Source organism: Cygnus atratus, chromosome 19 (assembly GCF_013377495.2).
Source record: "Cygnus atratus isolate AKBS03 ecotype Queensland, Australia chromosome 19, CAtr_DNAZoo_HiC_assembly, whole genome shotgun sequence".
In the NCBI taxonomy this organism is placed as follows: domain Eukaryota; kingdom Metazoa; phylum Chordata; class Aves; order Anseriformes; family Anatidae; genus Cygnus; species Cygnus atratus.
Genome location: NC_066380.1, coordinates 5,304,652 through 5,580,066, shown reverse-complemented (window position 1 = coordinate 5,580,066; position 275,415 = coordinate 5,304,652). Strand labels below are relative to the sequence as shown.

Sequence of the window (275,415 nt, the reverse complement as noted above, 5' to 3'; positions counted from 1 at the left end):
TGCTGTACACTGTGCGTGTTTGCAGCGCTTGGTGATTCCCTCTTCCTACCTGTGGCATTCTTGTAGCCTCCCATACGTTCTCTGAACCTGAACTTCCAAGGATCATGTGAAGAGGAAAGTCTGCGGCTCGGCAGCCTGTACGTAGCGAGGTGTCTTGGGTACCCTGAAAGGGAGTGAACGACCTCAGACTTCCCGGGAGCCAACAGGCTGTGTGTTTAAAATGCCTTCTGGTGTCAGGCTCCAACTTCTGATTTCCACGGGGAAAAAGGGACCTTAAAACTTACTCCAAAAGGGCATGGAGAAAAGTACTTTTCAGATCATCCTCAAAGTTTTAGAGCTTTGCAATTAGCCTAGTACGTAGGGAAACCACCTGTGGGATGCTACTTAAATGGCTGGGGACGGTTTTGCTGCTTCCTGCAGAGTTTTGGAGGAACGGCTGCCATGCAGGTGAGTCTTCTGTCTGAGCGGGAAGGGTGGCAGAGGCCCTGGAATTGTTTGTTGGAGGGGTCAGGTGCCAGCGCCTTGTTGTTTTATATCCCGCTAATGTCTCAGATGGGTGTTTTTACTGGTTGCTGTTCTTTTGCAGGACAGCAGGGAGAGGCCTTTCCCAGAAGCGGGGCCCTTTTGAGAGCTGAATTCAGCAGACACTGGTGGTTGAGTCCCGTTGTGCCTAGCCGAGAAGTTCCGCATCTAAAAGTGTTTGGGTACTGCACCACTTTTAAAGGCTGGTGAAGGTATAGGAGGACAGAAATGTACGGTATTAGGAAAACGTATGCCTCACGCAACTCTTGTTTGTTTTGCTCTTCTTGGCTTTACAATTGCAATTTTTGTAGCCAAGCCTTATGCTGTGTCCTTTAAATCGCTTGTTGGAGAGCTTTATTTTGAGGGGATTCAGTGCAGAAACAGGTCTGGGGTAGAGATGCTTTTTTCCCAGCGTACTTCAGAGCTCAGTGAAATGGATGCGCTGGGTTTTAAAAAAAAAAAAAAAAAAAAAGGCCTGACATGCAGAGGGACAAAAGCTGTGGCTAGCAGTACGGTACTCAAGGTCATCTGGTCAGATAAGGGCTAGGTCTGCTTACTTTTGCTCTGTTCTAACTTCTGTGCTTATCTCCCTGCTGAACCTGTAGTGGAAACGGAGGTTCCCATTGTAGGTCGAACATAAGAAGTTTAAAAAAATATATTTCAGCTGCTACGTCTGCTGTGGAAGCTTAACTCTTAATTTTGCAGGGTGTTTTTCCTGCTGGAGGGAGGTGGCGTGTTGTCTGCGTGTAATCCTGTGGCAGCTGGGAGGCTTTGGAGATAAGGGTGCAAGTTTCAATAAAGGAAGGGAAAAAAACATCTCAAAAGCTGATAGAAAATTGCATCGACTCTCTTATTTTGTCCTTTACTTGAGGCTTCTGTGCTGGGGAGATAATTGTGTGCTAAGCACGAGTAGGGATTTATGAAGCTCTCCTGCTCTGGGAGCCAAAATCCCTGGTGCTGGTGATCTGTTCGTTCACACCTTTGTGCTTAATGCCAGCTTCCTTCTGTTGGCCAATTCCTGCTATCCACTGAACAGTTTTTCCTACCCCATGCACGTGTGGTGAGTGATTTCAGTTCCAAACTGTCAGCTAGCCACTTCCACGTCTTCCAGATTATTTTTTTTGAGTAAATAATCACTAACAGAAAGATTTCACAAAGGGCACTGTAAAATCAGATGATCCAAAATAAGCCAGGGTGTGTTACAGCTGACCACAATTCCTCTTGGCATGTGTTTGGATTGTATATTATGGTGTTAAAGCTGTCAATAGACTGGTACGAAATATAAGTTTTAAATCTTTTTCAGCACTGAAGCAGTCAGGAAACACCTGTGCTCTTCGTACCTTCACTAAAATCCTCTGCATCCCAAACATGACGGGGGAGCCTGTGGGTAAGGGGCTACCACCCTGGGTGCAGTACAGCAGAAAGCAAGGCATCACCTGATGCTTTCTGGTGCAGAATGGACAAGGGCTCATCCGTGTTGATGCTTTCAGAATTATTTTCCTGTGAGCTTATTAGCTCTTGGACACGTTGACACGCGGCGTGCTTGTTGTCAGAGCTTTGCCACGTGGTCGCTGTGCTGGTTGGGGCACTAAAACTAGGTTATGGCTGAACAGTTCTTCCTTTTTGGGGTCTAGGTCGGTCAAACTGGGGGCTTAATGGTCCGGTGTTGTATTCGCAGTTGTTCATCCAAAACCAGTCAAAATCCTGCGGGTAAAAGTGGCAAGATTTTATTCTCTGGCTGCTGGCACTTCTGATCCAACAAAGTTGCTGCCTTTCTAAAAGAGGACAGGAAGGAATGGTCAGAATGAGAAAATGGTCAAAACTTGGAGCCCTTTTCATGCGAGGCATTGAAGGGAATGTTTTCTATTCTCTTTCTAAAAGCAGTGCCCTCAATCTTCCGAGGTTATTTCAAACAGCGTTTTTTCCCTACCCTGTGGTTCTGCATCCTGGGCAGTTGTTTATTCCTCTGCAGCAGCTGATAGTGTCAACAACCAGAGTTACTGCGGGTGTCTTTCTGTTGCAATAAAACTTAAATTTTAGAACCACCTTTAGTTATATTTCTTGTTTGCCCTTGCCTTCGTTTAGAGCATACCTGTGTAAAGTGCTCTTTTTCCATCTATTCCTTCTGATGCTTCTCTGGCGAAACCTCAGCTGTAATAGAGTGCGATCGGACTCCGGGCACATACTCGATTTGGTGATTTTCTTTCTGCTGGGAAAGGAAGCAAATGCTGTAGAATACACAGAATATGTATATATTTTTCTGCAACTTTTTTATTCTGCACTTGCTTGCTCTAGCAAAGCTTTTTACGTATGCCAGGGGTGCGGTGAGGCTGCAGTTTGCCTGGCCCCGAAGGCTGCAGTAGCTCAGAGCAGCCCCGACGTCCTGCACCTGCACGGCTTCTAGACCTGGCTGGGGGAGCAGGTGAAAGCTCTCTTCTGCCGCATCGGTCCGGCCTGGTGTGTCCCACGTGTCGTTAGAGACGAGCTCAGCTTTCACTCTTATTAAGTGAGAGCGAGGTGTGTGCCTCTCACCTGTTTTATCTGCTTACCCCGGTGCCCTCACTGTGATGCCAGAGCGTCTCCTCTTTCCTTTCAGTGTCCTCCTTGCATCCCAGCTCCCCCGGGAATGGCTGGTGCTCCTCTGAGGGCTGGAAGCGGAGGCACAGGCCGATACAGTCACTCAAGCTGTATTGACTGCTGCAGGAAATTGCAGCTAATTCTGGGCTGATAGTTTGCCCAGTGGCTTATTCTTCGTACGGCAAGCGCAGGCTGAGCCAGGCCCTCGGCGAGGAGTTCCCAACCCTGTCCTTGTGCTGTGTATCTTCACATTCCTCGCCTTCCACTCCCCTCACCCCCACTGATGCCCACGTCTGCGTTTCTGTGGGTCTGGATGTGTGCAGATCCAGCAGGAGCCTGTGTCCTCCTACACGGCCGTGGCGGCGGTGGCTTCCCCAGGACAGAGCTGGGGAGCTCGCTTGGCTCTTTGCTAGATGTAGCTTGTCAGCTGAACGAACAAACAAATCTGAATTTAATATCGCAGGCAGTAAATAAGTACTCGTGACCAGGAAGAGGAGCTGGGCGAACGTGATCTTAATTAAACAAATAGCAAAAGCAAGAGGAAGACTGGTTACTGTACAAATAAAGTGCTGCTTGCTTAGGACTTACAAAGCCACCTACATAGAAAAGAGCTGGGAGAAGGTTGCACTGGGGTAAAGGCTTTGCTGGAAGAAGGAATGGTCAGCTCTGGTGGCTGAAACTGCAAATACGCTAATCGTGTTTTTATCATCTGGTTTTATAGATTGCTGCTAAAATTGGAGATATTCCTCACTTGAATAATTCTACAACACTCGTGGACCCATCAGTCTATGGTTATGGAGTGCAGAAGCGGCCCCTGGATGATGGAGGTAAGCAGGCTCTGGTGAGCCAGTCTTGTGGAAATACACGTACGGGAGGCAGCTGCCCGCTTTAGGGACAGAAATCAATGCTGCTTTTTGTGCATAGAAATTTTATGCACCGCTCCCTGTGCCGTTTGGCCTTGCATAGCACAGGGCTCCCAGGCATTAGTATCCCTGATTTGGGGCCGTTCTTTTCTTAGCTCGTGAGCTCGGGGGGTTAGCAATCTCATTCTGCAGTTTAAATCTTGTTCCGTGGTGGTCTGAGGAGGGTGCTTGTTGGAGCCCTGCCGGAGCCCACGTGCACAGTACCAGGTGAATGTAGGCAAGCTGGCCTTCCCTGGCACGCTGTGCTTTCTGAGAGAGGCGGTGCCTAGGGGCACTGTTATATATGTTTCATCCCACGGGTAGCAGTGGTCATAGCACAGCAGACAAGTGGCTGTTGAGTTCTGATTGCTTTGCCTCGTACATGAATTTTAAGGAGATATGGTACGGATATAAGCTGATTCGAGCTGGAAGGAAACTTCCTATATTAGGTGTAACTTTTCTCGTGATTGTTCTTTGAGAATTCTTAAATCTCTGAAGCATTCAACACTGGTTACAACCAAAGAATAATTTACTGGGTAAATCTGGTAAATGTAATGTGTTGTGTGAATTGTTAAAGTTTTAAAATAAGTAGTTTCTTGACTTTGGGAACAAGAAAGAACATCATTTTTTTTTTTTTTTTTTTTTTTTTTTTTTTTTTACAACTCTAATGTGTACTGTTACAAGAAAAGCGTTTGTATCTGTGCTGCTGTATAGAATTCACCTTTTCCTGTGGCTGGTTATCCCCCAAAAATGTGGCCATGTCTTCCTTGTCTAGTGTTTTTACTCAGCCAGCTCTGCATGTTGATTCTTTCCTCCAGAGACATTTGGGAGTGCTGAGGAGACGTGTAAAGCTTTTTCCCAGCACTTCATTTTAAAAATATTTTTTTTTCTGTCTGACGCAAAGCTGCACGAGGCAGGGGCTGAAAATATTGCACGTCTGCTGCTCGTTCCGAAAAGCATGCTGGAGCACGGGCAGACGGTTCTTTCATGTGGAGCCTCTGGCTGGCTAGCATTACTGCTGTCTGAACGTATGCCACGACCCACTTTGTTCTCTGGCGTTGGCTCTGTTTGAGCAAGAGGTTGCTGCTTGTTCGGTTTGGTGTTTTAGGAGGGAGTGGGTTGATTTGTGTGAGCCCCTGCCCCTCGTATCTCGAGCTGGAGCATCGCTGTGTTTGCAAGAAGCCAGAGGCCTCGTGTTGTTGTTACGTGCTGGTTTCGGTGTGGGAAGGTGCTTGGCTGTCATGCAATGAACCGTGAAACTCGCTGCTTTTTTGTGATCAGGCAGATGTGTTTAGTGTGGTTTTAATTGCTAGGCTAGACCAACTGCAAAGAAAATGGCTTGCAAACGTGTTCTGGCCTTTTCTTCCTTTCCAGCTGTTTGCAGCTTCAGCTTCCCTTAGAGCGGTACTCAAACGAACGTCTGGTCGTGGACATTATTTCAAATGATGTCATCTGAAGGTGCTGCTTCCATTCCAGAAACACTAGTGCAGTAGGAGGTGTGAATAGGTCCTATTTTGTCATTGATTTCAATATTTTTAGTGTAAATTTGAAGAAGGCTGGACCACACTGGGCTGTCTGGGTGGCTCAGATAAGTGGCTGTATGTGAAAGAGGATCCAAGTTGTCTTCTAGGAACTAGTTGTTCATAACATTAGCCCTACCTATTTTTTCATTGTTCCAGCAGACTGAGCTTGAGAAATCTGACCTCTTAGCAAGGTGTCTTGGAGAATTTTTTTAATAAATGAAATAGCTGTAATGCCTGATGGCAGGCAGGTTGGACTTTGTCCTTCTACGCGTGAGCACTCTTACTTGCTGAACCTCGTTTGTGTTGACACAAACCATGTCAATACAGTTGCAGTTTGGGCCGTAAATGCACCTTCCAGCTGGTATCTTGCGCTGGGATAGACAATCCCGCGTTGCAGGCGTTGTTCCTGGAGAGCCTTCCACAGGGGCTGGGCTCTTGAGTGTCGGATTTGGGGTTCTGGGGATGTAAAGACCTACAAGTGCTTGCTCACCCTGTGGTTTAGCGCTGGGCCTCGTTTGTAACACGGTTCAAAGTAGCTCCGAGTGGTCTGTTTGCCCTTGGGTCCTTCGCATGCATCTGTAAGTTGTGTAACTTTTCCCACTGCCTGCCCCAAAATCTGATCCGTGAGATCTTAGAGGAGAACTGAAATAATGGAAGTGGTATTTTAAGGGACTGGAATCTCACAGAGAAATCGGACTTGTCAGGGCAGGAGCAAGGGAAGTATTTGTACTTTTAGCTTTGGTTACCTTGGGTTTTATTTCTAAATAAGTCTGGGAAGGTGCAGCCTGTCAGAGGAACCCCTGAGCAGTGGCTGCTTCTTGCTCTGTATCTATTGGTGGTATGATCCATACTTTACTCGCTCTTGGGCTACCTGCTCTTGCTGCCATGGCGTTAAAAGTCCTATAATGCAGCACTTGGGCTGTAGGTGTCTGAAAGATGGCAGTTGCTTTTAATAGGACACTTAAATTAGGAAAGCACTTCCTATTGGGGTGATCTTCAGTCCTCTGGTGGCTGCAAACAAGGGGAGTCAGGGGCGTGTGCCCCCACTTTCCTGCTTTTCCTGCTGTGAGCTCTGGTTTGGGGATGTTGTCATCAAGAAGCGATTATTTGTCTTTATCATGCTCTAGAAATCTTACAGTGCAGGGATTCGGATGCGTTCTGCTACCCTGGATAGCTCGAAAGCAGATCTGGTGGTGAGTCTCGGGATTGTTTACCTCTGCGTACTGCGTGGCTGTGGCTGCCTACAGTCCTCGCTGCTTCCTTACCCCCGTGTAGCTGATAGAAAATTACTTCCATTCCAAATGCTGCTGGAAAAATGGGTTCAGAGAATATGAAAGTATTTGAGGTGACAAGAGAACTGTCTGTCTTCCAGGAAAATCTAATTCTGCCTGTCTGTTTTCGTAAACAGCTGCTGGCACCCTGATTGATGTCAGCTTAGGAAGCGGCCTTAAGACAGGATGACAGTGTGCTGGTCGAAACAAATTCAGCTGCTTTTAGAGCATTTCCAGGAAAAATAGTCTTGTCATAGTGCTGGGGACCAGAATGCGTGAGTCCCTTTCGCATTTCCCTTAACAGACGTTCACCCAAAACAGTGAGCTGCCGGGACTGGTGGTGGCGAGCTGATCTTTTGGTAGTAGATGAGGTTGGAGACTGATTGTTTTATCCTTGCTGCTTTAAGGCTGTTTCCAGAGAGTGGAAGTAGTCATCGTGCAATTAGCGGGGAGGAGATGGGGCTTACCCGTGCTGCTAACGAGGTCGGTGGTGGTGGGAGATGGGGCCGGCTCCCAGCTGCGGGGAGACCCCAGTGGCACCTCGCTCGGTGGCTGCTGCTGAGGATAGGTCCCAGTTCATGGGATCCTACATGGATATCCTACAGGATATTCATGGATATCCTACAGGATAGATCCTCCTGTTCATGGCCAGCAGCAGCTCTTGGCCTCCCTGCACGTGAACGGGTCCCTCTAATTACCAGCACAAGTTAATAAGTTTATTTAACGCGAAACCCATCGTTGAAGAAGCAGGCTCCTTTCCCTCCAAGGAAGGAGGGGTCTGGTGTGCTGGAAAGCCAGCGAGTGCCAGAACCTCAGCGTTAGCCTTTGTTTGCTCTGTTTTGGGCTGCTTTGAAGAAGTTCCCGTCGGTACAGGTAGGGGTAAGCAGCGGTGCTGAAGCTGAAGGTTGGGGTATCCTTTGAGTCTGGGGAAACAAAGACGAGGAGGCTCGCACCACATCCCTCCACCCCTGCCTTCTCCAGGCTTCTGTGGTACGTCCAACACGAAGTCGGTCTGTGTTGGTGCAACAGGGCGTGATTGTAGGGAGAGCCTAGGGGCTCGAGCACAACACGGTCCTGCTGTACAGACACTTCATTCGTTTGCTCTGACTTGTTTTTGATGAAAATACCTGGGGGCACAGGGAAATCCTGTCCCCTTGTCCTACAGACAGAAGTTCGTAGCGATGCGCCTTGACGCATCGGTAGCAGTGGTGGGACCAGGACAGAAACTCAGGACTCTTGGCAAAAGGTTGAGTGTTCCATGCAAAATGGCAGCTTCCTTCAAAACTGCAACTCTACACACCACCATTTTTTAATAAGGAAATTTAATGGGAAAAATAGTCCCTATAAAGATTTGCAGCAAGGGCAGACAGGAAAATAGGTTTTGGCCATTTATTTAAAAAAAAATAACACACCAATATTTAATGATGAACAACAGTTAGAGTAATTAGTATCTTCCTTGTAGCTTTCTAAAACTGATGATGATCCAATTCCGGTTTGAAAGCATGAAATAAAGCCCTTTTCCACCGCTTTCCAGGGGATGAGCTGTTCTGGTTTTGTTCTAGGCACGGAAATATTCTCGATGAGATTGTATATTCCCATCATGCACGTAAATTTAGTGGGAGGCACTGCTCTGCTTTATGGGGTGGAAGAAAATCTGCATTTGTTTTGAGTATCTGTTAGGTAAAATCCAGTTAAAGGTGAAGCCTAAAGAAGAGCGAAGAGTTATCAACCAGCAGGTGCCATTAACAGGAAATTGTGCTTATTTTATTCAGCGTTTTTCCTTATTTGCAGTAAAATGACTGCAGTTACAGTTAAATTGGACTCGATAGATGTAAAAGGGGGAAATATGTACGTGGCTTGTCAGAGTTCAGTCCCCTCCCTGGCGCGAGGAGGGAGATGGTGGAGCAGAACATCAGCTCTCAGCGCTGCCGCAGGCGTCTTCGGCCCCAGCCTCGCCTCTCTATCAGTGTCTGTCTTTCAGAGCAAAATGGGCACGGTAGAGAAGGAATTAAACTGCAGATTGTTGGGACCAGGAGCTACGGCCATCCATTTTCCTCCCAAAGGGAGAGAAATTGTATCTGACTTCAGGCAGATCCCTCCCGGTTGTCTCCGCCTGCTTTGCTTCTCGGCTCTTGGAGAGGTCGTCCGTGGCGTGTGGAGGGGGTGCTCTTGTGCACGAGTTACTGTGGCTTAGTTGGTTTTTAACTGGTTTGTACAATAAGTGAATAAAGTCAGGATGATATGGCTGGGGGTGGTGACCAGCTGTGTTCGTATGGTACTCGGAGCGAGCTGGGGGCTGCACCTTACGTACACCGACAGCACTACCCTGCCCGACTGATTCCACTTGTGGTGCTCGTGCAGCTTTCCCCGTGCAAGTTGTCTTTCCCAAGTGCAGGATCGTGTTACAAAATGATGGCTCCTCCGTTACTTGCGTGAACTTCGGGGTTTGATTATAGGATGTGTGTCCGTCTCGTAATTTGTGGGCAGTAGCTGCAGCGTAAGAGACAGCCAAGAGAACTGGTGAGGTGAATTGCCATGCTAAGTGGATATTTAAATACGGCCTCGTAGTGTTAAGACCCCTCTTTCGGGCATCTTGGGGTAATGAGTGGCCTCGTCCTGGCAAGGGCAATCCTCTACTACAGCAACAAGGCTTAGTGCCTATAGGAAAAAATACTCTGACTGCTATTTGGGGCAAGATGGCGAGATTCTGAATGTGTTTTATCATATTTGCTCAATTCTGCAGTCGTAGCTTATCAGCCAGGGCAAATATTCCCCATTACATCACCCGCCTTTTTCGGCTGCAGTATCGACAGTTATCAAATTAGGACTTTTTATATTCAGGGTGAGAATATGCAAAGACAAATCTGACGGAGTCAATAACGCAGCAGTTGTCTTATCGCTGAACTGGAGAGAGTAATAAAATACGTATGCTGCCAATATTTTGGTCCCGACCTATTATCGAGATATCGACACCCCACAGAAATACAGTATTGACTCTCTTGGTCTGTTTTATTTGAGGCAAAGTGTTTGGCCCCAAACTTTACGTACCTTTCTACCGGATTTTGAGCGCGCGGTAGACGTCCGCTTCCTAACCCTGACAGCTGATTGCCGATTTGTTTCAGGTCAAAGAATGTGCAGGTTGCTGCAAGGTAGTTGGGAACAGCATCTTTATTATCACAGCTCACGCGTTGTTGCCCAGTCCCATTTGTTTCTCTACTCGTGCCCTCCAGGCGTGCAATATAATCTTCAACTGGTTGTTAGGACCAAATGGTGGGTTTTTAGCGGGTTTGCTGCAGGCGGAGTCCTGCAGGAAGCCCAGCAGGGCATGTGTTCCCACTTTGCATGAGGCGGTCTAATGATATTTTCCCCCATTAATGTTTGGAAGAAAGATCTAATCTGTGGGGGTAGGGGAAAAAGTCTGTCTGAGGGTTGTCAGCTGGGGAGATAACCGCTAATCAGACATGGACCACCGGCTAACATCGCAGATATGCCTGGAATGTGTGCATTCAGGAAAATGTGTTTTAAAAAAAATACAGTTTTGGTGCCACGAGGTTACTTAACAGATGTATTCCTTTAACAGGTCTCCGTGTAAGTGGGCTCCATGGAGCACAGATAAGAGATACAGAGAGAAGTATGTGCAAGCAATCCGTAATGCTTTTCGCCTAGACTAAAGCTCTGAATCTGCCCTGCTTTTATTTTAGCTTTTTTTAATACATACCAAGCTGCCTGAAAATTCTTTTCTCTCCCTTCAGCTGGTGTCATTCCCCCCCCCCCTTTTTTTTTTTTTTTAACTACTTTGGGTTTAAATGGGAAGGAGGGAGGTTAGTTGGAGGGATTTGGATTTGGGCAGGCAGGATTTTCTCCCATGACTCTCAGCATGGGGAGACACAGATCAATTCCCTACCCTGTGTTCAGCTGGACACTGGGTTATGGTGTGTGTTGATCAAGAAATCCCCTCCTGTTTTGTACCACATAACGCATTCATTTCAGCCACTGAACCTAAATTACTGTTTTGCTTTTCTTTCTTTTTGATGAAATGGTAAGAACTCTTTTTCTATAGGGATGAAGTTAGTTTATCCGTGCTAATGCTTTGATTTTTTTTTTTCCTTTTTTCTCTCTCTGCCACAGTAGGTAACCAGTTAGGGGCCCTGGTACATCAAAGGTAAGCAGTGGGTTATGTTTTATTATTTATTGATCAATTCTAATTGTTTATTGATCCACCATCTGTAGTAGTGTTAGGAAGTCAGAGGTTGAGAATGTGGAGAAACTGTCAGCTTGGGTTTTCTCTGGCAAGGGTTTTCTGCTAACCCTTTAAAGGCTATTCCTTGTTATGAAGAAGGAAGAGTTGAAGTGAAACTTGAATTTGATTCCTGTAAATCTGCAGGACCAAGAATAATAAATTCTCTCTCCTCTCCTTTCCCCTGCCCAAGGCGGGGGGGAGTTAAGCTCTGGCATTTTTACTGAAGTTGAAAGTATTAAACAGGCGGGTGGATCTTTTTTTTTTCTTTCCAGTTCTGTTAATGTAGTATGACCTGGGATGACTCCTTTGATTGTCAAAGATGGTTTGGGGAGACTAAAGCAAGCATGAGTTGTTGCGCAGCACGTCTTAGCATCTAATACACAAGTAAAATTCTCTAATCCTGCTCTTAAGGAGTTGCCCATCTTGTTTTGAGCAGGAAGGGGAGAACATTTCTAAAGCTGGATTCACCTTCAGGTTGGGAGTAGTGCATTTCCATCATAACCAGCTGTTTGGTGGGGCCCTCAGCAGAAAGGACAAGGAATATTTACTCAAAAGCTGGAGAACAATCAGTTTTTCCTGGTGATGCTGTTAGCCTAAAGCTCTTGTACAGCTAGGGATGCACAGAAAAGGGTGGGCAGTGTTGTCTGCTCTGCTACCTGTCTTCTGCCAGGAGTGGCGTTTATGCAGGGAATTGCTCAGGTTAAAAGCCTGAAATGGTTTCTTTCTGGTTTTGGTGGTTGGTTAGGCTCTCCGTGCAGCTGCTCCAGCACAGGGTGGTTTGTAAATCAGGCAGGATAGGATGTTTTGGCAACAGGCTGTGTTTGTTCCAGATTAAAACTGCTGGAATTCTGAGCCTTCCTGGAGCAGGTGGGGTCCGTTCCCCTGCAGATAGGGATGGCAGTGTTTGGTTTTGCTCGTGAGCCTTGGGACGCTGGAGGGCACTTTATCTGCAGGTTAGCTGGCAAAGTCTGGTGGGTATTTTTTACCTTCCCTAACTGATCTAAAGTAAATCATGGGAAGGCTTTGATACACCTCACCACAAAACCTGCATTGAGCTTATTATGCAGGTGTTTGACTGCTTTTGAGATTGCTGAACAAATTGTGTGTAATGCATCTGCCAGCATAGAGAGTTGGCAAATTCTGTACTCAGTCTTGTGTTTTATACATGACAGAAACGGCAAACAAAAAACCCACAAGGTAATTCTTCCCTACTTCATTATGGCCAGGTCTTAGGTAATTGCTTTGAGTGCTACGTTTTGAGGCACAGACACATTGAAAAAGTCCAAAGAGCAGCAGATATGGAAGTCTTGAGGTAGTAGGACTTCAAAGGATAATCAAAGACAGCTTCTTATAAATTCTAAGGAAAAGAATTATAAGGACAGGCAGATTAAAAATAAATCTGAATATCAGAAGGGGCGTTCGTGTCAGGATTGGCATTGGTTAGTGTCTCTTGGCAAGAGCATATCCAAAAGTAGTAGGCAGAGGCCATGGCTTGGAAGGTCTCAGCTAAATATTGAAGGAACTTTGCTGTTACTCTGTTAAATCTGTCTGAAGCAGAACGACCAAAAGATGTTCCTCCATTGACAACAATGGATGGTAGACTGGAAATCTATCCAGTGTAGGAGGAATTAGGTCCATTCTCTCTGCAGCCAGGGTGTGGAGCAGGACCAAGAGGTCCCTTCCAAATGAAATGACTCTGACTGCGATGTAGTATTTACTTGTGTGTGTGCTCAAGAGCCTGATGCTGTGCCTGTTTTCCACAGCAGAGCACGGTCATCTTCCAAATTGTTTTTTGTAATGACTCTCTGATTTTTCTCTTCCTTTTTTTTTTTCAGGGCTGTAATAACAGAAGAGTTCAAAGTGCCTGATAAAATGGTTGGATTTAGTAAGTACCTTGGATGCTTTTGGTATGGTTCTTCTGTGCAAGAATGCTATTTATTCCGTCAGAATAAAACATGTTCACAAGTTTTTGTGCTTGCTATCTTTGGATAAGCTTTGTCTGGTGTTCTCTTCATGGGGACCAGATGATCTGTATTTAAAATCCAGGTGCATGCTGCATGGAAAAGCTTGGTGGCCCAGTAATAAGAACAAGACTGTATGGTACAGGTTACAGAGAGTTGTAGTGGTTCTGTTCCTGAAATTCCAACTGATGCAGTACATAAATATGTCAGAAGATAATTTATTACCCCTCATTGAAATATTTTACTTTGAGTATGCAGAAGTGTGGGAGTTGAGGGAGGAAGAGAAGATTTAAATGTTGAAGTAAGGGTTGGCTCAAGGCAAGCTAAACAGAATTTTAAGTCTTTCATACACTTGCCGCAGGGAAGCACAGCCAGCGTGCATTGCTCAGATGAGGTTTTTTCCTAGACGTGTGTTCCTGGTGCTGCTTTCTTCCTAATTTCTCTTCCTCTTGATGGTCATTACTCTTCCTTTCCATGGCAGCCCCCTGCTTTTGTGACTGCAGTGGTTGCATTGGCTCTTCCCCTGCTAGATGTCTGTGCATCTTTTCCCATTTGATATACAGAGGGTGAAAAGGCAAATAACAGAAGAGGATAATTACTCCTTAGTGCGTCAAGTTTTCTCCCGTCTATACACCATAAAACTGTAGCTGTGGAATTCCTGAGGAGGCAGTCTGTCCTCCCACCAACCTTCGTTATTTATCGGTCCCAGTGCCACACGTGGGGAGGAAGGGATGTTGGAGGGATTCTGTAGCTCTGTGAGCAGGGAGCCTGCATACTCGGCTGGTGTATCAGCTGTGTATTAAACATAATCCTGCTTCAGACAGATAGGGCAGGCGGTGGATCCACAGCTGGGAGATTGTCCTGTGGGAGCACCTCGAGCCAGGCATACCTGTTCGACTTGACAGATTTGCTCTTTTGCAGTCTGTGCAGGAGATGAACGGGGATAGGCACATAACCTTTCCTCAGTGCGTCTTTTTGTGAAGCAATTACTTGCTGCCTCTAAATGTTAAGGGAGATTGGTATTTGTTTTCACTCAAGGTTTGATAGAGCATTTCAGTACGTAGCAGTTTTGAGTGCAGACCAGAGAAATAGCATGTCTTTTGAAAAGAGGTAGTAAAATATGAATTTTAAAGAAATAAAAAAGCCGATAACTTCTGCTTTTAGGACCCCAAATAACTGGTTTATTTGTTCCAGTGCATGATGGGTTTTTTGTTTGGTTGGTTTGTTGTTTTTTTTTAAAATTTGTTCACACTGCGGAGGCCTCTTTTGCAATCCTGGAGTCAAACTGTTCCTTTATAGATAGCTGCAGTGGAGTAAAAGGGGGAAGGTGATCTGCAGTTATTCAGGAGAGCCGGTATGTTCTGACGCTTCTTGAACTCATTTCAGTAATCGGCAGGGGAGGTGAGCAGATCTCACGGATTCAGGCAGAGTCTGGCTGCAAAATTCAAATTGCTCCAGGTAAGAGCCTCTTTGTGTGCCAGGTGAACGGGTTTTAATGTTGAAGGATGTTATGTCCACTGTATCAGGTGCCTTGCCTTGGTCCTAATGTGTTATCACTGTTAACAAGCAATACGCTAGGCTCACGTGCATGGGAGGGCTGTTGTGGGACCGTCCTCCCTGCTAGCAGAGAAAACAGGCTTGTTGGGTGGTTTGGGGGATGAAGTGATTAAGGAACTGGCTTTAACCAACAGATGGGTACAGTGCAAATGGACAATCTATGTTATTTTTAAGGCAGAAATTGCAGCTGTTTAGTTTCCTCCTGGTCGTACTACTTTGCTCAGCTCGTGCAATTTGTCTCTGATAGTTTGGTCCGCTCCAGCTCCTGGCAGAAAACATTTCAGGAGCATGGCAGCAAATCTTTGTACAATTCGCCTTACATTATAAAAACACGACCGTGCCATTTGGTCTGTGCTACTGCTGCAGCCCGTTTGCTTTGGTGAAGGCTGTACTACAAGTGCTGTGCAGGAAACTGTCGATGAATGTAGTCTAGGATTTAAACCTCCCTTTAATTGGCAGGGAAGGCTTTTAAAGAATGCAGACATCCGGCAAGTATTCTAAATATGTTGAGCCTGGATGTCTTTGAATTCATTGCCATGTTCTATGTGCAGAGGGGAGTGTTTTCATTAGTACTTGATAGTTAACCAAAAGTGCTGCCATTTTTGAATTCCATGTATTAATGTGGTGTGGGATTTTTTTTTCTCTAGCCTGCCTACTGAAGGAGTAATCACTCTTCTGCCTGCCTACTGAAGGCAGTTTGGGTGCTGAGTCAGGAAGCGTCTAACCCCTGTTGTTCTCTTGTTTGTTTTGCAGACAGTGGTGGGATGCCCGAGAGGCCCTGCGTACTCACCGGCCCGCCAGAGAGCATTGAGTGAGTTCTGATTTCATTTTTCTCCTTCTTCCTTCTCTCTCTTCTCCCTAATGCTGTGCTCTGTCAGTGGTGCTACTTGGTTAGCCACACCAACAGCTGTTGGCCTAGAGAAACTTGAGGGTCTCTGGAGCATAGAGCCTCTTGGTCTGATGCTTTAAACTGCACCTCAAAGGCTTTTTTCCTGTTGCAGTTTGAACCCTCTGCAGAAATTTCCATGGAATTCCCCTCCGCAGGGCAAGGTTGCTCCTAGGGCACCTAGGATGCAGTTTTCTAACTGCAGCTCTCCAGGATACTGAGCTAAGCTGTTGAAGGGCCCTTCTCTTCTCCCCTTCGCTTCCCTCCTGTTGAGCTGACATCCTTCCAGCTGAAGAAGGCCTGCATGAGGCCTCCAAAGCCTGTTGGTGCCACTCCAGAATGCCCTGGAGGTGTTGGTGGTGTTGCACAGCAGCACGAGGCCCATGGGCGTGCTTACCTCTGTACTGCTGCCAACAAGAAGCAAAGGACTGAACCCAAGTCTTGAATTCTGATCCCTGCATGGTAGAGACACGTGGCCAGCCAGCAGGGGTTTCTACTCTTTAGGCCTATAGAAACTTTAGGGACAGTGTTTCCTCCCTCCCCCTTCCCAGGAGCTGAGTTTGAGACTCTCACAAACCAGTTGAGGACCTCCTGCTGGAACTGGATCCAGGATCCTCAGGCTTACAGGAACACACTTAACATATGGAGCTGCTCTTTCTCTCCCCAGCCTTTGGGTAGGTGGGTTTTTTAAAATCCATCTGGAAATCTTTGAGTTGCATTTGATAGTGAAAATACATGGGCGCAAAGACTGTCTCTCTAAAGAGAAGACAATCATCATTCTTCCATTCCTAAGAGATCTAAGGGTACTTAAATCTCCTTACTCTACCATAATGCTGCAAGCAGTGAGCCAGAATAAATATAATTGGCAAGCTCGTGTTGCAGGGCAGGCGATGTACTCTTGGTGATATTGAAGTGCTTTTTCCCCCTTTTGCAAAAAGATATTTCAGAACAAGAGCAAAATACTAAAACGCTGGAATGCCTGATGAAATGCAGTTGGGGCAAAATGGGGGAGAGGTATAGTTAAGACCTCATTGTTCTGAAATATGTAGTTAAATGTAGTTATGTCCAAGGCTGTCTTTAAATACAAATAAAAAAAAGAGAGAAGCAAAATAAAACAAGCAAAAAATGGAAGGTGAGAATACTCAATTTCTGAAGCAGAACACAGTGTTGAGTATGTGGAATTTGGTGAAATTTAACTTGCTTCTGTGCTGAAATTGTTGTCAAGTTGGTTGTTTGAACTATATTTTCAGGCTATTCAGATAAATACTAAATAAAGCAAGGAAACCCTTCAAAGTCTTAGGATAACAAGATTGGTTTTGTGTGAGGAGTTTTCATTAGTTATATCCAGTGGCAAACTACCAGAGCTAATTTCCCAATGACACCTTCTCATCTGATATACGTGCTATATTGAATGTTGTAGTCTCTGTTGTCATAACTTTATGCAAAATGTAGAGGTAGATAAATAAAACCTCTTCAAACTCTTTCAGAATATTTGAAGTGGGCTTCCACAAATTCCACCCTTTGCCTTGTTTTGTGAGAAGGTTGAGAGAGGGCGGTGCTCTGATCTTTGTGCAGCCTCAGATCACCACCCCCTGAGCTGATTCAGGTGAACGTCTGCTTGCGAGGGATGGTTTTGTACTGTTTCTTCAAGATCCCAGGTAGAAGACAGTCCTACTAGGGTGCCTGATGTGAAGTGGAGAGAGGGGAGATGTTGCTTTAGGCTGAATAGGAAACTGGAGACTTTCTGCTACCTATTTGAGAAGTGTTATGGGAAAAGGGCAGAAAAGGGACGTGTTGATAATAGCAGTCCTCGAGATGAAGGGAAGGACCTGTAAGCTACTTTTGACATGCATGCTAAAGATTTTTAGAGGAGGTATCTTTAATCTCCAAAATGCTTCTTTGTGTCTGTCTCTTCTCACCAGGAGTAGAAGAACCCAGTCTTTCACTGGTTGCTGCTGCAGTGTCCTTGCCTTGCTTCCTGGTGTAGCTTCAGCACCTGCTGTTTGGGGCAGAGGCTGTGTTAGGACAGTGTTCTGGTGCTGCTGGTAAGAGCAGGCAGAGAAGAGCAAGGCAGTTGCCTGTGATCAGAGAGAGGTTAACCAACGTGCTGTGATAGTATTGGAGCAGTGTCTGTTTTGTCTTGACCAAGGAGAACAGAGCTTGAGTTTTATCAAATACTATATAAAATTTATATAATGTATATAATAAGGTTTTGAAGAGTTCAGAATGTAGAGCATCTTCACTCAAAATGTGCACCCCAAATGTAATAGCTCAGCTATTATCCTTACCTTCCAAAGGTGTCAGAGCATGCTGCTGCTCTTCCTTCTCTTCTCCCCTTTCAAAAAATCAAACTGCTTATAAGTAATCACGATAGGGGAAGTTGTACATCAAAGGGTTAAAAAAAAAAGTGCTAACTGTGGTTTCCTTCATCTTTTCACTTCTTCTCCTCTCCCCGATCACTTCACGTTCCAATGGTTCCTAGTCTCTTGCTCACGTGGAACAATGTTGTCTAATGGTTGTTTCCCTCGATTCTTTTCCAAGACAAGCAAAACGGCTACTGGGGCAGATTGTAGATCGCTGTCGGAACGGACCTGGTTTTCACAACGATGTTGATGGCAACAGTACGATTCAGGAGATTTTGATCCCGGCATCCAAAGTGGGTCTAGTCATCGGCAAAGGAGGTGAAACAATAAAACAGTTGCAGGTGCGCAAGATGCATTTACTTTAGGGCTCTCTTCCCTACTGCAGCTTCTCTAGATCAACAAGAGCGTGCTGAAACGGAGAGCCTTAAATGCTCTAACCTTCTACAGCAGGGACTACTCTTCTGCCTTCGGAAAGCTGGACTCCGATCCAATCTTGTGTTACAAACGAAATCGGTTTGGCCCCAGCTACGCATGTAGTGGAGTTTTGCCAGAACTTTGAAAGAAACTCGTGTGCTTCAGATAACATTTGGTGTGCGCTGGTCAGGAGGGGATCCCTGTAGCTAAGAAAAAGCTCTCTCTAGTCTGCTGCTGCAATAGTTTTTAATGCCAGCCGTGCTGTTGTAGAGTGCTGTGCTTCTCTTTTGTTGTTGATCTGTGATGAAGCTGGCGTTTGTCGTCTTTTTTTTCCTCTCATCCTACCCCTTTCTAATTCAATGTTTTGTTATGTATAAATCAATGTTCCTAGATATTCTAGCGTCCTGTACAAGAAAAGCACCTAGGTCAAAAATGCAGGTTTTTTGGATGCCCTGGTTAGGCCTCTGTCATCCAGGAGTTTTAAGGGTGATCACATAATAACTTATGTGCAGACAGCTGCAGATTTTGGAAATGGTTGAAAAAATCAGGTGAAGTAGAGGGGTTTTCTTTTTACAAGAGATTCAGGTATTTGAGATGTTCAGGAGTAGCACACTTTCTGGCAATCTAGGACTGTTACCAAATTTATGCTATAAATACTTACAAAGAGCTAAGGTAGTGTTCTGCAAAGCTGCTAACGTGACCTACATAACGTTTAGTAACCAAAATATAGTCCCTAGTTTTAGGGACTCTGCTTAGCAAAGTGCTCTGTGCTTTTTCTACAGGAGCGGACAGGTGTGAAAATGATTATGATCCAAGATGGTCCATTGCCTACTGGAGCAGATAAACCTCTCCGTATTACTGGAGATGCATTTAAAGTACAGGTATGTAGTAAAAGTAAGCAGTTGTCCCAGAGTGCTGACGAGAAGCTTAAACATAAGCGTATTTGTGAACGTCTAATGGAGTTAAATCAAATTGTGAATGCTGTTATCCTTGCTTGTTTTGTTTTTTTCTGTAAGGTTAAAGTATGAGTAGAGTCAGTTAAAACAAAGGACTAGCAAGTGTTGGCTTGTTTACTGTATAACCTAGGAGCTCTTACTCCACATAGGTAGTAGACGTGGGTAGGAGAAGAGTTGAGGAGGATGGTTTGGAGAAAGTTTGTGAAAAGGTTTCCAGTCTGAAGCAGAAGTCATAGGTACATGGTACTTAAGCAAATGGGTTCGCAGTGACTAACCTACACAGACATTTGACAAAGTGAACCTTCCACAGAACTATTTCAGACAGCCAATTGACGCAGGTAATTAAAAGTAGAAAAAAAAAAAAAAAGGAAAATAACCACAACTCCTGAAACCAAGGGGTTTGCTTAATATTGGTACTTCGGTCTCCTTGTGTCAGGGTTCTACCTGTGATCAGCCAGAGGCTGGAAGAGGAGTTCTGGAATTAAAGTTTAGCTGTGGCATGTTCCACTTCTCAGCAAGTGCCTTTCATACCTTGCTAAGTACTTAAATCTAGCTTAGCATTCCGGTCTCTAATAAAAATAGCTTTGTTTCATAGGCTCTCCCTAAGCATAAATTGCTGTAACAGTTGATGCTGCTCAGGTATGTTTGGGTGGTGTTTTTCAAGCCTCTTAATGCAACTGGACTTCTAGATGTAAATGATAATTTTCAAAATTCTTATACTTATTACAAAGGTATAGATACGTAAAAACTTGAATGGGAATCTTGCTACTTTTAACCAAATCATACTGTGAGTGCTGATGCTTTCCAGATGGTTTCTTCTACCTTGCAAGATTTGCTGTTGTCACATCTTCCATGCCATAAATTATGGCAAGCAATCACGGAGACTTCATAGGCTGGAAGATCTTAGAGGCACTTAAAGTTCAGCATGCTTAGAAAGCACTTAAGAAGCTCGATGAGCCTTGGGTTTTGGGGGAATCTGTGTGCTTCAATGTACAAAGTTCTTAACCATCTCAAATCACTAGCAAATATCTCTGATGCCCTTATTTCTATCTTGGCATCTCTGAAATGTCTTGAGTTTTCCCCTTATGTAATAATTAGGAAGGGGGCATGGAAAATCAATAAAAATGTGAAAGGAGTCAGATTTGCCAGTGTCCCTCAAACTTGCAAATAGAACTAAAACATCAAAAGATCGACAGTTAATATATTGAGACAAAGGCTCAAAGGTTTTCACATGTGGGCTTTTTTTTTTTAATGGTAGCACTGCTTGCTTATTTCTAAGGCATGTTTTGACTATCTGGGCTTATACGCAAGTTTGTGAAAGGCCTGGAGAGCTGCAAGTAGGTAGGAAGAATATCCATTTGTCTCAGAGAATGCCTTGCTGCAGACTTGTGCTTAACTTCTCTGAGTGTCAGTAAGCTCACTACTGGCCACCTGCCTTCTTGGTACATGTTCCCTACCTCTTAGTGGATATGCTGTGTACTGTGTTACCACAGCTTTTACCATACTGTTATTTCAGCTCTATCCAGTAGGAAAGGGCAATCCCTTCGTTTAATTAAAAAAAAAAAATGGGGGAAAGAAATCAGTGATTATATTTTAAAAGCTAAAGTTCCTCCCTTGGGAAGTAAGCAATTGTGCACAAGAAATGGCAGCCTTGCACACCTGGCACACTTTGACATCTTCCACGTCTGACCAAAACAGATCTTCCCCGACTGGTAAATTAGCCATTATTGAGGCCCCAACGCTGAGATGGCAAGCAGAGTAATTTTAAGCTAACTGTAACTTCTTTCCCCATGTAGCAAGCGAGGGAAATGGTACTGGAGATCATCCGAGAGAAAGATCAGGCAGACTTCCGAGGCGTACGCAATGATTTCAGTTCTAGAATGGGAGGAGGCAGCATAGAGGTATGTTTTCTTCACGAGTACTCTGCTAACCTCCCTGTGGGATGGGTAGTGGGTGGAAGTCCTCGAGTTTCGCATGTAACCTGTAAGCTGCTTTTGAAAAGCATTGTGTTCTGTTGCCAGAAGAGTGAGTCTGGCTCCAAAGGGGAGTTCTCATGGACTCCCAGATGGCACTTCTTTAATTGTCTTTTGAAGCCACATTCTTGCAGTGCAGAGTTCATTTAGCGGGGAAGGAATTTGTGGCCACGTGTTTGTTTTTCTTAAGGGATATGGTTGTGTAGCCTGGAGCAGCTTAATGTGGCCCATCCTCGTAGTTAAGTGCATCTCCTTGTAAAATCAGACTCATTCGGTCTAGTTCTGAGCTTTCATACTGCTTTGCCTTTCCCATCAGGTCTCTGTGCCCAGGTTTGCTGTTGGAATTGTGATAGGAAGAAATGGAGAAATGATCAAAAAGATTCAGAATGATGCTGGAGTTAGGATTCAATTTAAACCAGGTTTGTGTGAGGATGGAGAGCTGTTACTTTCTTACCAGTGTTCCACTCTGGGATCGCTACGGTGATTCTGCTCTGAGGTTCCAGCAGCTGGGCTTTCCTCCTTTAAAGGTGCATTGTCTCTTTCTGAAACCTGTTTAAATGACACGCTGCTTTCTCATGCACTTTGTTTTTCAGAGAGTAAGATTATATATGTCTTACTTGCAAACATTAGATGTCACAACAGTAATGTCTTGACTAGTAATTGTATGGGAAAACAAAATAACAGTAACAAAACCCACTTTTAATTTCCTATTAAAGAATTCTCCTTCAGGACATTAAAGCCTTTGGGGATCAGGAGTTGATTAATTCTAAGTAACTTTCTCTGGGTCCTTGGCTGTCTGATCACCTATCAAAGCTGCCTTTGTCCTCTTAAAATTATATCAACCTCTTTCATGGCTTTTTGACATTCAAAAGTGTTGCCTTTTAAATGCTGTCCCCTCTGCAGTGGGGTTTGGGTTTTGTCTCCTTTCAGTACCTCGAAGAGTGGCTGAAGGTGGAGGGAAGAGAGCTCTTGGGCTAGATGTGTTTTGTGAATGTGCTGCTAGCAGTGGTGGTGCTGGAAGGAAGCCTTTGTTGGTGGGTGGATGTTTTCTCCTTTTAATTTAGTCTTTGTCACTTCTCTTCACAGATGATGGGATTAGTCCTGAAAGAGTCGCACAGGTCATGGGGCTTCCCGATAGGTGTCAACATGCAGCACACATCATCAATGAGCTTATTCTCACAGCACAGGTGGGTTCTGGAGGCTCTTGGGCGGAAAGAGCTTTTATGAGAATGTAGTATTTGTGCATGCAGCTGTGTGGATGGATGCTACCATCGGAAGAATAGTAGTGTTACGTTTTTCCTCTGGTAGACCACACACGCTGCTGCCCAGGAGAGAGCTGCCAGCTTTGGTTTGGTTTTTAAATTTGATCTGGGCTGATTGAGCTATGGGAAGGCTTCCTGTTTTTCAGGCAGCATCATGAGGCTTCATTGTAGTTCCATGTTTACCCTCACGTTGAGTTGTTTTCAAGTTATTTGGAAATGATGACCCAATGGAATGGAGCCCAGTGTTAGCATGAGACAGAGGCTGGAGGTTCTGCTCAGAAGGGCCGAGTAACACTTGGGGTAGCAGAGTATTAGCAGTGCTTGGACATTCCTCTGCTGCCTCTTCAGACTCCAGTCCTCAGGCCTGGTGGCTGTGGGAGGCAGCAGAAGGCAACAACTGTTGGTGTACGCAGTTACTGTGCTCTAAGAACTCTGGTAATTGTCCACTTACGTTTTGAGGCCTGCCGTGGTAGCCTCTGAGGGCTCATGGCCTTTGCTTTTGGAGAAATCAGTTATCCAAAATAGGTATATCCTTTAAGTGTCTTTGAACTTAAAAGCTGCCTTTGGAAGTTCTGGAAAATGTGCATTTCAGCTGAGTAATTCCAGCAGTTCTTTGAAGAATGACACTTGAAAGGGTTTTGAAGGTAACTTCTGCATGAGTCAGTGCCAAGTTCTATCTGTTGGTATAATGAAAGCCCCCACCACAACCTAAAAGTCCCTTAGTAGCTGATGCGCGTTTAAAGGTTTATTTCAGCAGATACATAGGAATGCATTTAAAAAATATTTTTATCTTCCTGAGTCAGGAAGGCAGCTGCAAACCTACATTACTGGCATTTCTTTAAATTACTTCAAAATCCTGAATGTGGAACTGAAGTCCAAGAATATCTTAATTCGGTGCCATTGATTACAATGCTATTTAACTTACCTTGCTTTATTTTGCTTTTAATGTGCATTGGGGCCAGCAAAAAAAAAAAAAAAAAAAAAAAAACACTGATACAAATTCTTTGCCTTCCAAGGAACGAGATGGCTTTGGAAATTTGGCTGTTGCCCGAGGAAGAGGTCGTGGCCGTGGGGACTGGAGCGTTGGAACACCTGGGGGCATGCAAGAAATAACCTACACGGTGCCAGCTGATAAGTGTGGTCTTGTTATAGGCAAAGGTAGGTCTGCTAACATAAATATTAGAGCTTGCAGTCTTTCTGTCTCTGGATGGTCGCCTTCTTGCTGCCTGACAGTGGGGTTTGGGAGTTTTTTGTAATTGCAGGTGTTTAGTGGCCTGTTATAACAAGCAGCTGGCTGAGAAAAGGCAGTTCCGTTTGTGGATCCTTTTTAGAGAGAACTCATTTAAAGGACAGTTTATCAGGGATGAGCAGAACAGTCATTTTGTCACGATGAATTTCTGTGAGTGCCTTGTGATAAAATGGCAGGTCTCTGAATGTGACAGTAACTGTAGCTGTTTCCAGCCACATACCTGAAGCATCTGATGAAGAAAGTGAGGCAGTGGGACTTTTCTGTATCACAGCTCACACCTGAGCCTGTCACAGAACAGACTGGTGCCCCACATGTACCTCATCTTGCTCTGGTGAGCATGTTTGCTGCCATGGAGGCCCCTTTGTTGCATTAACTGTTGAATCTCTACATGCTAAGGACATGGGCAAGGCACCTGACCTTTCTCTCAAGAACCAGCGCACCTCCAGGACTAATAAAAACAGAGCACCAGCAGCAGTCACAAATTGTTAGAGCACCAGGTAATGGCAGTACTTGAATTAGAACCAGGAATAGCTCTATGGCTTTTAATTGTTGCGATGCTTCCGAGTTAATACACTGATACATCAAAGGGGCTGTATTTAAGTTTTCTATCTGCTTATTTTAGAAAGAATGACATATGCCTAAACTAGCATTTAAGTAATCACGGTTGGCTTTTAGTGTCAGCAGAGGTGAGGTGAATAGAATAGGAATAGATTAGCCGTGACGGTAAAGGAGGCAGAGAAGTGAAGACATTGTGCCGTGTTCCAGTGGCATTTAGTTTCCTGCTGTCCTGTTGCGCAGGGCTGAGCTCGTGATGAAACGTGTTGTGTCCTCGTTCCATGGCCGTGCAACCCTGCTGCACCTCTACTTGTTCCCTTTCACATGTCTGGCACCCTGAACTGGATGACAAGGGACACAGGTTATGGGACACGGGCGTGTAAGGAGTGCATCTGCAGTCAGTTTCAGATGTTTTTCTTTGCTATAAACCCGTTCACAAACGTGGAAACTTTCTCAGTATGAAAAAACACCTGCTCTCCCCGTTATGCAGATATTGCAGAGCGATTGCGCTTGAGCTCAGCGAACAGTCCAGTTGGGCGTAGATCAAGCAAAGCAAATTTTAAGCCCACAAGTGAGAGCTGTGTGTATGGAAAAATCAAATTATAATGAAACTTTATTGCCCTATCCATTAGTCATCCTTAATAAAGGATCAGAAAAGGTCGCTTGTTGTTCAGCAGTGCACTGAAGTGGAGCATTTGTGACTACAGAGAGCACTGTGCTGAAAAGATAAATGCAGGTAGTAGAGTTAGATGTCCTAGCAGTCAAGTGCGAGGCCTGGCACAGGCTCGCCGTGGGGGTGAAGGGTAGCTTTTTACCTTTGTTCCCACAACAACAAAACAGGGATTCTTACCCAGCCAGATCAGAAGCTTTCTGGAGTGACTAATTACTAGTTGTATGGTGATTTGAATGCTCGTAGCTTTGTAATACCACCTTGCAATCGGTGCTCTTACGGTGTCTATGCTCTTAGACTGTTGCAGCATTCATTTTTTTGTCAAGTGAGTGATGGCTGCAGCATTACCTTCTGGGGTCTGGACCGGGGTGGATGTACCACACTCTCGATTTGTTGATGCAAGACACCCTCGTCTGCTGCTTCTTGTTTCCTCTCCCACTGCTTGTGGGGCATTACAGGGGAGAGGGGATATTAATTTGGGGGTTAATGTTTTTAACCAGTCACCAATTTTAAAGCCTTTGCTCACGCCGCAGCTTCCCCTTTAGTTTCTGAGCAGTTTCTAGCTGTTAATGTTTGGTGTGTGTTTTTTGTTTGTTTTTTTGTGTGTTTGTTTTTCTTTTTGCCCCTGTGATACAGAGCTTGGCTGTTAGCCCTCTGTGTGAAACCTGGCCAAGCCCTCTGGGTACATGTAGCTTGGTATTCAAGGTTCGCACCTGAGCAATGGATTTCTTGGGCTCCTGGGTATAGGGTATCAGGTGTGGCCAGGTCACTGCTTTTGTACTTCCAGCTCCATGTCCTCGCTCCAGAAGCAGGGAGGAGAGGGAGATGAGGAAGTCTGCCTCAGCTCAGTCTCTGCAGCGTGTACGACAGAAGATCCAGGGACCTCTTTGTACAAGTATTGCTTCTTAGCTTCAGAGTTGGAGCCCTTTTGAGCGGATACCAAGTTCTTGGCTCCGTGGAAATCCTGTGTGTAGCTTTTTCCTCTAGAGGGTGGGTAGGTGCAGCTTTTCTTCTCTGAAAGACTCGAGGAAGGGTGGAGACGAACACCATACACATGTCAAGCGCTTTCTCTGTTTGGTGGTGCTTGGAAACAAACCGCAGCCTCTCTGGGCCCCCGCTGGATTTCCATGATAAATACAGCAATATTGACAGATAACGTGGCTGGCCTGGCTCTTGTCAGCTCTGCCTTTTAGCAGGTTTGATTAATTGCTTTACGATTTCACGTCCAGCTGGGGGGCCACTCTTGGATCACTTCTGCCCCCCATCAGGTAGAAGAATGGAGAGGGCTGCTGAATGCAGCTATAGACAGCCACCATGTGCCGAGCGGGTCACCCCATTAAGAGGGAAGGTGAACTCCTTCCGGCACCGCGCGGCATCCTCTTGGCCGTGTCACTTCATCTGCATGCTCGAGGCCAAGTTAGGAAAGTTCAGATGGGAGGGAGCACTTTGGCACGTAGCAGGCTCCGAAGGGCGAGGAGGAAAAGGACACCGAGGCCTGGTACTGCAGGTAGGAGCTTGCAACCTCTCACCAAACCCCGAAAATAAAGGGACGTGATCCTTCTGTGCTGCCGAGGAGGGAGCTGATGTGGAAACAGCCCCAGCAACTCCCAGCTTGGTGCTGAATGCGAAGTGGAGAAATGACTTGAAATCTATATTCTCGCTTCCAGTCCAGTGAGAATGCTTCAAATTTCAGTCTGCTTTTGGAAGGAGAAGAGTAGTCGGCTGTGCAAGCAGCAGCCTGTGTTTATGCTTCTGTCCCAACTAAAAGCTCTCCCTCTCCTTCATGATCCATAGTGTGTTGGCTGAAAGGCTCCTGTGCTTTCATTAAGCATGGGAAGTGGCTGTTGACTCAGATCTCACCTTAATAAGTAAAAACAAGGGCTTGATACAAATCTGCATCTGATAAAAGCACTGAATAAGATAAAACTTCTTGGACTTTCAGCTCCATCTTACGGCTTTTCCATGCGTGGCTGAAAATGAGTGGCTTCGATTTCGGCTATGCAGTACAATCCCAGTTGTCTGCCCAGGGGTGTGACATGACTATCTTTTGTTAAATGCATCTTCTAAAATTCATTTAGAAAGAGTTAATTGCCCTTTGGCAAGCTTTCCTCCTCCCTTCCCCAGAAAGGCTTTAAAATGTTAAAAAGGTCACGAGTCCATTACAATGAAATGAACAAGTGTCTGCGACATCCACAGTTTGTTTTGAAGTTGTGCTGGGTGTATAGAGATGGAAATGCGAGCAAAATTGAGGAGGTTTTCGGGGACTCTTTTTAATTAAAACCAAACAAAAATCCCTGGTTGCTTTACTTTGCTCTCCTTTCTGCTTGCTGTTTGTCCTTTTGGCTGCTGATTTTGGTTTGTGATTTAAAAATTGTAAACTCCCTTCCTTCCCCGTACCCTTTAATTTCTCCAGTCGAATGGAGCTGGTCTGTAAGTTGTGTGAGCTTCCAAAAGAAGAATTGAACCATTGTAATGTTGGCTGAAGCTTTTGTTAAGCAAATTTCATTAAGAGACTGGGACCTAGCAGGTCTCCAGGAAATCAGATCTCTTTGGCTGGCCCCGCAGCATCCTGCTCTAAGCACTCCGGTGCTCTAGTGTATCCAGATGGCAAACTAGCCAGACATGGTCGCTGCATGCACAACTAACTCTGAGATCATGGAAGGCAGCTTGGAATCCTGCTCTGTTGCAGCTGTGGAGGGCTGTGTGTGCTGTGTTGTGCCTAGGACGCAAGGTGAGCAGAGATTTCTGAGGGAATAAGCTACTGAACAGCACACTGAGATAGCTTTTCTTTGGTTTTAAGCTACAAGGTTTGTGGCTGGTTGCTTTTTGTCTTTGCGGAATGAAAGTTCTAGCAATGGAAACAGCCTCTTCATAAAAGAAAAGAAACCCTGTTTTGGTTGCAGGTGACTTTTCTTGAAGAATGTGAGCAGCTGTTCAGAAACACAAGTTGGTGGGGAAACACTGGAATTGGAGATTCAGCCAGTGCAGTTTTTGCCTCTGGTTTGTCACAAGGTGCCTCTCAGCCATACTGTGTCTTGTTGGGAGCCTGGCAGTGTGCTTGCAGGAAGATGGTGTGTTCTTAAAACAGCACTGTCTGTGCCCTAGAAAGCATTGCAATAGCTTATGGTTTTGGGTCATGCTTCTGAGGTAGAAGGAAGGAGGGACATGAGCTCAGGTATTGTGGCTGCTTACAAGCCCACCGTGCTTGAGGCGTACAGAAGGTAGCTGAAACTATATCCCCTTTCCCAGAACCTCGCTTTGTTATGCTTTTATGGAAGGAGATGCTGAAACCCTTTGTCTTGATTTCCTTTTCTTCAGGTGGCGAGAACATCAAGAGCATAAATCAACAGTCAGGAGCCCATGTGGAGCTCCAGAGAAATCCACCTCCAAACACGGACCCTGGTGTACGAATATTCACAATCAGAGGAGTTCCCCAGCAAATTGAACTCGCTAGACATCTCATAGATGAGAAAGTTGGTGTAAGTTGCATCTCTGATCTTGGTCTGTCTCTTTCAGAACTGGTGTTTTCACTCTTAGGTACGTGTAGGCCTGGACTTGCAGGAAGGCACAGAATGCACACGCTTACGTTATTTAGCTTCAAAACCATTTGCTTGTTAACAGCTATGTTGAACTTTGGTCCTCAAGCATCCATTGGACTAATTTTTGCTGTGGTCCCCGGAGGATCTGACTGTTTGCTGACACTGAGTGTAGTGGGCAGCTGTATGAGGGGGAAGAGCAACTATAATAAGGGATAAGAAGGCTGGCAAATGGGATTTTGAAGGGAAGACCATAGTGTTATTGTGTGGAAATGGCACAGTCCTGGCGTCATCACCCTGAAAGTAACACTGAACTCCTTGCTCCAGTAAATCCAGGATGACTTTTATCTTCCACTTAACATAGTGCTGTGGTATTGAAGCTTAGTAATGTCAGGCTGGAGTACTGCTGGAGGGGAGACTTGGGTAAAAGAAAGTAAGGAGAATACTGAACTGGGGAACAGTAGAACTGAAAAACAACCTCTGTGCTGAATTACGGGAGAGGAGGCGGCTTGATACCAACCTCAGGATCCAAGCTATTCAGAGGAAAACTTCCATCTGTTCCATAGTCCAGTTAGCCCCTTTGTGGCTGGCCAGAGCTGCTTTTGAAGCTGAGCTCCTGGAGTGTGCTGACAGTCCTGAGAACTGTGTCCTTGGAGGATCAGTCACTTCTTTCAGGTGCTGGGGTTTAATGGAACATGTTCCAGGCTGTTTTCTCCCCTTTTTTTACTGCTCATACTAGCTACCTTCACCCTCTGCTTAGAGCTGGCATTAAATATTTGTGGATTCCGTGACAGGGTACCAGCATGGGTGGACCTGGAGGATTTGGTCAAAGCCCGTTCAGCCAAGCACCCGCTACACCTCATCAAAAGTAAGCTTCTCCATCTCGTCACGGATGGGTTGTGGGGAATGGCTGGGAGCTGTAAAAGCACGGGGAGAAGCGTGGTGGGCCCCGAACAGGTGGTATGTGAGTGGAGCCTTTTAAAAGGGAGCATCCAGAAGCAAGTGAGATGAAACCTTTAAGATTGACTACAGGAAGGATTTCAGCTGCTAAATCTTAAACAAGGTAGGTATTGGTGTCTCCAAAATTCCAGTTTCTAGTGCAGTGAGAGCACAAAAGCTCGAGCTGCATACACTGGGGTGCTGTTCAGTACAATTTGTCCTCACCATGGCTTCATGAACAGATGAACATCCACACGGTTAGCTTTTAACACCTACACAACGTTTCCTTTTATTCCCTTGTTCACCTGTTCACTCAGCAGTTGCTGGCTACAAACAATTTTGTTTCTCCAACCAATTTCGTGCATATGACCTGTGAAGTGTTTTACTGTCATCTTCAGCATGCCTTTCTGTCCTCTGCAGTGGTCCTCAGGCGTTTATGACACAGGGTTGGGGCAGTACCTACCAGACGTGGCAGCAGCCTGGACAGCAAGTCCCAAGTAAGTGCTTAGGACCTGGGTTTGAGAAGGGTTGATGTCCATTTGCAATTGCCACTTGGTGCCCTTTAAACGTAGGTTCATCCATAAGACCACTTGTGTGATAACAGCAAAATGAATTCCTGAGGAAAGGAGGTATGTGGAGGTGTGCAGTGGTGTTAGAGCTCAGAATAAGCCAAAGTCCATCAAAAACAGTAATGTTTTTTGTGCACTTAACTGCTTATTGCTTCCCTTTTTGTGTAGGGACTTAGTCCTTGCTCTCTGATCCTCTCTAACAAAAAAATAAAATCTGTCTTAGGCTTTCTCCTGCCAGGATTCTCTGAGCAAGCACTTGCCAGTGCCACTTCCCCCTAGCAGACACACCATGTGTGGTGGTGAGCCCTCCCATCTCTGTGCTCTTAACCTTACCAATTCTTGATTATTTTTTTTCAACATGCTCCTTATGAACTCTTCTCCAACTCCCAGTCTGATGGAAAGACTGGGAAGTAGATGTAGAAAATGGAGAAGAGGTTAAGTGTGGCTGTTATCCTGCTTCATACATGCTGACTGTATCAGTGTCCTCTCTGTCTCCTTTTGGGAGCTGATGAGAACTGCTCAGCCTCCACAGTGTTGAATTCCCATAATGTAACCAGCCAGATAACCAGCTTTCAAATGAAAATAACAAATATTGTTAGTCATGAGTTCAGAAACTGAGCCCAGGTCATCTCTGCTGCTGGGCTTTCTGCTCCTGGCACCAGGTCGGGCTGGCTTCGGGGTTCAAAATGTTCATTATCTCCCCAAAGCGTTCAGTCAAAATTCAGCAGGTTGGAATGGGAGGTTCCCCATTTCAGAATAACTGAAATAATGCTGCTAATGATGTTGGTAACTGCATCGTCCTGTCCTCAACTACCTCAGCAATGGTTTGTCCTAAGCAGAGCAGGTTTGTAGTCTGTCTGTTAGTCTCAAAGCTCGTGTGGTGGGCAGTAATGCCCAACAGAGGGTTTTTTATCACAGTTTTTCAGGAAATAAGAATCTTTCCTGTGAAAACAAAAGCTAGCACCAAAAAAGCTGGGGACAAGGGTCAAGAGGTAAGTTTAATTTTAAAGGGTTTTAAAGACAGGTACTTTTTGGTGCTGTGGCTGGTTTAGCATTGAAGTAGATTGTTAACTTCAGTCTGAATTCCCGCTCTTTGAGGTGCCTGAGGTGGAGGAAGAGTTGGGGGAACAATGCCAGCGATTGCTTTTGTGATTTCCTATGACACTAATCACATTTATTGTTGATGAAATTGTGTGTATCTGATATCTGGAAATCTTCAACGCTGCATTCTTAACGTTTGTGCATTTCTAAAATGTGTGTTACAGTTGGACATAGATACCCTGCATGGGACCAGGGACTTGGCATTAAGCTCTGAAAAATGCCTTTGGGAGAGGGCTTCTGTTCCTCAGAAATCCTAGTCTAAAAAAATCATATTTTTTCCATAGAGCTCTGGAGACATGTAAAAAGTAGTTTGGTTTTCAGGACAGCAAAATGCAGTGGTGGGCTTGAAAGGATTTATTTATTTTGTACAGGAGTGGAATAGTACAGTACTGAAGGGTAGAACTTTCCCATTAGTTTGTTTTACAGGAAAAAATTTTTTCAAATCCATTTCTGTGTAATCCCAAGAGCGCTGGGCTTCCCTGAGCTCAGGGAATCAGCCTGTTCCTGCACGAGCAGAGCAGTCAGTACGGCAGGGAAAACCCTACAAAAAATGTAGTTTTTGTCTTTACTTAAAACCTTTGAATAAATGCTTATGAAATGTGCTTTGCTAGTTGCTTTGAGAGATGTCTAGAAACTCACCTGAGTAACTTCCCCCCTTCCTTGCCTCCCCCAGATGTTCTCTTACCCTGCCCGCCTGCCACTGGGAGAAAAATCTCCCCTTCTCTTACATAGAGCCTTGTCTTAAGCTCACATCCTCTGGCTTTGGAGTTTGGTAATTAATATAAGAAGCCCAGACCTTTGATTCCCCCACATAGTGCAGCTTGCATCCCGACAGCAAGCACTTTGCAGTGAGTTTGTCAGGTTTCTGGTGGCTCCCAGGCGTCTGACTTCAGTGATCCTTCCCCTGTGCTGTGTTTAGTATCACGAGGATGTGATTTGGGGGCAGATGTTTTATTTCTGCCGTTGAACCTGATGGAAGAAGATCAGTTCTCTAGCTCTCCGTGTCCACTTGGGATCCTCCATGCTCCTGTTCGTAGCCAGGCAGTCTCGGTAAGGAGAGGACAGACGGGGTAAGGCAGTGCTCTAAGCAGGCCTCACCGTTTGCTTCTCCTGCAGCTCCCAGGGGGACCCAGTCAGGCCAGGTGGAGCTCACCACGGCATGGGAGGATTATTTTCAGAAGCTAGGTAAATTTCTGGTTTTACCCTTTAAGTTTTAATTCAAAAACAGCCTTGGGAAGGGGTCCCTTCCCTGCCTGCAGGAAACCAAGCACTGCAGCCCGTGGTTGTGGCTCCGCTAGCCCATCAAAGCACGGGCTGAGCCGTCCCCGACTCCTAGGGACAGATCTGAGAGTGCCCTCCTTGTGGGAGGAGGGGCAGGCCCCCACCCCCTACACATGTATTTAGATTTTAATTACTTCCCCCATCTTAAATAAATTAACTGGCCGGGGAAACGTTTGGCCGTGAAGCGCATTTAGCTGTGTGTCCTTTCAGCCTGCTGCGGACTGTAATTCTCCCAGAAGAAAAGGCATTGAAGGAGGCCCTTTGTCGGCATTAGCAGGTGGACAGTTGAGGCAGCCTTGACCTCTGCCAGCAAAGGTCCTGACTTGTAGCGTTGGTCAAGTCTTTTAACCCGCTTTTATGCCCCCGGACAGGACACTGCTGCCCTGTTCCCTCCACCCACCACGCTCGCAGTGTTGTATTCCCCCTTCCCCCCACTTCAAAGCCCTCCTTCGGCCGCGCTGGGGATGCAGCGGGGCACTCGGCCGGGCTGGAAGAGCTCCCTCCACGGCTGTCCCCTCTCCTTGCTGCCATCCCTGTGCCTAGTGGCTTGCACTTTCCTTTCTTTGCAGTTTTCTAATCGCCGTGTTTTCTGTTCAGGTTTATTTTTGCTTGCTGTGCGTCTGGCTGAGGGCCCTTTGCTCAAACTGTAGCCAAGGGAAGCGCAGGCTCCCTGCCTCCGCAGCCAGCAGGTTGGATGCTTCCCTTCGACACTGGGACGTGCTGGATTGAAGGCGTCTTGGTGCTGGAAGGAGGGGGACCTTCCCCCCTTTCTCTGAGGTTTTGGGTCTGCGTGGTCTGCCCATGCGTGTCTCAGTGCAGTGCCCCAGCCCATGACGCGGAGCCAGCCGTGGGTTTCACACGTGGCTGGTGTGTTTGTGGCAGCTCCCCCAGCACTGCCGGGGCTCTGTGCAGAGTTTGTGGCCCCTCTGCTCCTGCAGGACTGCAGCCAGGAGCCGTGTGGCTACCACAGAGCTCTGTGCTGGGGCAGGCAGCGTGCTGCAGGCTCACGGAGTACTGGCCTTGTGCAGATGGGCATTGCCCACCTGGGCTCCTCGGGACATACTCCACCTGCAGGAGCAGGGGGGAAGGACGCAGAGCCCAAAAAGACAAGTGAGATGGCTCAAAATGTGGCCATTTCCTCAGTGGCTGGAGGCTGAGGAGCCAGGATCTTGGGTGTTTGAACCGTGTTGTCCCTGTGCTAGAAGGGAGTGGGCTTAGAGCCTCGGGTGGTCGGCGTGCAAACCCAGCAGCTCCTGGTCGGTGTGCTTTGGCCTGAGGAAGTCCCAGCGGGGCGGAGGAGAGGGGTGGAATTAGGCTGAATGCACTTCAGCGATGCACAGGTGAGATGAAATCAGGAACTCAAGCTTTTCCTCGGCTTTCCCTGAACTGAGGGTACCCAACACTGCAGAAATGTGGAAGCTGAAGCGTTGAGTCTGGGCAACTGAGGTAGAGCCAGGGCCTGTCTAGTGGAAAGGCAGGTGTCACTGGCTGGAAACTGTCACCTGTTCCATATTGACGTGCCCCTTATTGTCATCTTTGCACAGGCCAACAGAGCCAGCAGCAGAACAGCCATCCCGATTACAGCAAAGCATGGGAGGAGTATTACAAAAAACAGAGTGAGTGAAACAGGGTTCCTGGAGATGAGTGAAACAGAGTTAACTAATTCGATGACTTGTGTCTCCATCCCCTGCCGTTACTAGCTTCCAGTCCCCTGCAAATCCCCTTTGGTCCCTCCTGCTGGTGATGGTGCATGTAGTTTTTCCGCTGGAAGCTGTCGCGTTGCCTGCTGTTGGGTGCTCCTGCTGAGCTGCGGCCCTCAGTAGACCCCGTGTCCGCGCTGGCACTTGGCTTGCCTGGGGGAAAATTAGCGCACACTGAAAACTGATGCTAACGAAACCCAAAAAGGTGAAGGTGGGTTGTCAGAAGGCAGGAAAACCCCGCACAGAGGTGCGTGGAAAAACACAAGCCTGCCTTTCTCTGCTCCGTTACGAGGCGTGTGGCTCCGGCTTCTGGATTTGCATTTGACACCTTGCTGCTGGAGCCTCCGGGCCAAGGGTGAGCGGTGCAGGCCGTCAGACTGTCCCGGCAGCTGTGGGAAGGGTTTTTTAATGCTTTCTGCCTGCTCTTGGCTTGTCACTCGCAAGCCAGCATAAAGCCTGTCCTGTCGCATCCGAACAGCTACCGGCGTTGCTCTTTCAGGGGTCTGCAGCTGTCGGAAGGGGGCTGGCTGTTCTTTGAGCTTTGCAAGAGGAGACTCTGAACCTGAGCTTGCCGAATTGCTCATCTCTCCTTTTTTCCCTTTTTTTTTTTTTTCCCCCTCCAGGTCATGCTGCCAGCGCTGCTTCTCAGGCAAGTTCCCAGCCGGACTACACGATGGCTTGGGCAGAGTATTACAGACAGCAGGCTGCCTACTACGGGCAGACACTAGGGCAGGCTCAGGCCCACAGCCAGGTCTGTATTCGCGTTCCCTGAACCCCACTGCTGTTTACTTTGGGGAATTGGGGGTGTTGGGTTCCTGTGGCAAAGCAAGGAGGTATTTTGTGGCTGAGGAGATGAAAAATTGTTCATTGCTACCATCGTGTTATCTCAACACCAGTCTTATTTGCCTGTATAGGGTGTTTTTTGGGGGGGATAACCAAGGGGTTGGTTGTTTGTTTTCCTCGGGGCTTTCCTCAGAACCCCCAAGCTGTTTTATGACTTTGGGGAATTTAGATAAAGCGAATGATGGGTCCAGGCTGGTGAGGCAGCATGGCACTGTTACACTGTGCAGACTTCGCCTTTTCTCTTGCAAGCTTTGTGCTAGAGTAGGAGCAGTGCACTTGCCTAGGGAGTACCCTGCCCTGAAAAGGAAGGGAAAAGTATTGGGAAAAACAACTTGGATTAACCAGCTGCCAAGAAAAATGTTGCCTCACCTGTCCCTCAGAGCACTGGAGAGTTTTGTGGGATTTATCCTGATCGTACGTTCAGGGCTTTCCTGCATGCCGGGCTTGCAGAGTGAGCGTCTTACCGTTTGGCAAAAAGTACGAGCAAACCACACGCACCTTAGCGGGGTCAGACGTTTCTCCCCACTGAGTCGTGCCTTTCCTCTGGCTCCTCAGAGCCAGCAGCTCTGGATGCGGGCGGCATGGGGGAGCCTGCCCCGCTGTCATCCCCAGCCCCGCGCCGCTGGGGTCGAGCAGCGCAAAACGGGTGCAGCATCGGCGCTTGCCGCGGGCGCCGGTGAAGTGTGACCCAGAAGTGGTGATAAAAGGGAGTTCTCTTCATCGCTCTCGCAAAGACCGACCCTCTAGAGAAGGGAGATGTTGTTCAATAAAAGGCACGAGCTCCTGGAAGTAGAGCTCGGGGAAAGCAGGTGTTAGGGCAGAGATCTCCGCGATAGCGATCCGGAGCATCGGTTGAGGTTATAGCCTGCTCTGCTGCAACGGAGACGGAGAGACCTGTGTGTGTGTCGGGGGAGGAGGGTTAGGCAGCTTTAAGAATTTGCTGCTGCCGAGTAACTTTTCATTTATTTCCCCCCCCCCCTCTCTCTCTCTCTCTCTCTAGGAGCAGTAGAACAAGGTCCTCGTGGCAATTTTTTTTTCTTGGAATCATTGTGGAAGAAAACCTTTTTGTAACAGAGGTTTCTAGATTTGCAACATTTTGATGAAGACTTTTCTGTTTGTTTGTGAAACACTAGTTGTAGGATAATCTATACTGAACTTTTCTAAGAATCAGGAACAATTAGTAATGTACTAAACTTATGGACATGCTGGTAATTTTGTTTCTAAATTTGTAAAAAAGAAAACAGCAAAAAAAAACCAACCTCCGGGATTCTTTTTGGAGAGAAGCCAGAGAATTTGCAGGCACCAAAACGCACCCCAGAGCTGTGACATTTCAACATGTGTTTTTTTGTGTGTTTTTTTCCTTTTCATTTTCGATCTTTTCTGTTGCAACAGAAAGAGTGGCTTGGAAGTCTTAGGTGGTATGTAACAAATCCTAAAAAGAAAAAAAATTTTAAACAGTATTTAAATATTCTTAAATATGTAAATTCATTAAATGTTTTACTTCTAATTTCTTGTATCTTGGCTGTCTTTGATTTTATTGCATTTTTTTAAAAACTGAACTATGATATGTATTGTAATTAATTATGTGAATTCTGTATTGAGACAGTTACTGTTTTACTGTCAGACAAGTTATGGGCGGGGGGCATTTTGTAGGGTTTGTATAATTTCTAGAGTCTAAAGGGGTAATATAAAAACGTGTTAATTTTTTAGCAATACATTTTTTCATGTCTCCATTGCTAGTTGCATTTATGTATCTAAGACCTCCAAGCTTGTTTAAAAAAAAAAAGAAAAAAAAAAAAGAAAAAGACCTTCCTCTATGCTCTCAGAAATATAAATACTGTTATTTTTAATATTAAAATGAACCTGCTATTAGTACCTTTTAACAAACACTGTGGAACATAAAACCATATAAAAGGTAGTAACTATTTTTTAATTCCAAGGTGTTTTTTGCTTTTTCATTTCTTTTAAATATTTTCTTATCTAATATTTGTCAAATTACCTAGAGAAATAAATGAATCTAGTATTAACCACAGTATGCGCTAAATAATTTTGATTTAATAAAAGGGATAATATGATTTCCAATGTTTACTGTAGTGTTTCTTGTACAGATAACAGTGTATTTTTAAAGGAAAAAACGGAATTGAAGCTATTTTTTCTTGCCTTTTTAATTGCCCTGCGGGACATTCCGTTTTGAAATGTACTGAAGTTACTGTTCTTGGGTTCTTTCCTTATTTTTCCTTATGCTTGAAATGTCTAACTATAAAGAAACGCAATTCGATAATGTTGAGCATGGTGTTTAAAAAGAAAAAAAAGTGTTCTTTTTATTTGACTGACAGTTGCATTTTACACTCTATATAATAAAATTTCCACAAGGTGTCTTGTGGGTGAAGTATTTCCCGTCTCTTTCTCTCCGTTTGCTCCCTCTCTGCGCGCCGAGCTCCCCGCTGCCCGCACGGCTCAGCCGCCGACCTGCCGCCTGGGGCTCGCGTGAGGACTTGGGGATGACTCCCTTATGTCAACTTCGAGCCTTAATTCTAGTGAAACTCCATTCCTGTCACGTCAGAGTGCCTTTTGGCACCACCACATTCAGGGTTTCCCCAGTCAGGTGCTGTAATTATAGCCGTCTGGGCCAGAAAGATCAATTTTAATAAAGGGAAGTTTTCTATAAGCGGGCACGGAGACTCGATCTGCAGCTGTATAAATGTTTTATCGCTTCTCAAGGAGGCGGCAGCCCCTGGTTTCAACACCCTGAACTGAACTTGTTGCTCTTCCACAGCTTTGATTCCTTGTGCCTGGGTCTGGCTGGGGCTCACCGGGCGCCCTTCAGACAGGATCGCCGGAGCAGCGCGGGGCCGATGGGGAGAAGCATAGAGTGCAGCGACTTCGGGCTGTAACCAGGCCAAAGCTGGTGGTGGCTCTGCCATGCCTTGTAAAACGCGAGGTTTGTGCTCCACCACCTAAAATAGCTCTGCCGCTGTTACCCAGACAGCTGTAGCGGAGAGTTTACAGACGGGGGAAGGGAGGGAGGAAAGAAGATCCCATCTGCAAAGCAGGGAGTGGGAGGCATGTTGAGAGCCGGAAGAAAAGGAGATGTAGCATCTCTAAATATACCTCCAGAGAATCAAAGAGAGACATTGAAAGATGGGATAGTAAAAGCCACTTGGAAAGAGGGGAGAGGGGGGAAAAAATGGCTAGAGGAGGGCATAAAGGCTGCTGATGGGAATTGGGAGCGGGCATTACCGAGAAGACTTCCTTCTAATTCATCTTCCAAGCTCTGTGCCAAAACAGCATTTGGCATGGTTCACAGGGAGCAATTGTGTGATAATGAACCCTAAGGTGTCCCTTAATTGAAGACTGAGTATTACAGATTGTGCCAATAGTCGTAAATGGCACAGGATTGTGGGAGGATGCATTTTCTTAAATGTATCTGTAAGTACAGATTAGTGAGTCTCCCCAGTGAAATACCCATACTATAAATTATGGAAATATCTCTTTCTGATGCAACCTTTTATTGAGGGGGTGGGGCAGCAAAAGAAATAGTTTGCAAGCCTTTGAAATTTGGCCTGTCATTAAGATGGTGCCTGCAAAGCTGGATTTTCATCAGCAGTCTGGTGTCCTGGCAGGCTAAAGTGCTTGAAATGTTCCCAAGTTCAGCAATTTGTTTTCCATTATTGCTGCCCGCTCGGGGCAGAGGGGCCGCAGCCATTAAACTTCCCTGCTGCTATGAACGCGGCTGCTGCTTGCAGGGCAGGGGCTGGCGGGCACCCTGGCACCCCCTGCGGAGCCAAGGGCCCTGTGCTGGGCTCCTCCAGCCATGCAGGGTGTCCTGGGGGCTGGGGCCATGGTAAATCCCCCCCTGGTGCTGCCCAGGCACCTCGCCTTCGCTCTGGGGTCTGTAGGTACCTGCTCGGTCCGCTGCTTCAGGTGTGCTTTGCTGCCCAGAAGCTGCTGCGGTGCCTCCAGGAGAGGAACCGAGTCTCTGCTCAGCTTTGGGCAGGTTAAATCGTCAAAATAAAGTGGGTTTAAGCATTGACTGACTTAATTCTTTTTTTTTTTTGGGTGGGGAACAGCGTGGTGTTGCCTGCTGGTGGAGGTCGGTCCTGGGGATGAGGAGGCTGTGGCGAGGAGGCCCAGGGAGCACTCTGCACCCCGGTGTGGTATTTGGGGATAGGAGCCAGAGCTGGAGGAGACCCCAGGTGAGTGCCCAGCAGCAATCTCCAGCCCCATCCAAATCCACCCTGGCTCACTGGCTCCCAATTTTTCCTGTCTTTTACGGGCAGCACTGCCTCCCTCACCACACGACCTTTCCGAGGCTTCAGCCCCTCCGGGAGCCGCGCTCAGGGCCCCATTTCTCTCGGTGCGTCCCCTGCCGTGCTCACCAGCTGCAGAGACTCCTTCTACATGGACATTTATTGCAATCCTGCAAAGCATCTCCGAGCAGCAGCCTAAAAAAGCACAGTACGTAGCATCTCATTGGGTTAACGATCACCCCACCGCCCTCCCGCGCTCTATATTTGGTGCCTTAACGGGCACAGGCTATTTCGGGAGCAGAGGGGAGGCTTCAAGACAGTCTAAAATACTTTCTTTAATTTTGCATGATTTCGGAACAAACTACATTATGGACGTTGCAAGTTAAACCAAAGCGATCATTGAAAGAGACGAGCAGGCGTGGGACTTTATTTTTTTTCCTGAGCACTAAATATTTCATGGCGTTTTGAGTATCGCTGGATTTACAGTAAGGTGGGTGGGGAGAGCTCGTGGCTTTTTGGCACGACGTGGAGGTTCACAGCCTCACCTGCCCTGCTGCTGCTCCTGCGAGAACACAGGTTTCCTGAATCTGGGGTCGTTTTCCAGGGGATTTTTGGTGCTTGTGGGGCTGTGGCACTTGTGGGGGGCTCAGAACTGTGATCTGGCGGAGTCCTTGTGCAGAAGTGGTGTTGGTGCATCCCGTGGAGCACCACACACGTGTTTTATTCATTATAAGGAGCTCTTTGGCCTTCACTTGGCACCGTGGCTGCTGCGGAGGTTTTTTCCCAGACGTGGCAGAGGCCGCTCAGGCAGGCAGGCAGGCAGCTTGGCTCGGTGGGTGTGAGCAGCTCCCTGTGCTCCCCCTGTCACATATGGGGCATTTCTCTGCTCTGCCAGGGCTGGAAAAGACACAAAGGGACCGTGGGCAGCGAGTGGGGCAGGGCCCGATTCCCCATCCCATCCCATAGCACCTCGGTGAGGTCAGGGGATGGAGCAGGTAGCCGGGGAGGAATAAGACCCCCCTGTGGCATCGGGGACGTGTCTCCCCACCTCCCTGCAGGCCTGGGACACGGGGTTCGAGGAAGGCAACCCCAAAAGAGCATCATGGGCTGGAGGGGGCAGGTACCAGCGTCCCCAGCTCATCTTCCCACCCTTCCCCTTATCACTTGAGGAAATCCTATTTCAAGGCCTCTCTGAAGGAGCCTCTGATCTCTGCAGAGGCCAGCTCGCTCCCCTCTAATCCCGGCCGGGCCAGGGTGCAGGTGCCGCGGGCCCGGGGGGATTAGATGGTGCCTTCCCTTTGTGTGAGCTGTCACTCAGCCGCGGCCGTGCCCGGGGAGCCGCACCGAGCGGCGGGGCTCCTTGTCGGGGCCATTCGCCTGGGAATATTAAATTTGGCCGCCGCTGAGCCGTCACTGTGGGCAGGCCGGGGCCGTGGTTGTGCTGTTTGTTTTGTGGAGAACCGGGCTGACAAAGGCCGGGAGCTGTGGGAGGCCTCGAGGCCTGCGATGGCACCCGCTGCGGGCCTTGTGCCGGGCACTCACACATGGCCCCTGTCCCTCCGGCCTGTCCCTCCTGTCCCCTGGTCCTGTCACTGCTCCTGCAGTCCCGTTTGGGACCAGCCACCATGGAGCTTCATGGCTGGCCCAGTTCCATCCTGCTCCTGGTGGGGAGAAGGTGGAGGGGCAGGAGGGAGCCATGGGGTCCCCAAACGCGTGCCCGCTCCCCTGGGGCTGCTTGCACTGCCCTGCCCGAGCCAGGCTGGTGTCGTGGTGTGGGTGCCAGCACGGGTCCGGTGCCGGAGCTGCTGCTTCGGGGGACGCAGTGCTGGGGTGCAGGTGGTGGTGGTGGGATAACGGTGAGGTGGTGGTGGGATATAGGGGAGGTAGTAGGATACAGGAGAGGTGATTGTGGGATACAGGAGAGGTGGTGGGCTGTTGGTGAGGTGACTGTGGGATATAGGAGAGGTGGTGGTGGGATGCAGGAGACCCAGCAGTGGGATGTGAATGCCCTGTCACAGGGGCAGATTTTCCTGCTTCTCCTCACCAAATCCCCCTCTCTCCCTCCTGCTCTGTGCCATCTAACCTCTATCCATGGGGAGCCCCTTCCGCATCCACCCCTGGTGCGGAGACCACAGGGATAAGGATGAGCGAGTGGGGTCTGTGCCTGGCTCCATGGCCTTGCTGGGAACCCTGGGGAGCACCCAGGTGGGAACCCCCTGTGCCTCCCTCACCCCCTGCCAACACGTTTGGTGATGGGCACCCCTGGCGCAGAGCTGCCTTATGGGGCTGTTTTTACTCTTCCCGTGCTGGGGCTGCTTTGGGGGGGCCGGCAGCCGGCTGCCCACGCCGCCGGTCCCGCTCGCCATGCCACAGCACCGCGGGGCTGCGAGGAGTTACCGCCGCAATTTGCCACAATCATGTTTCATTTGCAGGCCGCCTGAGCTGCGCGAAGCTGTCAGATGCAGCCAGGAACGTGAGGATGTTTGTTTCTTTTTTTTTCTTTCCCTGTTTGCTTTTGTGTGCCGTGACCCCCTCGCCAAAATAATCTTGGAAATACTACTTAAAAAAATAAAAAGAAAAAAAAAAGACAAGAAAGAAAGTGAGAGCGGAGGGGAGAGCACTCAGCATCCCTCCTCAGCTCCGCGGCCTCCCGCAGAGTGAAATGGAGGCAAATAATGCCCTAAAGCTCCTTTTTTGAGCAGCGCAATCAGCCCGCCTGGCTCGGAGGGGCGGCAGTGCTGTGTGCTGGAGAGCTCGCTCGGGGGGTCACAGCTTCACCGTACCGAACCCTGCTGTACCCTCCGAGGGGCTGGCACTGCTCGGGGACCCACCGATCCCTCCCCACTGCTCACACTCTGCGGGAGGAGAAGGGGAGCCGAAGTCAGAGCGTGGTTCAAAGGGGGCACAAGGGTCTGGTTGTCTCCATCCCGTGGATGTGGCCCCCTGGGGATGGCCACTCTCCTGTTTGTCCCTTGGGAGGTAGCAGTGCCTCCTCCATGCCACCCACCTGCGTGCGCCCCGATCCATCCTGTGCCAGCAGGAGAGGCCAGGGGACACAAGGCGCTGCCTGGAGCGAGGGGCGCACCCCCGGGGAGACCCCCCTGGGTCCCCCACTGCCCTCCGTGCTTCCATTGTTGCCACCCAGCTCCGCAGGGACGGCTCCGGAGGCTGTGGCTCCCCGGCCCTCGTCTGTCCCCATCGTCCCCCCCCGGGACAACCCGCGGGCTCTGCGGGAGCCGTGCCGGGCGCAGGTAACATTTGGGCACATTCCCATAACCGAGTGCTGCCAACTGCTGCCGCAGCAGGGCCGGAGCCTCCTCTCCAGCGCTGCTGTTTGCTTTGCAGCCTCCTTAGCCCCTATTGAGGCTTTTCAGCTCCAGCCCCTTCAGGGGGTTTAAGTAGGTAAAACCTGAGGAAGAGGCTATTTTCCTCCCTCCCTTTTGAGCCCTGCCTTGTGCCCAAAAGGCCCCCTTGTTTCACGCGTGCCAGTCACCTGGCTGGGCCCCCAGCCCCTTTCTCTCCCAGCCTCCCCTTTCTTTCTCCTTTCTCTCTTTTGACTTTTCCAGGAGCCCTCGCTCTCCAAACGAGCTTCAGATTGGATCCAGATTGAGGTCCCTTTGTCTTTCAAGGGTTGTACTAAGCTAATTAAATGTGATCCCAACAAATAAACGCAGATCTCCCCATTACATTCAGGCCTGCCTTTCAGGCAGCACCGGGCGGCCCCTCGCCCCCGCCCGCTGCGCACAGGGTCCCCCTCATTGAGTCCTGGCCATTGAAAGCACTGCCAGGATTTCTTTTGTGCCGGGGGTCTCCGAGCCCTTTTTCCATCAGAAAAGACCCCCAAACAGCAGCTCGGCCTTTGTGAGTTTGCAAGCAAACGCCAAAGAAAAGCCCCCTGAATGCTTTAATAAATGACACATTTAGCAACTTCGGAGGCGCCTGGCTCCTGCGGCAGCCGCAGGGGTGCAATGGTCCCTCCTGCCCCGGCTCCCCCGGCACCCGCAGGGGTGCAATGATCCCCCCCCGCCCCCCTTCCCTCCGGCTACCGGGGCATTTGCAGCCGGCGGAGGTGCAGGGGATGCGGCCAAAGCACCTGAGCCGCCTGGGCTCCCGGCCCAGCTCTCGCTGCCTCCTGCCGCCCCCCCTTTTTTGCCCCCTCCCCGGCTCTCGGAGGGGCGCACGGAGCAGGCGATGGGGTCGGCGGCTCCGCGCCACGCCGGCCCCGGGTACCAGGGCCCCGGGCCGCAGGAGGGGCACGGCGGGGCGGCTGCTCGGGGGGGGCTTTTCTACCCGGCCCCCCAGTGTCCCCTCGGCTGGTATTAAGGCTGGCAAATCCCAAATCGTCTTTAATGATTCTCACCCCCCCCCCCCGCTCCGGATCGGGGGCTGCGCTGGACTTTTCTCAGCTCAACTAATATCTTTTTAATGACTTTGGGAGGGGGCAGAGCCCGGCTCTGCCCTAGAGCCTGGATTGCTCCAAACAGATGTTGGGGCAGAGGGAGGGGGATGCTCTTCCCTGCCAGAGACTTTCTTCTAGAGTTCAAACGAGAGGGGAGCTTTCAATCACCGCTAAAAATGTATTTCTCCCTTCTGAACAATGGGCTCCTTTCTGCGCCCGGGGGGACTCGGCTGCGATCGCGTTTCTGGTGCCGGAGAGGAGAAACCTCCGGTTTTAGGGCAGGAAAAGTGCTCCGAAAAGGGCTCTTCCCTGCGCCGGTTATCTCGTAGCTCCTTCTCTCTTTACCCTTGTTGCGGAAAAGAAAAAAAAATATATATATATATAAAATTATATATATATACACACACGTATCTATTATAATAACTAAGAAATAATCGTAACTCCGCCGCTGCTGCCGTCCCCGAGCCGTGCGCGGAGCCGCCCGGAGATTTTTGCGATGAAGCCGGGCACTTGGCAGCGCTGGGCAAACGAAAGGGGGCTCCCCCCGGGCCGGGACCTGTCCCCCCCCGGGCCGGGACCTGTCCCCCCCCCGCGGTCCGGGCCCCGGCAGCGCCGGCTCCGCGCTCCCTGCGCGCCCGCGGGGACCGGAGCCTTCCCCAGCGCGCCCGTCAGCTGCGGCCCCACAAGAGTTAAATTTTAAAGCAAATCAAATTCCCATTGGCCACTGTATATTATCTCAGCAGTCTTCATTTGATACCTCTTTAATACAGAAAGGAGCTTTTCAAACCCCTTTTCTCTCTTTTCTCCCCGCCACTCTTTAAGAGCAATAAATGTTCAACTGCAATAACTATAAATCAATCTCAGCTCTGTTCAAATCCTATTCATGCGAAGGGCTGGAAGAGGGGAGAGAGCTCCCCCCTCCCCCCCACCCCCCAAAAAGCAGCTGCTGGGCTCTAATCTCCTTTCTTGCACTGTCATTCACCCTCATTTTTCCTCCATCACCCCATCCCTGCAATCTTTTCTTGTTTTGCTTTTCTTTTCTCTCTTTGCTGCATTATGATCCCATGTCTCCCCTCATCAGACCCCAACCTTGTCCAGATCCTGACCATCCCCTTGTAGGCTGTGAAAGAAAAGAAGAGTCCATGGATGTCAAATTGGTCTCAAAAAGACCATGAAAGATTGATTTGCTCCACTTTTCTTCTGCCTGACATTATTTCTGAGGGTCCTGAATGGGAAACCAGAAAGTCTGGGACTGGAATAAAGATGTTCTCTCTGTAAGGGGGAGACGGGGGGGAAAAATGCCCATTTACTCCTGGCCCATCAACCCTGCAAAACAGAGCAAAAGAAAAGAGGACTGTGGCTATTCAAAGTCAGACCAATATGTACACCTCCCAACAATATGCCAATATACTGAGGGCTTCTCTATTAACACCCATGAATATTAAAGTGCTCACTAAACGCTCAGAAGGAACTTTGGGAATATACACATGAAAATACAAGCAGCATTGTGCGGGGCTCAGAACAATGGGGCGGCGATAATGGCCCTTCTCTATTAACAGCCATGAATATTAAACTTGTTTCCTCTTAAATGTTAAAAAGGAGGGATAGCTGCGATATTAAAAAAAAAGAGAAACGAGAAGGGGGGGGGGGCAAAGCACCTTCCTACGACTGGGAAGGAGGTTTGGGAAACAGCTGGGGATATTTAAAACCCCTCACAAAACGGGAGGATTTTTTTTTTCCCACCTTTTTCCATCGCCCCCCTCCCCGAGCCCCCCCGCACCCCCCAGCGCGGCCGGGAGCGGGGCCGCAGCGCAGCCCGCACGGGAGCCGCGGGTTTTTACGGGCATCTATTTTTTTTTTTTAATTATTATTTTTTTTTTTTTTTATGATTTTTTTGTCGCGGGACAATTTGAGGGTTGATGTGGTTCCTGGAAAAAATAAACGCGGTCCGCGGGGCTGGCTGGCTCTCAGCAGCCGGAGCAGTCCCCGTTGTGGGAGCTTCCACCTGATGCGTTGCGCAGCGAGGCAGGGATGCGGGCAGGCGGCTCGCTACGCTCAAAGTGCAGAAAACCGAAATAAACTTATTTTTACATCCATTAAAACCCAAACCGACCCCGGGCGGGTTATTAACCCTCCCTGACTAGGAAGAGCGCTGCCTCTCTCCGAGCAAACGCCCCCGGGAACCAAAAATTGGGGTTGATTCCTGCCGTTTGCACCTTTTCTTGGGTGGGTTCATGGGAGTAAGCGGCTGCACCTGGGCTGTGAGATCGCTTTCGCAACGCCAAGCAAGGGGAGAAGCCGCCCCAGGCGCTCACCCTATAAAATGCCCGCCGGGGGTGCTACTGGGGGCCCGGGGGTGCGGAGGCTGCGGGGTCCCGGGGGGGCTGGGGGCAGCCCTGCCTCACCCCCCCCTCCCTGGGTTTGGGGTGCGGGAGCCGGGCTCTGAGCGCCTGAGGAATTTGGGGGCCCGTCCTCTTCTCCCCCCACCTCCCGGCCCAGCCCTTTGCAGCCCCCTCGTCCCCATGAAAATCAAAAGAACAAGGCTGAGGAGAGGGCTCTAAGCTCCGACACAGCAGGATTGGGTTTAAATCCAGCAAAGATTAACCCTTTGCTGAGCCAGCAAAGCCGCGGGCCCTCGGGGAGGGGAGGGTCGCGGTTGTGGGGACCCCCCCCGGGGGCCGCGGGGGTGGCGGAGAAGGGGTGGCAGCGTGAGCCCCTTGGCTGGGCCGGGGAATATTTTGGGGTGCAGAGACGGGGGTGCTGCGGGGGCCGAGCCCCGGTGATGCTGCAGCCGGCCCCGGGCCGGGGAGGGGACAGGACCGGGGTCCGCAGCCCCTGTCCCGCGGCACAAGGTCCCCAAATCCCCCCTGGGACATACGTTTTGGGGCCGGCCGGGCTGTCCCTGCTCCACCTTTGGGAACTGGCCCCCGATTTTTGGGGGAGTACAGAGGGGTCCCGGCCCCCAGGACTCGTTCCCCCCCGGGCTGGTACCGGGCACCGCGGGGCCCCCCCGAGGGTCGCTCCCCAAAGGCGCAGCGGGGCCGCCGGTGCCGAGCCCGGGGTGCGGGTGGCTGCAGCCCCCCGGGACCCACTCGGGGGGACCGGGGCCGGTCCTCGGGGCTCCGCCCGTTGGCCCGGGCCGAGGGGGGCCAAACAGCACCGAGAAACCGGGTCTGGGGGCGTCGGGGGCGCGGATTTCGTTGTGGCGAGCCGCGGCCCCAAAACACCGAGTTTTGCCCGTAAAACGAGCGCCGGCAGCGGGTGGGAGCCGCCAGGGCCGAACCGGAGCCGCCGAACCGGAGTGAACCGAACCGGATCGAGCCGGGCCCGACGGCGCTCCCCGGTCCTGCGCCCAGCTTGGCTCGGCTCGGCCGGGGGGGGCAAGCCGGGGTGTGTGAGTGCGCGTGTATGCTTGTGTATATACGTGTGTACGTGTGCATATGTGTGTGTGCGTGTATGTATATGGGCGTACATGAATGTATATGGGCGTACATGAATGTATACGGGTGTCTATGAATGTATGTGTGCACATATGTGTGCGTGCGTGTGTCTATGTGTGCGTATATGAATTTATACGCGTGTGCATGTATATGTGCGTGTGTGTGTGAATGTGTACGTGTGTATATGTGTGCGTGTATGTATATGAGCGTGTGAGCGCCGTGTCCCTCCCTCCAGCCACCCCACCCCCGGGGAGGGGAGGGCTGGAGGGGAGGGGGGCTCCGACGGCTCGCCTCGCTCCGGCAGCCCCAGTCTCTCCGGCAAACGTCAGGGAGGTCATTAATAACCAATTAGGAGGGTCAATGAAGCTCATATATAGCCGGGCGGGAGCCGCCGAGCCGCACGGAGCCCGGCCGCCGCCTCGCCCCCATGATGGGCTCGGTGCTGCCCGCCGAAGCCCTGGTGCTCAAACCCGGGCTGAAGCCGCAGGGGCTGGCCCTGGCCGAGGTGATCACGTCGGACATCCTGCACAGCTTCCTCTACGGCCGCTGGCGGAACGTGCTGGGCGAGCAGCTCTTCGAGGAGAAGAGCGGCCCCAAAACCGCCTTCACGGCCGAGGTCCTGGCGCAGTCCTTCTCCGGAGGTGAGTGCCCGGCCCCGCCGCCGTCGGGGCTTCGCCGCCGGCCGCTTTGACTCGGGCTTGACCCGAGAAAGTTCCCACCTCGGCCGCGGGCTGAGCGGGGGCAGGGGAGGGGGTCGGGGCCGCCGCTTTCCCCCGAGCCGCCCCCGGCCGCATTCAGGGCCCCGCACAATGTCTTTTCTCTCGTCCCGGCTCCCTTTTTCCCCCTCCTCTCCCACCTCCCTCTCGGATTTCTGTTCCTCTCTTAATTTACCGTGAAGGCTAATTCCATTTCCATTCACGATATGTCAACCATCTCATCTCCCCATTTTGTAAGAGGAATTCCTGGGCCCTTTTAAACAAGCCCCCGCGCCATTCAGGCACAATGTACCGCTACAGCATTCCTAAAGGACTAATGAATTTAGAATTAGCAATTTCTTTCTACTTGAGTTTAATGAATGCAGATCACTTTAACGGCATGACAAATTGCTGGATGGGCCGAAATAGACACCATTTAACCCCCTTTCTCAGCCCCGCTCCCTCGCCCGGCCCGGGCCGCTTTTCCCAGGTACCGGCTCAATGCCCTGGAGGGGAACCTTGTAGCGCTTTGTAGGAGCCCTCCCGGCCCTTTAAAAGCCCCGGCCCCGGCACAAAGCAGCGCTTTGGGGGTGCCAGCCCGGGGTCCCCGCGCCCCCCGCCCCGGCCCCGGCCCGGGGACAGCGCGGCCGGGCCCGGGGGCGGCGGCGAGGGGGGACCCCGGGGTGCGGGGGGAGGCAGCGGCCGGTCCCCCCCCCCGCCGACCCCTGTCCCCGCCGTCCTCAGAGGTGCAGAAGCTGTCCAGCCTGGTGCTGCCGTCGGAGGTGATCATCGCGCAGAGCTCCATCCCCGGCGAAGGGCTCGGCATCTTCTCCAAGACGTGGATCAAGGCGGGCACCGAGATGGGGCCCTTCACGGGCAGGGTCATCTCGCCCGAGCACGTGGACCTGTGCAAGAACAACAACCTCATGTGGGAGGTAACGGCCCCCGGGGCTTTGTCCTGAGCTCTGCGTGCCTCAGTTTCCCCTGGCTCTCCCCAGGGCAGGCTGCTTTAGGAGACCCGTGGGGCTGCAGGTGGGTGCGAGGCTCCTGCAGCCCGCTCTCGGAGCAGCCCCAAACCCCTGCTGCTCGTGTCCCATGCTGTGGGGTCGCATCCTGCCCTGCCCTTCCCTGTTTGGGGTGAAACGCCCGGCTGGTAGCTCCCCACAGCGTGCACGGTGGGTGAAACCGGCTCTGCCCATCCCCTGCTTTGTCCCAGCCCCGGTGCGGTTACCCTGAGAGAAGCCGTGGGTTTTGGGGTGATCTGAGCTGCCAGGGCATCACTGCCAGTAGAAGGGGTTTTGCTCATTTTTTTGGTTTCACTGACTGCCCGATTTGCACCGATTATTATTATTATTATTATTATTCTATGCAGAGTGGAAGCTTGCCTCACCTTTTCTGCCACCCCACCAAGTATCTTCCTGCACGGCCAGCTCCGGCAGGCCCCTTCCTGCTCCTCGCAGGGACGCCGCTTCTCCCCGAGGCGGTGGCAGGGTGCTGAGCAGCCTCTTTGGGGCTGAGCTGCCGGCTGGGCTCCGCCGAGAAGGGCACTGAGGCAGGGAGCCGGGCGGAGAACCAGCGGTGCCCACCCAGCGAGCACCCAGCACCACGATCAGGAAGGGGCCGGGCACCTCCTGTCCGGAGGCAGCTGCTCCTGGCTGCCTGCAGGGTCTCGGCCCCGAGGCCGTGCTGCTTTGGGGCTTGTCCCCAGCCGGGGACGTGATCCCAGAGCATCCCCCAGCGCCGTGATCCCCGTGCAGGAGTTGGAGGGGCTTGGTCCGCCGCGGGCAGCGCCGCCACCGAGTGCTGTGTCCCCCTGCCAGGTCTTCAACGAGGACGGCACGGTGCGGTACTTCATCGATGCCAGCCAGGAGGACCACCGCAGCTGGATGACCTACATCAAATGTGCCCGGAACGAGCAGGAGCAGAACCTGGAGGTGGTGCAGATCGGGAACAGCATCTTCTACAAGGCCATTGAGGTACACGGGGCCGGGAGGCAACGGGGAGCTGCAGGAGGGGAGCAGGGCGCTGGGAACCCACCTCTGCAGATCCCTTTCCTTGTTCGTGGGGGTGTTGCTGGAGCACCCGTGGGAGCGCAGGGCACCCAGACCTGTGGGGAAATGCCATTGCGTGGGCTTCAGGGAGGCAGCGAAGTGCCCTTCTCTTCTCTCTTCCCTTCTGGTGGGCTCATGGGGTGAGGTGTGCTGAGCACAGGGAGAGCAGACGCTGCCCAAGCTTGTTTTGGGGCATAAAATGTGAAAAGAGCTGTGATCCTGGCTCAGCCGGGGCTTTGGGCAGGGGCAGGGTTTTGATGCCGTCTTGAAAAATGGGATTTTTGCGCATGCAGAACCTGCTTCAGTGCAGCAGGGAAAAGTCTGGGGGTTCTGTGAATGCCTGGCGCTGGGTGCCAGCTGCGCTTGGCTCCGCAGCTTTCACCTGGGGGTCGCAGCAGCTCTGGGTGCAAAGGGAGCAGGAGGAGGACGGGGCTGTGGGATCCGGGCAGGGAGCGGCGCCGGTGCTGCTGCAGCCGTGCCTCGGGCATCCTGCTGCGGGCGAGGGCCTCATCCTGCCCAGCTCATCCTCACGCTCCTGTACAACATGCGGGCAAGCACTGGGTCCCAGGGATGCCCCAGGGTGCGGGGGTGAAAGCTGCGGGTGCCAGGATGGAGGCGAGTGCCCGGCTGCCCCGGCAGCATCAACCCCATGCCCGTATGAGTTGCGCGGTGCCAGTAGCACGATGGTGGGCACCAGCCCTGCTTATGTGCAGCATCCCCGTAAAATGGTCCTGGTGGAGGAGGAGGATGGCGGTAGCACAGGGCGATGTCAGCGGGCAGCTGCCCTGGCTTAAAGCGGTGCGAGGGGACAGCTCCTGCTGCTGCGGGGAGAGGGAGCGCGGCTGGGAAGAGCGCGAGCGCCCGCGGGCACTGTAGGCAAGGGCAGCTCCCCTGATCCTTTGGCCCCTGCGGTGGCTGACAGAGGAGCAGGCGGGCCGTGGGACAGGACCACGGCCAATCCTGCGCTGAGCCAGCACCGGGATTTGGGATCGGTGCAGTGGGATGGGGAAGGCGAGTAGGGGGGTGAGGGAAGAACAGCCCTGCTGCTGCTGCGGGAGGGCGCGTGTCTCTCACCGGGGTCTGCGAGCAGGAGCCCTGAGCACCTCTGTGCTGCTCTCCCCACCCTGGGTTTCCCTTCGCAGGCTTCAGCTGCGCCCAGTTTTAAGACCTGAAGTTCTTGAGGGCAGCTGTGCCTGGTGTGGCATTAGCTTAACTGCTTTTTATTCGTAGATCGTGCAGAGGTGTGCAATTCGGGGTACAGCAGTGTGTCGGCCCTTGCGGACTTGCCTATGCGGGGCAATGGGGCAGGTGAGATGAGTACTTGGGGAGGTGCGAGTAGGGGGTTATCGCATGGCGATAACTAATCCGCAGGCTCGTTCCCTGCTGGACTGAATCACTGAGCACCGGAGCAGATTAGTTTAATTCCCTCAGCACAGGCGGCGAAGTTGAAATGTGGAGAGTCGAACCCTGCGTGGTGGGGACGCGGGGATGAGAGGTGCCTGTGTCCTGCTGCAGTGCCACAGGGAGGGGAAGGGGCCGGGGCTTTCCTGGTGAGAGTGTGGGGAAGGGGAGCACCAAGAGGGTGAGGAGCTGGGTCACAGCCATGCATGACAGGTCTGGGGCCGCGTCCTTTGCGGGCTCCCCTTTCCCACCGGTGCCTGTACAGCACGCCTGTGTGCACGCACACCCCTGCGGTCCAAAACCCGCTGCCTGTTCAAACTCCTTGGGGTTTGCGCACCGAGAAGCAAAGAAAACGCAGGAGAGGTTTGCCTTTTGTGGCTCTCCCTGCTTGCTAATCCCCTAGCTCGGCGTCGCACAAACGCAGCGTCTCAGACAGGAGCGAGCTCCCTGCCCTCGCAGCCTTGTCCCCCCCCCCGCCCCAGCACCCACCTCGCCCTGCTGCAAACCCAGCACTGAGACCTCACTGGGGCAGGGCAGGCGAACGTCGCTTGCTCCTGGTGGTGCCCTCGGCTTGCAGCAGGTACCTGCAAGGGCACCATCACCCCCCGGAGCCCCACTGGCCCTGGGGTGTTCCCCACCTCCCGGCCCAGCACCAGCGAGCCGTCCGGCCCCGCTGTGCTGGGACCCCGGCGCTGTGCTTCTTCGGACGCCTTTCCCACCTGCCCACCACTTTACTGGGTTTACTGGGTGCCTTCCTCGCCGTTCGGCATCCGTATTTTCATGAGGTTTTGCTCGTTCCCGCCCTTACTCGGCGGTTTGCTTTTCCCACCCTCTTCCTCAGCGATTCCAAGTTGGAAAATGCAATACTGGAAAATACAGTGAGGGCAGTGAGCTCTGCCCTTCTATCTGCAGGCCACGAGGTTCTTAGGGGGTAATATGAATTGATTTGGGGTGCATGCATGTGAACGCGCTGCTGGCGTGTGCACCAGCTCCAGCAGACCATGCACAGGTGTGCACACCCACGATGTGCACGCAGGCATGCACTTGTTGTTGTTTTTTTTTAATCCTTCCAGCAATATTTTATTTGTATTAAAAATAGTTAACTTTCTGTTAAGAGAAAATGATGCAGAGAAACAGCACGAATTTGGAAGGGGAAGCGATATCGGCTTCTCCTTCTCAGCCTCTCGCCCTGCAGCCCCAGTGAGGCCCTTACGCAGAGGGAGACTTAAAAATACGGAGTCCGATTGCCACTGCTTTCCGCTGCTTAAAATCAGGCACATTTTCAGTGCTACGGTGATCTAACTTATGATCCGCGTTTCGTGGAAGTGGTGCTTTTCTTGAACCGCTCTGCGTATGGAAAGCCGACCTCTGCAACAGCAGACTGTCTCATTCCTAAATTAGTTTTTTAACACTAGGGACCTGCAAGGGAAAAGCATTCTTTTTTTTTTTAGGGTTATTTTTTATTGGTGTTGCCTTGTGCAGTTGCTCTGCTGTGAGAGCATCCGTGCTCCCAGCCACGGCCGCTTTGCGTGGCGAGGTTGGGCACCTTTTCCTGGCTGCACGCTCCAGGGAACAGAACCGCAGCACTGGGGGCAGGAGGGGCGCCCTCGTTTCGTGGGAGCAGGGCTGGTGAAAGAGCCCTTCCTGCCCTCTAGATCTGCCTGGGCTATTGCAGGCATTTGGGGTTCGGTGCAGGCAGCATCTCGCCCCCGAGCCATGCTCCCCTCCGCCCCCCGGGCTGGGCGAGCCCTTTGCTGCAGCTGCATTTCCACCCGAGTGCCGACACGGCCTTGCTAAAACCGCCCCGGTGGGGTGGGCGATGCTGCGCGTGTCCTGCAGCGAGGGGGTGCCCACGGCTGCGCCCAGAGCCGCAGCGCCGTGCGGGGGCGCTGAGCTGGGTGTCCACGTCAGTGCTGCCCGCTCCGGTGTCTTGCACCTCGCTGCGTGTTGTGGGATGGCTTATTTCTCTGCGCTGCTGCATCCTCGCCTCCCTGAGCTGCAGGGACCGCAGGGGCTGTGCTCCGTCGCTGCCGGGTCACCGGTTGTCACCTTCCTGGCCCTGGGGGACACCAAGGTGCATCTCTGTGCCGGCGGTGTGTGGTGCTGAGCTGTGCCACCACCTCCAGCACCGCAGCATGGGCAGCGCCGGGACTTTTGGCAGGACCCGATGGCAGCGCGACCTTTTAGGGATGGGGGACGGCCAGAGGGGTCCGCAGCGACCGGCTGAGGGTGCGGGTAGAGCCGCGCCATCCCGACCCCCCCGTCTGTTTGTCTCTCTCCAGATGATTCCTCCGGATCAGGAGCTGCTGGTCTGGTACGGGAACTCCCACAACACCTTCCTGGGCATCCCGGGCGTGCCGGGGCTGGAAGAGGAGCAGAAGAAGAACAAGCATGGTAAGTAACATCGGAGACAGACACGGGCACGGCATCCGTGTTGTTCTCTGCTCACCCTGTCCCCAGCCCTGAGGGCAGGGGTGGGCATGGGGCAGGGACCCCCTCAGCTCTCTGGGGACAAACACGGGGAACATCGAGCAGCACAACGCACCCCATGCTGGGCACACAACCCCACGTAGCTCTCCCTGGCTCCACGATCTTCCTGGGAGAGGCTGATCTGCCTCGGCTGTACTGCAGAGCCCATCTTCCCTGAGGCAGAGCCATGCAGCTGGGGCAGGTCCCCGGGATTTGGGGACCACCTCCGTGCACGACTTGTCCCTGGCTGGTGCTGGTGCTGCGACCAGCGACTGCTGGGCAGGGAGGGAGCCCTGACGCACTGCGAGATGCTGGGATGCAGTCACGTATTTTCCTGCTCTGCATTTAACAGCACAAGCTGTTTTTTTCCCCAGATCCCCAGCGCAGGCTTCTCTTCCCCTGGGCTCTTGCTCTCTGCCTGTTTCGGTGGCTCCCCAGGGCGCTCCTCTGCAGGCAGGCAGCGGGTCCCTTTTGGGGCTCACCCAAAGGGTGAGCTGGGCTCAGAGCCGAGCCCCTCCGTGCTCCCCGCTCCGTGCGAGCAGGGTCAGAGCCCAGCAGGGCAGGGGGCGAAGCTGGGACTGAGGCATGGCACTGCTGGCAGCTCCCTGTCACCCTCCTGCATCACGCGCCCACGTCGCTGCTCCGGGTGGCTGCGGCGTGCGGCTGGGGGCACCCGGACAGGGGCACGGGGAGGTGCCTGCCCCAAACCCTCAGCACCACCTCGCTCCACCCCTGCTCTCTGATCCTGGCTGCTTTGGCCGTGTAGGCGCAGGAGAAATGAGAGGTAGCCAAAGGAGGGGGAAAGCGCATCCCATGTGAAATCCCTTTCTGTAGGGGGAACGGGTCAGCTTGAGCATCCCCCCTCACCTTAATTGGGGTGAGCCTGCTCCCAGCTCCGTCCCCATCCCAAATCCACAAACACCAGCCTGAGATCTTGCAGTGCTGGGGCTGGTTGTGTCTGCTCGTGGGCACCCTCAGCAGGCAGGGGAGCCAGCGAGGGGGCACGGGGTGGTTATTTAGGGCAGTCAGCACTGCGGGCAACTCAGGAATGGGGGTGAGCCCGGAGGGCAGCACCTGACCGCTGCATCTGTCGTCCCCAGAGGACTTCCACGCGGTGGAGACGGGGGCCAGCACGACCGGGCGCATGCGCTGCGTCATCTGCCACCGCGGCTTCAACTCCCGCAGCAACCTGCGCTCCCACATGCGCATCCACACCCTGGACAAGCCCTTCGTGTGCCGCTTCTGCAACCGCCGCTTCAGCCAGTCCTCCACCCTCCGCAACCACGTCCGCTTGCACACCGGTGAGCGGCCCTACAAGTGCCAGGTTTGCCAAAGTGCCTACTCCCAGCTCGCCGGGCTGCGGGCACACCAGAAAAGCGCCCGCCACCGGCCCCCCAACGCCTCCCTGCAGGCTCACTCCCCTGCCCTGCCCGTGCCCCATCCTGCCTCCCTGGCCCATCACATCCCCACCATGGTGCTGTGAGCCCCGGCACGGCAGCGGGTTTTCGGAAAGCCGCTGCCAACGGGCAAAAGACTGGCGCTGAGACATGCAAAAAGCCGGGGGCCCTTGGCAGAGCTGGGGGGCAGAGGCAGGGCTGCTTTGCGTGGTGAGCAGGGCACTGGTTTCGTTTTGGAGCATCGCCGTGTGCGTGGGGTTTGGTGGGAGGGGAGACTGGGACCCACCCCCCCCAGCTCTGCGGGCTGCACCTTGCTGGGTGCTCCCCGAGGGGGTGCGATAGAGGGTGAGCTGCTTGTCCCCGGGGCTGGCAGGGGGACAGGGGCGAAGGGATGGTGCATCCACGGGCAGGGCACGGCGCGGCGTCTCGTGGATTTGCTGGTGCACTACGGACAGGCTGGGGCAGCCTCAAGGCTGTGCCTGGATGAATCACGCCTGGGTTCTGCAGACAATTTGGTGGAAAGACAAATTGCTCTTGCCCCTTCTTTCTGCCCCAGCAAGTGCCCAGCAGAGAGACGTGGCACGGCCCTGCTGGGGCCATCAGCTTTCTCTCTGGTGGCCCTTCCCAAGGGACAGATTTCCCTCCTGGGGAGCCCTGATTCAGCAAACGGTCGTGTTTCCCCCTGAGCTGCATTCAGCCTCCCTGCCTGCCTTCCTCCAGCCCCAGCCGTGCGCTGGGGTTCGCCCAGCGCCTGCGGGTGATGGGGTTGGGGTGCCGTGCTGGAGGGGACAAGCCAAGGGACACCCCCAGCACGACGTGCCCGCCGGGAATGCCCATCCACGGGCAGGTGTCGTGGGGTGCTGCTCCAGCATCGCTCCCCATCGCTCCCTGCAGCCGTGAGGGGACATTTCGCTGTTCCGTCTGCTGCCCTCTGGGGACAGAAAACCCGTCCCTGGGCCAGCTCCGTCCCCAAGGACAACTCTAAGCGCCCTCTGGAGTCCTGCCACGTGCGAGAGGAGCTGTGTATCATAAAGCTTGAAAGAAGGTATTCTAATATTAATTATAAGTCTAAGATGTGTAAAGTTCTCACAAACTGTGTTTTACTTCCAGGAAAAAAAAAAAAGGAAAAAAAACCTGTCACTTTAACTTTGTAAATATTTATGTAAAACATTATTTACAAAACTTTGATATTATATATTATTTGATTGTATATGTACACAGTGTAAATACATTTGTACCTCTCTCTTGTATTCTAAATAAAAATTACTTGGAACATTTATCATTTAGAAGATGGATAGTGTTGAGAGCTTTATTTTGCTCTGTGCTGGGTGGAAGAATATAGTGATCAGGAAGAGTTAGTCTCAAATAACATGAGGCAAATAAGTGTATGTAGCATTGACTGTTGGACCAAGCTGTGAGAAGAGGAAAGATCAGCTCTAGGAAACAGAAACCATTCTGCAGATCAAAAGCGAAGGGATGCGTTCACGCTAGTAACAGATGGGGTGGTACTATTTGGGCTGGTCCCTCCCTGCCTCCACTTGTACAGTCTCTGTTTGAAACAACAACTGTTGATATCTTTTAATACCTTCCGTGAAATAATAGTCATATTTCAGCTGTGACAGGCTACGGGTGCAAGTTTTGCTTGAAATAATAATAATATTTGATTTTGGTGAGGAACCGAAGCATTCACGGAGGGTCAGCCCTAGCTTTTTTTTTTTTCCTCTGTATTTTCTCAGCAGCTCTAAGACTCTAACTGGTGTTTGGAGGAAATGAATAAAACTTCCACACAAACGTATTATTTAATGTTAGAGCAGCTCTGCCAAGGGTAAATCCTTCATCCTTCATGAGCGCTTTTCGGGCACTATGCTTCCCTGCAGACACAGGCTGTGGGCTCATTACGGGCATCACTTGGGCGGGTGACTCTGCTGTGTAATGCAGGTCAGGCCGGTCTTCTGCTCACTGCCTGGCTCCTCCATGCCCGTGGTGTGTGCTTCAGCCTCTGCGCTTTGCTGACGGGGCTGGAGGAGCTCTTCCAGGCACCTTCATTTCATCTTGGGAGACAATCACAGCATTGTCTCAAAAAAAAAAAAAAAAAAAAAAAAGGGAAATAATTTACATGTACACGCACATAAGCAGAAATTAAGAGTTGAGGGGGGGGCTGCTCTCCTTCACCTTCAGGTCGAACATTTCGCTCTGTTCCCTGCTTGCTGACTTTATCCCCTTCCACCACAGCCTCAGCCAGCACAGGGCTGTGTCGCACCACCAGTACGAAGCAGCAGCGCCTGTGTTTCCCCACAGCCAATTCCCCTGGTAAGAAATGGCTGCCGGGCCTGGCCTGGCCTGGCTCAACGCACTGGGCTGCAGGGCAGGGCCCCGAGCTGAGGGGCTGGGGGCTCGGGGAGCCCCAGGCCGGGGCTGCGGGGTGAGGAGAGGCCGGTGCGGGTCCCCCGCCTCGGCACCTCAGAGGCCCGGCACAGGGTTGAAGGCGCCTTGCCCGCACCAAACATGGCCCCCCTCTCCCTTTCGATCCCAACGCAGGGAAGCCCCCGCCTCCCGGTCGTGCCAGCAACCAAAATGGCCTCCCAGCACGAAGGCGGCGCTACACCTGCTGCTGCCCCCCCGCCTCCACAGCGGCCCTCACTCAAGATGGCGGCGCCCACGGCCTCAGGCGCGCTTTTTGCCAGCAGCCAGGATGGCGGCCGGAAGGCGCGTGTGGAAGGGGGCGCCGGCGCCGCGCCGCCCGTCTCCAAGATGGCGGCTGTCGCCATGAGGCTGCCGGTATCCCGCAAGGCGGTGGCGCCGAGCAGGCCGCGGGGCGGCGAGAAGCACCTGGTGGCGCCGGGGGACACCATCACCACGGACACGGGCTACATGAGGTGGGGGCCGCGGCGGCGGGGGAAGCTGCGGGGAGGCGGGGGCCGGCCGGTGTCGGGCTCTCTTCAGGTTCCCGTTCCCACCGCAGGGGCCATGGCACCTACGTGGATGAGGAGAAGCTCATCGCCTCGGTGGCCGGTGCTGTGGAGAGGGTGAACAAGCTGGTGTGCGTCAAAGCGCTGAAGACCAGGTGAGTACCTAAGCTTTGGTTACGGTGCGGGTGATGCAGGAGCCAAGGTGTGGGTGGGTTGCTGTGGGAAAAGATGTGATTAATAATTAATGAACTGCTCTCTGTTCCCTCCACCAGGTACAACGGTGAAGTCGGCGACATCGTGGTTGGGAGGATCACGGAGGTAAAGCCTGCAGGCCCCCGCTGTGCTGCCCTGCTCGAGGCGTGACTTTAGGGGGCTCCTAAAAGCTGTGCTGGTGTCAGGGCGTTGTGGTTCTTGGTGCTGCAGGGCAGCCGAGTGCTTGCAGGGTTGGATGTGGCGCTCTTTCAGTCTGCAGGACTTTGAATAAAACACCTGCTGAGAACAGAGGAGAATATATTTGGTTACAGAGGCACTGTTAGCATATGCTTTTTCAAAAAGGTGAAGCTGAAAGTAGGCTGCAGTGCTGTCTCAACTCCCGCTTGTCTCAGTGCTGGTACAGACCCAACAGAAGCACTTGTGCAGGTCCTGGGGTGGGCTGTTGTGGTCACGTCACTGCTCATGGCCTTTTGGCGTGAATCTGTTCAGGTGCCGAAGATCTCTGAAGAGATCTTGTTAATTTTCTGAGTGTACAGCAACAGATTTTTTCTTTTCCAGGTTCAGCAGAAACGATGGAAAGTGGAAACCAATTCCAGGCTAGATTCAGTCTTGTTGCTGTCATCTATGAATTTACCTGGTGGGGAACTGGTGAGTGCAGTTTGTACAGAGAAGTGCCAGAGCCCTGTCTTGTTCTGCTTCCACAGCAGGAAGTTCTGGAGAGCCCGTCCCACAGTTAGCACACAAGTAGCGTTGGTTTTTGTTCCTGCAGGAGGGTCTGTAGTACTCTGGTAACTTCTTTTAGGGTTATTTTGACATAAACACTTCCGTGATTTAAAGGTGTGCTGACCAGTTTACCTGATTTTTCTTGGTGACCAGATTGCATTTTTCACAGCATCCTAAAGAGATGGTCCCCCCTAGCATAGGTATTAATTAACGTTTTCTAATTCTTAGTGATGTGTAATTTTTTCTGGCATTGTTCTTTTCAGAGAAGGAGATCGGCAGAAGACGAGCTTGCAATGAGGGACTATCTGCAGGAAGGGGACCTCATCAGTGTATCCTTCCACTGCTTGCATTCAGACAGAAGAGTCAGGGGGCATGGGGGGAACACCTAGACCTCAGCCAGCCTGGCTGACACAGAGAGCTCTCTGCCACGGGCAGCCGGTGGCTGTTGGCTCTGAGCAGCAGTAGGGAGCTTGTTTCCTTAACTGGCCCTGACAGGCAGAAGTCCAGTCTGTCTTTTCTGATGGAGCTGTGTCACTGCACACCCGGAGTCTGAAATACGGGAAGGTAAATTTTTCAAAAGCACTCGGTCTTGGCCTAATTTTGTTCCATTTAGCTTACATGAGTGTCTAGCATGGTGCTGAGCACTCTTTAGATTTCCTAAACTGCGTAACTGGCTGGAATTGGAAGCAGTTTAGAGCTCTTTCTCTGATGGCATCTCCTTGCTACAAAAAGAGGGGTGTGAGAAAGGCAGAAAGAAGAGGAGATGTCCCTTTGAAGAGAGCTCTGGTGAAGGGTATCGTTTAGCATATCGGAAAGTTATAGCTAGGCTGGTGGTCCTGTGTTAGAAGGCCAGGCCTTTCTTAAATACAACACAGCTCTATCCATGTCAGTAGAATTTATTTGATTTATATCAAGGTAACAGTATGATTTGGCCTTTTGGGGAGATTTTTAAGAAAAGCTCTGGAGAAGAACAGGGTGTTATAACCCATTTGTGCAGGTTAGGAAGAGTCTTAGCTCCCACACTGGAACACAAAGAAGAGTTCCCCAACGCAGAGAGCGTGCGCTTTGAACTGCTGCTGTCGCTGTTACGGATTGTGAGTCCTGTTTCCCCCACGAGCTGCTTGGGAGTTGAAACCCAGGGAGAAAAATCTTCTGGCTCAAACTTTATCATTCCTCTTCTGCAGGTCATTGCCCCTGTGACTTGTTTCTCACTCCAGGGCTCTATTTTAGGCTTTACGCAGTCGGCATTTATCTCTGGTTTTGTGCATTGAAATAAGCCAAGGGGCCATTGGAGCGCAGGCTGCAGTCAGGATTACTAGACCGAGGGTATTAGCACTTAAAAGATGAAAGCGAAGTGTGCTTATTGCACAAAGGGTGAAGGACAGCGACTGGATTAAGAGGGAAAGTGTTCTTCTAAATTGGGCCTCTCAGTCGTCATTTTTCTGCAGGGAGGGTTGATGTCTAGTTACGATCGAGATATTATTAACATTTGTGCTAAGCACTTAGAGTATTCTTCATCTTCAAAGGACTGCACAGGCATTAGCTAATCCTTCCAGCACTCCCAGAGGCAGGCAGGTTTTATATTCACTGTTTCACAGGAAAGAATGTTAAAATTGACCAGTTCTTCGACCAAAAATGGAGTGCATGTCAGTGACTTGATGTTATCCATGGTGGCTTGTGTCTCTCACGCTGAGTGTCGTGGTCTCTTCTTCAGCTTGGCCAGGGTGTGCTCGTTCAGGTCTCGCCCTCCCTCGTGAAACGCCAGAAGACTCACTTCCACGACTTGCCCTGTGGTGCATCTGTGATCCTCGGCAACAACGGTTTCATCTGGATCTACCCAACTACAGAGCAGAAAGATGAAGAGGCAGGGGGCTTCACCACCAACCTAGAGGTGAGAGGACACGGAGGATGACGAACCTTGTTCTACCAATGATGCTTTGCTAGTTTAACGTGGTCCAAGAGGCACACGAATAACTTGAGGCTTTCAAGAAGTGGGATATTAGATTTGTGCAAAACATTTTTTATAGTAGGTTTGCATTATTTCTGTGTGTACTCATCTCTTTTCGTCTGTCCTTCCTCAGCCAGTTCCCTTGTCTGACCGGGAGGTGATCTCACGGCTCCGAAACTGCATTGTGGCTCTGGCTACTCAGAAGTTGATGCTCTTTGACACTAGCATCCTGTATTGCTATGAGGCATCCCTTCCTCATCAGGTACAGAAGCCAGTGTCGTACACTTTATTCCACACTCTGGGGAGGGATTAGAAAGGCTGCATCAGTTGCTGCTGAAGTTAGTAAGTTATGTGGTAGGGCTTCTTTTTATCTTTCCAAAGGATTTTGTAGTAAATGATAATATGAACTTCCCCCTTACACATGACATAAATTGCCTTGGACATTTTCAGAAATAGTTCGAAGGGTTCTGGCTCTGGCAAAGCCCGCCTATTTCTGTAGAGAAAGTAGTTAAGTTTTTTGATACATGTTGTGTATCTCTTGCTGGGTGGGATTATGGACCATCTGTGATCCCTGTGAAAATAGCATTGCATTTGAGATTGTATGAGGCTAAGGTGCAGTTTGAGAACAAGTGAAAAAGCAAGCATCGTGTATTGTACAGAGACTGGCCTTCTGTTTATAGCTTCATTCTGCACGTGCTGGTAGGCTCCCTCAGTTTCAGCTCTTGCTGTTGTACACCTTTCCTCCGTGAGTTTGTAGGTTCTGCCAGGACAATCATTAGCAGTTCTCGTGTCATAAACAAGTAAGATCTGAAGTGGCTTTTTCTTTCATCCACAGTGGCAGTACACTCAGCTAGATGGGGTGTTCTTTTGAACTGTTCTCCTGGTTAAGACATCTTGTCCCTTCCCAAATACTGGTTTATGGCCTTCCGTAAAGGTTGGGAGTTGTTAGTAGATTCTCCTTTGATTTCTTATGGTCTCTATATGAAATAGTAGGCTGGCAAAGTTAACTTGGAGTGCAATGGTAGTAGTTGTTTTTTGGTGCCAATGTTACTCTTCTTTCCACTCCAGATCAAGGATATTCTCAAACCAGAGGTGACGGAGGAGATCGTTCTGGAAACCCGGCAGAGGTTGTTGGATCTGGAGGGATAGTGTCAGAAGCAGTTATTTGAAGCCCCACCATGGCAGCTTTTGATTCTCAGTATTTTTTTTTTCAGTGTTTGAGTTCCAGGCATTCATTCCATACTTCAGAAATTACCAAAATTGCTCATTTTAACTCCTTGGATACCTCCTGAGTCCTTTTAGTACGATAGTACTAAATAGTACTTGAGTACAATAGCCTTTTAGTACAGCAGTACATATCTGACCTTTATGAAGAGACAGGATACAACTGGGACATACCTTGTTGCTGTGTCTAGTGCCCCTGAATTTGGTGTAGAACAATAGGGAGGAAAGGATGTGCTTTGTGATTGGTTTCTTCCTTCCCAAAGGCTTTTAAATTGTTTTTAATTTTTCTTTATTGTGATGCAGATCTGCCAGTCTGACTTAGAGTTTTTATTTTCTGTCTTTGAGACTGCAGAAGTACAAGTCTTCAGAGGAAAGGAGCATATAACCACATTGTGAGTTTAGATGTTCATGGTTTATATGTCTCAAGGGTTTGAGACTGGATGTGGCTGTCCACATGACCCGGGTAGCCACGGGCAAGCAGCGCCTTCTCAATCTGTGTGCATCCTGCTAGTCCCTTTTATACGCCTGATGTGGCGAGCTTGTCCTCTGAAGAGGCTCCGGTATTGTTTTCTATAAAAATATTTTATATTTCAATAAATTTTTTGAAACAGAGGTAGTTGTTCAGGAGCGTGTGCATTGGTTTATCCTCCTCCGGAATGAATTTGGTCTAACTAGAGAACTACAGTTGGCTTAAGTTTCCTTGTGCCAGGACTCTTGGAATGGTTGCAGTGTCCTGGTGCCTCCCCTTCCACTGTCGCTCTTCATCCCTTTCAAACAGGACTTGACCTTCATTTTCAGCATGTCTTCCATGCAGGGTAAGTGTGTAGGTGCCTGGCACTGTTCACAGTGGCTTTCTCTCAATTTTGCGTCACCGCAAGATGCCATGGAAAGGTGAGTCATACAGCTGTGTCAGGGCTGGGGGAGGCAGGGAGCCCAGCAGGACACTGGCCTGAGGACCTTGGTTAGAGGTGGGCGTGCTGAGCCAGATGTTGTCACTTGCCTTCCCTGTGCAGAATGGATTTGATGCTTTTCTTTCAATATCCTTTCAGATCTCTGATGTCGTATTAGAACTGTTTGTTTTATATGTGTATTGTGTGTGTGTGTATGTATATATTTGTTTCGTATTAGAGCTGCTTGCACCACGTTGTTATAGTTGTTAAAAAGGCTGAAAAATCAAAAAGTCTACCCCAATTCCCCCTGAATCTAATCTTAATGTTTCAAGTTCTCATGCTTGCCTCAGGCAAAAGGAAAAAAAATTTTGCTCAGTCTTTTCCTGGAAACAATAAATATCTTTCCTTGCTTTTCATCTGGTTCAGACTGCTCTGCCTGTGGTCCAGAGTAAGCACTAGGTGGCAGCTTCAGATCGTGTTTGTAGTAATCTTCAGCAGCTTTGCTTCATTTCTTTCCAAATAACAAGGGCTGGATGTCTGCCACCAGTGCTGCTACCTTAGTAGAGCATTATGGAGCTCGGTGGCTAAGGACAAGCAAGGACACGGGTAATCCATTCTGCTGCTGCAAAACTCAAACTTTAGCCCATGCTGCCTCTGTAAAATAGTACTTAAATTCCTGGGGCTGTGTCAGTAGAACATTCCATGCAAGATCCAGGAATTGTTATTTCTGAGTTTCGCGAGGATTCCTTAGAAAATGTTAGAACAATTACATCCCCAAGATGACTTTGGGAAGGTTGAAGACCAAAGCCTGACGGTGACGTTTTCAGGTCTGTATATGAGGCTGCTACCAGCGTTGTCTGCATCAGCATGGATGGGAACAGTACAGAGACCGAAAGCTTCAGCAGTCTCTGCTTCTTCCAATTAGAAGAGTACCTCCTTTTTTTCTATCCCTCTGCTGTAGTGTAGCAGCTGTTTATCTTACTACTGTTTGGGGAGACTGCGGTTTCTGCTGTGAGGCATCTATGGGTATGTACAGGCAATGAGGTAGTGTCTGATGTTCCCTTTTTTGAAAGCATTTTTGAAGGCTAATGAGTAGTCTTTATTTCATCCAGTAGCTCTCTTTTTGTCTCTGCCACTTAACTATGTCAGGTAAAGGGCAAAAAAAGATGAAGAGACTGTACTTCACCACCTCCCAGAGAGATTTGATATCTGGAAATGGTTCTGCTGATCTCTTACATGAACGCAAAATGCTGCTCTGTCCTTCAGCAACCTCTCTGCAGGCATCTAACAGGTCAGGAAGGATCTGGGGGTGGGTTATGAGGCTCTTGAAAGCACCGTCAGTAATGTGGTAGAAGTGTTCTCTCAAATGTGGGCTGTCAGACCTGCAAGGTGAGACAGTGCCAGGTTCTGATAACGTGAATCTCAGGAAAAGGGAGCTGGTGTCTCTGCAGCAGGATGTGCCTGCACAGATGAGTTGTTCTCTTGTTGTTTGTTTGTATGTTTTTTCTTATTTTTTTCTACATAGCAGCATCTTTTTAAAACTATGCTCCATGTCCAGGCTTCTCATGCTAATCCTGTCTTCCCAGCGTGAACTTTGGATACTTATGCTCAATAAATGAATATTCAACCTGAGAAACAACAAGCTAGATTTAGACTGCTTCATCTGCACACTGCAGCATTCCTGATATTTTGGCTGTGGGAATGTGTTAAACAGGGAAGGGCATGGGACTCATCCAGTTACGTGCTCCCAGATTCTTGGCAGTTTTGTTTTTCAACCTAAGAAGAAGAGCATAAGCAGGAAAGGTTTGTTTATTGATCACTTCTGATCTGTGCAGGGAAATGAAGGTCCTGGTATTTTTCTCCATGGCCACGAGAGGTCATTGCTGTTCTCTGCACATTCAGCCAGTGCCAAGCCCAGACCTAAATTCTGTGAGAAGGCTTCAACGAGGGGATTGTTGGCAGTTCCTGCAACCCCATCTACTGTAGCTTTGCAAGCCAGCACGTAATAAGAGATGGGAATGACAAACTTGCAGGGGAGGGATAAACTTCCTAAGCAGTTTCAAAGGTGTCTGATACAAGTACATGCCCAGCAGCCATTTACTGATGATTTGACTGAATCCTTGTGGCGTTTCTCTTTGATAAATATCGAGAGCTCTTGACCAGCGCTCATCCACCTCACAAGCGATGGGATGTGCTTCTAGAGCTCACAGTTTCCACGCAGAGGCTTCAGGTATTAGTCATGACCCACAGTATGGCAAATGGCTCTTCTACGTTGCCCACCAGAGATGAGTGAGGAGTTGCGGGGACTGGGGGAAGTTTGGCAAACAGGACTGGGGAAGCCAGGGCCCCTATGTGCATAGGCAGGTCCACACAAGAAGGTGGGCAGGCTGTATAGATGCCTTTGAAATGGGAAGTGCTCAAGATGTGGAGGAGGACTCCAGCAAAAGCAGCATCCTCTTGCATTCGTGAAATAGCTTGTGGGATTTTGCCAGGCAGCTAAGAAGGAGGGATGAAAAAGAAGAAACCATGGTTTCTGTGGTTTAGGAACAAAACCATAGCTGAAACCGGGGTGGGAAAAATTAACATACAGAGAATGCCCGTGTACTCACTAAAACAGCTTAGAGCAATATGATTTTTGGTCACTGCTGTCTGACAGCATCGAGGCCTGTTTATAAACCAGCCACAGCACCTGCTTGTGCTGCCTATTCCAAGGCTGATACATAGCACAGATGTGCTTGCAAGTGGAGCTAGTAAATAGTTCCCTTGCTGGTGAGTGCTGCCTGGAGAAATGAGAGCACAAATCACTCATCTGTAGAAATAAATTTCCTGTTTCTTGGTGCTAGCGTTTGATTCATGAACTAATATGAAGAACGGCAACCCCTCCCTTCACTTCCAGTAATAACCACTGGGATTTCAAATCTGTGCTAATGGATTATTAATCCAATTACTGCTGCTATTATGTTACTTCTGTATCATCTGTGTGCAGTTTTGCTGTTCAAGTGAGGTGAATGGTATAAATAAAAAGCCTTGAGCAGACCCTAGAAGATACTGAAATCCCACTGAGATTAAAGGCAGTCTCGAAATGGTTGCCTCAGGTTTCTGAGGACTGGTAATTAACGTGGTAAGGCTTGGTATTTGATGAAGTGGTTTAAGATATTGTACAGGGGAAATGGAGAAAATATCACTGCAGCTGTTGGATGTAATAACCCCACATGTAATGGAAGGTAAATGGAGAAAGTACTGAAATTTCTGGATTTCACTCTGCTTCAGTCCTACCATAGTACCTGATAGAGATTATCCAGAAGGGATAGAAGGGAGAAGGCTCAGAAGGGAGTAACTTTTTCATTAAGGGATGGTTGGTATTGACTAATCTAGTAAGAAATCTCCCTCAAGTTGCTCGGCCTGTGTTGACAGCTGTTTCCTCATTTTCCTTCAATCCATGGAATCAGCCAGGGTTGGAGCTATCAACATTGGAGCTGGGTAGATTAGATCATTGTAGTGAAAAGCTTATCTCCATTACTGAGATAAACCTGGAGAAATTCTGCTGAGAGGTTGTGGCCCTGGATTTGTCTCAGGGTAATGTTGCAGAATTTCTCTCTACTGCATCTGTAGCACAAACAGCCTCAGTACCTGCAGCTTGAGTCACTAATGGGGAAATACAATAAAAATGGTTTGGGATCAGTATCGTGGCTGAGAATTAGTGATGTAGGAGCAGGCGGGTGCAGCAGAGATGGAGGATCCCTTAGGCCTGAAAGAAGGGCTATATTTCAAATGCTGTTGCCGGAAGATGAAAAATACATGTCAGCCAGGGACCTTGAGTGTGGCGTAGGAGGTGTGGAGTGTGTTTGGATTTGTCACAAGGGAGGAGCCCGTATAAACAAGCCACTCTGTGGCCAGATGGTTACCCTGAGCATGAGGCTACTGCAGAAATTGCATTTGTGTGTTCTCCCATTGTCAAGTGGGAGCAGACGCAGACCTTTGACCAAGGCACCCTGACCTCATACTGCTGCCTCAACCCTCCTCTATTCCCAAGGTGAACTGGAGAATGTACGAGGAACTAAACATCTTCGGCGTCACGGGCTGTGCTCTGCAGCGTGGGGAACACGGGTGCCACAGCGCAGGCTGAACAATGGGGGGTTTAGCTCCGGCGTGGTACAGAACGGTGCACGAATAAAATCGTATTTGTTTTATTGCCTCTTTGATTGGCCTCTGCGGATGTTTTTGGTGTCAAGTTTTGCATATCCACTGACGGCATTAGTGAGGAAGCCAAGTCCTTTGTGCAGGCAGGACGAGTGATCCCTGCCTGTGGCGGAGCTGATGGCGGGGCGTGCAGCTGCCCAGGTCGAGGTCTCCTCATCCTTCCACGTCCCTGCAGGGAACGCAGGGTCCTGAGCTGTCCCAGGGCCTTAGACCCGTCATGGCAGGGGGGCCGTAGGTGGTCCGAGGGCCAGCCAGCTCTCCCTGACAGGCGGAGGAAGCGACTTGGGTGGCCCTTGCACAAGGACAAGGGCTGTGCCGTGAGCTTTCTGGGCCCTTGGCTGTGCTCCACGTAGGGGAAGAGCCCAGCTTTACGCCTCAGTTCGCATCGTTTGGTGGTGTAATACGAGCAAATACCTCTCCCACCTGCCCTTTCCACCATCTTCCCCTTCACCCCGTTCCCCTCAGATATCCCTCATCCTGAGGAACGTGGGGGCACCCCCTTCATGCTGCCTCCTCCCCCCCCAAACCCCATCGTGGCACCCCCATTTGCCTCATGGCTTCGTTCCCTATCCCCTCAGCGCCCCATTATTCCCTCAGAGCCCCCCTTTCCCTCATTTTCTCCCAAATCCTCGCCCATTTCCCTCAGGCCCCCCCCCGATTTCTTCTCACAGCCTCGCCCGCGTTCCCTCACGGTGTTCCCCCCCCGACAAACTCTTTCCCCTCAGCGGCTCCCCCGGCTCTCCCCGTCCCCTCCCGGGCCCGGCTGCGGGAGGGAGGCGGCGGCGATGGCGGAGGAGGGGCCGGAAGGGGATGTGACCGCCCGCCGGCCGGGGCCGCGCCGCGGGTTCCGCCATCTCCCTCACAGCTCCCGGGGGTCTCCCCCCCCGCTTTGTCCCCCTCCTCCTGTCAGCCTCCCTTCCTCCTTCTCCTCCTCAGCCCGCTCCGCGCTCCCCGGGGCCAGGCTCGGCCTCGCCCCGCCGTGCCGGGCTCCCCCCCCCCCCCGCGGGCATGCAGCCGGCCCCGCTCGGCCTCCCGGGGGTGCTGTGCGGGAGCCTCCCTCCCGGAGCCCGGCCGCGGCCCCGCTCCTCCTCCTCCTCCTCCTCCTCCTCCTCGCCGGCGGCCCCCGGCTCCCCGTGAGGGCTCCCCGTGAGGAAGGCCGGAGGCAGGCAGCCGAGAGCGGGCCCAGCGCTGCTTCGACGGCCTCCATGGCCCCCCGGCACCCCCCCAGCTCGCCCCGAGGGAGAGGCACGGGAGGAGGCGAGGTGAGGCCGGGGGAGGCCGGAGGACGCCGGGCCCTGAGGTGCCCCCGCCGGGCTCCTTGAAGCCGGGCTGGTGTCGGGGGACCCGGCGGTGCGCGGAGCCAAGCAGGCGGCTCGGTGGCCTTCGCGAACTCAATGCTATGCAAAAGAAAAGGAAAAAGAAAAAAAGGAAAAAAAAAAGGAACCTTGACCCTGGTCGCAGGGGGGGAATGAGCGTTTCCTGCCCGGGGTGAGCCTGCACGTGGTTTCTCGTGTGTGAGGTGAACTAATCCTGCTTGCCTCGGTGGAAGACGCGCTGCATATGGCGACGTGAAACTTTGGTGACACTTGTTGTTACGGTGTGATCGGAACTCTTAACTTTCCTTTTTTTTTTTTTTTTCATAAAGCCACCTAAGAAGCCTTGCTGCTGTCTTCAAAAGCATTAGGAGAATCCGTGCTTGTCTTGGTTCTTTGCCTCAAGTGACTTTATTACACGGTGAGTGCAAGCAGCACACCCATCTGAAGGAAATTCTCCTTCAAAGCTCCTTCCCAGCCTGGAAGATCGGGCGTCACGGACTTCTGCAGAAGCTTCTCGTCCTGGGAAAGGCTGCCCATAGCTGCTTTATGGGGCAGCAGCCTGGAAAAGTTCTTGGGGACCAAAGGAGGCCAAGTCTGCCTGCCCTGCACTTTATCAAAGGAGCAGGGAAGAAGGAGTCATCGAGGCATGGGGGCCCGCACTGTAACGTCTTTGTCGAACATGGTAAGAGGTTTCAGTTGTTTTTTATCTTGGTTTAATTTTGATTTACCGACACAGATGTGGTACGCATTTGCTGAAGTGCATAGTGCAGATACAAAAATGCTGTGCTTCGTGGAAGTCTTTTGTTTGCTCTCCCTTCGTGCTTAAGGTGAATCTTCTGTGATTGTTTCTTATGAAAATACTCCACGTGCATCAGATTGCTCAAAACCTGGGTTGTGTTCCTGCTAAATACGGAATACAAGGACGTAGCTTTTTAACATCCTACAAGCTTCTCATTCCTGCCTTGGATTTTTTTTTTTAAGGTCTGTGTAAGTGTTTCATCCTTTTTGAGTAGTTTATTTCCTAGGTGTTGATGAACCACAGCTGATGGGGATGCTACTGCCAGTGACAAGTGTTTTCAATTATCTTTACAAAAGGGGTTCTGCTACTTGAAAAAAAATAGACAGCTTTGGAATCTTTGTGGATACTGCTGTTGTGACAACTGGTGGGAATAAAATAGTTTCTTGTTAATTTGCTCAGTGCGTTTACAGCACTTTTGGTTAGTGGTTTCTCATAGCCAGTTAAGCTCTGATCTTGTGCTGTGGTGGATTTAAGTGCAAGGGGTTAAAAGTGGCCGAGTTAGGGGTATAGCAACCCTTTCACCTGTTGGCATCCCGCAAATTAAGAAGGGGTCAAGAATCTCAGGAAATAACAGCAAATCAGAAGTGCAGTGGCAATTGGTTGGCTTAGTAAATGTTGCAAACGATTTATTTGTTTTTTAAGTGTCAGAAGAGATTTCAGCTAAAGGCGTCTCTTTCAAAAGTTAGACACAGAAACGAATTGTTTCTCTGATTCTTTTTGGAGTAATCCTTGCTTTTGCACAGCAGTTTTTCAGTTCTAATATTATTTGAGAAAAGTGTGCAGCAGGCCTCTATCCCGGGCTGGAGGATAGGATTTTCGTAAAGCTTCTTCAACAGTTCTGACCTCACAGGAAAGTTTATCTGTGAACAAAACAAAACTGCATGTATAATCTTCATCTAATTAAAAATGAAAATGTTTGCTGTCTGAGAACATAATCCACCAGTAAGTGGAACAGCTTTGGTTTGGTTTCATTTTAGCTTTCAAACTTTCTCTTACCCTGTGTTTCTAGAAGGGACCAAGAAATTCTGTGAAGTGTTTAGCAAAGACACCAGCAGAGATGTTGTACTGAAATACTATTTTGAGTCACAGCTATTTCTTCTGATTTTTGCACAGTGTTTGTGTGCTGAGGTTATTTGGGTATTGGAGGTAATTACTGGAAGGTTGGAGAATAAGGGCTAACTTAGCCCCCCGATGAGAAACCTGCTGCAGGACTTTTCCAAGCCGTGCTGTCCGGACCGTGCTACACCCACTCCTCCAACCCTGGTTTGGTCGCTGCTTTTGCTCCTTTGGACAGAGTTTCAAGGTCAGATGCGATACAGCGAGCGCTGACCGCAAGCAGTGCAGTATTCTACCCACCTGTGGTGTTTTGATGTAGCAGAAGAGCCAGAAACGCTCCTTTTTGATCATGTAACAGGAGTAGGCAGATGGTAACTTTATGCTGGTATGACCCCAGGTCAGAAGATCCTAGCACATTTGCAAAGAAAAACAGCAGCTATGATGTCCATATACCATATGTCCACAAGAGACCTCGGTGGCTTGATTTAGAAAAGAGTAAACTTGAAAGGGGACATCAAGGCCAGTACATCTGTTCGGAGAACTGCAAAAGATCAGCCTCGCTTATCCGCATGAGGAAAAGTTTCTTCCTTTGAGTAAATGAAATGGTTCTTCGTGATGCTGGCACGAGGAGGCTGTACCACCGGTTTTGTGTTGTTCAGCTGTATTTTGAGTTTGGGCTCCTTCTAGCCTGAAAAACGATGTCTTAAAATATCTAGAAAAATACAGAGGAAGCAAAGTTCATTGTAGAAAGTTATTCAACTCCCTCATTTTTTTTTTAATTGACAGCTTTCTTGTCTTTGGAAATATATATATAATCTGACATACGGCTCTTATGACCTGTTGACTTTACTGTTGATGGACAGAATAATGTTTCATGGTTTCAGTCCTGTTCAGAAGTGGTACAATAGGCCTGCATTTTATAAAAGTAGATTGGGATTTCTTAAGACTTAATTTTTTCCATGTTTGTCTTCCAGCATTTTCATTACATGGTTTCTTCTGAATGCTAAACGCTGTGTCTGCATTCTCTGACTGGGCCTGCTTTAAGGGCTCCTTAAAGCTAACCCTTAGTGGTAGCTGAACTCCTAAAGGAACTTGTTTGAAGTTCTTGTTTTAATATACAAAAAAAGTTGAGTTGGTAGTAGCGGCCTGCTCTGGTTGTCTTTCGGTAAAGCCGTCTGTAACCTTGGCTCGGTGTTTCAGTGGGACTGCTCCCTGCTAAGTCCTACCAGGGGCTCCTCAGTAGACACTTAGCGGTGATTTTCAGAGCACCTGGCGATCTTAAATGCTTCCCTAGTACTGAATTAGGCTGGTAAATAGGCAAATTAGGTTGGTAAATATTATCAGATGCTAACAGCATATGGCAAAATGACCTTCAGGGCAGTAATTCCATTTCTCAGGCTGTAGCACTCGAAGCAATGCATCAAGTGGTTTCTGAAAAGCAAGAAGGCAAGTGGCCAGCAGTCAGCTCTGCTGGTGGTCAGATGCTGGGCTGGAATAATGCAGGAAAGCTCTGAACTTTGTTATGAGTTGACAATTGTGGGAAAAATCTGTGGGCAAGTGTTGGAGTTGTTCTTTGTCTTGTTCCTTTATCCCCTAAGAATATTTTACGCGCTGGAGTTTGCTCTGGCGCAGTTACCCTGGGCAGCGGGGTAGCCCTTGATGGGATTTTTTGCATTTTGGTGCAGATGAGAAAGCGTAATGGCAACGTTTACCTCTTCCCCTCTACTTTTCTCAGCTGAGAAATGAGCCTGCAGTCGCTGCTTTTGGGGAGTATCCAACTGAGAGCAAAACCTCGGCCAGTATCTGATTAGTGGGAAGGACTTTGTCAGTGCAGGTCGGTTTGCCCAGTAGTACCTCGTAGTACCAGGACGTCGTTCTCAGCAGAACTCTTGCTTTTGGAAAGAAGAAAACAAAATCTGTCTTGCCCCGAGACTTGCCGCACTCCATGAACATCACACCTCTGCCTGTCTTGGGGTGCCGCTGCGCGGGGAACGAGCAGCTTCCCTGCAGCATCGCGGTACAGCAGGAGCTCTAAGCAAAAGCGGCACCCGAAGGCTTTGAAAAATGAATTTTAACGGCTAACTTGTGCTGCTGAGGTGAAGAAGAGTTGAGGTTACTGAACTCAGCTGGCTGTGGGGTTGCTGCCTGGTCAGCAGCAGGGCAGCGTTGCGAGGGGTGAAATCCCGAGGGGTTTCCCTGCTTGTATGTGCCCCAAAAGCTGGATTTTATACGTAGATTGCGATAGCAGCCGTGAACAGGACCAGTCTGTCCATGGTTGTGGTGTCAGACCTTGAGTGAGCTTTTTGGCTTTAATAATGGGAAATTTGGTAAGTAGCAGCCTGAAATGTAGGGTGTTCGCAGTGATGCCAAAGCTCTGATATCCGTCTCTGCTGTCATTAGCACCAGTTTTGCTGCGGCAGTCAGAACTAGCTGACTGGGGGGAGCAGAAACTTTCTGGAGAGGTTTTGGGCATGCAACTTTTACATGTCACCTCTCCTTACGTACAGCGGATCACTGCCGGATGCAAACCCAGGCTCATCACTTTCATTGTTTTCTGCTATAAATCATAGCCGCATTTTTTATTACTTTGCAGCATGTGTCAAAGTTTATATATCTGATTGTGGAGTTGGTAGAAAGAGAAGGAGCTTTCTTTTTAATCCGTATTACACCTCCATGCTACCAGGGAGCGATAGCTGCTCAGCTTTGAGCTTTATTTTCTGTACGAGAAAGCGATAGGGAAGCTTAAACGAGTTGCTTACCTTACTGAAAATAGGAGAACTACAGGAACTGGATTCACTTTTCATATATTTCTGGTCCTGAATACTTCTGAAGTTGGCTACTATAAACTTTTTCATATTGGTTCTAACGTTTTCTTATAAGGGTGCTGAAAGTTTTGGTGCTTTAACGAGGAAGCAATTACCCAAAACTGATCTGTAGCGTAAGCTTGCCAAAGCTGCCGGTCGGAGATCAGCCCTATGACATTCACTATTAGGAAAAAAAAGCATCAATTGAAAGTCTCTTTGCCTGTACTGCTGATATGAAAATTTACGTTTTTAAGAGTCTTTAGATTTAATGATCTAATTTGGTTTACATCATTAAGTTTTGTTTCCACTGCGAAAATTATGAAACTGAGTAAATTGCTTTGGTTCCTTCCTAATGAGTTAGTGACCGACCAGCGTATAAAAGTATATAATATAGTATATACTGTTGTAATTATATTGGTATTTATAATTTTAATGAAATGTTGCTCTCTTTTCATACCACGTAGGAAAATACCTAGTTCCAAGAGGCTCCAATTACTTGTTTTGTTGTGAATAAAATGTTCTTAGTAACTTGAAGACTTTGGAATATATTTCTCTCAGCTGGGTGCTCCAGGACAGGTTGTGATCAAGCAATAGTAGGCGACTTTGTACTCGTTATCCTTTATCTTGCAGGTTACTTTATATGCAATATAAATTTATCAGATCGCGAATTGCCCGTACAGGGAAGTAATTTAAATGAGATTCCTTCAATTCGAGAACTGCTTCTTTAAAACCCGTGTGGCTGTAGACCTTGCATATCTCTCTTTTCCTTGTTCCTCAGGACATTTTTACGCTCAGTGTCTGCCTCACCACCTGCAAAAGCTGAGACTCGAAGGAGACAGCTTTACTGCTCCGATTCCGCCTAGACCTTTCACCTGGAACTGTATCGTTAACGTCAGCCTCATGGAAGTCCCTCATTTAAACCCCCCCCCCTTCAGTATCTGAGCCTCTGTTCTAAACCGACAGAACTTTTTTCGTTATTAGCTTAGAGATTTGGCAAGCCCCAAACTTTAATTTTCATCTCTATTAGGAGAGAATTATCTATGGCTTTTGAGATCGCTGCTTATGTACCCAGCCCTGATGTGCTTCAGTATTAATCTGGGTAATGCTGACATCTGCTGCACACCAAATGCAGATCTGTGTACTGCCTCTGACTGTATCCCTTTCCGTCATACAAAGCTCTTGCTATATTTTTTCCTGCTCCAATTATCAAATACCACTAAGTTTCACTAAGAAGCCCCCGTGCAGAACTTGATCCAGGGTTGGAATATGTTAGGAAAGAGGCCTAAGACTTGCTAAACTGTTTTTTCCACGCGGTGAGGTGGAAGATGAGGATGGGGAAAGGCTAATCCTTTTCCTGGGCAAAAGCGGTTCTGTTTTGTGCACCGACTAATCTTTGATAGCTTGCCATGTTTAAGCAGTTCAGCTCCTTCGTGATGAATAGGTAGCAGTTGCTCGTATGCCAGAGTTTCGTTAATAGATTGTGCTGGTTCTGCATTCTTGTTATTTACACATTTTAATAGAAAGGCTCTGCGAGAAGATCAGGACGGGGAGGCAAGAGAAAGCTGCGGGGGATTAGAAACGGAAATCATGGCTTGCGAGCGATCATCTCCTTCAGCACGCTTCAAAATTTGCCAACAAACTCGCGGCGTTTTAAATGGAAGCGTTTAAGCCTTAAACTTGGAAGTGAGGAGTTGGCAGAGTCCCGCAGCGGAGAGCTGGGAGTGCTGGGTCCTGTCCTTGATGCTCCGTGCCACTGGCGCTGTGGCCTGGGGCAGGCTGCGAGGGCACGAGGAGGCGGAGGTGGCCCTGGAGAAACGCGTCGCTTCGTGGCTGTGGGGCAGGGGCGTTGTGCTTTGCGAAACTGAGAAAGCAGGCAAGAAGTAAATGGAAAATTGAAAGTGGTGTTGGTTCTAGGGGTCGTGCTGCGTTGGCTCCCATGGGTGGGACTGTGAGCAGCGCCCTGGCGAGGTGGCAGGTGAGGAGTGCCTGGAGTAGCTTCCGCACTTCTTAATAGCCTCCTGGTGCAGGGATGTGTTTGGAATAGGAGGCAGGGCTCCCAGCACCACAGCCCAAAGCCTTCAGCGCCCTCAGGTCTCGCAGAACACGGCTGCGGCTCCGTTGGTGTACGCGATGCACGCCGTAAGGTTTGAAACCTGTGTTGTCGGGGTGTTGTGTGCCACTGGATGTTCGCTGTGGCATCTTCCTGCACTACAAAATTATTTGTGTTCGTGAAGACTGAAGGGAACCTTTAAAATGCTTTAATCCTTCTGGAGTTATTGTTTCAGGTGGACTTTGCTTTCCTTCCTGCGAGAAGTAGTAAGTCTCCTCGTAAAAAGGTCTGTTGTGAACCACAGAGGTCTGGGGCTGTAGGAGCATGTAAAGCACTTTCAGCAGAAGTTAGGACTCTGTGTTTGATTTTTTTTAATTTTTTTTTGTCTTACTGCATCTTGCTCTACGCTGATCAAAGATCAATCTAAACAACCTGTTGGGGTTGTTAATCTGCATACCAGCCTACCCATGTTATCAGTTTATGGAGGAATCCCGGACAAAAAAGGGCAATGAACACCCAGTCAGTGTTAGTAAGCAGAGCTAAGGCAATGTTTTTCCTTAGTTCTTACCATTTTTCTTTCAAGTGGCATGTTTAATCCCAATTCTGCACGTAGGTGTTAACATAACTTCTCATGAAACAGCTGGGGGTCGCACTGACCTGATGGCAAAATTGAACACGAATCTGCTGAAAGTGTGTTGTAGGCTTTGGAACGAGTTCCTTTCCATGTGTCTCCTTTTAATGACGGCGTGAGTACGCCCTGAATACCAGCTTTCTCTAGTTTTGCCTAGAGTACTTTCTGAGTTCAGGCTTTTAGTCGATTTTTGTTGTTATTGTTCTATCCCAGCACTTCTTCCTTGCTGTTTCCAGCTGAAAAGCATGGGCTTGCTTTTCCGCAGAGCGTTTGCTGCTGATTTACACAGATGTAAGCAAGACCGTCGCTCTTTCACGAGTGGGAAGGACTGCTGCTTTACTGTGGTATTGTCTCTGTGCTCTGCTTTTACCTAAGGAGTAGAACTTCACCGTATCGTTATTACTCATTAAGAGTTTGGTTTCACTGCGTGCGTTCAAGAACCAATGTTTTCAGACGTTGCCTGCCTTGAGAAGTTTCTTACCATTAGCGCCACTTTTCTAAGGCATTTTGGTGCATTTATTTTTTAGACTGACTTCAGCTCGTAGCTTGTGCCTCACACGCCAGTTCGTACTCACGTGCCTTGCCAGACCCCGAGCCGTGCCCAGCTGCATCCTAAACTCCCCTGCTGAAGCACAGCCTGCTCATTGCAAACCCCGTTTGCTCCGGTCTCTCCTGAAAGCTCAAGAAATAGCGCTATGCAGAACCGAATTCCGCTTCATGTTTGCCTCAAGTCTGGGCTTTGAGAAAGGGAAGCCTGTCGACGTAGCGGGTTCTTCCCTCCTGTGCTGACCTCCGCATCGCCTCCTTGCCCGACGTCTGTCGCCACTGGGCATGCAGAGCGACCTGGGCACGCTCCCGGTGTTTCCCGGCAGGCTGACACTGTGTCAGAGGACACATCCAGGCTCTACCAAGGGTGTTACACACGCAAAAGAACAGGGATACGTACACATCGGCTCCGTCAGCTTGTTGGGGTGACTGTAACTGCTGGTTTTTCTTCGTGTGCTCCCGCAGTAAGCCGCGCTGCTTTCTCCAGAGGCTGATCGTTGAGTGGCAGTGGGGTAAGGGCACGGAAGCTTTAAATAGGAAGCTGTCAGGCTTTTTGGAAATGCTCGTTAGTTCATTTGTGTTAAGGCTGCCCAATTTCAGCGCATCCTCTGTGCCCTCTCGTGCGAGGCGGCCGCCGAGGGGCTGTGCCGTACGGGTACATGCGGGGTTCTCAGCTCCTGGTGTGACCACCGAGGGTTATCAGCGGGGCTCCGGCGTGGTCAACCCGAGTCTTTGCGCCTGTGATACCTTTAGAGTAAACCTTGAGAAAAATGAGCTGCCGTTTGGGGCGCTGGCCACTAGGTGTCTTTTTTTTTTGAATCTTTTTAATGACTAGCTCCGGTTAAAACAGCCCCTGCATAGGAGGTGGCTGGGAAAGGGAGCAGAAGCTCATGGCAGGAACCAGGGCCAGAAGGTGACAACCGTGCGCTTCGCAGAGAGCGGCTGTCAGAGCTTCTCAGTTACTTTAGACCTCTCACTTTTTCAAGCTCGCTTTCTGATTGGAAAAAAACATCTGGGAGGTGATGTTTGCTTTTGCTCTTAATGGGGAAACCTCGCTCCATCGCTACCTTGAGCTCCGTTTCAGCCTGTTCTTCAGTTTTTGAAACAGCAGAAAATAGGTTTCAGTGCTGTATTCCTTTTTAACTGTTGTTGACGTCTGCAGTTTGATCTCATTTCCCCCACCTCTTTTGCTGTGCCACACCGACTTTTTAAAATTGCGTATGCGTATCTTTATTTCTTAATATTAAATCATGTGGTCCTCTCAGTATAAACATCGATTTTGTAAATCCTCTTTCAGTATTGTGCCTAGTGTTTCTAAATGTGAAGTTTTCCTGGCGAGGATACTTGGGGAGGATGCAGAAAACAGTATGCAGCCTGTTGGAGCTATTTACACAGTTGGTGTCAGAATTGCTATGACAAAAGTTTACCTCCTCAATTAGTTTTACGAAGTCATAACAATGCCAACAAAAGAGAAGCCTGTAATCTAGTAATACTCTATTTTACTGAAATCTCTTTTGGATGGGAGAAGTTTATTATAATGCAGAAGATTTAGCGCATCAAGCAAAATAGTTTCAGCTATAAATATGTATGCTTGAGTGGTTTTTTTTATTTTTATTAATTCTGAGCTGTCTTCGTATCCTCTGTAAATCTGACAACGGATAATGTTGGTTTAAAAGGTACATTCTAGTTGAGGCAGAATTACGGGAACAGCGATTAGAGCTGTTGTTGTCTGGTTACGCCTCATGTTTGCAAATAACTTTGGAAAGCTCAAATGAAAAGTATTGAATTAATGCCAAGCTGTTTCTTCTTAAATACATTTAATTTGATGGATAAGAAATGCATTTAAAATTACTTGCAATTGAACCTTTACTTCTTTTAAGGCCGTTGATGGATTCCTGTTAAATATGTTTGCTATATATATATATATATTCTCTGAATGTGTAGCTATTTAATAAAAAATAGATATCCTTTACTGGAAATGAACCGGAGGGAAGACAAAGCTGTTCCCATCACTCGATACTGTTGATGTTCGTACAGAAGCTGCGAGTGCTGTGGGTTCTGTGGGTGCGGTACGTCTCGGTTACATCTCCCACACAGATTTGGTTCTCGGGGCGCTGCGATGCTTCAGGTGTCACGTCACAATTACCGCTGCGAGGTGATCACGTAAGGCTGCACGTGTTGCCCGACCCTTTGTGTTCGGTATCATTAGGAGAGCAAGCTGTTGGGGAAACTCAAGTCCAGTTAAACCTCGGAGCAGGACCTACCGGTGCCTTCTCCTTGTTCTGGCTAGAGATTGGGCATGCAGTGAGGATGACGATGAGTGCGGTGCCAGAGGCATTTCTTTGGCGTTGCTTGCATGATCCGCGGATTTAGTATAGGAGCTGGCTCTGGAGGGGGCCAGCTCCTGCGGGCTGCTGTTCCTGCTTAGCAGAACCTACAGTGCTGATAAAACCCCTCAAATAAGTAGACAGTGTTTCTGAGCCAAGCAAAAGGATGAATTACAACGATCGTGGTTGGAGTTCCGGAGGCAAAGCATTAGCTTTAAATGCTGATGTAATCGCTTTGCTTACTGCAGTGTTGTCCTCTGCGAGGCGATCTGTCAGGTCCCGCCGCGGTGCTGCCGAGCAGAGCTCTCCGGCAGTAGTCGTGGGACTTCCCTGTGTGGTAGCGTGGCTTTGTACTTGTGGTTAAGGACACGGGATTTCAAGGACGTGAAGTGAAAATAGCGATCAGTGCTGCGTTTGTCACCCCGTCGGGATTCACAGAACTGTGCGATGCCAATGTGAGTTTTACATTGCGCCCACTGAAATAAGCAGCATGAATCCAGGGGGGTGCGTGAGGTGTTTGTTCTAATAAAACACATCAAATGTTCTAATCTGGTGACTTCTGTTACCTTTCTCTCCCCCCGCAAAGTCAGCGTTACAGTGACTCGGCCGCATTCACATCATTTAGCCCTACATAGCTGCGGGGACGTTAACAACCCCCAGGTCAAGGTGAAGGGCGCAGACACCCCGGAGCAGATGCTTTCCGGCTCAGACATCGCTGTCACCCGTGGTTTTCCCAAATTAGGAAGCTTCAGCTGGACTTCGCAACCTGATGATGTGAAGCCCCTGGTATGACACGGCCACCAGCGAGGCTTGAATCACCCGGAGCCGAGGGCGCCTCGTCACCCGCTGCGGGTGAGTCACGGCCTGACGAAGGGTCGGTGCTGGGCTGGAACGGCACCGGGCGGCGTCTGAAGGGCCGGCTTCTGCAGAGAGGTTTTGGTCGTTCTGCCTTTAAATTGGCTTGAGTAGCTCCGTGGACGTCGCTGGTTCTAAATTCCAGGATCAGAAGGACGGCGGCTGGTCTGTGGCTGAGGCTTTCATCTGCCGAAGCCGCGTTGCTGGAAGTTGATGTGCTGCTTGTGAAATGCTCCCCTAAGGCAACTCAGGCCCTTTGGGGAGGGGGTCTGAGGACTGGAGCGAATCAGGCAGGCGGTTTATGTTTCCATTATTAATACGGTACGTTTTACGATTCTCAGATTGGAATTGCTAGCAGCTGAATTTTAAAAATGCACTACTGCTAAAAATTTTAGAAGTAAAACCGACCTCATGCAAGCCAAGGTGCACTCTCCTACCTCAGAGACCTCTTAGTGCAGTCATCATGTGTGATCTCATTGGGGTTTGGGTTCTTTCTCCGTGCTGCGGCGTGTGCTGCCGTCACCGCCCCTCGCAGCGAGCCTGGTGGGCAGCTCGGTGCGAGCTTTGCGCCTCCTGCAGAGGAGAAGGCCCTACCTGAGGCAAGGGGCATCAAAAACGTAACTGTTGGGGGCGTTCCTGGTTTGTAAGAAAATTGTCATTTATTTAGAATGGATCCAAGTGCACAGCAGAATGGAATGTTGTTGCAGCGATGCTGGACACAAAGCTGAGCAAACTGATTCCTTTAGGCTACAAGAAAGATGGTAGAGACTCGGTAGGACGCTTCCCTTCCTCCTTTCTTTCTCATTATAAAGTGCTTAAAAAACAGAAACTCCTGGAGAACAGTACTTGAAGCAACATGCTGCAGGGGAGTAAAGGCGTGGGGGAGGCTCTTGGGCTGGCTGAGAAGTTCTGGCAGCGCACCTAAAGCACTTGGTCACGGTGAGCCTGGTTATCTGGTGAGGTTTTGTCCAGACGAGGCCCACCGGAGCCCATGGCCAGCTGTGCTCCCCTCGCACAGCACCTTGTCCGTGAGTCCACATCCCCCATCTTGGCTCAATTGCGGAGGCTGGCGCATCGGCGCTGCACCCGGAGCTGGTACCTTGCTGTGGGAATTACTCCTAGCCCGGGGTCGTACCCGAAGCGCCCCGCGACCGCTCAGTGGAAGGGGACGGCCTCACCGGGAGCTGGCCCCAGGTTGGAGGCACAAGGAGAAGCTCAGAAGGGGGCGGCGAGGACAAAACGTGCGGGGCTCTCCTGCTGCTTCCTGCACGTGGGCGGCTGCGAGCCAGGCGGGCTGACAGAGCTCCTGTTCTTTTGAAACGTGGTGTGCCACGGCTGAACCGCACCAAGGCCCCTCGTTCCGACTTTCCCTTGCGCCACCTACGCTTTTCCTCCCGCATCTGGTTCTTGCACACAGCAGAAAGGAAAGCTGCTGCTACCAGAACCTAACCAAATAAAACCAAACAAAAAAGCCCGTCACACGGGGCCTTTTCTTCAGCCGAACGAATAACTGAGATTTCTTTCCATCATTTCCCCTCAGTCCAGGGGTTGTCCTTGCATAAGTGAACTGTGTCTTGTCGTGCTGGGTAACGGATTTGTGCAGGTAGTGACAGTGATGCACCAGTGCCGAGGCAAAGGAAGTGCTGTGTTCTTCCTTGTACCAGGGAACAGCAGAGCACACCTTGGGTAAGCAAATACCGCTTGTTTTGTGTGTAAGTCAGAACCAAAAAACCTTTCTCCTTTTGCTTTCTGTCATCAGAAAGCTGCAACTTCTTCCTGTGTTAGCCCATATGAAGAGGAAAGAAGACTTCTTCCTCCTTCATAGGGGTAGAAGAGAGGGGTAAGAAAAGGGTGGAAGTGCCCGAGGGTACCCAGGGGTGGGATAATTTGTGTTGGTTGGTTTAGATTAAAGCACAGCCTTTCGTACAGGTGATAATGCCAATACACAGAACAGTATGCGTGTTCATTTTGCCTTGATTTTTCATCCAGGGCTGGGAAATAAAGCTTAAACTCTTCTTACATAACTTACAGAATGCTCTCCGGTAGGTGCCTATCCGATATCCTTCTGCTGTTTGCAAATTTGTGTAGTGCATGCCCTGACATTTTGCACTCCTCCGGTATTTGTCTTCCAGCGTGCTCGAGCTGATTTTTTTTTCCTCGACCAAATTGTTGCTTATTCTCTTGGAGAAGCAAGTATCTGTCTTCAAATTGGATGCTCTTTGCAGCTTGGCTGGTTGCTTTGTGTTCTGTCAGACCGAAAACCCTGCTGTCGAGCTGAAGAAACTGAAATCCTTGCTTAAAAAAGAAAATTGTAATTTCTTACTGCCTGCTAGAAAAGCCGTTGGCCTGCACTTGCAGGTGACCTGCCAAAGATTTAAAAAAGAGAAATTGGATTTTATCCTCTTTTTTTCCCCTGGTTTTAAGATGGTCTGAGCTGGCATGAAAAATGGTAGCTTGCTAAGAGGGGCTTTGTCTGCCCTAAGCAGCAAAAAAGAGCAACCCTAATCTTGTTTTTCTTCTTGGGTCGCCTTTTAAGCTTTCGGCTATATTAGCTTGCTATTGAAAATAGTACTTCTTCTTTCTGCCCCTTTGTGTAAACGGAAATAGATGTCTTGCCCACTCAGTTTGCTATTTTGACATCTTTCTACAGTTCTCAGTAGTCGTTCCTTCCTGGTGCACGTTGTGAAGAGGGTGCTCACGTGCTGGTGGTGCCCCTTTTGGGGGCAGCTGTATGGGACGTGCTGTCGGGCCGGCAGCCTGCTCCCCTCCGTGCCGCTGCTCCAGCCGGGGTAAGGGTGCTGCTGGCTCGGGATGCTGCTGCTTCAGTTAAACCTGTCGGTTTGAGTCACTCGTGAGTAGTCTGATTTTTAGTCAATATTTTGGCTCTCTGGTGTGTAAAATATCACCTCGGAGTGCTAACTGCAAACAAAAACAGAACGGTTTTTGGATTTTTTCGGATGAGGTTGGTCAAGGTTTTTACCCAAACTCATCGGTATGGCTGGGTCATGTTGCCTGAGGGATTGCACGGACAGCAGAGGGTTGTGCATTATAATAAGCTTTGTTTTGAAAACCTGTCTCTTCCTGCAGATTGCGGTTACGTGGGATGGGTCTTTGCTTTCCACTTTCTTCTCCCCAGTTGTTGAGGTCTGACCTAGAGTTTGCAGGGAGGGTGACGGTGTGATTGCAGCGCGTCGGTGCAGAACAGACGCTCCAGTTCAGATGTTTTGTTCCTCATTCAGCCTGCTGATTTTTATATATTTAAACAAACACTAGCAGAAATCGAAGAAACAATAATGCACAGATCCACCTCTCGGCAATTTCCTTTCTTCCATTGCTCTGACCAAAACAGCGATGGGAGAGAAGGGGCATGATTGCAGCAAAGTGTTATGTGTCTCTTTCATAACGTAAACCCTGTACTTTAGGAAAGATTGTATTTCTGGACTAAATAGTCCAGAAATATTGTCCTTCAATTTTTCCTCTGTTGTCTCTTTCCCACAAATAATATTTTCGTAAGATGCCATCTGAATTAAGGCCACTCTTTTCTTCGGTGTATGAACGGTTATCTTTCTGGTGTCATAAAATAATCCTTCCAGCCAAGATTGAGTTCATCGTTCAGCATCTGTGTTCAAAGGAAACGTCTTCAGGATTACAAAAAAGCTAAGAGCCATGAGGAGGCCATCTTGCTGGTGCGATCCTCCGGGCTTTGAGATTTTGGTTCATAGCACTTGGTATTTCTTTTTTTTACCTCATGTCTAGGGACATTTTATCATCCTCCTCTTTCCTGTTCCAAGCAATTACCATTTATTTTATCTTCAAGCAGCAGCCTGTGGCAATAAATTTTAGGAAATTCCTTCCCGCCCTTTATTAAGCCCTACATAATAGCTTCCGCTACTCACTCATACATTCATTAAGAAGAATTAAATGAGTGCTGGCGGCCATTAGCAGAGCATTTAATAACCTCTCCAAGGGAAGGTGCAGCAGATTGGAATAAATGAACAGGAGTAAAAACAAATGAAATAACTGTATCGAATATGCTCAACTAATTTGTTCTTAAAAAAATAATAATAAAATTACTTATTTACATGAACGTAGCGTTTTTAAAGGTGCCTGGTTGAGACGGTCCCCAGTCGCCAAACTCCGCAGGCAGCGACGGCGTGCGCTTGGCTGGGCTGCCTCGTGGAAGGGGTGTTTTTAGGGTGAGAAAGGGCATTTTGGTATGTCCTGCCTGCTTCCCTAGGTGCTGGTGGCAGTGAGGACATGCATCTGTCTGGTAGGAACCGGGCCGTAGCTAATAGCTCGTCGTGTCTCCTATCAGCCCCGCAGCGGGCTGCCGGGGGCTGATCCCTGCCAGTCTGTTACGTTCTGGCCGCTGACATGGGGTGAAAACCGGGGGCTGGTTACCAGTAACCAAGTCACCCCCTCCTCTACCAGCTCTTAAGCTCTGGTTTAAAGAAAATTGCTGTCAGCTGGCACTTGGCACGTCAGGGATCGGAGTCTGAACACCCCAAAAACGATCTCTCTGGAATGCAGCTAGCTTAGCAGGTATCCCTGCGGCACGTTGCATGGCAGGTCTCAGCACTGCAGGCAGGACTAGTGATGGCCTTGGGCTTGCACGCTGCATTGTGTGCAGTGGCTGAAGTGTTTTCACTGCCTCTGCTCCCTTCCACTACTTGAACATCCACGCATGCAGTGTGATCCGTACCGATAAGTAGCAGGGACTCACGTAGGTTAAAGCCCTGTTGTAATGGCTGGGGAGGCTGCGTAGCAGGATATGCATTTCCTCTCGTCGTGATGGAGAATGAACAGAGGTTGAAGGTGATCCCAGTTGCTGTTCCACCATCCCACTCGTGGTGAGCTGGGGCAGACGGGCACGTGAGCGTGAAAGGGCAAACGCTGCCCACACGTTGGGTTTCCAGTGTAAGTGCACCTCAGCCTTGCTCAGCAGGCTGTAGTGCTCGAGGAGCTAATGCGGCCACGTCGTCGTAGCACGCCGCTTAATTCAAAACCTCAGACTGACTTTTACTTGGGAAAAAGTACCTAGTAAATGACTGACGCGAAAACTTTACAGCAGTGGTTCTTAACAGCCAGCGTTTCATAAAGGAAATGGTGACGACCTTAATTTCATTTCGCTGTTCCCTGTTTTAGAGGTGAAAATGTCTCAATTCGAAAGTAATTCAGCTATTGCGGATGGCGTTTTTTTTGTTGTTGAGGTTTTGTGGTTGTTTTTATTTTAGTTTTGCGGTAGTCATTTCTGATCTCATTTGAGGAATCAACGAGTTGAGAATAATGACACAGTAATTGCTGTTATTGAACCGAAGATGCAGTTTAAGATTTTTACCTGGATCACTACATTTGATTGATATTTTAATTTGTTTTTGGCAGATGAAAGATAATGAGAATTGGTTTGCACTGGAATTACTGATTTTTTTTTCCCCTACTTTCTAGTACATATGTAGCTTTCCTATTTTAATTTCTTATTATATTTAAAGAATCGACGGTATACGAAAGGAGCTGATCTGCACAAATAACTTCAGTATCTGTGCTGCTAACACGCCCTGAACGTCTTCTCCAAGTCTCTGTGCCAGGTAATAGTTCAGCTAATAGCTTTCAGATGCATTGCAAACAACGTCGGGGAGATACACAAACGCATATATCAACTTGGACGTTTGCGTTGCTTTTTGAACGGCCTAATCACCTCTCATTTACGGGAAGAAGTCGGCGGGAGAGGGGCAGGTGCTGCTTGAGCCGATAGGTTTGGGATCTCTGGTGGCGTGGTACGCGGGCGACCAAGCGTTGCTGAAGGCAGAGCCAGCCTGCAGCGTGGCGGAGGAGCAGTGAAATGCTGACGGCGAGCTGGTGTGTGCCCCGGGGTCACTGCCCTGCTAGGAAACAGCAGCCTCGGTGATTCTCGCTATTTCCTCGCGCTTCTGCAGTGTCTTGCAGGTGGGCCCTAGCTTCTAAATGCAGGCAATAAAAGCGGGGATATTAAACCCAAACCGAGAGCGGCCGTGCTTTGTCTGCGGCATTCCCCCTCGTTGTCATTGTGGCTTCAGCTGGCAGTGCTGGGGCACTTCTTGCTCTGTTTCAATTATGCTGGAAGCTTTTGTCCCAGATTTGAGAAACGTGGTTAAAGAGTCGATGTAAATCCCAAATGCTTGCCCTCACTCTAATCGAAGCTAAAAATTGTAATAATATCGTTATCGTTTGGCACAATTCCCTGGTGCCCTCCTCCTGCCCAGTAACGTGAGCCGCTCAGCACGCTGACATCTGATCCGGAGTGGAGGCAGCCGTGGAGGCAAGCAGCAGCTTGCTAATGGATTTCTGATTGTTCTCCTGCTCCCTTTGCATCCTGATGAATGGTGCGGAGTCGGCTCTCGCAGTCTGGGGAGCTGATAAAAACACTTTGCCCTCATGTCATCGCGTTTCTCCAGGAGAGTAAAAGAGCAGATTTCCTTTGCTGTTCCAATGGCTTGCTCTCCTGCTCAATTAGGAAGAGATATATAAAGAAGCAGCCTCCCTGTCTGAAGCTGAATTGAGTTTTATGGCTTAAATTAGGTCTTCCTTGGGTGTCTGGAGAATCCCTGCTTGTTCCGGGACAGCCTGAGCAGCCCTTCCTAACACTGCTTTGCTCTGAAGGCCTTGGAGCACGGATGGTTCGTGGCTTCTGATGGATGTCAGCGTGGATAAATACTGAAAAGGAAGGCACAAAGAGGATGGAGCCAGGTCGTGGAGCCTCCCTCCTCGGAGAGGTTCAGGAGCTGCCTGGACGTGGTCCTGGGCACCCTCCTGGAGCAGGGCTCGGGCCAGGTGGACCCGGAGGTCCCTGCCACCCCAGCCCTTCTGGAAGTCCCGCAGAGCTGACAGCAGGAATGCCCTGCAGCGTTTTATTCCCGTGCATCTGAGCAATACCTGCTGAGTGATTCAGCTCGTATTTCAGTAGTTATCTTATTCTTATTCCCTCCCAGCTTTAGAAAAGATAACGAGTCGTTGGCTTGGTCGGTGCCGTTTTGTAGCGGAAAAGTTCAGCGCGCGTTTCTTCCCATCCCCATCTCATTATATTCCCCAGCTACCCCTGTTGGCCTCGTTCCGATAAGCAGTATTAACTTGTATTCAAGCCCAAACCCTGTGCGCACAAACCGTGCTGTCGTTGTGTCGCACGGCTGAGTGGCACCAAGGTGAAGTCATTTCCATGCAGGCGGCTGCCTCTAGGGAGAGCCACCGCACAGGATAGGGTCAGCAGCAGCACTTAGGGGGCTCATCTTCTCCTGAGGGTAGCGGTGTTTGCTCAGCATCTGCTGCCTTCTGGTGGGATTCGAAGGCGTCCTCCCGTGGTTGTAAGAAGCTTTTAAGTGAGATCTTGGTCTCGCCTTAGGAAGGAGGCGGCCAGTTTATCTCCGCTCGAGCTGTTAGTCCCTTGTTTTGCCTGGTACTCCTGCCGTTCTCATTCTCCCTGCCATTCCTCAGCTGGGTTTCAACTCCGGTCGCCGCAGAAGATGCAGGCCGGGCTGGTTTCCTGCGGATCTGTTCGGCTGATGGCTCGCTTCCAAAGCCGCCGGGTGCTCGTTGCAGGAGAGCGGCTGCTCGGGCCGGCACGTCAGACGGGGCCACGCACCCGCTTCAGGCCCTGCAGGGACGTGCAGCTGGAGCCCTCCTCTGCCCCTTTGTTCGACTCCTCGATAACAGCCAGCTGATGATTTTAGCTTGTAACAGCTGTTCCCCTGTCCTGAGGACAGCCCAGTGCTGATTGTCTCTACGGCCATCCATTATCTCTTCAAGTATAGTGCAAAAGATGTAAAGAAATGTAATCCTTTTTCCCGTGGATCCATAACACTTGGCTTAGCGACTGGTTTTGGGCCTCGTTTGCCGTTTGAGTTACAGCCATTTGGTTTCTTCCTTTATTTGAAAGGATGCCAGCAGAACGGAATATTCAAATGTTTCCAAACTTTCCCCACTGCGTGTCACAAAGAAAATAATCGCTGTGCCAGCACCACCAGGAATCCTTCTTATCATACGTGGGTTTTTTTTCTTCGATTACAGCCTCCTGAAAGGCGGTGTTGAGGCAAACATTCCTCTTTGTGTTTCCTGGGATGGGTTGTCAGTTTGTTAGGCATCCAGCAGCCCTGTTTATTCGCGTGTGCCTTTGGAGGAGCTGAGGCGCAGCAGGTCACTTTGTGCCTTTGTTCACTGCTGAGCAATTAGAAAATAATTTGTCTTTGTTTCTGCTCCCAAATCCTTTAGGGAAATGATTGCGTATTCTTAACCCGAGAGCTGTGGCATTGAGACCTCTGCGTAAGACAGAAGCTGCTCCTCACCTCCTCAGCACGGGGGCACTCTGCTGCTGCTGGGGCCCTTTGGCTCTTACTTAAAATTAAGTGAACAGAGGATTTTCCCGTTCAGCCAGAACCAGGTAAGTGGCACAAGAGGTGTACGTGCCAAATCCCTGCGGCGTTACGAGTGAAAGCTGGAAGGCAGTTGGTGCGCAGCACCCCGTGGGTACGTGCCAGCACCGATACCATAAAGCCCCTCTGCTCCCACGAGCAGGGAGCTGCTGCTGGTAGCAGGCAAATGGGCTTTTACAGGACCCAGCAACGCTGGCGTTGCAGGTGTGGAATTAGGGCCTAGGTTTATTGATTATCTAATAGCTCGGTCGTCTGCTGTTTAACCTGCTGAAGGTTAATGAAAAAAGGGGATGGATGACCTTGTGACCTTCTTGTTAATCCGAGTATGACTGGGCAGAAGTTAGAAGTGCTTTGTGTGCTGAAATTGGTTTTGAAGCCTTTTCTAGATTCCCTTCCCTCCGCCCACTGCTCTGCGCCTGGCATTTTTTTCCCAGCTTGACATAAATATTTGGCTAAGGCTGAAGGGATGAACAGAATTACATGCTATCAGCAGAATTAGAGGAAAAGACGTTCCTCTGCCAGTCACATCATGCGCCGGGCACGGCAAAGGCTCGGCTTAATGCATCTTATTGTGTCCGGCGTATGCTAAGCAGGACGAAGCAGAAGTGGGCGCAGGTCATCGCCCACTGCGCGGTTCCCAGGCTTGGGGAGAGCCCTCTGCCCGGGAGCTGGAACGAGCGGCATGCGGCGGTACCCGCTGCATTCCCCGGGCTCATTCCTGGCATAACTCGGCCTTTCCTTCCCCCTTGGCCGCCCCTGTCCTGGCTGGCCGGACCCCCTGCTCGCCCCAGCCGCACGGCTGCTTCGTGGGAGAGCCGAGCCCGGGCTGTGCTCCGCTGTTTGCCACGGGGCAAGAGGTCTGCCGCGGCTGTGAGCCCGCCGGGATGCTGAGACAGGAGGGGTGGCACGCAGGATGGATGCCTGGTGGCACAGGGGCTGGACGCAGAGGTGTGCCAGCCCTGGCAGCCAGCGGCACAGCGCTCGTGGGGGCATCTGGAGACTGCCTGGTGGGTGGTAGGGTTTATTTACGTGGAAGAGGAGAGCCGACTGTACCCTCGTCGGCTTGCTGAGCTTTAGATCAGCGTAGATTTGCTCGGTGAAGATGTTTATCCTTGCAAGGGTACGGTAACCTCTTCTGAAGTAATTGAAGCTAAAGAGAAAAAAGAAATCAATAATGCTGGCGTAAGCGTCAGATGATGGGTTGTGTGTGTCTGTGTGCTCCTCGGGGTTACAGCAAGGTGTGGAGCAGGCAGGACCTTCTGCCTTGGGTTTTCTCCTAGGGTGATGATGGGTGTGAGAACAGCTGCTTGTGTGAGGCATAATTAAAGTTTAATTGGAGATGGCCATTAGGAGGTTAGAGAGAGTGATGCGGGGAGAAAACAAAGGTGAAAACAAACTTGAAGGTTTAAAGAAGAGAGTTTGAAGAAAACTAAGCTGAGGAATGGAGGCTGGCACAACGGTGGTGCAGAGGAAAAAAAAGGGCTGAAGAGCCAAAGGGCATTGGGAGAGTTGAGCTGGGGATCGGGTCTCAGAAGTACAGTTGTCTGAATCCTTCGGGGATGGAAGAGGAGGAGCTGAGGAACATCAGGACGTGAGTTCAAGGAGCTCTGCGGTTCTTGGAGGATGTATGTTAATGCTCACGCCCCTGGTGAGTGGGAGTGGGTGTTGCATTATAGCAAGAATGCCTTTTTTTTTTCCCCAAAAATATCATTGATCATCTCTCTAAGCGTCAGTGCTGTGTTTAAATCCAAGTTTACAGTTTGTCGTGTCAGAGTTTCACGGGGAGCTGTTTGTGTCGAGCGGATTTGCAGTGGCACAGGGGAGGCAAATTGCTCTTTGAGCGCTACACGTTCCCGTGCCGCTCTCTGAACGAAACAGCAAAACCCCACAAATCTGGACCCTCACAACCAAGCCAAAAACGCTCTCCCGAGCTCTGCTGGGGAGGCCTGTTTTTCCTGGCGGAATTAAAAGGGTCGTTCACTAAGCATTTCCCACCCCTTCATCTGCCTTCTAATTTCGCTGGAGTTGAGGCATGGGGGAGTGCAAGGGCTTGTCCTCGGCCCTGCTGGAAGCCCGTGGTGGGGCTAACTGAAGCCTGGCAGTCACCGAGGACTGCCTACGATGTTTTACCCTACAACTTCTAGCCAACAGGAAAATACTGCCCTTAAACAAAATATTTAGGCAGACTCTATTTAAACATCCCCCGGCGTTTCCTTTCTTTTGAGTCGCATGCTGAAATATGTTTGAGAATTCTGCTGTTGGAAGTGGAAAATGGCACGTTAGCAGTTTCCATTGAATTTTCTCCTGGTGAGCATGCGCCTGTAGTGCCTGCAGACTTTCATCACGCTCTTCAGCAGAGTTGCTCCCAACTCTTAACGGGGGGAAGCGCCGTTTCCTAAGAATCCGGGCACGCTTGAAATGCTGGGAACAGATTTAGTAGCTTTTGATGAGAAGGTTAGCCCGGTGCTTAGAGCGAAGTCCTGGGAGCTGTAAAAGCGCAGGGCCATTATGCTGGAGGAGCCGAGTGACTTTCCTCTCTGCGTGACCTCCAGCAAGTCCTCAGACCTCTTTGCATATCATTCAGCCCAGCTGGAAAACCCAAGTAAACAGCAGGAACCGTGCTGGAAACCAGAAGCCTCGACCGACTGAGTTATTCTGGGGAAATGGGGAAATTAAATAAGTCGTGAATTAGACTCAGGGAGAGAACACACGGACTGGATTGGCTTAAAGAGAAAAGAAGTCTGCAAATACCCCAAACTACCTTGTTTGGGCTTTGTTGGAACGGGTGAAGCGGCTTGGTGCCATCCCACTTCACGGCGAAGACAGAAAATTATACTTGCACTTTGCCTTTTTATCAGACTGTTTCAGAGGCTGTAGGAATAGTTAATCAATATTTCTATTAGACACACGCTCGGGCCCCTTGCCACAAGCACTCATTTTTAAACCCTTCAATCTTGTGTCATTTATGGAGATTGTATTGTCAGAAACAGCACCGTAAATAATTTATTTTGCTGCCAGAGCTTTTCTAAAGGTCTCTAGGCGCGATGCAAGATTTCCTCCAGGAGCTGTAAAGCTTCCAGCTCAGTTCGCTGTGGCAAAGGAGGTTTTTTTTTTTGAAAGAGAGACGAGGAGGGTGGTGGAAATGATTGGTTATTTCAGGAAGTGGCTGGCAGCTGTTTCTTCTGCATCGCTATTGCAATCCAGAGAAGAGCAATTAGTAAGTGAAATTATTGCTGTCTGATTGTTTCCTAGTCTGCGTGGGAGCAGCGGGGTTTCTCGTGCACCCAACTGCCTGGAAGCCCAGACCCGATGAGCCCACGTCCCGCGTGTGGGGTCGGTGTGGGTGCCAGGTCCCCTGCCGTGCCGTGGTGACCCTGCTGTAGGTGACGAGCTTCGTCCTGCACGGCTCCAGCAGAGATATGGAGCCTCCAGTTTACCTATTTGACGTTTTCCTCTCTCTTTAGCTCCTACCTGGGCTGTCAGCTGCAGAAGAAATTTGGCACCGTCCTCCATTTGTCTCTCTGAGTTGAAATTCCCTTGGGCTGCCCAGGTCCCCTCTCCGACGGGCAGCTGGCGAGCACCCAACAAGCACCCATCCTCAGCTGGGTCTCCGAGCCTGCAACAGAAACTGAAGGCTGTCAAATGTCTGTAGCTTCTCAAAGCCTGGAAACTTTGCTGAAGGAGGATAAAACCCTATAGCAGGCCCAAGTAAACACCGGCTCTGTACTGGGAGGCTTGCGGGGAAGCCACTATTCCCAGTTTACTCTTGAAAGCGTTCCCAGATCTCTAACGCTGTTAGGGGTTTCTGGGTAACTAGCAGGGAGTGCAAGGAAAATCCCGTGTGAACTAACCTGGTGTGCTCCCCAGACAAATTAGAAGGCAGATACCTAACAGTGCTTGTGGGAAAGCAGTCACGGGTAGCGCAGATTGTCTCCACGAGCTTCCTTTGCTGAAGGTCGGGGCCCAAAGAGCTGTTTTGGCCTTAGCTGTGCCCTGAGAAGCTCCGCTGCAGCCCGGACAGCCGGCTGGGCAGGGGCTGGGTGGGGATCGTGCTCCACCAGCGTGCTCAGCTGCTCGATTCCAGCCCTGACCTGCAGAGGTGGTTTGCTGCCGATGCGGGTGTTAGCGACTCCTCGGAGTGCCCCTGCCTTGCTCACCTTCGGTCACGTGCAGAGAAATCGGCGCTTCCCGTAAGTGAAGACTAAGCAATTTAAGAGAAACTCCGGCTTTTTGCTTGGCAGGAATAACAGAGCGCGGTCCGGCTGCTGTTGCGTGGCACGTGGCAGGTTCCAGGTATGGGAGGAAACAAACGAGCAGGTCCCGAGCTTCCCAAACGGCACGGAGGCGGTGTGCCCGCAGCTGGGGAGCGCCCGGCCTGGGGCTGGTGCCTCTTCCCATCCGCTCAGCCAGCCAGGCTTGACTGATCAGAGCCTGGTTAATAGATGAAACGTCAAATGCTTGTTTGGTGTAGATGTGTGAATTCTGAAAAATTGCCTTTTTTTTTTTTTTTAGCGCGTTAGGGAAATAAGTACAATAGCTATAAAAACCGAGCACCCTCATCGCCTCCATCAGGTGCAAAGCGTTGCATTTTGACTCGCTGCACATGGAAGTGGGAGGCTGCCACTTTGCTTCTTTCTGTCTTCCATAAGCCTCATCCTTCATTTGCCCCCCCCCCCCCCCCCCCCACGCCTCCCTGGCTGCCGTTTCATACGGAGCAGCGTCTGCAGGCTCGGCTGTCGATGATTTTCCTGCTTCAAAGGAGCGGATCAGAAATTGAATTTATCTGTTTTTTTTATACCGAAAGAACAAACCGTGCGGTATTTGATGTTTCCTTCTTATCTGATGTTTCCTTCTCAAGTAATTTTTCCCTGGCTCGATTTGGTTGTGTTGCACGATCTCTCCCAACATTTTCTGTCGTCGTGCTTAGATGCAGGCAGCATCCCGGGCCGTGGGGTGCTTCGCTCACGTCGCTGCAGCGGCCGTTCGGAGCGCTGCCGCTTGGTGACAGCCTTTCAAAGCCAAACCCTCGCTGCTGGAAGGAGGCCTGGACCTCGCTGCGCTGCCCCACCGCCCTGGCTCGCTGTAAATAAGGACTTGTTCCCTGGGATATGTAAATGGCTGATGGCAGCGTGCTCTAAGTGGCACGTTATCGGCTCTCCTTAAATCCCTGCCTGGAACGTTACGTGCTGGTTAGACCTTTGCGGAGCAGTGAAATGAGCTAAATGACAGGCTCCTGTGCCGGAGCATTGTTCCGGGGGGTTGTCACCCAGGGTGACGCACACCCACGCCTTCACAGCCCCTAAAGGCTGCTCCCAGCACCTTGCTCTGGTCCTCTCCTGGGGCGCACACGCAGGCACCATCCTGGTGCTGGTGCCTCCTCACTGCTCTGATTCAGGCAGTGAGCCCACTAGCTCCCCTTTTCCCAAATGAAGACAGGTTTTTAATCAGGCTCCGTGAGAGCTGCCTGGCTGTCCGTCAGGCAGCCGGTCTGGACCCGGTGACCTGCAGCCTGAATTTAGCCCAGGGAGAGAGGCAGCAGCAGGGGAAGCTCCGGCTGCCGGCCCCCTGCCCGCTGACAGCTCCTCAGTCTGCACGGCACGGTCCTGGCCCGAACGCAGGGGTGCTGGGGGAAGGAGGGGAGTTGGGGGGGTACGGGGGGGGGGGGGGCAGAAAGCAGTAGCACCCCAATTTCTGTATTGCACAGCCGCAGGCAGCTGCTATTGCCCTGGGGCAGGCAGGCGGAGCTGGGCTGTTCGTTTCAGGGCAAGTGCAGGTGCATATATGCAGCGCTTGCCCTTGGGCTCTGCGCTTCTCCCGTCTCCCCATTCCCACCGCCACGTCTCCCTGTGCCCCCCTGTAGCCAGCCGGTCTCACCGGACCTTCAAAACGTCAAAATCTTCCCTTCACAGCCCGATTTCCACATCCTGGCCCTGCACAGAAATGATGTTCTCTGCATTCTCTACCTGAGGTTAAAGACTAAAAATGCTGAGTTATTTGCAGAAGCCTGTGTTGGCTGCTGTTGGGTTTCAAATGCGGCCCCTAATAAGGGGCGGCAGGTACAATTGCTCTGACAAAGACCGATTGCTGTCTGAGCCGTGGAAGTGCTGCAGTCCCACTTTGTATTCCTTTTTTTTCCACTTATCTGCTGTGATCAAGAAAAGCTGATGCAAATGTTGGAGTGAATCACTGCGAGCTCCCAAAAGCTGTGCTCTGCGATGTATCTGTCACTTTGGGGAACTGGCGTTTTGAGAGGAGAACGACTGGCGTCATGTTTGTGCTGGGATTTGTTCCGGCCACCAAAATTGCGCATATTTATTTTCCACTTTGCCTCTGTTCCATCACGTGTTTAACCCTTTCATCCTGCTGTATTTTTATCTTCTCTGTTCACTCAAATCCAGGAACATTCTCCCAGAACGTCGGAGCAGAAGAAAGCAAAACCGAGCTGTTTGCTCTCTTTGTGGTTTTGTATGGCGATGCTCTGGCCGTTGAAACATTTATGAACCCGTCTACCATTGAGTTACTTTAGTGGATTTCGTGCTGCTGGTGCCAGGAGAAGCTCTCTAATAGATACAGTCCTGGAGCAAATCGGCAATCTCAGGAATTCGGGATCAATCTAACAGGTTTCTGAAGTCTTGTGTGCTAGCACCAGCGCGATAATTTGTGTTGTGCTCAGTTCAGCGCAGAGCTGTGCAGCAACACGGTGAAGTCAAATCCCTTGTGCCTTTTCTGGTTGTATAATTTACAGCTATATCCCAGGATTATAAGAGACAGGAGGAATACCTAGTAAAGGCCAGAGGTTTCCTCTGGAATAAGCCAATTCGATGGGTTTGTTGAAGACAATAGGGATTGTGATTTAGGGCCTGCTCTTTAGCTAATGTAAGACATTAAAATACAGAAACTACAGTGGCAGTTTCTCTGTTTGATTTTGCTTTTAAATTTCTGTTATGCGAATATTGGTGTTACAGAAAAGAGTTTTCCCTTCTCAGCCTCATGAGACCCCCGTGTTTCCTCAGCTGCGTGACTCGGGCCCGCTGAACACACGAGCAGGAGAAAGCTGGGCTCCTGCAGGGCACAGAGCCATCCCCGTGCGTTTCCATCCTGCCCCGTTCCTGTTGCGGGTGCCGGGGGCTGTCGGGTGCTTTAGATTTACCGTAGCGAGCTGGGTTTCCAGCACGACGCAGCGTCAACGAGTGCTGCAGCTCAGCACCAAGGGCACGGCCTGGCCCCCTTGCGCTGTGCTGGTGTCTGACCTGGGGCCGTGCAGTGAATTGCTTTGGGCCGCGTGGTACATGACCACGATCGGGGGTGATCTGTCAGCCTGGCGTTATTTAGCTGGCTCCGAGTACCAGCGAGCTGTGTTTTGACTCCATTTCTTCTAATCCCCCTGACGCCAGCGCAGCACGGGCCGGGGAGCTGACCACAGCTCGGAGCCAGCCCGCTCCAGCCCCGCCGGCACCGGGCCTCCCACGCTCAGCCCCCTCGGAGCCCACGTCGTAGCAGGATGCCATTTTCTGTGCCCTTCCTCTTCGCTGCGTTTCCTGCAGTATTCCTGGGCTGTTTGGAAGGACTCGACATCGGTTTCTAATCAGCGGTGGCAGCGGAGCAGTTCTGCGTCGCGGGGCGTGATGACGTTGTTTGGCTCCGGTGGCTGCCAGGTGAGTGAAAGTCGATCCGGAGCTGCGGAGCGAGTGGAAATAATGTGGCCCGAGACATGTGCATGTAATTTGTGCGGATGATTCAAACGAGAGCCATGGCAACTGAGATAAACAGAGGAAAAGATACTGGAAAAGCAGCAGCGGCTCCGTTTTAATAGCGCGGCCTTTCTTCCAGACGGCTCAGATGTTTACTATAAGAGCTCCATCCTCCTGCGTGTCTCTTCCTCCCGGCCGCCCCCATCGCTTCGCGTGCACTTAGTCATGAGATCGGATGGCTCCTTGGGCAAAGCGCCGCAGGCCAAATTCCACAGTTTCTGCTCGAGCAAAAAAGCCCTTGACCGTCCTCAAATACGGGCTGCAGAGCTTCTCTCCCTGTCTTCACCGCTGTGATGCAAAGGACCCCGATTAAAAACCCGTCTTCCTCGAGCTCCGTATGGATCCAAATGTGCTTCCTGCAAGCGTCAGAGGGGTTTTTGGCTCGGTGGGATGTCTGAGAGTGGGACGAGCTTCTGCTCGAGATAAAGCTATTGGGCAAGCGTGAAGCCTGTGCTGTGTGAAGGTAATGTCTGAAATGGAAAGAACGGAGCGAAGCGCGCCGCCGCCACGCTTCCCACGTGAAGCCGGGGAGGAGTTGGCCGGTGTGCGGCTGTGGAATAACAGCCCCTTCCTGAGGAGATCGAGCGCGGCTCCCGTGCCAGGGCTGTCACGTGCTTGGCAGCGGGGCCGTGCTGGTGTGTGGGCTTCTGGGCAGCCGAGACCTCAAGCTGCGAGTGGAAACAACCCAGCGAGAGCCGCGGCCGCCTGGCGCTGTGCGGCGGGGAGAGGGCTGGGAACGAGGACCTGCCTCCGTGGAGCCATCCCGATGCCCGTGCGTGCCGACAGGGCTCGTGTAATCCCATGCAGGGCTACAGTCGGCGTGCTGGTCCCCAGTCCCACCCCCCCGGGGGACCTGCTGGTGATTCACCTCGGTGGATCATAATTCCTGACGCTTTTCTGATCGCTGCCCTCAGTGCGTCCTCGCTTCCCGGGCTGCAGATCCAGGCTGACTGGGGGGCGCAAGCTTTCAAGCGGTTTAAAAGCTGGCCGGTTTCCTACGCCGGTGCAGTTAGCCTGCCTCAGAGATGCATCTTTGTGTCTCCTTTTCATCATGAATTAGCTTCTCAATTCTGCCATTCCAAGATATTGTGAATACCAATAAAAAAATCCAAATAAAGTTGAGTACACTTACCCTCTAGTTGCATTTTTAAACTTGAGGTTCAGTATAAGACTCCCAGTGTCTGAACAGAGAATTACTGGGCATGTGCTGTGTTTTTTTGCTTTTTTATATTAATTTAAAAAAAGGATTAAAGTTAGTTGTGCAAATATCCTTTAATTCATCGTTTTCCAGGAGGAGTGGAGCCAGGGCACTGGTTGCTGAGCTCTTGGCTCAGGACTTGCATGAAGCCCTGCGCCTCTCAGCACATGCTCCAGGCCTCCAGCCTGCCCCATATGCGTGGTTGCAGCGCCTGCCTCTCTGTTACATGCTGTGAAGATTGAAGTACAAACAGGTTTGGTTTAGACATTTATCTTATTTAACTTGGCTTGAAGGGAATAACAAGGCTCCCTAGCAAGCCTTTTTCCTGAATTTTTTATTATCAGTGTTAATGTAGATGATAAAAACAAGGCACTCGTCTTTCTCTGATTTTTTTTCCCACTTCATTGTTCAGTTTTACATTTTTATATTACTTCCAGTTCTCCTGTCACAGTGGCATCTTTCAGAGTGGATAAAAGCTGAAAGTTACAAGCAGAAAACAAAAAAAAATCAGCTGCCTTTGGAGCTCAAACATGAGGCAGCAAACGTAAGTCAGAAGCCCGGTGTTTGTTTTGCTTTTATCGCCATTCCTGTAAGGAGAAAAAAAAAAAGTACATAAAGGGTCCATCTTCTGACATTCAGTGACCGGAGGAGCACAGAAAGCTGAGTGAAAGGCTTCAGAAGAGAGAATTTATTTAGTCTTCAGACATGGAAGATGCCTTCTCTGGTGCCACAGCTCTGCATTCATCTTCCAGCTGGTAGCTTCTGGGGTCTTTTTGTGGACTCCACCGTTGGTACAGGCGCTCAGCCTGTTTGAGCGTTACCCTAAATTCTCCCTCCCAATACATTATTTTTTTTCTCTTTCTTTACCTGCCCAGATTTGCTGACGGGTAGAGTTGAGAAACTGGGCACCGGTGCGGAGAAGCTGGGACAGACGTTGTGTGCGGGGTGCTCTGAAAGGTGCAGCCTGGGGGCAGAGACGTGCATCGCTGCGGCCCCACACACAGGGAACAAGCCGAAAAGGTGCCCAGGTGGTGGACCTGCGCTCCTGGGGTTTAGCCAAGAGTGAACCATTTCCCAAAAGTGAACTATTTCCTTCTGGATCTGAGTGGGAACAGGAGCATCCCTAGCAGTGCACCCTAGGAATGGACGTGCTGGTGGTTAACGCGTTTACTAGAAGGAAAGGGACTGAAACTTGTTCCCTGTTTCACAGGGGTGATGCCCGCTCGGTAAGAGCACCTGATTTACACCGTTCTTCGGTGGCCGGTTTTTGACTGGAAACGTTTGGAGCCTGTTTTGAAGCTGTGCAGAAGGAGCGTGCTTGCGTCAGCCCGAAAATGCAGTGAGTCAGTGGAGTCCTGAGGGAGCTGTAACAGCTCAAACAGCAACTTGGAAAAGGAAACGGGGACGGATTTAAAGACGCAGCATTCGTGGTCGCTGCTTCCTTTGGGGCTGTTCTGCCTTCGGGGAAGGCGCTGGTGGTGAAGGGGTTTGGGGAGGGCTTTGCCGCTGGAGCCACGAGCGGAGCTTTATAGCAGCGATCCACCCGGGGCAGGGTGTGGAGCTGGAAGGGGGTGGTAAGCTGGCTCTGCTCGCCATTGTACTCAGGATTTTGGTATTCAGGGAATCTCCATGAATTCCTCATTGATATGTGTGTTTTGGTATGTTAATGAATAACTTATTGGGAGGGACAGGAAGGCAGGCGGGGGGCAGCCTCTCGGTTTGGCCCCCGCTCCTCCTTTCTCCTCGGCGTTTTCAGCTCTCTGTGCTTGGGGCTGCTTTGTGCAGCGCTCCAGCCCGTGCTGGGGTTGCTCTTGGGCCATTTCGTCTGTCCCGAGAAGACCAGATCCCGCTGGGGTCTGCCAACACGTGTGCGGATCTCAGCGGGGTTACGGGCGGTGGTGGAAGCGCTCGCTGCCCTGGTGTGCCCAGCGCAGGGAGGCTGCCTGTTAATGCGCCCTGTTCTCTTTGCATCCATCCCACTGATAAACAGAAGGGATGTGGGATACCTCCTTCCTTCAGGCCTGATGTTGATTCAGATGAGGTCATTTCAGGGGTTAGATTTGCTATTCTTAAAATGGTTTTGGTTCCTGTTACGGGTGGAACGATCCAAGCCTGTTACGATGCTGTTGGTGGGTTTATTTGACAACTTCCTGTGGTGCTAACCCCTGTCGTATTCGGGGTCCTCAAAACCAGAGATGAGTTTATGATATATTTCTGGAGGGAAAAAGCATCCATCTGGAGGCGTCACGGTGAAGTCAAAGACAACATTTTGGGCTTCATAAATTCTCTGATGGATCCCTAAAACACGTGCTTTGAAATGGAGAGCCCATTTTGCTTGTTTACAAGGCATCCTGTTTAACAAAACAGACTGAAGCTGTTCCTCCCGGTAGAGATACCAGAAGGTAACAGAACAACCAGCCCTGAAGAATTTCCCCTCCGCGCAGGGCAGACCACCTGTAACACAACTGCGGCTGCTGCGCTTTCAGCTGAGCCAGACCAAGCGAGGTGCGTCCGAGGCAGCCGCCCCCTGCAGGTACGGTTGGCCTCTAGAGGGACACCTCCAAAAATAAAAGAACCGGTTTCTGGAGAGCCAAGAATGGAGCAAAATGAGAGAGCCTGGCTTTGCCTGTTGGGGTTTGCTGAGCGGGGCAGCTCGGTGTCTGGGCATCCTTGGGAATGCCACCAGGGAGACTTGGCACTGGGTTACCTCACTGAGCGCTCAGCATGAGCGGTCCCATCTGTCCTGCTGGCCTTGTCTGCTCTGCAAAACTAAACCAGAAACCTTCTTGCTCCCAGGGTTTGCCTCTGCCTCACTGTGGGTAGCTTACTGCAAGCTGCTGGCCACTGAATGTCTGCGAGAGGATCCTCTCTAGGCTTGCAGTTCCCCCATATTTGCTAATTTGCTCCGAATATATACCCCTTCCCCGAGTCCGCTTCCAGTGGGTTGTTTGTTGATCTATGTACTCTGCATATACAGACTATTCCGTTTCTTTATCATCGGGAGTATAAAAATGTTTTGGGACTGTAATGTACAACTTCCAACCTAATAGTTCAGCTCTCTCGCTGTAGCTATTACATTCAGCCCGTGAGAGCTTCATTAGTTCATTTTGATTGAAGAGTGCTCTGTTCCTCAGCAACGCTTATGCAAATTAAGGGCTCACATCCTTACAATTGAATTTAAATATCTATAAAATTTTAGAGTTAGGCAACTAATTGCACTGCAGTCTTGCAACTTCTCTGAAAGTTTCTTTCTGCATCTGAGGCCATATTTCAAACCTGTGACCTCATTCCCATAAAGCAAAGCTATTTCATTACATCATAGCTGTGCAATTTGCCTTCTGATAGCTGATATTTGCATTTATGTTGGATCCATTAAATACTTGTCTGCTTAAAAAGCTGCCAGGCACGAAACACGTTGGCTCATAAATGCGTAAAAAAATATATATTAAAAAACCCACAACTGGTATTCTTTTGGCCTTCTTGCTGGCAGTTTTGCTGAAAACAAATGAATTGTAGTTTTCACTTCCATCATCGCCATCTGCTTGGTTTCCAGAAAAAATGATTAATGATTTTTTGCCTTTGCAGCTGCAATATTTTATTAAAGTCTGACTTCACTAGTGATACATACGGAAATATTTCTGCAGTTAACTGGCGTTTATCAAGCCCGCAGCAGGTGACTAAGGCCATAGTCAGATGCGGGCGCTCTCCCGTGGGATCTTTGCAGGGTCCCCTTTGTGCAGTGAGAGCAGGTCACAATTTGCAGTGGCCAAAGAAATGCCCGAGGAGCTTCGTGTCCAAGATGTGCCATTCCTCTTGCGTCGGGGCGCTGTGGTTTGCGTGTTGCTCCCATTCAAGCCGGGCTTCAGATACACTGGATGAGAGGCGTGTGGCCCCTCTGGGGCAGGAGGGGATCACACTCTGTTGAAATGGTACAAGGTGCCCGTTTGCAAGCTTCGTGTAAATGCTGAATGTTTTAGCTTACTGTTTGTTATCGTTAGCAATAGCCAACCGTCCCTGAGCCCTCCTGCACTCCAGCACTAACATCCCCTGCTGCAGCGGGCTAAAACACGTCTTTTATCACTTTGTAACTCTAAATCACCCTTTTCTTTTTTTTTTTCCCTTCCCCGAACCTCTTCTGTCACCTACCTCTCGCCAGCAAATCTTGTGAAAACAACATCCCTTGTGATTCAGCTCCGCTGGCTGTCTGGCACCGGGCTGACGCAGTGCTGGGGAGGACCCCTCCCACGCGCCCCGCGCCAGGGACGATTGCCTAACCCCGCTGCGAGCGGGATGCTCAGCGATGGGCTCAGCAAGCCTTCCTCCCATCAGCAAGCCTTCCTCCCATCAGCAAGCCTTCCTCCCATCAGCAAGCCTTCCTCCCAACGGGGCCGAGGAAGTCTTCCTCCCAGCATGCCGGAGAAGGCGATGCTGCGGCTGACAGCAGAGTTTTCTTGGCCCCTGAGCTGCAGAGGTAAATTCCTTGCTCAACCGTACCCCCTCCGTAACACCTCCGTGCACCCAATTATCCAGGTTAAAGAAGAAAACAAAAAGGGGTGATAGCCCAAATTTTGTAAAATGGCTATTTTTGTACGTTGAGCCTCAGATGGCGTTTGACCCTTCGTACAGATGGTTTCACTTAATGTATTTTGTTTAAACAATCCCTGTTCCTGGAAGTGGTTTCAGAAGAGGCCGTTCCTCGTTGCTGCTCGTGTTTGCTTTTTCTCGTGATATTACAAGAAGCTCGAAAAGAGCAAATTCAGAGAAGGGCAGCATTCAGCGCTAACAAGCGGTCGTATATCCCAATTAATAGACTGTAATTGTGTTGACTCATTGCAGCTTTCAAGGCTGAAGTGGAGTGTGGCGCTTTTGTCATCGTGCTGTAGGGCTCACTTCATTTCTGGGAGTCTCAGTACATTTACGTGGAACAGCTCATCATCTGAGAGAGCTCCTGGTTCCTCTTGGGACAGGCTTCTTGGTGTTCCGACACACGGAAACCTTCCCTTTTTCTTGGGTACAAATGAAGTGTTTCTGTGTGAGGGAGGTAAAATATCTGTTATCCTTGGACCTTCTCACATCTGTTGTAATTTCAGCGTGTGCAGGCTTCTCGCAGGTAGCGCAGGATGCCTCGTCGACGTTGAACATGCCCGGCACGAGCTGTAAAAAGCCGAGAAGCCTGCCTCGAGTTCAGCTCAGCAGTTTTTATCCTGTCCTCCAGCTGCCACAAGGCGTCTTTGAAACCAGAGCACGGGAACGCTGTGCAAGAGGAGTAAGCCAAAGGTGGTTTATAAGCTGGAGGTGGTGCAGCGGGTGTATGGCTGAGCTTTCACGTGGTCGCTGAGCCTCCCGCCGGGGGATCTCAAGGCCCGATTAGCGGTCAGCTTGACCAGCAGCCTGGTGACCTGAAAATCTCGTACACTGGAACAAAGTTGGGGCACAAGCACGGCACCAGGTTGGTCGACTGCTATGGGAGCAGCCTGAAGAAGAGCTGGGAATAAAGCTGTGGTGTCTCTGCTCCATAAGTGTGTGTTTAAGCTGAGTGCTTAATTTTCCCTTCATTTATTTTCCTAAAATATTTTCCATCTTAAAAGCCAGATCAAGTCTGAGGGCTTGACACTGAGCAAACGGGAACCAGGCTATTATCAGCTCTTTCCGAAACGACAACCTGCTAATCCTCCCAGTGCCTTTGTGACATCCTTTTTATAACACTCCAGGTGTAATTACAAGATGAGAGCTCACATAATCTGTGGGGCTTTTCCTCTGCGCTTTCGCTCGATCTGATAACCGGTATGCTACACGGCTTGACATCCTTTTGCGTTACCTCTCTCGAGTGCAGCAGCGGCTTCGTATTCCCCTTGACTCCGGGGCTGCTGGAGATTTCTGGGCTGTTTCTTTCTCCAAACCTTCCTCTGCTTTGAGATTAATTTTAAAACGGGTACTGCTGGCACCCTAACTAAGGTACGCGGTGGAGGGAGGGATTAGGGAACACAGCAGCTCTTTCACTCTCCGAAAATCCTCTGGCCGTGTTCCAGGAGGGAGACTTGCACAGACGGAGCTGAACCAAGAGAAGGGAGGAAATGGGGACGCAATGACCCACCGAAAACCAGAGGGCTTTCTCCCTGGATTTTCCTACCTCTTGTCAGCTCAATCCATAGCTTTCCGTGTCCTTTAACAGTGCGTGGTGTAGGCTGCGCTTGGTTGTTCCCTTATTTTGGAGGGTTTAATCGTTATTGTTGTCATAACGTGATCCAATGGATCTCAAGTTGGCTGTGCAGGCAGAAGAACTTCTGTGGGCAGTCTGAATGTGCTGTGGCCAGTGAAGTTCAGTCTGGGATTTCCACGCTAAATTTCAGGTATCATCCAAGTAACCCCAATTTAGAGATCAGCCTCCATCTGGTAAAGTGAAATGGAGGCGTGTCTGTTGTATCCTACCTGGGCGATAGGTGATATTTTTCCATTCCTCTTGTAAGATGCTGGGAGAGAGACGCAGCTGGAGAAGATGCTGGACATCATTCATTTTTACTGGGAGCATTTCACGGCTTTTCCTTCATAGAGAAAACAAGAAGAAGATAATATCCATAAGAACCTGTACGAGAGGTGCTCACCGCCTGCAGAAGTAGCATGCAGTTTACCTGACTCACACCCCTGACACCAACCTGAGCAGGCACAGCAAGGAGCTCGAGGAACTCCCTGCAGGTGCATCGCCTCTGTTGCAGCACTGTTGTGTCCAGGTACCCATCAGCAATGGCAGAATTTGAGGCTTTGCCATCCCACACTCGCTCTGGGGCATGTGCGCTTCCTGAGGCTGGCTGCCGTGCTCCCGTTCCAGGTGGAAGCAGCTCTCTGTGCTCAGTGCCTCTGGTCCGTTCGATGGCGTTTGGCTGGTTCCTGGAACGCATCGATACGTTGCCCACGCCCACATTCACGTTTATTTCCTTTGGAGCTGTTCGTAGATCTTTCTTTGGGAAAGGTCAGCAAAGTTAAACTGTTCGTATGGCTCAGTACTTGTCACTACAGATAATTTTCTTGGTGTTTTCAATCAACAGCTCTCCTGGCCCCTTTGGGACCCAGCACCATCATTTCTCTGGCTATGCAGTGAGGAACACTCAAATTCTTGAACGGGGTACCTGCCGCACGCGAGCACTGGTGCCAGCAAAAGGGGGATGATGGTATTGTACAGCAGGTATTGTACTTTGTTGGTGGTGCTGGTTGCTTGTAACCATTTGCGTAGGTCTTCAAAAGCCTACTTTTGTCTCTGTAAATGATGGAGCAACGAAGTTGAGCCTCAAGCACCGGCTGCGGCAGCTGTAGGGCGGGTGTGAAGCAGGGTCGGAAGCTCATAGGATGCTGACTGTTGCTATACACCCGTGCTCGCGCACTTTTCTTTATTTTCTGTCTGGTATGCGGGCAGACAGGATCTACAATCTTTCTTCATGCCAACAGCAGTAAACCTCAGACCACATGTAATATATCTGCCCTGCGAATGGCTCTGATTAATGACAGACAGGTAGGGAGAAGGGAAAGGAGCTTTGGGTTTCTCAAAATACACGGAGAGGCAGAGTGTGGGGTTACCGGGATCGGTAGCACAGGTTTCTTCTTTTACACCATCTTTTATTACTTTCTTGTATAATTCTTTTGCCTGAAAAGGCAGAAAATGTGGAGGCATTCCGCAGCCTCATACCATGTTTTAACTGAAAATGTAAATATGACAAGTATTGTACTCTACATGTACCAAGAAAACCCGTTCTGAAAGGATTTAATTTAAAAACGTTTTCCCTGATTAATTCTGCGTCAGGCTTTGGTTTTGTGTTAATGGTGCAACCTAGAGGGGCCACTACCTCGGTCTTCCAAACCAGTTCCAACCCCGGGAAGGTTCTGCGCTTGGGCTGCGTCCCGTTACGCTAAGCAGGAAAATGGGTGCCTCTTTCTGCACCCTGCCTGCTCCTGGACCGGGACGGAGATGAGGGCGATGGATGTGTCCGCCTCCACCTCTGCTGCTCTCCAAGGGCAGCTGGCTGGGACCAGGAGGGAGATGTGTCCGCCTCTTCAGAGGCACGACTGTTCAGGAGTAGACCCCTGGAGAAGCGCCAGCCTGGCCATCGGGCCGACCCTGGGCTCCCAGTAAGGTACTTTGCTCCCCCAGGCATTACTTGACATCTTCTCCCATTTGAAAACCACGCTGTGCTCCACTCAAAGCATCGATGGACGGAAGGTTTTGAATATTGGCCGGACATGCTCGGGACAGGTTGATGTTCCTGATTTGCACGACAAGATCTGGATCGCAGGAAGGCGTGCGTGTTTGCGGCCCCGTTCGGCTGCCACGGAGCTAATGCTGGCGGAGTATCGCCGCCTCCGCGTTCCCCCTAATCCCTGCTGGGGCTGAGGCAGCGCTGGTTCGCAATACTTGTTTTCTTTTCCTCTTCTCCCCTTCCACCCCCTCCTCACGTGTAATCTGATCTCCCAGGCCTGGTCTTCTGCTTTGGCAGATTTTTCGCCTCTCGAGTGGAAGGAATTAACTGCTTGCTTTCTGTTCGGGAACAAGGCGGGTTTTACTGGTCCTCCTGGCTTTTCGGGTGGACGTGCTCAGCGGTGCACAGGATAACCCACGAGGTCAGCACCTCTGAACCCCCTGGCGCACCCTGGTTTTCACTTTTCATTCGCATCTCCTTGCCTTTTCGGTAAAACAACACGGAAGTGCTCCCACTCAAGCTCTGAGTCAGTGTTGGCCAAAGAAACGTTTCTAAAAATCTGTTTCCTGACACTTTGGAAGTATGCATCTCCTCTGATTGTGTCCTGGCTCCTCCGGTCTGGCAGCAGACACTGAACTTCAGCAGGATCCCTAAGCTGATGTGACTCTACCTAGCACTCAAACTCTCGCTCCCCACTCCACCTCTCACAATTGTAATAAATTGACTGGGCAAGGAGAGTTCAGCACTGAGGATAAGGTGGAGTCAGTGTTATTTTGTGTCTTTAAGGTAAGCCTCTATCTGTTTTTTCCAGATCTGGAAGTTGCAAGATGCCTCTTTCTTTTTCTTTGCCTGCAGATGTTTCAAAAAGCTCTTAATGGAAGAGGCCAAAAGCTTGTTCAGTGATTTATAAAGAGCCCTTTCGGACTTGGATGAGCCTTGCAGGCAAGGGCTGGTAACACAGGCAGCTCAGTGGAGCTCACAGCCCATCTGGCTTTTTTACCTGGGTACCAGGAGGACAGGCCAGCGCTGCAGGAGCTCAGTAGGACCTTTTGCCTTGTTACTACCTTAAAAGAAGGATTCTGCCCCGTTGCTGGAGAGGAATCTCAAACAGTCGAACATCCCACCTCTGTAATCCCACTGCTCCTTGGCCGAGTCCTTCGGTTGTGAAGATTGCAAATAGCAAACATCTGTTAAATCAAGGAGGAACAGACCCCAACAAATGCACATGCCGTATTGCAAAATCGTTTGTTTTTCTCTCGAGGTCTCCAGTGGCCTTCTGGTAACCTGCCTTTGTTGTTGTTTCTTGCCTCGCAGTCCAAGTGCCACAAGTGTTAACATTTCATGGTGTGTGCAGGTAGCATCTGGGCTCTTGCTGGGCCGCTCACAGCGTGCGAGATGCTCTCTGAAGGAAGGAAAACACTCTGCCCTCAGGTGCTGGCTGCCCTTTACTCAAATCCACGTGTGATTGTCTTGGCTTTTTTGGGGGGCTGGAGGCAAAATGCCTACTGTAGAGGGAGCAGAAAAGTATTGGAATTGTAGTTAAGAGGCTCTTGTATTTAATGTGCTATTCTAACTAGCAGCTGTCCGTGCTGTTGTGAACAAGGCAGCTGAATTTTGAGAAGAGCTTAAGATGGAAAGGTAAAATAAGGGGCTCCGTAAGTGTTTGTGCACGAACCACGAAAGGCAGAGATGCTGCACGAAGGCAGGAAGCAAGCAGGCGATGGCAGCGTCAGCAGAGTGCACCTGAAATAGGACAGTGCTGGAGAAATTCACACCACTGAAGGCACAAAGTTCCATGTGGGCAGAGCAGAAAACCACTTGGGTCCCCTGTCTGGGTCTGCCTGTTACTGGTGCTGCTGGTCTGACTGGTGCCTGCTGATCTCCGAAGTCAGTAGCAGCCAGAGGTCCTTCGGTATCCCGCTCACTTGGGCTTTCTCCTTAGGTATGTGGACACACTTGGAAAGTTTTAGCGGGCTAACACAGCCCCTCTGTGTGCAAACAGACACGGCCAAGGACTGTTCCCACCCTCTGCCTGTTCCGCGGCAGGCATTGCTAACAGGCCGGGGAGGTAATCGCTTTTTTGTGCAGCGCTGCCACGGCTCAGTAAGCGGCGAATGGACGAGCGTCCTGCAGGACTTGTTTCCTCGTGGAGGCGTGAGTAGCTGCAAGGAGGCAGCGAGCAGTTCCTGGGGCTGAGAGGTGACTGACTCGAGAGAAGTCGTCTAAACCTGAGGTGGCTTTTATGGGCCACCATAAAAATGACGATGTATGCCCTGCTCTAACCACCGGCCTCTGGCTCCCGGCTTGCAGCATACTGCGGCGGGGCTCTCCCTGCTTACCAGGCATGATGCACTGCAGGGCCAAGGAGGCAGGCTTTAGTAGCCAGAATTTTAGAGCTGCTAGTCCCCTCAGTCGGTATCTTCCAGAAGGCTTGGCACATCCTGTCTGAGAGTAGACGGAGAATTTTAATGGTGGAAGATCTGAGAACCCAGAGGAAAATCAGAATCTGTCAGGCAGAGCTGGCCCAGCCCCCGGGAGAAGAGGCAACATTGCGTTTGCTGTCAGATCAAAGCCCAGCTTTGTTACAGCTGTGTCTGCAGCACATGCTGTGTCATTCACAGATTTCAACATAGGTTTCTTTGATCGCCTTCATGTACACGTATATTTGCGATCAGGTAATGGTGTTAGGTGTGTTGTGCCACCGCCTGAAAGATTTCATCAGAGAGCGCTGCGGTACGGCACGGACCTGCTTCTAACCAGAGAGATGGTGACCTGTGAGTGCCCAAAATCATGAGTAACCCTAGTGCTTAAGAAGGAAAACGCATCTTATAAATGACGTGATTGGATGTATGGAGCAACAAAAAGAGACAGCAAAGTGCTGTACAGCCTGTGTTGAGCTCCCTAACACCGTGGGGAAACCCTCAGCTGCATTTACAGAGGAGCAAGATAAGGCACGGGTGACCTGTAACGGTAAGCAAGAACCTGCTCTTTTGCTGGGGCACTCCTTCACTGCTTTGCTTTACCCACTATTTTGTGCTTGCCTCTGTTTCAGGACAAAAAAAGTCCCTTGAAGGTACCTATGAAAAAATCCGCAGTGTTTGGGGCTTCAAACTGTTACCTTTCTGGCTTCAGAAGGGGATTTTAAAATTAAGCTCTGCTTTTAAACGGGTGACGAGCAGTCAAGCTGTTTTTAATGGTATCGCAACAAAATTCACTCCAGTTGTCTCAACAGGGTGGGATCATGCCAAAACTCACTTTCTGCTCACAGAGCCCAGTCCTTTCACTGCGGCTGTCGTGCATGTGCATGTGATTGCTCTCTTGGAAAGAGCTGTCCTGAAATTTTGGGTAGCTTTAAGGACGTGAAGAATAAAATAGCCGTCCGCAAGAAGAAGCTCAGACGTGGAGGCAGTTGGTTAAGGAGGTTATGCTCTTGTAGGAGCCTGAACAATAAAGGCTAGTGGCATGCTGGATGGCATCAGCAGCAACATAGCCAGCAGGTCGAGGGGAGTGATTGTTGAGCAGGACAGAGGGTGACGAAGCAGAGCAGGTCGTCCCCGAGCAGACGATGCCCAGGGCAGGGCAGGGCTCGACACCGGTTTCTCATGGTGCTGAGCAGCCAGACGTGGAGCAGCGTTTACAGCTCGCAGCGCTGGGTAGGTACGAACATCAAGGTGTGGCATGCCGCAGGCATGGTTAAACTTTACCTGGCAAGGGCCAGGAGCAGCCTGGTCTAGCCCTCAAGCTGGCCGTGCTCTGAGCGGGAGGCTGACCTGGAGACCTTCTGAGGCCAGTCCCAGCCAAAATTGTTTTGCCGTTGCAACAGCGGCTGAGTGAGAGGTTGCATCAGTCTCTCTGCAGTCCAAATGTCTGCACGCTTTTCATGACTGACTTTATCCGAAGATGCGTGTATGACGGACATGAAAGGGATTAATAGATGTCAGCCATAAGAGTAGCAGCACTTGTGTGACACCACCAATGTGGCTGTTATTTCTGTATCGCCAGTTAATTTCCTAGCATGCGCTAACTGAGGAGTGTTTGCTCCAAAGCGTTTCCAGTCCAGCTTGCCATGACACACGTGAAGAACTGCTGAAGGATGAAGTTTGTAGCAGAGGGACCACACAGGCCTGTCTGCATGGAAAAATAAAGGGAATTAATTTAAGGGTTTATCTACAGAGGAAGTTATCCCAGGAAAGCTCTTTGTGTTTAACTCCCTGAGTGGATGCGGTTCTCCTGCAGCGAGGTTCTTTTGCAAGCGGGTTAATTTAACTTGAACCAGGGCATTCTTCGTCTGGAATAAGAACCCCAGGGGTTCATCGGGAATGTAATCTGCCTTAATTCTGCCAGCACTCATTGTAGTAACCTTAATCAGAGCAGTCGGGGGGCGGCCTTTGTGCTTCCAGGGGAACTGAACGGGAATTTCGCGTTCCTACAGCTGCAGTCGAACAAGGCAGGGCAGGGATGCTCGTCACGTGGAGAGAAGTTGCGTGCAAGATGCCTGGTCTGCTCTTAAAATCTTACTTCATCCCAGTTCCCTAAACATGACACTGGGCCTGAGCACGTGATGGCTGAGCGCCTCCTGCCATTTACGTAACCTTTCTCCTCCAAATCTGCTTTGTTTTTCGTTTTGGTTTGGTTTTGTTCTGCACAAGCTCTTGGTTGCAGCGTCTTCTGAAGTTGGGTGGGCAGGGAACAAGCAGGAGGTGTTGGTTTCTTTTGAAACGCTCACGCTGCCACGAAAGAGAAAAATCCTTTAGAAGCAGAGGGAGGAAGGCAGGGCACGGGGAGAGCTGCGGCCCTGCCTCTGTAACGCGCTGCCGGGGGGGGGTCCAGGCACGTAGCCTCACCTCTGTTTGTGCTGTCTGAATTTCAGGAAACTCAAGTTCTCTCTCTTTTCTGGCTCGTCAAAGGGGGATATCCATGCTCATCTGCTTTAGGAAGAAGGGTGAAACCACTTGGAATATTGTGTTGTCCTCACTGTAAACATTTCTCTGCTAGAAATGATGTGGCTTGCAGTATTTTTGAAAACAAAAAGGGCAAATGTTATTATTGCTGTTCAGTGTGGCATGAGCCGAGGGCTGACGATTCCTTTCCAGGGTCAGAAGAGTGAAGCAAAGCAATGCTGCAAAACGGTGCCTGTGGAGTCTGAGGGTCTGCTGCTCTGAGGCAGGGTCCCCATACGCTGGAAGCACCCAGTTTCCCCTAAAGTATGAAATGGTTGAAAATTTTGGAGGGCAAAAGAGCACGAGCCCGTCAGTAACCTTGCCAAAACAAACCGTCAGAGGTGAAGGGAAGCGTTCGGGGACAAAACGGAGGATGTGTCCTTTGAGGATGTGTCGCTTTGTCGGTCCCGTGGGCAGCTCCGCAGGTGGCACCCGAGGCTGCCTGTGGCCGGCGCCCTGGGCCCTCGGAGCTCTGCTCCCCTGGGCACCCCGAGCTCGGGGAAGCAAACGGGGATGTTCTAGCACAAAGGTGCAGCTGTGTATGTGCCCAGATGTCCGTCTGTTTACAGACGGTGATATAAAACACAGGCAGGTACAGAATGGACATAGATCGGCCGGGGGGGGGGGGGTCCAGGCTGGACGTTAGGAAGGATTTCTTTACTGTGAAAGCGGTCGGACACGGGACGAGGGTGCTTGGTGCTTGGTGCCCGGGCCCGGCCGTGGTCGGAGGCGCTTTTGCAGCACTCGGTCGCGTGCTGGCCCTCCCGCGTAGCTCCGGAGCAGCCCGGCAGCCGGCCTCGGGGATCCTTGCGGGTGCCTCCCCCCCGTTCATTTGGCAGAAAAGCCATGGCTGCTTTAGCAAGGAGGCACGATAACGTTAGGACACGCTGGGTTCGGAAACGCTTCCAGAAGCAGGCAGGGGGAAGTCTTGGGAAACCCGCGGGGCGCAGGAGGCCGGCCGCAGGTGCAGCCGCGGAGGCTGGGGGGGGGCCTCCGCCGGCCTCGCCGCCTCCTCTCCGGCCTCGCTCCCCGCACGCAGCCTCCCCTGCGAGGCGTCGGCGCCTTCCCGTCGCGACTGTCGCGACAGCGGCCGGGCTTGGGGCGTGCTTCGGCGGGAGGAGGGTTAAGGGGCGGGGCGGGGCTCGGCAGCTGCCGGCAGGGAGGCTGGGGCGCGGAGGCTGCGAGGGGGGAGGCTGCGAGGGGGCCCTTTGTTGGCGGCCTCGGGCGACTTTTGGGGGGATTTCGGGCAGCTTCGGGTAAAGCTCGGGCGCTCCCCTCCCAGCCCGTCCCGCTGGAGGAGGCCAGGGGCAGGGAAGATGGCTGGAGGAGGCTGCCCGAGGGGGGAGAGGCCGGCCCCCGGGGCTTTCCTCCGCCAGGGCTCGTCCTTGTGAGGGTGCGGAGCGCGGAGGGTCCGCAGCTTTCTCCTGCCGGCCTCTGTGGGGAGGGAGAGGACCTCAAAGGGTGGGGGGGAGGGGGGGGGAAGAGAGACCGGACAGCCGAGGCCAAACTCTAACAAATGAAAATGTTGGAGATCTGCTTGAAACTGGTGGGCTGCAAGTCGAAGAAGGGGCTCTCCTCCTCCTCCAGCTGCTACTTGGAAGGTGAGCGGGGCGCCGGGGCGCAGCTGGGGGCCAAGGGGGGCGTTTGGGGAGATTTGAGGGTTTTGGGGGGGGGATTGGGGGGACTGGGGGCTTTTGGGGGAGTCGAGGGGGGTTTTGGGGAGCTGGGAGCCCGCTCGTGCCGTGGGGTGCGTGCGCGTGCGTGTGTTGGCGACCAGGTGATTTTCATTAGGCGCCGTGTACAAAGGGAGCGCGGCGGCTCTACCATTTATGGTTGTGAAATGTCAAGTGGTCTCCGAGCCGACCCAACAAACAACGCCATCGCGGCAGGCCCGGGCTTTATTTTTGCCCCCAGAAGGCTCCAGCTTCTCTCGGGAGCGAGAGGAGGGTGGGAGACCGACTCCGGGCGAAGGCAGAAAACCCCTCGGCGCCCATCTGCTCGCTCCCCGCGTGCGTCGCCGCGCGGGCCGGGAGCTCCTGGCCGCCCCTTTCCGCTCGCTTTTCGCGGACGGTCCTGCAGCCGGACTGGCGTGATCGCTTTCAAAATCGCGGGTTTGAGTCACCCCCTTTGTAGGAATTGACATCGGAGTTGACGCGGGTGGCTAACCGAAGGCCTTGCTGATAGAGGCACCAGGGAACGCGGTTTGAGGCCCCCTTGCTTTGCCCCTGCTGGGCTGAGGGACCCCAAAAAAGTCCCCCCAGTCCCAGGGGGGGCTCGGGACCCTCTCCCGAAGCAGCCAGCAGCACTTTGTCCCAGTGACCAGGGGGCTCAGCCGGGCCCCCCAGCACCAGGGGAGCGCAGCCCTGGGCTGTGCCCGGGCCGGCGATGCATTCTTGGGCTTCTTTGTATCGCTGGATGTTACTTCAGTAAAAATAATCCGCGTGCCAGGAGTACTTTGCTAACTCATCAAATCGGAGGGGAGAAACGCCACCACCTGATGCGGCGCGGCCTATGGCGAGCAGCTCTTGCTCAACTCTCGAATATTCAGCGGAGAAATGTTCCTCGGAAATTCATAGGTCAGGAATCCCGAAAACTACATACAAATGGCTTCTCGGGACAAACCGAGCCGGAGGAATGCCGCGTGGAGGCCGCGTTCATCAGCCGCCTTTGGTGGCTCCGAATAGTTTTCTGCTGTCTAAAACCAAGGGACGGTTGCCAGAGAGGAGTTTTTTTTTTCAACTCTCGGCCCTTTCCACCCCTAATCCCGCTTACTTAAAGTTTCAGAAACTTCACGGTGGGCGGACACATGCCCTTCCCTACGTGAGCGGGTTCCTCGGTGAGCTTTTGGGCCTGCGAGCGGCGTGTGGGTGCCGTGCAGCGCCGGTACCGCCGCGCTGGGGCCGGCTGCGTGCGCAGCAGGGCTGGGCCGCGCTGGGCCTCCTTCCCGAGCAGCTGCATCTCTCAGCGCGGCCCTTGGAGGATAGGCAGAGCAGTTCGGGGCCTCCCGGCCCTGCAGAAGCGAATGCTGGGGGATGATGTTACAGGGGTGTTGCCCGGGCTGTTTTTTGCAAGTCTTCTCTTTCGTACGCGGGGCAGGCACTGCCCCCTCCCCACTGAGCAGCGCGGTTGCATAATGGGATTAGAGCACAGCTCGCCTCGCTCCGGCCGGGCAGTGTTGAGTTATCAGCGTGATCAGGCAGTAAATACTGCGCGATTTTCACCTTCAGCTTCGCTGGGCCTGTGGCTATGTATTTATTTTTCACGATGGAGTGGGAAACGAGCACCGAAGGAACTTTTAAACAAACTTCTCTCGAAGTAGCTCAGCTCAGCACGGGGCAAAGCTGCAGCCAGCACCCGCGTTCGTGTGGAAGATGACCAAACGCCACGACTGCGACCCTAATGCTTTTCCCTGCACTGCTGTGACAGCTGCCTAGGGCAGCGGTAGTCCGGGCCCCACCACAAGCGAGTTTGATGGAAGCCGTGCAGGCCTACAGAGGCCCGAGTGGCAGACCCCAAGAGGGGACAGCCGCGTGTCGGGGCCACCAGCCACGTCCCCGAGCTGTGTGGGACGGCCAGGCCGTTCTGCGTGCGGCCTGCCGTCGCGCCGGCGCTTCTGAAAAGATTAAGGAGATCATGGTGATATCACTGAGGATTTAAGGCCGCTCGTGTTGTCTTAGCGGCGTGGGAAGCTGCTGAGGACATGAGAGGAGAACTTAAAGAGTTTCTTCCCCATGGTAGACTGTGAAACAGTAGAGAGAGCTGCTGAGGGGATGGAAGGACCACTAGTGGCATGGAAAGCCAGCTGGAGCCAGGAGGATAGATTCAATTTTACCTAATTTGATTTCTTTTGGTTTTCATCTGCTAACAAAAACATGACAGCGTTTGATGAATAGCACGAGTCCAACAATCAAATCTGTTTATAGTATTTTCAAACACACTTCTTGACGGCATTGTCTTGAGGTCGGGCTCTATAATGGAGGTTAAAAGTCTCCCTGCAGAGCTGATTCAGAGTCAGTTCGTGCAGGTATATGCACACGTCTTTGGACCAAGCAATCAGAACTGTTTCTTTTCGTGGTGGTCCTCTTCTGAAAGGCTTTTACACCCTCCTCTCTGCGGGAAGGAGGACTGATGGGTTGTGAAGCCCCCTCCGTGGAGGCCGGGGCCACGTCCCGTCGCAGGGCGCTCGCCGTGCACAGCCGGGCTCGCCTGCCCGCTGGGAGGCTGTGCCGTGCGTCACTCCCGGGCTGCCCCGAGGCCTTGAGGATTGCCTGAACTCCAGCAGAAACCCTTTTCGAAGCAGTTACGTGATCGCTGAGATTCCACGTTGCTGTTTGAGCTGGCCATTTTTTGCTCTCACTTCTATCGGCGCTAGTAAATATTATTTTTAAATGTGAGAGATCTGAACTTCTGTCATCTGCTTCCTCCTTTTCGCCTTTGCCAGACTGAATAATTCCTCCCTCACTTCACACCAAGAAAGGGTAAAGAGTGGAAGGGAAGAGGCACAGCAAGTTCTGCTGCCAATCTGATCTGCAAACAGAACGTGGCCATGTCCCAAATAGGGGCTGAAATAGTCTCGCTGCCTTTTTGGGCTCGCTCTACCACTGAAAAGCAGAAACCTTGTTTAAAACCTGTCAGCATTCTCTGTGCAGCTGAAAACCGTTCTGGGGACACTAGTCGAGCCCTTTGTTTTCCAACTGCAACCATTTCTGCCCTGCCAGCTGTCACACTGCCTATATGCCTTCTGTTCTCAGCGTGTCTTGTTACACTTAGAGCAGACGAGCCCGGGGAGGAGCAGCAGCCCGTGGCCGTTGCCCGTTCCCAGAGAGCTTCTTTTGACACACTTGGGCACGTACTGGCCAGGTTCTGGTCTCCGCGGCACCAGGGACTCATCCTGCTCCTGGAGCAGCTGGGAGCAGCATTCGGCCCCGCGGTCAGTCTGCTGGGAGGCACGAGTGCGTGCAGTAGGTGCTGCTGCCTGCCAGGGAGAGCCTGCTGCTTGTTTCCTCTCTTCCTCGGCTGTTTTCCCCTCTTGGCCTCTCATCTGCCATCACTCAGTAGAGTTCTTGCTTTTAAATATGTTTCTGGTTCTGTAATGGCTTGCTCCAGTGGTTCTTGCCTGTCCCATCCTTATTAAAAATGTGGCTGATGGTGCTTGTTACCATTTCCCATGGGTCCTGGTGAGGGAAGTATTATCATTTCATATGAGGAACCAGAGCTGTCTTCAGACCTAAAACTGATCATCCATGGACACGTTCATCTTCCCCTAATGCTCTGGAGCTGCTTAGTGAAATGGGGAAATAAATCTCCCTGATTCTTCCTTGGTGTTTTCTCTCCCCAGGGCTCCAAAATGGGCAAACCTCACTACTTCTGCTCGGTAAGCAAGGAAACCAAACCAAAAAAAAGAAAAGTAAAGTTTTCAGAAGTATGCAAGCGTTGTTTGAAATTCAGGTGGATCTAGCTACTCTTTGCTCTTCCTCTCCCAGACATTACAACCTCAGGTTGGGCAGCAGCTTAGTAGCAGATTTGGGAATAAAACCTAAATTTCTGCCAGATCCACTGTTCCCCTTTATACATCTGCAACCACGATTAGCTGGAGAAAGACGGTATTTACCCTGTCACTGAGGGGTTATAAATGGAATATACTCAGCAAACAAACTCCAGTGGAACCTGCAGGATCATATAAGAGTGAACTTTCAAAAAAAAAAAAAAAAAAAAGGCAAGATGACAGAATAATATTAGACAAGATAAAACACTGCAGTTGACAGCGAGGGGCTCTTTGTGCCTGGGCAGCAGAGCAGGAGCCCTTTGCAATACCAAGCTCCAGCGTGAGCCTGGGGTAGGGAGCGGGTGCGGGACAGGCTGAGCGTGACCTCCCTGGAGGGGACGGGTCTGAAATCCAGCACAAAACCTTCCTTTTTTTTTTTTTTGGAGGGATCTGCTTTGCAGAGCTTTTTGTAAATCCGTATCCCATCAGGCACGGAGGAGCTGCCAGCGGCCGCTGAGGAAATCACCGGGACGGAGGCAGCTCCTCCACCACGCGTGCGCAGGGCCGGGGACGCCGGGTGTACGAAATCTGCACAGCTCTGCTCAGTTCATCGTCCTTCCTTCCAGGGACAAGGAGGGCAGGGGGAACGCAGGGAGAGGGAAAGCTCGAGACGGCACGTGCTGTACCTCCGGAGAGATCGCTGAGTGTGTTCTGCGCTCCCTCGCTCTGGAAACCTTGTGGAAAAAATGCCAGCGCAGTTTGTAAGCCCACAGGATGTTTGCTTTGTAGGGAGACAGGAGGTCTCTTCCCTCCCTCGGGACTGCCCCGCAGTCAGCTGCGGAGGAGCTGCTTGTAGTTCAGTGCTTTTGCCTCTCTTCCAACCCTTCGCTTAAATTTTTCAGGAAATCTGCTTGCAGTGGTGTCGACCAGAATTGTTCACATCTGAGGGCTTCTTACGCCCTAGCAGTGATTCATGACTTCGCATAAACAGTGATTAGCAGGAGATAGTTGCACTTAGGAAACCTTTCAGCGTACAAACATAAATACCGCCTGCTGCAAACTTAATTCAGGGGGAAATGAAGGCATTCGCACAGCCAGTGCCTCAAAGTAAGAGCTCTCCTTGTCTCATTTCAAAGTCTGCTCTGATAACTGTGTGTCGTTTAGGTGGTGCTAGCGGAGATCTGAGTTACAGCGCTGCCTCTGGGACTCCTCCGGGTGCCACCCTGAGCACGGGGTGATCAAAGCAAGAAGCGAGAGCTGTGCAGGGAGCAGCAGAAGGGCAGGTGGATGCGGGGAAGGAGTCACGGTGATAAGCGAAGGAGTTAAGGCTCGCTCCTCACCCCGTCCCTGAGCCAAGACACCGTCCCACGGGCCCAGCGGCCGGGCTGACTCACTGGGAGGAATCCGGCCCTTCGAAGGGCTTGGCAGCGCTGTGAAATTACGGTTGAGGACAGTGGTAGGAGGTGAAGAAGCAGGAGTGTGTTGAAAATGACCCCCAGTATGTTTGGACAGGAACATCTGAGTCCTGCTCTGAAGGGCTGCAGCGTCTGGGCAGATTTCCTTGGGAAACTCTCTAAGAGGGATGAACGCTGCTGACAGCCGGCCGTACACGGCACCCAGATGGACATCTGCTGTCTGGTTCTCCTGCCTCGTGGTTTTGTGTCCTGGACCTGTTAATCGCCTCCTCTTGGGGCCCAGACCTTTAGAAGAGTGTTCTGTCATGGTCCATTGAGCTTCTGCTGCGCTCACGTCCCCACAGCTCCGCTCTCTTCATCTACGCCCTTCTCCGTGCTGACTTGGGGCCCCATCCTACCTTTCTTGTTGTCCTTTAATAACATCACCACCTTCCCCGCCACCTCCTGTGGCTTTGGGCTACTGCCTTTTGGGGGTGCAAACCCTAAGCATGTGGTCAGGTCCCGGAGCCCGGCTGCATAGCGCCCTGCGTGTTCGCTGGGGCCCTCGCTTGGTTTCCCAGCGTCGCAAATTCTCCTCCGTTTATTTCACAGCCTTGCTCTTGCCAGCCGTTGGGTCTGCAGACACTTATCACCGAATCGGTGGTTGTAGGAGCGCCATGGAGCCAAACCAGCCTTTCTGGACTTCCGTGTGGCTGCTTGCGGGTGTTCTCAGCCTTGTCACAGGGTCTGACCCGGAGCGCGTGCACCTTGGCATCCGCGGAGCGCCAGCCCCAGCACCGCTCCCCTCCCGCGCATGAGCCGTCCCTCGCCGGGCTGCGATCATCGCGCTGCAGCTGGAGGGGCGCCCGCCTTGGATTTCCTGCCTTCCTGTTGAATCAGGCCCCAGTGGGGGAGGCGTTTTCCTTCCTCCCAGAGGTTACGGCCGCCCTGCACATACGCGGGGCCGGAGCATCGCAGCGTCGCCGCTCCGCTTGCAGCCCCTCGCTGCCCGTCTGCTCCAGGGGTTTGCTGCCGATGTGACTCTCCCCCGAGTATCTCCGGTCATTGCAGTGCCCTGTGCTCGATAGGGGAGCTTAATGGGCTTGGCAGGATCAAAGCGCTTTCGTGGTAAAATGATTATAGGTCCATTTTTTCAGGAAGTAGATTTTCTGTTTCTTTTCTCACTGTCCCTCTCGAAGCAAACCCGGAGTGCCGAAGTGTACTCTCCTGCAGGAAACGGGAGGAGGAAGAGTGTAGAGGTGCTTTCAAAATAAAAACCCGACCACGCCACCGCCTTTTCTGACTGTGGTATGACCACCGGAATCGTCTAGGAAGCGGTATTGCTTGGCTTCTCTGATTCACTATAAAAATATATCTCCCTGCTGATATGGTTTGGCCAGGAAAACAGGCCCAGCAGTGTGGTGTGCGCTTGGGTTTTTCCTGACTGCCCACTTACGTGGTCTCACCTTTTCCAAAGAACACACAGCACTCGTGTTCGTCGGGAAGCGCCCGGGGGCCTTTTACCAGCAGCGACCCGACCACCACGGTGAGGACGCCAGGCTGTCTGTGGGGGAACACTGGCACTTTTACCACCAAAGCTCAGAAAATAACCAGATTTGTTATTGTTTGGAGTTCTTTTATTATTACTATACGTATAGCGTTCTTATATAGCATTTCCCCATTGTTATTTGGGCCTGTCCCAGCCCACACTTGACTGCCAAAGGTTTTCTGGTGCTGCTTGTGGCAGTTCCTCGCTGGTTAATGCCCGCTTTGCAGACCAACCAAGCTGTTACAGGGATGAATTGCTGTGATGGCGTCTACATTGCAGCTCCTCGCTCGTTAGTGCTAAAAGCATGAAGGCAGAGCTATCCTCCAGATGGAGGGCAACCCCTTACAAAAATAAATGAGGTTTGCATACTTTGTTACCCTGGGCTTGTTTCAGCACAGGCACCGCTTTAGTGGGGCGGCACGCGGGGCCGTTGCTGCCCCAAACTCCTGGTGGCATCCTGGTAATTCCCCAATGTACTTGAACTTGGCTAATATTTACTGAGTAGTACACTTAGCATGCCACGGAGTGCAAAAAGCTTTGTCGATTTGGTTTTTACTCACCTGCGAAACTCAGTTTTGGGGACTGTGTTTTTCTTGAGGCATCTCAAGCCTCCTAAAAACGTACAAAGTGCAGCGTGCGCTCTCGCCGTGCGCTGCTTTGGGGAGCAGCATGCAGGAGGGAGGGAGGCTGAAAAAAGGGCCAGCCTTTACTCAAGCAAGATGAGAAATGATTTAAAACACTATAAACGACAGAAGTATGTACCTAACTCTGTACATCCCACGTCTTCACAATCTCCTCCTGCCTGGCTCTAGGTGCTTCAAGTTCTGGTGATTTCATTTATGGGATAATTAAGGGATTTACCTTTTAAAGGTCTTTGCTTTTGTTTTCAAATCTCCCCGTTGCAGCAGCTGGGCAGGAGCCAAGGGACTTACAGAGCAGCAGGCAGCCTACGTGAGCAGCATTTCCTGGCGGGAGGAGAGGGGCTTTCCCCAACCAGCAGGGAGCTTGAGCCTTCGGGAAGGGCTGCGGGGGCCCCGCAGCTCGCTGGCGAGGATGCTCTGTGTATGTGGCACTGTCCGCCTTTGTCCTCTGCCACATGAGGAGCACACATGTCAAGAAAATGAGAAAAATCACAGTGCTGGGGTTAACCAGCTGGCTTTTATCAGCAGAAATGAACCTCTTTTTCCTCTCTCTCTCTCCCTCTCTCTCTCCCCGCTCTCCAGAAGCCCTTCAGAGGCCGGTAGTGTCAGATTTTGAGCCCCAGGGCCTGAGTGAAGCCGCCCGCTGGAACTCCAAGGAGAACCTCCTGTCCTGCCCCAGTGAAAATGACCCCCACCTCTTTGTTGCACTGTACGATTTTGTGGCGAGTGGGGACAACACTCTCAGCATAACTAAAGGTAAGGCAACTGGGCAGAACGGTATCGGGAGCATGTGAGAAGACATGGGATGAAAAGCCGCTGGGGAGCAACTGAGTTACACACTAAACACTATGGAATTTATTTCTTTTTAACTGTGGGAATTCTTTTTAAACAAATACAAATATTTCTTGAAGTCATAACCTTTTAAAAGGTTAAAAACTAGCTGAAGGTTTTTGCGTTGGCCAAGACTGTTTGTCAAAGCTAAGGTCTCCGTTAGGAGCAAGATTTTGAGCTGAGAAATCAAACTAAGCTGACCCTAGAGGCTTGCCTCTGCTGTTTTCTCTGCTGGTTTTCCAAAATGCAGGCTTTCTTAGAAAAATGACCTTATACAGGTGGTGTTTTCTTGCTCAGTCCTTCTGTTCCTTATGCAACTCCAAGTTGCATCTATTTACTTTGCTAATCAAAATGATTTTTTACTGTTTATCCGTCCCTGTTGTAGTCAACTCAGTTCAAATAAAATTTGTTGGAACCTTCTCTCAGCTCAAGCAGTATCAGAACTGCTATGGAACTGCACGGGAATTTAACAAACTCTTGAAGCATTCGTGTCACCTTATTTGGCTTCTGTGGTCCACTCAGGCTTAAAGCAACGCATGTGGTCCCTGCTCGGTCAGATACCTATTCTTACGGGAGATTATTTAATGATCCATAGGGTAGAAAGAACCCACCCTTTACTCCGCTCCCAGGTTTGCCATGTTTAGATATATTCTCTTGTCCTAAGGTGAAAAGCTCCGCGTCCTGGGCTACAATCACAATGGCGAATGGTGTGAGGCTCAAACGAAGAATGGACAAGGCTGGGTGCCCAGCAACTACATCACCCCAGTGAATAGTTTGGAGAAACACTCCTGGTATCATGGACCGGTGTCGCGTAACGCTGCCGAGTACCTTCTGAGCAGCGGCATCAACGGCAGCTTCCTCGTGCGGGAGAGCGAGAGCAGTCCAGGACAGAGATCTATTTCCCTGCGATACGAAGGAAGGGTGTACCACTACAGAATAAACACTGCATCCGACGGAAAGGTAGGCTGCAGGCTGTCCACACTGTTAACGAAAGCCTTGCTGGTGTACTCTGTCCGCTGAATGCACAAGGTCAAGTAGCAGCAATTGAGCTGTGCAGTTCCGAGCCCAGATCGCAATGTTCAGCATCCGTCGTTACAATAAACTGTGACATTCCAACAAGGCTGTGACAGAACAAGCTTATTCCTTTAGCCAGCTGGTGAGGTATAGTGCAGCTCAGTAGCGAAACACTAAGGTAGGAGACACTAGAGCTTACATCAGAGCTGGATGCAACAAATCTTGTCAGTAAGGTATTCTAACAGAGGATTTTCATTGCGTGTGTTCTGAAGATAACCTCTTGGACTGCCAAATCAGAACAGTCTGTTGCTGATAGTCCTGTAAATATTAGGGACAGAATACCTTTTGAACTATTCTGCATTATTTTAAACTACTATTTTGATTTCTCTACAGCACTTCAAGGTGATTATTGAAAACGGGTAGGCACTTTCATTGTTGTTTGGGCCCCCTTTCTAGTGTTGTCTTTTTTTTTTCCCTGTATCTTTGTGTACTACAGCAGTGTTGCAATGCCTTGCTTGATGGATGCTGCAGAGAAATGTTAACAGAAGTGTAGCTTTCCACAGCTTTTCATTTGAATTTCATGGAAACATTTCTGCTGGCATTGGATTTCGGAAAATTTTGTTTTTAATGAATCTATTTTAAGCAGCGTCACTTTAGATCCTCTGCAGAAGTTGCAGTGTGGGTCTGGAGCATGGCTGCTGATGCTCTTCTTGCCAGCATCTAGTAGTTGACAGATTCTGTGCCATTAAAGTACTTTTAAAAAAAATAAAAAAAAGAGTATAGTATTGTCTTGCTATAGCCAATTTTCCTTTGTCCTGTGAGAGCTGTATTCTTCATACAGCAGAATCTGTAATATAAAAACATAGGGAACTAAGTATATCGTGTTTGCTATTTATCAGACTCGTCACTCTAAAACCTTTAATAAGATAAACAAATTTTATTAAGTAATGGAATGCTTTTGGCCTGCTTTAGCAAACGGACTGTAATGGAGACAATTGTGATATTATTTAAGGCAATGGATTTCTTTGTTACAGTGCTTGAGTTCTTTTTTCGTTCTGTGCAGACACACTCTGTGGTCACATCAGCCCTGAGAAATGCTGACAGGCTGCGTACTCCGAGGAGTACATGGCAGTCTGGAATATCATTCCTCCTCCTGTCTCTGTGCTTGATAGCCCTTTGATTCACATTGGTGCTGGCAGATGAGCAGTGTTCACAAGCGAACACTTTGAACCGCGGCCTCCTCCTTTTGGTGTAAATAACCGTGTGTCCCTGGTGCTGTAGCACGTTCTCCTTTTTCGCTGTAAAAGGGTTTGGCATATGAAGGCTTTCATCCCCGCAGAGCTGTTTTTATCCCCCAGAACAGTTCTGCAGAGCTACAATAATCTGCTCAGGTCTGTAATAGCCAGGTTAACTGTTCATTTTCCACAGAGTTGCTTGAATTAGTGTTTTCGACGAAAAGTGCAGGTCAGCATGAGAGCTGTGCCTGCGGGGCTGAGCGAAGAGGTGGCCGCGGTGCTCCCTCTGGCCCTGCCGTCCGCACGGAAGGGGCCGTTCACCATCCCCAAGCCTCAGCGCTGCAATTCAGCTTGTTAAATCGCATCGATTTCCATTTGTGTTAACGAAGCAAAGTGCGACAGCTCATCAGGAGCGTGCTGCCAGATGCCTGCCTCTGCTGTCCACCTCCACCCGGAGCTGAGCCAGGGCATGCCATGCTCTTCCAGTGCCATGTCCCAAGCTGCTGAAGCTTAGAAGCAAGAGAGTGAAGAAGTAAAGAAGTAGGAGAGAATGCTAATGTCCCTGCTTTCCCCTTGTGAAACGGAGGCTGCTGCACAGCATCCCTGCTCTGAGCTGCCGGGGCCGTGCTCCGTTACCCATTTCGCAGCCAAGCACGGCTCTGCCGAAGGGCAGCTCTTACCTCCAGCTCCCCGGGCACCTGGGGCTTCCCCAGCCCGCCGGGTCAGTAGTCAGCCTTCTGAGGAATTCACTGCAGCACTCGCAGACATCGAGGGTGAACGGCCTTGGTGGGTGATATCCTGTGACTGCGAGAACAGCGCACGATCGGCGCAAAGAGGTTTTACAGAAAGAAGAGGAGCAGCTGCTGCTTGGCGCGGAGGGGGGTCGTGCATCACACAACCTCCTCCAGCCTGTAGGGAAAGTGAAAGAAGTAGGAAGAGATTGGAGATGCATATATCTTAATTTTAGCACCGTTCATATTAAAGCTCTGGGGTTTGGTAACTTTAAACAAGTAATTCATCAGGGGATTTCTTTTATTTCCCACTTTAATGGGTCATATTCTTCCGGACCACCTTTTAATGTTTTTTTTAGGAAGACATTCAAAATGACCTTTTTGGATTTGGCTGGCACAGCGCAGCTAGTAATCTGGTAAACCACTTCCGTGGAACAGAGGCCTTGGGTTTTCCTGCCTTGATGGTACTTGAGGCAAAGCCTCCTGTTGAGTAACCAAACTGAATAAACAGCGCTGTCCAGCCAGTTCTTCAAATCCTGCTATGCTCAGCATGAGGGACACAGGACATGTCTTGACTGAGTCTCTTGGAGCTTCCAGTGGCTTAACAGGATGCAGATTCATTCCCTTCTCATGGATCTTCGTGGATTTTTTGTGAGGGCTTTTAGTATTGTCTGCTGATGGCAGACCTGGCAACCTGCCTTCAGGTTAAGGATGTGTTGCATGGGTCAGTTTAACAACACCCTTACCACCAGTCAGGAGACATGGTCTGATGGTAGAAGCTGTGGATAAACAACTAATTTGTACAAAGCTGAGCAGCCTGGAGCACCTTGGAACAGCACGGCTGTTAGTTTGACTGAAGATGCACGAAAATTGACCAAATAATAAGTGCCAGCCAGGATGCAAATTGCATGAGCCCCTGCGTAACCTCCCGCGCTGCAGAACTGCTGAGTCTGTCCCCGCTTTATGAGTACAGTGAGCAGCACCGGACCGTTTACGTGGGGAAAATGATCCAGTAAGCATCTTGAGCTAAGGCTTGGTGAGCGAGGTCGCTGGAGGAGGGAGGGCGCAGCGAAGCTCGCTGCGTGGCACCGGCAGCGTGCCCTTCATAGCTGCTCCTTGTTGCCTCGTCTTGTGATACGTGCTTCACATTCCAGATGGAGATTTGAACACAGCCTAACTCTGATTTCCAGGAGTGCCGGTAGGGAGAAAGGACTTGAGGTGTCAGTGCTAAGATTTAATCACAGAGAGGGTAGAAAAGCTGCTTCCACAGAACGAACACGCTTGGTGGGTGGCTGGGTGTGCTTTTTCATGTAGGTAGCAGCCTTCCTGTGTGTTCAAGCATGGAGCCTTGTCCTGGCATCCTGAGCTCCCTTCCCCAACCTGCTGTGGGTTTCTTGTGAAACCTTTGGCCGTTCATTTAACTTCCTTCTCAATCTGTAGCAAGTTCATATCTGTCACACAAAATAGGGATATTTCTAAATTCCACGAGATTTTGAGATCATGGGATGCAAGCCATCATAAAATTAGGGACAGCTTCCTTCTCTACACTTCCCTGATGCTTCCAAGCAGTCCAAGAGTTCAGCATAGTTTTACACGTGCATACTTTTATACTGTAGTCCTCAGTGTAACGTGAACTGCCAGTAGCACTGCTAGTACTGCAAGTTGTTCCCAAACAGCCGCGGTTTGTTTCCAGTTGTGGTTACGCTGGCTATTCCGTGGTGGTCTGAAGAACTGTTTGCTTCTTGACATGCAACTCTAAAAACCTCTCTGAAGGTGCCGCTCTTCTGTTCTCAGAACATCTGTTTTTAAGGTGATTTCACCTCTGATCATGAGTGGTGTTTTTTTAATCGTAGTGTTGGAATGAGACCTGGTCCAGTTACTTCACCAAAACAATATTTGACTCCTTTTGGTAAGGACTGCGCACTGCTCCCCAGGAGGATGTCTCTCTTCCCTTGAGATACAGGTTTCTGTAGGAGTTTCACTCTCAGCAAACGTAGCGAAAGGAAAGAAGCTGCCTCCAGCCCAGCGTATAAATCCCTCCACTCATGCCCATGCACGTCCAACAGTAAATGTGCTGTCACCAGAGTAAGTGTTCAAGGAGTTGTTCTGTTCACGTGGCTTACAGAAGGGTTGGCCACTCTGCATCTTCTCCTGTTCTCCAGAGCCCGGGTGCTGTTGCCCTCAGAGGCAATGCTGTTTTAACCAGGGGATGTGATTCCTCAGCAGTGGGAAGGGAGGCTTCTCAGCTAGCTGCCTTTTGTGGGTAACGTTCATGTCCCAGAAGCCTTACAGAGGGTGTTGCTCTGCTGCAAAGAGCAAAGCTTGAGAGCCAGCAGCCACCCTGCACCTCGCAGTAGTCAGTGACCAATTTGTGGGGCTGTGCACTGCTGTGTAGCCCTTTTTGGGTAACGTTGTGTGCCCGAGCTGAGCATTTTTACTTTGCTGTAGCTCTTTCAAGTAAGTCCATGACATACATAGCTGAGCATTCCTGCCAGCTCTCACAGGATGGTCACCATCTGCACTGAAGCCTTTGCCTCGTTCTCAGAAACTGAAGCAGGAATTTGGGCCAGCAGGATGCCGAGGGGGAGAGGGCCTCTTCCGTGTCACTCCGACTTCCTTGGATGATACAGCTGCTCTTTTCACTCACCTTTTTGTATTCGTAGGGCCAGTGCTCTTGTTTCCTTTGGAACATTTGGTGTTCTCCAATGCCTCTCGTTCTCATTTTGGGTTTTCTGTAGTAAACAGATGCCTGCAAAGGAGGAGCATCTGTACAGAAATTGCCAATCTCCAGATCAAAGGCTCTTTTCCTCCTCTCTGCAAACATTTTTTCTCTATAAATACATCTTCCTTTTCTGTTGGACACGTTCACTTAACACATCTGTGAAGCTCCAGAAATTTCTTTTTCCGTCCAAGAGTTCTGTCTAGGTGGAAGAAGCAGAGTTTGGCCCCAAGTCTGGGATTTGGGGCTGACTGGCGGCCCTGTCGGCTTCCCAAAATTCCAGACAGATGGCCACCACACGTGCACAGACTGAGCTGTTCGGTGCACATCCAGCGAGGCAGAAGGTTTCTCCCTCTCCTTCAGGTGTTGCAGCATCACTTTATTATTATGGTTATTATTACTCTTCTAGCTTTTGTCACTTTGTGTAGCAGAAGTTTGGACTTGAGTATGAAATAGGAAATACAGAGCTGTGTTTATAGGTGTCACTTTTCTACCTTTAGCAGGCTTTTAGGCTCAAAATGGATCCTCTCTATAAATGTTAAAGCGGTAACAAATGCAGGCAGCCATGCCTCACAGTAGGTCCGCACTCAGTGGTAATGATTTTACTTCGGTGTTATTGATCTGTGCCCATCACAAGGACGGAACAGACCAGCTGTCCAGCTGAATGCAGAACACTATGCAGACCTTAGCCCAAAACCAGGGAAGCTACCAGTTTGTTAATGAAACTTCAAGGAGAATTCAGGAAGGTGAAATGTCATAACTCAGACAGGAATAATGTGATCCGGACGCTGAGGTAGAGAACCCGACGGTTCAGAAAACATCCCACAATCTGTACTGACCAGCCTTTTGAAAGCAGACATTTCAAGCAGCAGCATGCCAATCGAATGCCGTTTGCGGTTATTCCTTCCATTCAGTTTCAGCAAAGTGCATGTATTTGCTGGTGGATCCATGCACTTCTGCAAGTGTTGATCTTTCTCAGCTCTGAGCTTCTGCGAGCTAGTTAAAGAGCAAGTGGAGCTCGTGGCACTGCAGTGTGACTGGAAGCCATGCAACACTTTGGTTTCGCGGTTTTAAATGTAGTTTCTGCATACGAATGCTCCAGTGTGCATGATGTGAATGAGCTTTTCTCTTTCTCCTTGGTCCCTAGCTGTATGTCTCTTCAGAGAGCCGCTTCAACACGTTGGCGGAGTTGGTCCATCATCATTCGACGGTAGCAGATGGGCTCATCACCACTTTACACTACCCAGCGCCCAAACGCAATAAGCCCACTATTTACGGGGTGTCCCCGAACTACGACAAGTGGGAGATAGAGCGAACTGACATCACTATGAAGCACAAGCTTGGTGGCGGGCAGTACGGAGAGGTGTACGAAGGAGTCTGGAAGAAGTACAGCCTTACAGTGGCTGTGAAGACCCTAAAGGTAGGACTCGCATCTCTCAACATTCCGACGTTCCTCTCCTTTCAGCAGGAGCCGAGTTCAGGCTGGCTGCCTTCCCTCAGCCCCACTTGACAGTTTGGGTTGGTGATAGCCCTTAATTTCTGTGCGTAGGCCTGGAATAACAGAGAACCTGAATTGATGACGGTTTTATGTGGCACTTGAAACACACATAACTAAACAGGATGTTAACAGCGCAATTTTTGCTTCAGAGCAGATGAAACCTCAGAAAAGTAAATAACCGCTGTGATACCTCTTGCATTCAGGGGGTGGCAAAGGTGTGCTGCTCGCAGGTGAACGCACAAAGACAAGCTGGGGCATTAAGGAAAATTGCGGATCGTGACTCAGGCAACAGAAAATTCAAGGGCTGCGTTTCAAGGAGGATCTTAACGTTTTGGTTGTTTGTCTTATGTGGCGTCTTTCGCAAAGACAAGCTCCCTGTGTACCTAGCAGTCTTAAGCAATTGTTCACAGCTGTTTATTATCAAAAGATACGGGAGGGGGAAAAAGTGTATCCAAGCTCAAGTATATTAAAATTCGTAAGAGGCTTTAGTGGGGAACTGGGTAATCAGTTCTGTTTCTGGCTCTGCTCCCTGATTTCTGAGTCTTGGTTTCCTTGCCTCTTGAAATGCAAATAATGCTCCGAGTTCATAAGGTCATTGCTTAATTCATTTATGTTTATAAATGTGTCTTGAGATCTCCTGGCACCATCTACACACATTGCATTCGATTGCTTAATAAGAGTTTATGTTAACTTGACACCATGTTCTCTCTCCTCGCATTGGGATGTGGCTTGAGCTTGCAGAAACAAACAGAAGAAGGCTGTTTGTTTGTTTCTTTTTGTTTTTTGTTTTTGCAATGGAAATTTTGAAGTGGAGAGACCTGCATAGATGCGGTAGTGTCAGGGGAAGAAAGTTTCCTTGATTTGGGGAAAATATTTTTCCCTGACTGTCTGAACGGTGGCTACCTCGGTATTTCTGGGTTGCTATGGCTGCAGAAAGTATTTTCATTTTGGCCTTTTTTGTACTCTGGAGATTCCTTTTGCTGCTCCCCAGTGGAGAAGAGTTCAGTGCCTGCTTGCACAGGCAGCGAGTGACACCTAGTGTTACCGGTGCTCGGGCCAACGCACTGGGACCGACCGCAGGGCTTGCTCGGGAGCACCATGATGCAGGTGGAGCTGCGATGTGACCGGCTTGAACAAAACATCCGTATCTTGAAAAGGAGAGGGAAATTGTGTCCTGAAATGCTAACTTTGCTGCAACATCTCCTTCCGTGGTGTGAGGATGCCTGATGTCTTCAGGTCTCTCGTTTGTGCCCAATTCTAATTGTTGCATTCCTTCGTCTTCTCTCTAAAACCCATCAACAGAGGCACATTTTGTGCGATGCCATCGAATCTCTGTGCATAACGAGAAACCTTAATACAGACCATGGCTGTTTCAAATAGATCAAATAAATATTTAATGAAACATGACTAAAAGTGGTTCATAATGTAATATGGAGCAGCATGTTCCACTGGGGAATGCAAGAATAACCAAAAAGAGAGTTGAGAAACACTTCAGTCTGCAATTATGCACACTAAAACCATCCTTAAAAGCAAATTTATAATCCAACCGTCCTTAAATCCATCAGTCTGCTACCTGACAGGTGGGATTATAGCTTTCTTCAAAGTTTTGGGAAATATTTTAAAATCGCATTTATGTTCTGGTTCTACATGGGAAAACAAGCCTTCAGCAGCTTCTTCACAAACGCTCAAACGACTCACTTTATCTTCATGTGAGAGAATATTTTTCAAAACTTTACGTGGTTCTTGTTCCCTCCCCATCTACCCCGTGTATCTGCATAAGAAAGATAAAGGGGAGGGAAAGCTAAAAGGAAAAAAAAAATCCCTCCCAGCTTCCTTTTGACTAGCAGGGCTCAGGAAGCCCCATTTGTTGTTCGCTTTTCTGTCATGTCTGAGCGGAGCTCACAGCCAGCACAGAAGGCTGGCTCACCCAAGGAGACGATAAAAGCAGCACCCCGGTTTTTGGTTGCACGTAACCGGGAAGCGCTAGGCAGCGTGGCGGTGCTCGGATGTTTCCCATTTAAATATTTCATTAGGAACTCGGTGTGCTGGGCGGGAGGCAGCAGCGCTTCTGATGGGGGTGTTACCGTCACACGGCTGTGCTCTGTTCTTGGGGTTTTGCACCTGATAAGGAAAGAAAGGGGCCGCGGCGACTGGGGATGGAGCTTCGTGACCCGCCCCAGCATCATCTCCGGGCTGGATGCAGCCTGCTGGGGCCGTGACCCAAACTCGTTGCCCTGTGAGGGCCATTAAATGGCTGAACTGTTGTGAGCTGGCCGCCTCAGCACATTTCTTCCTGCACACGTCTACCCCGCGTCCATTAAGGCTGCCTTCAAAGGCTGTCTTTTTTTTTTTTTCTTTGTTTTCCCCAGCAGAGAAGCTTGTGATTTAAATCGGGCAACATGCAGGCCAGGTGTCCCTTAATGAGGTTTGTGTAAGTCAGGGCTGAGGCACGGTCCTGTACTTTGCTAGGAACATATCGTATTGCTGGAACCCTTGTATTTGAAGGGAAGATGGAAACTGGTAAAATTCTGCTCTTTGCATGAGATCAGATTTTCAGAGAGATCGCAGTTACGGTAATTCTCTCTGTGCATCCTCCCGATTAATTTGGTCACTGAGAGGTGAAGGACTGAAAACCATCGAGCAGCCGTGCCGAGGAACCACCTTTCCCAGTAGCACACAAAAGATAAGTGCGTGTTTAGGTTCGCTTGGCAACCTGGATTGTTAACCCCGTTTCCTTTGCCAAAGAAAACGGGTTAAAGTTCTGTTCACAAGGCCCTTTGGGCTATTAGTTTTGACAGAGCATGTTCACAAAAACACAGCTGCCAGTCAAGTTAATTGGCGACGAATAGCAAATGATGGAATGAAACTGCTCGAAAAAGGTTCTCGTAGCTAACTGCAGAGCAGAGCGCTGCCTGGGTCTTAGAGCAGCAGCCCACTGTTATCATTCTCACCAGCAGCAGTAAATCCTCTCCAATCCATCCTTAAAACACTTCGTCCATGTAGGCTGTCAACGTTAATCCACCAACGGAAGAAAAAATATGGATATAGAAAGAAACATTGCTTTAGGAATAGATCTGTATTTTTGCACCACTTTGAAATGACCTTCCGGCCATTTGGGGCATATTTGCTTCAGAATATGGGCCTTCTGAGCCAGATCGGATCTTCCCTGGTTTGCTGTTGTGCCAAGCAACTTCATGGCGCTCAGCAAATAGGTAGTGACACATCTGCCCAGAACGGTTACGTCACGGGTCAGATTCTAAATACCAGGGATGAAATCTGTGAAACCTCGGGCTTTCAGTCAAGGAGTCGCTGCCGTCGGCCACGCTGCCCTGTCTGAGGGTGGGCATTTCTTGCTCAGACCCAGTGGAATCGGGGGCTTGCATTTCAGCGGTTGCTCAAGCCTTCGATTGCGGCGTAGCCTTCCTTTTATTTTCACTCGTGTTTCTTTCCTTTCTGTACTGTTTATTTCATTGGGTTTTATTTTCTGTTAGGAACAAACATTTTTAGCTTTTTCCTTTTGAGCTCCTGCTTGGTCCTGTGAGAGGCCCTTCACAAAAGGGATATGGATTTTCTTGCTCTAAAAAGCTCTGTTCCAATACTACAATATGAATGATAAAAATGTATTTTAAAAAATCCTACAAAAAAAAAAAAATGTTCCCAACTCCCTGGCATTGTGATGTGGCTACAGGGAAAAATTACCTTGAAAAAACTGTGGCTTATGTTGTCACTTTGCTGTTCGTTTTGTGTCCGCATACAAAAAAACTGTTCCTCCTTTGCACACGCTGTCCTTGCCAAAGCTTTGCTATTGTTCTGCAGGAAGATACCATGGAGGTGGAAGAGTTCTTGAAAGAAGCCGCAGTAATGAAGGAGATCAAGCATCCGAACTTGGTGCAATTATTAGGTAAGTGATAAATACCAAGCAGGGGGATTTGAACTTAAACCCTTGTGCAGTGATAGGGATGTTAAGGAGCAGATAAGCTGCTTACCATACCAAGGCTTTAAATACAGACGCTTATTGTCTGGCAAAATCCACAATTTGTACCAGTAATACATGATTTTTAATGATCTTGTCTCCCTAACATTTTAACTTGCCAGAGCCTGAAGCAGGAAATTAAACCCCTCTATTAACCAGTTCCAAGTGCAGCTCAGTCTCTCTGCGAGCCCTGTATTTCCCCGTTAGAGGTGTAAATTGCCTTAGAAGACAAAATGCAAAGATGCACTGATATTCTCAGGCGTTCAAACCAAACTTTGTCTTGGTCCTTAGGGGTGTGCACACGGGAACCTCCTTTCTACATCATCACGGAGTTCATGACGTACGGGAACCTGCTGGATTATCTGCGTGAGTGTAACCGGCAGGAGGTGAATGCGGTGGTGCTGCTGTACATGGCGACTCAGATCTCCTCAGCCATGGAGTACCTGGAGAAGAAAAACTTCATTCACAGGTAGGAAGGACACTGAGCACCCTGGAGTCTCAAGCACAAAACACCCCTTGATTTATTTTCAGGTTATCCCAGCATTGACTTCGGATGCAGTCCACGTCCTACATTTAAGACACTGTTGTGCTGCATTCTCATCCAGTGCATTGACCTGTCTGTAGGATGGTCTTCTAATTGTTTTTCTCTGTGCTTTTTTTCTTTCTTTTTTTGAAGCAGATGCAGGCTAAAGACATATCAGTACTTTTATAGTTTGGACAAATGCCTTAGCTCTAAATGCTTCCTCAGGTAGCAGGCTCTTAATGGACCAGATAAGCCTCTGCTCTCCCTTGATTCCAACAGCCCTTAAAAACTGCTGCAGGCAGTCGGTGTTGCTGGATGTGGACAGGTGCTCACAGCAAAGCCACCCTCTTAGTGCCACCTCAGCGTGTGTCCGTTCTCCTTTATCTTGCTTTTTTCATCCCCTATGGGGATTGTTTTCCATTATTGACCAGATTGCGTATTTGACTTTAATAAGCATCTTTGCAGTCTTAAAGTCCCAAAGACTCTGACCTTTAAGCGTGCTGCAATTATGGCTAGAGCTTCGCATTCTTCGTCTGTAGAAATGGCCTCCTAGCAATATAATGACACATCCTGTGCGAAGGTTTGAGAGTCTCTGAGTTTAATACAAGATGTTCTCTGTGCCACAGTGTGACCTTTCCTACCCAATTAGCTGGAATATGAAATTAGCACGTTTTTTTATAGAGACAAATATGAAGATCGTGTGTAAAGTTCTAGGTCTTCCTCTAAGACATGCGTTGCCTTTGCTGCCTGAAAGGCTTGTTTAAATGCTTCTGTCAGTCAATAAAGTGAACGGTGATGCTGCAAATTAAATTTTTTCCACCCTTTGATTTGCTCTGTTGAAAGCATTTCATCCCTTCAGCCTGCAGGAAGTGAACTTTAAAAACTGCTTTGTGTGAGTCCCGTTTGTCTGCTCTCCTGTTCATTTCATTTCCTCTTATTTCTGATGACCCATTTATCTAAAATAAATAGTAGCATTTTTCCTTATCAGCCACCCCCATACCCACCTACCCAATTATTTTAAGAGTGTTGTCACAATTCGCATCCATGAATTCAAATGCTGGGCTGTGACCTCATTTAATGAATTAGGAAGGAGGAGGAATTTGATTATGAAGAGGAGCTTTTATTTAGACACACATTGTAGTAATCAGCATTGATAAGAAGATACATTCAAAAACATAGTGGAAATTTAATGGACATCTACTAAGATGTACTTTTTAAAATCTGTTCTGGCTGAGCAGAAGAAACAAACAAAAGAAACAGCAGAGTCTGCCTCGTATTTGAAGAACATCTCACGCTTTCTGGTAGAATCAATTTTAGTTCGATGTAACATAATCTGAAGAAGCGTTTTTAGTAAAACTTGGTATTAGGAGGAATGTAATTCTGTGCTTTACATTTTTGTACTCATCGAGCATTTCTGAGGGTGCTAACAGCACGTCTGAGGCAGGGAGGTGGCAAATGCGGCGTGTGCATCTATCACCTGCCAGGGTGAAGGCAGGTGAAAAAATGTGGAGGAAAAGCTCGATTTGCTTATTGCTCAGTCTTTTAAAAATGAAAGTGCTGATAGCAGAGGCCACAATAGGTTTGAAAAGGCCAAAATCTCTCCTGTTTGAAGATCAGGCTTTGAACTGAAAGGGTGAGAAGAAACTGTTGTCTTGCAGCTACCCACGCAGACTTTCTTCTGCCTCCTTGCAAGGCAGCTGGGGTTGCTGCCTTTATAGGTGCTGTCACCAAGCTGTCCATATGGTCACCAATGGCATTTTTGTGTTGGGTATGAAAACATTGTGTTGTAAGATGTGGTATCCTTGGGAGGAAGGAGAGCATAGCTGGGGATTAAACCTGGTAGTTGAGCAGGGACTGGAAGAAGAATTCTGGAGAGTGACTGGTGTTGTCTAGGGTGATGGAAGTGTTGGAGAGGTGGGCAAGAAGCGAGGCATCGCAACTTCTTTAATTCAGTGCTCATCCTCAGCTATTGATAACTTGAGCACTGACATTTCTTTAAATTATTTTTATCCTGAGGGTGGCAGCTTTTATTGAAAATGAGGGGGCTTCTTGAAGCTTTCACTTCACATTAAAAAAAAAAAAAAAGTTGGGATGACAGTCTTACAAAGCCGGAATGGAAAATAACTTTACCTCTTACATGTATGCGCATAACTCCATAATTTCTGTGTAATACTCTGATCAAAATAATCACATGCAGGCCCAGGCTTCTTCGGGAACAGCAAGTTTCCTTGTTACTGCGAAAAGTGAGATGACAGACCACTCATTTCCTGGTTTTGTTCTTGTTTTTAGGGACCTCGCTGCCAGAAACTGCCTTGTAGGGGAGAACCACTTGGTGAAGGTGGCAGACTTTGGCCTGAGCAGGCTAATGACAGGCGACACATACACTGCCCACGCTGGAGCAAAATTCCCTATCAAGTGGACTGCACCAGAAAGCCTGGCCTACAACAAGTTCTCCATTAAATCTGATGTCTGGGGTAAGAATTTTACGTACAGATGAATTCAGATTGTAGCCTTCTTTTCCAGGGCTGTGCAACGAGTACATTGTGAAACGTTTCAGGAGAGAGCGCGTTCCCTGGTGTGAGCTGTGCTGTTCTGTGAGCTTGTCAGAGTTCAGGGATTAATCTCTGCGAATTCAGTCCTTGAGTGGAAAACTGAGGATGCAGACCTGGCTTTGTATGTTTGAGTCGTTGGCAAGTATGAAAATAAAGGATGCTGTAGTGTTTATAGAAATGTATGGAATGGGGCTGGAGGGCACCAGTGCTGCTGACTTGATAGAGTTCTAGCACAGAGCTATGAAGCAATATATTGTGATATAGCCAGGAAGTTTCAAACTACTTTATGGAGGAAAGTGAGAATCTGGTTCATTTTTATGTTAAAAAATTATGTGTATATCTGTCTAGTGATAGCTCCGAGCTCGTCTTTCTGCATTTTAAAAGAATAATCTTTGGAATGAGATGAGCAGAAACAGAGAGAAAATTTGATGACAAATGGTTATTGAAGAGCCCTGAGGTGCTGGTGATAAGACTAGGCTTAGCTAAATGGAGCTAAATTCTATCAAATCTGACTGTAGAAAATTTCATTGTACTTTTTATCAGCCTTTCTTTGGATTTTATATCTCTGCCATAGCTGATGGTCAAATTCTCAAAAGTGCCCAGTGACATAAGATAGAAGTTGGTGGGACTTGGTCCCAAGGGCACTTGAGAAATGTTATCCTGAGCATCTTTTATATATATATATATATATATATATATATATAAAGAACAGGCAGTAGGAAAGCAGCAGTGAAGTTTTCTGCAGATTTGGGGAAACGGTGCAGAGAAAGGCTTCATTTTGAAGGAACTTCTAGGGGACGGCTGATAGAAAACGTTCCAGAGAAGGCAGAGGACAACCCTGCTGAGGTCTGTGGGCCGAGCAAGGTGTTTCTTCTGCTCTGGGCTGGCGTGGCATGGCACTGGCCGTTGCTGGGTAGCTGCCACAGTCCCCAGGATGCTGCTGAATTGCTGGCGGGGCTGTAGGGATCCCTGTCATATTTAAACAGTGGAGTACTCTGGGAATTTCCGAAAGGATTACTGGGTGTCTTTAATTAAGGTTAGTGTAACCTTGCAGAGTGAGAGTCGGGGCGGTGGATTAGGGGATCTGACTGGAGCACACCAGCCATCCCCAGAGGCCATGGCTGCTGCTGGCCATGCCAGGGTTTGGATGCTTTTCACTTCACTGCCTCGAGACAGAAATCAAAGAAAATTGTGCACAGAAATGTCTAATGTAAATTGCCCTTGGTGGTGTTACCATGTAATGTGATGTGATTTCCTTACTTATGCAGAATTGTAATCGCTTTCTCTTCAGTTTAAGGCCAGAATAGGGTGACTGAACTAATTACATGCAGGTTGCTGAACTGGTGTTGAGTCTGTTCTGCATGCCTGACTCCTGGGTTAGCTGCCTGACCCTGGTGCTGACCTGCACCGGGTTCTGGGACTTGAACGCCTCGCCTGGTTTAAAACCTTTTTGTGCTCTCCCTTTTGACTGTTCAGCTTTCCCCGTGACCAAAATGTCTCACCCAGCCATTGTCTCCTTCGTAGCAACTGCTGAAGATCTCCTCTTGCTGCTGGGTCCCCACTTTCCCCTCCAGTCTGCAGCTAAACAAGGGCGCCCCAAAAACCACCGAGCTATTAAAACGTGCGAGTCCTCTAGGGAGAGGCTGCAGATGAGAGGAGCTGTCAAATTGAGAGAGAGACTGCAGTGCAGCAGCGAAACAGTTTCAGCTAATCCACTGTGAAGTCTCTTAATTGTGCCTTTAATAGGACTTGAAGGATCTCAAGGCATTCAGGTTTGAGACAACTGATACATTGAAAATTAGTCTAATTCTACCCTGTCATATCTCAGGAAACTTGTCTGTGCTGACGACGGGGCTCGTTATGCTGCTTTAACATTTAAGCTGCTGCCGAGCACGGGATCTGAGCCACCCAGAACTGGTTTAAGTGCAGCACTGTTTAGTGACTACTCCCACTAAACATCCTCTCAAATTGAAAATGAAAACAAAGCTTATCGATTTTTTTTTTTCCCCACTGCAGCTTTTGGTGTTCTGCTGTGGGAAATCGCGACCTACGGCATGTCCCCGTACCCTGGGATTGACCTGTCTCAAGTCTATGAGCTGTTGGAGAAAGACTACCGCATGGAGCGCCCTGAAGGCTGTCCTGAGAAAGTCTATGAGCTCATGAGAGCGTGTAAGTTTTCTTCAGCCCTGCAGATGGAAATGCTGCTGTTTAGCTCTGCAGAGATGCAGTAGGAGTGCCAGGATCTGGCCACACGCAGCCAGACACTAGAAACCCTCTGCCAGTTGTAGTGGAGATGCAATGCTGTGTAGAAGTGCTCGCTTCAAACGGCTTTCCCCAGAGGATGAAAGCACTGCGAAGCCGGCCGTCCTTCTCTGCTGGGAGTACGTGGGCCTTCGGGAGGGGTTTGTTGTTCAGCTCCATGTTTTCTGTCTCCTTTTTCCTGACAGCTTAACAAAAAGCTTGTGCTCCAAGGGTGAAGCAGGAGTTTGTTAGGCTTCTTAAGGGACCGAGCATTGCTCTTCCACTGTGGCCTTCTGGTACATGACTTTTGTAGTGTGATAGATTTTTCTTCCAGGGGTGCTCAGCACCTACTGTTACTTTGGCTCAGTGGTGGTTGCAGATATCCAGCGCCCTTCAAATCAGGTTTCCAGTTGATGTTTTCTCTCGGCCATTTTATAAAAAGGGAGTTGTGATAGCTAGCACCTCCTGGCGTAGCGTAACGAATGTCCAGTGCTGGGGGGCAGTTCTGAGCCGTGGTGTTTTTGCAGGCTGGCAGTGGAGCCCCTCCGACAGGCCTTCCTTTGCTGAGATCCATCAGGCATTTGAGACGATGTTTCAGGAATCCAGCATATCGGACGGTAGGTCTTGGGTCAGGTAGTTCCAGGGATGGGACAGGGGGCACTCACGTCCTTAACTCTGCACATAGCTTACAGGCTGCTTTGTGGTGACATTCAGCCATGGGTTCCAGTGCCTGGTGTAAACGGTGCAGAAAGCAGACATACACTTACGTGGGGGCTTCTTCTGGGTCTGATTTTAAAGGGCCAAATGGCTGAACAACCTTAGGGAACTTCTGCTTTGTGGTGTTTGCTTTTCTTTTATGTAATTAACTCTGAGCAGTGCAATAGTTTTTATATTGTGTCTATTACAGTGATTTTTTTGTTGTCTGTGTATTGCAGAGGTGGAAAAGGAATTGGGAAAGAAGGGCATGAGGAGCGTAGTGAGCAATTTCCTCCAGGCCCCAGAGTTACCAACCAAAACACGAACGTCAAGGAGAGCTGCTGAAAGCAAAGATGCCAACGAGGGTTTGGAGACTGCACATGCTCGAGGCCAGGGGGAATGTGGTAGGTTTTAATTAAAGTCATTATTCCTTCAGGAAATACAGGGGAAAACAAAATGCACGTCCCGGTCTTCACCTAGGAAAAGCAGTGTCTAAAAGCAGGTGCCACCTTTGTGGATCAGTATTGTGTTTCTGGGTGACACGCTGCTGAGATCGCTTCCCTGGGTTCAGAGCTCCTTTTATCATTTTTTTACAGAAAGGAAGGCTGTTAATCTTGGGACCAGATACAAACACACAGCATCTGGGAGTGCGAATGCTTAGCTGGCTGAGGGATTGGCGCTATACCTGCGGTTGCTTAGAGAAGCCCTAGGAGTTGTTTTAACTTAATGGCTGTCTCCAACAGCTCCCCATAGACCAGAGCCTGAGCACAGAGCTCTCTGATCATATTCTCTTCCCATTTCCTGGTAGAAGCTATTGGTGGAATCTCCCATTGCATCCGAGTGCTGGGTAATCTGCTGTGTTCAAGCCTCTTTATGCTACCACACTGCATAATTTAAAGCAGGACGATTGCTCAGGTTTAGCAAGCCCCATAAGAGAGGTTTCTTCAGTGTTTCGTCATAGCAGGTTTGTGCTTGTAGCGCTGAAGAGTATTACTCTTGGCATGTACCAAACATAATTTCAGCAAGGGACAAGGAGATATTTACAGAATCTTCCATGAAATTAAACTCTATTCAATCAGTTTCTTCAAGCACTTACCTTCCATTTTGAGGTAATAAAAGCAGTGGTAAAACACTGAATTTATACACTAGATTTGTATCCAGATCGTTTGAAAAATAGCAAGATAAAACAAAACACATTTTTTTTCCCAGCTTCTGTTAAGCGTGCCTTATGTGACCATTCATGTAACTGACCTTTTTTCTGTAATGACAAACTCGCCTACTAGCACATGTATCAGTAGCAAAAGTACATCTAGAAAAAGGAAAACAAGAAAAAAACAAGAGGGAATGTAAAATCTTGGAAAAAGAAAGTGTCAGTGACTTAAACAGAAAGGAAGGTTATTTACTGAAGGGCTTGGAAACACTGATTTATAAAGCAACTTAGTTTTCTAATGAAAATTAAACGACTCTTCTGCTTCTTTTGTAAAAAGGTAAGAATAATGAGCACAGTATGCCCGTATTTTTTGTTGTAACTCAATTAATACAACACAGTGTTGAAGACCAGTGGTAAATCCAGCCTGCCATATATAGGAAATATAATTGCCTGGTATTACGAGCTTTGAAGTAAAATAACTTCATTTAAATACTTAAGGGCTTTGAAAGATTCAAGTGCAGCAGGAATAATATGATTTTAACACTATGCTGGGAATTATTTCATTCTTTCTTGTGAAAAAAAAATGTATTTCACATTGAAGTTTTATTGCAGATTCCTCTTCAATTGTCAGTGTTTTCATAGCAAGCCAGTGTCTGGAAGCCAAAACTTAGTGCAAGCTGCTGGTTTTGTCTGCATCTCCAGAGCTCCACCATGTCTAGAGACAGGACAGCCATGGCCTCAACCTTCTGGTTGTCCAGGTCCACGTTAGTTTACGTGTGTGAGTGGTTTAGCTGCACGTGGTCCTGTGGAAGCGTGCTCTTTTCCCAAAGTACTCAGCTGTTTTTCTTCAACTTCTCCCTTCTCAACCAAAATAGTACCGGCAGCGTGACAATCACCGATGCTAAGAAGCATCCTCTTCCTCCTTGTCTCTGCTTCATCTCCCTTTGCTACCTGCTCGAGCTGTAAATGTACCTGCTGCCCTAAAGGCATTCCTCTCTCGAATTAGCATGCCGTCGGAGTGCCTGACCGAGAAAGAGACCCCCAGTCAGTCAAATGCAGAGCCCTTCAGGACTCTGTAAAAATTTATTATAAACCACTATTCATTTTTAAATACCTCTTGTAACTGGAGAAAGGGTGACCCCATCATTTCCTTCTGGAGTGGTCCTGCTGAAGGAGGCTGTTACCACCACTTCCCTCCGTTATTGTACAGAACTGACCATCTCTGCCGCGCTGTGACCTGAAGCATGCAGCTGTCAAGGGATGTCTTGATTTCTGCTTTTGAAAAAGTTGTTTCCATTCCCCGTGAAGGCTGGTATCAGGGAAGGAGGTTAGGAGTATCAGAATCTAAATGTACAAGGAGCCTGGGGATTGAGGTGGGTTTGCGGAGATGTCGTATTAATTCAGAGGGTCAGCTGTTCTGAAGGCAGCGACAGCGCAGGGACCAAAGAAAAGGCCTCTTTATATTTATCTTCTTCTCAGGATGAAGTTTAGACAAGTCTCTGGATGCTAGGGTGGGAATCTGAACATAAACAGTTGGTGTTTGGATGTTGCTGTTTAAATCAGAAGCCTACAGGGAAAGCAGTTTGGCAGCCAAGCCCTATATTGGCCACCTCAAAAATGAGCGTATGTAGGATTAGGGACCGCATTCGTTCAGCCTAGGCTTCAGCGTAGCTGTACTTGCATTATTCCTGCTCTGGAGCTGGCTTTCTTTGCGGAACCTGCACCTTTTTGGAGGTGCTGCAGTGGTTTGATCCTGGAAGCAAACAGATTGTCCTGCCTGTTGAAGCGCAGCTCAGCAGACTCTTTTCTTTCCCTTGCAGACCCTCTGGACCACGAGCCTGCTATTTCTCCCTTGCTCCCACGGAAGGAGAGGGTGGCTCTGGAGAGCAGCTTGAATGAAGACGAGAGGCTGCTTCCGAAAGACAAGAAGCCCAACCTCTTCAGTGCCCTGATCAAGAAGAAGAAGAAGACTGCCCCTACCCCTCCGAAGCGGAGCAGTTCCTTCAGAGAGATGGACGGCCACTCGGACCGCAAGGCGGGTGGGGAGGAAGAGGGCAGGGATGCTGGCAACGGGGCTTTCACTGCGCCTCCCGCAGATGCAGGTGAGCCCTCCAAATTTCAGAGCCCGAGCAACGGGGCTGGTGTCACCAACGGGGTTGTCGCCGGGAACTCTGGATTTTTATCTCCCCACTTACGGAAGAAGTCCAGCACGATGAGCATCAGTCGGGGGGTGACCGGCGAGGAGGAGAGCAGTTCCAACTCCAGCAAGCGTTTCTTAAGGTCCTGCTCAGCCTCCTGCGTGCCCCACGGAGCCAAGGACACCGAGTGGAAATCCGTGACTCTGCCTCGGGATCTGCAGTCCACAGGACGCCAGTTCGATTCCTCCACTTTTGGGGGGCACAAAAGCGAAAAGCCAGCACTGCCTCGGAAGCGGGCAAACGAGGCCAAGACTGACATTGCTGTCAGGGGGACAGTGACCCCTCCTCCACGGCTGCTTAAGAAAAACGAAGAGACCACTGACGATGTGTTCAAAGACGCAGAGTCGAGTCCTGGCTCCAGCCCTCCGACTCTGACGCCGAAACTCGGCCGTAGGCAGCCTGCTGCCCCTCTTTCCTCCAGCGTGCTGCACAAGGACGATGGAGTCAAATCCAGTGCCTTAGGTACCACTGTGGCAACGGACCAAGGCTCTGCTGCCAAACCCAACTCTGCTGGGTTTGCAGGTGCCAACAAGGCTTCTGAGGAGCCCCGGCTGAGGAGGCTCAAGCAGACCTCGGAGTCGGCAGGGAAGGACAAAGGGAAGTTATCGAAGCTGAAACCAGCCCCTCCGCTTCCGCTCTCTTCGTCCTCCGTTGGCAAGCCTGGAAAAGTGTCTCACAGTCCCAGCCACGAAGCAGCAGCAGATGCGGTGTCGGGTCCGAAATCCAAACAGTTGACTCAGGTTGCAGATGCTGCGAGCAGCGATGCTGTCAAGCCAAACCAGTCCGGGGAAGGCGTGAAGAAGCTGGGGATCCCCTCTGTACCAAAGCCACAGTCCTCCACAAAGCTGCTGATGAGCACGGCAACCCCAGCTGCCTCTTCCTCGTCTGTGCCCTCCGCCCCAGGCGGGGAGCAGCCGTCGTCTACGGCCTTCATCCCTCTCATATCCACCAGGGTCTCTCTGCGGAAGACCCGGCAGCCCCCAGAGAGGATCGCCAGTGGCACCATCACGAAAGGGGTGGTGCTGGAAAGCACGGAGGCTCTCCGGCTCGCCATTAGCAAGAACTCGGAACAAATGGCGAGCCACAGCACTGTCTTGGAGGCCGGCAAGAACCTCTACACCTTCTGCGTGAGCTACGTGGACTCCATTCAGCAGATGAGGAACAAATTTGCCTTTCGGGAGGCCATCAATAAGCTGGAGAACAACCTACGGGAGCTTCAGATCTGCCCAGCGACGGCTGGCAGCGGTCCTGCAGCCACCCAGGACTTTAGCAAACTTCTCAGTTCGGTGAAAGAAATCAGCGACATTGTTCAGAGGTAGCAGAAGCCAGGTGTAAAAAAAAAACAAAAAGAATAAATCACAGTGGGCCAAAGTCAACTGTTGAGAGAGTAACAGCATGTGCGGACTGACAAAGGACTGGGGCGTTCAGGATAGGGCTGTGCAAAAGCCACAGGCTGTTTGTGGATGCCCCAGCTCCAAAGAGCAGGGCTGTGCTCAAGAGGCACTTTCCACCCTCTTGGCCCAGATTCCCTGCGTTTCATTTACTCGTAATCATCTTGTCTGTGGAGTTCCTGCCTTGTGGACTACAAGTCTAAGTGCTGATGTCACATCATGCCTTTTTATTAATATTTTATTGCTCTGGACAGACTGCTAAGACTGACGCCAGACTGATGGACACTGAGATGCCATCCTCCTCAGGAGGACTTCCTACTGCATTTTCATGCCCTCCCTCTGCCCCGCTGTGCAGAAGGACTGGTGTTTGAATAGCAATATAACCATTGCGTTTCTCGGGAGAGTTGCAGCACGTGTCCCCAAATCTGACATTTACCTGGCATTAATGCAACACACCTGGAGCTTGGGAGAGGAGGGGGGGAAGTCCTTAATGTAACTTTTTGAAATGATAGAATGCTACAAGTGATGTTTACCCAAATTCTTCCTACGATTCCACCTGCTGCCCTTTGTATCTGTGTTTTCAGCATTTTCTTAACGTTTTTGAGCCCAGGTGAGTTGCTTGGGCTCAAACTGTTGCAGACAGCCCCCACTCACGTAGTGGCACGGGAACTCGTCTGCAGGTCTCCTCGGCGGCGATAAAATGGACTGGAGAAGGTCCAAAGAAGGACGTTGCTGTTGCACTCTCATTATACCTAACATTAATTGGGGTGGAGGGTTGCAGCGCAGGCCTGGGAGCAGTGGGCTGGTGCTGAGCAAGGCATCGCTCCGTCAGTGACGGGAGGGGATAGCTTAGGGTGAGTTCAGAGATACCACTGTGCCTCCAGCAGTTGCTTCAGTTGAGCTTGCGCATCACGGATGGGCAAGAACTGCTGTTTCTCTAGGTGAATTTCCAGCCTTTTTTTTATGCTGTGAGCGGAGGTGGGACCTGGCTTCTGCGCTCCTGTAGAGACCGGTGCTTTGCGGGGCCGCGGTGCTGCCCTTGCCAGGCCAGCGCTGGGTCCCCTCGAAGAGCTCAGCTGCCAGTGCTTAGGGGTTGAAACCATCGCTACCTTCGTGCTTCGTTCCACCCAGCGTCGTACAAGGAGCTGTGAAGACTGCAGACACCTCTCTTTGGGTAGGTCTCCCGAGGAAGCTGCCAGCAGGGCTCCTGGGCTTCCTTCCCAAGGTCCTGTGACCTTCCCGACTAACGCAACACGACTGGGAACTAACTGTGACTCGTGACCATAGTGAAAGAACAAGGTTTAGGGCTATTAACAGTGCAATTTAACTCTTAACAGTTCCAAACAAGAGAAAAAAAAAAAAAAGGCATTTTCTATGTCCTGTCCCCTGTAACTCTTGTGGCCCCTCTTGTGTATCTTAAACACTAATTGCCTTCCATTGTATTTTATTCTGTTCTCTTTGGAACTGTTCGTTTTGTATATGATTTCTAGTAGTTCACTCTTGTGTGTTCACGCCACTCCTCGCCCTCACAACCAGCCATGACTTAACACGTGACAAATGTTTAAAAGAAACTACACACTTCTGCCACAGGCTGCCTTTAAAATGTAAGGAAAAGAAAAAAAAAAAAAAAACAAAAAAACTTGGACTGTCTCTTTCCTGGAGGTACTGTTTTTACTTTGATAACATATTGTGCCACTATATTATACATTTGTATCTCGTTATTACACACTTTTGTAGACTTGTCTTTTTTACAGTGTGTAAATAGCTCTGTCCTTCATCTCTGTGACACTTCGGGGGGTCGTTTCCCCTTTAACTCGGTCCGGTACAGATGGTTTCTGTACGCGACTTCCAGTTCTGCCTCCTCTCTTTTCTCTCTCTCTCATTTTTTTGATTTATTTTTTATTCCAGTCTCTCTCGCGTAGTATATTTAAAAATAAATCAATGTTGAGGAAGACCTGTGTTTGTCTGTTAACAAATATTTTCAAACCCAGCTACCTCTGCTGAGACCCCCCATCCGAAAAGAGTCGATGCCGGTGTGAGCGCCTCGCCGGGGCCCTTCGGCACAGCGGCTGCTCAGAGCAGGCAGCAGCGCCTTTCCACACGCTTTGATCTAGCTCTGAAAAGTCAGGAGAGAAAAAAAGACGCACGGAATAAACACTGCCATCACCTGTTTTGAGGCAATCACTTTGCTGTTTTCTTTTTTTGGGGGATTTAAATCATAGATTTGGTTTTAAACATCTTGTTAATTGCTCGTATTCTGTAATTCTGCTGCCGTTGTTGGGTTTTGTTTGTTTTTTTTTTTGTCCCTTCTCCCTCCTCTGCTGTGAAGTGCCCCGTGAGTTTCCCTCCTCCTGCTGTCCAGGTGAGCAGGGGTGAGGCAGGGGGGCGCAGCTCGGAGCGGGGAGCTCAGGGAGCTTCCCCCTCCTCCCAGGCGGCGCCGCCACGCCATATGGCCGCGGTGCTCACTTTGCAGGTTGTCTGTCTGAAATCTGGGAGTCGTGTTGTTTCCAAACGTCCGTCTTCGTTGCCTGCCTTCAGACCACCAGCAAATGTCAAAGGAGGGATCGGATCTGGGTGCCAAGCTGTGCTTAAAACGCGGCCCTCCGGCTCGCTACATGGAGATGCTCACGAACAAAAGGGGATGAGAAGGAAAGGAGGGCAGTGAGTGGTGTGCCTGAGGTCCTGCAGAGTTGCTCGGTGATGTTTTGGGGTTGCAGCCCTGCTTGCCCCGTTTCTAACCCCCTCAACAACTCCCAGGTGAAATCTGCCAGCCCTGGCACAGGGGATGCCCGGCAGGCAGGGGGACGTGGGGGCTCCTCAGGAGGCTTGTCTGTGTCGGGCTGCTTCCAGGTTAGCATGGAAGAGACGATGAGGAGCAGGAGGATGCTGTTGGCAAGTGTAAATTAGTCAATGGCCTGCACTTGGCAAGGCTCAAACTTTTTCGGCCAGGTGGTGGTGGCCGATAAACGCGTGCTCAAAGCTGCAAGGGGTTCCTGGCTGGTTTGTGACGATGACCCATGGCAAAAATCAGTGCCCAGGCTGCTCTTCGTATGCGTCTCTGCCATAGAGACTGGGATGTGGCAAATTTGGGGCTGGGGCAAGATGGAGACGAGACCTGTCCCGGAATACAACCGTGCTGTGATCCCATCCCTGCTCGCAGGGGAGCGGTGTGGGATGGCAGAGGTCAGGGACCCGGCTGGGGAAAGCCCTGGGATGCGCGGGGTTGGGAGTGAAGGAGCAGGATTAAAGGCTAAATTTAGCTGCGTACAGTAGGAGTTGATTTAACAGATCGATGCATTTAACAGTTTGATTGCTCCAATTTTCAAGGCTATTGAGCTTGAAAGTGAGAGTGCTCTAGGGGAAAAATAGCTGTGTTTGTGTTTTTGTTTTGCTTTTTGTGTCTTTGAAATTACAATGTTCGCTCTTTTAAGTTTTCCTTTAATGTCATCCTGCTTTTTTTCGACTAGCTGCTTGTCATAAGATGTAAAACGTGGTCAGTGTTTTGCGCTCAACCCTTTCTCAACAGCTAAAGATAGGCTGGCGGGGCAGGGATGCTGCAGGACAAGTGGCACTCAGGTGCACGGAGCTCTGCCCGCCCGGGGATGGTCTGGGGCCAGCTGAGAGCCTCTCCTTGTCTGATATTAATCCCTCCACGATGAAGGGAGAGGAAAATGTGCCTAATCTCCATGTCACGGCTGCGGAGAGGATCGTCCCATCAGGTGTGAGCAGGCTGGTGGTGGGCTGGGGGCTGATCCCGGTGCAGCTGGGCTGCTCGCCGGGAGCGAGGCGATGCCGGCACAGCCCTGGTGCCCCAACAGGACACTCCGGGTGCTCCCGGCGGAGCCCTGCGAGTCCTTTGACTGCTTGTTGTGGTGGGGATTGCTGCTGGGTGTTATTCGGTGGCGGATCCAGCTGGGCAGGAAGCTTACCTGCGAGCCGGGCTGCGCCGAGCTGCTTTCGCAGCAGTCGGCCCCCCCGTCAAAGGCTGTGTGTTTGTACTAAAACTGACACGGGTCCTGTCTTTCTCGCGGAGCTGCGGTGCTCAGTGACCCAGTTATGATGCATTAGCACCCGTTATGGGTCCCCTGCGCACAATTAAATCGGGCTCTTTCTCTGCAGAGCCTCCGTTGGGTTTCTGTGATTTGCGTTGTGCACTCCGGCCACGCTGCGGGGCTGTTCTGGGCGGAGGAGAGGCGAGGGGAGACCCTGAGCAGCCGCCAGGGCAGAGCCCATGGGTGGAGATGGGGCTGGGGTGCCAGCAGGGCTGTACCTGGCCCAGGGGAGGGTAACGGGGAGCTTCACAGGGGGCTGAGCACTTGCTCCCAGCACTTTTCCATTCATTTTTACCCCCCCCCCCGGTAAAAGCACCAGCTTTTACTTTTTGGTAAGTTACAGGAAGGGTTTTTGTGCCTCGGTCAGAGCCGTGCCGTGCACGGCGTGCTTTTGGTGTGCTGCTCCGAGCCCCTTCCCCACTACACCCAGCGCTGCGGGGCCGGGGCTCTGCTGGCCCCAGCCGGGCTCCCAAACCTCCCCTGCCCTCCCTCCCTTCGCCAGTGCAGGGTAAAATTGATCAGTGCGCATTTATTGACCATTTGTACACTCCAAAGAAAGGGGGGGGGGGGGGGGGGGGGGAAGAAACGTTGCCATAGAAACATTGATAGAGCTCCCCCTCTCCTGATACAGCTCCCCATCTCCTGCAGGGGGGGTCCAGAGGAGCCGCGGAGGGCCTGGAGATTTTGGGGTTGGGGGTCAGGCTGGGCTCAGCACCCCCAGTGCCAACCACCAGCACCAAACCGCGGTATCCCCCGCGTCCCCGCAAGCCTGGAGTCCTGCCCGCTCTGCGCCCTCACTCTGCACCCCTGCAGCCCCCGGGGCAGCCTGTCCCACTGTCTGTCCGTCCATCTGTCTGTCCTCCGGTGCCTGCCTGACCCACGGACAGCATCCTCCTGCCGTTCACAGCTCAGCCTGCTCCAGCCTTCGGCTACAGCCCCATCCTGCTGCGAGAGCAGCTCGCGGCGGCCCCGCGGCGCGGTGTTAAGTGCTGTCTGCCTGATGGATATTACAATGCGCCTCTCGGAGACTGATTTTTTTTTTTTTCTCCTCCTCCAACCAAGTCCTGACACAGTCTTTGATTTTGAGGGTGCAATTTAGCGCTCGCAAATAATTGCCCTGCTACATTTTCGTGCCTGCAATGAAATATTAGCAGTCGTTAGGCGCCTAACTTGCCCTCGGTGCCTGCAAGCCAGGTAGCTGGGCTGCTGATTGCGAATATCTCTGCCTGCGGCGGCAGGCACAAGAGCAAACGGCGCTGTTGGCGTTGGCAGAGCTAAATCTGCCAAGAGGAGGAGAAGGCAGGCGCTGAGGAGCCGGGCTTGTTCTTCACGGCCGTGGGTGTGCGAGCTTTTTGGGGAGCTCTGTCCCCAGCCGTACCTTTGGCGGGGGGGGGATTGGAGCGCCAGGGGTGGGTGCCTTCAGCCTCCCCGCACCCGGGGGCTTCTGCAGCAGCTCGGCTGGGCAGGGGTGGCCGTGGGAAGGAAGGAGCCCAGTTTTTAGGGAGGCCGTGGGGTGCCTGGACGAGGACGCTGGAGGTCGGTCATCGCCATCACACCCGCTGGGGATGGGTCTCTGCGTCAGCTCAGGGCTGGTGAGGCAGGGGCAGATTTGCCTGCTCACGTGGGGATTTCTGAGGATAAGATTTTCTCGAGCCCCGCTGCTTTGTCCTGGTTCGCCCGCAGGAGCTGACTCTCCTCAGTGGCATCTTGACACTAAGCAGAATTTGCTGCCGGAGGGACTGCTCGTCAACCAGGAGGAGAGCAGCGGCTCGGCGGGGAGCTGGAGCCCTGCTCCTCACCCGCAGCCGTGCTGGGGACACCCGCTCCCAACAGCCCCCCCGGGACTGTCCCCACGTCCTTACCCCCCCGCCATCCTCCAGCCCCCCTCTGCCTGGCCCCGCTGCTCCCAGCACGGCGTCCCCAGCCCGGCTCAGGCCGTGACCCCGGGGAGGGGACGTGGGGCACCCTCCTCTTCCTCCGCTGGGGCTGGGGGAGCCGGGGCAGGGCCGCAAGCAGAGCAAACGTGGTGCCCCCCCATTTCCCCACGGGAATCCCAGCAGCAGCCCCTCCGTGGCATCCTTTGGTCCGAGCAAACCCAGGCGAGACGGCAGGAGAGGAGGGGCTGCGGCACACCTCCTGGGGCGCCCTGCAGGAGGTGGGGGGGCCAGGCCCTGGCCCTCACCTCCCGAAGCGGAAGGTGAAGCCGCCTTTCTTCCTGCTGTAGCCGTTGAGCTCCTCGGCCAGGTTCCCCAGCGTGCCCCCGCGCTTCTCGCCCCCGGCCGGCAGCGGTGCGGGACCCTCCTGCCTGCCCGGCCTCCCCCGCGGGCCCCCGCGCTGGGTGCCGTAGCCCTGCAGCTCCCGGGCGATGCCGAGCAGGGTGCTCAGCTCCTCGCTTCGCCTCCGCTTCGGATTTGCCCACCAGCAGGGACCGGGGTCCTCGGCCACCACGTCTTGGCAGCTCGGCTTGAGCGCGGGTCCCTCCGCGGGGTGCCGGGGCTCCTGCTGCTCGCCGGGAGGGAAGCAGGCCCCCAGGGTCAGCAGGAAGAGGCAGGACAGCGAGTAGGGTGCTCTCATCTGGGGGAAGCACAGCAAGGGAGGGACACAGTAAGTAACACAGCATCTTGCAGCCACAGAAGGGCTGCGTACGGTTGGCACACGCTTCCCACCCCACGGTGGGTGAGTATTGCCTGTCCTCGTGCTGATACAGAGCAGCCACCCCAAAATCTGCTGCAGCACCCAGCCAGCACCTGCCATAAAACCTTGCTGGCTCCTCCAAGCCTGCGGGAGGGCTGCTCTGCACCCCCGTCTCCTTCCGACCCGCTCCCCTTGATGGCAGCGGCCCCATGCTCCCAAATTCCAGCCCTTGCAGCTGCTGCCCTCGGCTCGGGCTGGCTGAGCGGGGCTGTTAGCGGGGCCGGCTGATGGCAGCTGCAGCCGCCTGCTCCTCTTAGAGGCACCGCGGGGAGGACTTAAGTGCGTTCACCTGGGCAGTCCTCGGCTTCCAAATGCGCCGCTCCCACCCGCGGCGCCCCGGTAATGCCTGCGCAGGGGAAGGTGCTGGCCATCCCTCTGCGTTATGGGGCCGGGGGCACCCCGCTGGCGGCAGGGTCGGCTGAGCAGCGCGGGGGTGACCTTGAGCACCGGCAGGGCTCCTCTGCCGCCCCTTCCTCCTGCTGCAGAACCTCAGAGAGGGGAAGTGGCGTTTTTATTTTTTATGTCTTCTTCCCTTTCTTTTTTTTTTTTTTTTTTCTTGCAGGAGCTGTTGCCTTAAAATTCACCGCTGGTAATGGGGGCTGGGGTGCCTGCTCCATAAAATGTGGGGCTGCTGTGGGTGCTTTGCTCTCTTGCAGCAGCCCCCACCGAACTCAAAACCAGCTCCCCCACCTGCCCTGCTTTGCTTTGGGGTGCTCCATTGCCTCACCTGCACCTTGCCACCGTTTCGGGCTCTCCCAGAGTGAAGCCAAACCACTCCAGGAAGCCAGCGTGAGGTGCGCCAACCCCATCCCCAGACCCTCCTGCGGCTGCCTGTGACCCCTGTTCCCGGAGCCCTCGCAGCTCCTGGAGCCCTGGCAGCTCCCAGTGCCACGCGGCCGCGGGCCACTCACCTTCTGCCTCGGGCGATGCCCAGCTCCTGGCCTGGCCCCGCTCTGCGCCCCCCCAGCACCTGCCCAGACTGAGCCGGCCAGCCCGCTCCTCTCCCCATTAAATACCCGCGGGTGCTAATTGCGGCGTGCCCTCGCATACCAGAGGCCGGGAGGCTGGCGGGGAGGTGGCTGCAGAGGCGGCCGGGGAGCACGGGGGGGGACGCTAATTAACGCGCCGCTTTCGTTGGCTGCCTTGTTTGGCGGGGAGGCTGAGCAGGAGCAGGGCTCTCCGTTGGCTTTGAGCCAGTGGTATCAATGCTCATGGGCAGCAGGGGCTCCTTGGGGACATGAGTGTCCCCCACCCCTGGGACTGTGCGTGCCCACCTGTGGCTGTTGAAGGTCCTGGATGCGTGTGCAGACCCTACAGTGTGCGTGGGCACCGGTGGAGGCTCCGAAACCTGCTCAGGATCTGGCCCCAGGTGGAAAGACACCCAAGCGCCCTCCTCGGCCCCGGTGCCAGGACGTGGTCCCGGCAGCGTGGTGCCAGCGTCCCCAGCAGGGCTGGGATGGAGGGCGAGGACTGGGTTCCTCCTTCCCTGATGAACCACAGCAGCTCAGCATCATCTCCCCCTGGGCTCAGCAGTGGGCTCGGGGTCCCTGTGGGGTTTCGAAGGGCTGCCGGGACGGTGACACCAGTCCCTTTGGGGAGTTGGGACCCGCCCGATGTCACCGCAGGGAGGTGGCCCCGCGCCACGAGGTGGGCACGGCCGCGTGGAGGCGGACACGCAGAGTAACGATGAGTTCCTTTTATTAAGGAGTTCAGAAAGTCCACACGGACGGCGCTGGACACCACTCACACACGATGGAGACTTCACGGCACGGCAAAACAACACGACCCGACGGGGAGGTAGGTGGCGAGGCTCCGGCCCCCGCGAGCCACCCGCGCTGCCCCTTCCCGTCCCCAGCACGAGGCCGTGGCCGTGCCGTCCCCCTGCGTCCCCGCTGCCCCCCGGCCACCCCTGCCTGCCCCGCGGCGGGGAGGTGGCACCACAGGAGCCTTTGTCCCAAACCGGGGCCACGGAGCGCCGTGCACGTTCCTGGTGTTAATCCTGGGAAATCCGGCACCTCGGGTCGTGCAATTCAAACCAAACTCGTTGGGAGTCCTGGGTGAGACGGGCAGTTACACGGGGAAGTGCTACCGACACACTGCACGCACGACGTCCCCTCCCCAGCCCCCAGAAGCTCCCACGACGGGGACGCCGAGCACGAGCTCCGGGTCCTTCTCCCCGGAGGCAAACGCTATAAAACTGGCTACGTCTAATCCACGGAAATAAACGAGCTAAAAGCAAATTTGGGGCACGGCCGCCTTCCCTGCAGCCCCTTCCCGGGGATGCCGGGAGCCCCTCGGGAGCTGCTGGGGGGCTCCTGCCCCTGTGCTGGGTGGGGAAAGCCACCGCGGAGCTCCCCATATCGCCCTGGTTCAGGCACCCAGCCCGGCTGGCTGCCCGGGTAGGGATGGAGCTGGGCTGATGGCGGCTGCCTGCGCTCGCAGCTCGTCCCCATCGAGTGGGGAAATGTCCCTGGCAAAGGGCAGAGCTGGGGGGGGGGGCCCGAGCACATCGCTTGTCCCCGCTCCCCCAGCGGGACAGGGGGATGGAGAATCGCCTGGCGGGTGAGAGGGCTCGTCCAGCACCGCCTCGCAGGGGAAGGCTTAAAAAAAGGAGCATGTAGGGAAGTGCAAAGCTGCCAGGAGGATGAGGCTTTGATCTCACGGTGCCTCCAGTCCCCAGGCAGTGGGGGCAGCGGGGGCAGCAGGGGCTGTCCTCCCCTCAGGGAGCACCTCCCCGGGGTGCTCCGGCTGTGCTCCGCAGGGCAGGGTCCGGTGCAGGGGCTCCTCTCCTCATTGCTGCTGGAAATATCACAAAGGGTGCAAGGGTCCCGGCTTCCCCTTCCCCTCCCTGCTCCCGCACAGGCTTTGTTGGGGGCTTTCTTTGGGCAGAAGCCCCCCTGGAGTCCTTGCCAGAGCCTGTCCCTCTCCCCATCGCTGCTTGTGCCCAGGGGGTCGGGGTTGCTGCACCCCTCGGCGGGTCGGCGGCGCGGGGCAGACCCTGGCTGCGGCTGCAGCCCCGTTATCAGCGTCCTGCAGATGCTAAGCCCCACTCAGGGCTGCTTTCCGCAAAACCTTAATGGGATTTGAAGAAACGAAAGGCTTTGAATATCTGCAGGTGCAGAGCCGGAGCGAGGCTTATCGGGGATGGAAATGAACGCGGGGCCCCAGGCTGGGGGCTCGCAGGGGGAGGTGTGTGCTGGCCGAAGCGGGGGGATTCGGGCAAGGTCGCAGCTTTTGGATGGTGAAAATCCAGCGTGAGTCCGAGCGGGTCCGGTCGGCAGGGAGGGGCTGCGTGGGGCAGGCAGGTGCCGGGAGGCGAGCCTTCCTCGCTTCCTCCTCCTCCTCCTGCTCTCCGCTTCCCCGATGCCACCAAAACGGCTTTGTGCGGTGCTCGGCTGCAGGCATCCGTCCCTGCAGCACCGTGCCCGTGTGTTCGGGGTGTCCGTGAGCGGGGACAGGCGGCCAGCCCGGCTGCACGCCCCAGCCCGGCGGGGACAGCGAGGTTTGGACGTGTCCCCCCCAGCTGCAAGGACAGGGGATGGGGAGAGGGGAGCATTCGCAGGGCAGAGAAGGAGCCACAGGTGTGGTGATGCGAGCACAGGGGCTCCAGCCCCGCAGAGCCCTCCCCATTGCCAGCAGCACTGCGGGGGCTCTGTTGGTCCCCCCAAGTGGCCGCCAGCCCCGCGCCTGCTTGGCCAGGCTGCTTATAGATGTCCATGCCCACCGTGGGGACAAGCAGAGGGGACCAGCCTGGCACAACCACACGGCTCAGCCCCCCCAGCACCTCTCCCCAAATCCCCGCTGCACTGCAAGCGGCTCGGGGAGGGGGCACCCATCTCAGCAGGGAGTGGGGGGCACGGGATCAACACAGACACCTGGGGAAAAAGCTGCCGCCCCTGGGGGAAGATGCTCCCAAGGGACACCGGGGGAGGAGGGCAGCCTGGGGCGCGCTGGGAGGACGGGGGGACAGGGGCACGGGGCGCTGGGGAAGGGCAGGGGCTGGGGTGGAGCTCGTGCCATCCACTAATTCTCCTCCCGGACAGGCCGGATCTTCATCTCGGTGAACTTGAGGGAGTACTGCCAGCCCGTCCAGGAGGACCACTCGATGCCGTCGGCGTAGGAGCTGTGGTGGCCCTTGAGGTACTGCCCGTTGAGGTTGGAGGTGTGGCAGTTGCGGTACCACCAGGCGCCGTGGTAGAAGGATGCGCAGTTGTTCTCCGAGTGGTCGTTGTCCAGGTCCTTGGTGGTGAACTTCATCCCGTTGTGCTTCAGGAAGGAGTCTCCTGCCGCAGGGTAAAGGAGCCGTGAAGGGCTCTTCCCACCCCTCTCCCTGGAGGACCCCTTGTCCCTGGGGATCCCACACACCCCAGTGGGGTTCCCCGGTGCCGTACGGGTCGCTCAGGCTCACCCGCTGTGCCGATACCCAACAGCAGTCACTGTCCTGCTTCCAACCCTCTGCAGACGCAGACACAGTCCCAGCGAGGGGTTTTGGTGCCCTGCAGGGCCACGCACGTTCCCGACACCCTACCTGCCGTCCCCGAGTAGTCGGCGATGGAGACGGGGTACCCGTCCTCCTCGGGGTCGACGGAGAAGAGCCCCACGCCAAAGCTGCTGTAGTGCGCGAAGGCGGTGCCGTTGTCGAAGTCCTCCAGGTCGATGCGGAGCTCGTAGGTGCCCTGCACGGTCAGCACGTGGATCCGCTTCAGCCCTGCGGCGGGGGGGATGGGGTGAGCACGGGGTGTATCCAGGGGGGTTCCCCCGGGAAAGGGGCACAAGGTGGGATGCAGCAGCTCCCCCCCTGCCCCTGCTCCGCTGGCCAAAAACGTGCACGCAGCTTGCAGGCAAACAGCCCCGCCGCTTCCCTGCCTGCTGCTGCCCCTTTGCAGCCACCCCATGTGTCATGTCCCCCCCTCCGTGGCCAGGCAGCATCTGGGGGTTTGGGTTTAGCCCTGTGTGCAGGAAATCCAGCCCCGAGGGGCTGCCACCCACCCACCTAACCAGTGCTCTCCCGTCAGCTTGCCGAAGCCGTCCCGGTACGCTTCCCAGCCACGGAAGAAGTTCACCGAGCCGTCCTCCCGCCGCTGGAATACCTGGGGAGACACGGGGGGGGGGGTCAGCCGTGGGGTGCTCCGAGCCGTACTGCTCCTTGTCCCGCTGCCTCATTAGGCCCAGCAAAAATTAAACCCTTCCCAAATTAAACCCTTCGGGCTCGGTTATTCTGTAGGGATGCTGGAGCGAGCAGCTCCCAGGCGATGCTGGGTCATTACTCCCTGGGGACACAGGTGGGTCACTTCAAATAGGATTTAACTCAATGCCCCCCCAGGATGTGGAGCAGAGCTCGTGCCTCAGCTCTCCATGCCACCCAGACCTGGGCCAGCTCGGGGCTCAGCCTGTTTTTTCCTGTCCGGAGCCACCCCTTTTCCTCCCCTGTCTGCTCATCAGCGTTTCACGCCCTGTGCGTTTCATCCCCTTTTATCATGATTTTGAGTTTGACTTATTGACAGCAATCCAGAAAACGCTGCTCCGTGTCCGACCATTTGAACGTAATTAAGCCTCCATCTCCAGATTAATTGCATTAAACTTGGCCGCCCCCGCCTGCCTGCAGGGGAATCGAAGCCGGCGGGACGGCCCCGCAGCGCTGCGCTCCCCTGGGTGCCGGGGGGCTCGGGGGGGCTGCCCGGGGCTGAGCACCTGAGCACCCAAGAACCCAGGCTGGGCTGTCCCCGCAAGCAGTGCCACCTCTCCAGGATGCTCCTGTCCTTCTGTGGCACAGTGCCATGGCACATGTGGGATTTCACCCCTCTAAAATGGCCGCTGCATGTCCCGGAGCTGCTCTCCATGGGGACGGACCCCCAGCTGCTGCCCCCCGTGCAGTTTTGGGGCTGGACGCTGACGGAGACGCCTTGTGTGCAGGTGCAGCGCCATCCTCGGCGCGGCGTGGCGCTGATCCTGCTGTACTTACCTTCTAGAATTAGAGCCTTAATTTTTATCCCCACGTTGAGCACTTGAGAAGCCGCGGCTAAGCCCGTTAAAGGGGCTTTCTGGGCGCTTGGCAGGCGAGGGGGTGGCGCGGCTGGCTGGGGGCCCCGAGCTGATTTTCCCCAGCCAAGGCTGGCTCCGAGCGCTGCCGCGTGGGGAAGGCAGCGGAGGCGATGCCGATGCTCCCGTTTAATCGGCTTTGACCTGAGGTTGTAAATAGGCCAATTGCCCAAGTGGTGCTCAGGAAAGCGTGCGGGACACGGCTTCATTAGCTGAGCCTTGGCACGGTGCGGTGATTACCGAGGCGCCTGCAGCTTAGGGCTGGCACAGGGCTCTCCCAGCACCGGAGCAGCCCTTGGTGCCCCACGATCCCCAAAATTGGCTCCGAGAGTCTCCAAACTGCCTTGTACCCTGCGCTGGGTGGGCGCCAGAGCTCCTGCAGCCTTTTGGGTCTCCTGCGCCCTCCTCTTCACCTCTTGTCCCTCCTGCTGCATCCCTGGTGCGCCCAGCAGGCAGGGATGCGCTGGCTTTTGGTGAGCAGCTCGGGGTGCTGCTGCCGTCCCGCTCCCTGCCGTGCGCCTCCCGCAGGGGGACGCTGCAGGGGGGACGTGGGGACAGCAGCAGGGCCGGGGGCTGCAGGTGAGAAACGGGCTGGGGGAGCAGCATCTCTGCGAGCAGCGCGGGCTCCCTGCTCTTTTCCTCCCCATAAAATATGCATCACCCCCTCTTAAGCAAAAAGGATTTCCTTCCCCTCTTTAAAGCCTAGGCTGAAATATTCATCGCCCCAGCTCGCTGCCTCCTCGGGTCGTTGGGAGCTCACTGGAGCAAGGCAGACCCCGGAAAGGCACGGGCCCAGAAAAGTGAGTAAAATAAATTAAAAAGGAGCGCCAGCCTCTGCCTGCAGCCAGGCTGGGAAGTCTCGGTGCTGCAGCCCCGGCGCTGCTGCTGCGAGGTTCGGTCAGCCCGTGGGCATCACTGCAATTAAACCCAGCACTAAGCACAGGGCACGGATGCTCCCGCTCACCAAGGGACAGAGACCTGGCCATGCACCGCAGCTGGTGGCAGAGGTGTCCCCAAGGCTGGTGGCACACCCAAAATAATGTCTTCCCCTCTGTCTCCACCTTCGCGCTGCCCTGCTGACAGCGAGTGCCCCCCTGTGCTGCCAGCTCCCTTTTCTGCCAGGATCTACTTTTCAGCTATGCAAAATACATGGGAAACAGCCCCAAACTGCTTCCATCGCTCGCACAGCGCCGGGGACGGTAGGGAGTGGAAAAAGCATCCCACGTCCCCTGGGTGCCCAGCCCCGGGCTGGATGTGGCCGTCACGTTGTGCCGTGGGGAGCTGAGCCGTGGCACGGGGAGCTGCACAGAGCTGTCCTGGGGACGGGGAGCGAGCGGGCACCCTCGGGGCGAGGGGAGGTGGTGGTGACCCCGTGGGGACGGGGAGACGCTGGTGGGTGACCCCCGGCCGGGTTTCTCTCCCAGCAGGACATCGGCACGGCTCTGCCCCTGCCCTGTCTCCGCAGGCTCCGATCCTCCCTTGCAGCCTCGGGCTTAGCTCAGCAGCTCCCAAGTCAAAATTGATTCAGCTGCTTCCACCCACCCACCCACATGCAAATAAGCCCAAATGTCAGGAGTAATCGCTCCAGAGGAGGAGGAGGAGGAGGAGGGGAGGGAAATTTCCCAGGCCCTGCACCACGGCACCCAGCCGGGGCTTACCTGGAGCCCCCGTGGGTGCGTGCCCGTGGACCCTGACACATCCCCAGCCCCATGGGAGATGGGTGGGATCCCCCACCCCCCCCAAGCCCTGGGGGTACACCTGCGAGCCTGCACTGCAGAAAAACCCAGAGAAAGGGAGGCAAAGCTGGGCTGGTGCCATGCCTCGAGGCAAGGAGCCAGGGCGAGCGCCCCACTCCCTGCTCCGGGTGCTGCATCCCCAAAGCGCCGGGACTTTGGCTCCGTGGTCCCCAGCTGAGGTCAAGACGCATGGTGCTGCCTGGGGTAAAATCATTCACTTTGCACCCTCCCCAGCCCAGCTGGAGCCCTCCCAGCTGCAGCAGCTTTAAATAAACCTCTGAGTGGCTGGCTAATCACCTTGGGCTGCTCTTCAGGCAGCTCCTGAGTGTATGGCTGGGGGAGGCTGTGTGTAGGCTTTGCCAGGACCCCCTGCACCTTGGGAAAGGAGCGGGTCCCCCCCCCCTTTTCCTTCTGTGATCCCCCAGGATCCAAGGTCCCTGTGCTGTGCCTCGATTTCCCTGCTGGAGCTGCCGCTACGGGCCCGGCTGCGCACGACAGGTTGCTCCTGCCTGGGGTGGGCTCCGGGCAGAGCGAGGCCGAAGGCTCATCAGCCCCCCGAGGGCAGGGGGGCTAAGCTCCCTCCTGGCACCGCTCAAAGCTGCTTAGGGGAAGCAGATCGCGGGGATTTATTTCCTAGAGCGCCCAGCTGGAGGGGCGCGGGGCGGCTCGGCTCAGCCAGCGTGTCCTTGTGGGGAGGCTGCCTGCCCCCGCGGTCAGCACCCTTGGGTCCCTGCGAGGTGGCACCCTGACACCCCCGGCAGTGCCCCCCTGGGTGGGGGCACCCAAGCGGACCTGGCTGAGGAGGGTCCCTGGGTCGGGGGGGTGTGATTGCGTCCCCCTGCCCGCTCCGTGCCGCATTACTGCGATTTCGGGGCTGTCGCGGCGTTGCAGCAAAGCGAAGTGGACAAGGCGAGTTAATCAGTGGTGCAGGCGCCCCGGGGTGCCCCTTTGTCAGCTGAGGCGAAATGAGCTGGGGCTGGGGGCATCCCGGGCTCTGGAGGGGGCAGGGAGGGCACGAAGCCATCCTCTGAGCTTCCAAAAAATGGTGCAGAAAGCCCCGGTCACCCCCGATGCCCTTTGGGCAGGGGCTGGGGGATGTTGGCTGTGATGGAGGGCAGAGCAGGCGTTCGTGGCTCCCAGGAACATTTCTCCTGATGTCCTCTGGCCTCATCTTGGGCAGCCTGGTTTTGGGGTGCTGCCTGAGCACCCCACTCGGGTCTGCTGGCTCCCTGCTACCTGGTTTGCCTTCACTGCCATGGTTTGCCCTGCTCCCATGCGCCGCATCCAGCAAAACGCTGCGCAGAGCCCGGCACGAGCTCACACCACCCAGCAGGACGCGGGGACGGGGCGAGCACAGCCATTTGCCCCGTTGCATCCCATCGTGGGAGCAGCCCTGCTGGGAAGGACGGGCTCCATCACAGCTCACGGCTCCATCACCAAGCTCCAGCCCCAGCAGCGCATCCTGAGCCGGTGCCAGGTCCCAGTGCACGGCCAAGCCCCGTCCCCCGAGAGCGACGTCTCCAGCCCACAGCCCCCTCGTCCCCGCGTGGGGACGTCGCCCCGCTCACCGTCCAGCCGCCGCCATCCGTCGTCATGTCGCAGTAGACCTGGAAGCCCGAGGGGTCGTGCGTGGGGAAGATGGAGTAAATCCCATCCTCTTGCTGTCCGCTCGCGTAGATGTCAAAGCAGTCTCGGGGCCGGGAGCCTGGAGCGGGGCACGGGGATGGGGTGGGAAAGAGGGAGGCTGGTTAATTAATGAGCTAATTTCAGGGCTTGCCGTTTCTTCCAGGCTCTCGACCGTGCTGCCAACTCTCATTGCCTCGCTCTTTCCATCCTCTCAGGCAAGCAGTGCTGGGGGGGACACAGCCACCATGGGGCAGGGACCGTCCCCAGGACCCCTGCGATGCCCAGGGCTGGCGGGTCCCAGCTGGGGAGGAGGGAGCGAGAGGCAGCCGCAGGCAGGGCACGGACACGTGTTGCTGGCCCTGGGGCCATCTCAGCCTCATCCCAACCCACGGTTTGAATGCCATGGAGGGAGAAGGGTCACTTCTGCACGTCCGTGGGGAATAGACAGAGGTAAAGTGGCTTTTGGGCTGGCTTTGCAGGCTGGCTTAGGGATAGCTGGGGGCTGCGTGGTGAGAAACCCCATCCTGGGTACATCTCCCTCCTGCCCAGGTCCCCCCACTGCACTCAGTGCTCTCCAGGCTGGGTTCCCCATCTCAGGTTTGTTTCTCCCTCCCCTTTTCCCAGTCAGGGACATGCCGAGGGCCGCCCCGTGGCAGCGCCCTCTCCCCGGGCAGGATGAGGACCCCGTCTCACCGTTGGAGCAGCCGCGGGGCCGCGCTCCCCGGGCCGGGGCTCGCTGCAGGTCGGCCTTGAGCCGGGGCCGGGCACCACCGCGCTCCTTCTGCAGCGTGTCGAGCACGTCGCTGACGGAGCTCACCAGCCGAGCCATGTTGGTCTGGCTCTCCGAGAGCAGCTGCAGGTGAGGAGGACATGGGAGGGTGACAAATCGTGATTAAATTTGATTTAGGCCCCCTTCTACCCACAGCAGAGCAGCTCCTCCGTCCCCGTGCACCGAGGATGCTCTGCCCGCTCCCTCGGTTCCCTGCAGGCAGCAACGCCACCGGCCAGGGCACGAGGTGGGGACGTGAAAGCCACAACAGACCCCAAGCAGCCCCTCGGGTGCTTTCCAGCCTGGCGGGGTCTTCTCTGGGCTGGAGAAACCCAGCCCCTGGTGCGTCGGTGCAGGCGGGCACAGGGAGCATCCATCCCTGGGTGACCTGGGGGAGCCGGGGGTGGCAGCAGGAGCCGTGTCCTGAGCCAGCCTCTGGCTCTGCCTTCCCCCGAGGTGACCCGGCCGGGAGAGGCAGGCGAGGTGAGGGCAGGCGGGAGCAGGGCAGCAGAGCTGAGCCCAGCGGCACCGATCGAGCGGCTGCAGGAGGTGACAGAGGGACAGGCACCCAGCCGTGAGCCGGACCTGCAGCACCCTGGCAGCTCTGCCCTACCCAGGTAAGGTTTTGGTGCCATCCAGGGGGGTTTGGGACTGTGAATTGGGCAGGGCAGAAGGGCAGTTGGTGAGCAGGGCTCTGGGCTGGTTATTGCATGAGCAGGGAGGGGAAATCCCCCCAGTGCCCGCTCGGCTATGCCCAGAGGTGCTGAGCCACACCTGGAGCAGGGAGCTGGGCACGGAGACCCTAAATGGCTGCAGATGTTGTTGCATCAACCCCAGCTCCTCTCCGTTGGAGCTGCTCCCTCTACACAGGCCAGGAGGACAGCCAAGTCCCCAAGCAGCGCCGCGGGGCTGCACCCACCTGGATGAGCCTGCCCTGCTCGCCCTGCAGGGCGCTCAGCTCCTGCCCCATGGCGCTGTGCCCCTTCTTGAGGCCGTCGCAGTCGGCGCGCAGCTGGGCGGCGTGCGTCAGCAGCTTGGCCACCTCGTCGGCCACGGTGACCAGCAGGGCCTTCTGCTGCCCCTTGGTGGCCTTGGCCTCGGCGTCGTGGTCGGAGAGGGCGCGCAGCAGGGAGCTCTGCAGCCCCTCCAGGCGCCCGAAGCTCCCCGCCTGGTCGGGGCAGTTGGGGTCGATGAAGATGTTGATGCGGGAGCTGTCGGCCTTCTCGATGGTGACCAGCGCGTTGGCCTCCTCGGGGTTGGTGCTGATGACGGGGGGCGGCTCGGTGCCGGGCGTGTGGTAGTGGTTCATGAAGAGGATGGCCCCCGTCACCGTCACCGCCAGGAGGACGGCCACCGAGAGCAGCACGGTGCACAGGACGTACCCGCAGCTCATCCTCTGGGGACACACAGACAGATGCCATCGGGACCCATCCGGACAGACCTCAGGACCCACCACCCCGCTGCCCTTCCGCCACGAGGTGGGTTCGGACCCTCAGGGGACAGGAGCTGGGCTCAGCCCCGGGGTTTACACCCGCTGCAGAGCGCTTTTGGTCCCGTGCAAAGCCCGGAGGGGGGCCCTGCCTTCGTGCCCTGTTTTCGGGCAGGCAGTCCCAGCAGGGCACCGGTCTCCCCGGGGGGAAGAACTGGGATGAGACCCCCTGGGAGAAGGGGGGGTGGCTGGTACCTAGAGGACAGTGGAGAGGCCAGGCTGTGGGCTTTTTCTGAGGGGTGGCATTCTGCATGTGCCTTGCATCCATGCCCATGGGTTGGACCCACACCTCTGCGACGGGTCCAGCAGCGAGGGAGGTGACGTTGTGCACCAGAGGGGGGGACACAGGGACCCCAGGGACCCCGGGGAGCCCTGCGGCCCTGCCGGGGCTGGAGGGGCACGGGCAAGATCAGTGAGCAAAGCTGCTAAAACCGCCTGGGAGACGGAGGTATGAAATAATAAAGAGAGCGAATGGTGCCGCGGCCGCGTGCTGCCACTCGCATGTTTTATTTAACAGGTGATGCTCAGCCAGAACAGCCCCAGCTCCAGGGAGGTGCGTGCGGGCTCCCCGCTGCCCTGTGCGTGCACAAATATGGGGAGAAACGGGGAAAAAACGCCTCCTGTGCACCCCGGAGCGGGGACCTGGGGAAAGCAAGGGGGTGAGAGGTAAGCACGGGACATCCCCAGCTGGAGCCATGCTGAGCACCACGGGGACCTGCTCCGGGCGGGGAGCTCCCTGCTCCAGGGAGCCCCACGTTCCCATCCCCTTTGCTCCGTCCCTGTCCCCGGAGAGGAGCAGAGCAGCTCCCAAAGCCCTCGGCTCACGGCGAGAGCCTCTTCTTGCACAGCACGGAGCACGATGCTGTCAGCACGGAGGGCGCGAGCTGCCACCCACCCTGTCAGCTCCCGTCCCCCCGCTGCCTCCCCCCTTCCCATTACACCTGCGGGACAGAGGCTGTGATTTTCCCCTGACCCCAGCCGCAGCTGTCACAAGGAATTGCAGGGCTGCCAGAAAGCCGCCTATTCGCAGAGACAAAGACTACTTTCTCCAGGAATGAGAGGAAAATTGCTGCATCTGCAAAGATTTCCCAGGCCCCGTCCCCTCCCGTGCACATCTATCTGGAGTGACACCTTCCTTCAAGCACCCTTCACTCACGCTCCTGCAACCATTTGCATTAAGGTGACCCCCAGCTGCAGCGGATGGGGAGGGCCCGGGGGGGCCACAGCTGCCCCCCAGCCCCAGGGGATGCTCCGGGTTTGTTCCCCGGAGCACGGGGTGAGGCTGGCGATGGGAACGGCGCTGGGCTGCATGGGAGCCACCCCGCAGGGAGCACCTTAAGGAGGCAGCCCCAAAGCCTGCTGTGTGCGTCAGGAGGAAATGTCACGGCATTAAGGGGAGCTTTTGGCAAGAGGGGGGGGTTGCTGTGTGCTTGTACACAGGGGTGGGGACAGGGACAGGGACCGGGGGCTCATCCTCGGAGTGCTTCTGCCCACGGGATGGGGCAGTGGGAGGTGGAGGCAGGAGGTGCCCATCGCTGGCAGCCCCCTGGGGGCAGCTGGGACCCGTCCCCTGCGAGCACAGCAGCCAAAGGACGGCCGCTGAGCGGAGGCACTTGTTGGGATACTGGGGACCTGCGGGACGAGCAGTGACAGTGCCACCACGGCTGTCCCACCCCCAGCTCTGCGCCCGCCTGTCCTGCACGGGGTTGCTCCCGACCCTGCGACCCCCCCCCCACTCATTGATGTCCTGCTGGGACAGGCTGCGACCCCCGAGGGAACCAGCTGGCAGCGATGGGCTTCAATCAACAGCGCCGCAGGCCTATGATGTGCTGCTTCCCACAGCTGCAAATCCCACGTGGGCTCCGACGCCACGAGCCTGCGGGTCTGCCCAGGAGCTGCGCCCTGCTCTTCTCCAGCCTTCGAGCCCCGACACCGCGGGGCCGGGGGGGGACACGAGCCCTTTGCAAAGCAGCCCCTCCGCTCACAGCCGCGCCACACCGAGCGGTGACAGTGTTACAGGTCCCCCAGCATTTCGCTGGCAGGTTGTGTTACCTGGCAACCTGCGGTGGGGAGAGGAAGGGAAACTCATCCGGCGGCACCAGGAGCGCTCCCAGCTGGGTGGGGGTCTCCCGAGCCCCCCCGCTCGGCAGCCGCCACGGCAGCGAGCCCGGCTCCCAGCACGGGGCCCTGCAAATGCCGCGTCCCCCAGGGCTCCGAGGGATTCTGCTGTCCACCGCGGGGCTTCGAGCTTGTGGATCTTCTTGCTGAGGCTTTTGGGCAGCTGTAGGGCATCCCTCTGCTGGCCTGATGGACACCCTGCTTGTTGATGTCCCCCTCGCCGTCAGGCTGGATCTCCTCATGTCCCCAAATCACTTCTTCCTGAGGAGCGAGTGGAGCTTCTTCACCTGCAAACCTGCTCTGGGTGGAGGTGCGTGAGGCTGCGGTGGTGCCAGTCCCTGCTGCGCTCCCCGTGGGCGCAGAATCCCGCTGGGAAGTTGGGCACCAGGCCTGCAGCGACACCGAGCCGCGGAGGAGAGCAAGGTTTGGCAGGTGGATGGAGCCGTGGCGGTGCCCAAGGCGGCCTCGTGTACAGGTCCCTGCAGCCGGTGGCCTCCGAGCTGACGTCTGATGGCAGCGGCACCGGGAGCAGACGGAGCAGACCCGCTGCTTCCCTCCTGAGCCAAGGCCGAGCCCAGTCCTCTGCATGCTGAGGAGCAGCTGGATGCACGTGGAGCATGGAGAAGACAGCCCCACAGAGCTGGCGCTGAGGATCCTGCTCCTTTTTTAGCCCTCGGAAGGGCTCAGAGCACCCTGGAGAGCCAGCATGGAGGGGGAGCAAAAGCTCCCGCACCCCAAGCCCTGGTCGGTGTCTCCACCCACGGCCACCGTGCCCAAGGGGTGGTCCCAGCAGCACCAGTGCCCAGCACCAGCCCAGCAAGTGGCCACACTGGGCGCAGGATGCACCAGCTGCAGGGAGGGAAGGACAGGAGCTGGCTTGTCCCCAGGCAGCCGCTGTGGAGATGGAGCCGAGGATGGAGAGCGGTGCTGGGAGAGGCTGAGCTTCGCTGTGGGGCTGCTCTTCGAGGAGGAGGCGCCCTTTGCTCCAGCCAGCCGCTGCTCTTTGCTGCGGGCTCACCAGGCAGGGCCACGGGGAGAGCTCTGGGACAGAGGCAGTGACTGCTGGGGGCTCCCCCCGTGAGCCGTGCCCCAGCTGGGTACGATCCAGGCCCCCAGTGGTGCTTCTCAGCAGGGTTTGCATCAGCCAGCCCCTGCTGCTGGGGCAATCTGCAGCCCAGCCACCCCGTGCTGCCAGGACCTTCTGGCCCCAGAGGAGCCCCAGGACAGCGAGGGCCGTTCCATCCCCACCCAAAGGCACAGCTTGCTGCTCAGGCAGCTCCTTGGGCATCCCAGCTGCTTGTCCTGCTCTTCCCCTGCCCCGCCAGGCTGAAGCAACCTCGCTCCAGCCCCTCTCCTCCTCCCCTCTTCTCGCAGAGCTGCTCCCCGTGGGGCGCGGGGCTGTGCTGGAGACGCGTCCCAGCACCCTGCTGCTCCCTGCCCATCCCAGCACCCTGCTCTGCTTCTCACAGACGCGGCACAGACCTGAATCCTGCTACCTGCTCTCCTCCGTGCTCACAGCCTGATGCTGCTGCTCCTACGGCGCGGCGCGGAGAGAGGAGCAGGCTGGCGAGCGCGCCGGAGCTGCCTGGCTGCGGGTGAGCGCGCAGGGACGGCTCTCTGCCGGAGCCTCCGGGAGCTGGGAGCAAACTCTGCATCCTCTGCAAAGCCCAAACAGCTCCAGGCTGTGCCGTCCAGCCCCATGGGGGGGGCCAGACCCATTGAAAGGGAAGGGCGAAAAGCAAGTGACAGGCGTGGGGATGAGTGTGCCACCACTGTGCCTGCTCCCCGCAGACCCTCTCCGGGCAGTGGGGTGCGGAGGGAAGCCAGATGATAGAGGCTGCTGCTGCCCCCCTGCTCCCAGCTCCATCCCTCGACTCTCGGGCAGGGTCGGGACCATCTCCCTCATTTCCCCCGGCCCTTTGCAGCCCCGCTCGCCCCCGCACCGCGTGCCTTCGCCCCCAGCCCTGCCTGGCGTGGGGTGCGAGGCAGCCACGTGCCCCGGCCGTGCTTCCCTGCCTGCCCCACGGCTTCGGGCTCGGCTGGGGGAACCGACACACGCGTGGCCGCTGGTGCAAGTGGGCACGGGCACCCACGCATCACCCTGCTCCGCACCCTGCCGGCCTGTCCCCCAAAACCTGACCGCCTTCGGAGAGGGAGAGGGAGAGGCAGGAGAGGGGCAGGTTGGGGGGGGGGGGGGCGAGGAAATAAAGGCAGGCGGCCGGCTCTGGCTGCAGCACGGCCGCCAAACCCCCTCCAGGAGGTGATTTCGGAGGTGATTTAAGCGGTTGAGCAGCGGCGTTGTGTGACAGCCCCGGAGCGTTCCCGGCGCACGGAGGGATGCGCCCCCGGCTGGGAATAAAGCACCGCGGGGGGGGTTTGACGGGAGGCAGCGAGCCCGGAGCCTCCCTTTGGGTTCTCCCCGGGAGGAGGATGCTCCCCCAAGGGGGGGGGGGGGGGACCGGGAGGGAGCCGCTCCCCGAGCGGGGCTGCCCCGGGCGAGAAGTTGGGGAGGGGGCCCCCCCCCTTTCCGCCTCCCCCCGGCCCGGTGCCGTCCCGCCGCCCCCGGCTCGCCCCGTACCTGCGCCTTCTCCTGCTGCCCGTCCTCAAGTTGCGAGGCTCCTCCCATGGTTTTCCAGCGCTCGTTCCCCATCGCGCCGCAACTTCGGGCCAAGTCCCCGAGCCCCCTCCCCGGGCGCAGCCCCGCAGCCGCCGCCGCGCAGCCGGAGCGGGAGGACGGGGGGAGGAGGAGGAGGAGGAGGACGGGAGGAAGAGGAGGGAGGAGGCCACGGGCACGGACGCGGGGGTGGGTCTTCCCTCCCGGCAGCCCCGCCCGCCCCGCTCTCCCCCCCCCCCCCCTCCGGCCGTGGGCAGGGGGCAAAGGGGCGAGCGGTGCCCCCCCCCACCCTGGGGTGCCCCCCCCCCCCCGGTCCCACCGCTGCGCCCCCCCCCCCCTCCGGTACTGCCCTGGGGGGGTCTCCTCTGTGTCCTCCCCACCCTGCTCCAGCCGCTCCGGAGTCACTCCGGATTCAAGCCCCCCCCCCTCGGGGGCAGCCCCGTTGCTGCCCAGATGTGCCGGCACAGCTGGAGGGGACGCTGCAGGTAAGGCAGGGGCTTGGAGCAGGGTGGCGGGGGGGTTTTGGGGTGCCTCCTGCCCCCTTGGGGCTATGGGGGGGGGGGCAGGTGCTGGGTGCATGGCCCCCCACCCCATTTCCAAGGCCCCAAAGCTGGGGGCAGCAGCTCGGGGGGCTCGGTGCCACCCTGCCCCACGGGGGGGCTGTCCCTTAGGGGGTCTGGGCAGAGCGGGGAGCGTCAGAATTATCCCCCCCTGCAGCCTTGGGAGCCAAAGGGGACCCGTTACAAACCCCTGGTACTGGCTGGGGGGGCAGCAGCAGGGCCCCCACCCCCCAGGGCTGCCCACCGAAGCACTGCGAGCGGGGCGTTTTGCCCAAACCCCAGCGTTTCCAGCCCAAAGCGGCAGCGCCGGCCTGACTTCCCGCCACCTCTCGGAGCAGGGCTGTGGTTTTTTTCCTTCCCGTACCCTCGCGGCACCTCCCTTAAATCTTTCATCCGCCGGTTGTCTGACCTGCGGGCAGGAGCGCTGCTAAGAGCTTCGGAGGAGCATCCTGAGAGCACAGAGGGCTCAGCCCTGCGTCAGGCCGGCTGGGGAAAGGCGGGGGCTGCTCCCTCCCTCGCTGCCAAGAAGCCCCTGGAGACCTCCGGGCAAGGGGGGGCACAAGGGGAAGTGCCCCGCAGGCTGGCAGCTCGAGCCATGGGTACCCGCGTGCCCGTTGTACCCTGGCCAGGAGCAAATCCTGCCCGTGGCCCCGGTGCTGCTGTGCAGATTTACCGGGCGCTGCTGGTGGCTGCAGCCCAGCTGCTTCCCCGCCGGTGGCTTCTCAAGGACTCCTCGCTGCAGCTGAGACCGGGCAGCTTGCTCCGCCAGTGACGGGTTCGTGCCCCCCCTCCCCACCCCCCCCGGTAAGCAGAGAGGCCCCAGGAGGCTGTTAGAGCTGAACTCCGAACAATAAAAACTTATCATTAAAAAGAAATGTGTCTTGGCTTCATGTGGCCTGGCAGCGCGGGGAGGAGTGATTCAGTGGCTTGTCAGCCCTCGGTGTTAGGCACGGCGAGCTGAACAACTGGACCCTCTCCAAGTCCAGCAACTCATTTTCTGCAGAGGGAGCCGGGGCCGTGCGGCGAGCTGGCGTTTAATTTGCAGTCCAACATACCTTGACATAACCCCCAGCGTCGGCCTGGGTGCTGGCGTGGGGCAGGATGCTCGGCAGCCCGACGGGTTGGGTGCCTGTGAGGGTGCGGGCGCAGGGCGCGTGGCTCCCCGGTCCTCGTAGGCGCGTGTTTTTGGGGAGCCCTGCCCGTGCACGAGCGAGGGGCCGGTGGGGACGCTGGCCTGGCTCATCGCTGACTCACGCCGAGCTGTGTCACCTCGTGTCACCCGTCACGGGCTCCGGCTGGAGCTGTGGCACTGGGGATTCGGGAAGGGGCGTCCCGGCCGGCTGAACCCCGCGGCTCCGTCCCCATCCCCTCCCCGAGGCACAGGCCTGCAGCTCCTTCACCCCGGCTCCTAACGGGGGGCACTGCATTTATCCCCAACATTTCATCTTTAAAAGCCTGCCCAGACAAAGTGGCCCCGGCCCCGGCCCCCAGGGCTGTGCGGGGTGGGATGGAGCACCCCAGGGCTCGGGCAAAGGCTGTGGCCGGGCACAGTGGGGCTGGAAGCCCCGGGGGGACGCCTGCGGTGCGGCAGCGGCTTGGCGAGGTGGGGAGGGGGCTTCTGCTGGCAGCCCTGCCCCGATCGATCCGCACAAGTAGGGGATGATTCATGTCTCAGGCTGTGGCCTGAGGGCAAAAACGGGGAGAAATGTTTGATGTGAGGATGCTGGTCCTGCTGGGAGCTGCGGCTCCTGCTAGAGCTTCCCTGCCCCGAACAGGCTCTGCCCCTGCTGCCCGAGGGTCCTGGGCTCAGCCTGGGGCAAAAAAATTACCAAAGGATCTTGGGATTAGATCTGTGCGCTAAAATACGGTATTTAAAGACAATTTTTGGATGCTGCCTTCTGTGCTGTTGTTCAAGGCAGCGAGCAGAGCTGCTGTGCGTCGCGGCTGGCAGGGGCTGGGCTCGGGCTGGCTCCGTGCGGGGTGGCCGTGTCCTCTTTGGGGACAGAGACCTCCAGGGAGCGGGGGACACATGGGACAGGGCTCGGTGCCGTGCTGTCCCTCACCGCAGTCAGCCAGCACTCGCTCTGCGTGCCCAGGACAGCACGGTGCTGGAGCTGGGGATGGATTCTGGTGGGTCCCAGCAGGGTTTGAAGTCTGTGGGTTTGGAGCTTTTGGTAAGGGGCTGCACGGGGCAGAATCCTGCATCTCGCAGCCATTTCCCCATCGAGATGCTGGGGTGGGGGGGGGGGGTGGGGGAAGGCTGCCGGGAGGCCGCCACCTCCCCGAGTAACTGTGCGCTTTCCTTGGACGCGTGCCATCAGAGCCGGAGAGCCGTCGCTGCACACACACGGCGTCAGACATCATCATAATATTAATAATGAAAGGGCAGCTCCTTCAAAGATCTTCGCCCCTGCGCCGCGCGGCTGGCGAGAGCGCAGAATGCAAAGGAGCTGCGTGAGCCTCATCCCAAGCAGCCGCGGGGGGGGGGGGGGGCGCCGGGATGCCCCCTGCCCGCCTGCGTGCGTTTAATCTGGGCCGACCAAAACCCACCAGGAGCCCCCGGGTGCTCTCCCCACTGTGAATTTTGCTGTGGGGGTCCCCAGCTCCTGTCCCCCTGTGCCAAGCCTTGCCAGCGGCTGTGGCCAGAGCCTGTCCCGCGAGGGCACAGCGCCCTGCCCAGCATTCAGCGACGCCGCTCGCCGTGCCGGGGCGATTTCTTTCCGCCGGAGCGATCAGCAATCGATAGCTCAGACGAGGAGACGGGCTACCTGCAAGGAGGTGTCTGGGGCTGGAGACACGGCGGCCCACAGGGGTCGTCTCCTGTCTTTCTGGGGCGCAGGGATGCTCTGGTACCCCCTGGCCGGCAGTGCCAGAGGTTTTGGTGGGGCCACGAGGAAAAGGGGGAAGCAAAGCATCTCTTGCAGGGGGGCTGAGATGGCCCCCAGCATCCAAGAGCATCTCCTCAGCTCCTCTGCCTGCGAGATATTTGGACTTCAGAACAGCCTCTTTTAGCCCCCAGTTTGGTCACTCTTTGGGTGGGGTTTCTCTGGGAGGATTTCACTGCGGATGCCCCAGTCTGGGAAAGAAGGGGCCAACCCCCTTGTGCTGGACGCAGACCCCTGCCCACCCACACCCACCCCTGCCCACGTGCTCTCTGCACGTTTTGGGGGTCCCGATGGGCAGCAGCAGGGCCGTGCTCCTGCACCCCGGGGAACACAGCGTCAGCAGGAGCCTGCTGTGCACCCAGCACCGGCCCTTTGTGCGCAGCCCTTTCTCAGGCTCGGTTTTTTTTTTGTTTTTTTTTTTTTTCCCCTCTCCAAACACAACAAAACCCCCAAATCCTCCCCGAGTGAGAAGTCTCTTTTTGTTCCTTTTTTCCCACTGCTTGCTCTCACCGCTCTCTGCCGCGGCAGAGTATTGATTTGAGCTGATTCTCTGTAATCCGCCGTTTCTGTGAAGAGTTGGCATCCTGGAGCCCCCGGGGGGGCCCAATCCTGCCCCCACGCAGGTCTCGCTCCTCTGCCAGGCTCGAGGTGCAGCGGGGCACCTGTGTCCCCCCCATCCCATCCAAGCAAAGCTGGGGGCCAAATGCCAGGTGTGGGGATGGCAGGCAGGGTCAGGCTGCAAAAAGGCTCTGGTTTGGAGCAGAGCCGGGGGGGACCCTGTGGGGTGGGTTTCTGGGGCACCCTCCTGCCCCTCCTGTGTCCCCTAGGGTGTCCCCCCTCTCATCCCCTCCTCCCTGCTTCCCCAGCTATAGTTACTGCCAGCAAATGGGCTGTAGCTCCGGAAAGCGAGAAGGAAAAATATATATGTACATAAAAAAAACCCACCCAAACAGCCAAAAAAGCCTCCTGAAAGCACAGGCAAGGTTTTAATTTAAAACCTTTTCCCGCATGAAGAGCAGCAGCCCGGGCCATCTGGAGGAGCATCTGCAGGTGACGGGGAGGCGGCGCTGCCTCCCCCAGCTCCCCGGGGAAGGGGCTTGGGCTGGCGAGAAACAACCCCAGGGTGCCCGCGCAGCCTGGCCGGGGCTCCCTGCCCAGCCACCGAGGTCTCTCTGCTTAATTGTTATGTGTGCAGGAAAAGTGATTACGAGTCCCAGACGCAAGCTGCAATAGCAACCGAGTTTATTGCGAGAGATTAATTCCGGGGTTTTAATTGAAACTTCGGGAGCAGGGCAGGGAAGCGTCGGCCAGGGCTGGCAGGAGAAGGGACAGCCCTGCCATGCCCGCATCCATCCCTAACCCCGTTCCCACTCAACGAAACCCCAATTAGCAGATTACTCGTCAGAGGACTCCTCCATTGGCTGAGCATCACAGCCAGCATCCTAAAGCCCGAAATCTCCTAGCAACTCCCCTGCTCTGCCTCCCTCCACCGGGCCCTGTTTCCCGGCCCCCCCTCGGCGCACGCAGCACCCGCTGGCTCTGGAGGCATCGCTGGGGGCCAGCAGGGATCTCACCCCGTGCACAAGTCGAAAGGTGCTCGTGCTGCACGGCCGGGCTGCTTGTACGAGGCTCAGATCCTCGGGTTTACGTTTCGATGGCAGAGGTTTGGTTTCTAAATGCATTTCGGAAGGTTTCGTCCTCCCAGCAGGCAGCACTTTGGAGACGCTGAATAAAAAAAAAAACAACAGGGAACCCCAAATCGTGGCCAGACCTCGCAGCTCCTGCCCAGCCCTGGGAGGGGAAGGCAGTTCCCCGACTTCAATACCAGGCGAATTCCAGCCCTTCGTGGGGAAGTGGATTAGCGGCGGCGAAGTGGCTCTGCTCCTAACCTCTCTGCAAATAAAAACGTCCTTGAAAGTGTAAAATTGCAGCAGGGCACAGGGGGATGCCCAGAGCCAGGCTGGCTGTGACTCTCCTGCAGTCCCTATTTCAGTCGGGATCGTCAGCGCTTCCCAATCCTTTTATTTTGGGTTCAGAAGGCTGGAAACAAGGGCTGGAAAAATAGCATTTTGTTGGTTGGAAATTAACATTTGATGTGGGGAAAAAAAGAAAAAAAAAAGATTTTTTCTTAATGCCTTAATATTTACAGGCTGGGAAACATGTCCACAGATCACAGAGCGCTGTAAAGGATAAATCACTTCTCTTCCTTTAATGTGCTTTGTTGTGCTTTATCTAAAATACAGTCATAAAATTACCAAATTGAAATTTTAAATGGGGGGGAAGGGGGAATATCTGGAGGGTTTGCTGCTGCTTCTGTTTTCTTATTGCCAAATAAAATACAATTAAAGCAACGTTTTATACGCCAGCTAGCTTAGCTAACACTGGCTTTCTGACGGCACTTTTTTGTGTCAGCCAATGAAAATAAATGGTGCGGGATTACCAGCGAGCATCCAGCCTCTGGGGTTGGAGGGGAGGATCGGGAGCAGCAGGCGTTTTGAGTACGAAACGGAGGGATTTTAGTCCCGCTCCAAGTGGAAACCTCCAGGGATGTTCAGCCTGGAGCGATGCGCTGCCTTCCCTGGGCTCCCAGTCCCCACCAGTGCCTCCCAGTTCAGCCACTGGTGGGGGGGGACAAAGCCACGCAGGGCTCCCAGTGACATCGAGGTGGCCCCAGCCTGTGTCCCAGGTTTGTCCCCGCTCTGCAGCGGGGCTGTGGCAGCTCAGCTGCTGACGGCTGAAATCCCTGTGGAAATAGGATCGGGCACCGCTTCCCAGGGGAATGCAAAATCAGAGCCCCGGCCCCAGTGCAGGGCGCCACGTGCTGGGATAAGGACACGGTAGATCACGTTATGGGGGTTATTTCTCCTGCTTTAAAGTCTAAGGTACGACAACAACTCCTGATTTGTCACGGAGCATCCTGGAGCAGCCTGTATGGATGGTGAGGACCGGGGGCTGCCGCCGAGCACTCGCGGCTCATAGCGGTGACACAGGGCCGGGGGGGTCACTTAGCAAACGGGGGGGCTCCAGCGCCTTCCCTGGGTTATGGGTTTAGCTGGGAATCTGTCTGGGGTGACCATCTGGTGGCATCTGTGCTGCTCAGCTGTCGCCCCCCTCCTGGCAGCGGGGACACGCGGGGCACCCCGTGGTATTGGGGTACAACGGGGATGCGCCCACGGCTCGGGACCATGGCACGGGGGTAGGGGGCAGCCGTGCCAGGCACGTCCGTGGCTCCTGCCGCGGTGGGGACGGATGGACGGACGGATGGACAGATGGACTAGAGCAGGGAGGTAGGGCAGGACGGACAGATGAGCCTCCTTAGCAGACGAGGTGGCCTCAGGTGATGCCAACAAGCCCATTAAGGGGGTTTATCAAGGGAGGCCGCCAGTTTTAGCCGAGATGCTGCTTTTGGGCTGGGAGAGCCTCAGCTACTGCTCGTTAATTAGAAAGGCTGCGGGGAGGTTTGTGCTGGTTGGCCTCACTTGCGAGCAGCCATAATGTGATGAGCGATTAGGGACTCCCAATCTTTTCTGCGGGGGTCGTTAAGCTACGGATGAACTCGAGCAGGGAAAGGACATTTTTGGCTGTGCCCGAAACTGGCTGGTCCTGCACTGCCCCGGCTCGTGGTCCTGACCTCCAGGGCCATCAGGAGGTGAGTGATGTGTGTGCTGGGGACAGCCACAGCTCGGTGTCACCCCAGTCCCTGGGCTGGGTCCCTCAGCTCATGTGTGAGATGGAGAGCTGGTTGGGCTGAGAGAAGCTGGGATGTTTCTCTTTGCTGTCTGGCAGGCGTGGAGAAAATCTGGGCATGGTCAGCTCCAGAAAGGGAGCTTCCAGTCTTTGTGTGCCAGGTCTTGAACCAGAGCAAGCTGAGAGCCCTGTGATGGCTGTCCTGGCCGTGCTGCTGGAGTACTTTGACCATGGCACCCCCAGAGCCCCCTTCCCAGCTGTTGGCTCCCCTGGATGATGAGAGCGGAGCCCTCTTGCTCAGGGGACACCCCTGTAGGGTGATGTCCCCATCCCATCCTCCTCTCGCCCCCTGAGATGCACAAAGGCTACGGCAAGGCAGGAACCTGGCAAAAAATCAGCCAGGTTTTGCCTCCGTTCTCCCTCCTCTTCTGCCTTGGCAAAACTTCCTGCAGCGCCGCAGCATCCTGCCACAGCGTGGTCTGGCTGGCATCGCCTGCGCTGTATTTATGGCAGCGTTAATTAAATACGCTCCGCAATCAGCGCCGCACATGATCCTGCCTCCCGAGATGAGGCTGGGCTGTAATGTGCCATCACTGAGCGGGAATGTGACTGCCGCCGTCCTGGGGAATTTCTAACGGAGATTTACTCATCCCAGGCTTCCCATTTCTCCGTTTCATGACATTTCACAAAGTTCAGGTTTACAAAATAAGCCGGCACAATGAAGAGATGCTCCAGATGTTATTTACTCTGCATGTTCCACCTCCTGCTTGGTGGGGTCTTTGTCCCGTCCCCTGTGGAGCCAAGGACGGGGTGCCAGCTCAGGACCACCACGTCACCCTGCTGCAAAGCCCCTGGTGCTGGAGATGCTTGCTCCGTGCCCACCTCGGTGTGCCCGGGGAGAAGCTGAGCTCTGCGGCTGTGCTGGCCAAACCTGCCTCTAATCCTGTGCCTGTCATGGGGGAAGGACGTGCTTGGAGCAGGAGGATGGAGCATGGTCACGATGCCACCCTAGAGGACGCAGCACGGGGAGGTCGGGCTGTTGCTGCTCCAGGGGTGCCATTTGGGGTGCTGAGCTGCTCTGCTTTTAGGAGTAGATGTGGGCTGAAAGGTGCTGAGGTGTTGCGGGTGTGGGACACAAGTGGGCTGCTCGCCCTAGCTCTCTGCTATGGGCAGAAAAGGCAATTTGGGTAACTTGCTGGTGGCAGGAGCTGCTCCAGGAGGGTGGAAATCCCAGGGCTGGGCGGGGAGGAGAGGAGCTGCCAGGCCAAGAGCTTCCCAAGCTGCTCACAGCACCTGTTTGCCCCGTACCCAAATCCTGCAGCCCTGGGCAGGTGGGACGCGGGGCAGAGTGCTGAGCCTGGTGACCAAACCCTCTGCCTTCTTCCTCAGGGTGGAGCTCAGCAAGGGAGCCTCGTACCCAGCTACAGTGAGGGCAGCTCATCCTTTCTGGGGAAGGATCTGCTGGAAGCCAGGCATGTGCTCGTGGTGTCCATCTTGTGGTGCCCACCTCGTGGTGCCCAGCCCTGCTGCGGAGCCTTGATACATCCCTCGTGCCATGGTGCCTCCTGGTGCCGTGGTCCCTCTGGAGGGGATGGAGCCACCTCTGCCCTCCAGGTGGTGGCACCAGGTCGGGGTGAAGCTTGTGCCCATGCCCAGGTGCCCCTCGAAGCCCTGCCACGCTCACACCACCGCTCTCCTGGCTCTGTGCGGGGCCGTGGGAGGGACGGAGCCGTGGGCTCTCGCACACCTCGCTCCCGCCCCGGTGCCTGCCTTGTCAGGTCTGATCAGGAGGAGGATCAGTCGGCCCCGCGCGCTCTCTCCAGATTTAATTAACGGGCCTTTCATCTCTACCCTGAAGGAATCTGCTATCTTCTGTCTTCTTAATTAACGTTCATTAAGCAAATCAGAAGAACATTTTCTCCCCACCGCCTCCATGGCTCTTAACCCTTATGAGGTTCCAGGTCCGTGCCAGGGCAGATGGCTCCTGGGCTGCGAGGACAGCTCGGGTGGTGCGTGGACACAGGAGCCTTGGTCACCACGTCTCTGCCTCGCTTGGACCAAAGCGAAAACCCCTCTGGGTGCAGAGGACTTCAGCTGAGATCAGGCCCTGCTCTACTGGGGGAAATGGGGAAATTCCCAGCTCTGGTTGCTCTTTTGGGCATCCCTGTCCAAGCTCTTCCACATCCTGAAGGACAAGGGGTTTCCCACAGCCTGCTTTAGCTCTTCGTCCCGGCTGGGGTGAAGCTTGCCCGTGGGAAGGGGACATCAGTGTGCTCGGGTTTTGTTGTTGGAAGTCACTGTCCTAACCTGGAAGGCTTCATAGTGCAGGAAAGTTGGCTCCAGCATCTTGCTCTCAGAGAGGAGAAAAAAAAAATGGAGGTTATTTGGGGCTGTTTCTGTTCCTGTGGCCTGAAGTTGGATTTTTTTTTTTTTTTTTTTTTTAAACCTTGTCCTTGGAGGACACTCATGGGGGTGGGGTTTGGACCAAAACCCTTGGATGATTTTGCTAGCCATGCTGGGGCAGCTGCTGGTCACGAGGACTGCGGGGAGATAAATGTAAAAACAGGGCCTCCCACCTCCCCACCACTGAAGGAAGCCTGGCAGGAGGGCATTAGCTTCCTCTGCATGGAGATGAGATGATTTCGGCCAGCCTCCAAGCCAAGTCACCAGCAGCAGCTGGCCCCCAGGCAGTGCCAGGCCACGAACCGGGGCTGGATTCTGACCAGGGCACCCAACCTGAGCATGGTGAGCACGGAGCATCACCTTGGGACAGGTGAGGGCTTGTGCCAGTGCTGGGCGAGGGCCTCCATGGCTGCAGGGTGCCAAACCCACGATGTGAGAGCGGATCTCCAGCATCCAGCTGGCAGCCGGAGCACACCTGGCGAGCCTCACCCATGCAGGCTGGTGGCAGAGATGCTCAGGGCGAATACCGAGCTGAAAACCCTCTTTATTTTCTTCCCCAGAGCCTGACAGTGGTTTTGCCACCGGCTCCCAGGCAGCGAGGCAAGGCTCGGCGCTGGGAAATTCGCCCCCCCACTCCGGCGGAGCTGTCAGGGCCCGGGTCAATATATGTTAATGGGGCTTGGAAGCGGTGCTGCTGCCCGAGACCTCTGATTCACAGCTCCCCTCCGGTGCTTTCTCCCCGCAGCGCACACAGAGAAGGAGAATAAAATAAATAAGAGTGGAAGGGAGAGGGAGGGAGCTTAAATTATAGATGAGGGCTAAGTTGCCCGTGTTTCTGTGGGCAGAGCGGGGGCAGCAGCGGGGTTCCCCTGTGCACCCCGTTTCTGTGAATGCAGCTAGTATGGAACGGGGCTGGTGGAGGGTGCCACGGTCCTGAGTGGGATCCCCTTGGCACAGAGTGTGTGTGCAATGCGCACCCCCTGCTGAAGGGGTTTGGTGGCCATCTGGGGTCTGGTTTGGCCACGCCATGGGGACATGCCCTCGCCCTGGTTCAGGGGACAGGGCTGGCCCCGTGGCAGCAGGCAGGGTGGGCCCCCACCTCTGGGTGCTGGCGTGGGGGCACTGGGTGGGTCACAGACCCCGGCAGGTTGGTGTGGGTGGGGAGCACAGGGGTGGTGCTGGGTCTTTTTCAAAGCTTTTCCCACACCCCTCTCGGGTTTCAGGCTGTGAGAAAACTGGTGACCCCCACCAACCTAAGGAAAACCCCCTTGTGGGGAGGGAATCCCCACGGGCTCATCCCTGGTGCTGAGAAATGTTGATGCTCAGCTCCATCTCAGCAGCCAAAGACCCAATCCCCCCCCGTCCCCAAAACGATGGGGCTGGGATGCCCCAGCCAGGGGGGGGGTCCTGACCTGCCCAGCCCCACGGCCTGGGGACCAGGGTGGCCTGGGGGGGGGGGGGGGGGGGGGGGGGGAAGCTCCAACCCTGCAGCCCAGTGTCGCATGCAAAGCTTTTGACATTCCCAGCAGCTTCCACAAGATGGACCTCGGAGCGAGAGGAGGTGCCGGGCGAGGGGGGGGGGCCTGTCCCATCCCTTCCCATCCCGTTTTGTCCCATCCCTCCTGCTCCCACCCTGCCAGCCGGAGGAGGCTCAGCGTCCTGCCAGGCGAGCCCCGGCATGGCACAACCTGGGGGGCTCTGCCTGCTGGCCCTGCTGGGGCTGGGGTTTGGGGCGGGGGGCTCACCAGCCTGCCACGACCCCCGGGGCCAGCCCCGTCGCTGCATGCCCGTTTTTGAGAACGCCGCCTTCGGCCGTGCCGCCCGGGCCACCAACACGTGCGGCTCGCCCCCCGAGGACTACTGCCTGCAGATGGGCGCCCGCGACGCCAGCCAGCTCTGCCAGCGCTGCGACGCCGCCGACCCCCGGCTGCACCACAACGCCTCCCTCCTCACCGACTTCCACAGCCAGGAGGAGAGCACCTGGTGGCAGAGCCAGTCCATGGCCTTCGGCATCCAGCACCCCAACTCCGTCAACATCACGCTCCACCTGGGTAGGCGAGGGAAGCGGAGCGCGAGGGGTGCTGAGCCCCCGGGTGCTGGGGGGTGGGAGCTGGTGGTGCTCCGGCAGCCCGGTGCTGGTTTGGGGTGGAAGGTGGGATGGGCCACACCCCCAGTTTTTGGGGTGCGAGGAGGGAGATGCCCTTTAAGTGCTGCTGATGGATCGCTGGGAGGACGTGGGGAGGGTCTGCCCCATCCCGCAGCCCAGCCCCGGTCCCTTACAAGGGGCAGAAGCTGGTGGCTGTGCCTGTGTGCTGCTCCCCACCCAGACATGCCCGGCCATATACTCCCCTGTTCCTCTTCATAAAGATCATGTATGTTTGTGGAGCAGGAGGCAGGCAGGTCCCCGTGCCCCCCCCCACCCACCTCGGAGCCTTGTATGCTTTGGGTAAGCGCTGGGGTTGCGAAGCCCGTTCCCCGCCATCCCTGCACAGTGCTGAGGATGCCCCATATATTTTGGGGAGGTCACAGCTCTGCAAACACCACGCAGCCCCGGCAGGTTTTCCCAGCTGAGATCTGACCCTCTGTTTTAAATATTGGGCAAGCTGCACGTTCAGAGGGTGCGTAAAGCCTATGGGATCATGCCTGGCATTTTAAAAAGTTTTTTCCTTTTTTTTTTTTTTTTTTTCCTCCCTACATTTTGCTGCCATCTAAACTATCTTGGCTACCGGCCAGCGCTGTAAAATCTTCATTCTCTGCTGTCTCCTGCCATCTGCATGCTGAAGGGGGGTAGCGAGGGGCTGCAGCAGGAGCCGCACAAGCAAGGAACGGGGCCGGCCGAGCGCTGCGTGGGGCCGGGTGGTGGCGGCGGGTCGGTCTGTGCCCTGCGGGGACGTGGAGCTGCCCAGCTGGGTGGAGGTCACCATGTTCCCAGCCCCCTGTGAGCGGGCAGACATCTGGTCTGTGTCCCAGGCTGGGCCGGGCTCCCCACTGTGTGAGAAGTGAAGCTGGAGGAGCCGGTCCTGCTCCTGCACACCCTGTAGGAGGGGACCTGCCGGCTCCTCTCCCACCTAGCATAGGCTCAGGTCACCCTAAAATCAGGTATAGGTGATCCGAATGCAGCCAGCACTGCTGAGCAAGCCCCCGGTAGCCATATCGAGGACGGCCGGGTGATCTTGCAGCCGCTGGTCCTGGCTCAGCACCCCAAAGCATGTGGGCTCCCGGCACGTTGTGTGCCCCAGACTCCGAGCACAGGGCTCGCTTTCCAGCCTCTGCCTTCCCTCTGACTCTTCTCGGCCCCTCTGGGGGCTGGCGGTGCCCTGGTGCACCCTGTGCTTGTGTTCCCCACGGAGCTTTGTGTGGTCCCATATGAGGCCCTAATGCTGCACTGAGCTTGTCTTCAGCCCCGGTCCCTGCATCCCTCCCTGATCCAGCGCACCCTCTGCAAACGGACCTGGTGCTCCTTTTCCCTACATGCCTCGTATATCTTGCTGTGCTAAAAAGTGCCGTTTCTGTGCCCAGCACATTGCTGTCTGACCTTTCCCAGTGCTGCTGGGCCCCGTTCTTGTCCCAGCTGCAGATGATTTTATCGCTGTTTTAGTGCTTTCACTTGGGTTATGGAGGAAAAACCCAACCGGCCGTGCTGAGCCCGGCCCCACAGCCCCTGGGACACAGCCCTGGACACGTCCTTGCACCCACGCCAACTGTGACCCACATGGCATGTCCCCAGCAGCCCGTTTGTCCCACTCTGATGTGGCCAGACACCCTGTAGGGCCCCCAGCATGGTTACCTGGGGAGCTTATTAAACAGGGTTTCGAATGAATTGGACGAGACGTGTGTTTACCTGTAGGCTGTTGATTGGCATTAATTAGATTATCCTCCCTTAAATCTTGCTTCTCTGCAAGGCTTCAGCTGTGCCGTTACGGTGCACAGGCCTCGGAGCAGATCAATAACCTCAAGCGCCTGTGGCTGTTGCGTTTCCCCTGCCAGGCAGCAGAGAGGAACCCAAAATATCCGCAGGTTGTGAAGGCAAAAGGCACGGGAGCGCCTCGAGTGGCTCCTCGGCAGCTCCCCAAGTGCGAACGTCGGATGTAGGTGTGCCTGGGGTAGGGAGCATCTTCGTGTCTGTGGCCCTGACGCTGATTTTCCTACGGGGTCTGAGCCTACGATGGGCTCCTGGGGCTGGGGCTGGGGGCTGGAGGTGTCTGGGCACATGCGGCACGTGGCTGTCCCCCGTGCTCCTCTCCAAGCTCTCCCACCCCCAGACCCCAGCATTTCCCCAGCTGCAGCTTCACCCCCAGGGGAGGTGAGCGACCACTTTGCTTGGAGGTAACACAACCATAAGAGGAACACGGGTGTCCTGGTGCCCCTGTCCCCTCTCAGCCACCTGCGTGCCCACCCATGTCCCCGTCTCATGGTGTCCCCATCCCACGGCGTGCCTGGCTCTGGGCCGTGCCAAACCTTCCCGAGCAGGAAAGTGACATCCAGCCTGCGGTCATGGGCTGTGTTCAGGATTTCTTTGGAGGAAGCGAACGCAGTTTGGCTGGTTTAAGGGACTGTCTGGAGAAAGCACGCGTTTAGTCAGGACAACTGCTGCGAGCTTTCTCCACCAAAGCTCCAGACCCCGAGCTGGCCCCCCTGGCCCTCCCGTCCCCCTCCCTGCAGCGGGGCCACCTGGGGCAGAGGCTGTTTATTGACACAGCTCCCAGCTCCGGCCCTCTCCCAGAGGAAAGTGCTCGGCGAGGTGACTGCCCCGACCCCTCTGTTTTGGTAGGCGTCCCCCGGGGCCGCGCTGTCTGGGAACCGGCGCCCGCTGGGGCTCCCCGCGGGGTCTGGGGCAGGGGGCACCCCACGAGCATCAGCGAGGCCAGGGTCTGGTGGGTTTGGGGAGAGGTGCAGGGGAGCTCAGAGACAATGGGGTAGCCTGGCCTTGCTGCTACAGCCCCTTCCCAGCCATGATCACCTCCCTTTAATCCCGTGTCCCCCCGCATCCCTGATGGGAGGCAGCTGCTTTCCCCCGCGCCGGTAGCCGGGCTGGCTTGGCTCCCCCACAGCAAAATCACGGTACGTATGCGACAGTATTCATATGGGCCCAATTAAAGGCTTGTTTTCCTAGTCCCGGAATAACCCCTCTAACATTCCCAACTCATTATCTTTTCAAATAAAGCCAAAACCTCGCAGCTAATTGTTTTGCGCTGTCAGGAGCGGCGCTGTTATGGAGCAATCCAGTCTTTGAGCCGCTCCTTCGTCTCTGGCAATTAAACGGTTCTGAAGTTCGCTTTGGTATATTTTCCCCTCCTTTTTGGTAATTCTTTCAAGTGATTTCAGAGCTGTGCTGACCACTCTGGGGACTGGCATCCTCTGTTTGTCTTCAGCCCAGCAAAGCCAGCAGCAGTGCCAGACCCCAGCGTGCAGCTCTCTGGAGAGGGACCGGCCTTGACCCTCTCCGCCTCTCCATCCTGTCCCCAGCGCAGCTCTGGAGATGCTGACGAGTGCCAGGGGCCTGATTCTTCCCATCCAGCTGCTGGGCAGACCTGGCTTTGCACCATCTCCTGGCCCATGCAACCCGCCTGGTGCCTTCATGCAACAACCGGAAGGCTGCAGGGGGGGCAAGAGGCGATTTGGGGCCAGGCAGGATCTGGGCTGCATCGAGCAGAAGCTGGTTAAGGGCAGCTGGACAGGAGGAAAGCAAATTCTGCATGGCACAGAGCTGTCGCTGCCAGATGAGCAGTCACTTTCTGCTGCACGGTGCAGCTCTTTGTGCCTCCGGAGATGCAGATGGGGAGGAAACGGGTGGGTTTCAGGTGGAAGCAGCGATTGTAGGGGATGTGAGCTGGGGATGTGCTTGCTGGGACCGGCACCATGGGGCTGTGCAGCCCCTCCGGGTGCTCCCCTATCACTGCAGTGAGGAGAGGGGCACAGTACCTGGCCTGGGTGGCAGAGCAGGGTGATGCCAGCGGCCATGTGGGATGGGGTGCTGGGATGATTTTGCACCTGTTCCTGGAGACCTTTGTGCCAATGGGGCAGGAGATGGTGACAGTGCGGGGGGTCTGTCCCCAGGCAAGGCTTACGAGATCACCTACGTGCGGCTCAAGTTCCACACCAGCCGCCCCGAGAGCTTCGCCATCTACAAGCGCAGCCGCGCCGACGGGCCCTGGGTGCCCTTCCAGTACTACAGCGCGTCCTGCCACAAGACCTACGGCAAGCAGCCCAGGCACTACCTGAGGCCGGGCGAGGACGAGCAGGTGGCCTTCTGCACCGACGAATTCAGCGACATCTCCCCCCTGAGCGGGGGCAACGTGGCCTTCTCCACCCTCGAGGGCCGGCCCAGTGCCTACAGTTTTGACGGGAGCCCCGCGCTGCAGGTGCTGGGGGGTGGGAGAGGGGTGGGTGCACGGTCACCGGGGTTTGGGGGGGAGCACCCCTGTTATCCTGAGCCCCCCGGTCAGGATGGGTGCAGGATGTGCCCTGGTTGGGGTGGGGAGCTGGTAGCCCCGACCCTTCTCCAAGACGCCTTCCCCATGTCCCCTGCAGGAGTGGGTGACCGTCACCGACCTGCTCATCTCCCTGAACCGCCTCAATACTTTTGGGGACGACATCTTCAAGGACCCCAAGGTGCTGCAGTCGTACTACTACGCCATCTCCGACTTCTCTGTCGGCGGCAGGTGAGGGGCGGCCGGGCGGAACAGGACAAGGCTGCAGGGTTGGAAACTGTCCCGGGAGTATGCGTGGGGCTTGTGGCAGCTGCTCCCCAGCTCAGGCTTGTTTAATTGCATTACTGGGGCAAACTATTCAGATGTGAATACAGATTCTCCATCCGTAAACTGGAGCTGGCAGTGCAGTGCCGAAGTGGGGAGCCCTTCGAGCTGCACAGGGAGACCTTCCCCTCCAAGCCCTCTCCATTTGCCACCAGTTCTATTTGCTTTCCCCTCGCCCAGCCCCACAACTTTTAATGTCACAGGGGCTCCACGTGTGGCTCTGCTTCGTCCCTGGATACAGGGAAAGAAAGGTCCCAAAGCACGGATGGGTGCTGGTGGGGTCAGCACAGCTGCAGCCCCAGGAGCTGAAGCAGCCACCGGTGGGCTTGGGCAGCTGACGTGGGATGGAGACATCGGCAGTGCCCGCTCGGTGCTGTGCTGTGAGCGCCCTTCCCTGGGCAGGGAGTTAGGAAATGGGCCGTCAGACACCACGCTCCACCCCGGTGAGAGGCGAGAGCCGCCTGCCCCCAGGCAGCGGGGCCAGGGATGCTCCCAGCTGGCTGAGAGCCCTCTTTGCTTTCTGACCCTCCTGGGCTCCAGCAGCTGGAGCTGGTTAGCATTCCGCATGGGCCACCCTCAGCGTGTGACCTCCCAGCTGGCCGGGCCGGCAGCGCCTTGGGGACAAGGCGGGCGGCCTCGGTGCTAGCACAGCCCGAGCTGTCACTGCCCCACGGCCACAGCAGCATGGACGCCATCCCACTGCAGCCCGTACTGGTGCTCAGAGCACCTTGTCCCCACACCGGGGTCTCTCGCAGGTGCAAATGCAACGGCCACGCCAGCGAATGCGTGCCGGACGAGACAGGACGGCTGGCGTGCGTGTGCCAGCACAACACGGCCGGCACCGACTGCGAGCGCTGCCAGCCCTTCTACCAGGACCGGCCCTGGGCTCGCGGCACCGCCGAGGCTGCCAACGAGTGTCTCCGTGAGTGGCACCGGGGGCTGTGCATGGGCTGGTGGCACGGTCATGGTGTGCAGCGAGGGAAGGAAGCGCCTGTGCCGTTTTGCAAGGCTGCTCCAACCAGGGAGGGAGGATTTGTACCCCAGGGCCCCCATTCACAGCGTTGCCCAAGGACCCTGCAGCATTTCTTCACCCCACGAGTGCAGCTGTCTGCCCCGTGCATGGTCCCATACCCACCTTTTAACACCATCAATAGTTCGTGCTGCTGAGCCGAGCATCCTCTCCACCCCAACCCAGCCCCAGGGCTCATCCCCATGGCCCCCCGGGGGGCCCAGCCACTGCCGACCACCCCTCCTGCCTCCCCCCCAGCCTGCAACTGCAGCGGTCGCTCGGAGGAGTGCTTCTACGACCCGGAGCTGTACCGCCGCAGCGGGCACGGGGGCCACTGCCGCCACTGCCGCGACAACACGGCCGGGCCCCACTGCGAGCGCTGCCGGCAGAACCACTACCGCTGGGAGCCTCGGGCCGCCTGCCAGCCCTGCCACTGCCACCCTGCAGGTGTGTGGGGCCCCGCCGGGCACACAGAGACGCTGCTGTGTACGGGGAATGTGTGGGAGGGAAGGGTTTGGTCAGTGCTACCCAGCCTGGGGATGTCCTGTTGTGCTTGTCCCAGTGCTGTTGTACCACTGGGTTTTGCCAGGCTCAGCTCAGGGATGGGGTGGGACTCTGGAAAGGCTCAGGTAGGGGTTTATGCCCCGAGGAGTCAAAGTGGCCATCATTCCCCATCTGCCAACTGCCCTGCAGGGTTTTGTGCAGCTTCCAGATCATACAAAGCTGATTCCCCACACTCCCATCACCCCAAGAGGGTACAGCTGCCCTACCCAGGGCAGGTTCCTCACCATCGCATGCGTGACCGAGCCTGGCCTCAGGAATGAGGTCCCCCTGTCACCCCCTTGGGTCTTCCCCAATCTGGGGACCACTCAGGCTGGCCGGGTCCCCGCAGGCTCCCTGCGGCCCCAATGTGACAGCTCGGGGACCTGCGCCTGCAAAGCCAACGTGACGGGCTGGAAGTGCGAGCGCTGCAAGGACGGCTATCACAGCCTGAGCGAAGGCGGCTGCAGGTGAGGGGGAGCCCGGCCGTGGTGGGGGCACGGGATGGGATCGGGGATCGTCTCACACCTTCATCTCGCCCCTTCCAGACCCTGCGCCTGCGACCCCGCCGGCAGCGTGGGCACCTGCGACCCCAACACGGGACACTGCGCCTGCAAGGAGAGGGTGGAGGGGCACCTGTGCAACAGGTCAGCTCCGTGGTACCGGGACGGGGATGGGACCGCGGCCCCTTTCTAAGTTGGGGTCAGTTCAGGGCAGGAATCTTTGCTGCTGTGGGGCATCGCTGCTTCCCCAGCCCTTAAACACAGCCCCTTGCTCGGGGGGGGTTGCAACGGAAATCGTGTGGGGTCGCTCCTTATGGAGGCTGGTGAGGCTGGGGGCTGCATCCCTCTAGACTGGTGGGATTGGGCTGACTTGGAGCTGCCACCACTGTGCCCCCCCCGGTGCCACTGTGATCCCCTGCCCCTGCCATATGTTTCGTCCCCATATCCAGGTGCCAGCCTGGATGGTTTAACCTGCAGCCCCACAACCCCGCCGGCTGCACCAGCTGCTTCTGCTATGGCCACTCCGCTGTCTGCACAGCAGCGACCGGCTACGAGGTGATCCACGTGCGCTCCGACTTCAGCCGAGGTACCAACCGCCTGGCCCCGGGCAAAAAGCAGGGGGCACGGCCACAGGAACGTGGGCCAGGAAACTCGGGAGGTTGGGAAACCCTGGGGCTGAGCATCCCCCCTCTGGGGCTGGGCACCCTGCTTGGCTTAACGGTGATGATGGTCAGAGGGGAATTTTTCTGTCTTGCTGTTTGGCTGTTAGATCTCTGTTTTTGCCCCAGCTCCACAGGGACAGGCTCTTCCTGGCTCCCCAGGGCATCTCTCCATCCCGTTGTGCTCCTGGGGCTGTGTGTGGCTTGGGGAGTGCTGTGAGGCTGGGCATGACTCCTTTGGCACACTACAGGAACATTTAAAAAAAAAAAAAGAAAAAATGAGTCGGAAAGATAAAAAGTAAAAGGACAGAACCCGGTGGGAACTTTTTCTCCTTACCCTCTCCTCTCCCAGCCTGTGGCTGGGATGGAGCAGGGGGGGGATTTTCCCACCGGCAGCCAGGGCTGTGCGTGGCTGCCGGAGCTGCGTGTGTGCGGGATGCTCGGGGAAACCCTGCCATCTGCCGCGCAGCACGACGCGTGCAGCACGGGCACGCCTCGGCACTGGCACCGTACGGGCACCTGCCGTGGGGCCGGGCACCTGCTGTGGGGTGCTTCACCCGCACCCCAGTGGTGTGAGGCCAGCGAGCAGGCGGGGGTGAACGGCTCTGGCGAGCATTTATGCCGTCTGCGTTTAAGCCCCGCTGCCAATTGCTGTCCTGCTGTCTTGCACAGCCTTGAAAAGAAGCCAGGCTTTATGCCGCGTCTTCCCCGCTTCCTTCCTGCGGCAGTCTCGCCAGCCTTGGGCTGCTCATTTAGGGACAGATTTTTCCAAAGCCCGGGGCCAGGCTGCAGGGCTTGGTGCTGCCGGATGGCAGTGATTTGTGCTCCCGTAGCCCCCTTCCCCCAAATGCCCCCAAATCTGCAGCTGAGCCGGATCAGCCTGAGGTTTCCTGTGCTGTGTGAAGGGGCCAGCAGCCCAAACAGGGGTGATTTGATAATCCAGGGCAGCCCGCTTGATATCCGGGGGGAAAACGTCCAAGTGTTTGTCCTGGGGTTGCCAGAAATAAATAACTGCCGGGAGCGGGGGAGAGTTAAACCCATTTCCGAAGGAAGCCAACGTAATGCAATTACACCCGCCTTGCTGCGCTTCCTGCGTTCTCCAGCCCACGGTAACTTCTGAACTGCAGCACAGGCAGGGGGGCAAAAGTTTAAAGATAACGATTTCCTCCGAATCTAAGAAAACAAACAGATGGGGAGGAGACAGCGAGGGCCACCGTGAGAGCACAGAGCCCGAGCGGAGCAGGGTGGTGCAAAGCGTTGGCTCCTTACAAGACCCTGGGGGAGGCTCGGGGGCAGGGATGGAGCCCCAAAAAGCAGCACCCTGGGGTGCTGGGCACATGGGGTAGGGGGGGTTCACCGCTCCCCTTTACCCCGGCACCATCACTGTGCTCTTCGTGCAGGGCTGGAGGGCTGGGCTGCAGCTGCGGTGGGTGCCGTGGCCGTGCCTCTGCACTGGGCTGATGGGGAGGCGAGCATCAAGTGGGACGGAGAGGAGCCGATGGATTTTCTTGCACCAGGTACGTGCTGGGCTCCTGGGGTCCTGCTCTGCTGCTGGCCCCCCCCGGTGCTCTCGTGAGACAACCCATTGCTAACCTGGGTGGGTGGTTTGGAGCTGGCCCTGCTGCAGGAGGGTGGCCACAAGCTTTACCCCCTGTCGATGCTGGTGGGAACAGAACCATGCCAGGGGCTCCTGTCCTGTTCCCACCTGGCATCGTGGGTACCTCCACATGGGTACATCCACGCCCTTCAGACTTTCCTCCTCTTTCCCCTTGCAGAGAAGTTTCTGCAGAACCAGCATCTCAGTTACGGGCAGCCCCTGACCCTGCTGCTGGGAGCAGAGGGGAACGGGACCGGGACAGAGAGCAGGGTGCCCCTGCTCCGCGCCCAGCTGGTGCTGGAGGGCGAGGGGATGGAGGTCACCATGTCCAGCAGCAAGAGCCAGCCACGGGACGGAAAGCAGGCTGTCACCTTCAGGTACCTGTCGTGCTCTGGGGATTCTCGGGTGATTGGGGACACTTGCAGATCTTGTCAGGGCTACCTTGTGCTGGGGGTTCAGCTCTGCTCCCAGGCCCCCCGGGGATTTCACCGTGTGCCCCATCAGTGGGGGAGCTGAGCCGTCCTGCGGTGGGAAGCTGTCCCTCTGGCTGTCCTTCCTCCCACGCTCCTCTCCAACAGGCTGCACGAGGCCGAGGAGGGCACGGAGCCTTCGCTGTCGGCCTTCAGCTTCCAGCGCCTGCTCTCCAACCTGAGCGCCCTCCGCCTCCGCGTGAGCCATGGCCCCGGGCCAGGTGGGTGGCTCCGCGCGGTGTCCCGTGGGGACCAGGCTGGGGCTGGGGACGGCAGAACGGCACTGAAGCAGGGACAAGAGGCATCCACAGGGGTATTTTGGGGTCTCCCATGTCTGTCTGGAGCATTTCTATGCAGGATGGAGAGATGGGGCCAGGGACAGTGCCGTCCCAACCTCACGCCGCTGTCCCCTCTCGCAGGCAGGCTGGTGCTGAGTGAGGTCTGGCTCACGTCGGCTCGCCTCGGGTCGGGTGTGCAGGCGGGCTGGGTGGAGGAGTGCGCGTGTCCCCCGGGCTACACCGGTCAGTTCTGCCAGTCCTGCGCTCCCGGCTTCAAGCGGGACGTCCCCTTCGGTGGCCCCTTCGTCGCCTGCGTGCCCTGCGCCTGCAACCAGCACGGGGACTGCGAGCCCCGCTCAGGTGCGCACCCCCAGCCCCTCTGCTCACCAAAGCGTGACATGCACGGGTAACAAATCCTTGTCTTTGCTTATTCTGAGGGATGCTGGAAACCATCCTGGAGGTCGCAATGCCCGGAACTTGCAAGCTGAATTGCTCTCCTGCCAGCAAAGTGGATGGCTTTGGTCAGGGAAGGGGTGGATTGCCCTGGAGCTGGAGGTGACCACACGAATGTGGCACCAGCCCCGCTGCATGGCACACATGGCCTCGTGGCCCTGCTGGCCATCAGCTCTGGGGAAATGCAGATCAGAGGCTCATGAGATGCTGCCCTGCTGCCTGTCCATCCCTGCAGGAGGCAGCAACTGAGATCGGTGCTGGGAAGAGCTTGGGAAGGAGATGTTTGGTACCCGGACAGGGCCCCTGGCCCGGGCGCCCTCGCTGGCAGGCTCGCTGTGGAAAGGAACAACAATAGTTTATGGTTGGGATGGGAAGGGCTGGAAGAGGCGTTTTCCTCAGCAAGTGCCTCTGCCCTGCCAGTGGAAACACAGCAGCGGGGCTGCAAATTCAACCCTCCTCTTGCCGAGCTGGGGCTGGCACCGCGGGCTGTGCAGTGCCTGAGGACGGGGCCAAACCTTTGATGTCCCAGCCCTCGTGCTGCCAGCCCTCGCCAGCCTCCACACTTCCCTTCGCTGTTTTTTCCACTCCTTTCTGCCACCCACTTTTCCTTTCTTTTCCTTTGCCCGGCTCCACCCAAATGTGGGGAAAATGGAGAAATGCCCATTCCCACCACCCGCCTGGTACAACCCGACCCCTCCGGCTCCTCTTCTCCCTCTTCAGTCAAGCAAAGCAGCTGCTTGGAGGGGGGGGAGGATCCCTGAGCATCCTTCCTCCTCCTCCTTCTCCTCCTCCTCCTCCCAGCTGACTTCGGATGGCCGTGACTCACCGGCTCGGCTCGCAAGGAGACGCTCGCTCCCTGCTGGGTCGCAGCCGCCTGCTCGTGTTTTCCATGAGAGGGGCCGCGCAGGCTGGAAACAGGGCTGCTCGTGGCTGAGAAATGTGGTGTCGATTATTGCAGGCGCCAGCAGACCTTGTGCACAGTGGCGGGGCTTTCTGCGCCCGCCTCGTCCCCTGCAAATCATCCTCGCCCTGAGCAAGGACTGGGCAAGGAGGGGAAAACGTTAAGAGCTTGGTTGGGAACACGCAGTCCCCGTGTGGCCCCTTGCCTGGAGCTGCGCGTCCCTCCCGGCACCCATGGCTCCGTTTTCCTCCTCGCAGGGCAGTGCCGGTGCTTGCACAACACAGAAGGTCCCTCCTGCGAGCGCTGCAGCCCCGGGTTTTATGGCAACCCCTTCGTGGGGCGCTTCGACGACTGCAAGCCCTGCCCGTGCCCCTACCGCTCGCCCTGCACCGAGGTGCCCGGCAGCAGAGAGGTGGTGTGCACCCACTGCCCCCTGGGGCAGAGAGGTGAGCCTGGGGTGGGCCAAGGGGCTGTGGGCAGCCCGGCGTGGCCGGACCCTCCCCATTTTTTCCATCTTCCTTAGGGAAACGCTGCGAGCTGTGCGACGACGGGTTTTTTCGGGGACCCCCTGGGACAGAGGGGCCCCGTGCGTCCCTGCGCCCCCTGCCAGTGTCACGGGAACGTGGACCTCAACGCCGTGGGGAACTGCGACACCGAGTCCGGCCGGTGCCTGCGCTGCCTGCACAACACGACGGGCGAGCACTGCCAGGAGTGTCGGCCGGGCTTCTACGGGGATGCGCTGGCCCCCAGCCCCGCCGGGAAGTGTGCGCGTACGTACGGCACGGTCCTGCTCCCCCTGTCCCACCCCAGCCAAAGCCCTCCCAGCAGGGCAGGCAGAGGGGATGCCCACTGGGCTTAGGGGCTGATCGATGGGCCAGGTTGGTCCCGAAAGCTCAGGAATGGCTTTGTGTCCCCTCTCTCCGCTGCCACCCTCCTTCCCCGGAGATATCCTGGTCTGCAGGGGCTCGGCCTCAAAGCCCTGTTTAATGGAGGGACGTGGTCCCCTACAGCACGTGGGGCTCAGCCACCAGCCCCTATTCCTGCTCTCTCACCCGACAGCCCCTTATTGGGATGTAAGCAGTGTTTTATCTCCTGTAGCTTGCGATTGCAACCCCGATGGCTCAGCCCCGGGGCCGGAGGGCTGCGATCCCAGCACGGGCCAGTGCCGCTGCCTCCCGCACGTGACGGGCAGGACCTGCGGGCTCTGCCAGCCCGGCTACTACGGGCTGCTGCCCACCGTGGGCTGCAAGAGGTGCGTGGGGCACGATAAAAGGGGCAGCAGGGGTTCTGCTCCTGCTCCTTGTCTTTGCTGCCTGCTCATTGCCCTCCGCTCCTTGGTGCCAGCTGCGAGTGCCACCCGGCGGGGTCGCGGGACAGCGGGTGCCACGCGCTGACGGGGCAGTGCTCCTGCCAGCTGGGCGTCGCGGGGCTGCGCTGCGACAGATGCGACCACGGCTTCTTTGGATTCTCTGCTAAGGGCTGTCGAGGTAACCCGGAATGGGGACGGCGCCTCGGTCCCAAAAACGGGGCTGGCAGCCGCGGCGTGATGCCTTCCTGCCACCGTTGCAGCCTGCAACTGCTCCCCGCTGGGCGCCGTCACGCCGCAGTGCCACGAGAACAGCACCTGCGTCTGCCGCCCCGGCTTCGTGGGCTACAAGTGCGACCAGTGCCAGGCCAACTTCTTCCCCGACCCTCCGAGCTCCGGCTGCCAGCCGTGCCCCTCTTGCTACGGGCTGGTGAAGGACGGGGTACGGCCCGCGCCCTGCCGAGGCGGTGAAGCGCCCCGGCCACCGCGCTGCGTCACCGTGCCCCCCATATCTCGCCCGCAGGCTGACCGGCTGAAGGCGAAGCTGCAGGAGATGGAGGAACGGCTGCAGACCCCAGGCTGTGACGTCCACCCGGGGCAGTCCCTGGTGCTGGGAGATGCGCCCCGGGGAGACGGGCTGCCCGGCAGGCACCTCCTGCAAGGTATGGGGCAGCACTTGCCACCAGCACGGGGGGGCAGAAAGCCTCATGTCACCCCTACGGGGACGCTGTGTTCCTTTGTGTGCCCAAGAGGGGCTCTTCCTCTTTTATTAGAGGGGGTGCTCAGGCTCAGGGCAGCCCCAAAGGCAGGTGGAGATGCCTCATACATGTCTGCAGGCAACAAGCAGCTCCTTGCACTGCCCACAGGTGCCCGGGCTGTGCTCTCCGTGCAGGTGGGGCGGCTGGCGGGGGTGCTGAGCGCCGCGCAGGGCCGTCTCAGCAACGCCAGCCAGGCCAGCGGCTGCTCCGACCACGGACACCCCAAGACGTGCGTCCTGCTGTCGGAGATCGGGGCCGTGCTGCAGTCGGCGCAGCGGGAGGTGCTGCACGCCGCCGACACCCTGGCTGCCACGGTGCGGGCTCGGGAGGCTCCAGGGGCTGGTGGCTGTCCTAGGGTGGGATGCCACTGGCACAGGGGGGGGGTGAGAGGGAAAGCCTGGGGTCCCCGTGGGTGTAGCCTCGGGGTCTCACTGCTGCTCCTTGTGTTTGAAGGAGATTCCTCAGGAAATCCCCCCGCAGCCCACCAACTGGAGCCGCGTGGCGCTGGATGCGCGGGTGTTGGCTGAGAGGTACGGTGGCATCCTGCACCACGGCACTGCCAGCAGGGACAGCCGCAGTGCCGGGAGCTTCCTGCCCTTCCAGGTGGTCCGTGCAAGCCTGACCCTGTCTGATGCCAGCACGCAGAGGCAGAGGAGGCTGCCTGCCCAGCTGGGGGGCGTGGGGTGGCCTCTCTTCCCCAGAGGCCAATCCCAATCTCTGGATGCCCTTGTCCCTGCAGGCACGGGGACGCTGTGGCGCAGGTGGAGGCGATGGTCAGGAGAGCGCTAAATGTGTCCAAAGCCAGCCACGAGCTCCTGCAGAGCCTGCTGGAGGGGAGAGCAGCATGGGAGGCACAGCGCGAGCTGGAGGCCGGGTGAGGGCTGGCAGTGAATGGGGGTGTTGCAGAGCATAGAGCCCCAGCTCCATGCTGGGGGTGTTTCAGGCCATTTCCCCCATTCTCAGGGCCAGGTCCCAAGCTGCCACCCGTGCCTTCAAAATGCTGCAGGGCAGTGGATGACCATGACATCCCCATATGCCCCCATAGGTACGAGGAAATCCAGCAGGCGCAGGAGGAGCTGGGCGCTGGCATGCTGGAGGTGGCAGCGGAGGCCAGGAGGGCTCTTGCCACCATCCAGCAGGCAAACGCAGACGTGGCTGAGAAGCTCCTGCAGGTGGCTGCTCCAGGGCAGGTGGGCAGCATCCAGCTCCCAGCAGGGAGCAGCTCAAGGCTCCTGCTTGTATCCCTGCCCCATGCTCCCTCCCGGGCTGGGAGATGCCCTCACGGAGCTGATGGGACCTCTCGCCCCGCAGCAGGCACTGCTGGCACAGGCTGGAGCCCTGGTGCAGGACCTGGGGGCACTGGAGCGGGCGGTGGGCACGCAGGAGCTGTCGGCGCAGCAAGCCATCGCGGCATCCCGCACCCTGGCAGCTGGGCTGCGCCGGGACCTGCAGGGGACTCGCAGCTTCACGCAGGTAATTGCTGCTTGCCCGCAGGGATGTCCCTGTGAAATAAGCCGTGGGGACCCCCTGTGCCAGGCGGAGCTGTTGGCACGCAGGGTGCATTCCTCTGCTGCCTCCCACTCGGGGAACAGGGGCTGGTGAGCCCCAGCCCCTCTGTTCCAGCAGTGGGTGTTTGGGGAGACATCACTTGGGCACCCAGATCACCAAGGAGCTCGCCCACCAAGCGGGAGCGGGCTGGGTCCCATGAAGAGCTGGGCGCAGCTCTTTGTCCCTTCCCCAACCTCAATCCTGTCTCCAGCTGCAGGACCGAGCTGGCACTGCCCGCAGCCTGGCCACCTCGGCAGTCTCACGAGGAAAAGCTGCCCTCTCCGGCACGGAGTCCGTCCTGGCCAGCTTGGAAGGTAAAAGGCTCCTGCCAGAGCGTCTCTGGTCACAGCCTGGCTCTTGCTGTGCTGGGAGCCCAAGGAGAAAAGAGGCTGGATCGGTGATGGCCGGGGTGTCCCCGCAGGCATGAGGAAGGTGCTGGGGCATCGGAAGGGCCAGGCTGCCCTGAGCAGGAGGATGGCGCTTGTGCGGGACAGGACGATGGTGGAGGCCCAGAAGAAGATCAAACAGGCAGAGAAAATGCTGGGAAACTCCTTGTCTGTCTCCACCACAGCCAGGAGGACAGCTGGGGAGGCCGAGCAAGTCGCTGGGGAGAGCGCTAAGGTCTGAGCGGAGGGATGTGGATACAGGGATTAGGACCCCTTGGGTGTCCCCAGGTGACTGTCCCCATCTCTGTCCCTTTGCAGAGGGCAAGGGCTGTGCTGCAGGGCAGCAAGCAGGCTCACAAGCATGCTGTGCAGCTTGCCACACGTGTCAACAAGACCCAGCAGGAGCTCGTCCGGCAGGAGCGTGTGGCTGAGGAGCTCAGGGGGGGCCTGGAGGAAGCAGAGCAGGTGAGTCGGGTCCCCTGGGGCTGGCTGTGTGCTCCTGTCTCCAGCCAAAGCCTGGAGGCGGGTTGTCTGCAGCACAGAGCACCGGGAGCAACAAAGCATGGGGAATGCCTTGGGGCTGTTTCTGGGATCTGGCCAAGGGTTATCAGTGCCCCTGATCTGAGTGTCTGTGTTGCAAGGTGGGGACAGAGGTGAGTGAGATGGCAAAAAGCCTCCAGGAAGCCCGGGGCTCGCTGATGGCGGACATCAAGACCCTGAAGGACCTGCTGAGCAGCCTTGGTGAGACCCTACGGGAGTGGGTTTGGGCCCCCTGGTGGGCTTGGGGTCAGCACTGTCCAGGCTGAGCTGGATGCCCCACGCTGGAGATACCTCCGGGTTTTGGCAAAGCTTCTTCAGGGGTCGTGTCATGGAAAGCCCTTGTGCAGAACGAACTGGGGCTTGCTGAGCGTGTGCTCACACCTGGTCGGGGGACACTGATCTCCCTTGGCATCTTCAGGAGGAGCAGGCGGGGTTAGAGGGTGGAAAGCATCACACACACATAAAGGAAAGATGTGCTCAGGCCCTGCCTGGAGCCACAGACCAATTCTTTTTTAACCAGTGATCACTGGAAGCTGCACTGCCTCCATACCCCGCTGCACCCACTCCCTCCCACCTGCCTGCTGCCAAGGGCCAGATCTCTTGGAGCAGGACCAGACCCTCTCCTGCCCAGCTCTTTGCCTCTCATCCGCATCCTTCCCCTTGTCCAGGCAACCTGGAGCAGGGCACGCAGGTGGAGGCAGCGCTGGGAGCAGGGAGGCTGCAGCTGGAGCGGCTGCGGCTGCGCCTGGCTGCGCCGGGAGCCCTGGCCAAGCGGCTCAGCCAGCTGCAGCAGGAGGCAGCACAGCAGCAGGAGAAGATCCAGGCGGTCGAGAGCGACTTGGCCGAGATCCGGGCTGACAAGAGGAACCTGGAGGACATTTTGCGGAGCCTCCCCGAGGGCTGCTCAGAGTGGCAGTGACAGGGCGCCGGCTGCTGCCCCGACACCCCCAGTCACCTCTGTGCCCCCCTGCAACAGGGTCCGGCAGAGCAAAGGACACCCTCACTCACCAGCATCGCTCCCTCCTGCTGCTCTGCATGTTGCCCTCGGTACAATATCACACCCGGGTCCTTACCCACACTGGTTCTGACTCAGCATCCCAAGCGCTCTGTGGCATGACCTTAGCCCCCAGCTCCATCCCTGGCCCAGGGGACAAAGCAGCTATCAGGGACCGATGTGGAGGGGACAGAGCGCTCACATTCTCTGACCAGGCAGCGAATGAAGGACTGTCACAGATATCCTCCACGCTAGACAACTCTCCGTCCCTCCTTCCCCCCTAGGGCAGCGTACCAAGTATGTAAAGCCCCAAAGCTGTAACACCCACTGTCCCTCCTGCCCCAGGAGGAGACGAGAGGCTCTCACACACGTGTTGGAAGCCGGTCCTGCTGCACAATGCCGCGCAGCACGATGCTTGTGTGCTGTGGTCACGGAGGTGCGGAGTTGAATCATAACAAACCTGGGCTGAGAGAGGAGCTCCCAGGAGGGCACACAGCTTGCCGGCTTCCCAGGGGCAGGGAGCTCACAGCAAGGAGGGCGAAAGGGGCTGAGCAGAAGCAAAGCCAGGCTCTTAACCTGGCAGATGGGGGCATCCTCTGCCTGTCGCATCCTGCTGTTCTCCTGCTCCACGGTGGTTATTGGTGCTGGACAGGGAGCAGCTGGACACAGCCAGCTCCTGCCGGTGTCACTCCCACGGGATGGCACAGAGGTCAGTGGCTGTGTTGCCTGTAAAGGAAAGGCATCTGGGTGGTTCACCCTGCCATGCGTGGGCTGCTCAACAGGACTGGGCAGGCAGCGGAGCCGGGTTCAGCCACCCCCTGCACTGGTGGTGCTGGCACAGCAAAGTCACGCCTGTAAGGTCAGAAGCGAGTCCCCAGGCTGGAGCACAGTTCACTTTATAACTTGCTTTACCTGTGCTCTTCTGCTCACAGTGCTGGAAACCAGGCTTGCTAAAGTCTTGTGTAACGCTATTTGTAAAACTGCTGCCACAGACCTTGGATTCCCCCAGTGCCATCTCCTGTGGGTCCAGGGGTCTGTAAGGGATTTTCCTACCTGAGCAAACCTATCTCCCTCCTACCTCTGCACAAAAGCTGAGTTGGGGTGCCCGAGCTGCAGGAGCACAGTGGCGGGAGCTCCCCTCCCCACGGCCCGGTGCCAGCTCTGCAAAAGCAAAACCACGCAGCAGTGAGAGCAGCATGATGTGGCTTGGCCGAGAGGCAGGGAGCCGCAGCCACTCACCGTCTCCCTGGGAAGACAATTACATGCCACCGATCAACACACAAACTTGCTGCTGTTACAGAAATGTCAAGCCTCTGCCTCGCGTGTGCTGCTGAAAATGCGGTTCATCCTCCCTCCTGCTCTTCCTGGAATTTTTTTTTTTTTTTTTAGCTGGTGACACCTGCCTAGAGCTGTATCCACTAAAAATTCTTAATATAATACGTAGCTGCCCATCCACCTGAGCGTGAGACAGCAGGAGGAGCACACGCTGTGCCCGTGCTGCTGCTCTGTGACAGCGCAGGGGGGGCTGCACCTGGGGTTTGAATGCAGCTGGTCTGGGGTGCGGGGCGGCCGCCTGAAGCTTCCTCCTGAAAAGGCTTTAACACGGGTCTTTGGAAAAAAAAGCTGCCTGGCTGAGTCTGGAAGGGCACTGGGGGAGCTGTGGGCAGTCTCCCATGTTAGATTCGGGCCAGGACGTGTCAGTGTGGCCGTGTCTCCTGCGATGTGATAACCGCCTTGTCCTGCTGCTCGTGCTCTGGGGCTCACCGAGCACCGGGTTGCTCCCAGTTGGGCTTTTCACGCCACGGCGCTGCTCCCAAACAGCTTTTTATTTATTTATTTATTTTTTATTTTTTTATACTGTTGGAATAACGCCCCTGGGGCAGAATAACACCTCCTGGGCCGGAATAACAACCCCCTGGGCTGGAATAACAACCCCCTGGGCCAGAATAACGCCCCCGAAAGCAGAATAACACCCCCTGGGAGCAATAACACCCCCCGACCCCACTGCAGGGCGATGGCAGGGAGCCCCGAGGGGCTTCAGGGGGGCGCCCACCCACCCCAGGACCGCTGAGGAGCAGCCCCCCGGCAGCCCCCAGGCCACGTCCCGCCCGTCGGGGCCGCAGCCGTCGGCCCCTTTCCCAGTTCGCCGTGTACACCCGCAGCTCCCCGACACCACGGCGACCCCCCCCGGGCACCGGGCTCGCCTCCTCGAAGGGGAAAAGGCCTGAGGCGGCCCCCGGGGGGTGGCTGCGGGGAACGGGTTAACGGCGGAGGCGGGGGCCCGGCCCGGCCCTACTTAAGGCGGCGGCGGGCGCGGGGCGGCACCGTGAGATGGCGGCTCCGCGCCGGCCGAGCGGCGGGGGGCTGCGGCGGGCCCCTCAGGACGGGCGGCTGGAGGAGATCAACAAGGTGGGAAGGGTTTGGGGTGAGCGGTGGGGGGCTGAGCCCGCTGGGTGAGGGAGAGGAGGGTGAAGGTGCGTGAGTGGGGTGGCCGTTCTGTTCGTGGAAGGTGCCCCCCTACTCGGGGGGGTGTTGGGTGTGGGGTGAGGGAGGTATTGGGGGGCTTGGGGGGGTTGTGTCCCCTGTGCCTGGGAGATCTGGGGGTCTGTGTCCCCTGTGGCTGCACCTCTAGTTCCACACAGCACTGCCCGGGCAGCTCTGTGTGCCCGTGGGTGCTGTGGGGCTGGGTGCTGTGGAATTCCCCAGGGGAAGGCGCTCCAGAAAGAATGGGTGCCCTTGTTCTCCCAGAGGGCTTCGACCTCCTCTCCGCCATGTCCAGTGCCTCGAGTTCCCCTCCCGGTATCGAGGGGCTTCAGCTGCTCCGAGGAGCCGACTCCAGACTTTCTCTGGTCTTTCACCATAATGGGGCCAGGTGAACACAGGGCTGTCGGGTGTCCCACAGCCTTGAGCAAGGAAATGGTGACTCCTGGCTCAGAGCAAAGTGCTCCGGGCGGCCTGTCCCTGGTGCACATCCAGCCTGCAGCTGGGGGCTCGCCCCATCCCTGGCTTGGCGCGGCTCATGGAGGCAGCTCTGTTGGCGTCCCTCCTGGCCAAGAGCGGTTCTGGGGGTGAAAAGAAGGTCTTAACCTCAAAACTACCGATTATGGGACTTTTAGGGTCGCTTCTTGATGGGTCTGGTGGGCTGTTGGTGATACAGCTGGTGGCTTCTTGGTGTTCCAGGTGGAGAAATCAGAGCCATGCAAGACAGGAGCCCCGAGGAGGCAGTGGGCTCCTTGCCCTTGTGTTACCTTGTGTTAGTGGGGTGGTGAAAAGTGTTGGTATGTGCCTGCCAGCAGGGTGAGACAGCTGAGGTGGAGGCTATGTAGGTCACTGGGGAGAGAATTAGGTGATTAGAAACCAGGAGGTGCTGCCGTAGAATGGGAGCACTTGGCTAAAAAGGGACCTTTCAAACAGGCTGCTTGAAGCAGGTGAGACAGTGCCCCACAGAGGGGGGGGTGAGTGGACCTGAAGCGTCCCTATAGGGGACACCTTCCCCTTGGGTTGGGAGGAATGGGGTGTGCTGTACCTGCTGCTGCAGAGCTGTCTTCAGCCCAGCACAGGGCAGACGTGGGATCCTTCTGCAGTGAACACCACGCTGCTGCACTTTGCTCGCTCTGTGCAGCACTGGGGGCTTGCTGGGAGCAGCCATGGGGTGGAACGGCTCCAACCTCTGTCTGATACTGAGCTGCTGCACGGACCTGGGCTGACAGCGTGCCTGGAGCCTGGGAGGGGGTTTCCTAAGCCCTGACCAGCCCCTGGACTGCAAACTAATAAAATACTCCTAGTAAAAACTAATCCCACAGTCCACATTCCTATCGGGTGTAATCTTGTTGTCTCATCCCAACATCCAGCTCCTTCCCAGCCCTGTTTTCCTGGCGGCTTTCTACCCCTGAGCTCTGTGGGATGAGGGTGTTTGGCAGGAAATGTCCAGAGTGCACACATGCTGCTGAAAGACAGCTGAGCCCAGTATTGAATTTTCATTTCCAGCCTGAAGCTCTCCTCTGGGAACCCCTCTTGGCCATTCCCCCCTTCCTGGGGAATGGTGATCACATTGCTCTGCCTCGTGCATCAAGGTGGCAAGCGTAATCCAGCACAGATTAGTTTCAACCTGGCTTTACCCTCTAATGCACGGGGCTGCAGGGAGCTCAGCCTGCAGGAGAGCAGGTGCCTGCTTCACGCACCCAGGGCAGGCACGAACATCCCTCAGCCACTTCGTAGCCTCTGCAGGCTGGGCAGCTGCCCTCGGGCACCTAAACAGCCTGACCACAGCCTGGCCTGGCAGCTGGAGCCCTTTAGGGGGGCGAGGATTTGTTTTACAGGTTGTTTTGTTCAGGTTGTTTTACAGGTAGCTGGGAATCGTGTAGCTGCATTTGTTGGCCTGGAAAAGTCTCTCTCCGAGAAAGAGCAGAAGCAGGGGAGAGGCCGGGGCTTATTTTTAAGCAGTTCTTATTATAGAACAAGCCCCTTAAAATGGGAGCATTAGCAAAGGGCTCTGGGAGGACCTTCGGCCGCTTGGGCAGTGACTGAGTCACAGGCCCTGGGGACCGAATTCCTGCACGCTATTGTGAGCGCTGGCCTTATCGCAGCCACGGGGCAGCTCGCATACAATGCCGAGGATGGAATGCCTTTGAAATACGTCCCCCTGCTGCTTTCTTCAGTGCGGAGCAGCTGCAGCTCCCCCGTGGGTGAGATGCAAGGGGTCTGGGTGCTGGGTGTGTGCCCGGTGTCACCCCTCCTGCTCTGTACCATGCTGCCAGACCCCGGGCACATGTCCCCAGCTATCCCGCGTGGTGCAGCCTTCCCTTCTGCTCTCCCGTCCCCTGTCCTGCAGCTCTCCGCTGCTTCTGTGGGGCAGGAACAAGGCTGTGACCTGGTGGCCAGGAGATGCTCAGGCTCAGCTTTGGTTCTCAGCGAGATTTGGCAAGTTCCTTTTGCAGTGGCGGTAGGTAACACGACTCTGCTCTCTGGTGACTTCTGCTGCTGGCTGAGCCCCAGCCTCAAAGCCGAATTGTCCCTTTGTGCGGGGCTGGCACATGATACCCCTGGGTAGAAAGAGCTGAGATAAAGGAAAGCGAGTTCTCTGAGGAGAGTGAAAGAAGGAACTGGGAACATTGCTTTTCCCCGCGGCTCTCAGCTTGTGTTGGTGCCCGTGGTGATGAGGGAAGCCTGTGTCACCCCAGTTTAGTTGAGGGGTCTCTGGTCTCCCATTTGGTGTTTGGGACTGACAGACACTTCTGTCCAGGTGGGCTTCCTGTAGACCTCAGGCTGGCTGTACAGAAAGGGTTTGCCTGAAGGATGGGCTGGGGCTGGTCTTGTTAACAGCAAGTGGTGCTGTCCCAGTACTACCAGTGCCGGAGATCCTCATCTCATGGGGACCCCATCCTGCCTTTGTGAGCACAAATAGCTGATGAAGAAACAAATGCACAGAGTAGGAAGTAGCCTCAGCCCTCTCCACCGCAGCCCCTGGAGGGGTTTTATGCCGGACAAGCAGTGCCTGAGCTGCGCAGATGTTAATGATTTCTGCGCTGAAGAATGCGGTGTTGTTGCTGAACACAGATCGAGGCATTACACTGCGCGGGGCTGGCTGGGGCTGGGCGGTGTGGGGGGGCAGGGGCAGGACCCAGACCTGCTGCTGCTGGCTCCAGGGGTGCCGCTGGCAGGGCACAGCGGCAAGGCTGGCTCTGCAAGCTCTGTTCTTGTTGGGTACCTGATGGATTTTGAGGTGGGGTTAGGGACAAGTGACCAGAACTGACCGGGGATTTCCTCTCCAGCCTGAGCAAAGCAATGGGAGAAATGGACAGACAGTCTGAGAAAGAGGGAGCCCTGTCCCTTCCCTCAAAATACAAAATACCCGTCCTCTCCTGGGTGCGTGACCTTCTGCAACCTTTGCCTGCTCTATTTGCCAGCCCTCAGAGTTCACTTGAGAGTTTAAAGTCTCTGAAACGAGTGCTTCTTGCAAGGAATAGGAGTCCTTGCTGGGAATGGGTGCCCGGCCCATGTGCTGCGTGTGCTTAAGCAGAGGTTGGGGGGCTGAAACCTTGGGTGAGCAAGAAGGGGTGTCGGGGGTTGTCATGCAGTTGTTGAGGTGTGCTGGGGTATGACCCATTTTAAGCCTCCTGGCACAGAGGCACAGATACGGCCCTCTGGGATTTGTGTAGGTCTTCCGGGTAATGCTGTTTCCTTTCTTTAACCTTGGGGATACTTTTACTGTTTTAGGAATTTCTCTGTGACCCGAAGTTCAGTGATGAAGAAGACCTGGAGGAGAAGCTGGCGGTGTTCAAAGGTGAGAGCTGGTGGTCGGTCAGCCTGTTTGCTCTGAACACGTTATTTCCCTCAGCACTTACATCTTACCAGCCTGAAGTTTTCTGCTGAATAAGTCATACAGGACTGAGCTGAGACGGAAACCTTTCCCTTGCTTGTGGAACTCGATGAAACTCCCCAGGGGTGGTTTTCTCACCTGAGCCTTTGTGCTTCCCCCTCTTGCAGGGCAGGGACATGTCAGCATGCAGACATCCTGCCTGGAGGCTGCTATTGCCGCAAAACCTGCTGCGTGGGCAGAGCCCCCGGGAGCAGCAAAGGAGGCAAATTTCTGTCTCAGTACCTAGACAAGCTGGCTGGTATAATGCACAATGCAGTAGCTGGACTTTTTTCAGTGAGTAGGAGGACCTCTTCCCACAGAGCAGAGGTCTCAAATCCTTCCTGAAGGAGCTGAGGCTCTTTTCTCTCCAGAATTTTCTTCAGCCTGCCCTGGTGCTTCCCAAGCCCCTCAGTACCAGAGCCAGCAGCACTAACGTCTCTAGTCCTGCCCGAAGTAGGTCTAGCTCCAATGTGTAGGCAGATTGGGGGCTTAGGTTTGGGCCATTTGTTGGCTAGGGGATAGAGAAACAGCTCAAAAGCCTGGTTTTGGGGTTTAGAGCTTGTCCCCAGAGTAGTTAAAGGACAGGATTTAGCAGGGCTGCTCTGGGTGCAGCCAGTTTCTTTCCGAGCAGTGGCTGAAGGCAGTCGTTTCCCCCACGGCCTCTGAGAACGCATGCCTTCTGCGTCACGGTGCCCTCAAGGTTTGTCCTCAGCCTGGCTCTAGCCAAATAAAGCCTGACCCTGCTTCCATTTCAGGCGTTGCCTGCTATTTCCCTGTGAATTTTGGCTTTGCAATGCAGCATGGAGGAAGCTGGCTGGGGTTTAGCGCTCCTTTACCCTGCTAGGAGCGGAGGAGCCTCCTGTGCTCCCCCATCCTTTTTTTCTGTTGACTTTTTGTGTGGCTTTGACTTTTGGCTGCAGCCCTGCATTATTTTCCCATCACAACTGGGGCTCTTCAAACATTGCAGCCGTAGGGTCACAGGCGCAGAATTCCCTGTAACAAGAGCCCCTGGCATCTCCTCCTGCTGCCTCGTGAGCTTGCCTCCGTGGCCTGTCCCACTCTCCAACGCCTCCTCCGGCTCCTCCGACAATCGGCTCATTGTGTGATGACGGGGGGAGTGTTTCTTCTCTGCCGCCCTCCCCAGCAGGAGCCCTGGGAGCCCCTGTGCGCTCCGTGCTTGTGTAAATGCAGTTGTGAGGGGAGGGACCAGGCATGGCTTTGCCCCACCAAATCCCTGCAGCTGGGATGGGAAGGAAAGACGGGCGTGTGAGCCGAGGCTCAGCGCACGGTGATGTAAAGCTGCCTCTGTTCTCCACGCTCCTGGCTCAGCGTCAGCTGAGAAGAAGGGAAAGCATGTGCCGGGCACAGGCGCTGCAGAGCAGGGTGTGTGTCCCTGGGCGCATGCTGGGGCTCCCGACCCCTGCCTGGGGAGGTGGCAGTTCATTTGCACAAGGTCGTTACGGCGGGGCAGAGCGTGGGGGGCATCCAGCATCGCTTCGGCCCCTAAGCAGATGTGTGACAGCCCCAGTTTCATCTAGGGAGGGTTGCTTAATGCTCGAGGGGGACCCTTGTGCCTGCCTGGAGCAAGCACAGCTTTGGTTTGTGCCTGGTACTCCTGTAGGCCTGTCCTGTTGAGCTCCTGACAGCAATCCACAGCTGAGACCCAGGTGAAGTCACGCCAGCTCCTCTGCCTCCTGTCCGTGGCTGCCCTTCACTTCAGCTTACCCAGCTCCTTCCTTCAGACGCACAAGTCCTGGGGCACGCTCTGATGTGTGAAATACCCCCTTCTTCCCTTCGGCTCCCTAAATTAGCCTGCCACTTTTCAGTTCACGCTCGTCTGCTTGCTGCTGTTCCTGGGGCAAAGGGCTCTTTCCCTTTGGGGGAAGTTGCAGCCTGGGAGCTCTCACTTAAATTGAGCCCTTTGAGGCTCTTCTGGGGATTGAGTGCTAACTGCAGGGCAAGTGGAGATTTCTCCAGCTGTGCGTGGATGGATGGTGGCAGCAGGCATCTTGCTCTCTCCATTTAGCAGAATTGAGGTTAAGGTGGGGCCCCCCTGTGGCCCAAGGAGCCGCATGGTCTGTAAGACAGGCAAATCCTTGCCTGAAGAGCTTATGTTCTAAATGGGGAACAGCTAGCGGGGGGGGTAGAAAGCACAGGTGTGCCTCTGAAAGATCAGAAGCTGCCCAGGACTAAAATCCTGATTTCCTGGCTCAGAGCAGTGCTCTGTCTGTTACGGCATGCCAGCTTTCCTCTTGCAACGCTGTCCAGGCTGCCTGAGCTGGTTCTGCCTTTCTCTGAGGGTGCTGGAGTCGCCTGGTTTGGAGAGCTTTGACACCAGGTTGGAAGGGCAAGCAGCCTGCTCCAGTGTAACTGCTCCGAGGCATGTTCTTGGCCTCACCCTCTCGACATGGTCCCTGAGCATCTCTGCTGGCAGGTGTTGCTCCGGGAGCACAGCACGGCGCTGGGAGGACTGCGGAGTTTGTCCCTTGCTGTTGCAGGCAACTACGTCACTTAATCCCCCTCCTAATCCGATCAAGCTTTGTCTTGGGAGTGCTCAGGGTTTTGCTTTTCTTGCTACTCCTTCTGGGAGGCTGTTCCAGAGCTTTGTTTTTCTGGCTGGAAGCCTTTTAACACTACTCATGGCTAGCTGATAACTTGTTCTCGTGCCAGTGTTTTCTTTCAGCTCAATTGAAAAGCGGCCACAATTAAAGAGCATTTAACTGTGGAGCCCTGGACTTGAGACAGGGGTGTTAAAACCAGGTCTTGAGACTGTCTCCCCCTGAGCTGTTTGCGTTCTGCAGTGTATCAATCGTATCCCCAAACCTCCTGTTTCCCTGCTCTGATCCGGCAGTGCTCCAAAGCCCTGCATGCCCCCCGCTCTGTCTCCCTGCTGGAGCAGCTCTGACCTGCTAACTTGTTTCTGTGTCTCTTCCAGAGAAGTACATGGAGTTTGACCTGAACAACCAAGGCGAGATCGGTGAGTGACGCAGGGAGGCTGTTACTGGGCTGGAGGAGTGACTGCCTGCTGAGATGGTGTCTGCTGCTGTGTCTGCTGCTCCCCTCTGTGCTTGCACTGTTGAGGAGGAAAACTGCTCCTGGGTCTGGCCTTGCTGGGCTCCTGATCCCCAGCCAGGGGCTTCCCGGCTCTCCGGCCCCTGCCCCTCAACCTTCTCAGCCTCTCCTCACCTGCTTCAGGATCCAAGCTCTTCTCAGTCCTGTTTTCCTCCTGACTCTCTGCTGCTTTCTGTTCCAAATGCTTTCATCTGTTTCTCCACGAGGGCCACCTTTCCAATCCTCAGCATTTCCAGAGCGGGGAAGCTGCAGGGCTCGCACTACCCCAAGTTCTGCCTGGCTTGAGGCAGAAGCCGTGTAAAACCACGTGCAATTCCAGTGCAGTGAAGCTCTTCCCTTTGGTGGGAAGGGATCAGAGGGAAAAATGGGAACTGGGTGTGGGTCTGGCCCAGCAGAATGGCCCTGCTTTGGGGCTGGAAAGCACCAGTTAGGTAAAGACAGGTTTCTCCAGGCCTGGAGCAGGCACCTAAGTGCAGGCACTTGCATGCTGTGCCCTTGCAGGAGGCTCTCGCCTTGCTCCCCTCCTCCACCAGCCCTTGAGCTGAAATTGAACCCATGGGGAGCTGGAGGAGCCTGGCTCCGGGCTGCAAAGCCTTTCCGGGAGGGAAGGGGCCGCAGGTCCTGGCGGCACGGTGAGAGCAATGGAAGGAAATGGCCTGTGGCGATGGGCAGGGGCGCCTGCTCTCAGAGCCTGTTTGTCTGCAGCTTTAACCCCGATGTTGTTTCCCCCCCCTTCCTCGTCCTTGTGATTCTTGGCACCGTTCTCTGAGCTCAGCAGCAGTGTCCCTGCGTGTCTTTGGATCACTTTGGGAGTTGCCCCTTTTCTGCAGTGTGTGGTGCTTTTATTCTTGAGCCACACAAATAGGAAGCGATGCTCCTCGCTGCCAGTACAGCAGTGGGCTGTGCTGGAGGCTTCTCTCTGCTTTCAGCTGGCAGCTTTGTGCCATCAGCCTTGGGGGGGGGTCCACAGGTGAGGGTCTGAGTTGGGAACTCCAGCCTTGTGCCCCCAGGGTTGGTCTGGGCTCAGCGTGGTCACCTTGCCACAGCACCAGTGCCTTGCTCTTGCAGATCTGATGTCCGTCAAAAGGATGATGGAGAAGATGGGGGCTCCGAAGACCCACCTGGAACTGAAGAAGATGATCTCTGAGGTGACCGGCGGGGTTAGCGAGACCATCTCCTACCAGGACTTCGTCAACGTGATGCTTGGCAAGCGCTCTGCTGTACTGAAGCTGTGAGTGCCCTTGGGAGGGGACGGGGGAGAGGCTGGAAGCGAGCGGCGTGCTGGGGGAGCTGGAAGGCAGCGGCTGCCCTGCCTGGTGGAGGCGGAGCTGTGCGTGTCCCCTGGGCCTGGAGGGGACAGGAGGACCCTCGCACCAGGGGAGGCAGGACTTGAGCAGTGAATGGCGGTCCTGCAAACCCCAGCGGTGCTGGTTCCTGTTGCCCACGGGATGCTCCTCCCTGCCCTGTTTTGGAGAGATGGGCAGTACGTGGAGAGGAGACGTGCCTGAAACAGCTGGCGTGTGCTGGGAAAGGTTTTGTGTTACTGGCTGCCAGCGCTCGCCTCCCACAGCCGCCTCTGCCCTCTTGACAGGGCTCCGAGAGTCCTGCTGTAACAAATGGCTTCCCAACACTTGCTTGGCTCCTGCTGGTAGTGGGGTGGGTTCTCTTGGCTCTGTCTCCGCCCTATTGAAGCCTGGCTTTTCCTTTCACAGCCACAGAGGCTGGCCCTGCTTTTGTTTGTTACCACCGTGAATAGGAGCTGCTCCTCTCCATCCCGCTTGCCCCTTTCTGAAGGCAGCTTTAGAAAGGCAGCCAGCTTTCTCCCAGGTTGGGAGGAAGGATACCGGAGCTTGTTCCCTCCGAGCTGGTACGTGCTTGCTGGTGATCTCCCCTTTCCCCACTGAATGCTCTGTCTGCATGTTGGGATCCTCCACTTCCAAGCGTGCACACTTCTGACACCCTTGTTGCTCTCTTCGCTGAAGCAGGCTGAGCCTGCGGCCTGTCCCTTATCATCCATCCTTCCTCCCAGCTGCAGCAGCTTTCACAGATGGGTCCCTTCTTTTGCTGACAAACAGATGCCCCATTGTCTCTTGGACTCTGTTTAGAGCAGGAGCAGAAATGTAAAACTCGTCCCGAGAGCAGCGCAGTCCTTTGATCCGGCGTGGCAGCTGGCATTCCCCGCGTAGCTGCTGTCCTCAGGGAGGAAGACAGTGCTGGTGGTTGCAGAATGCTTGGGATTCTTCTAGCTGCTGCCTTGCGCCTCGTCTCTGCCCTCTTTCCTGGCTGTAATTGCCGTTGCTTGCTTGGTTTGGCTTTCGAATGTTCTGCTGTATGGTTATACACAAGGTGGGCCAGGGCTGGTGTTTGTTTTGACGCATCAGGAGCACTTGGCATGCAGTGTGTGCCCAAGGGATTTCGGAAGTGGCTGTCTAAATAAAATGTGCTAATCCTCTGGGCTCTGAGAGGAAAACCAGCAGAGGCTCTGGGAATGCACTCCTGGAAGCTGCTGGAAAGGCAAAGCTGCCTGCTGAGCTGGCAGCACTGCCCTCTGTTGGCTTTCCGTCCTCTGTTAATTATCAGACGCCCGTTGTATAGAAGGCAGATGCTATTTTTCAGCAAGTAAGATAATCCCACCCCGCTATGATGAGTGAAGATGCACCTGCTTTTTTTTTGTTAATCTGTATTATCTGTTGTTTTGCAGGGTTATGATGTTTGAAGGAAAAGCCAATGAAAGCAACCCAAAACCTTCTGGTCCGCCTCCAGAGAGAGACATAGCCAGCCTCCCTTGAAGAGAGCAGGCTGGGAAATTGGCACTGTTTGCTTTGCTGGTCTGTAACAGGGGTTACCTGTGCTTTGGTACTCTTTACTGTGGACAGTCCTAGTTTTCAACTAACCTGCCTTAGAGGAACAGCAAGGGAAGCTGGAGTCCCCAGCTTGGGTCTTTCTGCTGCACCCCTTAGCTAACTTGATTTGTTAGAAGCTGTAGCACCAAGTGTAATGTGAGACAAAAAAAAAAAAACAAATCTGATCTTACTCTTTCCTCTGCCCTTCCTGCATTTCTCACATGAAAAGGAGCTACTTTCCTCCCAGCTCACGGATTCAGAGCTGTGCTTGTCACAACAGGTTCCTGAAGGGCTTTTCTGCCAGACACTGAGTGCTTCCCTGGTAGAGCCCCTACAGCAGCTTCATCGGTGCAAAGAAATAAGTGCCTTCTCTGCTCTGTCATGTGCTTCCTGACTTTGGTCTAGTTTCTTCCCTCCTGACCTGATCAAACCCAAGTCAGGCTCCCACCTCTGTGGCCTAGGTGTGTGCTGGGTGAACACAGGGAGGTGCATTGACACCAGAGGTCTGCCAGCAGGGACTTTACGCTTGGAAGTGGGCATGGCTCACTGCACAGAAAGGCTTCTGTGTGCTCCCTGGGTTCATCCTGCAGTCATATCTTGGGGCTGAGCCAAGTGAGCTGTTTAAAACAACAAAAAAAAAATCATTTTCCTGTGTCCCCTACTCAGATCCTTCTCCCAGATCTAAGTGTCCCCATCAGCCCTGGGAGTAAGTTCTGCACAATCAGCATGTGATGTCCTTGATGTGCCTGGGTCCTCTACTTCTGGAAGACCCTTGTCTGCTGCCGAGGCTAGGATGTTGTAAGGGAACATTTCTTTAGCTGCTAAATTCAGTGAGGACTTCTGTTTGGGCTTCACCTTGAACCAAATGCATATCACAGGTGCTTAGACTAGGGCCAAGGTGCCCTTCTGTTTTGGAGGCCCATTTATCCGGCCCTTCCACTGTAGTTTGCCTTAGGACAGGGTCAAACCTAAGCTGTCAGCAGGAACGTGCTCTGCAGATAACCCTGCAGCCAATATCCTGCTGGCTTCTACGAGAAATTAGGTTAGCAATGGGCAGGAATTGTCTTCAGGTAGTAGCTGTTTGACTGCTGGCTACAAGGCAAAGACAAGAACCCTCCACAGAATGCTACAAACCAAAGGCTGACAGACCGGAGGAGTCTGGCAACCCTGGTGGATAAACCCACATGAAAACTGAGGTACTTGGAAGCTAAAGAAATAAGTTCTGCCAAGTCTCTTTTTCAGCTGAGGAAAAACCACCGACCCATTTAGCGTTAGGTCTTTCCCACTGCCTCTTCCTGGCTTGCTCTTCTTTTTCCTTGGTCTCTGAGACTTGTTGATCAGCCATAGCAAGAGAGGCAAACAGTAAGATAAGTCACAGCCCTGAACTAAAAAGGGGCAAACTGAAACCCTATCCTGGGGAGGGGAGCCCAACACCAGCAAGTGAGGACAATTAAAGCTAATTTAGGGTCCTCTTCCTGATAAATCTCTGCTTGGATCAGACCAGGAGCATTATCTCTGAACAGGTAGTTGTCTGTCCTGTCCATCAAGTGTAGAAACAAGCCTGCTGTTACGCCTTTGCAGCCCCTCAGGAAGGCTTAGGGGGAAAATGGAAGCTTCAAGTGAAAGGAAGCTCTTTGGCCAAACTGAGCCCTGCAAGTTTCTTCCAGACCAGCTAAGGATGAGGATCTTTCTTCATGCAGCTGCTCTTTCTGATTTTGTAGACTTCTCTGCATGTGTTTCAGCTTGGTCCCATGGGACTATTGGGCACACTTTCCTGATATATAAGACCTCAAGCTTGCAAAATAAGAGTGGCTGTAAATGCAGAGTAAGAGCTGGGACCAGGTGTAGCTGGGACTGTGCTATCCACACTCTGGTTATTGCAGTGATTCTTGCTCTATACACAACTTCTGGAATCCAGATGTTTGCTCTTTGCCCTTCCCCATTTTTTCTTACATGTTCTTGGCAGCTTTTAACTTTTTAAAATCACAGTTTAATAAATTTTAAAGGAAAATACAGATGATTAACTCTACTAGGCTTATTGTTCCTGCCAAAGGCTGCACTTTTATTTAAAAAACATTCTCACTACTGTTTGCATGAAAACCAAAACTGCAATGGAGAGAGAAAAATTGTAAGAGCAGCGCCAGTCTACTTTGAAGACTGAAAATAAATCTTTTGAAGCTATACTATGTGTCAGCGTATTTAGTTTAGCTTTTCTGAGGCTTGGTCCATCTGATTGGCTGCAGATTAGTTGAGCTGTTTTCCAAGTTGGTTAATATAAACCCTTAAATAGATCTTGGTTTGCACTGCCTTGATCTGATCTTTATCTGTGTAATAACTGACCGAATGCCTTTGAGTTTGTGTTACGAAATGCAGAGGCCACCTCCTGAAAGCCAACCTCTGATTTTCTCTAAAGAAAACAGGTGGCAGTGCTTGTTTTAAGGAATGACTTGTTTATCAGGAGCAGACACTTGCAATGCTTCTCATGTAAGATTACTTTTTTTTTATGCTCTCTGCTCTTGAAGCAATTGCCTGAGGTTCTTATCTGATGTGAGTTATCAAAATGGAAACCAGGCTTCCTAGAGGAATGAGTGGGTATGCTTTATCCATGTATTCCTCAAAAGGACAGAACTGCCCTTAGATCACAGCCCTGTCTGCTTTCTGCTGCCTGTTAGCCTCTAGGAATGCACCTGCTTTTCTGGGCTGTGCGTGAAAGCTGTTGTTCAGTTAGGGGGGGGGGAAAGGATCATGTGGGAATTTAGTTGTGGTTTGCCATACTTCAGGTCACTACCTGCACATATCGCTACTGTTATCTGTGTGGAAATCCATGTCTTTTTGATCCTAGATAAAATGAAGTGCAAGCTCCTGGAGCTGGGAACAGACCAGTGTTTCCAAATGTGTCTGTGTCACCACAGGGCTGTGTTGGGGTGATGCGCTCCCTGTGGGGGTGTGCCGGGTGGGAGGTGAACCCCTGAGCTTCAGCCAGGAGGAAGCGAGGAAGGACGCTTGGATATCAGGAAATACTTCTTTACTGAAAGGGTTGTTAGGCATTGGAATGGGCTGCCCAGGGAAGTGGTTGAGTCACCATCCCTGAGGTCTTTAAAAGACGTTTAGATTTAGAGCTTAGCTATATGGTTTAGTGGAGGACTTGCTAGTGTTAGGTCAGAGGTTGGACTGGGTGACCTTGGAGGTCTCTTCCAACCCAGATGATTTTGTGAAGGACAGCTGGGCCTTGCTCTGACTGACAAAGCAAGGGCTACTTTGGTGGGGCCTCAAAGCACCATAAGGGTGTTTTCCCCTCGCAGTGCTTCATCGTTTCCACCTCAGCGTGTGCCTGGCGGTGCACAAGGACCAGCCTCCAGCACCCGACCACACTTGCCCCCACTGAGGGAGTGGGATTTCTTTGGGGTGCAGCACTGTTGGGCTGTGGTGCTGCTTCCACAGGCCCCCCACGGAGGTTGATGGGCCGGGAGGGATGGCTCTGGCTTGGTTGGCGGCCAGACCCGTGCCAACGCTTGGCCCCGGTGGGTCCCTGAGGGCCGTGGGGTCCCCTCAGGGCTATGAGGCGCGTCCTGCAGCAGGCCCCCGCCCACAACCAGCGCAGACCAAGCAGAACACACAGAACAAACGCTTTATTAAACACAGCCTCCTGCCGAGCCTCGGCAGCCCTCGCACCGCCAGGAGCCGCCCCTTATTTCCCCCTCCATCCCCCTCCGCGCTTCCTTGGAGGACTCCTCCCCCTCAGCGGGCCGCGGAGCATAGAGCGGCGCGGCTAGAGCGGCCCCGCCGGAAGCGGAAGCGGCGGCGGCGGAGGCGAGCGGAGTTTCCCCGGCGGCGCTGAGGCGGCGGGGCCGGGCGCGGAGCCATGGGGGACGACATGAACGTGATCCCCGAGCGGGAGATGAAGGCACGGCGCGGGCCGGCAGCCTGCGGCGGGCTGGGGGGCGGCCCTGGGCCCGCAGGGGGTCCCGCAGGGGGTGGCAGGCCGCTGGGGGGGAGCGGTTACGGGGGGTTGGGGGCTGGCGCTCGGCCTAGGCTGGGGGGGGCACCAGGGGTGGGGGGGGCGGGAGGGCTCTTGGGGGACTCCCAGGGGTTTGGGGGGCGCTGGGGGGGACGGGGGAGGCTCTTGGGGAGCCCCCCAGGGGTTTGGGGGATCCTGGGGGGGCGGGGAGGGCTCCTGGGGAGGCCCTCAGGGGTTTGGGGGGCGGGGGAGGCCCTGGGGGGGCTCTTGAGGAGTCCCCAGGGGTTTGGGGGGTCCTGGGGGGGGCGGGGGGGCTCTTGGGGAGCCTCTAGGGGCTTGGGGGGGCTCTTGGGGAGCCCCTAGGGGTTTTGGGGGGCGCTGGGGGCGGTCTCGGTGGCATCTGGGGAGCGCTTGTGGAGGGCTGGAGCGAGAGGGTGGCTTGGGGTGTGGTGGAGGGGGGCTTGGGGGAGGCTGGGGGGCAGGAAGGGGCTGGGGGCTCTGCTGGGTTTCTTCAGAGCTGCGGGGAGCTGCCGGGAGAGGCAGGGGGAGTCTGTTGGGGAGAGGAGGGAGGGGGTTCCGAGCTCTTCTGGAGGATTCTGGGCTCTCCTGGGGGGGGCCTTCTGTTGGGGATCTGCTTTTGGGACCAGTGCGTGTGGTTGTTTGCCTTCGGGCAGCGTGCAGCGGAGCCGTGCTGCCAGCCCAGCCCGCCCGTGTGTGTCCCAGAGCGCTGCGGTGGGGCTGTGTGAGCAGGACGGGGCTGTGTGAGCAGGACGGGGCTGTCCGTGCGGGCTGCTCGAGCCCTTGTGAATCTGTGCAGCCGCTGTCTGCTCAGGCACCCGCAGCAAAGGAGTTGGGCTGCTCATTTTGCAGAGGGTTCTGAGCTCCTGCAGTCCTCTCAGGTTGCAGGAAGGCACTTACTCTGTGCTTTGGCAAAATGAGCTAAAAACCGGAGGCTTGTTTTGGGTTACTGGCGTTAGATGCAGTGCTCTGCTCAGTGGTTGGAGAAGAGAGGCTCCTGCCTAAGGTGTACACCTTGTTTTGTATGGTTATAGTGCAGCTGCTGTTCCTTAATTCAGTTTGTGTTTTTGCAGTTTTCTCTCTCACCCTGCTTTTCTCTTTCTCCTTTTACAAAAGGACAATGTAAATTATAAGAGAAACAAATGCACGAAATAAATCTGGTTATACAGAGTAGTTGCTGGTGGTGGGTGGAAGGCCTAACCCTATCTGTTCTACAATAGCAAACAAAAACTAAGTAGTTGTGTGCTTTGTAGCTTTAAGGTAACAGGTTTTATTCTAGCACGTTTTGTCTCTGCTTTGTTCCCTTTTCTTTCTTTTTTCCCCCTTCTGTATCAACTGGCTAGTTTCAGGCGTGTTTCTGAGAGGAGTTAGATGTCTCAGATTCAGCTCCTGCAAGTTTTATGAAAAAAAGGCTGCTGGGTAGAAGAGAGACCCAGCCGGTGTTCCAGTAGTGGCAAAGCTGCGGTGTGATCTCTGTCTTTTTAGGGAAAACAGAAAAGGTGATAGGATGGCCAGCGGTAGCATGGATGTGGGTGTTCTGCAGCTCTCGTGGAGAGACTTTCAACTTATTGTCTTAGAGAAGCCAAAGTAAAGTCTTCCCCTTCGTTTGCACGCGTACAGCTACGTCTGCTCTCTCTCACAACAGGATTTTCAGTTCAGAGCGCTGAAGAAGGTCCGCATCTTTGATGCTCCTGACGATCTCCCCAAAGAGCGCTCCAGCCTCCTCGCGGTGTCTAACAAGTACGGGCTGGTCTTTGCTGGAGGAGGAACCAGCCTGCAGATCTTCCAGACCAGAAATCTTCTCATGCAAAATCAGCTGGGAGAAGATCCCAATAAAATCGGTAAGGCGCGCTTACGGCTCGTGGTCGTTGCAGAGACAGCTTTGTCTGGGTTTTGTGCTATGGAGCTCTTGGCTTCTGACACAGTCCTTGTTGTGGTCTTTGGTGTGTTTGAAATTACTGTGCTTTCTTGTATAAGAAGGCAGGACCAATATTTGCTGTGCCTCTAACTGAAATGAAGTGTAATCATTGGGAACAAGCCACCAGGATGCTGGTAGTGCCTTTTCAGGTGCCAGTCGCGTTTGGGTACCCGTGTCAGTGCCACACAGTGAGGCTGGCTTTTCCTACCCGAAAACACAGCGCTTTCCTTGCGGCCACGTGCTCCTGTAGCCAGTCTCTGAGCCATGGGCCTGTGCGTGGGTCGGGGATGTAAGCGAGTGGAGAGGGACACGGTTCTCACACAGTTCTCTATTTGGACTGTCCTGCGAGAGGGGAAGCAGTGACTGTTCTGCCACCTCACAACCAAGGTGCATTTGGTGGCATAAGAATTTGGTGGCAATGAGAACCACTTGGTTTTCATTCTCATCTTGTCCTTAGTAACTGTGCTACCCAAAGTTCCCATACGCACTGCACGTAAAACCTAAAACGTGTCCGCTTGGTTTTTCTTGCAGGTTACTGAGGGAGGAAAGGGACATTTTCTTTTCAGAGAAATTTGAGAGACTCTTGAGACTTTATTGATAGAGATGAAGGGGCTTGCTTTCACTTTTTTTATAGGACTGTCTGTTAAGTGACTTCTGCATAAACTTGTCCTTTCTGGATTGTTTTAAAAGTTTTTGCTCTTTAAATTTGTACGCTTCATCTTATCTCACGTGTTTTTTGTGTTTCAAGTGGAGAATGTCCAGAGTACCTTAGTTCCCATGAAGTTTCCTGTGCAGCACTTGGCTCTAAGCTGTGATAATCTCACGCTGTCTGTCTGTATGATGTCCAGTGACATTGGTTCCTTCATCGGCTTTTTTGACGTCCGCACATTCTTTAATCAGGTAAAGTACATGCAAGAGTTTGTTTTTTTTTTTTCTTTTTTTTTTTCTTTGACCCAGATTACAGCACAAGGAGTGTCATGCCTCGGGTGGGATTTTTCTGCTTCTCTGTCTCGTAAAGGAGTTTTTCATTAAACTCAAAATATGCTTTTTAGAATCATAGAATGGTTTGGGTTGGAAGGGACGTGAAAGATCATCTGATTCCAACCCCCCTGCCATGGGCAGGGACACATCCCACCCGAGCAGGTTGCCCAGAGCCCCATCCCACCTGGCCTTGAACCCTTCCCGGGATGGGGCATCCACAGCTTCTCTGGGCAGTCTGGTCCAATGCCTCACCACCCTCAGAGTAAAGAATTTTTTCCTACTATCTAATGTAGATGTACCCTTTTTAGCTTAAAAGCTGTTACCCTACTTATTTCCATCAGTTATTAATTTATAGGGAGACCAGAATTGCTTTGGATTGTGACTTTGTGAGAACTTGTTTTCGTGCTCTGTCTGACTGTCTCAAATATTTGTCTTTTGTAAAAGGCGAAACAGCAGAAACGCCCCTTTGCGTATCACAAACTGGCCAAGGACTCGGGAAGCGCAGCGATGGTCAATGACCTGAAGTGGAACCCTGCTAGTCCCACCATGGTGGCCATCTGCCTGTCGGATGGCAGCATCTCCGTCCTGCAGGTCACGGACTCGGTGAAAGTGTACGCCACGCTGCCGTCCTCTGTGGCTGTTACGTCTGGTGAGTGGCAGCCTTGGGCAAGGTACAGAATGTTGGGCGCGTGAGAATAGAGGTGGATAGGTAGGCGTAAGGAAGTTTGTCTCAGGGAGGTGGTTTCTTAAAAAATAAAAAGAAAATGCGAACAGGAAGGATTTAAAATCCCTGAGACTCGGAAAATGGGGTGCGATGGAACTGCTCTTTCCCAGTTGATTGGAGGAGCTGCAGCCAGTGAGTTGGAGTCCGCCGTGCCTGCCTGTGCTTTGCACAGTCTCAGGCTTGACTGTCACTTGCAGGGAAGCGTACAAATAAGTCTGTGGTAATCACCTGTTGGGTTTTGATCTGAGCATCCTTGCTTTCTCTGTGACCGGCGGATTACCGCACTGCCCTGTTTTGATCCTGAGCAGATGTGGTGTAAACCTAAACTGCGCTAATGTAATCACATCAGTAATTAGCACTGTGCCCCGCTCTCCCAGATTTAGCACGATCTGTGCATCTTTGTGACAGCTCTGATATAACTTTTGGGCCTCTCTCCTCAGTTTATTTGTCCCTGTGTGCTTGTACCAACTAAGTGTATGTTCGAGATGTAAACTGTTACATTCCTAAGTGGCTGTGAGTATCCACTACAGGGCAATGTAAGGCTGTGCAGCAGCAGGTGTGAGGGAAGTTTAAACCTGTTTGAAGCTTCATTGGTATGAATGCTAAGAATTTCAGCTCTTCTTGCTGTCTGTAATTGAAAAGGCAAATTAATTGTTCAGCTTTATGGGGCTTTGCAGAGGAAAAATACGCAGTTTTGACTTACTGGTACTGCTTTTGTGGGACCTTATAACCGTAATTTCCTTACTGCTGATGAAATTCTCTTTTTTGCTTAGTGTGTTGGAGCCCGAAGGGAAAACAACTGGCTGTAGGGAGGCAAAATGGCACTGTGGTGCAGTATCTGCCTGTAAGTATTGTTGCCAGTAAGACCTGATGTCTGCTCACTGGTTTGCAAAATGCTTTATTTCCTTTGCATCTGGGTCTATAGAATTTGGTTGGGTGGCACATGGTGTGAGCCATGTGATGATGCCCATCCACTTCACTATTATTAAAATGTCTTAGACCAATGCTGGGTTTAGTTTCATGTTTGCACCTACTACTTAAATGTAGTGACGTCAGAGTGGCATGTGATGAGTGGTAAGGAGTGTGTAAGTCGCTCTAAACCAGTTCTCTGGGCTTTCTCCAAAACTTGCAGTTGGATTTGCTTGGGGTCTTTGTATTTAAGATTGTTTTATTTACAGAATCTACAGGAGAAGAAAGTAATCCCTTGTCCTCCCTTTTATGAACCAGAAAATCCTGTTAAAGGTACAGCTTCTTATTTTTAAACTTGCTTCCTCTTTTAAAATATTTTTACTCATTCCTCCTCTGTTATTTTTAGTTACAGCCGCTGTATAGTACCCTGGTTACATAATTACATTATGCTTTTTAATTATTTGAGCGGAAAAAGCTTTATCTCTAGGTTGTATAGAAAAACTAACTCTGGGCCAAAGTCCTTGTCTATTTCTAAAATGTTTTAAATATGCATTTTTAAAAATTAATTTTTGCTCACTGATGTAACAGTACTATCACAAGTAACCTCCCTTCAGCATGGAGATTTCTGGATATAAATCCATTCTCCTGTTTCACGCAAGTTTCGTTTCTTCATTTTGACTCTTCAATAAAGTGTCAAGACAGTAAGTTTAGAAAAGCAGAAGCATTTCATCTGGGTGTGTCAAAATATTATCTGTTTTTAGAAACAGTGGTGCTGTTTGGCCCATGATATCTCAAAGCAAATCAAATGCATGGTTTTGGTTTGTATTTAGAATTTCTGGGATCAAATAGTTTTCCTGCTACTATGACTGATGCTTTGCAGACAGATCATTAAAGTTCTTAATCTTGGTAGTTTAGAGGATAGCGTGTTCCTTATTTGCTAGCAGTGTCATGTTACTTTTGTGATTTTAACTATGCTCAGCTCACTATATGTGGAAGTATTCTGAAGTGTTCCTGGCTGAGGTATTTGTTTCCTTCTCTTCCAGTTCTGGATGTCCTGTGGATTGGCACGTATGTCTTTACTATTGTGTATGCAGCTGAGGATGGGACGCTGGAAACACCTCCAGACGTGGTCATAGCCATATTGCCTGTAAGTGCAAACAAGTCTCAACTACAGAACTGTTTGTTGCTTCTTCTTGACCCGTTGATTACAATGGCAAGCTGCTTTTATTATCCATATTGGCATCATTTGGAATTGAAGTTTGATACTGTCAGAGTATAGTAATCTCTGACCAGGTTCTTTTAGGTATTCCATGCGCAGAGGGTGAAATGTTTAATATCACATTCTCTTATTGGAAGATACTTGATGTTACATGGGACTTCAAATTTAGAGAAGTGATACAGATACTGAAGTCTGTGCAGGCACAATACAGCAATTGCAATTTACGGTTAGATCACAGTACAAATGTGATTCCTGTTACCTGTCTCTCTGTGCTCGCTGCCGTGACACTGGGTGTCCCCAGTTGCTAGGGAGGAATACATGGTTTGAAACCAACTGAAGTCTATTCCTCTCTTTAAAATTCTTATGCTAGTTGTTTAGCTTTTTATACCGTTAATTTGGGCTGAGCCCCAGGTTGACTTCCACCATGCTCTCTGGCTAAACCAGAGAGATATTCACATCCTTTTAATGAACTCCAGAGAAGCCAGGTTTACACCACCAGGTGATCCATTCAAAAGTTGACAGTTGGGTATCTAAAATGAAGACCACTCTCCAGTTCCACGTGGGTTAAGTCAGCTTCTTTGCAACAGCTGTGGTCAGTTACAGATCCTACTGTAAATCATGGTTTTGGGGTTGGACAGGGACTAGGTGGAGGAAGTAACATCCATGTGAAAACTTATCAGCAACCAGTTGTCTGATGACATCAAATTATGATGTGAAGACTTAATAGTCTGAAGCAGATGCTCAGGAAAAAACTTTACCTGATGTGGAGTCCTAATATATGTAACAGATTTTTGTGTGTGTGTATTTGTTTAGGTTAAGGATGTTTTTAGGTTTGTTGATACTGGTAAGGCCCTGGTAAACTTTTTCTTGTCCCTTTATCTTTTGGAGGATTTTGTTTTTGTTTTTCAAGTAGTCTCATGACACCTGATCTCTTCTGAAGTATGTAGGCAATTATTGCTGTACCGTATGACTATGATGCACTCATATTTTTGGGAAATTACTTGGTTTCTGTACTGGAAGGTAAATGATCAATGTTGGTCTTATAGAAAAAGGAAGAGAAGAGGCCAGAGAAGTTTGTGAATTTCATGGAGCCTTGCTACGGGAGCTGCACGGAGAGACAGCATCATTACTTCCTCAACTATGTTGAGGAATGGTGAGTTGCAGGAATTGTGGCAGTCTTTCCCTTATTGTGCATGTCTGAGTCATCTAGGCTTCTCCTTGTGTTGTTTCTCCCTTCTGTAAACTATGTAACACCCGAATATGAGCCAAATGAAATTACAACTTTGAAAATGCTTTATAGAAGTACAGCTTATTTTTCTCACGTGCTTTATCTCCATATTGACGTACTCATTTGTCTGATGAGAACATGTGTTACTTCATACAGGTACATAAGATCGTTTAAAATCTGTTGTAACAATTTCCCCTGAGACTGTAAGTCACACTTTAGGTAAAGCATGCCTTTATGTCATCCTTAACTGTGTATCTGTATGAAGAAGCTTTCTTCACTTTTCAAGTACGTGACATGGACCATGGTTATTTATGAAGATGCAGTGGCTGGCAGGGGGCGTCACACCCTGGTTACTAGTTCTGAAGAAAACAAACATTCTACAGTGATGTAGCTGGTTGTGTTTCCCTCACCTTGGGAGGAGTAGTCAATTTCATGTTGTTATTATAACTTTATTATAGATATGAATATGATGATGATTAGGGGAGCTGGGGACCTTGCCATGGATTGTCATGCTGTTTTAACCTATTTGGATCTATGCTTACAGGGATTTAGTTCTGGCAGCTTCAGCAGCTTCCACAGAAGTCAGCATCCTAGCAAGGCAAGGAGATCAGGTAATATTTTTCTTCCTGTTGCACTTGTGCGTACGTACCTCCCGTTTCTTGAAAATCTAAGCAAGTAAAACCTTTCTGAGATCTGAAATATAACAAAATGGCATGCTTAAAAAAAAAATCAAATGCCTTTCTTTTTACATCTGAGTTGCACAAAATATTAATGTAAATGTAAGCCTTAGATGACCAGGAGATGAGTGACACAAAGGAGAAGGGATAAACAAACACAGTATGTTGTGAACCAAGTACCACAAGTCTATTTTTCGTGATTTGGTTGGTAGTCCAAAAATGTGGTCAAATTTGCTGGAATAAAAAGTGATTCATATGAGGTCATATTGAAGTAAAACATTGACTGTTTGTCCTTGAGTCTGACCTCAACTCTGACATGTAGTGCTGTGGAAGAAACCACAGACAAATCTGTGGAGGGCCCTGATAATTCTGACGTTTGTTTATCTGACAGGGCAGGTAGATCCTCTCCAGCTTTTTTGCAGTCTCCTCTTTCAACGGTAGTAGACTAATGTTCTGAAGAAGACTGAACACAGGAAAGCAGTGGTCAAAATAATATTTTTGCTTCTTGCAGAACTGGGAGTCGTGGGTTTTGGAGGACTCCAGCAGAGCAGAACTTCCCGTGACAGATAAGAGCGATGATACTTTGCCTGTTGGTGTTGCTGTGGACTACACCAGTAACATGCCCATCCCAATCAGTAAGGCTTGTTAGTTTTTCTTGTGGAATAGTCCAACAGTAGAAATAAGAGAGATTTTTGAGGGGAAAGCTGGTGCTTAGGGTCCTGGGAGATGGTTCTGAAAGGGAGGCTGACAGAATCTGTCCTACATCTTTATAGCAAGCACATAGCACATGAGTGATTACCTCTGTGTAAGGATTTGAATGGCAAGGTGTTAAATATGGTTCTTCCTGAAAGCTTGCAGCAGATTGGGATGCTACAGTAACAGACGTGGAAGAGAAAGCACCTAAGTTATGTCTGTGTTTCATAGAACTGGGATAGCGGTGAGTTTAAAGGGGTCATATTCTAACATCAGGGATTTCAAACTGCCTGTCTGACTTCCATTATGCTCGTAACTTGTCATTTTGCATAACTGTTTGTATTAAGTACATTCGCAGTGATCTAAAGGACAAAAAGGGGTTCGTTTCAAAGCCAGAAAAAGCAAGGATCGTTGAGGTGAATGTGTAGGTTTTAATTCTGCATTAAAGCACAGAGCCTGTACTGACTGAACCCTGCTGTGCTCTGCATCTAGCCAGCTGCATTATTGCTGTACCTTCTGTGCTGCCTGAAGGCTCTTCAAAGCACATTGTCAGAGGCTGAAGCTGAAGATACATCTGAGCTATTGTGCTGTACCTTAGTGAATTCTGAAAACTCCCCCTTGAAACCCAGAGGCGCTGAAACAAAGATGCCTTCAGGCAGAGTGGAAGGTACTGCGGTCAAGAATTCCTGAAGAGCACAGGAGGGTGCCGATTAACTGTGAACTGCAGCAGCCTTTACCTGAATGAAAACTACAGTAGGGAATTGAGGTCAAACTGTGTACTTTAACAAAAAATTGAATTTGAAGTATTTTCTTTGTTAATCTATACAGTTAGTGGATTAAGGAGTCTGTCAGAACAGCTTCTTTAAGCCCAGGTTGTGCTGCCTCAGTTTATAGAAAGGTTTTTGGAGAAGCTTGTTGCTGACACGTTCTGTGTGTTCTCACAGAGTGTAATCAGCTCCTTTTTGGCTGCACATTATTTGGCTTTGCAGTTCACAACAAGCTTGGATTGAAAAGAAACCATATTTGTCCTGGAGCATGTTCCCATGTGGAAACTGCCCTTTCCCAGCAAGAGCCAATAGATAGAGGGAACATAGCCATCCCCTGCATGGGCCAACAAAAGAAAAGCACCAGTGTAAATTATTATAGCAGTTCTTCAAGCATCCTATATTTACCCCCCCCCCTTTTTTTTTTTTTAAGTACAGTTAAACTTACAGAAAAATAGTTTTAGAAATATATGGAGTAGTTCAGGGCCTTCAACTGTCCTGAGAATACTTGAACTGGAGCAGACTAACTCAAAGCTGCACAAAATGGAAGTATTTTATATCAGAGGTTCAAATCACCAGCCTGTTGTTTTCAGGATGTTTTTTTTTTGATGTTGGCTTTCTTTGGATTTGAAGAGCTTCCTATCTAGCAATTATTTCTTACCTTATGTATATGAATATTAGTAGTCTATTAGGACCCGATGGAACGTGGAGAGTTGCTGACAGGAACTGAGGATTGAAGAAGGGAGCAGCATATAGCTGAAAAGAAAGGATTACCTGAAAATATGAAAACACTTGGCACAGAAATTCATGGGTGAAGGTTAGGCTTTGACAATCAGGAGATTATATTTAATTGTCAAAAATAACCTTTTGTCTTTCGTATGTGAATTTATAAAATATGAAGTCAGGAATAGGAAAAAATAAAGAAGAAAAAAAGAATACGGGGCATTCAGGGGGAAGTAGGGGAACAAAGATGTAATTTAAAGCAAGAAGGCAGAAATGTAAGAAATATTGTGGTAAGCAAGTCACACGATGGTGTCAACGCCAGTAGGAACAAGACAGGAAACTTTGGTTGCAAGGCTTATGTATATGGTCTCTGGCAGGTGATGAGAAGACCCTTCCTCCAGCACCCGTTCTGATCTTGCTCTCCACGGATGGTGTACTCTGCCCATTTTACATGATCAATCAAAACCCAGGGGTCAGATCCCTTATTGTGACCCCAGAGCCATTGCTGACAGCAGGGGAGAGAGCGCCAAAATCAACAGGTAAGGGCTCCAGTGGGTTAAGGAAACACTTGCATTTGTGGATCTTTTTCTGTAAGTTCGGTATTCAGACATGTATGCAGTCACAGAAAATGTTTTTTTATTTTTCTATAATGATAATGGAAGCAATTCTTGTGTGCTTTCTGCTCCCAGGACAGTTCATCTTTTGCGCATCTGGGTGAAATTATTTAGTTCTGTTTACCATAGGAGATCTCAAGCACTTTGCAGACTGCCCTTAGGTTCTAATGTGCAATCAACATTTGGGGAACAGGGCCAAAGCAATTCTAGGAGGCCCTTTGCCCAGCTTTGGGGTGGTGTGAGTGAAACTGCAGCAGTGTCCGAAGCTGCAGCAGTGACTGCAGGCTGTGCTTGGTGACAAGGAGCAAGACCCAGAGCAAGGCCTGCATACCCCAAAGAGGAGATGGGTTTTCTTCTGTATGTTTTGCCATGGGAGGCCATGATGTGAACAGAAGTGTTTGGCTGCAGCAAGAGCTTATTGAAACGATAGCTTTATGCAGTAGTGTTAAAAGTGTTAGCAGGTAGAGCAGTAGCTTTTTCTGAGTGTGTATTGGTTGTGATATGCAACGTGAAGTAAGCAGTTTCTTATGCTGGGGTGTGCAGGTCAGTTGGTCGTTCTGCTTCTCTGCCTGCATACAATAATTGCAAACCCACTGCTTTCTTACATAAGCCCAAATTTGCTTCTCCTCCAAACAGAATGCTTTTGCCTGGCAGCCTGCCTCTCTGCAGTGCTGGCTGGCTAGTGTGCTGACAGCCTGTTTAATTTGAGCCGGCAGGAACCTTATCAAAATCAGTGGAAAAAGGTGAAGGCTTTTCACAGCAAACTCCAGGCAACATTAATCCGGACAGACTTGTGAAAACTGTAGTATTAATAATGGCTTGGACTTCGTGTAATTTCTGTAAAACTTGTTGGGCATGGGGACTGGAAGCCCCGCTCCCTCTTCTGTCTTTCTCACTCTATAGTCTATTGAGTGAGATAGTACCTAACTGCCCCATCAAGTAGTATTTGGCCTTGCAGTACCTTCTTCCATTTGTCAGGGCAACCAAATGAGTCTCTTCGTTACCTGTTTATCTTCCCGCAGGAAGTGCTGCCGCATCTCCGACCACTCCGCCAACTTCTTTAAAGCCTGACACGGTTCCAGGTGTTGCTCCTACTGCCCCTGCCTCAAGTCTGCCTCCAGCAGGAGGTGGAGCAGCTGCTTTTTCCTTTATACCTTCAACCGTGAAGACACCTGGCACTACAACCAGCGATCCTCCTCCTTACCCCTTTTCCACTGACACCTCCAAGCAAGCCGTGGCTCCCAGTCCAGGAGCAGGAACGTTCTCTTTCTCCTCTGCTTCTCCCAAGTCATCCGTAACAGCTGCTCCTTCTGTAGGCACCACTGCGGCTACTGCCACCACCTTCTCTTTTGGATCCGTGAGCTTGAAACCAGCTGCAGACAGCTCACCTGGGCCACCACCCTCCACAACACCCCTTGCACAGAAGTCGTCTTTCACGCCTTCAGCTTCTTCAGTCAAAGTGAACCTCAATGAGAAGTAAATACAAAGATAAAATAGATAATGTGGTAGCTGGGTAGTTGTTAAATCACTCCAGATGTGGACGGCGTGTGGTAGTTCTGAAGATCACACAATAGTTTGTCTTTTTGCCCTGACAGCTGTTTTCTCTGCTTCCCAAAAAAGCACTGAGGAAGCCCCTCTTTATCCAAGATGTAGTTTTCTTTGGCTGTAAAAAAAAAAAAAAAAAAAAAAAAAAAACCCTCAGTGATTCCCATGGTAGAGGTGATGTTCATGGACAAAATATTAGTCGAGGAAGTTGCCAAAAGTTATATTGGTAACTTACCAAATTATCAGAGAGTTCATTTTTTCATGTCTTTGCTTCATAGGCATGAAACGTTAATCCAGTGCTGTGGTTCAAGGTGAATTGGCTGAAAGACTCTTGGGGGATGCTGGGATTTGATTTTTTGTGTGTGACTGGTTTAGTATGTTGCTGATAGCACAATTTTCCTTCACTCCTTGTTGAAGGTTCCTTACCTCTAACCTAAGGAGTAACTTGCAGTGCTGGGCAGGAGCTGTATCCATAGTTGATGGATTTTTTTTTTTTCCCCCACTCCTGTGTTGAATAGAGATGCCAGACCTTTTTTTTTGTTCTTAAATGGATGCTTGCTCAGTGAATACAGGACCTGAAGTCTTCAAAGCTTGTTTGTGCTGTGAGTTCATGCCAGCTGAAGGATAACTGATGCTGATTAGAAACTAAGCAAAATAGATTTGAGTGATGAATGTTCTCAGATTTCATATACCTCTCTTTCCTCCAACTCCCAAGACTTACCTCTCTTTTTCAGAAAGAATGGTTCAAAAGGCAGGGCTGTGTTAATTGCAGTTGCTTTCTGTGGAGAGCAATTTTCATGTAAATGTATCTTAAGAAATTTCTGATGGTTCAAATGATTATTTTTTAATTAGGGTAGTCTTTGCTACGCCGGCATCTGATGGTGGCTCTTAGGGCTTTTTAAATTTGATATTTTGTCTATAAAGCAAATGATACGGTAGTGAATCGGCTGAATATTTAACTTGGCTGCCTTGAGGGCCTGAGTTTGAAGATGAATGGAAGTTCATGTTCTCTTGCAGAATTTCTCTTTGAACTTTGCTGCAAGGTTGGGACTGAAGGCTGACTCAGATTTGCTATATTTGGTGGTTTTGTGCAAAATGATGAGGTGCGTTTTGAAGCAGGGTAGTAGTTTTTGCTGGCATTTAGTTTTTGCTCACAGGGAGATCCATGGTAGCAGACTTTGTGGTTCCAGATATTCAGAAATAACCCTGAAGGGTGCCTTCCCACCACTTCCAGCAGCTACACTTGTAATTTTGTACCTAGAGCTTAAGTTATTGCTGATCACCAGGGTGGTTCATTTGTTAGAGCTTAGTGGTTCATTTTGGATGGAGGGAAGCAGCTGGGACCAGTTCAGAGCTGAAAGATGCCCTGCTTTCTTCTGCAGGTTCTCTGCTGTAGACACCTCATCTCCCACTAGCAGCGGTGGTCATGCCAGTTCCACAATGTTTTCATTTTCAACCAGTTTAAAAACTGCTTCTGGAGGTCCTCTGAGTCAGTCCACGCCACCCTCTGCCTCTCCTACCACACCACTGAAGGCTTCAACCCCTGCACCTGCCACAGGTAGGAGTCTGATGCATGCTGTTGGGAACAACACATTACAAACAATGTTCTGAAAGTTTTAGAAATGAAATCAACCTCACCACGTCCTTTATTTTTTTCTGCTGCATTTACTGATGCAGCAGATCTGCACACTATAATGCTGTGATGGGGTTAGTACTGAAACTGAGAATTTTCTCCAGTTGTGGAGTTTGTTCCCCACAGAGCCAGCTCTCCATATGGGAAATAATACGTTCAACTTCTTAAGTTCTGCCAGAAGTTCTGGCATTTTCAGTGCCCTGCAATATAGCTCTGGTTAAGAACGTTTCTGGGCAGTCACGCAAATCGATGCCCTGACTTGCATCTGGAGCGTCTGGAGTTCAGTGTTCAGAAGCGAGTTTAAATTAGATTGCATTCATCTGGTAGCAGAATAATATTCCACCTCTCAAATGATTGTGTGACTGGGGGTCTTGGGGTCCTTCAGGAATGTACAGCCAGATATTTGGGAGTAACGGTTGTTGCCATTAGCAGAGAAATTGAATGGGAGTAAAAGTGCACCTGGGGAAGATGTTTTCTTTCACTAGAGCCTCTACCTCTATCGCCGCTGGATTTGAAGCTGGCGATTGACCAGTCTGATCACAGCCTGTTTTCTCAAGCTTAATGTAGGTTCATAAATTACTGTTTCTCTTTTTAAATTCTAGTGGCACGTCCTGCTCAAAATATGCCTACAGGTTCTTTACTACAGAAGACAGCCAAAATCAACTCTTCAGCAGCAAAGCCAAGCTCTACTCCGGTAATGAGAATTTGAGTGGATTTTTTTAGAGGGGGAATGCTTTCTACTGCTCGTGAATTGCTTAGAATTCCTTGGACTGAATGAGTATTCCTAGGTCCAAGAACTAGATAGCTTTTGACATAAAATTTATAAATAAATATTAGCTAATCAGTGGGACTAAAACCATGTTCTCTGCATAACTTTAAAGAATTTTCATGTATGTTGCCATGGTCAGAGTTGTAGAAACTAATTCTTACCATGGCTTTGGAAATGAGGTTTAACTGCTTTCCCAGCTAATAAGCAGCCAAGGTTTGTCTGGATGGTGTTTCTTAAGAGAGACCCCAGCTTTGGATAACAAAATCAAAACAATAACACAGAGCAGCACACAAAGATTTCCTTTGCTTTCACAAAGCTATAGCCACGTATCTTCAGGTAGTCTGCAGTACTACCTTGAATGTGCACATACTTTTCTTAGTTTAGAGTGGAACAAGTATTTATGCTTATGACAATTGCCTCGCTAGTGACTGGTGTCTGAATGGAGCTCTAACAGCAGGCCTTTTTCGATATTCTAGACTCCCTGTTGCTAGGGCTATATTTTTAATATTGGAGTGAGGTTGTTTGTTCTTTTCCTCCAGGGCAAATCAGCAGTCCCCAGCGCTGCTTTAGAGAAACAGGTCCACCAGTGGAAGGATTCAGACCCTGTCATAGCCGGAATCAGAGAGGAGGTGAGAACTTTCTCAAGCAGTTTTCTCCATTTTAGAAGCTGGAAGACCACTGTATAGAGACAGGCATTTCTTTTCAGTCCATGTGTATTTCGATGATGTATTTCAGTAGTTTAGGAATCAGAATGGAAGTTTTTCACAAGATAGTCGACCTGTTTTGTACTTGCTGTTTGTGTGTCCTGTTCAGTCATCTTTAATTTCAATTGCTGTTCTGGAAAAATTGGGTATTCCTTCCTGTTGCTGTGCAAGAATTTCCTGCTTTTCCTGTAAAGTCAGAGGTGTTGATGGTGTTGTAGGAACACGATCTGTGACTTTAGTTCCAGACCCTGCTGTGTCTTAGTGGCTGTACTTCTTGGCTTTGCAGATTGCACATTTCCAAAAGGAGATGGAGGAGCTGAAGGCCCAGACTTCCAAAGCCTGTTTCCAAGTGGGTACTCCAGAGGAAATGAAAATGTTGCGAACTGAGTCAGATGATCTTCATACCTTCCTCTTGGAAATTAAAGAGACAACAGAGGTGAGCATTGTGGCTGAGCATCTTCAAACTATTAAACTCCTCCGCAATGACTGTTTGTCACCTGGTGTTTCCATTTAACCTGCTAGTGCTGAGCCAAGGTAGATGGAACCTCTGAATATGCTACTTTAGCATGGGGGCAACATTTGCATTTTTTCTTTCAGACAAACGCTTGCAGCAGCTCCTGTGTTAGAGATGGCAATGGAAATATGTTACTTTGAACCTTATCCCATGTGTTCTATTTGCAGTCACTTCATGGAGATATTAGCATTCTGAAGACAACTTTGCTGGAGGGATTTGCAGGGGTAGAAGAGGCTAGAGAGCAGAATGAGCGGAATCGTAGCTTGGGCTATTTACACTTGCTCTATAAGAAACCCTTGGATCCCAAGAGTGAAGCACAGCTCCAGGTATGAAGCATGTTAACCAGCTTCTAATCTAGAGGTTTAAATAAAATAAGTGAGACTTCTGTGTGCAAGTGCCCAGTGGTTTTGTTCTGCCCTAGGTAACTGCTGTTCTGACACAGCGTAGTAAAAATGTGATTAATTTTGTTTCTCCAAGTTTGCAGCATATGCTGAAAATCCTCTGCTAAAGCTTCTCTGTTGTTGACATTAGCCAACATTGTCTGTGATGAGACAAAATTCCTGCTGAAGGGAAGTATCTCACTTGAGATCCAAGTCCGTTCTAATCTCAGTACATGACTCTTGACTCCCTGTTTCTTCTCAGTCTGTAGTGTTTGTTCAGGGATTTCAGCTAAAGGAATATTTTTTCAAGACTTAGTGGAAGAGTTCTTGGAATTACTTCTATCTTGTATCTAAAAGTGCCTTTTAGAATATGACTTACCGAAATTGTGTGGTTAATTTTGTGGATGGCTGAGCCTAAAGTTAAATGATACTCTAAAAGCTTGGGCACAAAGGAGAAGATAACCAGCAGTTCCTGAAGAGGCTTTCAAAGGCTTGAAAGAAACCGGGGTGAAGCACTGAGAGGGCTATTTGACTCTAGGCAAAATAGGCTGAATGTGCTCTACGCATGATACTTGGTCTTTGGTACACTGATAAGTTCTCCTTAAGGAGTTTGACCAGCAGGCTGAAGACATAATTGAATGTCGTCTTTGTTACAGTGGGAATCAAGAACATGCACACAGACAGTTACTAGGCATCAGCTGACATGAAGTAACTTCCTTTAGGTCTGATACCTGGTTTTCACCTGGACTCTGTAGATTGAGTCACAGTCTTAATTTTATGCCTTCTTTGTCTTGTATTTTCCTGTGACTTCTTGAGCTTATGCTTGTGACTAGAGAGGGCTGATAACCTTGAAATGCGTGTTTCACTCGTGTAGAAAGAGGATTGTGTGGAAAGAATGACAGAGTAGGAGGGAAGTGGAAATGAACTGGAATGTAAGGAGAGAGTTTTCAGGTCAAGTTTCTGAGAGTTTGTTAGAAAGACAGTTTGATCTGACTTAAACTTTATTCAGTTTGCATCACCCCTGTTCTCCTGGCTCAATAACGCTCACTTGATCAACTTATTATACTAGCTTTAAATGAAGCTTTTAAAAAAAAAAAAAAGACCCCGGGGCTTTTCTGATGTCCAGCCATATTGACTTGCTGTTCAGAGTTGCCGCTGCATGATGCTCTTAATTGCTGGAGAGGAAACGTGTGCTTTGTAACGTGTAAACTAAGCCAACAGTACTACTGGATTTGGTTTCAGGTTGGGTATGCCATATTCAAATTTCATGCTGTATCTTGAAAACGGTTGTCATGGAATTCTTCCCAAACAATGTTAGTTGGCTGGTTCATCATCGCATTTAAGGGAACATTCTGTTGAGATGGGCTGAAACCAACTGCAGTTTCCATTTTACGAGATTGGAATTAAAGAGATGTTCGTGCTGTGACAGGTTGGAGGGATGACGATTATGAGACAGAAGGCTGGTTTCGTTTAGGGAGCAGGTCTTGTAGCCAGAGATCTCTGGCTTAGTTGTGCCAGTTGTGCAACCATGTGGTCATGGATAAGTCACTTTATTCTCTCTGTGCCTTATTTTTTTTTCTACCTATAAAAATCAAGTTAATTCCTTGCCTTAATGTGGGAGTTGTGAGCATTCCTGAATGCTTTCATGAATCATAATCTGTAAATGCTGCTATCCCAGAGCCATGTGAATAGCGTGCCAGGCTTTGATCACCTATAATTGTTAGATGCTTCAACAGTGTAAAGTGGGAATGAATGACTCATCTTTTGGAAAGGAGGTTTGAAATAAGGTTTGTTTTGTACAACGCCTGATGTTTGTACCACCCTTTCTGAAAAGCCCTGGCAGTGTTTTGCAAACATTATGGAAAGTCTTATTTCTAGTTTAAAGTTGGGATAAAATGGCTGGGCTGAGCACGTACATACTCCTCCGCTAATTAATAAATAGGTTTGTATTGCGTTGAGTTCTGTTGTGCTGGATAAAACTTTACAGGCAGAAATACAGGAAAGTGTCACATGGCGTGGACCGAATGAGCCAAAGGGTCTTCAGCTTCTTCAGCCGAAACAGACTTCTGAAGTGAACTAAAATCAGTTTTTATTTTACATGGCAGGAAATTCGACGCTTGCACCAGTATGTGAAGTTTGCTGTCCAGGATGTGAATGATGTTCTGGATTTGGAGTGGGATCGGCACCTGGAACAGAAGAGAAAGCAGAAGTAAGTAACTGAAATTGGAATACATAACTGTAAGGAACTTGTCAGTGAATCAGACGTTAGTCCCTAATCAACAGACAGAAGCCTTTTTCCATTTTTATAGTACAGTCTTTTTTGAGGGGTTTATGACTAAAGCTCAGCTAAGATACCTAACTGGAGAGCTGTAGGTTCACACTACTTGGCTTTGTAAGTTTGTTACATGCTTGCTGCATCTCCCTGCATGGTGTAAATAGCGCTTATGGAAAAACCTGTAAAATAAACTCTCTAGGGACCAAGCACACTGGTGGTAGCTAATGAAACCCTCCTAATAGATAACATGTCTTCTAGTAAATGAATAAACTTTCAGCATGCCCAAATGAGAAATGTGCATTTGAGACGAACAGAACTGCCGTGGTGTTCAGACCAAACCATGTTTGACCTCATGGTGTTTAAGTAGCTAGAACCACCAAACAGCTTTGTCTGGGGACATGTCTGCTTGTGCCTAGGTATGTAGCATGGTCTTTATCCCTGTCTCTTGATTTGCTGTCTTAAGGCGTTTGATTGTTCCTGAGCGAGAGACCTTGTTTAACACCCTGGCTAATAACCGGGAAATAATCAATCAGCAGAGGAAGAGACTAAATCAGTTGGTGAACAGTCTACAGCAGCTCCGATTGTATAACCAGACATCTCAGTGGAGTGTTCCCAGCGATACATCTTCTCTCAGCAGTGCTCAAAGGTATGTGAAACGCAAGTTTGTGAGTGGTGTTGCCACTCTGCTCTTGCTCCCAGCAGCATGCAAGGGTGTGTCCTCCAAAGAATGATATTTTGTGGATGTGGTAGGGGAGAGCAGGATGTCCTAAACAAGTACTGAGCTATGGCCAGGTAATACAGAAGCTCATTGTTTATATTCTGTGATGCATTGTTTGCTTATCAGAAATTTCCCTTGAAAGTTACGTTTTTATAATATTTTAAACAGGATAACTGAACCTTTGGGCTGAGGCACTGCTGTTTTTGTCTGAATTCAGGGGAAGAAGTGAATGGCTCTTTGACTCTTCAAAGTAATTCAAGCAATATGTGTTTAAATAGCACACTATCTAAAGGAGCCAACTGTTCTAAGCCAGTGGTTCTAGTGACTCCTTTTGGCTCTCTTTTGTTCCTGCTCTGGTTGGTTTCTTTCTGCTGATTGTGTTTTTTCACTGCTCTGCCATGTCCCAGTTTCGACAGTGACCTTGAAAGCCTGCGGAATGCCTTGATGAAAACTACTTTGGAATCACACACCAAACCACTGCCTAAAGTACCTGGTAATGTCTTTTCCTGGTATTCACACATAAGTGACTTCTTAAATTTATTATTGTTTACTTGCGCTTTGATATAGACTAATAACTTTTCTCTTTTCCAGCTAAATTATCCCCTGTGAAACAGGCACAGTTGAGGAATTTTCTAGCCAAGAGGAAGACTCCACCAGTTAGGTCTACAGCTCCAGGTAAACCTTTAGCTACCGTAAAAGTCTGGAATGCTTTCTAGGAGGGTGACTTATCTGCTGTAGGCACCAGTGCTGAAGTTAGTTTTTGGCAACGTCTCATTCCTCAATGCTTTCTTCTCCCTTCCTGCTCCCTTATCTGCTCTCAATAAGAATTTTCTTCATTTACTATCTTACTGAAAGTTGCATTTCCTGGCAGTTAAGAAGTCAAATCCTAGCAATGTAGGATTAAAACAAGCCAGTAGAATAGCATCCTAAAATAGGATGTATGTCTGTTAGGCTGGATGGTTCTCTCACTTTAACACACGTACGCACACACGACTTTTTTTTCTGGTATTGCAGCAAATTTGTCCCGATCTGCCTTTTTGTCCACAAGATACTACGAAGAGTTGGATGAAGTCAGTTCAACATCCTCAGTTTCCCAGTCTCTGGAAAATGAGGACCCACAGGCGGCAGACCAGGAAGAAGAGGCTGCACCAGTCCAAGTCCCTCGCCATGCCCCTGTGGTCCGTACTCCGTCTGTCCAGCCTGGTTTGATGGCTCAGTCTCTGCCCTTTGGGAAACAGCACCCCTCCTTGGGTACTTTGTGTGAGTTGTTTTTGCAGTCTCCTATTCTGCACATGTTCTTGTCAGTATCTTTAACCACTGTATCCGTTACCAGTGCTTCAAGTCCCGGAGAAATGAGATTGCAGCATGCAGGGTTATGTTCCCAAGTTTCCAGAAGTAGTTAGCAGAGTTTCACTGAGTGTGCCTTTTTGGCGGCCTGTTACGTTTAGATTGTACTGGCTATAGGTGGCACTGTCTTCCTTTAGTAATTTGCCTTAAGGGCAAATATTTCTTAAAATAATGCCCCAAAAAACAGGAGACTGAAGTACTTCTGCATTTGGTGGGTATGGACTAAGTGAGGACTTCTGAGCCCAGAAACAGTAAGAACTGTTTGCATACGCTTCCTTGTCTGAGAGGTTTTTTCATCTCTGTAGCCAGAGAACTTGAACCTCCCTAAATGAAAAATAAGCAGTCAGCAGAATTGACTGTAACAACAAAGTGAAAGTCATCTAATGCATTGAAATGACAGCTGCTTCGATTTACTTGCTGAATTCATCGGAATACTGAAACTGTCTGTGCCAGATAGAGTTGATTGTTTAAAACGCACGTGGGTCAGCCTTGTCAGAAGGAAGCTGTGTGCTCGCAGGAACTGCAGTTCATCAAAGGCCTTCACGTCTTTCTGAGTTGAGGAGATACAATGAGCTGTAATATTTTTGTTTGCATTTGTAGTGCCTGCATCTTCAAACAGAATCATACCACAAGGGGCAGACAGTACAATGCTTGCAACAAAGACTGTGAAACATGGGGCCCCTGCTCCCACTGTCACTGTTCCAGCACCACAAGCAGCTGCTGCAGCAGCTCTGCGGAGGCAGATGGCTAGCCAGGCCCCAGGTAAAAGGATGGCTAATTATCCAAGTGACCTCTGAGCATTTGAATGTGAATTTCACAGGAATTTAGTGCTTGAAAAGGAAAAGACCATCACAGTGCAACACATCTCTATATGTTGCAGCCTCTGAGCTATCCAGTCTTTTTTGTCTTCCTTCTTCCTGTAAGCTACTAGTACGAAATGCCTGAAAAACTCCCACTTGATGTTTCACTGTACCCCTTCTGGTCTGTGCTCTCGCGGAGAAGTCAATGACTTAAGAGATTCTTGCACAGCTGGAGAACCGATTGATCTGCATGCAAGAAACTCTAGACACTATTGGAAAGCAGAGGAATGATGTTACTGGCCCATACTAATAACTCTTTTTGTTAGCTATGCAGTTACCAATGTGTACTGTAAAACAGTATATTTTAATACTGAAAAGTTAAACTGTTGAGTTAAGCTTTGGGTATGCTTGTAAGGTTTTGAGTTGACAGGAGAAAGGTTTAAGCTTTTTTTTTTTGGTTTTAGACAGTCCTGGATGCTTCCCCAGTATTGTAACATCAGTGCAGAAAAGAAACAAAATTCAGTTACTGGTAGAAGAATTAATTTAGTTTATTTTCTTTGCCCAAGGAGAGCATAAGTGCACAAAATGGACTAATGATGTGATTTCTGGCAGAGGCTGGGGTGTAATTAGGTAGGTCATTTCTGTTAACCCAAGATGTTATGATGTAGGTAAGGGACAGTTAGTAAGTATAATTAGATTTGGACAGCCAACAAGGAAAAATGTACAAGCTCTGTGAGAAGCTGGCCGCTTCTTTAGTGTCCTTACTGAAGGCTGAGATGGCCAACAGTTTGGGCCAGATATACCATATACCTTCTAGAAACTTACCTGGGTTTCTTCTGGCATTACTCTGAGACACCATATTGATTGCAATGCTTAATATTTACCCCCCTTTTTTTTCCTTAAAGCTGTAAGCACCTCCTTGACTGAATCAACTCTGAAAAACGTTCCTCAGGTGGTAAATGTGCGAGAACTGAAGACTGGTGCACTGACTCCAGCCGTCTCTGCAGTAATAGGGTAAGTGGCTTCTCCCCTTTTTTTCTGGTAGCCTTTGCTGATATTTGCAATAGAGCACATACACCAGTGGGGAGCAGCAGTAGCATTTTATGTGTTCTGACTTAACTCTAAATGTATCCAGTTTACATTAAGCCTTGAGTTTGTGTAATGAAAGGAAGAAATATTTTCTTTCTGTGTCATTCAAGGATTTGCTAATATTTGGCATGAACAAGCAACAAGACCAGTATTAACATCCTTCTCCGTTAGTCTATGAAATGCATTTTAGTGCGTTCCCTCCTGTTGGGATCTAGTGCTTTGATTGCTAACGCACACTTTGGACCTGGTATCTCTCCAGTCACTGATACTGTTCTGCCTCTTTCTGTAAGGGAAGTGCACCTCTCTGTCACTGTCCTTGGTCTGTGGGCTTAAGCAGTCCAGATGCTGTTCTTTCTACTTCCTTGTCTGTTACAGAGAAAACCTCTGGGGTTAAGCCTCTCCTTTCTGCTCCCTGACTCTCACACAGAGAGAAGGAGAACTGCACTCTCGCTTCTTTTGAAACTTGTATTCAATTTCTTGAAATAAGAATCTTGACTGAAGGGCTGGGTGTCAGTAGAGGCTGATCAATTTGGAAAAATATGGAGCTGCAAAGCTGTCATCCTCGTGAGGAAATTATGAATGTTGGCTTCAGGAATTTAACATTGAATTTAAGATTTTTCATGAGTTAGCTGTAACTCTTGGCTTTCCTGCTCTCTGCCTCCTACAGACAGCAGCCAGCTCAGCTCATTCCAGAGATGTCTGTCTTATCAACAGGCTCTGTCATCAGCCACAGCACTAGTCTCTTTCCCTGTCGTGGTACTGACCTTGAAACTGTCTTTGCTCGATGTTCCTACCATTGCTTAAGACCAAGATAATATGTGGCTTTTTCTGGGCTGGAGTGGCAAGGGCATTGCTGAAAAGTCTTGAGCAAAGTTGGTGTTAGTGCACTTATGTCGTAGTGCAAAGGCATTAAAACCAGGATAAATCGCCATGTATGTCTGATTAAAGTCCATGTGGAGCTGCAAATGCTTTGCCCACATAATTGTGGGCTATACGTGCAGCTCTCGGCATGACTTCTGTTATTACTTTATTTCTGGTTTCCAAACAAGTGTGTTTACTCTTCACTGTCAAAGATGAAAATGAAATTCTTGTGATGCAGCCTTTCAAAAAATGGAACAGTCTTACACTGGTGGAACTCAGCTGATGACCTTGAAAGTTAAGCCAGGGATTCTTCTGCATGTTAATTGGGAAACAGTTTGGGATGTTTTTACTATTGTATTTTCTCCTAAAAGTGGTAAACTGGTGGAGGGTGTGTGTGTGGATGTAATATGTTTTGAAAGTTAAATTTTCCAACAGCTCTCCTTGAGATATTTTGCTAAAAACAGTGTTACGGCAGCAAAGAGCTCTCCACCTGCTTTAAAAGGGTTGTCTGTAAAATTGTTTTAAAGAGTCTCCTGTCTCCATCAAATCTCCAATGAAAAAAGTAAAGAGTGCTGGCTGTGTGTAGACAAGGCCATGAGTGAGAGATACATATCTGAGATTGGAGTTCACTTGAACTGTAGATAAAGACCTGTCTTACTTTCAAAAAGCTTTAGACTCACAGTATCAATTGATCTCTCTAATGTGCAGAGCACCAGATAGTTAGATATCTTGAAGGCTTTTTACAGTCTTATTTTACAGCTGACCTCACAAAAATGTACTAACTAAAAAATCTACCCAAATGAACCTGTGCCTGCCAGTCAGATTGAGCACTAAAATAAAGAGCATTCACCTAGCAAAGTTAATTCATTAGTTTTTGCTACTTCAGACATGCTGGTTGTCTTTCGCCACCACAGCACACTCTTCAGGTTGTTAAGCAGTAATGATTTTTCAGTTGTTATCAGTTGTGCGGTGGCTTGTGACTAGGTATGTTGGTGGTCCCAGTCCAATTATTCATATAAAGTCTTCAAACTGAAATCAAAACCAGCCTTTTTATTGTCAGAGAAGCTGTGGGTCAAGTGACCTTGAGACCTTTCTGGGAAAAAGGTGCCTCCCTATCGTGAATTTCACAGACCTTCTGTGTTTTCATTCTTTGTCCAGGGTTTGTACGAACTTGAAATTTAGAGCTGCATCTTCCCGAACTGGTCTCTTTCCAGTGATAATCTGAAACTTCTGAAATGTATGCTCTTACACTTTTCCTCTGGGCAGAGGGCAAATCCAGGCCATGCAACACAAAGAGATCTCGTTGCTGGAAGGAAGGACTTAATAGGAATGTGAAGCTCTTTAAGACACAAAACTCGATCTGAGATAAATCATTGTCGCATGCATGTGTCCTCTTCCTTTGGAATACAGTAGGAAATTTCTATGAGCTAGCCTGTAGCTGACCAAATAGTTGATGCAATCTGGGAGTTCTCATGCTTTATGAGAAACAAAACTTTTAATGCCCAGATTCACATACTGTCTGGGGTTTGTGATATTGGCCCTTTCTATAGGACAGAGATTGCTTATTGCATTAGGGAACACCTGGCCTGTGTCAAGATGGGAAGACTCTACTTGGGTAAGAGACCAAGAGAATGCAATCAAGTGTCAAATTTGTTATGCTTCTGGAGGCTTCTGGCACTATCCATTTAAGCTGGTGAGCCATAGACTTGAGGAGATGTTAAAACTAGGTGGCTGTTCTCAAGTTATAGTGATTAACTGCATTTATGGCCCACAGCATGTAGGGTGCTTCACCTTAGAAGCAGCTGTTACGCTGCAGTAATTGCCTGTGGACTCTGCTATGCAGTTTATTTCATGGTCAAAATTCCAAACTTAAGCTGGAGAATATAGGTTAGTCTTATCACACTTCTTGTCATGACTTCATTAATTCTTATACTACACTTCAAAGACCTGAAGTGCTATCTTTTTTCTTCTTCCCATAGCTTTGGCACCTTGCTCAGCATTTCTGAGAGTTGCATGTACTTGCATACGCTTGTCTGGGCTCTGCACTATAAAGGAAGCTTCTTACATTTGTTATCCACTAGGCATAAAATTGTAATCCCCTTACCTGCTGATTTTTCATCGGATGCTCGTAAAATAGAAAGGCTTGACTCTCTTCAGAGATGAGAGTGTGCGGAGAAGACTTGATCACTTAAGTCTAGAGCTTTAAATGCATTTGCAGTCTTCCTTTGTTAAATGTGGCTGATTCATTTAAGAGGTTTATTCCCTAATCAGATTTGTTCATTTGGAGTTGTGTGTGGAATCTTTAATAACGATGGTTGTTTGAGACTTCTGGAAGCTGTTCTTTTTGAGAGGCAAGCAAATTACTTTTAGAATAATCATTCATTTAACATTTTAATTTTTCTTTTTAAGATCATCAGTTCCTCACTCTGCAGCCCAGGCAGTCCACCAGGTTTTGGCAACTGTTGCTACAAATCAAGCTAAACAGGTATCTTGGTATAGAGCTCTTTTCCTTTGGATTACTGTACCTGGGCATGTTCAGTAAAGTTTGGGGTGTAATTGTTGGTGAACAGGTAATCTAACAGTCTCTTTTCACAGCTTGCAATGCATTCTTGGCAAAGCATTTATTTATCTGTGACCTTGACAGGGTGGTGTCAGGTTTATCTTTGTTATGTCTTGCCTTTTCTTTCTTTGGAAGAATCTTGCAGCTTTCCAATGGCCATGGCCTTGCATCAGTAAGGGTTGCAAGTAACAACAATGGAAACTGTGTGTTAAATATACCCAAATTTCACCAAAAAGAATTGCCAGGTAATCAAGGGAGAGAGTTTCCCTATCCTGTATATCTTATTGAAAACATTTCTTACTGGTGGACAAGCTGCTAGGTTTTATTCCCACACATTGGAAAACCATGCCAACAGTCTCTGTCTTCTGGAAGCAGTGAGCTGTTGCACATGGAGGCTTACCAGCCTCTGGAAGAGACTTGTTGAAAAAGTTGAGTATTGACCCTGTATTTAACTATGAAGACATCTGGACCCAAGATGGGAGGTTCTGCCAAGTACTTGCTCTAGTTCATTCTCAAGTCTTTGCCTGACTCTCATCATATCAGACCAAGATCAGAAGGGCCTTTGTTAATGCTCAGACTGTGTTGACCTGGTGTTTTTGGTTTTAGACACCTCTAGCAAGCTCACTGAAGGGACAAACTCTACCTTCCTCTGTGTCTGCACCTTGTCCTATGGCATCTACACCTGGTCCAACGTCATCTGGCAACAAAATCTCAGGTGAGTTGTCCATGGTGGAGATAGAATTAAGGCCTGAGTGTCTCTTGCCACCTGTCAGGGTGTGCAGTCCAGAGAAAGAAGACAGGGAAAAAAGATCTGCCTCCATTGAGAGGCTGCTATGCTAATGTTGAGGAGGAGAACAAAGTACAGAATGGCAGGGAAGAGGTGTTGTGTCCAGCCCTGTGTTTTGTCTGAGTGCCTGCATCTAGAATTCAGTGATCCTAGAATTCAGATTCCTCTTTCAAAGTGGTCTCGGAATCTGTAACCTTTAGCAGGTAATGGTGAAAGCGCCTCAAACCAAAGGCTACTGTTGTTTGACAGCAAATGAAAAGCATCTGTCTTTGCCATTTTATTTTTTAAACATGAAAAGTTCCTGCATTCTTGCAGGAAAGTGATAACATCCTGAAATAACAGGAATAGTTTTCCTTTATGCTGTGTCTGACTTGAGTGTTTCTATACTATGGGTTTCAGCACTGTAGGAATACCTGACTTAAGCTCACATGTACTTGCCTGAAATGAGTTAAGTTGGGTGCTGGCTCTGCTGAGTACTAGGCTGTAGGACCAGCTTTAGAACCAATTCAGATACTGTAGTCTTACACACTTTGTTTAGAAGCTTACAAGGAAAGGAATGATCATTTAGCACAAACAGAGGGAAGAGGAAACTCAGGGAAGAAAGGAATTGATTTTTAATGTGTATTAGATGATAAAGCTTGCATTGGACATGGTTTTATAAGCCTCTTGCATAAATGTCTGAAATTCATCTCTATTGCTTTTCTGACTTTAATCTGTGGATGCAGGTTGCCTTTTAGCCAGGGGTGAGAAGCAGCAAAAATAGCTAAGTCTCGTATTTGACTGTAGCAAACACTTCTTAAATTTTGGTTTATTGAAAACGTCAGCTCCTGAGTTTGCTCCGTTTTCTTTTTATTTGAAATGTGTTTTGATATGTTGATGAGAGACTTTACCAAGGATTTCTTGTTTTTTATTATTTAATTTTTATTGTCAAGATAGTGAGACCTCTCTTTGCTTTAATCAGATGTGTTATTGCCTTACATCTTCAAAATAATTCAGATATTCTGGGTTGCTGTAACACCATCAGGAATGTTTCTGTGCACAAATATGTCTTAAAGTGGCAAAGCCCCTTTGTTTCCAATTGATAAAATTGCAGACTGTATGGAAACTATTCCTTCCTTTTTTATAATTGGATGACATGCTGCTGTCGTCTTTTTTGTAATGTTTCCTCTTGTAACTTACAGGACAAGGGACAGTAAAAACAGTTACAGCTGGGACTTCTACAGTGACATCAGTACCAGCAACAACTGCGCAGCTCAACAAGGCATTCTCGTTTTCTTCTGTGGGGTCCGTATGAAGTTTAATATTTCTTTGTAGTTGACGTTAAGTATGAGTGTGTCAGCTGTTCCAGCAAGTGTTACCTACAAGCTGCATAATATTGAAATTCTGTGAGAAGTTGACATGATATTTTGGCACTTTGAACTTTTCATTCTGTAGCTAATCAAGAAAATCAAGAGCAAATAAGGCTAAACTGTTTGATTTATAGTGGGCTGTTGAACAAATCACACACTATGTATAGTGGTATTTCTCGGCTGTCCGGTAGGTTGCCAGGAGATGATTTGAGATTAGAGCAACATGACTGTGGTGAAAGCACTAGCTCTTGGTCGAATGCACTGGGTTCACTGCCTGTCTTTGATTGCAAGTCACCACATCTCATAGAGTCAGAGAACATACACTGTGCATCTTGTATCTTGGGGTTAAGGAAGAGGAAAAAGACCTCAGCTGGTTTAAAACTCCGTTCTTAATTTAGTGAACAAAGAGCAGTAGCAGGAAAAGCATCCCAAGCAAGTTGTGCAGGGATGTGTGAGAATGAACTTTGGCTTTACAGTGACAAGAGAAGAGGTTGAACCTTGGAGGTTTCTTCTTACAGAGAAGAATGGGAAGAAATTGGATATGATCATAGTAACACTCATCACCTCTGAAGATGGTTTCCAAAGAGAGTGATATTTTTTCTAACCTGGGCATACCTATATAGGTTTTCAGCGTTTGCAAAAGCTTTGAGATAGAGAAGTGCTGGAAATCCCAATTAGGACTTGAAATTTGTGCTAATGTTCAAACTTGCTGAATTGCTTTTTTTATTTTGAAACAACAAAACAAATTCCATGTTGTGGCTTGAAAAGTAGTCTATTCATGAAGGTGACTAAAGAGTCACTGTGCCATCTCGTGATTTGTGTTACATAACAGTAATACAAAGCAAGGCACGTGTTATGAACATAAAGTTACTCCGAAACCTCTCTTACAGATTGTTTTGCAGGGATTGAAAAAAATATTTCTTTGATTGTATTGTATCTTTGGGGAAGAGGGGTGACTCCTTTGAAATAATTGTTTGGAATTCTGCATATTTAGCTATCTAATACTGAAGTTTCTCTTTATGAAGCAGGTAACACTAAACATTTCAGAACACAAGCATACTTTCAAATGATTTTTCGTTCAATCTTAATCATTTCTACATTGCTTGTCAAGTGGATGTTATCTAAACACCTTGCAGTACTCTTCAAAAGGATAAAATAGTCTTCCTGAAACACTGAAATTCAGATTCAAAAACCAAACAAACCCTGCCTTTGTCCTAGGCTGCAGTGCCTCAGTCTGTAAACCGTATACTAAATACAGTGCTGTTGTTTGTGGTGTCTTACACATTCTGACTATCAGGAGCTGGCCGTTGAGAATCAGAGGACAAAGCAGTGTGAAAGCTTAAAAAGCCTTGGGGAATGAAGGTCTCTGGAGGACTCCAGTGCTCATTGTGAAAAAACACAGTATTTTTGCAAGACATAGTATTTTAAGTATTAAATAGTCATGGAAACTAAATTTGTCTTGCTATGAGTGATCTCCTTTTCAGAGGATGGTAGTGTCCAGTTATTCCCTTTCATACGTGCACTCTCTTACCATTCAGGTTTTTAAATTTTAAGTAAGCTGTAGTCACTGCTATAGCTTCTGCTGTAGGTAGTCTTCCAGAAGTTAGAAGGGTTTGGTTCGTTGTTTAGCTCCTGAGTTTAATGGGGAAGAAATATACAGCAGAAATGAAAGAATATGGGAGGATGAGAGATGGTCAAAAAACTTCTCAATTCTGACTGTCTTCAGCCCTCTAGAAGATTTGTCGGAGAGGAAGCAAATGGAAGCCAGTCTGCGTGCATGCTTCTCTGTCTAGTTGGAAAAACTGTTCTTGCGCACATGTGCCCATGTGTCTGACTTAGTACAAACTTGTACAGGAAATCTGAGGCTCAGCATTGTGTTAATCATAGGGCTGGAAGTTTCAACACTTCAGTCTCAAAGTCATTCTTTCCCTTTCTCCTCTTTCCTGCTAGGTCTGGGTTTAATTTTGGTGTTGTCACATCAGCTTCTTCATCACCGACGCTGCCCAGCCTCGCTTCCTCACAAGGTTAGTTTGGAAGAGTGTGCAGACAAAATCTCTTCTCTGCTATGAGAGTGCTTACTCTTCCTAATTCATTTGGTTCTTGTTTTATGTTGCACTTCTATTATTAAAATTGCAATAGCTGCAATAACATTGTATACGTATGTTGGATTATGCCCTGTAATGGACAAGAATCTAGGCCACCTGCTTTTCAATTAAGAGTAAGCAAAATATTTGCTGCCAAGAGCATCCAGGAGGTACTAGTTTATGAAGAGGGGTAATATCTGTAGTCATTTCCTCTTCTCTTTAATCTGTAGATTTTAAAGTTCCAAGGTGCTCTGACATAGAAATCTGTCATTAAGTGGAGTGAGCGTTTAGTAATGGGAGGGGAATATTAGGAGTAGCTTTGTGTTACTTATAAAATCGAGTTGACAATATGTAGGCTGCCTTCTCATTTCATAGGTAGATCATATTCACCTTGTCTGGAAAGAGGGGCCTGATACATCTGCTTTTGTAACAGTCCAGAAGTTTACTGCCTCTAGTTTCAGCCTTGAAAAAGAGATTGTATGCTCAAAAGTCTTCCTCCCACCCTCCCTCCCCTCCAATGCTGTCAGTTACTCTAATAAAAGATAACACCTCTTGCAACAAATCTTGGTTTGCTTATATCCTTAGATGGTCGGCCACAGCAATGCTACTGATATTCCACTGACCTTAAGCAGAGGGAACTAATATGGCTTAAAACTTGAAGATTAAGTTAGCATAAAAGGTTAAGTAAATAACACAGATCAAAGGAGGATTGGGAGGGGCAGGAAACAGACCTGTAAAGCACAGCATTGGGTGAGGGCAGTTACCTTACTCTACTCTATGGCAGAAGTGCCTTTGCTTTTGTTAGTTGGTGATGGAAGAAGAACAGAAGGAATTTCAGTGCCCCAGAAGGAAACAAATGATGCTTTTTTCAGTGTTGGTAATAATATAGGGTAAAAGGCAAGGGTAGTGCCAGTGCTAAGAACTTTTTGTTCATTGACTTGATCTCTATGCAGATTTCCTGTATCTTGTCCAGATTGATCCCTGGTCCAAACACCAATGCAATGTCTTCATGTCAGAATTTCAGTGGTGCTCAGAAATGACATGACAATTCGTCAAGTAAAGCTGGTTTAGTCTCCCTTAAAACTTCAGCAGTTTCACACTGTTGGACAGCAGTATATCTTAAAAGGGCTTTGGCCTTTGTGAGCTTTTCTCTAGTATTTCAAAACTGAAAACAGGCTGCATAGAAACAGTGTTCAGTGCTCTATAAATGGTTGAATTCATACAGAAAGATTTGATTCTGACAAAGATTTTTGAAGTACTGGAAGTACTTTTATGACCCAAATTCTGTTCTGAGCCATTGGTTTTTGTATAGAATTCTGTGGTGAGTGTCAGGAATTGTTTTGCTGAACCACACAAGAAAGGGTAGAAATGGTGTTATTGACAAATGGTCTGTAAGTAAATGATCTTTATGTTGTTATCTGGCTGTTGAAAAGGGAAGTTGTCTGTACTCAAGAAAAAAGGATGGTTAAGTGGAAGCTGGGGCATAGAAGTAACAGTGTTTGTCACTGTAACCCTGTCCATAAAGGCTTCAGAAAATGTCACTGTTGTAATACTGAATGCACATGGAGGTGACAGTTATCTGTTTGCCAGGAGGCATTATGGTTTTTAGGTAAGAGCATTGTCTTGCAATCTGTAAAGCACTAAACCTTGCTGCTATTGAAAAAAAAGATGAATGAGCTTTGCATACCATAACTCCAATTTGTACCTTCTGTCTTTCACTGACAGCCCCTGCTAAGGAGTCCAACCAGCCTGATTCGTTTTCACTTGCCGGGGGTTCCAAATTTGGAGCAGTCCCTGAAAGCTCTTTTGCTTTTGGGTCCCTCAAGCCAGCAAGTGCTTCAGGAGCCGTGGCAGCAAGTAGCTCTTCAGCAGATGGCACTCAGTCAAACAAACCTGCTGCAACAATGTCTTCTGCTCCCTCTGCAGCCTCTGGCAAGTTGGATCTCTCTCCACCTAAGCCAGGGGATCACTTGTTTCAGAGCAATCTGTCTGGGGAAACTCTTGGGAGCTTCTCAGGACTACGTGTTGGTCAGGCAGATGATAACGTCAAGACCACCGCGAAAGCACCGTCCATCAGCGTTGCAGGAACACAGTCAACTAAAGCATCAACAATACCTTCTGGGTTTACCTTCAGTGCCCCCCTGTCATTAGGAAAAGCTGGAGACGCCACTTCGTTGTCAGTCACGTCAGCTGGCACAGCAACCGCGTCCGTCAGCACTAGTGCTACAGGCAGCCTCTTCGGCAACATCCAGATAACCAACACAGGGTCTTCTGGGGTATTTAACCTTGGAGGCTCTAGTGGAAACAAACCCACCTTTTCATTTGGTCTTCAGCAAGCAAACAGTGTGAGCACATCCACCTCTACCCCTTCCACTCTCTCTGCTTCAACGTCCCTCTCATTTGGAAATTTCTTGAGTTCGTCGCAGACTGCTGCCCCTGCGGCAGCTTCTAGTAAGGGTGGAGGGGATGCCAAATCACTGCCAGCTTCAGAAAAAACATCTGAAAACGAAGCTGTAGCAGCTGGGTCTTCACCTCCAATGACACAGTTGCCACAGCCACAGGTACAGCTTTCAGAGTCCATCAAAGAACCCCCTTTACCCCAGGCAGCAGGTGGGGACACCGGCGCCGTGGACTCTAGTACCGCATCAGTAGCACCTCCGACTGATGCTGTTGCTACTCCAGCTTCCACAAGTGATTTGAAGGCACTGGTGCCTTCTGCTGCATCTGCATCCGTCCCACCAGATCAGAACATCCCGGCAACAACCGCTGCGACAAACGTTGCCTCTGCTGCAGAACCAACGAGCACGTTGGCTGCTGCTGCTGATGTCGCTACGTGTGTTCAGAGTCCAGCTGTTGGTGCCTCCGTGTTTGTCCCTACTTCTGCAGGCTCCTCAGTGTTCGCTCAGCCTCCAAATTCGAGCTCTTCTGGCTCTGCGTTTAGCCAGCCTACTGGTGATACAACTGCCACTCCTTCCACGCCATCAGTTTTTGGACAGCTACCAGCAGGTACCACAGCATCATCTCCCTTCGGGCAGCTCACCACCAGTACGTTGTCCACTGCCACCGCTACCACGCAGGCTGCCAGCACGGGGTTTGGTACTTCTGCTTTTGGCACCACCACTACTGGGGGCTTTGGTCAGCCGGCCTTTGGGCAAGCACCAACTTTCGGGCAACCAGCAAGCAGTTCTTCAAGTGGTTTTACCTTTAGCCAGTCTGGATTTGGGACAATGCCCGCTTTTGGCCAGCCGGCGGCTTCCACAGCAGCCTCGAGCAGTGGCAGTGTGTTTGGAGCACCGGCTAGCACCAACAGCGCGAGCTCCTTTTCCTTCGGACAGCCATCCCCCAGCACCGGGGGCGGGTTGTTTGGACAAACCAGCCCTCCAGTGTTTGGGCAGAGCAGCACCTTTGGGCAAGGGGGCTCTGTCTTTGGTAACACTGCCGCCGTTACTACTACTACGTCATCTGCTGGGTTCAGCTTCTGCCAAGCTTCAGGTAAGAGCAAACCGCAGGGAGGTGCAGCATTCCAGCAGTGCTGTCTGACTGAAGTAAGAAAGCAGTTTATCATTGGAAAAAGTAGGACTTTTTTTTTTAATGCCTTTTTTCCCCTATGGCACTTGATGTATTTTTTCCAATTATTAAGAATAGGAGCTGCAGTGCACGTGAGGAGGAAGCTAATGTTGGAGACCAAAGAAGCTTTTGCTCTGCTTTGATATTCATCAGGAGGCCACTGAATGTAGCCTTTTCAATCTTGCCTTCCTCTTATACTTCCAAGTCTATCTAGACTTAATTTTGAATTACGTATTGTGTCGTATATTGGCATAAGAATTGGGTTGGATTCAACGTAGTGTAAAAGTTCTCAAACTAGTGTGTTGTAAATGGCTACACTGAAGTACTGAGGCAGTCCTGAGGCCATAATCAAGGGAGTGAATGCAGGTGCAGTGCTTCTTTCATGGGGCTGCAGAGTCCACGCAACAGTGGATGTATAGCCAGGTATATTATTATATCAGGATCTGGGACGGCAAAAATGCGTTAAGCCTTCAAAATGGTGGGATAATGAGGAACTACAGTGTTAAATCTGCTTTTGCATTTGGGAGCACCTCAAATATAGCAGTAATGTAACCATCCGCTACCCATCTGCATGGTTAAATAGAATACTTGCAGAGGTCAAACCTTCTTTGTCAATCCTTTTGTTCTCCCTGTTGCTGCAATATATTGTTGTGTTTTTCCAAAGCTTTGTCTCTAAAATCTTTATAGAGACCTTCAAGGGAAAAAGTGAAAAGTACATAGTAATAATAGGGAACATGTATTTTCAAGGAAGAAAAACTAATTAGGCTCATTTAATTAAAAATGATGGCACTGCAGGCAAACTGCTTGTTCATTTTAACTACAGTAACAGAGAGTAGTTAGATAGGAGGAAGTGAACTCTGCTTGAGAAAGGTGTTCCTAATTATAGAAACTGCAAGTTTTATTACAAAATGCACATTTAAGTGAACTGGGAAATGGAATGGGGAGTTCTTTTTTTAATCAAAACATTTCATTATCTATAAAAGAAATCTTTAGGTAACAAAGCTCAGATCCCCTCTACACAGGGGAAATCAAAATGCTACAGTGCTTGTTCATGACTTGCAACATTATTACAGCAATGTTAACAGAAATCCAATTCTTTTATGTTGGTAACAATAATCCCACAAGTGAAAAGGCCTTTTATTTTCTGTTTGTTTTTAAATTGGAGAGAAAAGGACAGTGACTTTCAAATAAACTTTTAATGGAATGCATTATTTGTTGGCATATACTTTAAATTTGGCCAACCTAGGTACATTTGGTAACACCGTTTGTTTCCGTGTGTTTTGGCATGGGATACCCATGGTGTTTCCCTGTTCTGGACTAGTGTCACCTTCCTGAACTGTCTTACATCCTAGTAATAGTTCTGTTAATTTATTCTCCTTTTCTTTTCTTGGCAGGTTTTGGTTCTAGCAACACAGGTTCTGTGTTTGGGCAAGCAGCTAATACTGGAGGCACTGTCTTTGGCCAGGCAAGTATTTATTGCGTTTGCAGAAACAAGGGACTGTTACACAGAGTGGACTTGTTCAGGGTACCCTACCTGCTTCTAACAAAAAATGATCAAATATGACGTAGTCAGTAAAAATTGTCCCCGTTTGTATTGAAGATATTTGCTAATGTAGGAGGCACCAAAGCAGCACCTGCATAAATATTTTCCAAGGGGTACGGAGAGATGAGCATGTTACAGGGAAGTTAAGGTAGGGGTAGAGTATAAACCTTTATTCCCTGCTAAATGGGAAGCGGAGTGTTCTTACTTGGACAGTAGAGAGATTTTTTAAAGGCATATTTTCTTATGTAGATGAGATCTGTGAGTAACTTAAGTCAGATTTTATTATTGCACTGTGTGTTTGAAGAGTTGGCGTGCTGGTTCTTCAGCCCCTGCGTACGCTCAGGGGAATAAGCCAAACAGGAAAAACACCCCTGAGGGCATGTGCTGCTTTGACTTCTCTTACAATCCCCTTTCTGTCCTTCTTGTGTTCTAGCAGCCATCTTCTTCCAGTGGAGGCCTGTTTGGAGCTGGAAATGGTGGGAGAGGTTTCTTCAGTGGTTTGGGAGGAAAGCCAAGTCAGGATGCAGCCAATAAGAATCCTTTCAGTTCCTCCAGTGGAGGATTTGGATCTGCAGCTTCCCAGAGTAAGTGAAGAAAACAAGAATACAAAATGTGCCGTGATTCCCATCTGCTTTGCGATCCCATCTGTTTTTCTGCTGTTCTTTGTGTTTTACTAAATTCTGTGTTTACGTGAAAGGCTTGTAGGGGTAGCAGAGGCATACAGTATGCATGATGTGTTCTTCTGTAGGTTTCCTTCTAGGTTCATGGAGAGCAAGTAGGGCAGCAATTGCAACAAACAAGCAAATGCAAGAAGTGTGAAGAATATCTATGTTCTTTAGGGAATTCTGTGGCCAAGTGCTTCTTTAAAATCAAATACCCTAAATTCCTGTAATTGAATTTCTGTTTCCAACTTCGTCGCAACTTAGAAAGCTTTCTTTATTTCTCATCTGCCTTAACAGTGTAAAAATCATTGAATCCCATGCTCAAGTGAAGCCAAGTCAATGTATGTGATGGATGGGCAGTTTCTTCAGCTTTCTGTCCTTAAAATGTCTGTCTGTATGCGGCACATATAACATTTTATCAAAACTTGCTATAATACATGGAAAGCTCTCGGTAATTTTTCTTGTCCAGGAGATGTGCTTTTTTTTTTTTTGAGTCACGTGTTCCTAGTAAAGAGAAATAAATACATTCAGCAATTGTTTTGGGGGTGTCTGCTTTGGTTAGAAAGCAGAACTGTAGAGTTCCTTTTACCAGTTTTTATCCAGATTTGGTAGATGGGGTGGGTCTCTCACAGGCAAACTCTACGAGCATCAGGAAAGCTGGGCAGAGGAGAGAAATTGTATTAGTCCTCTTTGGGAGGAGGAGCTCAGCACTTGTCCTTTCTTTTGCTGCAATTGCCAGCTAAAAGACAACAGTCCATATGGGTGTTTTAGCTAAATCAATCTACACTTGAGATGCCAAACCGGGCGCGTGTTGCTTCTTGCCCAGCCAACCAAGCTAGCAAAAGGAGGCATGGAAAATAGCTAAGAATACAGTAAGGTTACCATCAAGTTCCTTTGCACGAGGGACTGTAAAGGGCCTGTTAGAAATCCTTTCTTTGAAGCTATAAACGATTAACTGTTAATGCGAGAACCAATCACTGCCAACTAGTGGAAAAATTATTTTTTTTATAGCCAGGTTCAGATTAAAAATACATTAGTCTTGAGTTTTCTGGATTAACAGGTCTTTGTAATAATCTAAAATTTGTGCTGAGATGCATACATGCTGTTGTCTGCTGTAGCAATTAGTTTGAAATGCTAGGAGACCCACTCGTGCCTTCCATGTGCAGCTTTTGCAGATCTACTGTTGTTACGTATCTGTGTGCCATAACAGCTGTTCGTAACGATTTCTTAGCTGTGGCTTTTCTTTAACTGATGCTGCCCAGTTTTGTTATTTCATCACTTGCGAATTAGATTTGGCAGTAAGGGAAAGCAGAAGGCGTGGAGTCCAACAGCTAGAAAGCATGAAGGAGGGGAAGCAGTGGCTAAAAAGTAAAAGTAGGGGAACAAAGAAAAGTTGTAGAATTAGCTGCATGTGGCTAAAAGTAGCACTTAAAGTCTTGGGAGAGCAAACCTCTTTATTTTATTACATCTTTAATGATCCACTGACCTCAACGATTAATCCCAATTCTCGTTAACTTAGTCTTCCTTTATTGTAGTATTGGTTTTTGTAATGAAATAAAACACGTGGTTCATCAGAGAAAAATTTTCATTATTTGTATCTTGATGCTAAATGGTAAATTGGTGTGCGTTATGAGCTTCACAAGTGTTTTTCATCTCCCCAGACTCTTCTAGCTTATTTGGAAACAGTGGAGCCAAGACCTTTGGATTTGGCAGCTCATCTTTTGGAGAGCAGAAGCCTACAGGCACTTTCAGCTCTGGTGGAGGAAGCGTGGCATCTCAAGGCTTTGGGTTCTCTAGTCCAACCAAAGCAGGTATCTTGTCATCCCACCCTTTATGAAATGTAGGAAATCTCACAAACCTTCCTTTCTTTTTACTGTCATATGCCCCCCCACTACACTCAGGGGTAGTGGTGATATGTTGTTCATTGGAACTGAGTGGCAAAATGTTCATTTTTGTTGATTATCAGGCAAAAACGGGGAGAGGTTCAGAGAGAGCAAAGCTCTCCTCTGTCCTCAGACCATTCTTACAGTGAACAGTGATGAGGGTAGGTGGTGTTCTGCTCTAGAGGTGTCTTTTGAAGCTTCATCCCTGGGGGAAGCAGGGGAAGGCTTGGTCATCTCTGAAATTCTCTTGAGACAATGGTGCTTAAGTACTCCCTTTGGAGAAGTAGTGCTTTGAGAGGAAGCACTCTGCTTTGACAGGAGCTGTGCTCTGTGTTAGTGAAGTGGCTGAGAGCATAATGATGATGCTATCAGATCCAGCAGCCATTTGTAAGGTTTCTCTTAAGTATTGCATTCCACTTGATAGCAGGCTGAGTTTTTTGTCTCAGGCATACCTCCTATCTGCCTCTGTTGCCAGAGGAGAAGGGCATTGCTGAAGGATGCTCTTAATTTTCTTTTACCCAATGACTGTGATCTTGCTTTTGATTATTTTAATTTCAAAAATTTTTTGAGGTGGGATTTTTTTTGAGAGGTTTGTGCAGAAGAAGCATCTAGTTAAAAAGAGCCCATCAGATCCTTCCAACGTTTGGTTACATTTGCTAAATATTGGAAGAAATGGTGCATCTTCCCCTCTCAACTGCAGTGGAAGGATTTACTTGATTTGGATCCCCTTTTCTCCTGGATTCATTACTTGGATATTTCACTTTTCTTTCTTCACTAATTGTTAATATGTATTGCAAATGAAAGTGTATCCCAAGCAAAGCTTCAGCCCCTGTGATAAATACTCTAACTTCCTAGAGCTAGAGGTAACAAGATACCTGATCTATGTTTAAATAATTCAGGCCTAGCATTTATTTTTTTCCAGACCTTTTGTGTTTACAGCCAAACAGTATCCATTACCTTGTCTCATGGACTGGAATTTCACCCAGGGTATTAAAATGTGCGGTGCTATCCCAGTCCTCAGCCCTAGTCAAACAAAAGAGCAGGTGTTCTTCGCATTCCACAGTGTCAATTAGAAACAGGCCAATAATATCAGTAGATGAGCATAGAATAAAATCATCTGGGTAAAAGTTGGTTCAGAGCTGCAGAAGGCAGCTAAACCCTGAACAAAAATTGTCAAGGGCAGAGTTCAGTTCTTGATGTCCTGCATGAATCTTGCAGTTCCTGGCATTTAATCATTGCCTCTTAGTTTCCACCACTTAAGTCAGCATTAGGTAATAACCTGTCTGCTGAATCTTCTTGTGTCACTGGAGCACCTCAAAAACAAACTTACTAATTACGCTCTGATCTTAAGAGATGAGGGGAGGCTTCTCCATTACACTGGAGAGTTCTTCCAGTTTAAGCACTTATATGCGTCACTTTCTGTCCTCAGGCAACTTGTGTGTCCTTGAAGGGCTTTAGATGAGACCTGAAGCCAGGGTAAAACACTGCCATCAAAACACGGTAGCAAATGTTCATGAAGCTGGCCTTTGCGGAAGCTTTTTAATCCTGCATTTTTATATGCAGTTGCTTTGCACAGTAACTTGTCTAAGTGGTGATGAGCAGAACTTTACTTTAAAAGTGACTACCTAAGTTAAGATTTTTTTCTTGGTAAGTGCTAGTTTTGTGCTGAAGGATGGATGTCTTTTATAATAATAAAGACATCAGTCTATTATTACCTGCTATATGTATGTTTACTATAACTTGATTATTGTGCATGCTTGCTGTCTCACAGCTAAGTACTGGTGTTTTTATGTAAAGCAAGTAGAGATTCCTTTGCACTGTGCAAGCATGAATGATATAATTCCACCCTGTAGTACAGCTCTGGAGGATGAGTTGATTTTATATTCAAGTGTTCAAGAGGCCCAGAATGTGGTGCTCTGTGGATAGTCTCTTAATTTGGTTGCAGTTCTTTACATGTATTGGGTACTTTTCTTATCCCAGGCTTACGTAACAAATTATCCTGCAGTTTGGAAGCTCTGTGGCAGTTACTTTTAAAAATAATACCGTGCCATGTGACAAGATGAACAGCCCTATTGTAGAGATTGTCTACTTGGAAATCTAATTTTTCTTCTTTCTTTCTGCACTATTGTTTACTTGATATTCTTGTCCCCTTTTTGCCTCTGTTTTGCTCAGGTGGCTTCGGTGCTGCTCCAGTGTTTGGCAGCCCTCCCACTTTTGGGGGATCCCCTGGGTTTGGAGGGGTGCCAGCATTCGGTTCAGCCCCAACCTTTTCAAGCCCTCTGGGCTCGACGGGAGGCAAAGTGTTCGGCGAGGGTACAGCAGCAGCCAGCGCTGGAGGATTTGGGTAAGCCAACCAGGGTCCAGGGTTTGGGAAAGTAATATCCTTGCATGACAACTGCTCTTACGCTTAGTTACCTCTCCAGTAAGGTAAGGAATGTATTCTGTGATTGAATGCTAAGCTCTAAGTGTCCTTGTTCCACCCCTTCACCCTGCCCCAGAAAAAAAAAATCAAAAAAGAAAATGGCATAAACCAAAAACCTTAACCCCAAAGGAAATAATGTGTATGATCTCATTTTAATGCTGAAACTATTTTGTTGAATCTTTAGCTTTAGCGATTGGGAAAAGGGGGGGAATGTGAGTCATCTTGTGTGTGTAAGTGAAGGCAGGAATATTTTCTGTGTGCACACTTGATGTGTTCAAGTCTAGACCTACAAATTATGCCAAGCAAGGAAAGTAACAAATATCGTCTGTGACGCTGTCTAGCCACCTTATCCACTTGTGAGATTTGGGCTGGAGATACTAATGAGAATTCAGCCTGTTCTCTCACCTTTGGAGGGTGGGAGGAGGAACTTATAACAGCCTGTGGTCCCAGAGTGATTTGTGTTTATCTTGCATTGATTGTTTTTTACCTGATTCTTTACCTCTTAAGCTTGTGCTTGGCACCAAAGTAGACAGCACTTTATTTACTGAGATAAAGAAGGAATAGAGAATTTCAAACCTTGCAAAGCGCCGTGTGCAATAGGCAGCAAACCCACCTCTTCGCCACTGGGCCACCAGCAAGCAGCTCTCCGTCATGTCCTATATTCAGACTGAACAGACTCAATTAAAAACAGAAAAACTTGGAGTGAAAAAAGGAAATGGGTTATCTTCCCAGTCCTAGTGTTTTCATATTTCGCAAGTGTTTGCCTTTGTTTTTGGGAGGAACTACCTTTACGTAAGGCACATTAAACATCCTGAAGAGTACTTGTTGATCCCCCCATGAGGTTAGGCAGATACCCATCTGCCAGGGCACCCTTGAGCTGTGGGAGGCTTCAGCTAGGTTCTTTAGCAACATCCTGAACTCTGGTGCAGCAAATTGGCGAGTCCCTTTGGAAAGGTAAAAATAGAGGCAGCTTAATTAGATCCCCACAAAGAAGGATGCTCTTGTAGAGATGACTTTACTTCAATTCAATTGGTATTTTTGTTCAGTTCCCACTTCCAGCCACTGTGCTGCATGATTTTGTGCTGAAACTGGATGCACTCAGATAAAATGTTTGAAGTTTAAAGATGGGAACTTAAAGCTTAAAGAACAAGGAGCAGAGAGATGCGAATGGACATCTTGCATAAGGAGTCTGCCAACTCAAGAAAGAGAATTCAGTGGCTTAACTTGTGGGAAGTTTGGGGGACTTTCTTCTCTATTAGAAAGGTGTAGCCTTGGTCTGATATTTTCAGAACTGCCTAAGGAATTTGATTTTCACTTAAAAAATTCAAAATAATAAATAATAAAATAATAAAAATAAAAATTCAAAAAATTCAAAATGCAAAATCCCCAGACGAGTTTGCAAATCTTGTTGTAAAGTTTTAAGCAATTGTTTAACTCTGGAGTATAATTTAGCATCTGTGCAACGCTTTTAAAATCCCACATCCAGTGAAGTTACTTGCCAGTACGTTGTGCAGTATTAGCTCCAAGCTCCTCAAAACACCTTGCTAACTTAAATATGTGGTTCATTGCTCCTTCAGTTCTGAAGAATCTGCATCACTTGATAAATAACTTAGGTATCAAAAATAGAAACCACTGCACTTCTGTAAAGTCTGAAATTCAGACTGTTTGTGATAATAAAGGTTTTGCTTTCATAAACTAACCTCAAGTGCTTCTCAATTCAGTTTTGTGTAGGAGCTTTACAAAAGACCTGAAAATCTGGGTGAGATAGGTTTAAATTGTTACTAGGCAATGACTGTATCTCACGTCTTTTATATGTTTAAAAAGAAAAAGGTCCATAGCCTAAACTGCTTCTCTACTGTGCTTAGCTTTTTTCAACAGACAGCTTCTTACAGTTGCAGCTGGAAGAAGTAGTTTGAACCACACTTCCATGTCACTTTTCACCACTGCTTCCTTTCACCGAGTAGACATGATTTGTGTGTTTCGTGGCGTAGTCCTGAGGAGACAGAGCACTGTAAAAGCCTCTTGTTCTCAAATGCGTACCACTACCTGGCTCCTTTTTTAGTAAAACCAACAAAACCTGTTCTGTCCTTGCTGAGAAAATCACGTTTGAGGTTCGGAGTTGAAGCAGTCTGCAAGCTGCATGGGTCAGGAGACAGACCAGAGGTCCAGGGGTTGGCTAACAGGGCCAGAGGTATAAAATCACTAAACCACCCAGAATAGCTAATGCTGTGTATGGAAGTAGCGTGTACAGCCAGCTGCATCTAGGATAGGAGGGATGACGTCCGTTACCAGGTGAATTGCTTGTCACACTGCTACAAGGGTTGTCCTGTATCTGGAGAGAAATGTTTTGATGTTTTCGTTGCCTTTTTTTTTTTTTAAAAAAATCTCTACTAGATTTGGATGGATGGGGAGGTGGGTTAATGTGCTGTCGGTTCATATTTTCTGTCAGAAATGATAGAGCGTCTGTGAAGCACAGCCTTGCAAAGCTGGAACACCATTTAACTTGGCCCCCAGTCTGTGCAGAGCAGGACTCGTACTGGATTAGTGTTCATAGCATTGTGCGCTTGCAGGTCTTTTAGAGGAGCTTGTCATTTGAATAGTTTGTGTCTGCATTTTGCCTGGTTTAAGAAAGAAACACTTGAAGCTTCTATTTGAGTGCACCTCTTACATTCAGAATTGGAAGTGTATGTGGGGGGCAGAGAACTATAATGCATATCATGGTCTCATTAGTGTGTCATGCTGATAGCTCTATAATGCTTGGTTCGATGAAGTGGGTGGAGAAGAGACCAATTTCCATATATAAAAATGTATTTCTTTTTTCAGTCCCCAAAAGCAATTAGGGAAATAATCCAAAAGTGGTGGGGAAAAGTGCTAGGTAGGTGCAGATCTTCAGGAAAGCAATGGAGCTCTGTGTACTTCAAAAGGGGCTGGGGAGAGAAAGGAATTGAGAAATCTGCAGACAATTTACGTGGGCAGTGGGTAAGGCGCTATCCAAAAGTTGTAATTCTGAGTTCTGCAGCTGGGCTCTGCTTTATGCTGTGGCCATGAGCAACTCATAGCAAATGGCTGTTTGCTGTCCTATTTGTGAAATGAAATGATGCTATACTTCTGAGCTTGAAGGGTGAAAAATAACTCAGAGGGTGAATTAAGGTACTGCGTTTGATGGCTGAGGTTGGTTTTGCCAAGCGTTTGAAAACGTACCCTGTGTAAGCATGAATACGTCTGCCCATCTCCCGGGTATCCATTAAGAAAGGGAACTGAACAGACATTCATGTGTGCAACAGTCCGTCCCAAACCAGGAAATCAGCTTCCAGAATGAAAAATTATAAATCTTCGTATCAAGGGGTCTTGCTCTTTTGATGTATCCTAGGTTTAAGGAATGCACTGTTTTCGTTGTGGGTGTGGGGACAAACTTCCACTATAAGTGAAAATGTGCTTGTAAACACAAATTTTCTCTTTAAACTGCAGGTTTGGTGGTACCAGTAATAATACAGCATCGTTTGGCACGCTAGCAAATCAAAATACCCCAACGTTTGGATCGCTGTCACAACAGGGTACTGGTTTCGGCACGCAAAGCAGTGGATTCTCAGCTTTCGGGACAGGTGGAGGAGGTAGGAGAAGATAAAGTGTAATGAACCTAATGCAGGTCCTAGGTCTCCAGGTTTCCCTGGCACTCAGGTGCAATTGCTTAGCTCCCTGTCAAAAATCTGTTTGAGCCTGGTCCTGCTATAGAGAAGTCATTGTGGCCTGGAGAAATCAGCGGCAGGTTGGAGTCTAGTGTCTTCTCAGACTTAATCTCATGATTCCCCCACAGCAAATAAGCTGTGTGGCATGTGAATAAATCACTCTTCTTCTGCATACTGCATCTGATTATTGCTTTTCACCCCTTTTTGTGGAGTTGTTCTTTCTTCTCAAAGGAAAATGTCGAGAAATACCACCTCTTCAGTAGCATATGCATGGGTAGCTGTATGCAAGTACTTAGTGTCAAAAGAACATGCACTGCAAAATTGAGCTAGAACACTGATAGCCTTTTTTTTTTTTCTATCTGATGAAGTTCAGTGAAGCAGCTTTGATTTACACAGGGCTGAGAACAGAGCCTTTGAGGGAAGATGCATTCATTGGTGGTCTGTCACCACTGGCTTGCATTAAGCACAGACTCCATCTTCAGAAAGCAGCCCTCTGTTTTCATGGAGAGGCGAATAAACCAGGCTCATTGTATGCAGTTGCTACTAATAAATGAACATAGCCGATTACCAGTGAAAGAAAAGCACCCAAGAACTGAGGCAAGTCACTTCTCTTCTAGATGGAGATTTGACTTCCATTGTTTGCCCATCACTCTTTCCCTGGCCTAAGGCAGGAAAGAAATGTTTTTCAATCAGTGTGTGGGAGGGGACATTTACTACACATCTTAAGCATTCATTTTACCGTTTAACAATGATTTTTCTAATCTTGCATTTCTTTCAGGGTTTGGTTTTGGATCAACTAACACGTAAGTAACATTTTGTGTCTAATTCTTCATTAAAAATACAAATAGAACCAGAATAGAATAGTTGAATGGTGTACAAGAGAGAGTTTTGAAAGTAGAAGTAACATACTAGTTCTGGCTTCCTTTTTAGTGTTACTGCATAGAGCTCAAAGTCCACGCTCTGAGTGTGTGCTTCCCGGTGAGGTTACTCTCTCATATAAGAGAGACGTGATGTGTGTGTTCAAGCTGTTTGTGTGAATCTAGTATCTACTCCATTTGTCAGGTTGAAACAAGGTGTGAAATGAATCAGTACCTTTCTGGCTGAATTGAGATGGTGATTTACAGTTAAGAACTGGACTAAGGGCTGAATGAAGTTAACTTTGTGATGCACTCTGCCACTGGCCTGCTGGATTACTTTTAGCAAGATTCTTAAACATTGTTTCCCTGTCAAGTAGAGAACATAATATCTCTCCAGATGGTTGGCTCCACAATAAGCGTAATTATATCTAGCTAGCATGTGTTGATGCAGTGTCAGGTAAAAGATGCTGGAAAAATCAACACGTTCTCAGAATAAGCTCCTGATACTCAGGACGCTGGAAGAATACAGCCTGAGGGAGACTCTAGCACTCATTGCTGTTTTTTTTTTCTGTTCTACAGATCTTCCTCTGGATTTAGTGGATGGAGAAGCTAAGAACATCCTGAACTCTCCTGTAGAACTGTGCTGTAGCTCCTACATTCATGAGTCACCTATGTGATCAATATCCAAACAGCTTTTCTTTTAAATATAAATTCTGACTTTAAAAAAAAAAAAAAAAAAGATTATGCTTATTTTTTATGCAAAACTTGTTCTCTATATTAAACTATTTTATCTGCCTTGATATTATTTGTGTTGAAAGGGTTTTATCTCCCTGGATCTTGAAGAAATACATGTAAGGTGTGATAACCAGCCACATACTGGTAGCTTGCTGGTAGCTTTGCTTTTTGTTGTTCTTCCTTATGCCCAGACAAGGGAGTATCTCAAGTCGGTTTCTGATAGAAACCAGCACATATTTCATTGAAGCAAATGACCAGTTATCCTAGGCTCTTAAGAAGGGGCTAAAGTTTGCCCTGCTAATTTTAAGTATAGGATGGGGCACATGCTTATCTCACTGAAGTGCTAAAACTGAGTCATGTGTGAGCCAGAAGCTTAGTGGAGAAATAGGCAATTATCTGAGAAGAAACTGGCAGCGTGCAGAACATGTTCCCATGGCAGTAACATTCAGCAAAGAGGTGGGAAGTAAAAGCTTTCTCGTTTTTACCTTCCTGTAAATTTCACAGAACTCAGAAATTTGAACTCAGGTTATGGGGAAAACTTCTGGCCCTTGAATTAGGAATGTGACCTCCATCCAGAGGCAGTAGTGATTTTGCAGCTTATGACTTTGGCTGTTGGTGTCTACCATCAGCTATGTTTTTTCCTAACATGTATGAGATTGTACTTTTTCCCCGTAGCTCTTAGTTTCAGTCAATAACGTTTGTGAAATTCTCATGTGTTTATACCCGAACATATTGAGCAAATGTTTTAAAGAATGCCCTGAAGGCGTTCTGGACAAACACTTTTTCTATTTGATGCATCTGACCTCCATGAAACCTCTAAATGATGTAATGGGTTTTTGTTGCACTGTGAAAAATGCATTTGAAATAATGGTTTATGTATTAGCTGAATACGTGCAGATTGGATGGTTTTATCTTGTTGGTCCTAATAGGACGTTTCGGGGTACTTCTGCTTTTTCTATTTTCAGCAGAAACATTCTAACGTTTCATTTTTTGAATAGCGTACAATACGATGACAAGTGTCATTTTTGGGTTTGGTTGGCAAGTGGGCATGTAATTTGGAATTGTAAATAGCTGATAATTGCTTGTTTTCACATCCAGTGTTATGAACTAAACGATTGTATCTATCAACAGCTCCTGAAGAAAGCGCTTTTTTCAAGTTGACCTAAAAAGTTAGCTTTCAACATAACTCCTGTCCTAGTTGTAGGAAATGTCCTTCATGTCTCTCTGCACCTGGGAATGACACGAGTTAGGTTCCCTTTAAAAAGGAAGACCACTGAGATGCGGTGAGTGTTGTGTATAAGGAGGGCTTATTTTTAGATGTGGAGAGGCTTTGCAGGACACTAGGCGCTCAGGCTTTTACATATGCCGTGGATTTCTGAACCCTGGCACGCTGTGCGTCGTGCTCAAGGCAGCACTGCTGTCCGGGTTTTGTTCTTCACCTTTCCTTCTAATGGAAGAGGGGGGCTGCCAGCAGCCCTGGGACCACTGCACTGGGACTGAGATGAAAATTTGCTGGTTTGGAGATGGAAGAAAAAGCTGGAGAGATTGAAGTTTGCGCTCCCAGTGTGTCCTCCTTGACCATACAAAATTTCTTAAGGCCTAGAGGTGATACCACTGTTCTGTTTTCCTTCCTCACTATAAATAGCAGCTGGCCCGAACCACTGACCTTAAATTCTTTGCGTTAATCTCCCATCGCTGTGGCATGCGACACCTCCTAGCAAGGCCGTATCAGCTGTGCTCCCCCGGATAGCTAATAAACCTCTTGCTATGGAGAAGATTGGCTTGGTAAGAATGTGATGTTGGCATGCTGAGCCATTTAAAGTTTCTCTTTTGGAATGATGGGAGCAGTTGGGGGTTGTCACTGCCGTGCTGTTTGGTACCTGTTTAACTTTTTCCCTCTGCAAGTGAAAGGCCATAATAATTACTCCAGATTCTGTTCAAACGAGTTGTTTTCTTACAGTGCTTCTGAGATCGTGGCTGAAACGAGCCAACCCCCTGAACTATCTGCCCTTGAGAAATGGGTGCTGCTCCTTGTTTCCATAGCAGCTGCTGGAGGAGCTGAGCAGCACAGCGGCTGATCGTGACCATAAGCCTACAGGAATATGCACAAAACAGCAAAGTCAACTCTGAAAAGTCTGCATTTTTATTAGATGACTCAAGAGCTTGGCGAGTGTGTGCGCTGCCTGGCTGGTGGCTGCCAGAAGCTGTTGCGGTCTGTCATCTGTGTTGGGTGGCCTGTGATCTCGTGGCCCCTGTCCAGTGCTCGTGGACAGATGTCCACCAAAGAACAAAGCTGCTAACAAAGTCAGCTCCCATCTTGGCAGACCCGGTGAAGAAGCCAAGGGTTAACAGGGCTTGGAGCCCTTATTTCATTGGCTCTGTTGTCCATGCTGGTTGATCTTCAAAGAAATAATGGCAGCTGTTCCAGGACTGCTCGGAAGGAGCTGATCACTTCGTCTTGAGTGAATGTGGTTATGCCTTTTTTTGGCCATATCAGTAACAGAGGAAATCTTCCAAGGCTTTTCTCAAAGGCGGAGATTCTTAATCATTTTTAATGGAAGAAAACCAGTTATTTGTTCCCCTCACCCGAGACGGTGAGTGCTGGTGAGGCTGTGCCATGGCAGAGCTCTGGTGGTGGTGGTACAGACGTGGGTGGGGGGAGCCCGAGGCGCAGGGAGGATTTCCTCAACCTCAGAGAGACCAGGCTGGGTATTTCTGCTTCCTCAAAGGCTAAAAGAGCAACAAAGAAAAAAAGGCTTTATTTGGGGGGGCGGGGAACAGATGACATGTAGCTTTATCACGAAGAGCAAAATTATTTCATCTCCTGTCTTAAATGTTTTTGCATTAGAAGGCTTGGTGGTCCAGAAGGCGGGTGCCTCACGGAGGACTGGTCGTCTCGCTGTGAGCCCCTCGCCCTGTCAGCCCGTGTCTCTGTCCCTGCTGGAGCAGGCCCACAGGCTGAAGTGATGTTTTATTTATCCCTTCTTGGTTTTCATGGGGCCTGCCCTTGTGCATCGCTTTCAGCATCTCATGCAAGGGAAAATAATCCTGCACGGGGCTTGGGCACGGCAGCGTTTGGTAGCACTGAGGGAGTTTCTGTTCCTAAATGTATGTCACGTTGAGCCCCAGGGGCTGGGAAGAAGCAACAGCAGCTCGGCAGGGCTGAGCAGCCCTCCTCCAGCCCTCTGGTCCTCCTCGCGTCCCCACCCGAGAGCGTTCCAACTCGCATGGGCACTGGAGAGGTTTCTGGAGCAATTCCACGGACAGGGAAGGCCCCAGGGGCTTGGACCCGGTGAGAAAAGACCGAATGTTCCCCGCCGCAGGGTGAGCGTGGACATCTCGCTGTGGTTTTCCCCTCTGCGCACCTGCGTGTGTCCGTGCAGTTTCGGCTCGGCTCCCTGATGGGCCCCAGGGTTACTCAGCACGTTTCCTGTCTCACGCCATCCACACCTCGTTTTTCTGCAGCTTTCAGGAGGTTGCACAGCTCTGCAAGCATGTCTGGCTCCTGCTGGAAAGCCTGGCCTTCTCCTTGCATGCATTTATCACAGGTGGGCACAACTTGTGCAGCCAGCATCTGCATCTGGGCTCGTAACACTTCCTGCGAATGAGACTTGAATCAAGTGCCTTGCCAGCCAGCTTCTTACAAATACAAACGGGTTCTCCATGAGCCCAGCTGCTGCAGTAGGCACTGCGAGCTCACGGCTGTGGGCTGGGCTCTGCCCTCAGTGCTCTTTACTCCTGCCTAAGCACAGCATCCTTCTGGAAGCACCCTCTTTTGGATAAGGGGGCTGGAGTCATGCCGTGCTCGGTGGCTGTCGAAGAATTGAGCTGGTAGGAAAGGGTCTGCCTCGGGGCAGCTCTGCTTTGCAGGTGCCAGGAGCTTCCAGTGTCACCGTGCTGGGATTAAATGGGCGTTAGCAAGGTCAGAGGTGAAACAAGCCACTAATATATTTTGAAGGGGAAATGCAGGGCCACCCCAAAATTATGAATGGTTGTAGGTTTGGACCTGGCTCTCCAGAGCTGCTCTGCTGTGTTTGCCAGGGCTCCGCACCCAACAGGCTGCTGGGGGGCACTTGGCCAATTTTCAAAGGCATCCTTGGGAGCCTTGATGCAGGCTGTTGGAGGAGCTCTGTTTTAATTATGTGCACGCAGCGCATGGCACAGTATGGGTTTTGAGTAGATACTTCAAGGTTCTGCAGTCCATGTCAGTGTGTTGCTAAAAAATACTTGCTTTAAAGCTTGAAAACATGGAGGAATAAAAGTGGTGTTTGCAGCTACTGCATGTGCACAGCTTACTAAGATGTGAGATAGAAGAAATAGGAAACAAAACCTGATTTGCATCAGCAGAGGGAAGTCCCCTGCAAAAAGTTTTGGGCAAGGCCAGTGGAGGCAAGCAGGGTATTTCTGCAAATCAAGGAACCGTTGCCTGTCTGCTTCAAACCAAGGTTAGAAAATCACGAAGCGAGCAGTAAAACCTCTAGAAGGGTGCGGCTTCAGCTGGAGCCTCAGCATCCGCGAGCGCACAGGCGTTGGGGATTTATTCCGGCATCACCCCGGCTCTGCTGGGTCTGGCAGCCGACGTCCTTCCCCCCCTTTTTAGCGTCTCCGTGCAGACAATAAGTGCCCCGGCGTTTTCAGGGTGTCACCCAAAGCAGCTGTGCGCTGCCTCGGATCCCCTCTCCCCCTCCTCCCTCCGAAAGTAGGACATCTAAATTTAGCCTGCTATCAACAGATGAGGCTGGAGAGTTTCCACTGTGGAAACGAATCCCACTCAGAACCTGTCCTCTCGTCTGTGCGGGCTCCATCCGTGCAAATTCCTTTCCCCGAGCCGTGCCCTCCCCTGTGCTTCACTTCCCCCCCTTCCCCTGCAGCGTTTGTGTCTGTTACACCGCCGTGTGCTGGCGTAGCCCTGCCAAGCAGGGTACGTGGCTGCTGTTCATGTTTCATGCCCACACGTACCCAGGAGTTTTGCAGGCTGGGAGCAGCTCGGCTGCTGCTGGCAGAAGCGTGCAAGAAAGGCTTTTGGGCTGGAAAGGCTGGCTACAACCTCAGAAGGGTGTAGCAGGCTCTCCTTACTCCAGGCAGGTTGCCTCTCTGCAGAAGCAGCATTTACAGCTACCACTCGTCTTCTGCTAAAGAAGCAAGCAGCAGCAGGAAGCTGAACTGTGGAAGTTCAGCTGCTGTCTGCCCCCGGAGCTGCTCCAACCACATCAGCGCCGTCCTTCCATCACAAGGCACGCGGCAGCCTGGTAATGAAAAATGCAGGATGCTGGCTGGTATTTTTAACCAGAAACCTCCTCTCTCTATCTGATGCAGCGTAAGAGCTGAAACAGAGAGAAAATGCACTCCCGGTAAACAGGCTGTTTATCAGTCTTGAAAACGTGAGCGCAGAGGTGGTGGAACTTTTCGGGTAAAAACAGCCACCACCCTAACGACACCAGGCAGACGCGTTTGAAAATTTCACTTTATTTTTTCTGTCTGTTATAAAAGCAGGGTTTTGTTTTTACATCGCCGTAAGTGTCCAGACTTGGTACATCGTGGTTTTGTTTTCACAGTATCTCTGCAAGACCAAGGACGATTCTTATTGCTGCGCCGCGAACCAGGGCAAGGATGGCCAGGAGGACGCGGTGCTTGGGCAGCCCTCGGGTGCTGCCGGGGCCAGCCTCGCTCTCTGCTGCACTGGCGGAACGGGTCTAACCCTCCCCACCACTGCTTGGTACCTTGGTTCGCTCTGCTGGGCTCCTGCCCCCGTCTGGGTGTCGGGAGCAGGAAGGTGGGGAGAGCAGGAGCGGTGCTGGGTACCGCAGGTGGGAGCGGTGAGGCTGCTGGCCCCGCTGGGCAGGGGCAGTCTCAGGTGCAGGGTACCCCATGGTGGTGCTCCGTCACCCCCCAGGGCAACCCCAGGCACCCCAGCTTGGCTGCACAAAGCTGCCCGAGCAGGAGCTCGCTTTACCTCTGCTGACTGCAGCCGCTCGGTGCAGGATGCCCTGGGTCCCCATTCTAACCAGCCCCACGAGCAGTGGTGTCTGTAGCGCCTGTCACTTCCAGCCACCATTCCTTTTATATTCAAACGATCTGTCCTCGTCAGTTTTGCAATGAAGCAGCATTGGAAAAACATCACTTTTAATCACAAAGCACGAAATCTCGAGAGAGGCAGCATCCCTTTTCTGTGCTGCGTCTGGTGGTGTGAATGGAGGTGGGGGGGGCCACGTTTCAAACTAGGCACAGGATAAAGGCATTCTTTGGGAGGGGAGAAGTCCATGCAAAGCTGACCCCAATGTGAAATTTGAGTTTTATATTTACTACTCAGCTGGGTCTATTCAGTGCAACAGGACAAACTAGCCAGGAGGTTAGCATCAAATTGCATGGATGCATCCAGTTCACCAGGTAGAGGGAGGAGGAGGAGGAACCAGATTTACTTAACGCACTGGGAGAGACTGAGTCCAACACAAAGCTAAGTGGAAAAGGACGTAGGTGTTCCCTGAATGTGATTTTTGGTGACTGAGAAGAAATCTTTCCTTGAAATTCCTTTGTGCAGCTAATTAAGACAACCGGGTCTGCTTTTTTCGACCCATGCTGACATCAGTGAGAACTGTAAGTACTCAGCACCTGGAGACAAAGTGAATACCAGACATAAATACCCCTTCTACTCCCACCCACAAGACTGCCCAGAGTGCATCTAAGCAGTAGCCAAGATGTGTGCAAGTGTTATCAGCTATTCCCCCACAGCTCCCGTTTTGTCCTCTTCTGCGTGTATTGCCTAGGAGAAAATACAGACAAGTCCCAAAGGGCTGTGCCAGTGGAGCTGTAGTTAGGATTTGAATCCGTGTAAGAAAATGGAGTTTAATAGAGACTGTGCAAGTCAAAGCCTCCCTAGCCTCATCCTTTATAGTCCCAAAGCCTAGATTTAGGCAACCTTTGGCTCATGGATTTGGGTTTGATCCAGTCCATTTGTCTGCAAGCTGCTTGTGATGCTGGACTTCCTACCGTGAAGATCTTCCTGTTGAAAGGGGAGAGGGCAGCTTGGCAGCTGAGCATCTCTGGAAGTGGTGTGAGGAGGAGGGCGGCCTGCCCTGGGCATGGGGTAAGTCGTGGGGACCCCGTATCCTTGTCTGCTGGTTTGAGACTGCCGTGGGGGGACAGATCTTCTGGGCACGCTTTCCCCAGGCAGGGGAGATATTGAACCTGTTGCCCGAGTAGATGATATGGCTTTGGAGAAGCAAGGAGGGAGAATTTCTTGTTGGTAATGTCCTGTGTGGAAGATGAAGGTAGCAATAGCAGCTTATCGGTGCCTCTCCGAGGCGAGGCCTCTCAGGAGCCCTGTCTGGACCGGCTAGGCTGGGCCAGGCTCCGATCTGGTGCGCTGAGCTCTCCTCAGTCCTAGCTCCTGAGGCCTTTTGTGACTAGGAGGAAGAAACGTTATCTTAGTGGAAAGAGCTGCAGAGGGAAGGGGAAGTGGAATTCCTCTGCCCGTGTGCTGTGCCCGTCCCCTGCCAGCTACCTCCCCTCCCCTCCTTCCTCGGGAGACGTGCCTCTGGTTATCTCTGGTTTAACAAGGACATGGTCCTTGTTAAAACCTACCGGTCCTGACTCCTGCTCCAAATGCACCTTATTTCCTGGAGGATCTACACCCCACGCTCTGCTCTTTCCCTGCCTGCACCACCTCAGGCCTTCTCCTTCACTACAGACTCCTGTGCCACAACCAGTGGGAACGGTCCCACCGGCGGTCCTGCCTGTGCCCCATTCCTAAAAGTCATGTAGATCATGAGGTCATTTGGAAGAGAATGATCTACTAACCCCAGCATGGTTTGTACTGGTAGGAAGAAGAGTTTTTCATAGGTTTGCTTATAGTGTTTGCTAGGAATAGGTGCCTGTTGGTTTCAGACGTGGCTGTTCCTGAATTCTGGCTATTGCTGGGTAGACCTGGTCAATAAGATCTGCCCTCGCTTACACCCATGCATCTCCCCAATGGCTCCAGAAAGATCCCTTTTACATCCTGCTTTTCTTACAGCACTATTGTTTGGATTTCGTGGAAATACAGGGCCGCAGCACCTCACCCGACCACCGTCTGTGCTGAGCCAGGCAGCAGCGGGCTCCTGGGCTAGCCGGGCTGAGCATCCCCCTCTCCCCTTGTGGCCATGATTCCAGCTGTGGGCCTTGCCTGTGAGATTATCCCATGTTGTAATGCCAATGGGAGACTGAGAACAGAAAGCGCAAGCGGTGCGAGCTTGCTCCCTATCCCTTCCGCAAAGCAGGAGATGGCCTAGCAGCTCCCACTCAAAAGCCATTCTACAGCAGGTTTATTTGCATTGCTTTGAAACTGGGATTACTTCCATGCTTCCTCGTTCCATGTTTTAAAACCAGGAAGATTTATTTCTCTTTTGATCACGCTTTGTGCCCTTTTCATCAGCCTGTGACACGCTGACAATCTATTCCTTGCTCCAAAACTTTTTCCCCAAAAATTCTGTAGAAAGGACATTCTGCCTGGTGATATTTTTTTGTTTGTTTTTTCAAACATAGCTTTAAGGCAAAAGTTTGGCAATGCAAAGCAAAGTCTACATAAGGCCGCATGACTTGGATTTGCAACTCAGAACCTTACAGCTTAAAAAAAAATAAATCCCTATCTTAAATAGTCAACTTTTTGCTCCAGGAACTTGTTTCATTCTCAACCAAAAAGAGAAAAAAAAAAAAAAAGACTTAAAATCCCAAATAAAATGTTCTTATTGTTCTGGGCAGTCTGGACAAGCTAATGAGGCTGAAGTTCAAACAGTAACTAAAGTAGGGAAGAAAAAAGAAAGCTCTACGGATAGACATCAGTGTTAGTTTCTTCCCTTAGGAATCCAGTGATGAGACAGACCCCAGTCAAAGGTCTCCTCTTTAGCTTTAGCACAGTGAAATCCGTCCCAATGGGAGAAGGTAGAATGGTTGCATTTGTTGAATGACTAAAAAGTGCATTTTGATTTTGCTCAGATTACACGTGTTATTATTCTAATACCTAAGTGATTGTTTTGCTTTGTTTTTGTGTTTGTTTGTTTGTTTTTTCTCCCTTCTGGTGCCGGGACGCCAGGTTCTTATTATCGGTGTTTCGGAGGTATCACCACAAGCGGTGGTCCATCCTTTGGCCTCCACATGAGTACCTGAGCATCATTGGCATTGGGTTTGACAAGGGCACTGGGTGGTATTGGCTCATTCTTGCTAAGGACCTGGGGCTGCTCTTGAGCAGAGGGCTCCTGCAGCTTGGCACGCTGCCCCAGGGGTCTGCTGGGGTTTACCTCTATGCCCAGCCTCATGCGCCATTTGATAGTCTGCAAGGTCACCATCTCGTTGGTGGCTGTGTTGGTGGCAACCAGCCAGGTGGTGAAGCTTTGATCCCGGTGAATGCTCGTGAGCTTGGCCACGTTGCTCTCGCTGACGGGCACGGCCCACGTCACGCTCGGGTAGAAGTTGTCGTTCATGCTGATGTTGAACTTGGACTCCTTCTTCGTGGGCCCCACGATGGTGCAGGTTTCCGTCGTGTTCCCATACCAGGGATAGTTCACTCCGTCTGAGTCGCTGATGGCCTGGATTTTACCGTCCAGTAGGTCTGGAAGCTCCCAACTTGACCTGCCATCATCAACAACAAGTTATGGATAATGCATTAATTAATTGATTTAGAAACACGCAGGACTTAAGGAAGGAGAGGAAGTAGTTGTGAACGCACTCCCCCTTCAGCTTTTACTGCCCTCCCTGCAGGCAGAGCAATTCCCTGCCATTAAAAGGGTGGTTGCAGATTTCCAGGACTGATGGTGAAAGTCTGACCCTGCGGGACTGCGCGCTCCTTGCAGGGTCGGGCAACAGTTGGGGACATGCCAGTGTCTGAGGGAGGCTGTAGGGGGAGGTTTCTGGGGAGCCCTGGCCCCCAAAAAGCCCAGTGCTGCAGGGATCCCCCTGCGGCTCCTTGTCTGGGGGCAGAGCTGGCAGGCTCTGGGCTAAGGGACAGGAGAGCCGGGCTAAGCTCTGGGCTAAAATCACTCTCGAGGACTCAGCATGACCATAAAGCTTCCCTGCTCATTGCTACCTCCTGCCCCAAGGGCTCCCGTTTCCCCTTTCAGCTCTGACTTTCCTTGAGCCCCGGCTGGTAAAACACTTCTTATCTTTCTGGGTGAGCCACTGGCCCTTCCCGCTGTCCGCGTGGCGCTGGCAGTGTAACCCATCCCTCTGCAGCCCTGGCAGGAGCCCGGTTCAAAGGCTGCGCACCAGGGCTGGGATGAAGTTACGGTAATCAGAGAAACAGAGGGCAGCTGGCTGTAAGGCTGCCCCAGCCCCTCACTGGTCGCCCTGCTCCGTGCTTGCAAGGCTGGCAGAAAGGTCAGACTTTCTAGCAAGAAAGTAAAGTGAGAACAGTCCTCTGTCACCTCACAGAGCTGCTACAGAACTGGGATTTTTTATTGACTTCCAATCTAATGTTTAAATGGCCAAGGAGAAGTAAATGTCTGAGATAGAAAAAGGGGTAGATATTCACAGCCTAATGGTCTGAATTTTGGGGTAGACCTGTGTGGTGCCAGGAGTTGGACTCGATGATCCTTGTGGGTCCCTTCCAACTTGGGATATTCTATGACTCTATAATTCTAATGGCACCAAAACGGCACGACCATGACCCACATCCTTGGAACGTGCCAGTAATTTGAGGACGTTTTTTTTTTAAGACCCAGGCTGGTCCAGAGGCTCAAATTCACCTGGGCCACCTCCTGCTCCTGCCAGGCCCCACAGATCCCAGCAGTCCTGCTGCTGGGGGCTGCTGCAGGGCTGGGAAAGGGGACATGGCACAACGGCTTCCCTGCTGGCATCTTCCCTTGCCCTCCTGTGGTGCTCAGGCTCCAGGCTTGGTGCTGAGATGCTGGGTTTTGGGAGGGAGATGGAGGGGCTGCGTCGGAGCCCACCAGGGTGCCTGTCATGGCCTTCACCCAGAGCACGGCGTTGTGGCTTAAAATAGCCTTGGTTGGAGCTGGGCGAGGGACAGGGAAAGTGTATTGCTCCCCTGGTCTGTGTAGGGTGGCATGGGATGAGCTGCTCCTCTCCACCAGCTGACACTAATGTGGCCATCTCGGAGGCTGATTGTTAATTAGTTGATGACCGTGAAGTGCCTGTGTGTTTGTAATCACTGGCTCGTTCGCTAGTCAGCTCTATGCATCTGGCTGTAGCTGGAAGACACCTTGCAGGATTTATTTCATTGATTTTTTCATGGGAGCGTGGGTCCCTGCAAAAGTCTCCTGTGGATGCCAGGGTGAGCGTTGGGCCGAGGCTGCAGTGGGCACTGTGCTGAGGGCTGCGAGCAGGGCTGGGATGTGAGGATGAAGGATGCACAGCTGCGGGATGTGAGGCTGCAGGATCGGAGCTGTGGGATCAGAGCTGCCCACTACGGCACCGGGCTGCTGCAGCCTTCTGCGCCCGAGCCTGCAGCCAGCAGGCAGAGGGAGTCCTTTCCCTGGAAGAAAATGCGTATTCAAAGCAGCCAGAAGGAGATCCCCGAGCTGCCCTGCCAGGAGCCCTGCTCCAGCCGGGGGATGCTCACAGGCTCCCCTCCAAACCAGAGCTGTCCGGGCTCGCTGCACCCCTCTGCAGAGGGAAGAGCTGGTGGGGCTCTGGATGGACTCGGCTGTCCTGGGAAAGATGAACCGGAGGGCATCGGCCACCGAGCTGGTCCCTCACCCCTGAAACGCTTCAGCGGCTCTTTCTCTGCTTTCAGCAGACCTTTTAGGGTTACTTTCCAAAGGCCTGGTTCTCAGCTTGACTGCAGCCCAGGGATGAGATGTGACAATTTCCTGGAGGCTCACGTAAGTGACAGATGCGGTGTGAAGGTGCGGAGATGGAGGCTGCGTGGATGTGGCAGTGCCAAACGGGCTGTGAGGGGCTGATCCCAGCTGGCCCCGGTCTGGGGCTGGTGGGCGAAGGAAGGGCAGGACAACCGCTCGAGGCTGCTTTAAAAGCTGGGGATCCTCTGGGAGCTTCCTGGCTCCATCTTCAGCCCCCATGGGCACATCCAGGCTGCAGGCCCTGCTCAGGGTTCAAGCAGGAACAAGGAGGGGGAGCAGGGCCGGGCTGGGCTCAGCGGGTAGGGGCAGGAGGTTGCTTGCAGAATCTACACAGTCCAGCCTCAGGCGAAACCTCCCCACCAGCACCAGAGGCTGTGCTCAGCGTGGCCTCAGAGCGTGCTCTGCTTCAGACACGGTGTGGGCAGGGACCGTGGGCAGGGACCGGGAGGAGGAAGCCGGCCTGCCTTTCTTTGAGGAGTGCTCTGGGCCTAATTTGAGCGACTGCGGTTAACCCGGAGGTTTCAAAGCCATTGCACTTATGTGCAGTGCTTAGTAACAAGAAAAGAAAGAAGTGAGGCCTTGTGATGATCCCATGACTGGACCAAAAGGAGAGGCTGCACGAGGGTTGCTGGTGGCTGCCCCTTGCCTGCCAGCCGCAGCAGTAGCCTTCCCTTGCAGGGTTCGTCTGTGTTAAGTAATGTGCCAGTGGCCGGCCTCTGGCTGGCTTTGGGCAGAACGCTATGGAAGGATCTCTGGCTGCATCAGCATCTTTCTGTGATGTTGTTGAGCCAAGGAAAGGCCAGAAAGTGCCCAGTAAACACTTTGCTGACAATAGCAGGGAGCAGGCATGAAAAGGCACCCACCTATCTGGTTTCATCGGCTCACTAGGGCTGAGCAGCTCCAAAAGCGTTAGATTCCAGCTTCTGATAGTGACAAGCTTGTTCCTGCCGCTCTGAAACCTTCAGTCAGCATGAGCATCACCAGAAGCCACAGCATCTCCCCCCTGACAAGTGTCCTCTTGCTACCAGGAGGAGGACCTTTGAGCTACTTCTCATGGCCCAACAGCAGCCCTGCTGCTGATAGCCATGCTGCTTTAGGCAGCTTTACTCCCCTGCTTCTCATTCTATTACATTTCTTCCTATTCTGCTACGAGAAACCAAGCCCCTAGCACATGCTGGGGGGGGCAGTGTCCTGTGCAGTGACAGCAGCCCCAGGCACAGCAGCCTCTGGCTCCATGTGTCCAGCAGCGTGATGTGGGTGCAGCGAGCTAACCCTTCCAGGCAGGCATCAGGCACTCGTGCAGCCTCAGCCCCTGCTCCTCAAAGCCAGCTCCTGATCAGTCACGGGGCAGATGGACTTGTAGAACCTCGTGCTTTCCCACGCCCTTCCTCTCCAACAGCTCCCTAACTTAAAAAGCCCTCCTTGGATGCAGCCCTTGCTCGGCACAGACAGAGCCATCGCTCCCCTGACCCCTGCCTTCCTGCGCTGGGGCTGGTGACTGGCTGAAAGGAGGAAAACCTGATATTCAGAGCTGCTTAATTTGAACTTGTCCTTTACAGTGTCTCTCTCACCTACTCTGGCACGTCAAGCAATTCCAGCCAGGGTTACAGCGGAGAACAGGAAAGAAATTTTAGATGTGGTCGCAGTCTCATCAGCCTGTCCTCCAGCCATGTGCCTCCCGAACCGGGATGCAGGTAGTAAAACTCCAGAGACCCGACACTAAGCGACCGGGAGGGATTGCTGCTGGTTTAGCTGAGCGGGCTCATGTCAGCGCTGGACAACCTCTTTAGATGGGGTTAGAGCCACAGGCCACATAAGGGCAGCAAAGCCTTTCCCTCAGCCCCCCTGGAGGGGCAGCTACAGTGAATTGTCCTCAGCTGGGCAATGCAACCAATTTTTAGCTTATTTTTTTTATGAATCCGATTTTGGCTGTTTTCCCTTCCGAGGACCGGGGGTCTATTTTCTTGACAAGTCGCTTTCTCGAGTTCATTGTCTCTCTGCTGCAGGGCACGGAAGATTTAATCTCGCAGGAGAGAGATGCCCGTCAAGGTACAGCGACGATGCGGCGCTGCCGAGCTGTCCTGGTGAGTCTGCCGGGGGAGCAAATCTACCTGAAACTTCCCAAGATTCTCAGCTGATCACATTCAAACTGATTTATTTCTCGCTCTGTTTTGCATATCACCATCTGTGCTGCTCCTCGCACGTCTCCATGGAGATGAAGAAGCACGACTGAGTGATGCCGTCCCCAACGCTGACGCGGGTCCCACCACATCCACGGGTGCCCAGGAGATGCTGCCCGGAGCCGGGTCCTGCTGGTCCTGTGCAGGCTGGACCTCTGCGGCCTGATCCTGATGCTCCGTGTTGCGTGTCCCTGGGGGAGGAAGCTGCTGCTCAGGGTAAAACCCTGCTTGGGGTGAGCAGTAACGGCAGCACTGGGACTTGGGGGTTTTCCCCAGTTCTGCATTGAGAGAGGTCAGAGAGCGCTTCCACTTCCTCCTGCCAAGGGTGCTCGTGTTCCTGCCAGCTTATGCTGACTTACAAGCAAAATAACCCCAGCATTTTTGTGTGAGCTGAGCTTTAGTTATTTTCCTCTCCTTCCATTTAAAAACGCTGCATTTAGCCAAAAAATTGTCAGTGCTGCTTTAAACGCGTGTCGAAATTATCCCCTCTGTATCTAACATCCGTATATGAGTCTTATGCACAGCTCCATCTGCTCCAGTATTTCTCAGCTGTTTCTGTCCTCAGCGTGAGGGCAGCTTGTGCACAGCCACAAACTGCAGCGGGCAGGAGTGAAAAACGAATCCAAACCCTGCTGTAAGTATCGGTGCCCAGGTTGACCAACTGATGGCATTTATTTGGAGTTTTCTGTTTACCCCAGTGATTTAAAAAATCATAAAAAAAAATAATAAAGGTTGTTCCAGTGGTGTCTCTTCATCATGGTGAGTTGGGACAAGCAGTCTGTTGGCATAAATCGATGCAGCTCCATGGAGGTCAGTGGAATTATGTGGACTTGCATCAGTTGAAGGCCCACTCTTTCAGACAGGTTTGTGTCCTGTCCCTGGCTCTATAGAGGTCTCCCAAGAGTATGTTTCGATGGCATTGAAAGAGGCCTTTCTTCCCAATCACCTTTATTTATAGCTTTCTGATGGTGACACATGTAAAGAAGCAGGGTGGAGGAGCAGACCAATCCTGAATTGTGGCTGGGCAGCTCTTCTGTATCAGCGAAATGTGCCTGAACCTCCCAGGGAGGAATCTTTCTGCTTCCATGACTTTCTGGATAATGGCTCTCCTACACATCCGCAGTGTTTAATTCTGACTACCTGTTTACAGCTTTTAGCTGAAACTTTTGTCTATAGCTCTCAAAGCATTCCGGCAAGGGAAGACTGTACCAAATCCTCCCTTAAAAACAGGGAAACTTGGGTGCAGAGAAGTAAAGCAACATGTCTGGGGTTGCAATCCACAGCAGCACTGTCTAAATAGCTCTCTGCCCTGCCCTCCTTATTCCAGTGGATGCGAGCTGTATTTACACACACCGGACTTTTCTGTTTTCCTTGCAGCTGCTTGCTGAAGGCAGGATTTCTAAATGAGCCTGAGAATTACACATGCAAATCCTGAAGGCCTGGAATTGGGAACATCTGAGCAACAAATTGTCCTTGCTGAAGATGGTTTTGGAGCCAAAAAGCCTACAGATCTCAGGCCTGTTGTAAGTACTTCTAGCATCAAGGTAAGCTCCTCTGCTCCCTTACTGCTCCTGCTTTTGCCAGGTGCTGGAGTGTGCGTCTCGAGGCACTTTCTGCTTGAGCAGGGAGAGGACATGGGGATGGGGTGGGAACAGTCTGTCGCTTACGGCTGCTCCTTGGCGTGCCCTTCCCCACGGCCTGCATCTTCCAACACGCATCTGCTCCGTGTCTGAGCTGCTGAACCTGTGCCTGCATCTGGGCTTGCAGGCAGAAGGCAGGCGAGGGCTGGGATGCGCACACAGAGCAGATGCTCAGGCCTCCAGGAAAGCACTGCACCATGTCCGAGTTTGCCCTGCTCTCTAGCCCTCTTCTGCATTCCCACCCTCTCTGAGCCCTCCCCATTCACCTATTTTTTATGTGAACGACTAGTGAGCGGCCGAGCCAGCATCCCCCTCCCGCAGAGCCCTCGGGATTAGCAGCCGGGAGGGCTGCTTAAACCCGGCCTCTGCACCCTTCCTCCGTGCTCCCGGAGGCTGGGCAGCACCGAGGCCTCCAGCCAGCGACCCCACTGCGGGCACGGGGCTGTGGGGCCGGGCAGGTCCCTGCTGCACCCGCAGCCTGCCTGGCACCGTGAGCTGCAGAATCGCTGCTCTGTGCAGGCATTCAGTGAGCGGCTGCTGCTGCTGCTGGTGTAACCGTGGGCCAAAGCCTGCAAGGACGGTTGGTGAGCAAACCGGCGGGGGTGCAGTACCGGGGGCAGAGGACTCCTCGCAGCAGGGAGGTGACATTTTGACTCATTCTTGCCTCACTATGACTGTCTGACCAGCAACACGGGGCTTTTGGAGTGCAAACGGCCCCTAGATTCCTCCTACCTTACATATACGTGTACATTCCCGCTCTTACATTATCCAAAATGAAGCTATTTTAAAATTTTTACCCTACTCCAAGGTGATGCAAAGGGTTAAATCAACAGGGGGTTAAATCCTTCTTGCTCTCTCCCTGCGGGCTGCCTGCTGCTGGGAGCAAAGCGAGCAGGATTCCTCCTGCGCTGTCAACCTGCGCTGCCAGAGCTGGGGGCTGTGGCGCTGGCCGCTGATGGCACACTGCAGCAGCAGCACGGAGTGCCACAAGTGTCAGCCTCCGGGCTTCCCCGGGGCTCGTCAATGCGCAGTTTTAGCCGGGGAGGGATGCAGAGGAGAGGAGCCGGCGCTCAGGGGCCCCCCTCGTGCCAAGGGTGTTTCAGAGCAGGGGTGCCCTTCGCAGGATTGAGGGAGACCTGGGATCGCAGACCTGGGATTGCAGCCCCCCGCTGCTGCTCAAAAGCTTTTGGGAAATATGGTACTGCTCTGGGTCGCCAACAGAGCACGTTTTGGGGTTAGCATTTGACTACATTGCCATTAAAAGAGAAGGACACCCACTGCTTTAAAAGGTGCAGGCACAAGCTCTCCTAATTTATTTTTTTTTAGCATAGGAGAAAGTCCTGTTAAGTTTCAGAAGAGCTGGCTTTTAATATCAAACCAACTGGGTTATTGACTTTGGCTTAATCCAGCGCTCCCCAGCCAGGCCGTGGCTCTCCTGCTCTTCCTTCCCGCTAGGCAAATGCCCCCGCACGCGCTCTGGAAATACTTACATGCCCTGTTCCCCATAGTGATTGTAAAATTCCATGTGGCTGCACGCCTGGATCCAGCCCACGATCCAGGTCTCCTTCTTGGGGATGGGGGGCACCAACACTTGCGCAGAGGCTCGGAAGTGAGGGGTCCGGTAGCGCAGGACCACGCTGGAGGACTCGTCGATGCTGGTGGGAATGGGATCGATGGAGGCTTTGACTTCAATCACTGAAATACTTTCCCGGAAAACTTTGGATTTGCAGCTAATACTCTGAATACAGCCCATGGCATACCCTGAATACAGTCCAACGCAGCTCCTAGGGTACTCCAGCAATCCTGGGGAATATTAGGCATTGAAATTATCTGGTGCTAGATCAATTACAGATCTTCTTGGTTTGTAATCTCAGAACCGATATCCATAGGATAGACAATTCATCATGTAAAGCCTTAATTTGAGTATCTGTCTTACAAGCACTGCTCCTATTTTGAGGTTAGCTGCACTTCAGAAGCAAAAGGGCCTTTAATATTTTTTTCTCCCTTTTAATGACCCTTTAAATCTTTCACTCAAACAGTCTTTGGGTTAAAAAAGAAAAAAGAAAAGTCTCTCGAGTTCAATAAATAACGGTGTTGTTCTTAGATGGTATATTTAGTCCTTCCTTTTCTCAGATGCGGTCTGTCATTCCCCGTCAGACATAGGACTGGCCGGTATTTCCCTTTATTCTTTGGATGAAAAGCAGAATGTTGATAGACACATCTATATAAATAATGAAATAGTTTTTAGCCCCAGCTTGTCACAACCGGTGTGGATTTCCACTTCCTGACTTGCAGTTGTTCACAACTTCCTTTCGCACAAAATTACAATAATAACAGAAAAAAAAAAAAAAGCGACGGGTGGAAAATGCAAAAAAAAAAAAAAAAAAAAAAAAGAAAGTAGCCCGATCTCCGATTTTGGAGGCTCCTCCGCCAGCGCTGTCAGGGCTTCGGGTCGGCTTTTTTTCCTCTCCTTTTTTTTTTTTTTTTTTTTTTTTTTGGTTAATTCCTTCCCCCTTAGAAATAGCCGGCACCATAAATCCCGGCGGCGCTCGGCGGGGCTGTGCGGCGGGGCAGGAGGCGGCGGCGAGCCCCCCCCGCTGCCCCCGCCCTGGGGCCGCTCAGCGCTGCACAATCGCCTCCCGTGACATCCCGGGGGGGGGTCCGGCCTTCCTCCTCCTCCTCCTCCTCCTCCTCCTCCCGGGCGAGCGGCGTCCGCAGGGGTGTCCGACCTTCCTCCTCCTCCTCCTCCTCCTGCTGCTGCTGCTGCTGCGGGCTCAGCCTGCGGGGCTCAGGGGCTGCCGCCGGGGCTGCCCCGCACACGGGGGGGTGCTGCGGGCCGGGGGCGCCCCCCCAGCATCCCGCCGAGCCCCGCCGGGCTCACCGCTGCGGGGGCGAGGAGCGCCGGGAGAGGGGCGGGTGGCTGGGGAGGGGTAAGGGGGGGGGGGAGGCTCCTCGGCGATGGATTTTTTTTTTTTCTCTTCTCCTTCGCCTTCTCCGCTGTGTACCCGGGGGGGGGTGAGAGGAGCAGGATCGGTGCCTCCGCCTCTTGGCTGCCGCAAGCTTCCTCTCATCAGCACCGCGCTCATGCAGCCGGGGACGGCGCCGGGTTGCGGCGGAGCAGGGGGGAGCGGGGGGGGGGATGCTCCCCCTGCACCGGCAGCACCGGAGGCATCGCGGCCGGGTCAAACTTTGCCGCAAGTCGCCCCCTGCCCCGCCTGGCCCCCGCTGGCCCCGCCGCCGCCCCCCCCGGGCATCCGCGCCCCGCGGCGCCGCCGCCGCCCCGGCGAGCAGCAGGACAGCGGCCGGACCCCCCTGCCCCTGCCGGCCGCCCTCCGCCGCTCCCTCCCTCCCATCCCTCCCCCTGGGTTTCTCTTTTAAACTGCAGCTGTTGGAGCTAGCCCTCCTTTGCAGAGCAGCATTTCCTCCCACGCCTCCGCGGCTTGTGGGTAATGTAGTTTCTTTGGAGATAAGGGCTCCCTCCTGCTCTCCGTCTCCCCTTCTTTCTCCCCTTCTTTCTCTCCTCTCTCTCCTTCTCCCCTTCTTTCTTTCCTTCTCTCTCTTCTTCTCTCCTTCTGCCCTTCTTTCTCTCCTTCTCTCTTTCCGTCTCTCTCCTCTCTTCTTTCTCTCCTTCTCTCTTTCTTTCTCTCCTCCCCTCCTTCTTTCCTCTTTTTCTTTTCCTCCTTCTCTCTTTTTCCCTCTCCTTCCCTCTCACTTAAATGCCATGTATTTTCTCTTGGTTTTGCAGATGGAGGTTTTTCTCCCCTGGCTGGAGCTTGGCTGATAGGTTCAGTGCAGGGGCAGTCTCCTTATTTGCAAAACCTGCAGCCCAGGGCTGGATGAGTTGCGATTCCAGCAACCAGAAAAACTCTCGGTAGCAGCAAAGGGACAGAGGAGCGGGTGCTGAGAGGTGTCTGAGGCAGCAGTGGCCTGTGGGGAAGTTGTAAACCTCTGGCACGGATGTTTTGAGGAGCACTGTGGCTGGCCCTTCCTGCTGACCATCACCCAGCTGAGGCCGTGGCTTGCAGAGAGCTCAGCCCCGGGTGAGGTGTGGGTGCTGGGGCACTCAGCGATAGCTGCAGGGTGCTGAGCATCCTCACAGCTCCACCTGCATGCACTTTGGCTCTTTTCTGACTGGGAAACCTGGGGGAATGAGGAGGAAGGATGGCTTTGCACAGAGCAAAGTGTCCTTTATTTCTTCCTGCCCCACACTCACAGCAAGCAGGGTTAGCTCACACACTGCATGGCGTTTTCCAGCGTCTGTGCGCGTGTTGTCTGCCCTGCAGCAGGTAGGAAGGACTGGAGCTACTGGGTGATCCTGACAGGCGAATGCCCCAGGACGAGGGGAGGCTGCTCCTGCTGGCTCTGAGGTCCTGGGGGGGGGTCCTGCCCCCAGCACTTGGCCTTGCCCACGCAGGGCACCGGCTGCGGGGTCCTCACCTCCTGCCTGCTGGCTCCTGCCCTTCCCAGGCTGAGGCACCGCCAAGGCGTGCAGGGAGCCCTCTGAGCAAATCGTGTGGCAGGGGGTGGAAGAGCCATAGGGTAACATTATGGTTTCCTTCTGTGTGTTTCTCAAAGCATTGGCTAACGATTTATCTGTGTTAAACATCACAGGATCTCTGAGAAGGGCACCGTCCTTGTTCCTAGCCCCACAACAGAGAGAGAAACTAAGAATGCACTCAAGTTGCAAACAAACAACTTGAAGTACAGGAAAGAATGAAATGAGCATCTCCAAATGAAAAATCCAGTTTCTTCAGCAACCTCCAGAAGGTGCTGAAATACTTTGACATCTCCAAGACTCTTTCACACTTTTCAAACAAGCTTGTCACAGTTTCCCGGAGCATTATGCATCGGGTGAAGCTGCATGTTCTGAGACTCCAGCTTCACCGCCGCTCCAGCCAGGTCTTGCTTCAACTTGGCAATCTCTGGTGTTCTGGTCAACTAGGAAATTGCATTATCTCAGTCTAATTAAATCAGCTTTTCATCTTCGGCTGGAGCTTTCCTTGCTTTTTGGCCATGCCTGTCTCCATCACACTGTTGTGTGATTAAAGAATTAGTGCACTTCACCCAAGAGCGGCTGCACTAAGCTGTGCGCAGAGCAGCTCCTGTGCCCGTGAGCCTGGTGCTCTCTGATGAAATTGCTGGAGATTGGCTTTTGAGGCCAAGCTGTGATAAGTAACAATTAGGAGCATCTGGCGATGCTGGGAGCTGCATTTCCTTCCGCTGGGCC

General features: G+C 51.8%; 10 protein-coding genes across 25 annotated transcripts in view; 7 read left to right on the top strand and 3 right to left on the bottom strand.

Moving 5' to 3' along the window:
* The window catches only part of FUBP3 (far upstream element binding protein 3), a 40,230-nt gene extending 2,981 nt beyond the window's left edge, over positions 1 to 37,249 (top strand). The window contains exons 2-19 of one of the 4 annotated variants that reach the window (XM_035554999.2): positions 3,821 to 3,926; positions 10,376 to 10,426; positions 10,927 to 10,957; positions 12,871 to 12,920; positions 14,383 to 14,454; positions 15,307 to 15,364; positions 17,981 to 18,143; positions 18,999 to 19,097; positions 20,969 to 21,073; positions 21,462 to 21,564; positions 22,232 to 22,332; positions 23,424 to 23,565; positions 28,200 to 28,360; positions 29,212 to 29,285; positions 29,777 to 29,853; positions 33,852 to 33,923; positions 34,631 to 34,758; positions 35,851 to 37,249. In XM_035554999.2, coding sequence (XP_035410892.1) covers positions 3,821 to 3,926; positions 10,376 to 10,426; positions 10,927 to 10,957; positions 12,871 to 12,920; positions 14,383 to 14,454; positions 15,307 to 15,364; positions 17,981 to 18,143; positions 18,999 to 19,097; positions 20,969 to 21,073; positions 21,462 to 21,564; positions 22,232 to 22,332; positions 23,424 to 23,565; positions 28,200 to 28,360; positions 29,212 to 29,285; positions 29,777 to 29,853; positions 33,852 to 33,923; positions 34,631 to 34,758; positions 35,851 to 35,859 — 1,602 coding nt within the window. In that variant the 3' untranslated portion in view covers positions 35,860 to 37,249. Of the gene's footprint in view, positions 1 to 3,820; positions 3,927 to 10,375; positions 10,427 to 10,923; positions 10,958 to 12,870; positions 12,921 to 14,382; positions 14,455 to 15,306; positions 15,365 to 17,980; positions 18,144 to 18,998; positions 19,098 to 20,968; positions 21,074 to 21,461; positions 21,565 to 22,231; positions 22,333 to 23,423; positions 23,566 to 28,199; positions 28,361 to 29,211; positions 29,286 to 29,776; positions 29,854 to 33,851; positions 33,924 to 34,630; positions 34,759 to 35,850 lie in introns of all 4 variants that reach the window. The other 3 variants (XM_035554998.2, XM_035555001.2, XM_035555000.2) reach the window with 3 other exon arrangements.
* Positions 37,250 to 47,366: 10,117 nt separating this feature from the next.
* PRDM12 (PR/SET domain 12) lies at positions 47,367 to 55,038 on the top strand. The gene is made up of 5 exons (XM_035555313.1): positions 47,367 to 47,580; positions 48,379 to 48,569; positions 49,455 to 49,610; positions 53,369 to 53,480; positions 54,656 to 55,038. Exons 1-5 carry the CDS (start codon positions 47,367 to 47,369, stop codon positions 55,036 to 55,038), a joined length of 1,056 nt encoding a protein of 351 aa, XP_035411206.1.
* Positions 55,039 to 57,668: 2,630 nt separating this feature from the next.
* EXOSC2 (exosome component 2) lies at positions 57,669 to 62,581 on the top strand. Its single transcript, XM_035555392.2, has 9 exons — positions 57,669 to 57,828; positions 57,915 to 58,016; positions 58,134 to 58,179; positions 58,633 to 58,722; positions 59,061 to 59,126; positions 59,293 to 59,361; positions 60,512 to 60,688; positions 60,879 to 61,007; positions 61,814 to 62,581. Exons 1-9 carry the CDS (start codon positions 57,704 to 57,706, stop codon positions 61,892 to 61,894), a joined length of 885 nt encoding a protein of 294 aa, XP_035411285.1. The 5' UTR covers positions 57,669 to 57,703; the 3' UTR covers positions 61,895 to 62,581.
* A 5,296-nt stretch (positions 62,582 to 67,877) lies between these two features.
* On the top strand, positions 67,878 to 143,690 carry ABL1 (ABL proto-oncogene 1, non-receptor tyrosine kinase). 11 transcript variants are annotated; one of them, XM_035555384.2, is made up of 15 exons: positions 94,899 to 95,497; positions 95,673 to 97,546; positions 97,667 to 98,130; positions 99,236 to 99,324; positions 100,948 to 101,262; positions 119,569 to 119,742; positions 120,482 to 120,777; positions 126,664 to 126,936; positions 130,831 to 130,915; positions 131,279 to 131,456; positions 133,800 to 133,984; positions 136,079 to 136,231; positions 136,831 to 136,920; positions 137,239 to 137,403; positions 139,970 to 143,690. In XM_035555384.2, exons 5-15 carry the CDS (start codon positions 101,082 to 101,084, stop codon positions 141,664 to 141,666), a joined length of 3,477 nt encoding a protein of 1,158 aa, XP_035411277.1. In that variant the 5' UTR covers positions 94,899 to 95,497; positions 95,673 to 97,546; positions 97,667 to 98,130; positions 99,236 to 99,324; positions 100,948 to 101,081; the 3' UTR covers positions 141,667 to 143,690. The 11 variants fall into 11 exon arrangements, with proteins under 11 accessions (XP_035411273.1, XP_035411274.1, XP_035411283.1 ...); XM_035555383.2 differs by having other exon boundaries at positions 94,796 to 97,546; XM_035555380.2 differs by lacking the exons at positions 94,899 to 95,497; positions 95,673 to 97,546; positions 97,667 to 98,130; positions 99,236 to 99,324 and adding exons at positions 67,878 to 68,547; positions 68,705 to 69,057.
* A 4,278-nt stretch (positions 143,691 to 147,968) lies between these two features.
* On the bottom strand, positions 147,969 to 148,364 carry QRFP (pyroglutamylated RFamide peptide). The gene has a single exon (XM_035555345.1). The coding sequence runs from the start codon at positions 148,362 to 148,364 to the stop codon at positions 147,969 to 147,971; it is 396 nt and encodes a 131-aa protein (XP_035411238.1).
* Positions 148,365 to 150,166: 1,802 nt separating this feature from the next.
* FIBCD1 (fibrinogen C domain containing 1) lies at positions 150,167 to 164,911 on the bottom strand. Its single transcript, XM_035555254.2, has 7 exons — positions 164,840 to 164,911; positions 159,574 to 160,050; positions 158,579 to 158,738; positions 157,828 to 157,964; positions 153,478 to 153,574; positions 153,013 to 153,192; positions 150,167 to 152,767 (listed from the first exon to the last, which is right to left on the bottom strand). Exons 1-7 carry the CDS (start codon positions 164,909 to 164,911, stop codon positions 152,508 to 152,510), a joined length of 1,383 nt encoding a protein of 460 aa, XP_035411147.1. The 3' UTR covers positions 150,167 to 152,507.
* Positions 164,912 to 176,088: 11,177 nt separating this feature from the next.
* On the top strand, positions 176,089 to 193,032 carry LAMC3 (laminin subunit gamma 3). Its single transcript, XM_050714593.1, is given in 29 exon segments — positions 176,089 to 176,461; positions 180,468 to 180,772; positions 180,942 to 181,072; positions 181,921 to 182,087; positions 182,433 to 182,621; positions 183,067 to 183,184; positions 183,263 to 183,361; positions 183,667 to 183,803; positions 185,277 to 185,393; positions 185,652 to 185,850; positions 186,052 to 186,164; positions 186,363 to 186,581; positions 187,833 to 188,021; positions 188,099 to 188,124; positions 188,126 to 188,345; positions 188,674 to 188,827; positions 188,920 to 189,062; positions 189,145 to 189,323; positions 189,405 to 189,543; positions 189,748 to 189,953; positions 190,093 to 190,169; positions 190,379 to 190,513; positions 190,685 to 190,829; positions 190,951 to 191,112; positions 191,399 to 191,501; positions 191,609 to 191,808; positions 191,892 to 192,038; positions 192,215 to 192,314; positions 192,782 to 193,032. Coding segments are annotated over 29 exon segments (4,743 nt in total).
* A 2,375-nt stretch (positions 193,033 to 195,407) lies between these two features.
* Positions 195,408 to 205,560, top strand: AIF1L (allograft inflammatory factor 1 like). The gene is made up of 5 exons (XM_035555062.2): positions 195,408 to 195,516; positions 199,324 to 199,390; positions 202,401 to 202,442; positions 203,606 to 203,768; positions 205,239 to 205,560. The coding sequence occupies exons 1-5, from the start codon at positions 195,439 to 195,441 to the stop codon at positions 205,324 to 205,326; spliced, it is 438 nt and encodes a 145-aa protein (XP_035410955.1). The 5' UTR covers positions 195,408 to 195,438; the 3' UTR covers positions 205,327 to 205,560.
* Positions 205,561 to 209,152: 3,592 nt separating this feature from the next.
* On the top strand, positions 209,153 to 254,635 carry NUP214 (nucleoporin 214). 2 transcript variants are annotated; one of them, XM_035555060.2, is made up of 36 exons: positions 209,153 to 209,284; positions 211,002 to 211,197; positions 212,023 to 212,174; positions 212,700 to 212,904; positions 213,753 to 213,823; positions 214,158 to 214,221; positions 214,932 to 215,035; positions 216,154 to 216,260; positions 216,880 to 216,946; positions 217,524 to 217,647; positions 219,570 to 219,731; positions 220,829 to 221,282; positions 222,734 to 222,909; positions 223,587 to 223,678; positions 224,293 to 224,382; positions 224,744 to 224,893; positions 225,139 to 225,297; positions 227,457 to 227,560; positions 228,090 to 228,272; positions 228,752 to 228,837; positions 228,936 to 229,019; positions 229,359 to 229,604; positions 230,292 to 230,453; positions 231,397 to 231,505; positions 234,851 to 234,926; positions 235,608 to 235,716; positions 236,970 to 237,072; positions 239,088 to 239,161; positions 240,947 to 242,713; positions 244,183 to 244,253; positions 244,768 to 244,915; positions 246,655 to 246,804; positions 249,049 to 249,220; positions 252,767 to 252,909; positions 253,763 to 253,787; positions 254,421 to 254,635. In XM_035555060.2, the coding sequence occupies exons 1-36, from the start codon at positions 209,243 to 209,245 to the stop codon at positions 254,452 to 254,454; spliced, it is 6,261 nt and encodes a 2,086-aa protein (XP_035410953.1). In that variant the 5' UTR covers positions 209,153 to 209,242; the 3' UTR covers positions 254,455 to 254,635. The 2 variants fall into 2 exon arrangements, with proteins under 2 accessions (XP_035410953.1, XP_035410952.1); XM_035555059.2 differs by having other exon boundaries at positions 209,169 to 209,284; positions 244,765 to 244,915.
* Positions 254,636 to 260,029: 5,394 nt separating this feature from the next.
* On the bottom strand, positions 260,030 to 272,831 carry FAM78A (family with sequence similarity 78 member A). 2 transcript variants are annotated; one of them, XM_050714644.1, is made up of 3 exons: positions 271,679 to 272,421; positions 263,849 to 264,179; positions 260,030 to 261,979 (listed from the first exon to the last, which is right to left on the bottom strand). In XM_050714644.1, exons 1-3 carry the CDS (start codon positions 271,939 to 271,941, stop codon positions 261,560 to 261,562), a joined length of 1,014 nt encoding a protein of 337 aa, XP_050570601.1. In that variant the 5' UTR covers positions 271,942 to 272,421; the 3' UTR covers positions 260,030 to 261,559. The 2 variants fall into 2 exon arrangements, with proteins under 2 accessions (XP_050570601.1, XP_035411222.1); XM_035555329.2 differs by having other exon boundaries at positions 260,030 to 264,179; positions 271,679 to 272,831.
* Positions 272,832 to 275,415: the final 2,584 nt, after the last annotated feature.

Bases quoted from the DNA above. Each gene is read 5' to 3' on its own strand.
- PRDM12 (XM_035555313.1), top strand. From the start codon at position 47,367: ATGATGGGCTCGGTGCTGCCCGCCGAAGCCCTGGTGCTCAAACCCGGG. The intron at 48,570-49,454 runs GTAACGGCCCCC...TCCCCCTGCCAG, and splicing joins ACAACAACCTCATGTGGGAG to GTCTTCAACGAGGACGGCAC. The intron at 49,611-53,368 runs GTACACGGGGCC...GTCTCTCTCCAG, and splicing joins TCTTCTACAAGGCCATTGAG to ATGATTCCTCCGGATCAGGA.
- EXOSC2 (XM_035555392.2), top strand. From the start codon at position 57,704: ATGGCGGCTGTCGCCATGAGGCTGCCGGTATCCCGCAAGGCGGTGGCG. The intron at 58,723-59,060 runs GTGAGTGCAGTT...TGTTCTTTTCAG, and splicing joins ATTTACCTGGTGGGGAACTG to AGAAGGAGATCGGCAGAAGA. The intron at 61,008-61,813 runs GTACAGAAGCCA...TTTCCACTCCAG, and splicing joins AGGCATCCCTTCCTCATCAG to ATCAAGGATATTCTCAAACC.
- ABL1 (XM_035555380.2), top strand. From the start codon at position 68,459: ATGCAAAAGAAAAGGAAAAAGAAAAAAAGGAAAAAAAAAAGGAACCTT. The intron at 119,743-120,481 runs GTAAGGCAACTG...TCTTGTCCTAAG, and splicing joins CACTCTCAGCATAACTAAAG to GTGAAAAGCTCCGCGTCCTG. The intron at 130,916-131,278 runs GTAAGTGATAAA...CTTGGTCCTTAG, and splicing joins GAACTTGGTGCAATTATTAG to GGGTGTGCACACGGGAACCT.
- QRFP (XM_035555345.1), bottom strand. From the start codon at position 148,364: ATGAGAGCACCCTACTCGCTGTCCTGCCTCTTCCTGCTGACCCTGGGG.
- FIBCD1 (XM_035555254.2), bottom strand. From the start codon at position 164,911: ATGGGGAACGAGCGCTGGAAAACCATGGGAGGAGCCTCGCAACTTGAG. The intron at 158,739-159,573 runs GTGGGTGCAGCC...CCTCACCTGCAG, and splicing joins AGCAGGGCAGGCTCATCCAG to CTGCTCTCGGAGAGCCAGAC. The intron at 153,193-153,477 runs GTGGGTGGGTGG...CCCCCGCCGCAG, and splicing joins GACGGGAGAGCACTGGTTAG to GGCTGAAGCGGATCCACGTG.
- AIF1L (XM_035555062.2), top strand. From the start codon at position 195,439: ATGGCGGCTCCGCGCCGGCCGAGCGGCGGGGGGCTGCGGCGGGCCCCT. The intron at 195,517-199,323 runs GTGGGAAGGGTT...TTACTGTTTTAG, and splicing joins GGCTGGAGGAGATCAACAAG to GAATTTCTCTGTGACCCGAA. The intron at 199,391-202,400 runs GTGAGAGCTGGT...TGTCTCTTCCAG, and splicing joins GAAGCTGGCGGTGTTCAAAG to AGAAGTACATGGAGTTTGAC.
- NUP214 (XM_035555059.2), top strand. From the start codon at position 209,243: ATGGGGGACGACATGAACGTGATCCCCGAGCGGGAGATGAAG. The intron at 212,905-213,752 runs GTGAGTGGCAGC...TTTTTTGCTTAG, and splicing joins CTCTGTGGCTGTTACGTCTG to TGTGTTGGAGCCCGAAGGGA. The intron at 228,838-228,935 runs GTAATGTCTTTT...TCTCTTTTCCAG, and splicing joins ACCACTGCCTAAAGTACCTG to CTAAATTATCCCCTGTGAAA.
- FAM78A (XM_050714644.1), bottom strand. From the start codon at position 271,941: ATGGGCTGTATTCAGAGTATTAGCTGCAAATCCAAAGTTTTCCGGGAA. The intron at 264,180-271,678 runs GTAAGTATTTCC...TGATGATGGCAG, and splicing joins CACTATGGGGAACAGGGCAT to GTCAAGTTGGGAGCTTCCAG. The intron at 261,980-263,848 runs GTAAACCCCAGC...TCTTCCTCCTAG, and splicing joins GCATGAGGCTGGGCATAGAG to TCACAAAAGGCCTCAGGAGC.